The sequence below is a fragment of the Pongo pygmaeus genome, chromosome 1 (assembly GCF_028885625.2).
Source record: "Pongo pygmaeus isolate AG05252 chromosome 1, NHGRI_mPonPyg2-v2.0_pri, whole genome shotgun sequence".
NCBI lineage: Eukaryota > Metazoa > Chordata > Mammalia > Primates > Hominidae > Pongo > Pongo pygmaeus.
In genome coordinates this window covers 161,602,347-161,890,704 of record NC_072373.2, presented here as the reverse complement: position 1 = coordinate 161,890,704, position 288,358 = coordinate 161,602,347, and the positions used below count along the sequence as shown (strand labels likewise).

The 288,358-nt window shown below is 36.3% G+C and overlaps 2 protein-coding genes, 1 long non-coding RNA gene and 1 pseudogene across 5 annotated transcripts; 1 reads left to right on the top strand and 3 right to left on the bottom strand.

Annotated features, from left to right (window-relative positions):
- Nucleotides 1–33,665: 33,665 nt before the first annotated feature.
- On the bottom strand, nt 33,666–54,199 carry RPE65 (retinoid isomerohydrolase RPE65). 2 transcript variants are annotated; one of them, XM_054495268.2, is made up of 13 exons: nt 52,870–52,945; nt 50,987–51,137; nt 49,047–49,154; nt 48,802–48,943; nt 45,120–45,267; nt 43,824–43,905; nt 43,454–43,586; nt 43,205–43,344; nt 42,450–42,579; nt 35,828–35,942; nt 35,639–35,733; nt 35,421–35,532; nt 33,666–34,284 (listed from the first exon to the last, which is right to left on the bottom strand). In XM_054495268.2, the coding sequence occupies exons 3-13, from the start codon at nt 49,121–49,123 to the stop codon at nt 34,133–34,135; spliced, it is 1,326 nt and encodes a 441-aa protein (XP_054351243.2). In that variant the 5' UTR covers nt 49,124–49,154; nt 50,987–51,137; nt 52,870–52,945; the 3' UTR covers nt 33,666–34,132. The 2 variants fall into 2 exon arrangements, with proteins under 2 accessions (XP_054351243.2, XP_063525862.1); XM_063669792.1 differs by lacking the exons at nt 33,666–34,284; nt 35,421–35,532; nt 35,639–35,733; nt 35,828–35,942 and adding an exon at nt 54,140–54,199 and having other exon boundaries at nt 41,840–42,579; nt 52,870–52,952.
- A 25,385-nt stretch (nt 54,200–79,584) lies between these two features.
- DEPDC1 (DEP domain containing 1) lies at nt 79,585–104,352 on the bottom strand. Of its 2 annotated transcripts, XM_054495246.2 has the most exons (12): nt 101,257–104,352; nt 98,751–99,016; nt 93,758–93,914; nt 93,222–93,340; nt 92,677–92,807; nt 91,239–91,286; nt 88,265–88,405; nt 86,362–87,213; nt 85,753–85,925; nt 83,501–83,677; nt 82,101–82,286; nt 79,585–81,382 (listed from the first exon to the last, which is right to left on the bottom strand). In XM_054495246.2, exons 1-12 carry the CDS (start codon nt 101,302–101,304, stop codon nt 81,242–81,244), a joined length of 2,439 nt encoding a protein of 812 aa, XP_054351221.1. In that variant the 5' UTR covers nt 101,305–104,352; the 3' UTR covers nt 79,585–81,241. The 2 variants fall into 2 exon arrangements, with proteins under 2 accessions (XP_054351221.1, XP_054351228.1); XM_054495253.2 differs by lacking the exon at nt 86,362–87,213.
- Nucleotides 101,013–244,224, top strand: LOC134738531 (uncharacterized). Its single transcript, XR_010124286.1, has 3 exons — nt 101,013–101,076; nt 240,141–240,222; nt 243,510–244,224. It is a non-coding gene; the product is annotated as an uncharacterized LOC134738531 (long non-coding RNA).
- LOC129044080 (thioredoxin-like) lies at nt 118,307–118,615 on the bottom strand (annotated as a pseudogene).
- Nucleotides 244,225–288,358: the final 44,134 nt, after the last annotated feature.

The following is a 288,358-nucleotide window of genomic DNA, read 5'->3' as shown; positions in this document are numbered from 1 at the left end:
ATAGAAAACTTTAAGTGCAGCTAGCATTACCAATGAATTTTTTAAAATACAGTCATGCATCACTTAATATTGAGAATAGATTCTGAGAAATGTATTGGGTGATTTTATCATTGTGTGAATGTCATAGAGTGTACTTACACAAACCTGGATGGTATAGCCTACTGTACGTGTAGGCTGTAGGCTACAAACCTGTATAGCAAGTTTCTGTAGTGACCTACTGTAGGCGATTGTCACACAATGGCAAGTATTTGTGTATGTAAACATATATATATACATAGAAACGGTACAGTAAAATACGATATAATCTTATGAGGCCACCATCGTGTATGCCGTGTGTTGTTGACTGAAACGTTGTTATGTGGCACATGACTATATATAAAGGAAAAAGTAATGCATCTTACATGAGCTTTTCTCGAAAATAGAAAAATAGAGAGTGCTTCCTAACTTTTTTGTGAGATCTACGTAACCTTGATAATGAAATCTGACAGAAGCTTTAAAAAAAAGGAGGGGGGAATCTCAGGTCAATCTTTTTTTCACATACCTAGATAACAAATCTTATATAAAATATTGGCACACCAAATCCAGGAATTTTCTAAGAAGAATAATAGAACAAAATCAACCTGGTTTATTTCTAGTAATGCAAATTTGGGCTTTCAGTGGAAAATTAATGGAATACATCACATCAACAGACTCTAGAAAACTCATCATATCTCCTTAGACACAGAAAAATCATTTGATAACAATCAATATCCATTCATAATAAAAACTCTTAGAAAATCTGAAATAGAAAAGAACATCCCGAATTTAGTAAAAAGTATTTACCAAGAGAAAAAACAAGCAAACAAAACCTGCTGAAAGCCATTCATCTGAGGTTATGAACAAATTAAGTATGCTCATTGTCATCATGTCAGCCTTATACTGGTGGTCCAAGCCAGTGTAATAAGGTTATAAAAAATAGGAATGGCAAATGAATAAATAAATTACCATTTTAAGGATTTCAAAGCAGTTTATTAAGTTACCTGAAGTACAAAAAAGTAATTAAAATTAAATGTACATAAAAAACAAGATAACAGAGTTAGAGTAGAGACATAAAATAGAATCAGGGATGAGACTCTAAAAGATAGGTACCACAACATCTTACATGTGTCCAATCAGTGGGACACAAATCTGATTCTAACCTTTCTAATAGCTATCAGCAAAATGAATTCCAATCAATTTTACAAATCACATGAGATTAAAATATTCCAGTTGCCTAAGAGAAATATAACCCTTTCTAATGCCAAGATCAGGTAAGATTATTTCTTGATAGAAAATATAGACAAAATATGCACTGGGCTTGTGAGAACATAATTATTTTCTGTCATCTGGGCTTAAATTTTTATCCATAACTTTATATTTTGAATGGAAAATTTTCATGTTTATACCCTAATTTGTTTCCATTTAGAGTCAGTGGTGGTGTTGACTATCTTGCATATTCTGGAAAAAAAAGCCTACAACCAGGTTAGAAATATTTTTCTCACAATGAATTATAGATTTCTACCTGAAGAGCCTGTGAAATATGATGATCCTTTATACAGCCTAGAAGAGCTAAATGAACTGGCCCCTCAAGAATTTCAGTCTCATCTAGATGTTAAAGGGGTAAAGAAAAAAAATGCATTTGCTTCTAAATGGATTGCCTGGACAAATAACTAATCATTTCTACTAAAAATTTTGGTACACTTAGGCAAAATATTTACATTAATTATAAAATGTGACAACAAAAGTTAAAGCTTAGTGATAAAGAATACTTATCTCTTTTATGAAGACATGATATAAATAAATTTTAAACATGATCAACTAGAGACTAATGAGTTATATTCTAAGTGTGATGCTTTTTCAGGCTGATGCCAATTTAATGGGGCTTGATGACTCCTGTTGAAATTTGATTTTTTTCCCTTCAAACTCTGTTAGTGTGTTTTAAATACCCAAGCAAAGGAAAATGCTAGAAATGTCTGAGAATGTGTGAGTGCCCAATCCCAGGATCCTATGGAATTAGGAAAAGTATATTTCAATTAAGGAAGTTTTCCAAAAAGTGTCAAGAGTGAGCTCTTATAAAACAGAGTAACAGTGGTAGTCACAAAATAGCCTTTGGAATTTGATCATCCCGATTTTGAGTTCCCTTTCGACCACTTCTAAAAATGTGATTTTGAGTAAGTTATTTACTCTGTATGTCTCATTTTCTTTATCTAAAATGAGTACATTCATAACATCTTTTTTCATAATATTATTATACAAATTTAACCAGGTAATCATGTAAATTGTCTGGCTCATGTTAAAAAATGATAGCTATTATTATTGGCTGTTACGTACGTGCCAAAACTTGTAGCAGAAATTGCTATTATTTGACAACACAAAGAAGGAAAGGGTCTGGCCATTATTTTAATGCTTTACCAGGATTTGTATTCCTTGGAATGACTGACACATACATATACATTGAGTGAGCAAATAAATTAATGTCTGTATATAATCAGTTTTTAAACTGTTTGTTCATTTGGTCATTCATTTGTTCAGCAAATAATCATTGAGTACCTCCTATGTGCCAGATGAACTTACATGGAAGTGGAAGAGACAGATATTAATTAAATAAACTCAAATGCAAATTTAAAACTCTAACTGATAAGTTTCTGCAAAGTACATCATGAGGACATTTTAATCAGTTGAGTCGTGCATGCATACGTCACATGCCTTTTGTAGATTTTGAGCCAGTGGACAGATGGGAAGTTGAGTCCATGAGTTCAAAGCAGAATGTGAAACAATGCTTGTAAAGGGTTTGGCTCATCTGGAGGGGTTTATTTTGCATGAACACATCTTTCTTGTAAAGCTAAGCTACAAGAGCCTCCCTGCCAAGGTGAATCTTTTCACTTACAACTTAGATCTGCTCTCTAGCCTTCACTTCTGACAATAACATGAGAGAACTAAGCACCTTTATGGGTGAAGTAAAGCTTCAAGTTAAATTCCATCAGAGAGAATGACATGATATGAATATAGGTTCCATTCCCAGGGACTGAGAGGGTTCTGCAGTGGGAAACTTGTTTCAGCACTGAAACCTTCAACAGCTCAAAGTAAAAACGAATACTATTCCAGTTGTTTTAACACACTTTCACTTTGCTTATGTCAGGCAAATTCATTTTCTCCAGGGAAAGCTCATCTTTTAGTGCTTGAGTTAAAATCTTTCAAGATAATTAAGAGGCAAATTATACTGTACCATGAATCATCATCACAGATAGTTAATGAATATCCACTGGGTGTGTTTAAATGTGCTGGACACAGTCATGAATTTTGAATTTCTGGAGAGATGTGAGAACAACTGGCTTAATAAATTCAGTATTATTGTCTATATGTTTCATTATTTTCATTATTTTAGAATGACACCAAAAGCCTGTTGGACCAAGAATGAGTGGTGTTCCTTGACCAGATGTTCTAGGAAATAATTTAAACAGACGTAATTATAGTAAACAACAAACAAACCTTCCAATAACTATGTGAATTGTTCCAACTAAGCTGAAATGGTAATAAAATACCCTACTTTGAGCTTTCACTATGTGCCAGGACCTGTTCTAATTGCTTGACATATATTACTTTATTCGATCATCAGAATAATTCTATGAAATAGGTACTGTAATCATCCTTGTTTTATGGGTGAGACTAAGTCACAGAATAGTTAAGAAACTTGCCAAGTCACTAACTGAATGGTGAAGCTAAATTTTAAACCTCAACAATCTGGTTTCAGAAACTCTGCTCTTAACCAGTATGATGTACTAGTAATAGTAGTAGTGATAGTAGTAGTAGTAGCAGCAGCAGCAGCAGCAGCAATATGGGAATGAGTAAAAGGAAGGAGAGAGGAAGAGGAGAGGAAAGGAGAAGCAGGAAGAGAAGAAGAAAAATTCGGAAGTGATTAGAAGGATTAGTAGTAGAATGATAGCAGCAGCTTAATACTGAGGAGAAGCAGAGCTGGTGGTGAAGAGTGGAAACTCTGGAACCAGATAGTCTTGGTCCAAATCCTAACTATAATCCTAATAAGAAGTGAGATTTTGGGCAAGTCACATAACCTCTTTGTACCTCAGCTTTCTTATCAGTAAAGTAGGGATTGGGAAGGATGAAATGCTATAACACACGTGAATACTTAAACTGAACCCTGGCAGATAGTAAGTGTTCAATATATATTAGCTGTCAGTATTGATATTATTGCTATCTGTTCTGTACCCTTAAAATGAATAGCAAAGACATGAATGAGAAATCCTTTTCTTTTTGCTTAACTCATCTTTAACATTCCCATCACATGATCCTTGCTTAGCTTAGTGTCTTTCTTTTTCTCTGCATCCTAGGATGCATTTTTCAGGAAAATCTTTTTTGCTGGTTCCTGGAGATATATCTTACCTGTTTAGATATATTATAAACTTCTCCAGAGCAGAGGCAGCAACACCTTAGAAATATTGAGCTTGGTAGGTGATGAGACAATCCAGGCGACCAGAATAAGAAAACTAAGGCATGCACCTGGGGCTGTGGCCAAGCTCATCCTGGAGGTCTGTGGGAGGTGTCTTCTCAGATAGAGCAGGCTGGCCATCCACATGGGCACTTGCGAGAGTCAGGGGCAAGGCCCAAGCAAAGAGAGCAGCTTTAGCGCTGGGCCTTTATCCTTGAGAAGGAAGAGTGTGGGTGGGGAAGGAACATCTTGGTGACAGCAGTAATACGCTTGTTGAGAGTGGCTTTCCTTGTTTATGAAAATACCAATTAAAACTTCTAGCTGGGCTCAGGGGCTCATGCTTATAATCCCAGCACTGTGGGAGGCTGAGTGGGAGGATCACTTGAGCCCAGGAGTTTGAGACCAGCCTGGGTAACATAGGGAGAACCTGTCTCTACAAAAAATTGAAAAAACAAATTAGTTGGACATGTTGGTGCTCATCTGTGGTCCCAGCTCCTCAGGAGGCTGAGGCAGGAGGATCACTTCAGCCAGGAGGTTGAGACTGCAGTGAGCTATGATTGCACCACTGCACTCCAGCCTGAGTGACAGGAGTAAGACCTTGTTTCAAACAAACCAACAATCAATCAAACAAAAAACTTCAGTTCCTCAGTCACACTAGCCACATTTAAAGTGCACAGTAACCATGTGGCTCTCATTTATGGCACTAGACAGCACAAAATAGAACGTTTCCATCATCACAGAAAGTTCTACTGGTCTAGACAGTACTTGGTACACAGTGGTTGTTCAATAAATACTATCTGAGTGAAATACTTGAAAGAACAAAGAATACTTGCCTTGCATACTTCATAGCATTTTTTTTTTTGAGAATCAAAAGCTCTTTTCAAATGGTGAATGACCTGAACATGTTGAAGAGCTTTTATTTCCCTTATGGCTTCCAAATAGTTACATGGGGGACCTTGTGTTCTACGAATGCACAGTGAATTTTTAATGCTGGTCATATGCTGAGGATGGTGTTTCCTTGTGGCTTCTGTTCTTGCAGATACACAGACCTTCCCTTTTGATTGCAGGAAACAGGGGGAACTTGACATAACTTATGACCCCGTTTGTTTTTCCTCCTTTTCCCAAGAAGCCCGCTCTGATTTTTTGATTCTCCATTCCCAAACCCCACTGGGACTACTCCTAAGGCATTTTGTGAAGTGAGTCTGTATTAAGAGAACAATGTGAAGTGTGTGTGTGTGTGTGTGTGTGTGTGTGTGTGTGTGTTGGAGAGCAGAGCTGGTAGTCAAGGGATTTGTAATCCACTGGCAATGGTTTCCTGAGCAACCTGTGTAGAAGACAAAACGCTGCTTTCAATAATAGAAGTGAAAGTGACCTTACCTTTTCTTTGGCATCTGCCTCTAATTTGTTTCTTTAGTTTTTGATTTTTAAACATTACTGATAATTGGTTCATTTATTATTGTCATAACTAACTGTTACATTATTTGAATTAGTGTCTTGCATTTGAATCCTTCCTCTCAATTTACCAAAGATGTTTATATATGTCATCTTACATCTTTAACAATCTTGGAAGGCCGATAGGGCAGAGATAATTATCCCAACTATGTGGACAAGCTTCCAATCAGAGCATTTGTGTAGGTGGCTCATATCAGATTGCATACCTTGTGAAGTGCAAAATAGGGCTAGAACCCAGGATTTATATTATTCCTTTTCACTCTGCTGAGATCTATCAAATTTACTTTGAAGGGGGATGCAATCATTGATAGGTAGCAACAGATATAGACATTAATATGAGCCTGCTTCAGCTTTTTCTACACCTCCAACTGGGCTGCGGTTTTGCCTTTTAAAATGTTTGCTTGATTTAGAGGCAGTGAACAACCGTAAAAAAGGATGAGCCAGACGCAGTGTCTCACGCCTGTAATCCCAGCACTTTGGGAGGCCGAGGCAGGCAGATCATCTGAGGTCGGGAGTTCGAGACTAGCCTGACCAACATGGAGAAACCCCGTCTCTACTAAAAATACAAAATTAGTCGGGCGTCGTGGCACATGCCTGTAATACCAGCTGCTCAGGAAGGCTGAGACAGGAGAATAGCTTGAAACCAGGAGGTGGAGGTTGCAGTGAGCCAAGATCGCGCCATTGCACTCTAGCCTGGGCAACAAGAGTGAAACTCAGTCTCAAAAAAATAAAAAGGGATGGAATTTGAATTTACATAGGGTTTGGTCTCTTGTCCACTACTTACAACATGAGGATATTTGAGCAAGTTATTTACATTTTCTGAACTTTAGTTTACTCTTTAAAAAAAGAGCTGAAAAGCAAATAAGCAAATCAGGAATACTACCTACCTTACCAATGTATATAGTGACAATCAATTATATTTTGAAATCTAGCTAGCTATAAAACAGTAATTGTTTTACCCTCTTAGAGCTAAACAGTGAATGACATATTTCAGAGAGTATTTAGGCAATCATATGCTCTGGAAAGATCTTACAGAGTGAACATTTAGAGTGAGTAAAACTCCACTAAAATTAATAAGTATTTATTAAACATCTACCATGTGCCTGAAAATGGGTTATGCAAGGCTGCTTCGAATGCAGCCCCTGTACTCCTGTTCTTCAATGTTTTGAGTATAGTCTGTCAATTAGTGATAAAATACACCTTATTGAGAACCCAAGAGTCTGGCAGCATGTCAAGAATTATATAAAGAAGGATAAGTTTTGGCCTTTTTTTCTAGAGAAGGAAATAAGGTATTTGCCATTATTATTCCCATTTTATAAAATGTTATTACCATATTAAATGAACTATCCTAAAGTTCACAAAAATAGTAAGTGGAGGAACGTGGATTCTCATCCAGGTCCCCATCTGACTCTAAAGTCCTTTCTCCTGCTTGAGAGAAAATCTGATATGATCCCAAAACAACTACCACCACCATGAACTGCCATCACCACAATCAACACTTTATTCAGATTCACTTAGTGCCAGATACTGTGCTTAACATTTTATGAGCTTTCTTTCCTTTCATCCTCACAGTAACGTTGAGAAGCAGGTACTCTCATCAATCCCTTTCTTCCAGTGGGGCACTAGAATTAGCTCAGGAATGGAAGAGCCAGGATTCAAACTCAAATCCATCTCCAAATGCTGTCTACCACTTGCAGGCAGAAAAACTGCCCTGGTCTTCCCACCACTGTCTGCCTGTGGAGAAACAGCTCCCTCACATTCTAGTTCACTAAGACTTTGTGTGAATAATGACTTTTCTCATTTACATTTGAGTCTTACTCCTTTAGATAACCAATAAAAGCTATCTGTAGCAACTACCATGCTTCAATTATGTATATATGTTCTTTATTTATAGAAATGAGAATTTTCAATGATTTATAGCATAGGACAGATTCTACTAAGAAATGTTATCTACACTTTTTTTTCTGTTAAAAATAAACTATTTGGTAATCATTCCAACCATAATGAAAGAGAGAATAGGCTGAACTTGGCCAGATACTATACAAATAATTTGACTCATGTGTTTAAAGATCAACAATGGTTTCTCATATCCTAGCAGATCAAACCCAAAACCCTCACCCAAGCCTCTCTGAATTGGTCCAAACATAGCCATACTTTTCTCTGTCACAAACCTCATTTATCCTTCTCAGTATCAAGAGGCTCATACCATGCCCAAGTTGGATTTGTCTGTATTCCTTTGTTTGGTGTGCTTGTCCTTATTCCTCATAAACTCTGTATTCCCTGTTCTTCAAAAGCTTTTCAAAATGATGCTACTCTATAATGCCTTCTCCAAGAGCTTCAGTCCCTACTGACTTCTCCTTTCTCTGGACAACTGTTGCCTTTTACATTCAAGTACAATTATTTTGGCACTAGATAGACATGGGTTTGAATCCACATTCTGCTACTTACTAGCTTTGTGACCTTTGCAGACATATTTGTCTGCAAAATGGGAATGATGCCACTGATCTTGTGGTGTTTATCAAGTCTTAAATAAGAAAATATAGTTAAATGCAATGTAAAGTGCTAATGTTATGGTGAATTGATTTTAAAATGAAGGTAGTATTTTGCAGACTTATATGTGGAGTGTATGACATTATGACATGGACTGTGTCTCCTCAGTTAACATCTGAATGTCTCTGAATCTAGTGTTAGTTCAAATTACCTGTTTCAACCATAGGACCAGACGTGTGCAGAGACTCTAAAGCTATGTGATCCATATGGAAGTCACTAGCCATATGTGCATAGTAATTTAAATTTCTGTAAGTTAAAAATTAAATTAAATATTCAGTTCTTCAGTTACACTAGCCACGTTTCAAGTGATCAGTAGCTACACTGGCTGGTGTGTGTCATATAGGACAGTGCAAATGTAGAACACTTACATCATTGCAAGACGTTCTATAGGACAGTTGTGCCTTAGAGAAGAATTTCTTACCTTAGCAGTCTCAAAGCTTGCTTTTTATAACATGGACAATGGCTTCGCCTTTTTAACATGAAGTAAAATATGCAGATGATATAATCTAACTGTACATATAATTTTAAAAAACAGGATAATATTCTATTACAGTGTAAGGGAGAAAAAATGAAAACCAAATTTTACTGAAATAATATGAATTTTAATAGTAAATACAGGGGCACAACTTCATTAGAATACAGAATGAAGGCCAGGCACGGTGGATCATGCCTGTAATCCCAGCACTTTGGGAGGCTGAGGAGGGTGGATCGCCTGAGATCAGGAGTTGGCGACAAGCCTGACCAACATGGTGAAACCCTGTCTCTACTAAAAATACAAAAATTAGCAGGGTGTGGTGGCGGGTGCCTATAATCTCAGCTACTTGGTAGGCAGAGGAAGGAGAATCGCTTGAACCGGGGAGGCAGAGGTTGCAGTTAGCTGAGATTACGCCATTGCACTCCAGCCTGGGCAACAACAGTGAAACTTCGTCTCAAAAAATAAAAATAATAATAAAAAAAGCAAAAACAGAATACAGAATGAATACTCAGATACCTGCAGCTTCATGGGAAATCACCATGACTGTAACAGCTGAAAATATAGATTAATCTGGTTCTGCTGTATTGGCAGCTCAAAGTTGTTTTGCCATCAGTAACACAATCATATGAAATGGTAATAAACCAAAATTTCAAACCAATAAAGTATAATCTTAAAATACTTTTTTATTTTATAAAATTGAGTTATACTCTAGGCTTTAAAAATTGTGAACAGATTTTTTCATCTACCTGTGTCTGGCAGGATATTTGAAGCCTTAAAGAATACAGGGTTATTTGTATAAATTGTCCCCTGAATTGCAGGAAAACTGGCAAAATTCTTTTTTTCTAGTTATTTTGAAATACATACTACAATATTTTTAACCATAGTCATCCTACTAAGCAATGGAACAATGGAACATCAGAACTTACTCCTCCTATCTGCAATTTTGTACCTTTTGACCAGTCTCTCCCCATCCCTCCCTCTCCACTACCCTCCCCAGCTTCTAGTAATTACTATTGTACTCTGTACTTCCAGAAGATCAGCTTTTTAAAATTCTGCAAATGAGTGAGATCATGCAGTATTTTTCTTTCTGTGTGTGGCTTATTTCACTTAACATAATGTCCTCCAGGTTCATTATGTTGTTGCAAATGATAGAATTTCATTCTTTTTATGGCTGAATCATAATCCATTGTACATATATATATATACACATATATATATGTGAATATATATATTCACTATTGTGAATAGTGCTGCAAAAAACATGAGAGTACGGATACCTCTTTGACATCCTGATTTTCTTTCCTTTGGATATATATGCCCAGTGGTGGGATTGCTGGATCACATGGTAGCTGTATTTTTAATTTTTTGAAGAGCCTCAATACTGTTTTCCATAGTGGCTGTACTAATATCTTATTGTGGTTTTGATTTACATTTCTCTAATGATTAGTGATGTTGAGGATTTTTTTCATATGCCTATTGGCGATTTGTGTGTCTTCTTTTGAGGAATGTCTGTTCAGATCTTTTGCCCATTTTAAATTGGATTATTTATTTATTTTTTGCTATTGAGTTGTTTGAGTTCCTTATACATTTTGGATATTAACTACTTGTCAAATGCATAGTTTGCAAAAATTTTCTCCCATTCTGCATGTTGTCTCTTCACTCTGTTGATTGTTTCCTTTTTAATAATAATAATCTCATTTGTCTATTTCTCTCTGATTCTGACCTTTTCGCCTCCCTTATAAAGACTCTGGGATTACACTGGGTACATCCAGATAATCCACCATAATCTCCCCATTTTAAAGTTCTTACTTGAATAACATCTGCAAAAATCCCTTTTGCTATATAATGTACCGTATTTACAAGGGTTTAAGCAATTAGGATGTGAGCACCTTTGGGGAGCCACTAGTTTGTCTACCACACAGAGGAATAGTTTAAAGATAATGCAGCTATTTCTCGTATATTTCTTTTGGCTTTGGTCATATATTTCTTTGAATTTTATATGTGAAATCATTATTTAGCTTTTGTAATTGATGTAAAATATTTCATTTTTAATTTTAAATGAATAATATTTACTTTATTTGAAAGACAAAACTAAAAAATACATGAAGTTACAAGTGAAAAATATCCTTTCTATTCAATTTCCATCTGTCTTATCCCCACTTAATAATGGTAATTTCTAGTCTATCCTTCCAGTTTCTTTAACGATAAACACACACATATAAATACATTCCTTATTGTTTTTTTTAACTCAAAACACCTCTCTCTCCCTCCCTTTCTTCCTCTCTCTACATATATATGTTCTTCTGCAACCTATTTTTTCGTTTAATATTGCATATTTTTTATTTATTTTTTATTTATTTATTTTTTTTTCTTTTTATTTTATTTTATTTTATTTATTATTATTATTATTATTATTATTATTATTATACTTTAGGTTTTATGTTACATGTGAGCAATGTGCAGGTAAGTTACATATGTATACATGTGCCATGCTGGTGCGCTGCACCCATTAACTCGTTATCTAGCATTAGGTATATCTCCCAATGCTATCCCTCCCCCGTCCCCCCACCCCACAACAGTCCCCGAAGTGTGATGTTCCCCTTCCTGTGTCCACGTGTTCTCATTGTTCAATTCCCACCTATGAGTGAGAATATACGGTGTTTGGTTTTTTGTTCTTGCGATAGTTTACTGAGAATGATGATTTCCAATTTCATCCATGTCCCTACAAAGGACATGAACTCATCCTTTTTTATGGCTGCATAGTATTCCATGGTGTATATGTGCCACATTTTCTTAATCCAGTCTATCATTGTTGGACATTTGGGTTGGTTCCAAGTCTTTGCTATTGTGAATAATGCTGCAATAAACATACGTGTGCATGTGTCTTTATAGCAGCAGGATTTATAGGCCTTTGGGTATATACCCAGTAATGGGATGGCTGGGTCGAATGGAATTTCTAGTTCTAGATCCCTGAGGAATCGCCACACTGACTTCCACAAGGGTTGAACTAGTTTACAGTCCCACCAACAGTGTAAAAGTGTTCCTATTTCTCCACATCCTCTCCAGCACCTGTTGTTTCCTGACTTTTTAATGATTGCCCTTCTAACTGGTGTGAGATGGTATCTCATTGTGGTTTTGATTTGCATTTCTCTGATGGCCAGTGATGGAGAGCATTTTTTCATGTGTTTTTTGGCTGCATAAATGTCTTCTTTTGATAAGTGTCTGTTCATGTCCTTCGCCCAGTTTTTGATGGGGTTGTTTGTTTTTTTCTTGTAAATTTGTTGGAGTTCATTGTAGATTCTGGATATTAGCCCTTTGTCAGATGAGTAGGTTGCGAAAATTTTCTCCCATTTTGTAGGTTGCCTGTTCACTCTGATGGTAGTTTCCTTTGCTGTGCAGAAGCTCTTTAGTTTAATGAGATCCCATTTGTCAATTTTGGCTTTTGTTGCCATTGCTTTTGGTGTTTTAGACATGAAGTCCTTGCCCATGCCTATGTCCTGAATGGTAATGCCTAGGTTTTCTTCTAGGGTTTTTATGGTTTTAAGTCTAACATTTAAGTCTTTAATCCATCTTGAATTGATTTTTGTATAAGGTGTAAGGAAGGGATCCAGTTTCAGCTTTCTACATATGGCTAGCCAGTTTTCCCAGCACCATTTATTAAATAGGGAATCCTTTCCCCATTTCTTGTTCTTGTCAGGTTTGTCAAAGATCAGATAGTTGTAGATATGTGGCATTATTTCTGACGGCTCTGTTCTGTTCCATTGATCTATATCTCTGTTTTGGTACCAGTACCATGCTGTTTTGGTTACTGTAGCCTTGTAGTATAGTTTGAAGTCAGGTAGCGTGATGCCTCCAGCTTTGTTCTTTTGGCTTAGGATTGACTTGGCGATGCGGGCTCTTTTTTGGTTCCATATGAACTTTAAAGTAGTTTTTTCCAATTCTGTGAAGAAAGTCATTGGTAGCTTGATGGGGATGGCATTGAATCTGTAAATTACCTTGGGAAGGATGGCCATTTTCATGATATTGATTCTTCCTACCCATGAGCATGGAATGTTCTTCCATTTGTTTGTATCCTCTTTTATTTCCTTGAGCAGTGGTTTGTAGTTCTCCTTGAAGAGGTCCTTCACATCCCTTGTAAGTTGGATTCCTAGGTATTTTATTCTCTTTGAAGCAATTGTGAATGGGAGTTCACTCATGATTTGGCTCTCTGTTTGTCTGTTATTGATGTATAAGAATGCCTGTGATTTTTGTACATTGATTTTGTATCCTGAGACTTTGCTGAAGTTGCCTATCAGCTTAAGGAGATTTTGGGCTGAGACAATGGGGTTTTCTAGATATACTATCATGTCATCTGCAAACAGGGACAATTTGACTTCCTCTTTCCCTAATTGAATACCCTTGATTTCCTTCTCCTGCCTAATTGCCCTGGCCAGAACTTCCAACACTATGTTGAATAGAAGTGGTGAGAGAGGGCATCCCTGTCTTGTGCCAGTTTTCAAAGGGAATGCTTCCAGTTTTTGCCCATTCAGTATGATATTGGCTGTGGGTTTGTCATAAATAGCTCTTATTATTTTGAGATATGTCCCATCAATACCTAATTTATTGAGAGTTTTTAGCATGAAGGGTTGTTGAATTTTGTCAAAGGCCTTTTCTGCATCTATTGAGATAATCATGTGGTTTTTGTCTTTGGTTCTGTTTATATGCTGGATTACATTTATTGATTTGCGTATATTGAACCAGCCTTGCATCCCAGGGATGAAGCCCACTTGATCATGGTGGATAAGCTTTTTGATGTGCTGCTGGATTCTGTTTGCCAGTATTTTATCGAGGATTTTTGCATCAATGTTCATCAACGATATTGGTCTAAAATTCTCTTTTTTTGTTGTGTCTCTGCCAGGCTTTGGTATCAGGATGATGCTGGCCTCATAAAATGAGTTAGGGAGGATTCCCTCTTTTTCTATTGATTGGAATAGTTTCAGAAGGAATGGTACCAGCTCCTCCTTGTACCTCTGGTAGAATTCGGCTGTGAACCCATCTGGTCCTCGACTTTTTTTGGTTGGTAAGCTATCGATTATTGCCACAATTTCAGCTCCTGTTATTGGTCTATTCAGAGATTCAACTTCTTCCTGGTTTAGTCTTGGGAGGGTGTATGTGTTGAGGAATTTATCCATTTCTTCTAGATTTTCTAGTTTATTTGCGTAGAGGTGTTTGTAATATTCTCTGATGGTAGTTTGTATTTCTGTGGGATCGGTGGTGATATCCCCTTTATCATTTTTTATTGCATCTATTTGATTCTTCTCTCTTTTTTTCTTTATTAATCTTGCTAGCGGTCTATCAATTTTGTTGATCCTTTCAAAAAACCAGCTCCTGGATTCATTTATTTTTTGAAGGGTTTTTTGTGTCTCTATTTCCTTCAGTTCTGCTCTGATTTTAGTTATTTCTTGCCTTCTGCTAGCTTTTGAATGTGTTTGCTCTTGCTTTTCTAGTTCTTTTAATTGTGATGTTAGGGTGTCAATTTTGGATCTTTCCTGCTTTCTCTTGTGGGCATTTAGTGCTATAAATTTCCCTCTACACACTGCTTTGAATGCATCCCAGAGATTCTGGTATGTTGTGTCTTGGTTCTCGTTGGTTTCAAAGAACATCTTTATTTCTGCCTTCATTTCGTTATGTACCCAGTAGTCATTCAGGAGCAGGTTGTTCAGTTTCCATGTAGTTGAGCGGTTTTGAGTGAGATTCTTAATCCTGAGTTCTAGCTTGATTGCACTGTGATCTGAGAGATAGTTTGTTATAATTTCTGTTCTTTTACATTTATTGAGGAGAGCTTTACTTCCAAGTATGTGGTCAATTTTGGAATAGGTGTGGTGTGGTGCTGAAAAATATGTATATTCTGTTGATTTGGGGTGGAGAGTTCTGTAGATGTCTATTAGGTCCGCTTGGTGCAGAGCTGAGTTCAATTCCTGGGTATCCTTGTTGACTTTCTGTTTCGTTGATCTGTCTAATGTTGACAGTGGGGTGTTAAAGTCTCCCATTATTAATGTGTGGGAGTCTAAGTCTCTTTGTAGGTCACTCAGGACTTGCTTTATGAATCTGGGTGCTCCTGTATTGGGTGCATATATATTTAGGATAGTTAGCTCTTCTTGTTGAATTAATCCCTTTACCATTATGTAATGGCCTTCTTTGTCTCTTTTGATCTTTGTTGGTTTAAAGTCTGTTTTATCAGAGACTAGGATTGCAACCCCTGCCTTTTTTTGTTTTCCATTTGCTTGGTAGATCTTCCTCCATCCTTTTATTTTGAGCCTATGTGTGTCTCTGCACGTGAGATGGGTTTCCTGAATACAGCACACTGATGGGTCTTGACTCTTTATCCAATTTGCCAGTCTGTGTCTTTTAATTGGAGCATTTAGTCCATTTACATTTAAAGTTAATATTGTTATGTGTGAATTTGATCCTGTCATTATGATGTTAGCTGGTTATTTTGCTCGTTAGTTGATGCAGTCTCTTCCTAGTCTCGATGGTCTTTACATTTCGGTATGATTTTGCAGTGGCTGGTACCGGTTGTGCCTTTCCATGTTTAGCGCTTCCTTCAGGAGCTCTTTTAGGGCAGGCCTGGTGGTGGCAAAATCTATCAGCATTTGCTTGTCTGTAAAGTATTTTATTTCTCCTTCACTTATGAAGCTTAGTTTGGCAGGATATGAAATTCTGTGTTGAAAATTCTTTTCTTTAAGAATGTTGAATATTGGCCCCCACTCTCTTCTGGCTTGTAGGGTTTCTGCCGAGAGATCCGCTGTTAGTCTGATGAGCTTCCCTTTGATGGTAACCCGACCTTTCTCTCTGGCTGCCCTTAACATTTTTTCCTTCATTTCAACTTTGGTGAATCTGACAATTATGTGTCTTGGAGTTGCTCTTCTCGAGGAGTATCTTTGTGGCGTTCTCTGTATTTCCTGAATCTGAATGTTGGCCTGCCTTGCTAGATTGGAGAAGTTCTCCTGGCTAATATCCTGCAGAGTGTTTTCCAACTTGTTTCCATTTTCCCCGTCACTTTCAGGTACACCAATCAGACATAGATTTGGTCTTTTCACATAGTCCCACATTTCTTGGAGGCTTTGCTCGTTTCTTTTTATTCTTTTTTCTCTAAACTTCCCTTCTCGCTTCATTTCATTCATTTCATCTTCCAGGGCCGATACCCTTTCTTCCAGTTGATCGCATCGGCTCCTGAGGCTTCTGCATTCTTCACTTAGTTCTCGAGCCTTGGTTTTCAGCTCCATCAGCTCCTTTTAAGCACTTCTCTGTATTTGTTATTCTAGTTATACATTCTTCTAAATTTTTTTCAAAGTTTTCAACTTCTTTGCCTTTGGTTTGAATATCCTCTCGTAGCTCGGAGTAATTTGATCGTCTGAAGCCTTCTTCTCTCAGCTCGTCAAAGTCATTCTCCGTCCAGCTTTGTTCCGTTGCTGGAGAGGAACTGCGTTCCTTTGGAGGAGGAGAGGTACTCTGCTTTTTAGAGTTTCCAGTTTTTCTGCTCTGTTTTTTCCCCATCTTTGTAGTTTTATCTACTTTTGGTCTTTGATGATGGTGATGTACAGATGGGTTTTTGGTGTGGATGTCCTTTCTGTTAGTTTTCCTTCTAACAGACAGGACCCTCAGCTGCAGGTCTGTTGGAGTACCTGGCCGGCCGTGTGAGGTGTCAGTCTGCCCCTGCTGGGGGGTGCCTCCCAGTTAGGCTGCTCGGGGGTCAGGGGTCAGGGACCCACTTGAGGAGGCAGTCTGCCCGTTCTCAGATCTCCAGCTGCGTGCTGGGAGAACCACTGCTCTCCTCAAAGCTGTCAGACAGGGACATTTAAGTCTGCAGAGGTTACTGCTGTCTTTTTGTTTGTCTGTGCCCTGCCCCCAGAGGTGGAGCCTACAGAGGCAGGCAGGCCTCCTGGAGCTGTGGTGGGCTCCACCCAGTTCAAGCTTCCAGGCTGCTTTGTTTACCTAAGGGAGCCTGGGCAATTGTGGGCGCCCCTCCCCCAGCCTCGCTGCCGACTTGCTGTTTGATCTCAGACTGCTGTGCTAGCAATCAGCGAGACTCCGTGGGCGTAGGACCCTCTGAGCCAGGTGCGGGCTATACTCTCCTGGGGCACCGTTTCCTAAGCCCGTCGGAAAAGCACAGTATTCGGGTGGGAGTGGCCCGATTTTCCAGGTGCCGTCTGTCACCCCTGGAAAGGGAACTCCCTGACCCCTTGAGCTTCCCGAGTGAGGCAATGCCTCGCCCCTGCTTAGGCTGGTGCACGGTGCACTCACCCACTGGCCTGCGCCCACTGTCTGGCACTCCCTAGTGAGATGAACACGGTACCTCAGATGGAAATGCAGAAATCACCCGTCTTCTGCGTCGCTCGCGCTGGGAGCTGTAGACCGGAGCTGTTCCTATTCGGCCATCTTGGCTCCTCCCGGATCAATATTGCATATTTTTTATAGCTACATAGTATTCCAATGTGTGGATACACCACAATTTATTCAACCAGTTCCATATTGATGAATATTTATGCTATGTTCAATATTTTGTTCTTACAAATAGTATTGCAGTGTCTATCCATGTATGTGTCATTTTACATATATGTAGATATATCTGTAGGATAAATTTCTGGAAGTGGAGATGACCAGTTAATAGGTAAATGCATTTACAATTTTGATACTGTATTTCATTAAATCTAAGATGACTTTATTTCCAGAAGCATAATTATTTTATGTTCCATTAATAAACAAACTCAATTATAACTGCACAATGTTATTGATTGTAAGATGCATCTTGATTTCACATGGTAAAAAGTGAAAAGTGTCTTACAAAGTGCCTTTTAAAAAGATAAAGTGCAATAGTTATTGCTAAATTGCCCTCCATGAGGCTTCTGTTGATTTGTATTCTCATTAGTACTGTCTGAGAGTTTCTGCTTCCCCGCAGTATTGACAATAGGATGTGTGTATCAAACTTGGATTTTCCTCCCAATCTTATATGTGAGAAATGGTGTTTTTTAATGCTTATAATTTTCATTTCACTTAGTATGGATGAGGTTGAGCATTTAAAAATATCTTTGAGGACCATTTATATATTATTAACTGTAAATTGTCTATTCATATTCCTTACCTGTTATTCTATTGAATTGTTGGTCATTTGCTAATTAAGTCCCAGGAGCATTTATATTTTATCTCTTTAAGATCTCTGATATGAGTGACAAATATTTTCCTGTGATTTTCTTAATGGTGATTTTTTTAGACATGCAGAGTACTTTTTAAGAGCCAAATTTTTCATATTTTTTCTTTTATGAGTTATAGTTAGAAATGCCTTCCCCACTGCAAGTTATAAAGGACTTCCTATTTTTTCTTTAACTACTTTTATGGGTTTTTTTACACAACAAATAATTGATAAATCCAAAATCTATCCTGGTGGATATGGTGTGATATGAAACCAGCTTTTTTTCCTGAGAAATGATATCTGTTTGCTATGATATTGTTTTTGAAGTTCAAGTTTTCTCTACTGAATTAAGATTTTTTAAGAGTACTGTATATATTTATGCTAATTCTGCAATTTTGTTCTGCTGCATTGGATTATCTACTGAGTCATGTGCCAGTAGCACACTGTTTAATTATTGAAGCCTATGCTTGTTTTAATATCTGGAACAGCAAGTCCTCTCTAATTGCTCTGCTTTTTCAAAGTTTTCCTGGCATACTCATTTGTTTATTTTTTCATTTGAACTTTGGAATCAATTTGTCTGATTAAAAAAATGTTCAGCATATTAATTTGAAGGGTGTTAAACATTTAAAGTGATTTAGGGATAATAAACTTATTGATGGGTCTTCCTGCCACAGAGCTTGGTATGTACATTTTTTTCTTTAATGGTGTGTATTTGTGTAATGTTTGTCTAAATCTACTTGTCCTTCAGTAGTGTTTTATTAATTTACATTTTAATGATATAATTGAAGATTCACATTCAGTGTAAGAAATAACACAGAGAGGCCAGGCAAGGTGGCTCACGCCTGTAATCCCAGCACTTTGGGAGGCCAAGACGGTGGATCACCTGAAGTCAGGAGTTTGAGACCAGCCTGACCAATATGGCAAAACCCTGTCTCTACTAAAAAAAAAAAATATATATATATATGTATATATATGTGTGTGTATATATATGTGTATATATGTGTGTGTGTATATATGTGTGTGTGTGTGTGTGTGTATGTGTGTATAATTAGCCAGGCTGGTGGCCAGCGCCTGTAATCCCAGCTACTCAGGATGCTGAGGCAGGGAGAATCACTTGAACCCGGGCGGTGGAGGTTGCAGTGAGCCAAGATCCGTTGCATTCCAGACTGGGCAACAGAGTGAGGAGACTCCATCTTAAATAACAACAACGACAAAAATACAGAGAGATAGATGTAAACATTGTGTAGTTTCCCCCAATGGTAACATTTTGTAAATCTGTAACATTTCTATAGTATACCTGCACAACCAAGATATTCACGTTGATATAATCCGCTTATTTTATTCAGATTTATCCAAATTTACTTGCACTCGTGTGTGTGTAATTACATATGGTTTTATCGTATGTGTAGGTTTGTGTATCCATTACTACATCACTACAGTCAAGATAATAGCAGTCATGTTTTAAAGTAGTTTTCATATAAATTTCACACATTTCTTAAGTTTGCCCCTACACATTTCATCTTTGTTCTTATTATAAAGGACTTTTTTCTCTACTACATTCTAACTGGCTATTAGTGGTAACAAATGTGTTAATACTTTTTATGTTTTAAGCTTGTATCCACCATATTTTTTGATTCTTAAATTGTTTCTAGTGTTTTTAAAAATTGATTATTTTGAGTATTTAGTCATATCATCCATAAATAGTGTTAGTTTTACCTTTTCTTTTCCAATACTTTAAAGGTTTTGTCTCATCTAATTGATGTGGTTGGCGTATTTACAAAAAATATTAACATTGGAAATATTGGGTATCCTGATGTTTTACACAATAGAGGGAATATATTGTTTTTCTCCATTAAGCATGATGTTGGCATTTGGACTAAAGTAGATATGTTTAATTATGTTGTGGAAATATTCACATATGCATAGTTCATTGAGTATTTCCACTAAGAATGATTGTTGAAATTTTCCAAATGCTTTTTGGCATTTTTGGAGATGATTATACAATTTTTATTAGATACACTAGTATAATTATTTAATATAATAAATTTTCTAATATTGAGCCATCTTTGCAACCCTGAATAAACCCCACATGGGTCAAGATACATCATTCTTTTAATGTGTTGCTGGGTTTCATTTGTTAGTATTTTCTTTAAAAATTTTATAGCGATATGCTAGTCAGATTGGACTGTAGTTTTTTGTCTACAATTTTTGGGTTTCAGCATTATTCTCACTCTTTTTCCATCTGATTGGTCCTCCAGGACTGGTCTTTTGCCTTCATCTACAGGGCCCAAAGTGACTCCCTAGCACATCCTCACTCCAGCTAGCATGAAGGGGAAAAGAAGTAGTGGAAGATATCAGCCCCTATTGTTAAGGAGAAGTCCCAATTTCATAATTGTACTTACATCTTAGTGTTCAGAAGTTACACCAAGATGCAGTGGAAGCTGATAATTGCTGTCATTATCACACACCTCTAACATGAAGTCTCTGATACTCTGATTTATTAATGTGATTCTGTCCATTAGTCTGTCCTCCAGCTTTCCTTTGATTTCTTCTTATGTTTCAGTAGTGTTTTAAAGTCAACTTCATAAATATCTCACACATTTCTTCTTAATTGTCATTTATTCCTGTGCACCTTTTGTGGTGAGTTTTTTATTTCTCGGCAAAGTTTTGCGGCACTTTCCACTTTTTTTGTCTTTTATCAATGTCATGCTAGTTTCTTCTTACTACTCATCGTTATGGGTAGTTCCTAAAAAGACAGTGAAGCCCTAACCCGCAGTAGTTCAGCAAGCTATGTTCTTTGAAAACAGGGTATTTATAAAGTAATCAAGTTAAAGCAAGGTCATTGGGTGGACGCTGATCCAATATGACTGATGTCTTTACTAAAAGGGGGAATTTATCCCATTACTGAGTAAATATCCAGAGGAATATAAGTCATTCTACCATAAAGACACATACATGTGAGTGTTCACTGCAGCACTATTCACAATAGCAAAGACATGAAATCAACCTAAAAACCCATCAGTGACAGAATGGATACAGAAAATGTGGTACATATACACCATGAAATACTATGCAACCAGAAAAACAATGAGATCATGTATTTTGCAGGAACATGGATGGAGCTGGAAGCCATTATCCTTAGCAAACTAATGCAGAAACAGAAAACCAAATATCACTTGTTTTCACTTGTAAGTGGGAGCTAAATGGTGAGGACTCATGTACAGAAAGAAGGGAACAAGAGACACTAGGGCCTACTTAACAGTGAAAGGTGGGAGGAGGGAGAGGAGCAGAAAAAGTAGCTATTGGGTACTAGGATTAGTACCTGGGTGATGAAATAGTCAGTAAAACAAGCCCCGTGCCATTAGTTTACCTATATAACAAACCTGCACATGTCACATGTACCCCTGAACCTAAAATAAAAGTTAAAAAATGGAGAAATTTGGGCACAGAGACAAAAATGCATAGGGAAGATGATGGGATGATACGCAGGGGAAATGCCATCTAAAGATTGAGAATTGGAAGTATGCTGCCATAAACCAAAGCATGCTGGGGCCACCAGAAAGTAAGAAAGGTCAGAAAGGATTCCTTCATAGGTTTAAGAGGGAACACAGCCCTGCCAACATCTTGATTTCAGACTTCCAGGCTCCAGAACTGTGAGACAATTAATTTTTGTTATTTTAAGCCACTCTATTTGTGGTATTTGTTATGGCAGTGGTAGGAAACTTATTTATCTATCAATTATTGAGTTGGATTTTTCTGGATCAGCAATTTTCAGGGGATTTATTTTTGTGTGTTTGGGGAGGGTTAATGGGGAACCAGGGCTGTATTCCAACTTCACACCCTAACGACTCTCGTCTGTGTCGCTCCTTTAGGCACAGATTGCTTCCTGCAAATATGGTTCAGCTGTGTGGATCTCTGTGCAGCCCTATCATTTCACCTTGTTTTTACCAAATAAATCCAGGAAGACTTAGTCCACCAGCTCTTCTTGCCTCTTGCACCCATTTTTGTAAGCTTTGTGCTTGCCATGTAAACCATGGTAATGAAAGTTCATTATTTTTAACCTCAGGATCTCTCTCTACTCTCTTTGCTTTTTTTTTTTTTTTAACCTCTTCCCTTATTTTTTAAACCTCTTCCCTTATTCCTTCTGTCCTTTCTCAGTTACTTTCGTAGCCCTATGCTTATTTTGAAGTGTTTAGATTATATATGTTATTGCAAATGGAGTATGCAGGGTTTTTGTTATTGGTGTTCTCTTTGTTGCTTTTCTGTCATTTACAGAAAAGCAAGATGCAGATTTCCACAGTCATGTTCTTGAGTGAAGACTCATCAAGAACTTTAAAAAACTTTGGAATGGTTAGGCTGGGCGCGGTGGCTCTCGCCTGTAATCCCAGCACTTCGGGAGGCCGAGGCGGGCGGATCATGAGGGCAGGAGATCGGGACCATCCTGGCTAACACTGTGAAACCCCGTCTCTACTAAAAATACAAAAAATTAGCTGGGCGTGGTGGGGGGCGCCTGTAGTCCCAGCTACTCGGGAGGCCGAGGCAGGAGAATGGCGTGAACCCGGGAGGCGGAACTTGCAGTGAGCCGAGGTCACACCACTGCACTCCAGCCTGGGCGACAGAGAGAGACTCCGTCTCAAAACAAAAACAAAAAAACCTCTGTAATGGTTAGAACAAAATTAGAGAACGCATAAGACTACGTGGTGACTTTGTATTTTTCTTTTAGCAGATATCTGATTGGAAGAGTGGGAAATAATGGTGAATTAACATACCAAACCACTTAAAGAGAGCCACTTTGTCAATTTGTGTAGTTACAGAAACATCCCAATCCTGTTTCTCCTGAACACCACCCTACAGTGTCAGCACAGAACAAACCTCTCACAGATATGTCACTTTGGAGGGAGATTTTTAAATGCTGTCAAAAAAGGCTTGAGTCTTGTAAATAAATGGGCTTTCTGTAATTTTTTTGTTGAAAAGTTCAGCAGAATAAGTGCTTCTGATACTTTTTGACCTGGCATCAATGAATCTTTTAGCAATCATTCCTTCAACAAATATTATATTTCTTGAGTGGGTTTAATGTGCTCAGCTCCTGTCTGAAGTGGGAGATAAACAATAAGCAAAACAGACATTTCTATTCCCTTTGAAAGCACAGTTTAATTTTGTTTGACAAGTTCTTACAGAAAAAGTCCCTGGTGGGTTTGTTTTCAAAAGCAGAGCTAAGACTTTTATTTCATGTTTCTTTTTATTAACTCCAGCAATAAAATAGTGAAGTCACTTTGTTGCTTAGTCTCTGGAAGAATTAAATATGTTCCTATCTAATAGTTTTAAAAAATCATGATAGCACTGTTATATTAAAGCTTTAGTTTTTTCCCCTCTGAAAAATGAAGCCCCTACAGGATCTGGAACCAGGATTTAGAACTAGACAGACCCAGTTTCAAATCCTGATCTCATCACTGGGAAGCTATCTGGCCTCTTTTGAGCTTCGATTCTCTTGGCTGTAAAATAAAAAAAATAATAAAACCAACCTTTCTAGATTGGTAGGAAAATTCAGCATGCAAAACCATGTAAAACTCCTATCATGGCATATAGGAAGAGGTCAGTAAATAGTGTCTATTTCAGATTTTATAATTGTCATAGTTATTTATGACACTGTACATTAAGTTAATCATATATTGTATACTCCAGGAATGGCCCCTAAGTGGCCTCCCTTCTACAGTCCTCTATTGTTATAGAGACTTTTTGAAATCATTATTTCTAACCCATACCCTTGTTTATTGCATTCTTCAGTTTTGTTGTTGTTGCTGTTAATGATGATTTTTTAAATTTAATTTTGTGCTCTTGACTTTCTCTATTTAGTTAGCCTTTGGCCAATCGGTGATACCTATGATGACTTCCTAGATGAGTAGACCTTGTAGCATAATTCTTTTTCTTTTCTTTTCTTTTCTTTCTTTCTTTTTTTTTTTTTTTTTTTAAGATGGAGTACACTCTGTCATGCAGGCTGGAGTGCATTGGCATGATCTCAGCTTACTGCAGCCTCCCCTTCCTGGTTCAAGTGATTGTCCTGCCTCAGCCTTCTGAGTAGCTGGAACTACAGTTGTGCACCACCATGCCTAATTTTTTTTTTTTTTTTGTACTTTTGTAGAGACAGGGTTTTGCCATGTTGGCCAGGCTGGTCTCAAACTCCTGACCTCAAGTGATCCTCCTGCCTTGGCCTCCCAAAGTGCTAGGATTACAGGCGTGGGTCACTGAGCCCAGCTGGATAATTCCTTTTTAATATGTCCTCCTTGCAGGCAGAAGATCTTGCCAGAAGACTGAGAACCCAAGCTTCCAAGATGGCCACAGCTGCACCAAAGATCACAAGGTAATTGGTGGTTGCTTTGGCATCAAAAGCTATGCTGTGGTAATACATGTGAGGTATTTTGAATAGTAGGTTGCATAAGATGATTTTTCACTTTTTCCTGTAAGGACTAAAGAGTATAGAAGCAATTCCAAATGGTGTCTTGATTCCAGGAACAGTCCAAGAAGGTGACAGGAATATTAATGCCAACTATGGTCCTGTACTTAGAAATACTTTTGATAGTCAAAGGTAAAAGTAGATGCAGTTTGTTTTAATGTTATAATCATGGTGATGAAAGACATAGTGATGTCAAAGAAAATAAGAAATTTTGGGAGTCTTGGATTGTGACCTAGTTCTGCTCTGTAAGTAAATAGATGAACTTTAGGGAACTCATTACATTTTTCTACATCCGTTTAATCAACAGAAATGTCGACTATAGTATAGTTAGAATCACAGACAGTCGAACCAGACTGCCTTGATGCAAATTGTTTTCCTATTTACCAGCTATTGAGCAAGTTCATTAACCTCTTTGTGTCTCAGTTTCCTTATTTGTAAACAGAGATAAGTAGTATCAACTTCAGAAAGTTATTATGAGGATTAAATGAGTTAATGAATGGAAAATGCTTGGAAGAGTGCCGAGTACATAGAAAGTGAGTGAGAGAATGAGTAAGTAACTACGATGACCCCCTCTTCAGGCTGCCATTTGGTAGAGGGCAAGGGAGTGTCTAGCCATCGAGTAAGACCATGCTCTGCACCCACCATCAGCAAGGCTCAAGACAGTGCCTGCATCCTCAGAATAAGCCTTCCCTTCTGCAGGTATCTCATCTCCATCTGTGGGAACCAGGTATGAGGCTCTGAACAGTTCCTGCTCTGGCAAGACACCCCCACATCTTTCTCCCTCAAACATTCATAGCCTCTCTGCCATTTTATGCTTCTGGTACACCAGAAATAATATCACGATGCCCTGCATCACTGTTCATATATTTCCTGGTCTGACTCATACTCTGGACTTGAATTCTGTAAGACACTAGACATGGTCTTTTCTGTCCCAATCTCCTCCTCCCCCATTTGCTGAAGCCCTAGAATTCTCTGAATCAGCAATAAAACCTTATCTTAAATTTCATTTGTCAACTTTCTCTTCTTCTTTTTGTTGTAACCAAAATCTGGCTCTATATAATACTATATTTCTACTGCCTTTTCTAATGTTGAGTGTTTTATTTCCCAGACCCCTCCTATCCTGGGATTTCTAGGCCCTTCTCCCTTTCTCCTCCATGAAAAACACCCAGCTTGAATCTCATGTTCTCAGACTGTACTCTTTATCCATCATCTCACCTAATGTAATTAGTTTAATACCTCCCATATTGCTAACTTTCATTCCTTGAACATTTTACCTCTTGGGTCACTCATTCCATCCAACTTCATTCTCATCATAATTCTGGAGAATTTCAACGTTCATTTAGGTAATTTTTCATGCTTTGGTGTGATAAATTGCTTGACCTCCTCTAATGCCTCTTTAGCCACTCAATCCCATGTTCTATCCTTGATCTTATCATACTCCTTACTGCAAACTCTCAATTGCAGACATTCTACTTTGCAACCACCACCTCTTGTTTCCCTGATTTCAAAAACAATTTGGTCTGACACGACCAATAATCCACTCACTGTAACCACTATAATGTTCTATTTTACAATCTTACTCTGCTTAAATTCCATGACTGTCATTATAACTTTGTTGCATAGATTCTAAACTTTATTAAGCTATCCAATGTATATGTGCTCTAGATTCCATCCTTTGTCTATTGATATTATCCCAGAAATTTTCCTTTTCAATTCCATCCTTTGTCTACTGATATTATCCTAGAATTTCCGTATTAAATCATCATTTTTTCTTTACAAGATCATTCTTCTTAGCATACAAATATTCTGTAATTTATTCAATTAAAAAACCCCACCTTTTTGGATCCCAGTCTGTCTCAATCATCCCATGTTATCTTCTCATTATTCTCCCTTCTTTTATAGAAAAACTTGTTTAAGGCATTTTTTGTGCTTTATTCTGTACTTCCTATTTCCTCCTCTCATTTTTTCTTGAATCCATGCCAATCAAGTATTTTTTACCACCATTCCACAGAAACTTCTCTTAAAGTTAAACCAATGACTTCCACATTGCTAAGTAAGAGGTCAGTTCCAATCCTTTTCTAAATTGATTGATCGCAGCATTTAGCATGTTTGATCATTCACTTGTTTTTGAAACACTGCATCCATAACACCCACCCTGTCTGTTTTCTTTTTCTCCTATATATTTTTTGCTCTTTCTTTGCTAATTCATTCTTATCTGTCTGACTGGTAAATGTTAGAGTGACTTAGAGTTCAGTCTTTGAACCCCCTTCTTCCTCTGTCTCTACCTCTTCCTTAGGTGATCTCATTTAGTTTTATGGCTTTAACTACTAAAGCCATACTATGTGGTGATGACTCCCAAATATATATCTGCAGCTCTGACCCCTCCTCACCTCCAGAAACCTGTATCCAGCAACTTACTTGATATGTCATGTGGATAGTTAGAGACATCTCAAACTTAACATGTTCAAAACAATTCCTAATATTCATCTATAAACAATTATTAAACTATCCTCATGCCGACTTTCCCATAAATGGTAATTCCATCCTTCAAGATGCTGGGTAGAAAGATTTTGGAGTTATCTTTGACTCCTTACATTCTCCTCCCACCCTAGTCTGTTAGCAAATTGTGTTGGCTATCTCCTCAAAATATATTCAGAATTCTATTTCTTATCACTTTTCATTCCATTTTTGTAGTCCAAATCTTCATCCTCTTTCACCTGGATCACTGCAATTGTTTCCTAACAGGCTCCCCTACTTCTGCAATATAGTCTGAGAATGGTACCCAAAAGATGTTATTAAAATGTAAACCGGGTCATCTTACATCTCTGCTCACAACTGTTTTATGTTTTGCAGTTTTCAAGTCAGCATGTCATCACTTATCCTCCCAGTTCCTAAGAGCTCTCTACCTCTCTGCCCTCAGTCTCCGTACTCCTTCTTTACTACACTGTGGATTCTTCCCTCATACATAACTAACTCTCACCTTCTCAGAAAGACCTTCCCTGGCCATCCTATCTAAAATTTCACCCTTCTCCCAACATTTCATGTCCCCCTTTCCTACTTTATTTTCTCTCCTTAACACTAACTAATATCTAACATACTTATTTTTACTTACTTATATTGCTTATTACCTGCTTCACCCACTAGAAGGTAAGCTTCATGAGGATAGGGATATTTGTGTGTTTCTTTCACCACGGTGCTTGGAATAGAGCCTGGCACACAGTAGATAATCAGTCAATACTGAGGATATTATCTAATTCTAAGTGCATGTAGAACTCATAATCCTTGTGCCTTACTGTCTTATACATAATTTTCAAAGCTAGAAAGAACAATAAAGATTATATCATCTAATATGGTTTGACTCTCTGTCCCCACCCAAATCTCATCTTGAATTGTAATCCCCACATGTTGAGGGAGGGTTCTGGTAGGAGGTGATTGGATCATAGGGGCAGTTTCCCTCCTGCTGTTCTCATGATAGTTATTGAGTTCTCACGAGGTCTGATGGTTTTAAAAGTGGCACTTTCTCCTTTGCTCTCTCTCTCCTGCTGCCACGAGAAGACATGACTTGCTTTCCCTTCACCTTCCACCATGATTGTTAAGTTTCCTGAGGCCTCCTCACCTCAGGAACCGTGAGTCAATTAAACCTCTTTTCTTCAAAAATCCCCCTTCTCAGGTAGTATCTTTGTAAGAGTGTGAAAATGGACTAATACATCATTCAATTACTCTGATGTTGAGGATACTGAAGAACAGAGGTGAAGAGACTTGTCCATACCCCTATGGATGGCAACAGAGTCTTGCCAAATTCCTTTATTACATGTCTTGTAGTAACCTCTATGTTCGACGTTTACCTTAAGACTTACATAACTTCATCTAAAATTCTAGGTATTCACACCATAATTTTAATTTATGAATATTTTTCTTAAATGCAAAGTCTGCTGGTTACAAATGAACTCCCTCGAAGTCAGAAAAAAATTAAGTGTGCTCATTTGACACATCTCACTTACATGACACTAAGTACATTTATAGTGTGTGAGATTATGATTCTTCCATTCAATTTTTAAGATTATGAATTTTAGTATCTTAGTTATTCTTTATTACTGGGCTGTTTTTGATATTGTGGTTTACATATTTTGAATATACCTGTTATCTAAGGCTAATATAAAAAATTCCCGTTGAATTTTCTTAGCACTTCTGTTGAAAATCAACTGATTAAAAATGTGAAGATTAATTTCTGGAGTCTTAGTTTTATTCACTTAATGTATATGTTTATCCTTACGCCAGTACTACAGTTTCTTGATTACTGTTGCCTTGTAGTCGACTTTGAAATGAGAACATGTGAGTTCTTCAACTTTGCTCTTCCTTTTCAAAATTGTTCTGGCTACTGTTGGTGTCTTGTATTTTCATATGGATTTTAGAGTTGGCTTGTCAATTTCTGCTTAAAAGAGGATAGTGTTTTGGTCAAGATTCGGCTGAATCTGTAGGTAAATTTGAGTTGTATTGCCATCTTAATAATTTTAAATCTTCCAATTCATGAGCATGGAATGTTTTTTCCTTTATTTAGGAATTCTTTATTTTTTTCCAACTGTGTTTTGTAGTTTTTGTATGCAGGTCTTGAACTTCTTTTAAGGTTATTTCTACTTATTTCATTCTTTTAAATTGAATTATAAACAGAATTGCTTTCTCAATTTTGTTTTTTAGGTTGTTCATTTCTGGTGCAGATAAATACAACTGATTTTTGTATACTGATCTTGTAGCAGCAACTTGGCTGAACTTGTTTATTGGTTCATATATATATATATATATATACGCACACACACACACACATATATACATTTAAAAGTGAATTCTTTAGAAGCTTCTATATGCAAATTATATAATCTGTGAATAGATACAATCTTACTCTTTCTTCCCAATCATATACACATTATATCTTTTCTTTTTGGCTTAATAGTTACGACTAGAACCTCTTTTCCAATGCTAAAGAGTTGTGGTGAGAGCAAACATCCTTGTATTGTTCCTGATTTGGGCGAAAACTTCAGCCTTTCATTGTAAAGTATAATGTTAACTGTGGATTTTAAAATAGATACTCTTTATCAGAATTAGGAAATTCCCTTTTATTTCTAATGTTTATCTTTGATCGTGAATGATTTTTGAATGTTTTTCAAATGTTATATTTTCACCTACTGAGATGATTGTATGGGCTTTGTCCTTTATTCTATTAATGTTGATTATTACATTATATTATATTATTGTATTAATATTGATTTTTGGATGTTAGACCAACCTTAAATTCCTAGGAGAAATCCCATTTTGTCATGGTGTAGAAGCCTTTTTATATATTTATATATTTTTGAATTTGAGAATCCTTTTCTTTTGTTTATGACCTCATAAGTGATGTTTTCTGTAGTTTTCTTTCTTTTCTTATTATGTCATTGTCTGTTTTTGTTATTAGGATAAAATGCCTCATAGAATCAGTTGGAAAGTATTTTATTCATGTCTACTTCTTGGAGAAGTTTGTCAAGGATTGGTATTAACTCTTTAAATGTTTGGTACCATTTACCAGTGAAGCCACTGGGCCTGAGCTTTTATTTTGAGACGTTTTGTCATGACTAATTCAATCTCTTTACTCTAATTGGTCTATTCTGATTTTCTATTTATTTTTGAGTCACTTTTTGCTGGTCATATCTTCCCAGGAATTTGTCTATTCCATGTCAGTTATCTAATTTATTGGCATACTGTTGTTCATAGTATTCCCATATATATCTCTATCTTTAAGGTTATTAGTGATATCCCTTCTTTATTTCTGATTTTAGTAATTTAAGTTTTTTATCTTTTTCCTTGATCACTCTAGCTAAACATTTTGTCAATTTTGTTGATATTTTCTTTTCTTTTCTTTTTCATTTTTAAGACGGAGTCTCACTCTGTTGCCAAGACTGGAGTGCAGTGGCATGATCTCGGGACACTGCAACCTCCGCCTCCCGGGTTCAAGCGATTCTTCTGCCTCAGCCTCCCGAGTTGCTGGGATTATTACAGGCACCCACCACCATGCCTGGCTAATTTTTGTATTTTTAGTAGAGACAGGGTTTCACCATGTTGGCCAGGCGGGTCTCAAACTCCTGACCTCAAGTGATCCACCTGCATCAGCCTCCCAAAGTGCTGGGATTATAGGCATGAGCCACCGCGCCCACCCTGATATTTAAAAAAAAAAAATTTTTTTATTTTATTAATCTTCTCTCATATTTTCTGTTTCATTTGTTTGCACGCTAATCTTTATTATTTCTTTCTGCTTATTTGAGATTTGTTCTTTTTTAGTTCTTAAGGTGGATATTTAAATTATTGATTTGAGATGCTTTTGTTTTTAATAAAGGTATATATTTTTAATATATGTGTCTTACAGCTATAAATTTTACTGTAAGCCCTGCATTAGCCGCATTCCATAAGTTTTGGTACGTTGTGTTTGTTTTCATTTATATAAAGGATTTTGTAATTTCTCTTGTAATTTCTTGTTTGACCCCTTGGATATTCAAGAGTGTGCGGTTTAATTTCCACATATTTGTGAATTTGCCAAAATTTCTTGCATTACTGATTTCTAATTTATCCCAATTGTGGACAGATAACATTTTAAGTATGATCTAAATAATTTTAAATTTATTTAGACTTGTTTTATGGCCTAACATATGGTCTAGCCTGGAGAATGTTTCCATGTGTGCTTGAGAAGAATGACTATTCTGCTATCGTTAGGTAGGTTCTTCTACAGATGTCTGTTAGACCTGTTTGGTTCACAGTGTTGTTAAAGTTTCTGTTTCCTTTTTGATATTTAGCCTAGTTCTTCTGTCCAATATTGAAAATGAGGCATTAAGTAGTCTCCAACTATGATTGTTGAATTATCTCTTTCTCCCTTGCAGTCTCTCAGTTTTTGCTTCATGTATTTTAGGGATCTATTAGGTGCATATATATTAACAATTATTATCTGTTCCTAATATGAAATTCACAGAATTCTACAAAATTGTAGGTTTTATTGCTCATTAGGAATGTAACTTGGCCTCCCTTTCCTCATCTTTAAAATGGTGAAAATAGTACCATGATGGGTGTAGTATGAGGAATAAAAATGCTTAGTAAATAGTAGGCACTCGATAAATAAGGTTTTTTTTTTTTCTTTTGTCTTTCAGAGATTGTTTTCTCATTGAGATTGCATTGTACCAGATTTGGTATTCCTTAGGGAATGTGTTTACAATCTCTAATCAGTGATACTCTTCCTATTAGGCTGAACAGAAGAAAATACTGCATTTAGCTCCTCAGCCAGACTGTGGGATGATGGAGTAATACTGCCATAGAATCCTTGGAAGACGGACTCCCTTTGATGTCTGTTGGTCTTTTCTGCTTTAGAATATAGGACAGGGACTGTCTAGATTATCTGCCATGAGGCAGTTATCAGTTACTGATTACCCCTTGATGATATTATGTCAAAGATTTTATTATCTTTTTGTCTTGGCTGTGGCAAATATAAGGCACCAAAAATGGAAGAAAAAATAGGCTTCAAACAGCTTGTTATTTTAAAAATAACTACTTATTAACAGGTTAATTTATATTAATTCAATTGAGTTATTTTTCTTAAAACAGATTTTCTTTTTTATAGATGGGACATGATTCTCTAGATCCCTCAGAGGAGTAGGTGTTTCCTAGAAAGTCCGAATTTACAAGTTAATTTCTCCTGCATAACTTAAATATCTCTTATTCTAATTTAAGTTTTTAAAGCTTATATTCTATCTTGCACTTGAAAAGTAGCTCCTAAGTCTCCTTGCTCTAATTTTAGTGATAATTGTAATTGAGAATGCCAATGATGGTGAAATGGTATTAGCCGAATGTTATCGTAGATTTGCCTCTTTCCTTTCTTCACACATTGGTGATCTCTAAAGGGGGTCGTACAGCAGGAGGAGATATGGTCACCTTGAATTGTGAGACTTGCTTCATGAAAAATGAATGGGAAAAAGCCAGGGAATCACTGATTGGCAAGGGTAGGAAGTAGAATTGTAGGATTTTTTTTTAATTTGAAGATATTGTCTAAAACTTAGTAATTTTTCAGTAATTAATTTTCTACATTTTTTAAAAAATAGAAAAATAGTTTTCTTTGTGGAATTCTGTTCCTATATCATGTCTAGAGACAGGAACCAATGGATTGATATTTATCTACAGTGACATATTCCATGCAGTTCCCTGGCATTCTCTTTCTTTTTTGAGATTTTTAGTTCTATCTAGTAATTACTGATGGAAAAATAATGATTGCATAAAAAATCTACAGGAATAGAAAAGAAGAAAAAGACCAGTACCCAAATCTTAAGAGCAGTTGAACTTAGATGAGCTCTGTATGATTTTACTTTACAATTTCTACTTTTTTGTATTTTTAGTTATTCTTTGAAAAGTATGCTTTACTGAGTATTTGTAATTTAAAAAATGAGTTTGCATCTTATCTAAATAAAGATCAAATGGATACATCAGGTACCCTGGTCAGTCTGTTCCTTCAACCTATTTTTACCTAGTCAAACACCATGCTGATCATCTTAGGTATCATGATATGTAATGCTTTCGAGCATAAAACAGATACTAGAATTAAGATATAGAACATTATTTTTGTCAATATTTATTTTTAAACAATCTCTAGAACAAAAGAAATTTAAAAACAAAAGGCTTAAAATGTATTAATACCTGAATGTTAATAATTTAATTTTTCCCAAGTGATTGCACAATGCTTAAATATAATTAAACAAAAAAGATGCAATAAAGTATAATCCTGCAACATTATCCCATAATCTGATTTTAAGTAAATATTACATTTTTAAGCATTTTATGCTCTGTTTTTTTAATATAGTCACTACTATATGTACTTGCTTTTATGTTACATAAGCTTTTAATATATAACTTAATCTCTGAGATGTTATTTGGTTGAGAGGCCTCAGTTGATTAAACATAGATTTTCTTATTATAAAATCAGAAATAATAGTACTTGCTTGTAATAAGCGGAAAGGTTAACATTCATAAGATTCATAATCTTTGAGCAGTTACGTATACGCAAAATAATTACTGTAATTAATCTTAGATGATAGTCCCTGGTTTGAGAAAAAGTTTGGTTTGACATTTAGTAATTAAGCCTTATTGCATGATACTTCCTTGACTCAGCAAAGCCACATATCATATAAATCAAATGTAGAGGACTTTGGTTTTTAAATGTTAAAAATATAATTGGAGCAGATAGGTACCTAAAATATGCTCTTATAACAGGAATTAAAAGCCGTTTAGTAAGTCCACATTCATTTCCTATTTGATTGCTAAATATTTAAGAGTTTTTCAGTTATGGCCTGTCTCACAGAGGAAGTATGATTATCTAAATATGTACTTTTTTTTTTAAATAAAGGAATTGCTTGCTCAACTCAGTGCTTTCTGTAAAACATTGCAAAATTGTGTGCATCTGCAAGTTAAAACCATGACATATAGCAGGCTAAAATTGAACAGAATTTGATTGCAGACCTGAAGATGATTTTCTCGATTTTGCTACCAAAAACATATCTTGCTAGAGTATGTTCAAGATTTTTTGAACAGTCCATGAAAGGTGACAGGGATGTTAATCTCCACTTCAGCCCGGGCAACTTCACTTAAGTCCTTGGCATTCAGAATCAGGAGATAAGCAGGCTTTTGTCCTGCTCCTGGGCTCACCACCACACTCAGAACTACACCTGTTTATCAGAAGTAAATAAGGCAATATTGAGTTTTTTAAAGCCCAAGCTATAGATTAAATGTCATTGAAATAATATAGGAGGTATTACATTGACAAATATAGAAAACCATATGACCTGACTTCTTTTTCTGACTCTTGTACCACCTGGCATGAGACCTCCTAAAGAGGTCTTTTAAACTCTTTATGTACCCCACCTACACTGTAAGCTCTAAGAAGGGAGAGTCTTGTCTGTCTTGCTCACTGCTGTATCTCAATATTCTATAACAATGACTACAGCATAGTAGGTACTCATTAAATACTTACTGAATAAATGGATCTGTTTTTATCTGTAACACAAAAATATAGCACCTGCTGTACATACTGTAAAAACTGTGATGCTCAAATGAAAAGTGTGTATTAAAAGACTTTGAAAGCAGTAAGATATATCATATGTATGGTTTCTAAGATCAATCTGGAATCTGACTTCCTTCAAACAAGAAGAGAACAAATCTTTTACAGCTTTGACTGGATATATAAAATCATTTAGTGTGAAATGGCTCCACAATTCTTTATCTCATTTCTCTTAGTTTCCCATATTTGAATCCCATAGAGTGTAATCTATCTCCTTGTCCCAGCTGAGAAGTAGTTAACTAACACTGCTGATTTGTAATTTGAGTTGCTGTATCTGAGTTGCTGGTATGGCTCTGGGTCTTTTTCAAGCCCTAGCTTACCGAAAGAACAAATGAAAACTATTCACAGACCTGCCTTCTCATTCTCTAGTATCTGCTATAATACTTGCTTCCCTTCTTAGAATTGCTATTTTTTTTAGAAATATGTCTTTGTCAGGAAAGGCAAAAACCTAGAATTCATGTTGCCATTTTTTCTTCCTTCTCTCCCTCATCTAGAGCAGACATTGATGCTCCATCCTGACACCAAATGGGGCTTTGACATTTTTTTCTACTGGTAATCAACAAGACCTGATCAAAAGATGAAAATTCTTTTCAAATAGGTTTAATTCTTCAGTACTGCTCTATTTATAGTATTAAGGATCATTTTTGAGTATTACGGAATAATCAACCTTACTCCTTTCCTAATGAACTGACATACAGAACTGCAGTAAGAAGAGTATTCAGACACAACAATTGCTTTCATTACCATCATCTTCTTCCAAGGCATCTGGGTGAGAAACAAAGATGGGTTCTGATGGGTATGAATCAGGCTCTTGCCAAACCCAAGTTTCTTTAGTTTTGACATTCAGCTTACAGAGCTGTTTGTGAGAAAGAAAAATCAATCAAGCAATCAGTCAATATGCTTTACTTGACTAGCATATACTCAAAGCACTGTTCAAATATTTAGTAAGAAGGATTAATTACCCTATCTGGAACAAAGTGATTCAAGCCAAGTCCATATGCATATGTGTAAGGTTTCCCACAATACTTCTGGTAATTGATTTGAGGAAACTCAAATGCTACAAAATAGAGCACATGCTTAGGAAAACTCTTAATCACTTTGAAAGAAACATTTGTTCACTCCCGTGTGAAGTTTTCTCTAGATCATCTCACCTTGGCGAGGTCCTGAAAAGAGAACCTCAGGCTCCAGCCAGATAGTCTCGTCACTGCACAGAATTGCAGTGGCAGTTGTATTGGGGAGCGTGACTAAATTCTTGCCTGTGTCAGCCTAGGAGAGAAGATAACAGAAACCTCAGTGAGCAGGAAAGAATTCAAACAGCCAGAAATGCAGACTTCCTAAGTCTTGCCTCCTAAGTTATTTTTTAGGTCAACATGCAGGGAGGAACTGCAGGAAGCTATAGATGAGGGACCCTGGGATGCGACTGGGCAAGCTATCTGTGCCTGTGTCAGTCACTGGCTATGCATCACTGGGAAAGTCACATAACCTCTTAGGCCATCAATTTTCTCTTCTGTAAAATGAGACCATCCTTGAAGAAAATTTAGGGCTCCAAAGAAAGGCCTCTGCAAAACAAAAAAACAAAAACCAAACAAAAATCTCAAAACCAATAATAATAATAATTAATGTTTTTCTGCAGAACAACAAAGACTTCAACTGCCTGAGGGATGAAAGAATGTATATCTCTTTTACACTTAGAATATGTTTTGATTTTGCCTGAAAAAAAAATCCTCACAGTTATGTTGACAAGAAGAAAAAAACCACTGGACCATATGTTTCCTAAGATCTCTTGTCACACACACATGATTTTTCTGATTATTTTATGAAAACAATGGATACCATGAGATTTTTCTAACATATCTACTTATTAATAATTTCATCAAATGCTTGATTACATATTTTGTTCTAGACTCTATTCTTGGCATTCAGGATATTTTGGAGAGTGAAGTCCCTGTCCTCATGAAGCCTACATTCTAGTTCAAGGAGATATACAATAAATATAATTAATAAATTTTATAATATACCACAAATGTGGGGGAAAAATAGAGGAAAGAAGATCAGAAATGTGAAGGGTAAGCGGTTAAAATTTGAATAGATGGTTAGGGTAGGTCTCTTTGAACAGGTGGCAGAGGACACAAAACTCTTAGAAGATGAGAGAATTAGCAATGCAGATATCTGGGGAAGAGTGTTCAAGCTGAGAGAACAAATTGTGCAAAGGCCTGAGGGAGAAGGATGCTGAGTGTGTTTGAGGCGCATCAAAGAGTCCAGTGTGGATCCTATCAACTGAGCTAGGGGAGAGAATAAGAAAGGAAGGTGGGGGGTCACGAGCCAGGCTGTACAAAGCCTCGTAGGTCATTATGAGGACTTGATCTTTCTCTGTGAGTGAGTGATGGGAAGCCATTGGATGGTTTTCAGCACAGGAGTGAGATGCTATGATTTATTTTTAGGGTAGCCTTGTTAGTAGGGAGGATCCAAGAGTGGAATCAGGGAAACCAGTTTGTCTCGTAGTAGTCTAGTTGAAAGAAAACAATGGTTCACACTAGGCCAGTAGCATTGCAGTCAGTGAGAAGTGGAAGAAGTGGAGGACAGAGTCAAGAAGATTTCCTGTTAAATAGGATATGGGATGAGGAAGAGGCATGAAAGTAAGAGAGGCATCAAACATAACACCAAGGTGTTTGACCTGAACAATGTTGATGTCACAACAAAGATAGGAACTACAGGTGGAGTAAATTTTTGGTGGGGGAAGATGAGAAGTTCAGGTCTTGTCTTATTAGACTTGAGATGTCTATTGGGCATCCAAATATAGATGTGGAGCTGGCGCTAGCAGGTAAGAACCTTGAGTTTAAGAGAAAGCTAAAAATGTGAATGAATAAGGCATGAATATTTAACAACGAGTGAGTGTATAAATGGAAGATGGGGAACAAAGGCCCTCCAACAAGACGAGGAATGAGAAGGTAGCTGGTTGGGGCAAAAATGTCAAGAGAAGGGTTTTGTAAGAGCCTGATAAAAATGATCCATTGAAAAGGGTAGGAGAGTGGTGATCTAGGAAAGACGGGGAGAATTGGGAGAGTGATTTCCCTGAGAATGTGAAGGAGGATGAAAGAGATCAGCTCTGGATAAGAAGATGGATAATTCAGTATATGAGTACAGATGCTGGTGGGTGGGTAGATGTGCTGGCAAGTCTATAGTTCCTTTCTGATTTCTTTCATTTGTTTCAGAGAAAAAGGAAACATAGCCATCAGCTGCATCTGAGTGTGGAGGCGGGAAGTGGGAGGTGGTAAAAGTTTAAAGAGAAGAGGGTGTGGAATATTTAACTAGCAAAGTGAGAGAGTAAGTGAAGCTGGGAAATGTAGCAGAAAGATTTGTGGTCATGCATCTAAAATGGGACCAATTAACATGATTGTGCGTTGTCTGCACTTAGTTCAGCCTCAGAGGTATAAGCATGGAGGGGGTGGAGAGCTGAATTTAACTAGGGTTGTGATTTTGACAAATGACTTTGATAAAGTAAGAAAGAGGCAAGGGAAAGGAAGGTCTACATGAGAAAGTGATTGTAATTATTGACTGTAAAGCTTAAACTGAGTGAGGAGAGAAGGTAAATCCTGAACAGAGTGAGAGACAGTGAGAAAGTGCTGTGTTCAATGGATTGGAAGTTCCTGGTGGAAATTGCAGTAGGGCAAGTGATGTTGAAAGATAAAAGGTCAGAGTGTGTCATGCATGAAACAGATTATGGAAGGAATATAGTCTTAAGTACTGGAAAAGTCGAGGGCATGAGGGATATATATATATACACACATACACATACATCACTTGGCTATATGATTAGATAAAATGAGATGAAAACTTGGGGAATTTTAAGGGTGAATAGAGGGAACAATGATCCAAAAGCAGCAAAGAAGGACATCTACCCCAACCCAGGCCAAGTGGTAAAAGGGCTGTACCCTGTACAGAGGAGAAACTGATTCCCCTGGAAATTGCTGTTGGGGAGACCAGTGTCCTTAGGGGAGAGAGCCAGATTTTGGTTAAAAAAAGAAGGTGAAGGGAACATTCTAAGAAGAGAAGACAGAAGATTTTTTCTGGTGGTGGACCAAGAATTAAAAGTAAATAGTGAAAGATTTTCAGAATAGGGAAAGGATGGGAGGTGGGAGCCAATAGAGGAGAAGATTCTGCAAGATTTTGTGAAATAATGGACTCGAGGTACTTAGTGATGATGCTGGGAAGAAGCAAGGGGTGTGCACATGTATGCATATTTATGTACATGCATACAATAAATACAAATGTCTATGTTTAACATATTATTTATGTGGTTTCAAGTTGAATTTTTTACTTTGTTCTACTTTGCTTATTTTCCTTGTTAAATTAGATTTCTTGTTTGTTTGTTTGTTTCTCGAGATGGAGTCTTGTTCTGTTTTGTTTGTTTGTTTGTTTGTTGAGATGGGGTCTTGTTCTGTTCCCCAGGCTGGACTGCAATGGCATGTAGCTCACTGTAACTTTGAACTCCTGGACTCAAGCAATCCTCCTGCCTCAGCCTTCCAAGTAGCTGGGACCTAAGCCCTTTCTATTTTTCTCTTCATTGCCAAACTTTTAAGAGTGTACATGCAGTAACTGCTTTCCAGATAATCAACTGCTTACCTTAAGAGCCCTGAAGCCTGACTTCTGCCTCTCTCACTCTATTCCCTTAGAGATCACCAAACCTAGTGCTTCGTTCTTAGTCTTCACCCTTTTCAACTTTTCTATAGCAATGGGCACCGTATAACCCTCACCTGCCCTCATCTTTGTGACATTACTCTCTCTTAGTGGGAACTAGGGCTTTCTGATGGCTCTTGTTTCTTTTTCTGGCTTCTCTTGTTTCTACCATTTTCTACACGTGTTTATTTTCTGGAGCTATTGTGCTTGGCTATCTTCTCTCTCTGTATTCTCTGGCTCTCAAATTCTTTATTTTTTAAATAAGCAAATTTTAAATGTTTCTTTTGGAAAACTTATTCTAAAATATGATTTCCCCCCCGCCTGCAGTCTCATCTCTCTATTCTTACATATTTCATTATTATTTCAATACCATTAATTATGGGCTTTTCTTTTGTGTAAAAACCTTCACTGTCTCCCCATTACCAGTTCAATAAAGTGCAAATTTCTTAGCCTGGCCTTAAAGCCTTCTAAGAGTACAACGTACTTTTATAACCTTTTATCCCATTTACTTTACTACTTTTGCCTATGTTTCAACCAATTATAATAGCCAATTCTCTCTGCGTATCTCCCTCTCCACCTATCTGTCTTTCCTCAAACTGTTCTTTCCGTCTTCAGTTGTTCTGCCTCAATCCCATCTCCACCTGCCATATTACTGCCATTGCAAATAACTATGTTCCATGAATCTCCCCCACATTATCATCTGACTAGCTATTAACAAATCAATTTATCCCTCCTGAGAGTACTACTCCTGTGCTGACATGCATGGCTATTCCTGATTTGCCTTCTTTCTCTCTGATACACTAGGTAATGGGCTCCATGAAAACTAGAAGTGTATTTTATGTATCCACTGAAACAAATAGTATGATGCCTGTTGTAGTGGCTACTCAATAACTATTAGAAGAAAGAGGAGACGGATTTGATGATGTTAGACATTTTTAATGCTTATTACAGTTCCCTATTCTATAATTGGGTAATATTTCTTTAGGCAATGATAACCATACAGTTAGAAAAATCCTTCTTTTTTCTTTATTTTGCAATGTGAATATTTAAGTTAAGTGATCCTGTTTTATTTCCTTAAAGATGATTGTGATTTTTACCATTATTAGCAAAATAAGAGTTTACTGAAATTAACTGACTCATCCATTTGGCGAGTATTTTGGGAACGCTCAACTACATGTCAGTGATATGCTTCCTAAGGGGAAAGCAAAAATCCTTAAGGTACCCAGATTGATCTCTCTCCATGATCTTTCTTCGGAGCTCCAGATCCATGTATAGCAGCTGCCTATGGAATGCTTTGCTAAGATTGCTAGTGGGTACTTTCAAATTACATCTATAAAGTAAAATTTACTCTTTTTTCTACAAGCTAGCTCCTCTTACTTCTATTTATTTATTTATTTATTTATGATGGAGTTTCACTCTTGTTGCCCAGGCTGGAGTGCAATGGCATGATCTTGGCTCACTGCAACCTCCGCCTCCTGGGTTCAAGCGATTCTCTTGCTTCAGCCTCCTGAGTAGCTGGGATTACAGGCATGCACCGTGCCCAGCTAATTTTGTATTTGTAGTAAAAAATGAGGTTTCTCCGTGTTGGTAAGGCTGGTCTTGAACTCCCAACCTCAGGTGATCCACCCGCCTCAGCCTCCCAAACTGCTGGGATTACAGGCGTCAGCCACTGTGGCTGGCCCAGCTCCTCTTCTATGTTTTTAGTTCAGTGAATTTTACCATCATTCACTCAACTGCTCAGGGTGGAAATCTTGAAGGCATCCTGAACTCCTTCCTCTCCCTTACCCCTCACATGTAATTAGATACCAACTGCTGTTGATTTTGCTGCCTAAATATTTCTCAGCTTTGCATCTTCATCTCTCAGTCACCATTTTCTTAACTTAGATACTTATTCCCTTTTATTTGCCTCATTGCATTAATCCTGTAATAGGGCTTCTAGCCTCTACTCTAGACTCTCCACTTTCCAGTCTGTCTTCCATGATGCTGCCAGAGTAAACTTTCTGGATCACAGATCTAAGCATGTCCTAGAATACACTTAAAATACACACTTAAAATACTTAAATGGCTCCCTATATTTATATAACACTCAAAGGCTTACATAGCCCATTACAATATTGCTCCAACCTATCTTTCCAGTCTCTCTGCCCAAAACCCATCTCCCCTACACCCCTAAATAAACCAACCTCAGCAACTACTTCATATTTGTAGATGAAATCTTGCATTTTTAACTCCTCCTTGCCTTTATAGAAGCCCTTTTGCCTGTCTGTAACACTCAACCTCAACCTCCTCCCTCTTTCTCATTCTTCATAGGGCTTACAAACTTGCTTAAGAGCAGTGGTGTTTGGTTCTAAATTGAGTTTATTTTCTACCACACCACATCTAAACCTTTGGTACAAAGTTTTACATTCCATGTAGCTGTTTAATAACCCCTTTTGTGCAACCAGGGAGCAAATAGATATAAAAGAAAGCATATATTCACATATCTATATGTGAGAATTATATTTTATTGATTTTGACCGGTATTTCCACCACACTACAAATTCTAGATGTTACTCTGGTTATTCTAAAAAGACAGTCTCTAAATACAGGGAAGAAAAAGTAGAAATAAAGAGATGACTGTCTATTGTTAGTAATGATTTTTAACCTCTAGTGATATTTTTCAGAAGATTTATAGAAAACCAAAATAATGAACTGGTTTCCCTACAAGAGTACTTTTTGATGCTTCGTCTCTCCAGAACTTCAAATTATTTAAAGTATTTATATTATTGATAAAGTATCATAGGAATCAATGGATCTGCACTATTCACCGAGGAATTATATTTTAAAGACAATTTTGTAAATACAAGAACGGCAGATTTAGAATGTAAAAACCTGGTTCTTATCCTGGCTCTGCTGAAGTTGCTTTTGCTAAGTCACAGTACCCTTCTGAGCTTTAGTTTCATTTGTAAAATGAAGGAAGTTTAATTAGTTTATTTTTAAAGCTCCTTCTAGCTCTCAAATTTCAAGATTTTATGTATAAACATGAGGCAGGAGGACAATTCCTGAGAGAGATGAAACATTCTGGTTAAATCTGAAATCTACGGAGAAGCAGGTTACCTTGTCAATATTCAAAGGAAGTACATATCTCCTAACTTCAGGTTGGGGAGCCTTTCTGGCATTTTTTTTCACCTCTTCCCAGTTCTCACGTAAATTGGCTAAATATAAGTAATTATAAACAAACTCAAATCTGCAAAAATAAAGAGTCAAACATGAGCACAGGCAATTACAAATAATTTTAGAGAGATGACTCATGCCTTTTTAAGCACAAGTGCCTGCCTGTTCTTTATTCCGTAACCCAGAAACTGCTATTGAGCCAGGTGTATTAGAGCCATTTCCTCCTGCCCACACAGGATGAAAATAAAGAAACCTGCTTAATGGATTTGTTTAAGTAACAGCAGCCTTGAGATACTTTCTGTTCTGCCTCCCTGTCACCATTCTGTTTGTGTCTTTGGGGGCTGTTGTCTTTTTAGTGATTTGGCTAGTCTGAAAAACGCATGCCTTTTTCTCCCTTCCCAGAGAGGATGGGGCTCAAGTTTCCCCAGTGATTTTGTCAAGTTTAAGTTCACCTCTCAGGTCACAGAATCTTTTGTTTTCAGGTGGGGTTCGTGGACCCGATTAGTTTTCAATCATTAACCATAGTTTTGATGTTCAGATTACCTAAACTCCCTACTGCTTTTCCAATTACATTTTTGACTCTCACATAACTCTTGCTGTTTTAGATGTGATTCAGATTGAGTGCAGCATCTCTGTAAAAACCCCCTAATTTCCAGGAACAATGGCAGATGTCGCATTTATCCAGTGTCCTTTCTTACCCTTTCCAGCAGCAGAGATCCACAATCAGAAACCCATTGTCTTCATAGGTGTTGATGTGATGGAAGAGGTTGAAAGGAGAAGTCCTGTATTTATTATTGAGGTACTTTTTCCTTTTTTTGTCAGCAATATGAAGCCAAACCTTGAAAAATGAGGAAAATATTTTGATGCATTTAAAAAGGAAAAAAGTATACATTATTCAACACACCTTCTTCAGAATCACAAACTTGACAAATATATCTAAGACTTACCCCCATGGTTTCATTGGACTCAAAACAATCCATGTAGTTGGCTCCCCAAAGACTCCATGAAGAAAGGAACTTGAACAGGTTAATTTTGACAGGTGTCTCCACAAAAACGATATAGTTGGGAGTCAGACCAAAACTGTTCAGAAACACAAACGGGCTTGTGAATGAAAGGGCTGATTCTGAAGCCACAAACAAATTTGTATACATGTGGTATGCTCAGTTACAAGAATCAACAGTGCCTACATGAAATTAATTATGTTTAAATTTAGTTTTCTGCAAAAAAATATTGTGATCAGGATTGGTATCAAAGGTAGGCAAAGCAAATCTTTAAACTTGAGTTTTCCTGAAGATTCATAGCAGGCCTTCAAGTTACCTATGAACGTAAGATGGCTTGAATCGGTCACTGCAGGGGAATTGTACAACGATCTCTGACTTGCTTATTGGATCTTCCTTGTCTGAAATAAAGTGGTTTTAAAAGGCTTTGGAACAGCCTCTTATTTTTTTTTTTAATACAAAGCATTTAGAACAGCTTATACAGGCAAAGAAACACATTTTGATTGTGTTAGAGGGGTTATTTTCATTTTCTCCATCATTTGCACTTCTTAGTGAAATTTCATGTGAAGCCGCAAAATCACCCAGGAAAATCCAAATAGCAGCAGATTTGGAAACGTGCACTCAAATAGAGTTGTGGCGAGCGGAGTATAGTGGAGTCACATCTTGCAATAGTTGGAGGTGGCTTTTAAGTCAGGGGAGTAGGGAAAAAACCTCAGAATGGTCAAAATGCCTTTTGCAATGTCTTAAGATGCCCAAAGGATATAGTTTAGATGGGTTTGTGTCAATAGCCCTGTACAGTAATTCTTATGCACATTAAAATTCACTCACTAGTAAGTGAATGGTCCTCAAACTTTAGTGTGCATCAGAATCACATAAAGAGCTTCTTAAAATACTGATTGCAGGCTCCACTCCCCAAATTTCTCATTCAGTCTGCCCAGGACAAGGCTCAAGATTTGTATTTCTAACAGTTTCCTAGGTGATGGTCTTGGTCCAAGGACTACACTTTGAGAACTGTACTAAATAATACTAAACAAAAATCTGTATACGTTCAAATAATTCCATCATCAAGGTGGTGAACAATGAACCTGGCAATAAATGAAGAATGAATGGAGAATTCTAGGGTACACTCCTTTCTGCTGTAGTTCTTTTTCTGTAGTACTTCTATGAGATAACAGATTTGTTTGTAGTTTTGGGAATTAAGCACAACATATTTAGTACACTCTCATATATGTGTGTATGCTACTATGCACACATACATGCTTATTTAATTTAATTTTGCCTAGCACATGAATAAGTGCTCAATAAATGTTTGCTAAGTTTGAATCCAAATTGTGTATGATCAAATCCATATACATATATATGTACTACATTTTTAATATTCTAGAAGAGAACTTGGACACTTGCTTTCTATATTTTCAAGTTGTCATCCTTTGATATGATGCCCTTGGGCATTAGGCCCCTTATAGGGTAGAGATGAGGGCAGTGCTTCTGAAGTCTGAGAGTAATTTAACTATGCACAAAATGCTATTCTGATATTCTGATCTTTCTCACAATACAGTAACTTTCTCACAATATAGACACTTGTTTTCAGAAGAGGACAGATTGGTAAACTCACCTGCTTGCAGTGGTGGGATCTTTACAATGTTGTAGGCAATTGAAAAATTTTTTCCAAAGCAATTACCAATATTGTAAACGGTTCCATCATTTTCAATGTGGGGGTGAGCAGTGGCCCCATTGACAGAGACATAGTTGCAAAGATCAACCTACGGAAGTAAAGTGAATGTCCTCCAGTTGAGAGAAGGAAGATACATTATACCTTTGTCCCTAGGTCTGAGGTCACCACTACCCCTTGAACTCTCATCCTAAGTGCACTTTCTCTTTCTTCCCATCTCTCTGGATTGTACCCTCTTTCACCTTGAGTTCCCACCTTCATGCAGAACATAATGCCTCCTCATGTGTCTGAATCTGGAGTTACCTGTGACATCTCTTTATTTGATGTATACCATGCAGGGCTCTGGTTAGTTACTTTTCTTTTAGCATATGCAGATTGACCTCAAACCATAAGTTTGAGTCCTCAGACTTCTTTATACTCTTATTATTGTATTAGATTTAATTGTATAAAATTGCTAATATTCAATAATTGTTGATTTCCAAAAATGGCAATTTTGTATGGTACTATGTAAATACCAACTATGTGTCTTGCACGTGGTACTGTATGAGTTTGGAACTGAAAGGGACTTCAAGCTTCATCTAGTATAGAAAGTCTTAATTTAAATAGACTTTAGGAGAACCATGGATCTCTTTTAATTAAATATAAACATTTCTGGCAAAAGCATACAGCATTTAATTCAATTTTGTGTCTCATAAGAAGTTTAGAACTACAAATGTAACACAAATCTCTTAGTTTGCAGAAGGATAAATTGGGGTTCCAGAGAGATCAAGTGTCTTGTTTAAGGATAAAGAGCTAGATAAATCAGCACTAGATTTCCACCTGGGACCTACTTGGTAAAGATTTATTGAATGAATAATTACTGGAATATATATTTATCTAAGCAAAATTATTTCTGATTAATTAGGGTTTTTTTTTTTAAAGCATAGGACATTTTAGCACCCTTATTTAAATAATAGGCAAGATATTCATTTATTTAGTCAATCATTTATCAAATACTCTGAGCTTTCACTATGTGCCAGGCACTATACCAGGGCCCAGGAGAGAGAAGATCTTTGCTTCCAAGAACTTCATTCTAGACCCGTACTCTTCTATTAATATAGTGACCACTAATTTTTAGATAGAACTTCAAATTCAGCTCCTCAGTCACATTAGCCACATTTCAAGTGCTTAATAACACCAGGATATCACAGTTATAGAGCATTTCCATCATTGCAGAAAGTTCTATTGGACAGCACTGCATTAGACCAATAATCCGGCATAAAGCACTGTGAGTGTGCAATGGCATCGTAGAGAAGCGCCATCTAGCCCAGACTGAGGGATAAGGCAGTTTTCCTGAGAAACGTGACTCCAGCTAATGTTTGAAAGGTGAGTGGAGTTAGCCAAGTGGAGCAGGATGACAGTGTGTTCCAGGGAGTGGGAATCCTAATGTAAATGCATAGACTTGTGAAATAATGTGTGCTGTTTGGCCATTACTAGTCATTTAACCTGGCTGCCATGAAGGGCATGCATAGAGGAGGCGAAATAAGAGTGGGCCAGCCACAAAGACCTTCACTTGGACTGTATTTGGAAAGTTATGGATTCCCTAGGTGGAGTAATACTTTCATATTTATATTTTAAAAAATTGCTACTGCTGCCTTAAATAAATTGTATTTAAGGGAATCAGGCTGGAGGCAAAGGCACTGGTTAATAATAGTGAACAATCAAAAATTTCACATTTTTAAAATTACATTTTACAGCGCTAGTAACAGTGGAACCTGACTCCTAATAAAGTCTATTCTGGAGCTATACCATAGCTTCTATATTTCTAATTAAAATATCATGTAATTGTAATACAGATTCCCTATCAAAGTCAAATGAATGATTTAGAAACTCAGCTTTTGTTCTTCTCTAAAGGAGCTATGCACACACTTGTACATGGTTACACACATACATTATAAACAAGAAAGAGCTATGGGGATTGTATGTTAAGACGCAGTAAATAGTCTGTTGAGATTTATAGATCAGCTTGTGCTATTGAGACCTAATGTTGAGACTATTTTTTTTCTTCTTATTTTTACCAGTACTGCATTTGTGGTTCTGGCCTTTAGTTTCACCTCTTGGTCTACCAGCTATACTGTATTTCTTTTGCCTTCCCATACAGCTCATACATGGCTCCCCAAATAAACATCTTAAAGTATAGCCCTACTCATACTACTTCTTTGAGCAAAAACTTTCAGTAGCTTCCCATTAGCTAAACAACATATTCCAAATGTTTAGCCAATTATTCAAGCTTTTAGTTTCATCCTACCCTGTGTCTCAATATTCCCCTTGACATAACTACTCTAGGCAACTAGTTCTCAACTGGGAGTGTTATTGCCCCCTAGGGGAAGATATGGAAATGTCAGGAGCATTTTGGGTTTGTATAATGATTGAAAACATGACTGGTGTTTAGTGGATGAGGCCACGGATGCCAAACCTCTCCCATGTGTGGGACGTCTCCATGATGATGAGTCACCGCCTGCCTAATGTCATATTAGTACCTCCACTGAGAAATGCTGCAAGTCTAGTCCAAGGAGATTATTCTCCAGTTTTCATGAACACCTTCTACCTCCATGCTTTTGATCACCTTACCCCCTCCATCTAGCATATCCTTTCTCTAAATTCACTGAAGTCATACCTCTCTTTCAACTTCCAGCCCAAAGCCTTTGCCTTTAAACCTTCTTTCACCTGTCCCACCTTGCATTGCCAGCTACTTCCAGAAGTAATTCCTTTAGTATTTATGCTTTCTTAAAAGATTTTCCTTCTTAAAAGAGTCATCATATTCTTTGTCCTATTAGAGTTACATATTTGATTTCTCCACCTAGACATTAAGTCACCTGAAGACAAGAACAATGCCTTGTAAATAGGTGTATCTTAGTAAATATTGGTTCAAAATGTGTATCTAAGGACTGCTGCATTGAGATTCCCTAAGTTCTCAGTAAAATTTGTCACTTCCAAATATTGCTGAAATTTTGTTCTATGCTATTTCATTCAAGATATAGCTTTATTTCTAATAAGAAGTATCTATAAGAAGGGGCAAATTAGTGCAACATACTTGCCTAGAACCATAAATAGCATGATTTTCAGTGTCAGTAGCTATAATTTTTTGAGCACCCAGTATTTACCAGGTTCATGCTAGCTTATAAAAGCAATGAAAGGCAGGGACCATGTTATCCTACTCATTGATCTATCCCTTGCATCTAGCATAAATTCTGAATATGGAAAGCACTCGATAAATATTTGTGTCATGAATGAATGAATGAATATGTTAGGCATTTTATATGGGTTTTCTCCAATCCATGTAAGTGTTTAAAATTTTAGAGATGAAGAAACAATGTTTGTCCTATGTCAAATAGCTAGTCATTGTTGACAACGCTAGGATTTGAAACTTAATCTGGCTCTCATGTTCTTTTCACCAAATTACACCAATTGCAGGAAAGCATCCTAGACAGAGGCAATCAGTGCAGTCCATTTGGAGCTTGGAATGGTCATTCTGTGTGTCCTCATCAAGTCAGAATCATACATTCGCAGCATGAATAATTTATGTTGAATTAATTTTAAGTTCCAAATTCTAAATTCCTGAACATCACCTAGCACTGTGTCCCACCTGCTTAATTGTCTCCAAGGTCTCTGGATTAATCTTTGTAATAAAGTTGGTCTCTGTGCAAGCATAGTAATCTTCCCCCACTGGGTAGACATTAACAAGGGCATTGTCAGTAACCTCCACTCCTCGAAAGTAAGAAAAAAACCTGTAGAAACAAATGAATTTTTCAGTCCAGTAATTTTCAAGCCATGAGAGAAAAAGGGCTAATATAAAATGTCTTGAGTAACATTCAGTTTGGGTTCAGTAACCTGGAAAATATATTCTTGCAGGGATCTGGGAAAGCACAGGTGCCAAATTCTGTTATGACGATCCTTTTCTCAGTCATTGCCCGTACGTAAGCATCAGTGCGGATGAACCTGAAGGACATTGAAACATAAAGAAGGGTATAGACAGGAGCAATCCGTACAGCCCATGTGGAGCTGAGAATGGCCATTCTATGTGTCCTCGTCAAGTCACAATCATAAATGCACAACATGAAGAATAAAGGATTTTATTAGCTCACTTTCTTGGGGTGACCAAGCAGGGCAGACACAGTGTCCCTTGAGTTTACATTTTTATCTTTTAAACCTCACAGATGAGGAAATTGAGGTTCAGAGGAGTTAAGCGGTTGGCATATGTGGCCAAGCTGGGTTAGAATCCTAGTTGGCCAGAGCAGGGCAACATGAACTTTCTATATCACACCATGCAGCCCTGGGGGAAGTTCACATAGGACCCCCACCCCCATCACCTATAACCTATCAACCTAAACTTACTGGGAAAATTCCGGACATGGTGTGCTGAATTATATTCTTCTCAATCTCCCTCTGTTACTTTTATGTTTTTCTTCAATTTTAACATTTATTTTGTTTTAAAAATTAAGTATTCTTGAATTCCATCTCTTGCCTAGACAGGTCTGCTAAACCATATCTTAGAGTAGACAGCATACTTTGCCCAGGATTTCTGATATGGAGAGCCAGTTAAAATCTGATTTTGTACTTTTATTTTATTTATTTATTTATTTATTTATTTGAGATGGAGTCTTGCTCTGTTGCCCAGGCTGGAGTGCAGTGGCGCAATCTCGGCTCACTGCAACCTCCGCCTCCTGGGTTCAAGCTATACTCTTGCCTCAGCCTCCCAGGTAGCTGGGACTACAGGCATGTACCACCACACCCGGCTAATTTTTCTGTATTTTTAGTAGAGACGGGGTTTCACCATGCTAGCCAGGCTGGTCTCAAACTCCTGACCTCAAGTGATCTGGCCGCCTTGGCCTCCCAAAGTGCTGGGATTACAGACGTGAGCCACCCACGCCTGGTCACACTTTTGTGAAGAAGAAAGAGTACCCTGCTCTGTCGAAGGTATAGGAAACTTTATCTGAACTCCACAGTAAGCTGTCATGGCTACATTTCTGCTTGACATCATCTGTTTCTCTTCTATTATCGTGCAAGTTGTCCTGCTTCAAGTCCCCTTTCGCTGTTTCTTTACAGGTCTTTTCAAAATGCCTGAAATCTGTGGTGATCAACAAAGCCACTAATAGGCTTGAACATGAAAGCAGAAGACAAAGTATTTGTTAATACTTCATTAACGGGGGTTTCCTGGAATGATGATTTAGGGCTTCAAGGCTTTTAGCAATAATCTCTTGTTTTCAGAAAACTTCTCTTTCTGGTATCATTATGACATGTTTCGTCCTTCATTACTTTGTGGCAGCCCCCGACCCCTTTCCCAGTGGCCTTTCCAATTTTATAAAAAGAAAAAGGAATCAAGATAGCCAATGGTTTAATAATAATAACAACAAGCATCACAATATCTATTCTTATGAAGTGTTTTGTGTGCGCTAGACACTGCACTCTCATTTAATGCTTGTAATGAATGTATAAGGTAGATTCTATTATTTCTCCCATTTTACTAATTATAAAACCAAGAATTGGAGGTCAACATCTTGCCAAGGTTACTCTCCTAGGCAAGTCATGTCTGTTGAATACAGGGTTTAAAGCCACTCATGTTGGACCCCAAAGCCCTAGGCTTTAGCTTCTCCTTTATTCCATGATAATATTCCCTCGTATCCATGCAGACACACTGGCCCAGGTACATTGTGAGAAGAAAGTGGGTATATAGGTTGCCTCCTGGGTTCAGAGGTTAAAACTCATATGGGAGGAGGAGCTCAGCTAGGCCCTACTTGCGGGGGGAGGAGTGGCATGGAGTGCTGCTTTACCTTCTGTGGTATGTGACATGTCCTTCTTTAAAGTCAAACTTGTGCAGGAGGGCTTGCCCATCAAACAGGTGGTAAAATGGCTCAGATCCAACTTCAAAGAGTCCTGGCCCACATCGAAGGAGACTGCCGGTGAGCCAGAGGGGGATCCTGCCTGTGACGAAGGGGAGACAGAACATTGCTTCTTGTCCTTGGTAAGGCACAGTATATCAGCAGCCTGATTGGGCAGCTTCTTCCTCATAGAGCTGGCAGTGATTTTCATTTCCAGCCCTCGCGCTGGACAGCACTTAGAAAATGTCTGCTGACTTGACTCACCTTCACTAGGAGATCACACCTTGGGAAATGTGGAGATGCCCCAGAGTGTGGATAAAGGGCTGGAAGGAGTGAGGGAGAAGCATCTTGAGAGGACTGGGACTCTCCATCTAATAGATTTCCCCAAACACCAATCCATTTGCCTTTTGCCATCTCATTTTTAAAAAGATTTTCAAATTTCTTGATATATTTTAGTGGAGTGAGGAGTAGAAGGATGGATTAAGAGCAAGAATAAATGTATTTTAAAAAGATGTGTCTATAGAAAAAGAAACTATTTAAATGAAAAAACAGGAATCCTGGATCTTTAAAATCTAGAGCTATATCCCTCTGTGAGTGTGAGCTACTGCTTGGATGAAAGTCAACCTGCTGTAGCAGAAAGTCCACAGGGTTGGATGTCAGGGACCTGACTTCTGGTTTAGGATCAGCTCACATGTCATCTCTGGACCTCAGTGTCCTCATCTGCAAAATGTAGGGTACCCAAGATAGTCCTTAAGGCCTCTCAGCTTTCACAGTTAGGTTTTTCCCTAAAAACCCAGGTAGGGCCTGGCGCGGTGGCTCACGCTTGTAATCCCAGCACTTTGGGAGGCCGAGGCGGGCAGATCACGAGGTCAGGAAATCAAGACCACGGTGAAACCCCGCCTCTACTAAAAACACAAAAAATTAGCCGGGCGTGGGGGCGGGTGCCTGTAGTCCCAGCTACTAGGGAGGCTGAGGCAGGAGAATGGCGTGAACCCGCGAGGCGGAGCTTGCAGTGAGCCTAGATCGCGCCACTGCACTCCAGCCTGGGTGACAGAGCGAGACTCCGTCTCAAAAAAAAACAAAAACAAAAACAAAACAAAACAAAAAACCCAGGTAGGTTTATCCTTTGAGAAGGGCAGGGATTGACAGTGTTTCCTTGATTCCTACCGGTGAAGTTTTTCAAGCAAATGGATTATTTCCTATAACTAATAATGATACTGATAGTAATAATTACTGTCTATTGATTACTTTCTGTTGGATAGTAGGTGAATCATTCTATTTACATTACTCCACTTAATTTTCACAACATCCTCATGAGGTAAATTTTGGGTTTTTGTAGGTAAGGGAATTGAGGCTCAGAACGTTTAAGTAACTTAGAGGATTCACAGTGAAATGATAAAGCTAGGTTAGCATCTACATCTGCCTCCCAGCAGAACCAACGTTCCTCTAATAAAATGGGCATGAAACCCACCACCCTTTAATACTCCCAGGTGCTTGTCACTGGGCCTTCATTTATTCAGACACCAATGGAACAGACATTCATAGGACATTTACTATGTGCCAGGCACTGAGCTAGGCACTGACAGTTTGAAGATGACAAAGGTGTAATCCTGATCCTTAGGGAATTCCAATTAGGTAGCGTTTTTCTACATTAGAGAAATAAAGTAAAGGCGCATGAAAGAAAATGGGTTCTTGCTATAAAAAGCCCAAACCACCTGATCCCTCTCCCTGTGACCCACAGGGGGAGTCTGCATTGAGAGACACCAAGGAATAGGTAGCCAGAGAAGAGAAACTTTGACATAAAAGAGGATGGCTTCAAGATGGGCGAGACCAACCTGTTACATGAGCTGTGAGTGGCGAGGACAGTTCCTCCACAGTTTCAAACAGTTTCTTGTAACCACCAGCAGGATGCTCAACCCTGAAATGGTGGAAGAATAAGGAAGAAGCCCATGTTGATGCTCAAAGTCCGCAGAGTAGAGGCAGAGCTGCAGGAGAAAAGGCACTCTAGGGCTGGCTCAAAGCCTGTTCACTCCTGCCAGTCTAGTCTCAGCTGGGTGGGGGTGGGTGTGGGGGGAGAAGCAGGGGTGAGGGTGGGAGGAGCACGTGAGGCTCGGGGTGGGGAAGACTACTCAGATATGGAAGGGGGTCCCAGATCACTGCTCTGATGTCAAGAGACATGACCTCCCTTTTAATGTCAATGGTCACAGTGAACTTAATCCTGTCCTCTGCAGTTTTTCCTTATTTCGGAAGAAAAATCAATCAATCCTACTGCCGTCAGTTCACTTCCTGAAATTTGTTCCTAAACAGGGTGCTTCCCACAGTATTCTCCCACCCTATCAACATGCTCAGCTCACTGCATCATTGATTTTCTTGCCTCAAGGAGAGACTCATTTATCTCCTTCCTAGGGGTTGGGAGATGACAGCTTTTTGGGTCAGGTACCTCATCCTTCATTATTCACTCATATTATACCATAATTTTTTCCCCATCATCTCATTTCTCTACCAATCCCCAAGACCTACAGTACTTTTTCATCATAGTCAGACCAGAAGATTCAGGTTCTATATTTTTGTTTACTTTCTACCGCCTGTGTTCAGTTTCATGTTATAACTTCAAAGAGTGGAATCTCTGACCAGACTCAATTATAATAATTACCTTTTACTAAACAATTACTATGTCCTACATACCATAAAAAGAACTTTGCATGGTATTAGCTCTTTTAAATCTCACAGTAACATAATGGAGTAAAAGCTATTGTGACATCTTTCTATATACGAGAAAAGCTAGACTTAAAAAGTTAGGTAATTTGTCCAAAGTCACACGCTAGGGAATGACTGGGCAAGAAGTGGAGCCCGAGTCTGTCTGAAATCCCCATACTCAAGACTGCTTCCAAACCCCGGGCTAAGTCACACAAACCCCCCATAATTTGGACCTGAATTCTAGCTAGTTTCTTTAATACATAAGCAGGAAAAAATTTCCCCACCAAAATTTAAGGGTCTTTCCTAAACAGGCCATTAATCAATACCTTCTCTTCAGGAGCCCTTGAAATAGCACATTTATCATGAATCCATGAAGGTGTTTTAAAAAAGTCTCACAGAGATACTTACTGGATAGACATTTTCTTCCAGTTCAGGATCCAGAGTTCTGGCACCAACTGCAGAATGAAGAAGCAAGTTCTCAGCCAGGGGCCTTTTTATGCCTTCTAAATCCCCTAAAAGGAGTTATGGCTTTGGGAGCCCTTCCCCACCCCTTCAGCTGAGGGAGGGGAAACAGAAGTTGCTTTCAGCTCTCAGATCCTCCTGATGCTTGAGCTTTATTTGGGCTTGCTGTTCCCATAACAGTTGTTTGGCTGTTTTCCAGAGACCTCAATCCTTCCCAAGGAGAATGAGAACAGATTGGAAAGAAAGGAGCTAGGTGGAAGTGGCCAGCATCAGGCCTGAGCTGATCTCAGTCACCCCACTGGACCTTGGCACCATTCTCTGGGGCTCACCTCCCCCTAACGCCTCTGTGCCTTCATTCTTACCCTCATTCATTAACTCACTTATTTTTAAAAATATCTATTACATACCACCTATGAACCAGACAGAGATAGGTATTGTCCCTGTCCCTGTCCTCACAGATCTTATAACTCTGTAAGAGTTATAGTAAACAAACTATTCAACAATGTTTGATTAGTGCTAAGATTGGAGAAGTATAGAATGTTATGGAAGCACACTGTGCACCTCTAACCCTCTCTAGCAACCTTATTGATACCATTCAGTGTCAATATTCTTCCAACCAGATTGAGGACTTTTGATTTGCTGAGAATGAAATTCTGCATATCTTTGCTTGTCACTAATGCCTGTGTGCTCTCTGCCTCACTTTCTTGTCCATTGGTATATGTTTGGCACTCTGAGAGTATACAGCATTAATTCATTCATATCTCCATACTCTTTCATTAAGTCTCAGTTTTTTGCCAGCAAAGACAAGGTACTGCCCAAAGAAGTCCTTGGAAAACAGGCAAGATATATACTATACCAGCTAACAACCTTGACACTTTTTTGAGAAACTCATTAACGATTTTAAATTTAGTGCGTAGTTACGGCTACTTACCCTGGGGTCTTCTTCAACAAAACTGTATAACAATTAATCCAAGTGCTTCCCAAGATATACAACAGTAGCTTCATTTCCTTACAGTGAGGGCATAGGCATGTGATGGGCTCCACTCATTAGGGACAGTGGTAGAAGTCCTAGTGGTAGCACCTGGCGCTCAGCATCCATAATATCTCTGCCCATCCAAGGTAGTCATAGTGTCTCCATTCGACAGTGGAGCCCGGAACATTGTTACTGGCTGGGTAGCCTCCAAGCTCCATCCTTTAGCCATCCCAGAGGTTCTATTAGCTCCCTAATATTTAAAATATTTGCATTCTGCTTTATTAGAGTTAGTTCCATTATTTGCAGCTAAGAGCCTTATGCCTATAAAATGATGGTAGTATAAGATACTACCATCGTATTTTGGGGGGTATAATCACTTTTATTGGATCTTGGAGAGTAACAGAAGGGGAAATTAATAGCTATCTTTCCACGTTAAAAGACCTGACTGTTTCCAAAATACTTCAAATAAGAAACTTCTCCTCAAAGTACAAGGATAATCCAAATCTTCTTAAACCAGTAATAAAAGAACATAAATTTTTATTTAGAATTAAAGCAAATACTTCTGTATCACAAACACAATATTAAACTTCAATAAATATACTGCTAATTTGGAGTGAGCACTTATTTGCACAATACCATACTTTTTTTTTTTTTTTTTGCTATGAGAATGCCTTATTAGGCAAAACCACCTACTATGAAAGTGCTTTAAAATGCAACAGGAGGAGATGTGAAGACACAAAGAACAAGTGCATAGTGACACATGGATATCAGAACACACCAAGGAAAGAATCCACACTGCTGCCACCCTTTACCCAGAAAAGGAAGGATCTAGGCCACCTCCTCCTGTCACCGTAGTATGCTGTGGTACCACCCAGGAAGAACATTGATACTGGCATTAGGAAGCTCCAGGAGAAAAAGGAAGTATCTAAGCTGAGACAGGATAAATATATAAAAGTTAGCCAGTCAAAGGGCAGGTAAAAGAGTGTTCAGGCACAGCTTGTATAATTTATAAAAGTCTAGAGGCTAACATAAGGTGGGAAAATAGCTAGAGATGAAACTGGACTAGAGATAATCATAGGCCAGATTGTGTAGAACATCATAAACTAGGCCGGGCACAGTGGCTTACGCCTGTAATCCCAGCACTTTGGGAGGCCGAGGTGGGCGGATGATGAGATCAGGAGATCGAAACCATCCTGGCTAACACGGTGAAACCCCATCTCTACTAAAAATACAAAAAATTAGCCAAGCGTGGTGGTGGGCACCCGTAGCCCCAGCTACTCGGGAGGCTGAGGCAGGAGAATGGCGTGAACCCAGGAGGTGGAGATTGCAGTGAGCCAAGATCATACCACTGCACTTTAGCATGGGTGACAGAGTGAGACTCCATTTCAAAAAAAAAAAAAGAACATCATAAACCATGTACAGAAATCCAGACCCTTGTCATGAGAAGAGGGGAATCACTGAAATATTTTATTCAGAGGAGTAACATGATCTGATTTGCATTTTAGTAAGACGACTTAGATTGCATTGTGGATAATATACTGGAATAGGAGATTTGGGCAAGACAAATTAAAGGGAGGCACAGATCAAACAAGTGGAGATAGCTGTTGTAAGCAGGTACACTGAGGGATGGATACGAATAGTCAAACTCAAGAGATACTTCAGAGGAGGCCTAATCTAACTCTGGGACTGGTAAATGTGTTGGGGAAATAAAAGGCATAAAAAAGGATTACCAGTAGGTTTCTGGTTTCCGGTACAATTCATTCAGATAATGCACACCGTGTGTGTGTGTGTGTGTGTGTGTGTATGTGTGTGTGATGTTTCAGGGATACAGAGAAAATGAATTCTGATTGTGATTTGAACTTATTTATTAAAGGAGAAGATCCCTGGGGCCTGTAATCATTTGAGAGCCTAACAGGGAGTCTGAATGAGTTAGCATCTGAAGGATAAGCTCAATATTGATATAGAATAAAGATGGAGGTGGCATTCCTAGGGAAAGATGCAGAGTGAGAGAAGGCAGAGGAATAAGCATGTTAGAAAGACTTTCTCCTGCAGCATTTTTGTTGGATTTTATTTTCTCAGCAGAGTCTCTTCTCTTTGAGAAGAGCTACAGGCCGTGCTGTCATACCTGTACACTGTCAGTTCATTGGAGAGAAATTCCACTAATATCAAGACCCAGCAGCATTTTAAAATTTTCACCTCTCCCCTCCCATTACAAGAGGCTGAAAGAGAAGTCTCTGTCGGAAAGAAAGCGTATACTAGTTGAGAGAGAGAGCATTAACAAACTGCATTTAAGATCACTTCCTGGGAGATGAGAATCCAGTCTTACTTGTGCCCATGTCTGCACCAAGTGCCTTTCTTAGATATCCCTGTGCTGCCTTTGGTGTTCTGGGTCTATAACCACATTGTTTAAGAACAGCAACTGGTTTTAGCACTTTTTGCACTGTTTTGCATCTGTGGTATCCTTTATGCTTCAACGTATAGATCCTAGAAATCAGCTTCTTGAAGGATATTTCTTTTAAAAGTACAAATCATGGCAATTAATTCTAGGAACGCTCACAAACTCATAGGCCATATGAATCATCAAATTAGTATGCTTGGAGAAATTCAGGATGAAAACTAATTTCTGTGTATTAAATTTCATTGACCGCTGAGTTCCTCAGGTATAAGACAGGAAAAATATGCAAAAGCATTCTTTAACCAGAAGTATTCCATACGAATATTAAGTAATTAATGTCAATTCTCAGGAAGTCTGAGAGTGTCTAATCTTCTAGCTAATACTTCCTACCTCAGAAGTAATCCATTTTTTTCCTATTCTGCCATTGGTGTGAAGTTAAAGATCAGATGTGCACATCCTTTCAAAGCATGATTTTGACCTCTTTGCTCCTATAGCCTCAAATGTAGACCTCTTTTCTAGGTCTAACTTTATCTTTCTGTGGTTTCAGTGTGATACACCGGATCCCCAACGTATTGTTACTTTTCTTTTCATCCTCTCCTTTTATTCCTTCCCCACCTTAATTTTTTGTCTTTTGGTAAAATCAGATTTTTATGTCCAATTTCTGTGTCTGCCTAAGAAACTGTTATTTTGATATACTTTGGTATATTTACCAAAATAATATTCCATGAATTAAAATAGCAAAACACCTTTCTACGGAGATTTCTAAATAGAAACTGATTCCACATTTCTTTGAAGAAACTGGTTTAGAGGGTATTATAAAAGCTGCTTTTTCATCCTGATATTAGGCAGATCAGCTGGGGCCTGCAGGTCATGGTGAGGAGTTTGGATTGAGTTCTGAGAGCTATGGGAAGATATTCAGGGCTTTAAACAGGGGAATGACTGAGATATCTGATTTATGTTTTGGAAAAAAATCACTCCCACTGATATTTGAAGAATGGATTATAAGTATCTAGAAAGGAAGTAGGGAAACTGGCAGTTCATTTCAGGTGAGGTGATGATGGTGCTTAGATTACAGTAGAGCAATGCATATGGAAAAAAGATGGAAAGATTTGAGATATGTTTTGTAGGTAGAAATTATAGGACACGCGATAGGTTGATATATATGGGATATAAGAAAATGAGTTAAAGATCATCATGTATCTATTGCTAACATTGTAGCATAAAAGCCAGACAGCAAACCTCAGTGTCACACAAGAGTAAGTTTCTGGGGTTGTTGGCTAGGTGTATCTGCAATATGTCTTGATTTGCTTTCATAACTGGAGTTTACCTTGCTGTCTAGATACTGGCTGAGATAAGTGAGGTTATTTGGCTCTGCTATACCTCTCCTCTCCAGCAGGCCAGCCAGGGCTTATTCTCCTGGCAATGACAGATGAAAGAGCAAGTGAAAACAGGAGAAGCCGCTTAAGGCCTAGGCTCAGAACTGATCTACTGTCACTTCCACCACTTTCTACTAACCAAAACAAGTCATGTGGCCAGCTTAGACTTCAAGGGGGGTGAAAATAACTTTTACCTTGGTAGTCTTTAGTGAGAAGGACTACAGCGTCACACTGCAGAAGTCGTGAAAACAGGGAAGGATGTAGAATTGAAAGCATTTTTTCAGCTTAGCACATGGGAGACCCAAATTCAATTTCTAGGTTTTAGAATGAGCAATTGAATGAGTGTCAAACTATTCTCCAGGACTAGGGGAGAAATGGCTCAGTGGAAATGGGTATATTACGAATTCTCAGTTAAACGTGAGATGTGAGAAGCCTGTAAGACATTCATCTTCTCCAAGACACTTACGTGTCCCCCTTGCTCCTTCCCTGATAGCAGCCCTCATGCTCCCTACCCTGAAGGAATTTTCTCAGTAGAGGTAGGATTTGACCCAAAGTAGCCTGAGCCTACATTTTATAAGTATTTCTTCCATCCACATATAGAAGTTTTAGCAAATATAATTTTCTCAGTTTCATTACATGCTCAATGATACTTTAGTACTCCTTATAGACAGATGGTCCTGGAGGCTTCCCAGCTGTCTTGCTGGAAAGTTAGCTGGGAAGGGTTGAAATCTCTCTTCAACTCATTCCCAACCATACTGACAGAGGCATTCTTTTAAAGGAAAATCTGACCATCTTCCTTCCTTGAGGTTTTTAAGAGGTCTACAGAACTTACTCAATAAAGTCCAATCACTTTAGCACAGCTATAAGATCCTGCCCATCTTGTCCCCTACTGGCTTGTTAGTGCCGTCATCTGCCGTTTTCCCCTTTCCTTTGTGCTCTGGCAGGACCAAGGTGGCCACTGTCTCTCATGGATTGCATATTGTTTCAGGCCTCCCTTCACTTTGTTGAGCCCTTTGCTTGGGCCTCCCTTCCTTCTCTTGTCCCTCTGTCAAATTCCCAGTGTCTGTCATAACCCTGATAGAGTACAACCTTCCTGGAATGCCTCAGACAGGACGGTATCCTTTGTTCTTTTTCTGAAACTCATATATGTCTAGATCACATTATATTATTTCACTTGTTAGCATGTCCATCTTGCTCTTCTTGCTTATTGTAGAGAAATATAATTGTCACACCTAGCACATTGATATTTGGCTAAAGTGTTCAATATCTGTCAGGGTGGAAACTGGAGACAACCACCTGTTCCCTCAGGGGAAAATGGACAGACTGGCAAAGCTTTGCACTCACTTCTGCTTTACACCCATAAATCACATGCAAGGCAACCTTCCCTGCTCCTCTTGTCTCCCCACCACTGCCAGAACTTAGTCTGCCTTGGCATCATTCAAAAATGTCATGGGGAAGAGGGAGCTAGGGATAGCCCTGGCCACATATCTTTCTATTTCCCTTCCTCTAGTGGACGTCAGAGTGCCCTCTTGCTGGTGGGTTTCATCCCTCATTTAGAGAATCCTTCTTGCCTTCCACTGCCTGTGTGAGTAATAAACATCAAAATTACTTGTGGTCTCTGGCTTGGGTGTGATATGTTTTGACATTTGATATCTTGAAAAGGTAGAGCCTGGCAGCAGGCTTCCTGCAACACTTCTGCTTCATTATGCTCAGGGCATCAGTACAACAGCTTAAAACTTGTTGATGGTTGACTAAGTTAGTAGAGGCCCACTAGAAGAGCTGCCTGAATGAACTGAGCAGGCAAGAGTAAAAGTTTTGTTTATAAATGAGTGCTTAATGATTTTTTTTAAAAGAATTTGAAATATTTTACTTAAAATCTTGATTGTACTCTGATTTTAGTTAATCAGCTCTTGATTCATACCCACCAAAAAAAAGCACAAAAGAGGATTCTGGGTCAGCCGTATTGGATTAATGGTGGCTCAGCTATCGAAGGCCTATGGTACACTTGGAAGTTCTCAGGTCATGACAGTCAGTGCAAATGCTGAGAAGAATGGGCGGCTGAAATCTTCTAGGAAAGGAGACTCTTCTCCGTGATTCTTTGGACCAGAGAACTGGTTTATTTGATCAAAGAACCTCAAGTGTAGATTAAAACCACTTAACCTCTTACTGTAGGTATCAGACAAAGAGCTATTCTAATAGCATTAGGAATTCTGGCTGTGCTGAGCCAGTTTATGGAATTTTTTGGAATTACTAGATTGCTTGGGGGGGCCTTCTCAGACAATAAAGAATAGGCTTCCTAATAGGAGAGAGTTATTAATAAATGGACTGAATGTCCACACTTATATTTATTTTTCTTTTTACCAGTGTGTATTTATTATCTGTTTTTATGTTTGATTCCCTACCTAGAGAGTTTCTTGAGAGTAGTGCCCCTGTTAATTTGTCACTGTATTGTAGAACTCATTACTTAATAAGTAAATCCTAGTCATCTCATTCTTTCTAGATTCTCAGCTTCATCTCCCCAACTTCGAAAGTGTGTTGCCTGGCTTTATCTACGCTCACTTCTTGCATATCACAGCCTGGAAACTTTTTATAACACTAAGATGTTGCAATTGGATGGCTTTCACCTTGTTTAGTGATTATTGTTCTTTATTCGCTGATGTCTTGTATCTTAAACACTGTTGTTTTATTTTTAAATTATTTTAGGCAGAGACCAACTATGGTCCCTAGTGCTCAATCTTAGTTGGAAGCTGAAGTTCATAAATTGATAAAGACTTGTTTTGAAATAATTTCAGAGAACTGTCTGACCTTCATATAGAACAGTGTGTTGGGGTGGGAAGAATGTGAATCTTTAGATATGAGAAAATGAGATGATAAAGTTTCATGACTAAAACCATTAGGTATGATACGGTGGTAGTGGAAGTCAAATAATATAGGAGGTAAGAAACCTAAGAAAGACTACTGTTAGACTTATAAACTATAAATGTTTCCTGTCACATACTATGTATATGGCAGTGAATTAGAAGACAAAGTCCTTTTTTTAAATCAAACTTCATCCTAGTGAAGCAACAGACAATATAACCAAAAAATACACAACATATGACTTGTGTTACATTATAGACATATGCTGTCCCCGTTATAGCACTTGTTACATTAATTTGTAACTGGCAATGTATTCATCTCTTTCTCCAACCAGTTTGTAAACTTCTCTAGAGTCAGGACCAGGGTATCTTATTTAGTCTTTTATTCCCATTGTCTAGCACATTACAGAGCATATAGTAGGTATCAGTGAATGAATAGGTAAACGGACAGTATGAATTTTTTGTATCAAAATTGATGGTCAAGGAAGTTATTTTGGATAAATGAGTCTTTTGGTTACTTTTAGCTAATTGCCCTGACATCTCTCAATTGAATGGCCAGTGCATTCATTCTCAACCCCCACTGAGGGTGGTGTGTTATAATATGTTAAGTCTCCGTATATGTTTTCTAAAGTTCTAATGATAATATTCTAGTGACGACTTTCTTTCTCCAGTTCTTTTGCCTTCACATTTAAACAAGTGAACAGTTATTCACTTATTTGAATCCACTAAATTCAAAGAATACAGAAGCTAATTATGTGTCTACTTGTGTATTATTCAGTACTTACTTCACTATATGGTCAATACAGCTATGTGGCAAAAAATGCTGAGGCAAAAAAGGACAGCAACTAATTGTATACCATGTCCATGGCAGCAGGATCCTTGTATCTGTCCCTAGGATCTCGAATAATGTTTAGAAATGAATGAATAAATAGATGAATGAACAGTACCTCATGTATCCTTCTCAAGGCTAATTCACCATCAGTAAAATTAGTCTGAAAGGCAAGCTGGAAAAGAAAAGGTAAGCCATTCTCCATAGAAATATCTATATCTGATGAGGATGTTATTATTATGGTTTATAAAAAGAATTCCCATTTCCCAAGAGGTGTCCTCTAAAACTGCCTGTTCAGCAAAGTGGGTATTTTATAACCAAATGGATGGACTTGGGCTATTATAGAGAATGGGCAAGCAGGTTATTTTTTAAAAATATCTGTGGAATAAAATGTTTTAGCTCAGGCCAAGCTATTCAAGTCATGTTCAATACCTTAAATTCCAATCAAGTCTATAAAAGAGAATTCAATTTGAAAACCTCTGCCAGAATTAGTTGTATTTTGAAGGTCCTTGTATGCAAACGATAAAATAGGACAAGAACACACAGAGGAAGAGAAGGAAAAAAGCCACGTATAAGAGAAAAATGTGGTAAGGTTATGAGTAAGTTATTAGGCTTTAATCTTATTTTATAATTGAATATTTGGTCAAACATTTGATAAGACATCAAATGTAATTATGAAAAGGTAAAATAGCAGACAACAATCCATTAAGGATGCCTAAATCAGACTTGTTAAATTAGTAATTTCCAGAATCTGCTTATCTCGCACATGAAGATTTAAAAAAGCTGGGTGGTGGGCAGATTAGTAGATTCCAATAGTTTACCATGCAGGCTGTGATGATTAGTTTGCAGCTGCTGCTAACAGCACAAAAATGTGCATTAAAGCTGTGAAATATTTCATGAAACTGCTACAATGTCATTCTCTGACATCAATCTGTAAATGCAGAAATTCACACTCAATCAGATCTGCTAGCAATTTTTTTTCCACTGTAAATCCCTCATAATCTTTCTTTAGCTAAGTTAATCGTATCTGCACAGGCTGTGTGCAGTTAAGGTAATTACCCAAAGAATCTTGGCCTTAAAAAACACTTTGATCACTGATGTTCATACTTCTAAATGAACACTTTATTTTTTGTCTGAATAATCTACTATTAAGTTCCTATTTCATTTCTTTTTGTGAGGACAAGTTTTTGAACACCAAAATTATTATTTTTTGCATTCATTAATTAGAGATATTTTGTTTAACTAGGAATTCTTTTAACAACTGGATTTAGAAAGCTTCCAATTACACTTAAATTACATTTCAACTATTACATTCAAAAGATCTACCTTAGATTATTATGGCTGCAAAATTCATAATTAGCAGATGATAACAGATTTGAAATAATCAGTAAACTTAAAATTTGAAATGGGGTAGAAGAAGCAGGATGGCTCCTTCCTTCCTTCCCTCTCTCCCTCCCTTTCTTTCTTTTCCTTCCTCCCTTCTTCCCTTCCTCCCTTCCTCTCTTCCTCTCTTCCTCTCTTCCTCTCTTCCTCTCTTCCTTTCTTCTGACAGAATTTTGCCCTTTTGCCCATGCTGGAATACAGTGGTGATCATAACTCATGGCAGCTTCAAACTATTAGAATGAAGCAATCCCTCTGACTCACCCTCCCCAGTAACTAGGATTAAAGGCACATGCCATCATGCCTAGCTTATTTGTTTATTTTTATTTTTGTAGAGATGGGGATCTCTCTATGTTGCCTAGGCGGATCTGGAACTCCTGGCTTCAAATGATCCCCCCACTTCAGCGTCCCAAAGTCCTGGTATTACAGTCATGAGCCAACATGCCCAGCCCATTTTCTGAAGGACATCAAAGGAATTCCTGCACTTTGAAATAGGTGAGCACTATTTCAACAATTGTTGGAGCACGGGACCGTTTCAGGTCTGGAACGAGAAGTAAAGGAATGACAAGGAATTCCTTCTTCCTTCCTCTTCCATATCCAAACTTGGATTAAATGAAAAATATTAGCTGGGCTTGTAGAAACAGATGGATTTATTGGTCTTTATCATATTAATTAATCAGTATAGTAAAACTGCAATCAATTCAATAAACTTTTCAGTCATATCCATGACTTGTTATATTTTGTTTGACTAAACTGACTCTTGGAATCCAAGATTCTTGTCTTTAAAGGAGTTTAGAGATAATCTCTTCCAAACCTCCCATTTTACCTATTCGGATATTAAATTTCAAAAAGATTAGTAATCTAACCTATAGTAAAAACCTGAGGAGTCTCATTACTTTTACTTTCAATTCAGTCAAAATTGAAATGGCATTGTTATAGCATATAGCAACTAGATTTTAGGCATATTAGAGCATATTTGTTTTTATATTTATCAGTCTTATTCTTTTCTGCCACCAGAGAATGTTTATTTCCAACAGCCCATGTGTAGCCTATATGGATATCAGATAGCAATTTTCCACATCACATCTAATTATTAGGAATGGGAACCCTAGGTTTTGCCTCCTGGTTGGGCTATACCCAACACGTTGAAACAGAATGCCCAGGCTGAGTTCCCAGGCAAAATTTACTTCTCACCACGGAAACCAATTTTCATGAACCCAGCTTTTAGGACTCAGTTAAGCCCATCAAAATTAGACTGTATTTAAAGTCAATCTAGTTAGTAGGTATGGCAGGATTTACCAAATCTACATTATTATAGGACTCACCAGGGGCACTTGTTAGAGATACAGGTTCTCTCCTGAAGATTGTGACTCGTTAGGTGTGTTTTAATATATTAAACAAAGTTGAAAAACACTAGAGTAGGATATGTGAGCTAACTGAAACAAGGCAGACACAGTAGAGTGTATTGATGGCTGTTTCAAAGAAGGAAAAGTTTAAAAGGCAAGCTCTAAACAGAAGCAGATCAGACATAAAGGCAGAGGATCTTGGACTTACTGGACAGAGAGGACTTCAAAGTTGAGGTTGTTGAGTGATGTTAGTGGCTCTGAGGACAGGCTCACTGCTCTAGACTTTCCTATTTGGTGCTTCCTCTAGAATTGTCTAATCAGTTGAGTTTAATATGTCAAACGCAAAGTCCCTGTGGATCTTAGTATGCCCAGTACCCAGCACCATTGTCACTTGATACATCATGCTGAAATTAAAATAAAACGGATTCCATAAAGATGGTGAGGAAATCTTATGCAGAGGAATTCTTCCCATTACAAATGATTGAAAAGGGTTTTTTTTGTTGTTGTTGTTATTTTGTTTTTGTTTTCTGGCTGAGATGGTAAATGTACAAATATCTCTTTAACAATGATAGGACAACTTCACTTCCTCAAGCGGTTTAGCCTCTGAATCTTGTGGAAAAGAAATGCCTTTTGGTGTGACAGGAGCTCTGTAAAGGTGTTCATGTTCTCAGATGATCCAGAGATTGCTATTAAATTATCATCACCATCACATAGTTTATCCTCTGAGGCCTTTTGTTTCCTGGTGCAAAGGTAAATTGTTTCACCTTCCTGTGCCTCAGTTTCTTCATTGTAATATAGCAAGAATAATTGTACCTACCTCAAAGAATTCTTGTAAAAAATAAATTATTAATGTAAAGTGCTAAAAATAGTGTCTGGCAACAAGTTCTCAGTAAATTGTTGTCTATTATTATTATTATTGCCAGTTAAGAATGAGAATAGCTAAGATAATAGAGGGAAGAAAGAAAAAAATCATTGGATAATGGGGAAGATTGACAGCAATGGTGGCCCAAATTTATATTTTCCGTGTTTCCATGCTCTCTGCAATGTGTCTGGGCAACTCCTCTTATCAAGAGATGAGTCTGTTTCTCCAACTCTTAAATCTGGGCTGGCCATGTGACTTCCTTAGGCCAGTAAAATGCAGTGGAAGGGACAGTGCACCAGTTCCAGGCCTAATCTTCTGCAGGCCTTGAACAATTCCACTCTGTCTTTTGAGATTTTGCCTCTGTCTTGAGAAAAAGCCCAGGGTAACATGGTAGAGAATAAGAGACCACATGAAGCAGAAATGAGACATTTCAGCTGAGGCCATTCTACAGCAGCCAAGACCAGAAAACTTGCCCTTCAGATTCCAGGTGAAATTGATCACCTACAGAATTGTGAGCTAAATAAGTGTTCATTATTTTTAAGTCTCTAAATTTTGGGGTGGCTGTTTAATGCAAAAATAGTTACCTGATAGAAACTATAATTAAAAATAAGGGACAGGCATTAAGAAATAAATATTTGCTTTGCTCTGAGCCACCTATTATTAGCAGTTAACTAATCCTATAGAACATATTATCATATAATTTAAAATTTGAGGTAGACCTTAAAGATCTCTTGGTGGAAAATACTCAGTTTACAGGTGAAGAAACTAAGACCCAAAGAGGTTAAATGATTTGTAAAAGATCATATAGATCATTGTAAACCTTGATTTACAAGGCGGTAGCAGAGTAATAAGAAAGGCAAACCATAGCAAATGAATATCAATTTTGGAAACATAGTAAAGAAAAATGCTCAGAAACTCTCATAAGACAGAAGAGAATGACACGTGGAGAGCTTAAGGGAGTAGCTCTGCCTCAGTGGGGATTTTCCCATCATTAACAGTATTCATGCACTTCTCAACTCTCTTCACCAAAATGTGCTCCATGTTTAAGACCATAGCCAGAGGCTACTGGCTGGAGGGACCACATTTCTTCGAAATTTCTTAAAAATTCATATAGCCTACCACATAAAATACTATGTTTATATGAGTACATCCTTTTTCTTCTCCAAAATGTTATGAGAAATTGATTCTGCCGAAAGATGGGTCCTATCTGTCCTGCATGTTCACTTATTCCCTGGCATATGACCTTGAATGCTAATGGAAAAGCACATTAGGTCCAGATGGTGGGGCAAAACAGTCACATGCTATGCACTGAGGACTCAGTAGTTAGGCCTCAGGTTTTCTCTATGGGTTCCTCATTGTGAGTCCTCCCTCCCTTACTCACTTCACAAATGTTTATTGAGTGTCTTCTATGTGCCGGACACTGTTTAGGCACTAGAGATACAGCAGCAAGCAAAACAAAAACTCCTGCTCTCAAAGAATGTATTAGTTTCCAATTGCTGCTGTAACAAATTACCACACATTTAAGTGGCTCAAAACAACACAAATTTATTATCTTATAGTTCTGGAGTTCAGAAGTCTAAAATAGTTTCAGGCTTCCCTTTCTTCAACCCATCTAGCCCTTTGCTTGGACCTCCCTTCCTTCCCTTGTACATCTGGCAAATTCCTAGCATCTGTCACAACAAACTCTTTCTGAAGCCCCTGGGGGATAAGATGTTCCCTTGCTGGTTCCAGTTTCTAGAGGCTGCTTATAGTCCTTGGCTTGTGGCACCCTCCTCCCTCTGTTAAATTAGTAGCACAGCATCTTCTCTCCTCTCTGATTTCTACTTCCATCTCCACACCTTCTTTCTTTGACTGATCCTCCTGCTTTCCTCTTATAAGGACTCTTGTGATTATATTGAGTACGTCCAGATAATCCTGGATAATTTCCTCATGTCAGAATTGTCACTTTAATCACTTATGCAAAGTTTTATTTTATCACATAAGGTAACATAATCTCAGGTTTTGGACATTAGGGTGTGGACTGATTTGGGGCCCCATTATTCTACCTACCAAAGGAGGTTATATTTTAGTAAAGCTCATTTTTCTTTTTCTTTTTTTTGAGATGGAGTCTCTCTCTGTCACCCAGGCTGGAGTACAGTGGCATGTCCTTGGCTCACTGCAACCTCACCCTCCCAGATTCAAGTGTTTCTCCTGCCTCAGCCTCCCCAGTAGCTGAGACTATAGGCACACGCCACTGCACTGGGCTAATTTTTTGTATTTTCAGTAAAGACGAGGTTTTGTCATGTTGGCCAGGCTAGTCTTGAATACCTGACCTCAGGTGAGCCACCTGCCTTGGCCTCCTGAAGTGCTGGGAATACAGGCGTGAGCCATCGCACCTGGCCATAAAGCTTATCTGTACAGGATAAAGTTGAAGTTCTTGAATATGACTCAAATGAATTTCTGTGATGTTCTTTCTTCCCAGCCCTATCTCTAGTAATTCCCTACTACAAATACATAGTTCAGCAATCCTGACCTTCTTCTATTACCCTCCCCACCTCAGAACACCTCTGCTATTCTCACCCTTGTGATTTCCAGCTGTCTGCCAGGCCATACACCCCCATTCCCCTTCCCTACATCTCTACACACTTTGTCTGGCAAAATATTCAGCTAGGGCATCACCTTGTCTAAGAAATGGGGCCTCTCCCATTTACTCTCAAAAGATCTGTGCCTGCCTCTACCACCAACTTCATCACACTATATAGATCTGTTTAGGTGTTGCCTGTCTTGCTCCATTAGTTAAAAAGCTATTTGAGAGCAGGGAAGGTGTTGTTCATTTTTCTAGCCCCATCACTTAGCATAGTACCTGGCACAAAGTAAGGGTTTAAGAAATGTTAAGTGAACATGTGAGTATCACTGAAATTGTTTATCAGTTAATTAGGAGAGGAAGAAGGGGAAGAGAAGGGGAAAGAATTTTTATCTTGAGTTGTTAAGAAAGTTTAGTAAAGAGTGGATCTCTGCTGGGTGTGGAGAAGGAACAGCAGACAAGGGAAAGATGAGATGAGATATATATGACTTTGAGGCAGTGAGGATAATGAGCCTGAAGCGCTGAAGCCTCAGGGCCGCATTTCTCAGCAGGGTTGCTTTTGATGTGTGCCTGCTTTGATCCCTGCTGTGTAGCTATGGCCCAGGATGTTCTGGAATGAAGAAAAACTACTTATTGTATCCTGTTCTCGGGATCCATGGTGTGTGAGAGAAGAAACACTAGGGGAAAGGAGTGGTTTCCTGGTGGCAAAATAAAATAATTTCCCAAAGGTAAACAGTCTTTCCAACATGGTGGAGCACTGAAGCAGAAGAGAACATGCAGAGAGAGGACATGATAATGTAAGGTAGAGAGACACAGAACACAACATAAAAGCTGAGATAAGATCAAATAGACAAATGCAGAAGGGCTGCATCCCACGGGAGAGGGGAGCAAATTGTTCTGTTCATGGGAACAACAGGACACTGGGCCGTAGGTGGAGAGAATTTTTCTGACTCTTGGACAAAATATGAGAACACAGGAAGTGACACTTCAAATGCCCCTACACCAAGGAACAGGGCAACACAGGTGGGCAGATCATGACTGGCAGAGAAACACAGAAGTAAGGAGAAACACAGAAACACACTGCTACCCCTCCCTGTATGGGAGGCCAAGGGGAACTTCCAATTGTGTAGTTTAGTTTTAGAAGCATGAATTCTGTCACTAATTCTGTTCAAGTTAAATCAACCTTATTAAATGTAACTGGGATATGAATTCAGTTATTCTCAAAAACTCCTTTTAGAAATAGTTTTCATTTTAGAAATGTTTAATGTGTACATTAGTCAGGTCCTGTTGACCATCGCAGACTAACCTAGCGTAAGTGTATTGCTATGTTAATCTGCCCAGGTTGTCAGAAAGAGAGAGGAGAATGTCATGAACTCTCAAAGGAAGGGAACATGTGGAACACGCTTTGGAGAATTATTGTTTGAAAGAAAATCAAACACTCCGAAGCCACACATATTAAGCAGTTTAAAGAACAAACAACTGGGGTGGTCCCTGAGCAAATACTTGATGGGACTTGATTTGAAAAAGAAGCACTTTTTAGAATATGCTATATTTTATGGTTAATTGTCTTAACCCTATATCCCAGTATTCAAAGGGGTATATAAGTGGAAGTCAAAATCACTATAGTTCTCCTACAAAGGTCTAAATTACATGTTTTAACCCATGGCAAGAACCAAGGCAAGACCCTTGTCTATTTTAATCAATATTAGTATAGTTCCTGCCCATCTTCAACACTCAAAAACAGTTGATAAGCTGGGTGTGATGGCTCATGTTTGTAATCCCATCACTTTGAGAAGCTGAAGCAGCAGGATCACTTGAGGCCAGGAGTGGACGATATAGCAAGACCCCATCTCTATGAAAAATAAGACAACAATTAATCAGGCTTGGTGGTGTGCACCTGTGGTCCCAGTGACTACAGAGGCTGAGGCAGGAGGGTCACTTAAGCCTAGGAGTTGGAGGCTGTAATGAGCTATAATTGTACCATTGCACTGCAGCCTAGGCAACAGTGTGAGATCCTGTCTCTCTTAAAAAAAAAAAGATAGAATGAACATAAGGGATGAGAAGCTGAGGCATTGAGTCTGTAAAATTTGTGCTTATGAATGGGGATAATAACTAGGATAAAAGTCATGATTTCCCAAAGATGTGTGAGCCATTGAGGCTAGATTTTCTGTAGTTTAATCCTAGGAGAAAGTTAATAATATTCATACCTGCATTTTTATTGCATGTCCATTGTATGCTAAATATTGAGCTCGATAACTTAGCTATATTGTTTCTAATCCTCAGAATAAGGTCCCATAGTGTTATCCTGGTTTTACAAATGGAGAAATAGGTTATGAAAAGTTAAACAACTTTTCCAAAGTTGCATAGGTAGTAACACTTACTACATAGGTAGTAAGTGGCAGAATGGTGACTGAAACCTCGATCTGACTGCTACATAATTATTTTTTACTCATACTACAGTATCACAAACAGTGTCTCTATTTTTAAAAGCTTTATTCCTTGTCATAAAATTAGTACATATTCATGATTATAAATTTGGAAAATATAGAAATATTTAGGAAAAACAAATCAACCATGATACCTCCACTGTTTTGTAAACATATGGTAATACAATTGATTCTCATTATTTGTAGAAGTTATGTTCTATAAAGTCACTGCAAATACTGAATTAGTGAATACTGAACTTTTGCTCCTAGCAGATACACAAGATTAGGGTACCGTAAGCCCAACATTTTTATCAATCAATCAATACATTACCTTATTTTATATTTATTTCTATTATAAAGACACATTATTTTACATATATTGCTGATTCATTAACATCGAACTCACAGCCAACAGCACTATAACTCAGACCTAAATTAAGTTTATCTAACATATACGTTTTCTCTGTAAGTAAGGCACATTGGCCTTGTTGTCCTCAGGGACTCTAGACAGTACCTCAGAACCAGACTTCGTGGCCATTTCAGACAGTGAAATCGGCAACAAAAAGCAGAAAAATGTGGCACTAAACACACCTCAAAAAGGACACTTGTTTACAGTAGAAGAGCTGAAACAAGATAGTAGAATATCACCTTGTTTGACTTTGATGAGAAATGTGTATGTTGGGTGACTCAAATATTACACCACTCTGGGTATGTCTTTGAATAGCCACGAAATTGCGCAAGTACTGATTTGGGGATTACAAATACATTTTAGCAAGTAGGTGAATTTGCAAATATAGAATTATGAATAATGAGGATTGACTGTTTCCTTCTGAGGAGTCAAAAATCTGATTGATTTTATCAAAATCAAGAAACTATAGAAGAGGACTTTTCAGAAACATTTTCAAAGCTTTCTTATGTACAGACTTTGGCGCCACAGGCCTTACACAAACCCATTCTTCCATTTATTTCATTTAACATCTTTTGAGTAACTTCTAAGTATATGTTAATGTAGGAGCTAAGGGAAAATATCTACCTTGTGAAGGTTCACTGAAAAATCACATGACAAAAGCCAGCTTGGAGAAAAGTCATATAAATCTATTAGCATGTACATGGGGAGAGTCACGGAGTGATGAAATTCAGAAGCTCATATACTATCTGGAGGATACAGAAAAAATAGGGGCTCAGAGCATGGCCCAAAATAGATGATGGTGGTTAAATCAGGTTATATTGGCAAGACATGTTATGGGAGAGAGAAGAGAAGAGGAGGCCTGGCTAGCAAAGATGGTCTTGTTATATAAATGAAACCTCACAGGTAGTAACCCTCAAAGAGAATAGATGGTAAATGTTTCTTTCAGACCTTTAAAGGGTTCTGACTCTCAGTTAATCTTTCCTAGATCTAGACAAGGGAAGGCCTGCCTGCATCATTGCAGATTCTCTACAGATGTAAATCTCCTCCACAAAAGACAGCTTGGTAGAGCTACTTCTGTTTATGGGATTTCTAAACAGCTATCTCAAAATATGTCAAGGAAATATATTTTGGAGTGAAATAGTTTGATTTACTTCACTAGGTACTGTGATAGGTATTGGAGTTAATAAAAATGAACAAGAAGGTTCTTACTCTCCAGAAACTCATGGTTTGATGGAAGAAGCCAGGCATATAAACAAAATATTTTAACAAAATGTGGTAAGTTCAGTAATGGACACAGATACAGGGTCTTTTGGGAGCACACACAGGAGGAGATCCACTTAGTAGGGTAGGTGGTGCCTCAGCTGAGTACTAAGAAATTAGTCTGATTTAGTCAGGTGAAGGGTGGGGTGGCAGAGATTGGTGACTATTACTGTGGATACTATGCAATAACATAGTAGATGTTAAAGTCTAGTAAATTTGATTCAGAAGTCTTTGGAAACTACAGGTAAGATGATTAATTACCAATTCTTCTAGCCTATATCTTCCAGATAGCACAGATTTTATTGTATCTCTTCTAGCCTAACCTGCAATGTTTGCATCATCATAGTATGAGGAATACATGTAACATGCCTTAAGTGTTTTGTTAGCTAGGTAAAGAATCTTGTCTTCTTGTAGCATGTACCAAGGTAATCGTACTTATGTTAGTTTTCCACATAGATGGTAGGCTCACTTCAAGGCAGAGTGCTTTGTTAAAAAGTCTGCAAATAGAAACCATTGTCTACTACGTGACAAAGAGCTAGCAGTTGAATATATCTAGCTCAGCCTCTGCTTCCTGAAAGAATTGTAGGTAGTTTATTCTAATCAATTTTGAGGAAAATCATATACAGATTCCCTTAAGAGTATATTTTATGATTCCAAAGGAAGTTTATACAAAATCTGAATTGCTCTATTAAACTTTCTTTTTTTTATCTTGTTATACTTAGAAGCAAAGATTAGATGGGGAGAGATAATTATCTTTTTTGTTTTTTGTTTTTGTTTTTGTTTTTTAAGACAGTGTCTTACTCTGTTGCCCAGGCTGGAGTGCAGTGGTGCAATCATGGCTCACTGCAACCTCAAGCTCCCTGGGCTCAGTGATCCTCCCATTTCAGCCTCCCAAGTAGGTGGGACTTCAGGCCTACGCCACTGGGCTAATTTTTGTATGTTTTGTAGAGATGGGGTTTCACCATGTTGCACAGGCTGGTCTTGAACTCCTGGGTTCAAGCAATCTGCTTGTCTCGGCCTCCCAAAGTGCTGGGACTACAGGCATTAGCCACCATGCCTGGCCTTATTGTCCATTTTTAATGTAAGGGTAGTCTCATATATTTTTCTTTTCTAGGTTTTTTTTTGTGTGTGTTTTTATTTTCAAAAAGTAATATTGTACATGATTGCAATTAAAATAATACCAAGGATATACACATTAAGAAATAAGACCCTTTTATAGCTCCAAAATTCAGCAACCACTATTTATCAATTTCTTATAACTATCTAACAGTAATATTCTATGCAAGTATTAACATATACATCTATAGCTAAATTTTAAAGGATGTCAGAATGAAAAGAGATGGATAAGTTTTCTAGGAAGACAGTTCCTTCATACTCTATTTTCTCTAAAAGGGTAATGATATGTTCACAACTTTTAAATTTTCTGGGCACAAAAGCAATAAATGGTCTAGAAATATTTCTGTTTTAATTTCAAGGAAAAAGGCACTATTATCAATTGAAGGCATACTATGTGCACATTCTGTACTAGGCACTTTATACATGTCATTTGAACTCTCAAACATTTAATGAAGAAAATATTATCCCCATATTATAAATAAAAAGCCTGCATCTCAGAAAGTTTAAGTAATATTTTAAAGGTTTCACACAGCTGGTAAGTAATAGAGCCCCAAGAACGCAGTTCTGTGAGATTCCCAAAATCCATGCTCATTCCATATATATTCCAGATGCTGTGCATTATGTTTGATATTTTGATTATAAATATAGACAGTCGATATTAGCTTAGTGGTTAAAAAATTTCTATCAGAGATCTGTACCTGCAAATTCATCTTTTTAAAATTTGTGAATAACATCACTTTGTATTTGACATTATAAAGCTATATTTAGTAGAGCCAAATCCCTTTTAAGAGATTTCCATAAACTAAAAAGAGCTGCATCAGAGGAGGCCTGCAGATGGCACTGCTGCCTGAGAGTCACTTAAAAAAATGCATAATTACTTTAGAAATTATCCAATGCTGATTCCAAAAGTTAAATTTCAACCAATATTTGAATAATTTATAATTTGTGTAATTCCTTCCAGTTTATGGTTGATGTTGAAATTTAATTTTCACTTTAATGAATGAGTAGAGTAATGCTTAGTAGCATTTCTATCCAGTAAAAGGTAGCATATAAGCCTGTGTGGATGGGACACATGAAGGTCCATTAAGTTGGAGAAAAGAAAGAGATTCAGATTCTTTGCTTGGGCATAAGGTGCTGCCTGACAGATCAGATTACTGAGGAATCAGAAGACAGATGGAGACTGCTAAGATCTAAAGATGAATGCAGGAATTTCCGAGATATAAATCAGAAACCTAATGAAAACACGTGAATACAAAAGTCTGAGACATTGTATGTAATAAACAAAAATGGCAGGTCTTTTATCACTGTATTTTTAGTGTTATCACGATTTTTTTTTTTTTTTTTTTTTGAGATGGAGTTTCGCTCTTGTTGCCCAGGCTGGAGTGCAATTGCCTGATGTTGGCTCACCACAACCTCCGCCTCCCGGGTTCAAGCGATTCTCCTGCCTCAGCCTCCTGAGTAGCTGGGATTACAGGCATGTGCCACCACACCCGGCTAATTTTGAATTTTTAGTAGAGACAGGGTTGCTCCGTGTTGGTCAGGCTGGTCTTGAACTCCCTACCTCAGGTGATCTGCCCGCCTCGGCCTCCCAAAGTGCTGGGATTACAGCGTGAGCCACCACGCCTGGCCTCATGAAGTTTTTAAGAAAAGTTATTGCAAATCTTTAACCCGAGCTAATCATATAAGCTTTAGAAGACAAAAAGGTACTTTTTCTTGAGTAGTTAAGAGATATAAAGTTCTGGAGATAGAATACTCCAAGATTTTCATAGGGTCATATCTGGATGATAAGATTATAGGTGATTTAAACTTTCATTTCCAAATCATCTATATATATATATTTAAATATGAAATAATAAATATTAAATTTTAAGAAAACCAAAACCATTGTTCTCATTCCTTCTGTCTCTTACATATTAACACAAACCTTTTTTTTTTTTTTTTTTTTTTTTTAGTTTTAATGCTAGGGGTCCCTTGTAGTGAATGTGGGGTGTTCTGCACAGATTCTTTCAGAGTTGAGTCATTTATTCCTCCAGCTGTCAGGAATATTGGCTACATTCCTCTTTAGAACTGTGCTTGGCTAAAGGGAACTACGTTACCAAGCTTACATCTCTTCCCCAGGATCAGCTCACATCCATTGACTGGTTTATATGAAGGTAAAAGACCCAGCCCCATTTCTTAATTTGGGACAATTCTGAAAAGTCATCACAGCTCCAGGACCCCCCATGGGATCAGCTGAGGCCTTTATTGCAATTGCATTGTGGTTAAATTTTTTCTTTTGCCCCATCCCACCTCCATCACTTTCTTACAAATGTCATTCTCAGGTAAACCTCATAAACACAAATATTTGTCTCAGTATTGTGGGGAACATGATCTAAGACAAAACTAGGAGTAGTCCTAAGAAGCTGACATCAACTCCCAGCCAAGTTAGCAAATCTACAATCACATATCACTCAATTGTTTTCTGGACTGCATAGTTTTTGACAAGAAATCTACCTTCATTCTTACTTTTTGTTACTCTGTATATGTTTTGTCTCTGGCTACTGTTAAGATTTTTCTTTTTATCACTGGTTTTCAGCAACTTGATTATATGTGCCTTGGTGTGGTTTTATGTTTTGTTTTGTTTTTTTTTTTTGCTTGAGGTTACTTTAGCTTCTGTGAGTTTATGTTTTTCATCACATCTAGAAAAAAATTAGTCATTATTTTTGGCCAATAATTTTGTGTTCTTCCCCTTCCTTCTCGGCCTCCAATTGCACATGTTAATGTTTCATGTTTTTACACAGCTCACTGAGGCTCCTTTCATTTTTTTTTCAGTTTTGTTTTCTCTGTATATATTGTTTTAGTTTCTACTTATATTTTTGAATTCACCAACCTCTTTTCTGCTGTATCTAATTTTCTGTTAATCTCATTCCATGTACTTTTTTCAATTTGGATATTTCATTTTTCATTTCTTGAATTTTATTTGGATCCTTTTTATGTCTTCCATTTCTATTACTTTATTTCTGATTTCCTTTTTATCCTAGAATATTATATTTATAATAACTCCTTGGAAGTTTGCCTGTTAATTCCATTACCTCTACCATTTCTGGGTATGTTTTGATTGATTCATTTTTTCTCCTGACTCTGTGTCATATTTTTTGTTTCTTTGCATGTCTAGTAATTTTTGATTGGATGATCAACATTGTGATTTTTACATTGTTGAATGCTGGATTTTGCTCTGTTTCTTGAGTGGGAAACTTTGTTCTGGCACACAGTGCTACTTGAAGACCAATTTGAACATTTTAAGGCTTGTTTTTAAATGTTAGAGTAAATCCATAGCAGCTTTTATTCTAAAACTAATTTGGCCCTGCTACTAAAGCACAACCATCTTGAGGATGTCACCCAATGTCCCCTGTATTACAAGCTTTCTCCATTTTGGCTGATGGGAATGTTAACTATTCTTAGCCCTGTGAGACCCAGGAACTGTTTACTGCTTTCCAATCACTCTTTCCTTGGCTTTGTTACATACTACTCAAGTCATTTCCTTTACCCATGCTAATTAATACTCAACAAAAACCTCTAGGGAAGACTACTCTGCAGATCTCTGGAGCTCTTTTTCTTTGCAGCTCCCTGAGTCATTCTGAACTCAGTCATCTTTGGTTTCTTAATTGCAGTGAGACCACTGGGCTTTATTTTGGTTCCTCTGCTGGCAACTGCCTTCAAGCAATAATTTGGGGAAATCACAAGGCTCATCCCCTGTTTTTCCTCTCTTGGGGATTATAGCCCTGCATTACCTGTAGTCCAATGTTTGAAAAGAGTTGTGTCATATATTTTATCTCATTTCCTAGTTGCTTATGTTAGAAGGGACAATTTGGAAGTCCACTAATATACATGAAGCTAGGCTTTGGTAGAAAAATTGTGAGTTTTTATAATGAGCAAAAGTCGAACAATACTTTCACTTGTCTTATAAATTCTGTTTCCTCACTACACATTCTGAGAGGTTTTCAGAAGACATAAAAACAACTAACATATATGTTTCTCCCAGTTCTGAGAAAACAAAAAATTCTTAATAAAAGTTAATTCTGAGTAAATACCTAAGTCTGAGTTGCTGTACTTACTTTATTTAGAACTGTTAAATTTATTTTGGTGAAACGATTTTCTTTCAATTTAACTTAATATTAAAACTAGCTATCCTTCATTTCTTTCCCAGAAATTCTTCAACAATAACACCACACACACACACACACACACACACATACACACGCATGCAGGCACACACATTCTCTCTCTCTCTCTCCACTTTCAAAATAAAAGGGTGGTATATCTCTTGGTGGTACAGATTACCAGGGTATAAAATTCCATAACCATCTTTAATTTCACCAAAAATGAGGTAAAAAATATTACCACTGATAGGGTAGAAAATATATTGTGAGATACAAGAAAAGAAACTTGATAGCAAAAGAGTTTTAATCAGTAGAGATCTTAAACTCAATATAAGGCAAGAGGAAAGGACATAAAAATCGAGCCTGGGCTTGCTAAATTCAAGATTTAAATATATTGCCTTTCTTTCACTACAATCACAACTCAGTTAGGTAGATACTTTAATTCACATTTTATAGATGAGAAGATTCAGAGTTTAAGCTTCCCAAGGACAGAAAGGTAAGTCAGTGGGAAACTCCATGTACGTTCCATTACTAAATGCCACATAACTGTTTGGATGATGTGAGAAGAGTGGGTCATTATATGATACCAATTAGAAGATATTAGGGATGGTGGAGGCAGTAATTTCTGGGATAAAAACTATAATTTACAGAATAACCAGACATCATTTGATCTGGTGAAACCTGTGTATTCTCACAATTAGACTTTTTCACACTTTCTCTCATTAAATGTGCAACACCTTCCCCATCCCCTCTTTACTTGTAGCAGTTGATTTTGCTTTTTATATCCCAAGAAAGCAACTACCACCAAATCTACCAGTCAACTCATCTATATTTGAACTTAAAGATCTTTATGTTAGAATGGGATCTATCCATGTTCCAGCTTAGGCGAAGCCCTTCTGAAGATATCCATTCATTCCTTCCTCATCAAATTTTCCATCTCAACTAGATTAAAAAATTTCAACCAGTAGGCATAATCACAACCTTTGTCTCATAATGAAAAGATAGTTAATAAGACTCATCAATTGTCCATAATTTTGTTTTCATTCATGTCTGTCCAAAGCAACAGAAAGGACCACATTTTTGCTAAGATCTCTTCTAGTGCTATAATCCTAGGTGATTCTAGTAAAAGCTAATATTTATAGAGTGCTTATTCTATGCGATACACTGTGCTAACACTTTACATGCATTATCTTACTTAATCCTCGCAATCCTAAACAGAGGTACTATTATAATCTTCATTTTATAGATAACAAAACTAGGGCTTAGAGAAGTTAAGTAACTTGTCTGAGTTTACTAGCTAGTTAATAGCACAGTAGGATTCAAACCTGACTGGCAGAGTTTATGTTATTAAAGCATTGTACCATGTATTTTGTAATCTCAATTGCATGTACATTAATGCAAATGAAAGTTTCCTGCCTTTATTATTTATATATTTGTCAATAATACAAAAGCAAAATTATATTGTTACAAAACCCCAAATAATTTTAATCTCAATTTGCAACATAATCCACATTTTACATATCTATAAACAATAAAAGTTTTAGTATTCAAATGCCTTAGAAAGAATTAAATTTGGTCCAATAATTTAATAGCCAGGATAAAGTCATATTTATAATTTATAATTTTCTGTCCAGGTTTTTAATAAAAATCAGTAATGTTAAATGGAATACTATCATTTTATAGAGAAACAGTATGAAATTACATTGAGAAATGAGAATAGTCATTAAACATTAAGATTTTATTACAACCCAGGCATTATATATTTCTTTACACTTAAGGAATGGATATGAAACAATCTTGGAGTAAAAAATAGAAGGCAACTTGCTTCAAGTTTGTACCAAGTCAATGAAGCAGAAACCTGAAGAACCTTGTTTTAAGATGAGAGTCATTTATACTTGGCAGCCATTTTCTTCCAATGAAAAAATAAAGTCAATGTGCCATTATCTTGACACTTATAAAAATGTTGACATTTTTATAAGTTATCTTGACATTTATAAAAATGCTTTTTATAAAAAAAGCATTTAGGCCATTGATTCTCACAGTTGGCTGAATATTGGAATCATCTAGATTAAAAAAATACTAATCCCTATACAACATCCCCAAAATTCAGATTTAATTAGTATAAGTTAGGCCCTGGGCATATAGGCTGTTTTAAAACTCCTCGGGTGAGTCTAATGTGCACCAGTTTGAAAACCACTAGCTTAGAGACCTGTTCCATCATCATAGAAGTCACTCTTTAGCTGAATGATTCTATATGCCCTGATTTCAGTGGGTAGTGTTGTTATTTTAAGCATCTGATAGGTGTATCTCCCTTGATTAAAAAATAAATACCTTATGGAAGAGATTATATGTTTTATTTATCATTGTCTTCGCATGTCTGGAACAACGAAAGGCACATAGCAGTTGCTAAATAAATATATTTTGAATGAATATATGATTGCCTTATACTTCTTTTATATCCCCATCTTCTAATAGATTATGAAAACTAGAATTCAAAATATATATATTGAACAAATGAATGACTGAAGCAGTTGGGGATAATATTTAAGGCAAAACTAAATCTGATAAAATATACACATATTTTAAAAACACATACATATATATAAATAGATCAAAAGTGGAAAAAGAATATATAAAAGAGTGCAACATTTGGCAGCTGAGAATTATTTCATTGAGTTTTCAAATATTCTTCACATTCTTATACTTAGAAACAAAGAAGTAACCCCAAACAACTAATTCATTAGCTAATATCTCAGAACTTGCACATTTGCAGATAAATTTTCTTTTAAAAACAGAATTATAGTTTAATCCCTAACACAGCTCAGTTTTCAAAATTCAAGTAAATAAAATTTTAGCACACATCATGATAGCCTTACTGGATAGCTGTGTTAAAAACAAAAAGTATTTGGTATCATCTATTGTTATGTGCTCTCAATTGAGATCTAGTTAGTTTCCTAAGAGTCTCACATTGATAAACAACTATTTTGGCACTTCCTTACATAATGTGTTTATTTAGAAATACCTTATTAATGACAGACTTCTTTTTGAGTAGCTACATTCTCAGATATGGCTTCGTTTATCAAAGTTCCGCAAGTATTACATAATTTTTAATTCAGTTAGTATCTTAGACTACGGAACTTTGGTTTTCTTAAAATCAGCATTGGTTGCTTGATTGTAGGTTTGTCACCAAAAAGTGCTGCTTCACTCTCCATGGTTGGAAATCTTTTCTGATATATCAAAGGATATTCCTTCTGAAACTTAAGAATGAGGTGAGAAATTAGAAGGTATTTAACATTATTTCCCAAGCTGAAGCAGTGTTCAACATTTTATAAGAATTCAGTGTCTTTCTCAAAGAAGTATTATAGAGATTAGTATCCTTTCATTTTATCCTTGCCTTTCCCTCTCTCTTCTCATGTGAATACTATAAGATCTCTTGGATCTCATTAACATTAACATTTTAGGATTCTTTCTCTTCCGATGTTAATTCTCCCCCTAAATTCCAGATCTTCTTTCCCACTGATAAAACCTATGAAGGGCATAGGCATCTAGTATTCATATTTCTTTCAGTGTCTCAGACTTGGAATTAGACGTGCCAAAATCATGTGACTACTGGGCTTTCAGAGCTAAAAATTCTAAAACATAGTGATAAGTCACTCAAAGATACATATCCATACCTTATAATTGCTTTCCCAGGCTAATCCAAACTATAATTATACAAAATACTAGTGAAAAAGGAGAGTATATATTATTATTGTTGGTATTATTTTAAAATTCAGGATAAAGAGCAAAATCAGGTAGGTACTCACATGTTTTAGGTTATTGCACATATACAAGACATCATAATATATAGTCTGTATACCTCAAACTTAAAATCTAAAATATTAAAATAAGAAAGTAGATTCTAAATGTTATTAACAACCAGGAACAGCACATTAGAAAATATTTACATGATTGAGAACTTGCTCATTCTCTTACCTGTTTTAGTTTTTTTCTCTTCTCCTTTAGAGGTAAACTCCTGTTTTTAATAATATTTTCTAGAAGTTCTGCAATTGCAGCTTGAGAGGTAGAAACTTTTTGCTCATCAAACTCCTGAGCACTAATCTGCTTACAGTATGAGTAAGTTGGCAAAGGAGCAAATAGACCATCTCCAGGATTTTCAATCTGTAGTGAACAAAATGATATAACTGTTAATTCTGGTCATGTTCTTATATGATAAAGTATTCTTTTGATGGGATCTAGCACCTATTAATTTACCACCAATCAAACATTCAGCACATTAAAAAAACTATGTATTATGCAGTACAGATGTGTAAGTCAGTAGGTTCTAAACCCCAGCTCCATAATCTACTTGGTTTGTAACATTCAACAATGTATTTAACTTTTCTTGGTCTGTTTCTTCATCATTAAAATGGAAATTACATAAGAAAATGTATAGAAAGGGCTCAGCACACAATAAGCATTAAATAAAGACAGGTATTATAATTATTACCGTTAACTATGGATTTTATTCTTTTAACTATAAAATAACAATCTAAGTGTTATTCTAATTCATCTTAAGACTTTAATGTTCTGATAGTGCAGGTAGTAGATGATCATGATGCATATTTACTGAAATGAAATATTTTTAGTTTTCATGTATTTTTTTTTTTGAGGCCTAGGGTCATAGGCAGAGCTTCTAACATCTTCTGATAAGAGAAAGAAATTCTAGGAGATAGTTATAATTATAAGCCAGGGCAATATTAGAATGGTATGTATGGGAAAAATATAAACATGTGTTGGGCAGCCAAAGACAGAATACAGTAGATATCTGTTATTTTGGCTGCACAGTATTCCTTCTTTTAATAGTTCCTTCCCATTTTACCCCCTTCTAATAGTCTCCTTCTTTTAATAGTTCCTTCCCATTTTACCCCTCTACCTTCACCTTTTGTGAAGAATAAATTCTCCTTTAATTTGTGTAGAACCAATCAGAGTAAGGCCCTATCTCCGTCCTACTCACTCTTAACAACCTAAATGATGCATATTTAACCTCAACTAGGCTAAGAGTCTACATCTAGAGCTTTTAAACTGGAGATGGAGGAATGGCTCTTTTTCCTTCGAATTGCAAATGTAAGGCTCTAACTCATGAACTTCAATTAGCCACATTCCTCATCATGGGAAGGAGCCATTGTCAAACACAGGATCAACACAGAAATAAGAGATGGAGGGATGGAAAGAGTCATATAGCTATTTGAGTCCCAGATTCTGTCTACATTCCTGACTTTTAGAGGTTGTTTATGGGAGCTGATAAAGTCTCCCTTTTTGATTAAGCTACTTTGAGATGAGTTTGCCACTTGCAACTGACTATTGCAGAGAATTTTAAGACTCACAATACTTACATGTCCCTTTTTTAAGTAGTCAAGATGTTTTTCCACTGCAGTCTGTAAGTAAGAGGGTACTTGAAGAATTTCCTGATGATGATCCATTAAGAAAGAAACTAATCTTCCAGCAAGAAGCTCATCAAGATCCACTTCTTCAGCACAGCATAACACACATCGAGAAAAGGTATGTATCATCTAGAAAAATATTAAAAGATGTGAATTTAAAAAGCTAAGGTTGCATACAAACTAGAATATCAGTAATTTCCAGGTAGCATTATGTCAAGTATTGGGAAAAAGTGATAAGCAGCCCTCAGTTTAAAAATGAGGACAATGATTTATACAGTTAGAAATGTAAGAATTTGATTATACATAAATCCTTTTTAAAGTTTTTCCATGGCTGAGCATGGTGGTTCATGCCTGTAATCTAAGCACTTTGGGAGGCTGAGGTGAGAGGCTCACTTGAGGCAAGGAGTTCGAAGCCAGCCTAGGCAACATAGTGAAACCCTATACCTACAAAGAAATAAAAAACTAGCCAGGCATGATGGTGCACGCCTGTGGTTCCAGCTACTTGGGAGAGTGAGGCAGAAGGATTTCTTGAGCCCAGGAATTCCAGGGTGCAATGAGCTGTAATCACACCACTGTACTCCAGCCTGTGTAACAGAGCATCATCCTGTGTAACCAGAAAAAAAAAAAAAAGTATATCCTCAATGTAATTCCCAAGAATTATAAAAGGCTTTGGTTTTTCTACAATTTTGTCACAATTTTATCAGTAAACACCATAGGTTCTATTAATACCACATATATATGTTGCTTAAGCTTAAAGATTGTCAGAGAACAATAACTAATTACATTAAATGAATCCCACAGAAAAACACAAACCAGGAGAATGTGTAACACATAGAACACTTCTATTCATAAGTGGTTGCAAAGCTGATGCCATTTAGCTTTTGAAATGCTGGAAAATAGTTTTTAAAAATGTTTATTCTGTCAGTCTTTAGACAGCAATTTAAAACACACATTTTTCAATTCCATCTTATGGGATCTTCAAATCCTGGGATAAAATTGATTACTCTCACTTATTACTCTCGTTACTCTCACTTATATCTGTGCAACCCTCTAAGTGTAACACACACACACACCTCATTCTAAAATACTTAGAAATCAGAATTGTTTTAAATATTTCACACATAGTAGATGATCAGAATATTTATAGAACTGATAGATTTTTAGTTTTATTCCTACACATCAGTCGGGGTTTCCTGTCTCCTTCCATGGCTCAGACCTCAGCCTTTTGCTCTTTCTTCACATTCTTAGCCTTGTAGAGCTCATCTCCTCTCATAGCTTCAAGTACTGTCCCTATGTAAATGACCAAAACAATTTGCATTCTCCCCTGATCTTTCTTCACCTGGCTCATGTTTCCAACTTTCTGTTGGACAAATTTCAATTTCTCTTGGAGGTCCTATGACTTCAAATCTTAAAAGTGCAAAACCAAAATTATCACCTTCCCAGTCATGTCTCTGAAAACATCTTCCTCTGTAAACTTCCTATGCTTTTTAATAGTGCTATAATTACTCAAGAATAATTCTTCTTCTTTATATTAGGTCTGTCATTGTTAAAGAACTATCTTTAATAATGAGTGGAAGAAAGCGTAACTCCGGATTAAATCGAAGTTGCATTTTGAGTAAGTGGTGACTTAAAAAAAAAGAGAGAGATTAAAGATACTATTTCAAGAGTTCATTTCCAATCAATTGTCTGCATATAAATGCCCTTGTCCTCATTTTCACAAGGAGCCTAAGGCTGTTTGGCAATAGTGCTTCCCAACTTCTTGTCCACAATGACCTAGTTTTCCATTACTATATTCTCTGAAACACTGACTTACTGTATTAAGTTCCATTAGTTCTCTGCGTCCACAGTTAGTCTCCTTAAGCTTTCAACAGTACCTACATTTCCTCTTCCTTATCCACCAAACAGAATTGGCACAAGGCAACATAACGTGGTCTGACTTGTCAATCACTATGAAGTGATTCAGGATGAATGAGCAGGCAAAGTCCTTAGTCAAGATTAACACCAGCATGTGAAAGTATAACACAGTGTGCACAAAAGATTAATACACCAAAATTCTGCTGCTAGGAAAGGTTAAAGAGCCTTTCCAACCTAAGAATCTAGCACTTTAAGACTAAGACATCACTTGAGTAGTACTTTTACGTAGTTTGGTTTTGTTATTTTGGTTTATGAATCAGACTTATTCTTTCCATAAGAAATCAACTTACCAGTGATCTCATACCCATTGCATCATGAAGTTTGGGCATATCAACATTTTGACTCATTCGGGAAATCATACGCATTAAAAGTTGAAGCTTTCTACGATTTGGTGGGGGAAGTAACAAACAACATAACTGTAGAGCATCGATGGCAACCCTCTCTAAATGAGGTTGCAGCAAACCTAGAATACAAAAATACCCCCCCAAAAAATCATCAATGACACTAGTTGCTTTCATACTACCAGTATATACAGCTATATAAAGAAGGTAAAATAATATCTTAGTATTTCATTTCTTTTAACTATTTCTAGAAATTACATTCCTCTAAAGCATGGTAAGATTCTCATTATTTTCTTTACAACTTATTTCTAAGTATTAAAATTCTTCACTTATTACAAATAAAGTGACTCAGAATAAATGAAATTGCAAAAAAGAAAATAAGTGCTTTAGGTAAATAGAATAAATCTTGGTTATGTCACAGACAAAAGTCTTTTATAATAATTCCTCTTGGAGGAAAAAAAATTAAGCAACTTCAAGGAAGAAAAGCCAGGTAAGCAAAACACAGAGTTAGTAAACACTAAAAGTTAATATTGCATGCATTGAAAGCAACAGCCTTACTTTGTGTGCCAGTCAACATAGAAGAAGCTGGAAGTAAAGAATTTTCTGAAAGTTCTATTGTACTTTTGCAGAGTCTTTTATTGATTGTGGCACTAGACTCTCCGAGTTCACTTTCCATAGCTGTTTGCACACTTGTGCTGCCTTGTCCAACATTTGGTTTCATGATAATTTCAGCCACTGGTGTATTGATATAACTATTCCTTCTTGTACTACTTCTTAAAAGCAAACTCTGAGACCTACAAAGCTGTTTTGACTTGCATTTCCCATTACACAACTCCTCTTGGTCTTGAACAGTCAAAGTAGAGGTTCTCTTAAAACCAGCACTGAATGGCTTTTGAATATTTTCCTCTGAATGAAGATTCAACAGGAATTCCTGTTTGGGCTTAGACTCTAAAAACAGTTTATTATTTTGTCCTTCTATGTTCGGAAAAGATTGATGAAAGACACTGGATGCCTCTTTACTTGAATTCCCTGACACATCTACAATTCCTTCCAAAGAACAGCACCTTGGTTTGCTGTTAGAGGATAGATCATGCATACTACTTAACCCTATTAAATTATGACAACTTCCTCCCATTATGTCATTAGCACTCACTCTTCTGTTTCTTAAATTAACTAGCTGCATTTTCTTAGCACATCTTTCTTGAAATCCTGGAATGCTTATCTGTAGTCTCTCAGTAGAATCTGATTCTTCTTTGTTTTTTTCTCTATGAAGCAGACTGAGAAGAAGGCACTCAGTTGATTTGAAGGAATTCAAATTGTTTAAGTGAAGGAATTTTGAAGACTGTGGATCATCTTGGATTTTATGTATCCCACTGGATCTATCTGAAACTGTGATGTAGCCACAAACAACTACCAGGAAATGAAACAAAAATTAAGATGCAACTGTATGACAGTGGACAAAAATAAAACAAAAACAATAGTAAAGTTAAAAAATAAAGCATTACTATAGTATATATTGTTAGTATAGTATACACAGTAGTTGTTTAATTCAGAAGCCACTTAAATAGGACACATGCAACATTCGGTTACAAACGTGCAAGACAGATGAGTGGTTTTCCCACTTGTAATATAACTTTAAAAAATTATTTCAACAGCCTACTTAAATGGATTGAGCCAGAATACGTTTAAAAAATCTGTTCTTAGTCTGCAAGTACTAGAAACCTCATAAATATAAGATAATTGTGGTATAATAAAATACATATATTTGATCTTTGTCCTTGGTACCTGGTATGGAGCTCCTAAAATCCTTGAAATTTCCTGAATGATAGAAGTCTTTGGTTACTCATAACAAGCCTATTTCAGCATATCTGAGTTCATGCTAAGGTAACTGAGGGCCGGCCATGGTTCAAATTTTCATCACCAACTACAACCTTGTGGGAGGAGAAAGGGGCTAGAGATTGAGTTCAATTGACAACAGTGGCCAACGATTTGGTCAGTCATGCCTTGGTAATTAAACTTCAATTAAAACTCTAAAACAGGCAGGCTGAGGGAGTTTCTAGGTTGGTGAACACATGGATGTGCTGGGATCACGGCATGACCAGAAAGGGTAGAGAAACTCTGTGCCACCCCCACCCTCATACCTTGTTCTGTGTAACTCTTCCATTTGGCTATTCTTGAGATCTAGCTTTTATAATAAACTAATAGTCATAGTTAGAGTGCTTTTCTGAGTTCTGTGAATCATTGTAGTGAATTATTGAGTTTGGTAGGGGGTTGAGAGAAGTCCCGAATTGGTAGTTGGCTGGGTGGAAGTATGAGTAACCTGGGGACCTTATTTCACTGAATTTTAAAATAATTTGCAAGTTGCCACCTTCATATTTACCTATGGTTTTAGATTTTCTAAATTATAAGAAATTTGAAAACTTTAACAAAATGAACTAAAATCAGTAAAATCCATACATACCCAGAATGTTTACAAATAATTCGTAATATTCAAAAGTAAGTAGAGGTTCAGGGAGATCTAGAAAATAATCTGCAATTGTTCTGAATACATCTCGTTCAAATCCAACATAAGTTGGATTATTCATATCATTGCTTCTTGGCCCTAAGAAGTAGAAGGCAAGAGAAAAGGTAAAGTATATTTTAATTTAAATACAATTTTTAAACATAGAAAGTATAAAATCTGTATTTCACGAAGGAGCTAGGTTTAACAACAAATTCTGCCACAGTTAAAAAATTTAAAGGGGATATCTCATTCTTCCTCATTATCTTTCCACTAGAAGCAGTCAATTGCTAGTATTTTGTTTTATTTTAACATTTTTATACCTGAAAAATCATACATAAAGGAAAATTTTAATATCATTTTAAAAGCATTAGGGAAGCTTAGTTTAATAAGATTTTATTGTAATTCATTTTGTAAAGGAAAGAATATTTGGACAACACAAATAATTCCTTCAAATTGTCTTTTTGTAAATTTACATTTTCATGAATATATTTTGTCTAACATGACGCATAGCCTTAATGAATTTAAATAATATCTTTACATTGTTGTTTCTTAAGCTTGACACAACTATTGAAATAATCATACCTACTCATTTGTGTTTTCCTCAAAAATAAGATCTGATCTCATTTTATAGATAAGAAAACTGAGGCTGGGAGTACCTTGCCCAAGATGAAAAAGACTCTGGTAGCAAAGTTTGAATTAGAAGTTAGAGCAGTGTAAAATAAGAGCAAGGCTCAGGACTTTTAAAGCTACAACATTTAAAGTGTGGTTCATGGATTATATCACAGAATCATCCAGTGTGCCTATTAAAAATACAAAGTCCTCTATGGAGACCATAATCCATGAAGGTGGGGCCAGAAATTTACTGACCTAGAAATGTTTGCTTCTGGTTCACTAATTGAGTGTTTTCCAAACACTAACCTGAGAACCTTCACTATAATAATCTTCTGGAGGCATATATATATATATTTTTTAAAGATTCCTGACCTACAGAATCTCTGGAGAGTCTCTTTAGTGACTGTGGTATGCATCTAGGTTTTAGAGCCATTATACTATCTTTCAAGTTAAAATGTTTCTCTTCCCAAGTCCAAATAATATTTCTTACTTCTGTTTCCAAACTTTTGTATGGACACACAAATGTGCACACACTGAAAAAGAATTAAAGAAAACAATTCACACATACACACACTCTTAACAACAGAGCAAAGTAGATATTTTTCTAAGGACATAAGAAATAGTATGTGGAATAAAAGATTTGATAATCATTAGAAAGTTCTCTAAGACAGAAGCTACATGTTTATAGGAATTAAAAATATTAAAAATATAGAATTTATAGAGAATCTAGGTTTGAGCTCTAGCTCCTTTGCACTAAAAGAAGATACTCTAAGCTTTGGTTTTCTCTGTTGGGAAAATTGGGATGGTATACTGAATACTAATTCCTACGTCTCACAGAATTACTCTGGGGGGATCGAATAACAAAGTAAGTCTTAACTCTGCCTGTGGCTAAATACATTGTTGCTAATTTGGAATCCAGTAAGTTATATAATTGGTATCATTTAGGTATTACATAGACTGAAAAGAGAAGGAGGACAGAATCCCTAAAGACCAGATGTCAGACAAATCCCTGTCAGTATGCCTATCTGAATTCCTAACCATGAGCAAAGGAATGAAAGAGAAGAATAGCTAACTATACTTGGAAAGTAGAAAGACAAATTCAAGTCTTAAGTCCATAAGAAAGATTTTAATCTTAATTTGATAAAATGTTTCTGTAAATGTATTTATTGCTATTTATTCAATGCCATTTTATCATATTGACACCCAGTGGACAGCAAAGGAATATAAAGTTACCCTGAACATTAATAAAACCCTATTAGCATTTAGAAAATGCTAATTTTGTATGAACTAGAAAATTATACTTGTAACTAAAACTATTAAAACATAATTTAGCTTTTGATGATTTAGCTTATATCTTTGTACATTTAAAAAATTAACTTTGAAAGCAATTAGGATTTTGTATTCATACTAGGGTTTTATGTTACAAAAATCAATGATCACTGATCACTATGAAAAAGCTCGATCAATTAAATGCTAAAAAAAATTTCTGGATTAGTGACTGATAAGGTTTGGATCTGTCCTCACCCAAATCTCATGCCAAATTGGTAATCCCCAGTGTTGGAGGTGGGGCCTGGTGGGAGGTGATTGAATCATGGGCGTGTATTTCCCCTTTGGTGCTGTTCTTGTGATACTGAGTGAGTTATCACAAGATCTGGTTGTTTAAAAGTGTGTACCACCTCCGCACACAACCTTCCTCCTGCTCCAGCCATGTAAGACATGCCTGCTTCCCCTCCACCTTCTCTGCCATGACTGTAAGTTGTAAGTTTCCTGAGGCCTCCTCGGCCATGTTTCCTATATAGCTTGTGGAACCATGAGCCAATTAAACCTCTTTGCTTTATAAATGACCCAGTCTTAAGTATTTCTTTATAGCAGCACGAGAACAAACTAATACAATGACAGATAATCTTCTTTTTCATAACATAAAGTCACATTAATATAGCTAGTATTCTATGCTTCTACACGATAGAAATCCCGAGGAGTTCAAGCCATTTGAACTCTGAGCCTCACTGAGGCAATTAGTGTGGATTTCACTTAAAAAATCCTTTGAGATCCTCTAGGCTATGACTTTATAATATATGTGAACTAAACCATAAATAATATGCTTGAATTAAAAAATCGCCACCTTTCTAAACAGAAAAAGTTAAGGGCTCCATAATGTAATAAATTCCACTAGATTTTCATTTATATATCAAGAGAAATGATATACTTTAATTTTATCAGGACTTTATTAAATTTCCTTGGTTCTTGTTAAATGCTATCAATATAACACACACACACACACACACACACATACACACACACACACATATATTTAACTTACAATTTGCTAGGCACTTCATGGCAGATAATACCCAGTGAGGGAGGTCATCTACACAAAAAGAAAAACATTACTAAGTAAACCATACATTTTTTATGACAGTATATTTTAAAATATCACACTTAGGTGCAATTATATATATGTATATACACATACACATACATGTTACATTTGTATATGTGTGTATTACCAGGATTAAAAAGTATTATATGTTTAATAAGACACAGGATCAAGTCAATATTTTAAAATAGAAAAAGTCTGAAAAAATTATAGAGATTCTGAGTTTGATTCATATTACATACAACAATTAAATACTGCCAAATTGAGAATTATTTTGAGGGAGTGTTTAGATATAAACTCCACATTCATTTTTATCTACTATCACTATCTTTTCTTCATCCCTGTTTCTATTCTGCCTATTGCTATGCTATTTGAATATTACTGATTTGGGTGAGACCTATGATTGAAATGAATTGTATCTCATTGTTATGCTGCTTTTATAGTCAAGTTTGCTTAAAATCTTTCAAGTGCCACTAAATAAAATATGTTCCATAGAAATCTAGCATTTTTTTTACACAGAGTTACAAAGAATAGAAATCTTAAATGAGGGAATACACTGTTAACCATATTATTTTAGGTAATGGAAGAAGGGACTGGTCTACAGCCACATACATATGCCACATAGCAAACTCATCAGTTTTAACATTTACTTTTTGCTCCTACAATTAAAAACTCAAAGTTCTTGCCCATAGAAAGAAAACCAAAGTAATATATGTCAGTTAATTCCACAGCCAGAAACTTCTCATAAAAACATTAGCTACAATTTTGAGAGATTTATGGATACCTTTCTCATAATCTAAGTTTTCTAATACATCTATCTAGCTTGAATTATTTCCCTGATGTTTGTATCTAAATCTGAAATCAATCAACTATATAAATATATAAAACAAAAAAGCCGTCCCTTTAGAATCCTCATCTTGAAAGTCTGCGCTTATTTTGTTGTGTTATTACAGTTTTGTATATATGTTTGACTCCTGTTAATGTGTACATAACTACTCATGTAAGCCTCATGAGAGTATGGACCATTTCTATCTTACTTATCATTAATCCTTAGCACAATGTCTGACGTGTTGGAGGCCCTCAACAAAAATGTGCTTAATCAAAACGTTTCTTATATTTGTATACCTTTTGGATGCTTAACTTTGTCATTTTTTAAAATACCATGCATGAATTTATCTTAGCAGATAAAATATTTCTTATACTAGCATGAATAATACTCACTTAAAAATTATTCCACTGTTATTACTAAAGAACTTATGATAGCCCCTCTGATGCTCCATGAAAGTATTCTACTTTCAACATTTGGGTCTCTCTTTACACTACTATAGCTGCAACCTTGTTGGCAAGTTTTTAAAAGTCCAATTATTTTATTAATACCAACCTGATTTGTTTTGTAGTATAACTACTCCATGTTTACTTGTATTGGCCATGTTGTACATTATATATTGGGGAATTACTTGTTTTGGATTTATGACTTCTTCTAGGGATGGCACACCTAAAATGGTTTGCAGGCTAAATAGAAGAAAGAATATTAACTTTTTTTCTTCATAAATAGATAGATTATACATATGAATATGACTAGTAAACAAAGCCATCAGAATATTTTATTTTTCTTAACCAAATTTCTAAGACTTATATTTAATATCCCCTTTCAAATATATTTATCTCAATAATCTTAAAAGGATTCCAATATATATCCCAAACTACGGCCACAATGTTGATTCAAAGAAAAGGTGAATCATACCAAAACATTCAATTTCTACTCTACTAGAGCTATAACAAGAGTATTTATTTAAAAACACATACACAGGTTGCGTTCTAACTTTCAGAATTAATCTGTTCTGATTCATTTGCATATTTTGATGAAAATGTCAAATTAATAATCAGAACACTTCAGGAACTTCATTAAAGCTTAATTTATCTTACTAGATCAGAATAACATATCTCCAAACTTCTTCAACATCTTCCTGGCTTAGTTCTCTATTATCAATTGCATTTTCTTGATCTTCATTGATTATTTCATGCTTTATTTTCTCGCCATTTTCCTGAAAAAAGGATTATTTTGGTTTAATCTGTTATGCTCAAATTTTTTAAATATTGAAAGCAACAATAATTCTATTACTATCAGTCCATTGTGGAGCTATAAAGTGTCTCCCAAAGAAATAATGTAACATGGTAATGGAGTTTTTAATTTTGCAGTTGTCCCTACCACCCTCAAATTAATTTAAACCAAAACACACTTAAACTATATAACTGCTGTTTTCAATTATGTTTCACTACCATTTTTATTATTCTTTCTATGGGTTACAAACAATTTTATATATACATATTTAGAATGTAATGTAGGTTAGGAGGTTTCAGTTCTGGCTTTAAATATTAAAGAATCATTTACTTTTAATGATTCTATTATTGAGTACATCATAATTATATTTAAACTAGTAATTAGTAAAAGAATGTGTTACCTGAGATAAATGTAATCCATGCCTTTTAGGAGTTCTACGAGATAAGTTTCGTAATTTAAAAATGCTATCTTTGTCTTTGGAAAAGTTCTCTACGTTGTTTTTTCTCAATTCTAGATGCCTTCGTGGTAGAGTTTTAAGTGGCGAAGTTGCAGGAAATCTGGTTTAAAAACAATAAGCAATTAAATAATGTGAGATTAGAAACAAACTTTTAGAGCCTATTTATTTTAAAATTCACACAAAGAGCCTGATTTATTAATACTACCAAGTAATAAAGATTCTAGACAAATAAATTTTCCCATTAAACCTTTAAAAAAATAGGTTCCTTTTTTCTTTAGTATATTGTATATATTTTAACTTTATTTCTGGATAATTCAGGGTTATTATTAGGGTCAATTCTGGTAGGGGGTATTGCTTACACACAAAATCGCTCTAGAATGCTACATTTTCTAAATTTCTTTGATGAGTTATCTACTTTGTATATTCCCTCTTTTGTTTGTGTTTGTCCTAATTTCTGGAACTTAGTTTCTGTTGCTTCTTTTGATTGTAATGTTTTGGCCTCCTTTTATTTTAATATAAAATACTTCAAAGATATAATAAAACAATACCCATGTATGTAACTGGCAACCAATGCAATTGTTGACATTTTGCCAGACTTCTCCTTTAATTTTTTTAAACTTTTATTTTAAGTTCAGGGGTACATGTGCAGGTTTCTCACATAGGTAAATTTGTGTTGTGGAGGTTTGTTGTACAGATTATTTCATCACCCAAGTATTAAGTCTAGTACCCATTAGTCATTCTTCCTGAACCTCTCCCTCCTCACACCTTCCATTGTCCAATAGGCCCCAGTGTCTATTGTTCCCCTCTATGTGTCCATGTGTTCTCATCAGTTCGCTCCCACTTGTAAGTGAGAGCATGTGGTATTCAGTTTTCTGTTCCTTTGTTAGTTTGCCTCCACCTCCCTCTATGTTCCTGCAAAGTACATGATCTCAAGTCTTTTTTATGGCTGCATACTATTCCATGGTGTATATGTACACATTTTCTTTATCCAGTATACCACTGAGGGACATTCAGGTTGACTCTTTGTCTTTGCTATTGTGAATAGTGCTGCAATGAACAACATGTACATGTGTCTTCATGACAGAATGATTTATATTCCTTAGGGTATATACCTAGTAATGGGATTGTTAGGTTAAATGGTAGTTCTGGTTTTAGGATTTTAATGAATCACTATACTGTTGTCCACAACTCATATGGAACCAAAAAAAGAGCCCAAATAGCCAAGGCTATCCTAAGAAAAAAGAACAAAGCTGGAGGCATCATGCTACCAGAATTCAAACTATACTACAGGCCTGCAGTAACCAAAACAGAATGGTACTGGTATAAAAACCGACACATAGACTAATGAAACAGAATACAGAGCCCAGAAATAAGGCCATGCACCTACAACCATCTGATCTTCAGCAAAGCTGACAAAAACAAGCAATGGGGGAAATGATTTCCTATTTAACAAATAGTGCTGGGATAACTGGTAAGTTACATGCAGAAGATTGAAATGGGACCGCTTCCTTACACCATATACAAAAATTAACTCAACATGGATTAAAGAGTTAAGTGTAAAACCCAAAACTATAAAAAACCTGGAAGAAAACCTAGGCAATATCATTCTGGACATTAGAATGGGCAAAGATTTCATGATGAAGATGCTAAAAGCAATTGCAACAAAAGCAAAAATTGACAAATGGGATGTAGTTAGATGAAAGAGCTACACAGCAAAAGAAAACTATCAATGGAGTCAACAAACAACCTATGGAATGGGAGAAAATTTTTGCGAACTATGAATCTGACAAAGGTCTAGTATCCAGCATTTACAAGGAACTTAAATTTAAAAGCAACTCCATTAAAAAGGGGGCAAAGGACATGAACTGACACTTTTCAAAAGAAGACATATATGCGGCCAACAAGCATATGAAAAAAGTTCAATATTACTGATTGGAGAAATGTAAATCAAAACCATAATGAGATACCATCTCACACCAGTCAGAATGGACACTATTAAAAAATAAAAAAATAACAGGTGCTGGCAAGGTTGCAGAGAAAATGGAATGTTTATACACTGTTGGTGGGAGTGTAAATAACTCCTTTTTTTAAAAAAATGAAATTCTTTGCTCATTCATATTTCCTTCTTCCTAAGGGAGAGTAAAATATACACTTACAGTTTCATAAAATAAACCTATAGTTGTATTTCTTTTCCATGCTTTTGTACTTTCAATAAATGTATATAAACAATATGTGGTTTGGTGTTTTTTCACTTTATCATATCTTTTACTATATATCAATTTTTTTTTCTTCTCCGAGTTTCACTCTGTCACCCAGGATGGAGTGCAGTGGTGTGATCACGGCTGACTACAGTCTCAACCTCCCGGGCTCGGCCTCCCAAGTAGATGAGACCACAGGCACATGCCACCATGCCTGGCTAATTAATTTTTTTTTTTTTTTTTTGTAGAGACAGGGTCTCCCTATGTTATCCAGACTGGTCTTGAATTCCTGGGTTCAAGTGATCCTCCCGTCTTGGCCTCCAAAAGTGCTGGGATTACAGGTGTGAGCCACCCTGCCTGGCCCCATACATCAAATTTATTCAAAAAGTTTGTAGTGACCTCAAAAGTTTGAAGACCTCAGAAGTTTGACCTTGGTCTTCAAAATTCTCTTAGACTTTTACCAAATGAATTTTAGAATCTGCTTATCAAGTTCCACAAAGAAACTATATTGAAGTTTTGAATGAAAATGCACTGAATTTCTATTTCAATTTGGGAGGAATTGACTTGTATATACATGTACTAAGTATTTTCATTCATGAACAGGGTATCTTTCTCCATTTATTCTATTTAATACAATTTAATACTTTTCTCCAATAAGGTCTTACACATTTTTGGTAAACTTTATTTTTACATACTTTATAGTTTTGTTACCATTGTAAAAGACTAGGAGAGGCCGGGCACGGTGGCTCATGCCTGTAATCCCAGCACTTTGGAAGGTCAAGGTGGGTGGATCCCTTGAGCTCAGGAGTTTGAGACCAGCCTGGGCAACATAGTGAAACCCCGTGTCCACAAAAAATACAAAAATTAGCTGGGCGTGGTAGTGTGTGCCTGTAGTCCCCACTACTTTGGAGGCTGAGGTGGGAGGACAGCTTGAGCCCAGGAGGCAGAAAAGACTAGTGGCAGAGAGACTAGTTGAGGATTTATGTAGAAATCCAGGTAAAACAAAAGCAAAACAAATAAAGAGAAATCCAGGTAAGAATTATAGCCTAACAAAAAGAAGATTCATCTTGGAGAGAGATGTGTACAGATCAGAGAACTACTTACGGAGCACAATAGACTAAATCATATTTAAAGGAGAAGAAAGGGAAAGAATCAAGGCAACTATAGTGAAGGCAATGCCATTTATTCAGATAGGAAACCTAAGAAGACAAAATTTAGCTTAGAGGGTGATAGTCATTTTTCTATATGGTATATTTGAAGTGCCTTTCCAGGAGGCAGATGAAAACAAAACGGGCCGAAAGCTCAGGAAAGATATTTCAGGAGAGGCCTGAAAGTCTTAAAAAAAGTAGGTGAAGACATGGCATGACATTGCCTAGGGAGAAGGTCAAGTAAGGACAAGGGCAGGAACTTGAAGATGGGCAACTTAAAGGATGAGCAGCAGTAAAGGAGCCCACAAAGATAACTGGGGAGTAGTTAAGAGAGGAAAGATTTGTAGAGTGCTATACAAAATGGATTATTCATATGATTGTTATTGTAGTTTACTTGTATGACATAAATCATTTTTGGTACATAGGAAACAATAAATCCTTAGACATTGAATTTGAAAAGTACCTAATGTTGTAGAAAAAAAAAGCATGGACATTAGATTCCACAGGCCTAGTTTAATGGCTATATAACAAAGAACCATAGGTCATAAGAGAAAAAGCAATTATGCTGACCTGTGGGAGTCAGAAAAGCTCTACAGAAGAGGCTATAAAGGAGCTGAGATTAAAAGAAATGTATAAGTTTACTAGCCTGACAAATGTGTACAGTGTCTCACAGTGGAAAAACATTTCAGGCAGACAGAACAAGATTTGTTGAAGCATGGTCTCAGTTTCCCCATCTGTTAAAAGGGGTTAATACCTACCCTGCTTGGCTACTATAGCAATTAAGTGAGAACACATATGTAAATCATCAAACAGAGTTTCTGTTATATCTTAACTGCTTAATAAATATTCTCTTTAACCTGTGGTATATTTCTTCTGTTATCATTGTTATTTTTTGAGACAGAGTCTTGCTCTGTCCCCCAAGCTGGAGTGCAGTGGCACAATCTCAGCTCACTGCAACCTCCACCTCCCAGGCTTAAGCAGTTCTCGTGCCTCCGTCTCAGGTGTGTGCTACTACACCCAACTCCTTTTTTGTATTTTTAGTAGAGACGAGGTTTCACCATGTTAGCCAGGCTGCTCTCAAACTCCTAGCCTCAAGTTGATCTGCCCACCTCAGCCTCCCAAAGTGCTGGGATTACAGGCATGAGCCACTTTACCTGGCCCTATTATTTGTCTGTTGTTATGTAAGATTTGCTATTATCCTATTACATGTATTCTTAAATTAAATTATATGTTTGAAGAGAAGGATCTGTGAACTTATAATCCAGAAACTATGCAACTAAAGGTCAGTAATATGTCCTTAAAATGTTATAAAGTGTTCAGAATATGCGGAAGTGATAATATCTCACTATTTCCCTTCCAATTCCCTACTTTATTATATATGCTATCTAACACTTAAAAACTTTAAATTTTGTAGCAATTAACTTTCACATTACAATTTTTCTAAATGATTTTAGTTGAACTAACAGCATTAATAGTTTTCCAAACAAATATAACTTCTTTGAAGAAGCTGCTGTTATAGTAAAAGTATAATATAAGTAGAGATAAAACTTTACAGTAATTCAGTTTTACAGTTACATATCTGTTCATTACCTGAAGAGCTGGTTGTTATCATCAACATTTTCTGATCCCCACCTCCCTTTGATATCTTCAATTACATGATTCTTAAGAAATTTCCTCAACAGTTGGATAGTCTGTTGCCTTGTAACTTCAGGACCAAAATTGCTATTATTTCTTAATAGGTCATAAAGCCAATCCACTGCTTCTCCTGCTGTGAAACAATTGCCATATTTTTTAAAGTGTTGTCTGTGTTTTCTCAGAGGCATTCCTGCTCGAAAAGATGTGGTAACTTCATTCCACTGTAAAAAGAAGGAAAATATTTTTAAAAAATTGAAGAAAAATTAAATCTCATATTGATTTGAAGTACATTAGGTAAAGACAATTCTTTAATTCACATCTGATTACATCATAAAAATTCTTGAAGAATCATTCATCTTATTTGTGCCATATAAAATTTTATATCTGGCCGGGCACGGTGGTTCACGCCTGTAATCCCAGCACCTTGGGAGGCAGAGGTGGGTGGATCACCAGAGGTCGGGAGTTCGATACCAGCCTGACTAATATGGAGAAACGCCATCTCTACTAAAAATACAAAATTAGCTGGGCATAGTGGCGCATGCCTATAATCTCAGCTACTCGGGAGGCTGAGTCAGGAGAAACACTTGAACCTGGGAGGCGGAGGTTGCAGTGAGCTGAGACTGCGCCATTGCACTCTAGCCTTGGCAACAAAAGCAAAATTCAGTCTCAAAAAAAAAAAAATTTATATCTTACACTGCTTTCTTTTTATTAATTCTAGTGCTGTAGTAATATTTTTATGTAATAGCTTTTTTATTAGAAGAACTTCATTGGCTGATCTAAGATCCTTATTTAAGATCCTGAGCTTATTTAAGAAACCTAGAAATAAGGAAGAACTACAATCAATAGAGAAAACATTCATCCCTGTTTTTTACCTCAATTAATATTAATGTTGGTAGCACTGTGCTTCACATTCATTATTTCACTTTAATTACCCCAATTCTTTGAATAGGTACTATTAATTTCTCATTTTTCACATAAGGAAAATAAAGTAGAGAGATTAATAAAATGACCAAGGTCACACAGCTAAGTGATGAACTTAGGCATTCAAACCCAGGTGTGATTGACTCTAGAAACTGATACTGAGCTGCTCACTCTGTACTGGCCTGAGGACACAGTAATAAAACTGACAGAAAGGGTCTCTGTACTAAGGGAGATTACAGAATGGCTTTCCTGAGATGCAGTACAGGGTAGTGGTTTTAAGAACAGGCTCTGGAGTTAGACTAGTAGGGCTGGTTTCCCAGCTCTAGCTCTACCACTATTGTTTATGACTTTTGGGGCCTATCTTCAATCTCTATGCCTCAATCTCCTTAACCACAAAACAGGGACAAAAGGACCTAACGAATGGGCTTATTGGAATGATAAAATGATGTAATATATGTGAAGTACTAGTAAGCATTCAGTGCATGTTTTCTTTTTCAGCGTGCTTATACTACTTTCATCTAATGGGTTTTAAATAATGTGGCAGGACTACCTGATTGAGGTTCCTTCCTGTCCTAAATTCTATCCTTCATATTGGTAAATATAGCCAATCCATGTAAGATCGCCATACCGGGAAGATCGGAATTCTAGCTCTGCCACTTGCTGTTGATGTGACTTTAGAAGGCATTTAACGTCTGTGAGCCTCAGTGTGCACACTGGTAAAGTAGGGCTAATAATACATGCTCGCCTGAAGGGCATTCCTAAGAGGAAAATGCTTGTTATTCTGCAGATCACAAGACACTTTCAAAAACAGCATCCTCCTGGGAAACCCCTTAAGGCGAGCATGTATTAGTAACCTTTACCAATGTGGAAACAGGCTCGCAGAAGGTAGGGGACTCACCTAACGTCACATAACCAGCACCACAGTAACCTACAGAACCGAAGACCCAACTGCACAAAACGCGTTAGGAGTGCTGTACGTGCAAATTCAGGGACCACCAGCAGTGGTTACTGCTGGGTACTCAGAAATACCGTTTTGAAACAGGCAGCTGTTATGCTAGTGCTATTCGGCCGGTACATCCTGCGTTAAATTCTATGGGTTCAATAAACAAAACTGCCACATTCGGGCTTGCCCCCCACCTAACCCTACAAAGCTTTGGACCTCATTCCCAACTATTCCCTAGTTCTGAGGCGGGTAGAAAATCAGGCGAGGTGCGCGGCCAAATCGGAATATTCTAAGACGCCCCCAGGGGACGCCGGCCACACCAGGCACAGGAGTCGCTCCTCATAGCGAGTCTGGTGCGGCCTACGCGCGGCGCTTCCTTTCGGATCTGAGGCCCAGACCCTCAAAATAGAGGGAGCGGTGAGTCTGGCAAGGGTCGCATACCCGCTACTTCTCCTCGCCAGCCTTTTCACTGAACCTAGGGATCCTGGGACTCATCCCTCCGACCGAGGTAAAACTGCGAACGGTCGAGGTAAAACTGCGAACAGTGGTGATTGCCGTCAGCCCGCTGACCGGTCCCGTCTATCCGAGCTGTCTTACCAGCTTGGTGGCCCGATAAGGCCCGGGAGGCACACCCCGACTCTCCATAGGTCTGTCAGCGCCCGGTGGCGTCCATGGCGGCGAAGGCGACACTCAGGCCCATCGGCCGGGGCAGTGGCGAGTCTCGGCACAACCGTTGGCCCCGCCGCCGATTTGAATAGCATAGAGGGCTGCGCGGATTGGCCGCGTCGCGCAGTAGCCGTGACGCCAGTGGCCGTGACGCCAGAGCCAGCCTCGGGAAGGAGTCGGCGAGGGCCGAGGAGGCTCGGCTGCGTCCTCGGGCTCCGGTAGCTGTTGCGGGCTGGGGTGGGCTGGGCTGGCCTGGGACCGCCTCTGTGGGACAGTCTCGGGTTTCCCTGGCGCTGTTTCTCCCTCCTGCCGTCTACGGCGAGGCGGAGTCACAGAGTCCTGTTTTCATGCTCAGAGGGAATGAGCTGTTTAGTTCCAAACGGAATTATTTGGAGTCCAGCCTTTGGTTTAAGGGAATTTGAAATTTGAAAAGACAAGAAAATACGGTTTTTCTGCCTGGCCCTACAGGATCTTCAGCAGTTAGCTTAGAAGGCAGAGCAACCTGACGGATATATGTTGCAGTTTCTCTCTCTGCTGTCTATCCTCTCTCTCAGCAGGGGCCATGATTCTCTGAAGTGCTAAAATGTAGGTTCAGAACCCCCTAATTGTGCAGTAAAATGGATCATTCAGAACCCCCCAGTTGGGTAATAAAATGGATTATAGGTAGACTTTCTTAAGTACATACAATGTGGGCTTGGGAAAGGTTGTGTACAACTTGTCAAATTGCTTCCCTTAAACTCTACCACTGTATAAGAATCTTGGTTATGTTTGGATCGTGATTACACACTTAAAATTTCACTGGGATCTTAGAAAATAAATCTTCAACAGAAGTCAATTTTCAAATGACAAAAACTACATTCCGAGAGTTGAAGAGACTTACTCAGTCTTAGGTCTCCTTGGCAAAGCACAGACTTCATGCTTTTAATAAATACCCTGTCACCAGTCTGAAACTATTTGATGCTGAGAATCCCTTAGTACAGTGGGAGATTGCTTGAGTGATTTGAAGCTGTGGAAGAATTCACTTGGAAATTAAATAGCAGTTTAAGAGGATAGGATGCAGTAAAAAGGAGATAAAGGAAAATGTTCAGGGAGTGGTAGTGTAGGTCTGTGGAGTTTTCCTTAATTTGGGTTATTTAGGCAGAAACACATCTATTTTCTACCAGGACCAGTGGGTAGGAATTTTCAAAACACACTTGGTAAACAGGAACAATCTACTCAATTTTCCACTTATGTTAAGGAAAAGTAAAATGATTGATGTTACAAAATAATGTTAATTGTTTCTTACCTGGCTTTATGATACATTGTCCCAGGATTTTCCTTCTTCTTTTCTTTTTCCTTTTAGAAGGAAATGGAGATGAGACTGTGGAAGCCAAAATTTGTTTTTCCCAGCTCCCCAAGTTGAAAATCATCTCACATACGGCCTTTGATATAAGTAGCCACAGCTTAATAGTACCTTAATAATCCACTGTGGCTGTGGATTCACTCTGCACCATCCACTTTCACATTTATAGTGTCTTTAGATTATAAAATATTCAAAAGTTAGGTTTTTGTTAAATGTGAGTGGTCTGAGTTTCTTTAAGGTAACTTTGCATACCTTTGCTCTTAACAATTATTCATTGATTGCATAGTTTAAATCTTGGAAGTCATTTTATTTCCTCTCATTACCAATTCTGTGAGAGTCACTTTATCATCCTTTTCCTAATTCTCCTGCATTAGAATTTCTCAGAGTGGGTTACAAACTACATGTTTTAGAATTTCCTGCAATACCTGTTAAAATGCTGATTCCTGGGATTCCCCAAATCCTGATTAGGGGTGTATGTGTGTATGTGTGTGTGTGTGTGTGTGTGTGTGTGTCATGGGAGGGAAAGTACAGGGTAAATGTGTAGGGTTGGAGGAGCCTGGATCTCTGAAGACTGTGCAGCTGAGATGCTGTAATGCCCATAAACTGACTGGCTGTGGACTTATATATGAAAGAAATATGAGCCTCTGTTAATTTACTCTTCTAGCTGAACCTAACCTAATCTACTCATTGTGATACAATGAGTATCACAAAAGAAAATGAGCTCTCTTCTTTTGTCTGCCACCATGTGAGATGTGCCTTTCACCTTCTGCTGTGATCGTAAGGTGTCCCAAGCCACACAGAACTTAATTCAGGTAGCTGTAGAGATAATGGTGGATGGGAGGCAGGACTAGATTGCAGCTCCCACTTGGATGGAAAGAGCAGAGTGTGGAGGCTTGCATTGTGAACTTTAGCTCCAGAATGACTGCAGGAATAAATCAGGAAATCTGAGAGAATTGATAGACCATCTGAAGGAGGCAGATTGCTCCTGCAGGACCCGGAAGACACCCCAAATACTGTGCTGGCTGGTATCCATGACTCAGAGACCCACAGACAGTTCACATCACACGACTCTGTGCAGACAATCCCCAGTACCAGCCCAGAGCCTGGTAGACTTGCTGGGTGGCTAGATCCAGAGGAGATAACAGTCATTACATCTCGGCTTTCAGGAAGCCACATCCCTAGGAAAAGGGGGAAAGCACTACATCAAGGGAACACTCCATGGGCCAAAAGAATCTGAACCACAGCCTTGAGCCCTAGGCCTTCCCTATGACAGAGCCTACCCAAATGAGAAGGAATCAGAAAACCAACTCTGGTAATATGACAAAACAAGGTTCTTTAACACCCCCCCCAAAATCACACTAGCTCACCAGCAATGGATCCAAAACAAGAAGAAATCCCTGATTTACCTGAAAAAGAATTCAGAAGGTTTGTTATTAAGCTAATCAGGGCGATCCAGAGAAAGGCCAAGCACAATTTAAGGAAATCCAAAAAATGATACAAGAAATGAGGGGAGAAATTTTCAATGAAATAGATAGCATAATTAAAAAACAATAAAAACTTCAGGAAACGATGGACACACTTATAGAATGCAAAATGCTCTGGAAAGTCTCAGCAATAGAATTGAACAAGCAGATGAAAGAACTTCAGAGCTCAAAGACAAGGTTTTTGAATTAACCCAATCCAACTAAGACAAAAAAAAAAAGGAATAAGAAAGTATGAACAAAGCCTCCAAGAAGTCTGGGATTATGTTAAATAACCAAATCTAAGAATAATTGGCATTTCTGAGGAAGAAGAGAAATCTAAAAGTTTGGAAAACATATTTGGGGGAATAATCAAGGGAAACTTCCCTGGCCTTGCTAGAGACCTAGACATCCAAATACAAGAAACTCAAAGAACACCTGGGAAATTCATCACAAAAAGATCATCACCTAGTCACATTATCATCAGATTATCTAAAGTTAAGATGAAAGAAAGAATCTTAAGAGCTGTGAGACAAAAGACCAGGTAACCTGTGAAGAAAAACCTATCAGATCAACAGCAGATTTCTCAGCAGAAACCCTATAAGCTAGAAGGGATTGGGGCCTTATATTCGGCCTCCTCAAACAAAACAATTATCAGCCAAGAATTTTGTATCCAGTGAAACTAAGCTTCATAAATGAAGGAAAGATACAGTGTTTTTCAGACAATCAAATGCTGAGAGAATTTGCCACTACCAATCCAGCACTATAAGAACTGCTAAAAAGACCTCTAAACCTTGAAACAAATCCTGGCAACACATCAAAACAGAACCTGTTTAAAGCATAAATCTCACAGGACCTATAAAACAAAAATACAATTAAAAAATAAAAACAAAAAACTAAGGTATACAGGCAGTGAATAGCATGATGAATGGAATGGAACCTCACATCTCAATACTAACGTCGAATGTAAATGGCCTAAATGCTCCACTGGAAAAATACGGAATTGCAGAATGGATAAGAATTCACCAACCAACTACTTGCTGCCTTCAAGAGACTAACCTAACACATAAGGACTCACATAAACTTAAGGTAAAGGGGTGGAAAAAGTCATTCCATGCAAATGGACACAAAACATGAGCAGGAGTAGCTATTCTTATATCAGTCAAAATAAACTTTAAAGCAACAGCAGTTAAAAAAGATGAAGAGGGACATTATGTAATGATAAAAGGCCTGTCCAACAGGAAAATATCAGAATCCTAAATATATATGCACCTAACGCTGGAGCCCCCAAATTTATAAAACAATTACTGCTAGACCTAAGAAATGAGATAGAAAGCAACACAATAATAGTGGGGGACTTCAATACTCCTCTGACAGCACTAGACACATTATCAAGACAGAAAGTCAACAAAGAAACAATGGATTTAAACTATACCCTGGGACAAATGGACTTAACAAAAGGCATTCTACCCAACAACTGCAGAATATACATTCTATTCATCAGTGTATGGAACTTTCTTCAAGATAGACCATATGATAGGCTACAAAACAAGCCTCAATAAATTTAAGAAAATTAAAATTATATAAAGCACTCTCTCAGACCACAGTGGAATGAAACTGGAAATCAACTCCAAAAGGAACCTTCAAAACCATGGAAATACATGGAAATTAAATAAACTGCTCCTGCATCTTTTATTGGGTCAACAATAAAATCAAGATGAAAATTAAAAATTTATTTGAACTGAACAGTAATAGTGACACAACCTGTCAAAACCTCTGAGATACAGAAAAGGCAGTGCTAAGAGGAAAATTTATATTCCTAAACACCTACATTAAAAAGTCTGAAAGAGCACAAACAGACAATCTAAGGTGACACCTCAAGGAACTATGGAAATAAGAACAAACCAAACCCAAACCCAGCAGACAAAGGAAATAAGCAAGATCAGATCAGAACTAAATGAAATTGAAACAAAAAAATAAAGAAGATAAATGAAATAAAAGCTGATTCTTTGAAAAGATAAATAAAATTGATAGACCATTAGCAAGACTAACCAAGAAAAGAAGAGAGAAAATTCAAATAAGCTCAAATAGAGGAGATGGATAAATTCCCAGAATGATACAATCCTCCTAGCTTAAATCAGGAAGAATTAGATACCCTGAACAGACCAGTAATAAGCAGTGAGATTGAAATGGTAATTAAAAAATTACCAACAGAAAAACCCCAGGACTAGAATTCACAGCAGAATTCTACCAGACATTCAAAGAAGAATTGGTACCAATCCCATTGACAGTATTCCACACGATAGAGGAAGAGGGAATCATCCCAAATTCTATGAATCTAGTATCACCCTAATACCAAAACCAGGAAATGATGTAACCAAAAAGAAAACTACAGATCAGTATCCCTGACAAACATAGATGCAAAAATCCTTAACAAAATGCTAGCTAACTGAATCCAATAGCATATCAAAAAGATGATTCTCCATGATCAAGTGGGTTTCATGCCAGGGATACAGGGATGTTTTAACACACACAAGTCAATAAATATGATACACCACATAAACAGAATTAAAAACAAAAATCACATGATCATCTCAATGGATGCAGAAAAAGCATTTGACAAAATCCAGCATCACTTTATGATTAAACTGTCAGTAAAATCAGCATACAAGGGACATACCTCAATATAATAAAAGTCATCTATGACAAACCCATAGCCAACATAATACTGAATGGGGAAAAGTTGAAAGCATTCCCTCTGAGAACTGGAACAAGACAAGGATTCCCACTCTCACCACTTCTCTTCAACATAGTACTGGAAGCCCTAGCCAGAGCAATCAGACAAGAGAAAGAAATAAAGGACATCCAAATCAGCAAAGAGGAAGTCAAACTGCCACTTTTTGCTGATGATATGATTGTTTACCTAGAAAATCCTAAAGACTCTTCCAGAAAGCTCATAGAAATGATAAAATAATTCAGCAAAGTTTCTGGATACAAAATTAATGTTCACAGATCAGTAGCTCTTCTATACACCAACAGTGACCAAGCTGAGAATCAAATGAAGAGCTCAACCATTTTTACAGTAGCTGCACAAAATAAAAACAAATAATAACAACAAAAAACTTAGAAATACATCTCACCAAGGAGAAGAAAGATCTCTACAAGGAAAATGACAAAACATAGCTGAAAGAAATCATGGATGACACAAACAAATGGAAACACATCCCATGCTCATGGATGGGTAGAATCAGTATGGTACAATTGACCATACTGCCAAAAGCAATCTACAAATTCAATGAAATTCCCATAAAAACACCACCATTGTTCTTCACAGAACTAGAAAAAGGAATCCTAACATTCATATGGAACCAAAGAACATTCCACATATCCAAAGTAAGACTAAGCAAAAAGAATAAATCTGAAGGCATCACATTACCTGATTTCAAACTATGCTGTAAAGCCATAGTCACCAAAACAGCATGGTACTGGTATAAAAATAGTCACAGAGACCAATGGAGCAGAATAGAGAATGCAGAAATAAGCCCAAATACTTACAGCCAACTGATTTTTGACAAAGCAAAAAAAACATAAAGTAGGGAAAGAACACCCTATTCAACAAATGGTGCTGGGATAATTGGCAAGCCACATGTAGGAGAATGAAACTGAATCCTCATCTCTCACCTTATACAAAAATCAACTCAAGATGGATCAAGTACTTAAACCTAAGACTTGAAACTATAAACATTTTAAAAGATAACATTGGAAAACCTTTCTATACATTAGCTTAGGCAAGGATTTCATGACCAAGAACCCAAAAGCAAACTCAATAAAAACAAAGATAAATAGCTGGCACTTAATTAAACTAAAGAGCTTTTGCATAGCAAAAGGAACAGTCAGCAGAGTAAATAGACAACCCACAGAGTAGGAGAAAATCTTCACAATTTATACATGTGACAAAGGACTAATATCCAGAATCTACAGTGAACTCAAACAAATTGGCAAGAAAAAAAATAAACAATCTCATCGAAAAATGGGCTAAGGACATGAATAAACAATTCTCAAAACAAGATATACAAATGGCCAACAAACATGAAAAAATGCTCGACATCACTAATGATCAGGGAAATGCAAATCAAAACCAGAATGTGATACTACCTTTCCCCTGCAAGAATGGCCATAATAAAAAAATAAAAAAAAATAGATGTTGGTGTGGATGTGAAGAATAGGGAACACTTCTACACTGCTGGTGGGAAGGTAAACTAGTACAATCACTATGGAAAACAGTGTGGAGATTCCCTAAAGAACTAAAATTAGAACTACTATTTGATTTTGTAATCCCACTACTGGATATCTACTCAGAGGAAAAGAAGTAATTATATGAAAAAGATACTTGCACACACGTTTATAGCAGCACAACTTGAAATTGCAAAAATGTGGAACCAACCTAAATGCCCATCAATCAACAAGTAGGTAAAGAAATTGTGGCATACATATATGATGGAATACTACTCAGCCATAAAAAGGAATGAATCAATGGCATTTGCAACGACCTGGATGAAATTGGAGACTTATTCTAAGTTAAGTAACTCAGGAATGGAAAACCAAACATTGTATATTCTCATTCATAAGTGGGAGCTAATCTATGAGAATGCAAAGGCATAAAAATGACACAATGGACTTTGGAGACTCAGGGGAAAGGTTGGGAAGGGAGTGAGGGATAAAAGACTACAAATAGGGTGCAGTGCACACTGCTCAGGTGATGAGTGCACCAAAATCTCACAAATCACCACTAAAGAACTTACTCATATACAAACACCACCTGTTCTCCAACAACCTATGAAAATAAAAAAATTTTTAAAGAAGAAAATGAATTGCATGTACTCTGTATTATATATAGTGCGACAAATTTTTTCCACCTAGACAGAAATTACCTATTCTAGTAGGCTTTCCTCATTCTGCCCATGGAATTCATATATTCCCACTAGAAAATAAGTTCCATGGCCAAGACGTTATCCAGTTTGATTACTGCTCTATCTCCAGCCCCTAAACAGCACATAGTAGGAATTTAATAAATATTTGGTGAATGGATGAATTTTTTCTTATCACAAAAAGGACAGTTTATATATAGGGAATATAATCTAATTGTCTTTCCTTTCTAGGTAACCTTTAATAAAATATTCCTGAAAGTCTGTAAAATTTATTTATCCTTGAATTTAGCCATTGCACCATGCTATGTCTGGTTATGAGTCTTATTTCATGAATTTTGTCTAATATTTGGTCTGGTCTGAAATTTTTTTTTTATTTTTTTATTTTAAATTGCTCCTGCCTCTTGTCCTCCCTGCTTCTGAAACTATTATTAATTATTTGATCATCTGGATCTATCTTATTTTTCTGACGTCCTTCCTTCTATAATTTTCCTTTTATTTTTTTTTCTTCAAATTCTGAGAGAATTCTTCCAGCTGAGCTTCCATTTAATTTTCTTTTATGCTCAGTTTTTCATTCATCTCCAGGAAGACTTTTCTATTCTCTCATTATTATTTATTTCTGTATTGCCTACTCTTGATTTAGGCTTGGGAATACGAATTATGAATAAGACTTTAATTATTTTTCCCTTTTGTCTTAAATTAGCTCACAGTAAAATGCTCAGAATGACCCTCTTCTTTGAACTGCTGATTATTTTATTGTTTGCATTGCTTTTAATTTAAATTTATGTTTTCTTATACAAGGCTTTTTTTTTAATTTAACATCAGTAACTGAAATAAGCCTCAGTGAAGATCAGTTATGTCCATGTATTTCCCAGATAATGACTTTTTATTTTTCAACCATCATTCCCCAAATCCTGCATACTCAAGTATTCAGACAGCTGGTGTAGTTTAGGATTAGAAGTACAGTTGACATGTATTGTCTTGTCTGGCAATCAGCTCTCATTTCCTTTGGGAAAAGTATACCTCCTCATTTGGGAAAATACTTCTCTAGCTTTTTATTTATTTATTTATTTATTTTTTGAGACAGAGTCTTGCTCTGTCATTCAGGCTATAGTGCAGTGGTACGATCTTGGCTCACTACAACCTCCACCTCCCAGGTTCAAGTGATTCTCCTGTCTCAGCCTCCTGAGTAGCTGGGACTACAGGTGCGTGGCACCATGCCTGGCTAATTTTTGTATTTTTAGTAGAGACGGGGTTCACTACTAAAAATTTGGCCAGGCTGGTCTCAAACTCCTGACCTCAAGTGATCCTTCCACCTATGGCCTCCCAAAGTGCTGGGATTGCAGGTGTGAGCCACTGTGCCTGGCCCTTTCTAGCTCTAAAATGTATTCTGAGAGAACTTTTCTTTCTTGTCTCAGGGATCTAGGAGTGAACACTTGCTCCAACTGAGTCACAGTTCTGCTCACCCAACTCCAATGAGGTGGTCACATGACCCAAGCTGAGGCAGTAAGATTTTGAAAAACTGGATTAAGAGGGAAAAGCCTTCTCTTTCTGGTGACTAAGATGAGAGGCTATGAGCCAGGAGCCAATGTGGTTATAGTTACACCTGAATGGAGGCTCTCTAGTCAGGTGAAATGCACTGATGACCAAAGAGAAGCAGAAAGGAGAGCTAGAGAGTGCTAATTTTAGTCTTTCCTTGGTTCACTTAGACTCCTGAAATTTTATTAAGTGGGACAATAACAATTTTTTATTAAACAAGTCAGTTTGTTTAGATTTCTGTCATTTACCCTCCAAAAGTCTCCAGTAAAATACACGTTTTCAAGAATGCTAATGACAATGACTTTTCCCAAGGGCATGGATGCCACTGAGCTCCTAGGTAAGGTTCTATATCATTCCAGTATATTACAACACTCTGTATAGATGTCAGAGCAACTATATAATTGTATTTGGGAGATTTTTCAGGATTGCTGATATAGTTTGGATATTTGCCCTTTCCCAAATCTCATGTTTAATTGTAATTCCTAATGCTGGAGGTGGGTCCTGGTGGGATGTGTTTGGATCATGGGAGCAGATTCCTCATGAATGGCTTAGGCCATCCTCTTTGGTAATAAGTGAGCTCTCTCTCTGAGTTCACAGGAGATCTCGTCATTTAAAAGTGTATGGAACTGCCCACTCTCTCTCTCACTTGCTCCTGCTCTGGACATATGACATGCCTGCTCCCCCCTTAGCTTTCTACCATGCTTGTAAACTTCCTGAGGCCTCATCAGAAGCCAAGCAGATGCCCGGTTCCATGTTTCCTATAATGCCTGCAAAATCATGAGCCAATTTAAACTCTTTTCTTTATAAATTACCCAGTCTCAGGTATTTCTTTATAGTAATGCAAGAATGGCCTAATACAATTGCTCACAATAAAGGGCTCTCTTCCTGAGAAATGTAGATGTTTGACAGCTAAGTGATCTTGAGACCTTTGAGTATTTGTGAGGAGTTTTACCTTCAGAGACCACTGATATCCCACCTAGTTCAAAGTAGATGGAAGTCCCTAAGTTCTCCAAAGATTCTGGTAAAGACTGTAGTATCAAATGGACCATCCATATCTACTGAGAAAAACTGGGAGGACAGTGACAGGTACTTGTAGTCATGTTGCCATATCCCATATAATTCTGTGCTGTATTTGTATGTAATAGAATGATTTACAGGAAAAAAAAAATCATTTGGGTGTAAACCAAAAGATAGCCGAGACAGATTTCAATCACTTTCAAAGTTTATTTTGCCAAGGTTGAGGACATGCCCATGAGACAGGTCTGTACTTTCTTCACAGGTAATTTTGAAGGTTTCAGGGGAAAAGCAGGCGGGAGGGGAAAGAGGGAGGGTATGGTCACATTACTGAACTCATATGTTGCAAGAGAAAATGAACAGGTAGGGGAATAGTCAATTATGTATTCACCTCAAGGTCAGTATATTGGCACTTTACATAAGATAAGGTGAACATAGTAACTTCCTGTGAAGACTTTTTTTTCTTTTTTTGAGACAAAGTCTCGCTCTTGTCACCCAGGCTGGAGTACAATGGTGCGATCTCGGCTCACTGCAACCTCCACCTCCCGGGTTCAAGTGATTTTCCTGCCTCAGCCTCCCGAGCAGCTGGGATTACAGGTGCCTGCCACCATGCCCGGCTAATTTTTGTGTATTTAGTAGAGACGGGGTTTCACCATGTTGGCGAGGCTGGTCTCAAACTCCTGACTTCAGGTGATCCACCCGCCTCCACTTCCCAAAGTGCTGGGATTACAGGCATGAGCCACCGCTCCCGGCCTCCTATGAAGATTTTTAACCTCTTATCAGTAGACATTTGCTTAGGAACAAAAGGAAAGGCAGCTTCTTGCATGATTCAGCTTTCAGGTAATTTTTTTCCTTTTGGCATAGTGAGTTGGGCTCCCAGGTTTTTTTTCTTTTGAAATTCTCTCCCCTTTTCTTTTTAAAATCTTCAGAGAAAACATTTTAGAAGAAAATGAGTCTGTGGTCTTGAGTTTTGTCTCATCTCTCATGGCTAGGATGGTTTATTCCTAGAAAGGTCTCATGTTGTTAGAAAAGCTCGTTATTAACAGGTTGTGCAGTCTCATGTCCTACAAAGAAAAAAAATAGTGGGAGGAAGAGAGAACTAAAACTACAAATGAACAAAAAAAGGGAGAGCAATCCTGGAAAACCCATAAAGGCCATATTATTCTAAAGTCCATACATCAGTAGGAAGGTATGAAATGGTATATTATATATAAAATATATATACACACACATATATGTAAGTGTGTGTGTGCACATATATATATGTTGCTGTTATTTTCTTCTGAAGTTTAAGTTGTCTAGTTCCAGTTTTCTCAGTTTAATGTTTAGTGATTTCAAATCAGGAAAAATGACAAAAAAAGGAAAAGAAAGAAGGAAAAAATGTAAGACATTATTTTGGGAACTTGCAGCCAGGAAAAACTTTAGAAGTCTGTCCAATTTATAGAAGATAATAAAAATGTAAAAACATTAGGCAAGGCCGGAACCTAGTAATAGGTGTACTAGAGTTTATTTTGAAACATGATTTTTCTCTTTCTAATTCCCCAACTTTATTAGAGACAAAATCATAGTAGGACCATTTTATTGCCAAATAAGTTTTAGTCTTATACTTGGCCTGATTATTTGCATCAAGTACAACAAGAATAAATTATTTGCCACATAGGCTCTTTTTAAATTGGCTTTGATGGAAGTTTGTTCCATAAGGAATCTCATATTAGATTTTTCAAAGCATTGAGCCCAGTCACAGATTTATCTGAGCTTGCAAATACTTGTATGAGTTGGGTAAATTGCTCTTCTTTCAATGTGACAAGATAACTTGAGGTTCCTGAGCCTGTTGGAAAGTGACATTCTTTGCTTACCACAGGTCAGGAACACTGTGCAGGGACTGTGTAGACAAGGTATGAGGCTAGTTTTCTCAAGCGGCTTCTATTCACTCTATAAGGTACCTTTGATTATTTAAAGCAGTCTGTTTATATTTGAAAATATGCCATTCCAGTCAAAGCCTTGGTAAAATAACCAGTGTCTCCAATTGGGTCCTGTACTAAAGAAAACAGATCCTTATTGCACTTATGCAAAAAACTATATTGCCATAAGTTAAGAATATTCACAAATAGTTTCCAAATTCTGGAGAAATCAGGTAGAGAGAAAGAAATATGCTCCAAATTTTTCTTACAGGAGTATACTTTACTCACTTGCTAAAAGCTGTAAATAGCTCAAAAGAAAACAAAAGTTTTCTTGATTCTGAAAAACAAAATGAAAAGGATCAGCAACATTTTAAGTAAAAAAAAATCATTAAAAGATTATTTCATCCTTTTATTAGTTTAGTCCATGTCAGGAATCCTTTGGAATATATTAGCTTTCTATGAGAGTCCTGGAAATTGTTTTATCTGTTTTGTTTTTTCTACTTCAATGGCCCAATTTTCAAAGTTATCAGAGAGTCCAAGAGTCCTATAGCTGATTATAAACTGCCTTTTGAAGAGGATTAAAGCAAGACAACAATTGTCTTTGGATGATAAAATCTTAGAACAGCCACAGTTAAAGACACAATTGACAAGAAAATCTGGTCACCTCTGTGGTATACAGCAATTTAACATAACAATTATAATTATTACTGACAATATATACTGAGACATATCAGAATGTAGAAATTTTATATGATTTTGTAATGCATACTAATAACATTTATATGATTATAAGTTAAAGAAAGAAAGTTAAACGTCATTTTATATTTGACAATGCTTCCTATATGAATTTAATGTATCAAATAAGCTGAATATGTCTCTTTTGGTCTTTGGGGGACCTAATATCTCAAAGGGTTAATTAGGTCAAAAAAACATAATTTAAAATTTGATTATGGAAAGTTTGTCAAATATCAAAATTTAAAACACTTGATATTACAAAATAGAATTCCAGGTCACTATAAGTCATTTATTTACCCAAAATGACAACTCAAAATTTTAAAAACGCAAAAAACCTTTACTCATTGATAGAGGAGACTTAATTTCCCAAACAATAAGCCCTAACAAAGACAGCATGAGGCCAATTAAAGCTGTCTCTCAAATCTTATAAACATCTATAAAATTTTAAGAATCTTGACCATAAGACATAATTTCCATCAAACATTTTTGTAACCATTTATAAGTTTTTTAAAAGGCAGTTTAATGCTCCAAGAAAACCTTGTTAATCTGACACAGAGGCCCTGATGCTGGTCTTGTATCAGTTTGCCTTCAACATTAACATTTAATTTATAAAGAAACTGAATTAATTTTATCTCTCAAAATTGGCCCTTATGATTTTATGTGCCCACCTCTTCCATAATAGTCTGTAGGCCTAGAAGGGTGGAATACTTTTAATTCTTGGCCCTGTGTCTCATGAACACAGTTTGTTTTGTTTATCATCTTTCCCCAAGTCTGAAGATGATGCTTTAACTACTGCCCTTGTTTAAGATTTAGCAGGACTTGATGTCCTTTTTAGACCCAAGAATCAAAGCCCTGTAACTTAATAGCATAAGGACTTTAAAAGAATTACAGAAATACTGCATGTTCTCCCTTATAAGTGGTAGCTAAATGATGAGAACTCAGTGACACAAAGAAGGGAATAACAGACACTGGGGCCTACTTGAGGGTGAAGGGTGGGAGGAGGGAGAGGATTAGAAAATATAACTATTGGGTATGAGGCTTAGTACCTGGGTGATTAAATAAACTGTACAACAAACCACTGTGACACAAATTTATACCAAACTTGCACATGTACCCCTGAACCTAAAACAAAGTTAAAAGAAAAAGAAATTACCACAGCCACCCCAACCTTCAGCAATCACAAATTTGATTAGTCAGCAACCATCAATATCCAGGCAAGACACTCCACTGGCAAAAAGACTGTGACTCACTGAAGTCTCAGATAACTTCCAGCATTTTTATTAATAAAGCATTGTTAAATTTTAAATTAGGGTTAAAAAATAAATAAAAGTAATATGGAAAGTCACATGGATGTAATAAACTTAATTTAAAAGTTTTTAAAAACCTCAGTTTTCCTAAGCAAATCAATAATAAACTTAATAATAATTAGATAGTAATAATTTTGATAAAATGTAAAATCTGTTAGTCCAGGTACCAAAAGGCAAAAAAACAAAAACAAACAATCCCCTCCAAAAAAAACCTTCTGCACTGTGATTTCTTTCCCCTATGGGAAGTCCACTTAGATAACCTACAAGTGGAAACTAAAGAAAATGGTATTTGAATTAGTTAGGCATAGGAAGAATGTATTCTGGATCATAAGTGAAAAGTTTTAGTTTAATAGAACAATTTAAAGCCAATGCACAGGATGTTATATTGGAAGAAAACATTTGCTTTAGACATTTGAGATAAAACATTTTTAGCATCAGGCTACAACAATAGTTAGGACCTGAGGAAAACGTTATAGGAGCTGATTAAAAAGTTGAGAGTTATTATCTCAGCCCTTTTCAAAAAGGAAAGAAAGCTCAAAACAGCAAGATGCAATAAAAGTTGAACTTCTAGGTTAAAAATAAATTAAAATTTCTTCTAATTATTTTTTGTTTTGTTGTTTGAGATAGGGTCTCACTCTGTTGCCTGGGCTGTGGTGCAGTGATGTGATCATGGCTCACTGCAGCCTTGATCTCCTGGGCTCTAGAGATCTTCCCACCTCAGCCTTCAGAGTAGCTGGGACTGCAGGTGCATGCCACCATGCGGATAACTTTTTCTTTTTCTTTTTTTTTTTTTGTAGAGATGGGTTTCACTGTGTTGCCCAGGCTGGTCTTGAGCCCCTGGGCTCAAGTGATCTCCCATCTTGGCCTCTCACAGTGCTGGGATTACAGGTGTGAGCCACCATGTCCAGCCCTCTTGTAATTTTATTAAGAGATAATACCTTAAGAAAATTTTGTAGTTCTAACTGATTATTTAGTGTATTAGTGTATTTTAAATATCAAAGCCCAATCTCTGGAAAGACTATTATAACTAATTTTCTTTTAATTATAGCCAACTTGATCACATAAAGTTTTTTTTCCATAAAGCCTCTTTTTACAAATTTTATTGACTTACACAAACCATTTATGACTTGCTTAGGTTTTTCATTTTATCCTTAACATCCTATTCATTTTATTTTAGGACAAAAGTTTACCATATACGATTTTTTTTCATATAAAATTATTCCCCCTTCAATTTTTCTTACCCAAAGTAGCCCTTTATAAGATTCTTTATATGTATCTTATTTACTCATACCTTTTGCCCTGTTTTATAAATAACTTTTACATAACCTTGAATAAGACAAAAATCATTTTCCTTTAAGGACACTTTTTTTGAGAAAAATGTTTTCTTATAATTTTTTAGATGGGAAATAACCCAGACATTTAATTAATATCTATTATTTAATTTAATATAACTTTAGATTCTAAATTATTTGACATGTCTACTTATAAGCATTTATTCCATTATATTTACCTAATTAGTTAATTTTTAAAATAGTTTACCTACATTACTTATGAAAACTGTGATAGTTATTATTTAAAGATGGGAATAATTAAGCTTAAGAGAATAATTGATAATATACAGACAGATAATGCAAACTCTATGAGAAACTGAGAATACAGTAGAAGTGGAGAGACTGGCCTTTAAAGGAGCAGGAAATACTTCCTTTTTTGTATTAAGGAGGCAGTGATAGGCCTTTTCTATTGTAATAGAGAGAGTGTGGGAATGGAAAATGTGTCAGAAAAACTGTCTTGTGTCTCAACTCCTACCTATATTATATAATTTATTGAAGAAATTACTCTTTGGCACAGAGTTTCAATTATTCATTCATTTGACAAGTATATATTGAACTCCCCAAAGTAGAAGTTACTTTGGCAAAATAATATAATATTTCTCTCTAGGAAATTACAACCTACTTCGGAAATGGTCATGCAAACAAGCACTGAACAGGAATTATTTAACTGTGATAACGGAGGTGTGTTCAAAGTGCTATGGGAACACAGTAAAAAGAAGGACCCATACCTGTTCAGGAGAGACTAGAAAGACTTCATGGAAATGTTTAATGAAAACTAGAAGGAGAAGCAGAAATTTATATTTGGGCTGGTTAAGGATAGCTATGATAATAAAAATTGCAATGCAATGATGATAAATGATGAGTCTAAGAAACCTCACTCATATATGGGACAACACAGAAAATTACTTTTCACTTTTCTCCCTGTGGTTTATATGAATGCTTTCACATAATTCCATATTATTTTCTTAGAAGTAGAATTAATATTTTATTCTCATTCATAATCAGAAGGCAGCTTGATCTCCATAGTTCACCCTTCCTATAAATAAAACATTACAAGTTTTAAGCAGCTAATGGCTGGTTATGTTTTCAGAAAACATGATTAGGGTTGGGTGCAGTGGCTCACACCACAAAGTATTACCACAAAGTAATTCCAGCACTTTGGGAGGCCAAGACAGGCAGATTGCTTGAGCCCAGGAGTTTGAGACTAGTCTGGGCAACATGGAGAAACCCCATTGCTCCAAAAAATACAAAAAATCAGCCAGGTGTGGTGGCACATGCCTGTAGTTCCAGTTACCTGGGAGGATGAGATGGGAGTATCACCTGAGCCCAGGAGGTGGAGGCTGCAGTGAGCCATAGTTGCACCAGTGTACTTCAGCCTGGGTGAGAGTGAGACCCTGTTTAAAAAGAAAAAGAAATAGAAAACATAACTAGGTTAATTTATTAATAGTGACTTCAAGCTTTTTCTTATTAGAAAATTTACACACCTTTTGTCCTTTAAAAAAAAAACTCAAAGGTTGGCATGCATTTAACTTCACACTCTGAAGCAACTTCCTGACAGTCTTCCATGTCTACTTCAAGCAACATCATCTTGGAATACTTTTCAGAGAGGGAATGAAAGGCTCGATTATTTTGTAAAGCTTGCAACACGTGGCTGAGAAATCAGCTACTATATGTTTGTCTCCTGGATTGTCCAAGGCCTCCTGAAAAGCATACTTGTTCTCAATATGCTTCACCATTTTGACTGTTGGGGTCTGACTAGCAACTTTAAGAATAGATAGAAATGAATCCAAAGCACCAGGCTGAGCTTTTCGCGTATTAGATCTTTGGTGGACTGTCTTTGGAGTTCCCTGTAGTAGTGTATCAATGTACTCACTTAAGCTTGACTACTTTTAACTCAAACCCCATTTAGAAGTCTTCAGAAATAGGGAATTCAAACTGGTTTTAAAAGATGAATACCAATATCTTAGACTTTCCAAATGCAAATACTGCATACTAGAGTTTATTCTTTGTGAAAAGACTGTTTAAGCATCCTAACTATATATCCATATATCTACTTCTATATATCATACACATATATATTTGAAATTCAGATTAAAATAATACTTAAGTATGTATGAGGTATAGTAGTTAATCAGAATTTTCTGTTTAATCAAAATACTATTCGTTTCAACATAATTGTTGAAAATCCTCCTAAAATAAATCACTTCCTTTGATGTCCTGTTGATGCTTAATATGTGTATTAAAAATTATGTGAAAAAGTTTTTAATTAAGCACTTCTGAGTTTTGTTTTGCTTGGGTTTTACTATACTTGAATATTATTATTTTTAGCTTCCCTTGGATTTCTTCTCTCTGAATAATTCTAATTTGTGTGTGTGTGTTTAGTGCATGATAATAAAAGCAATGCCATTTTGTAAATTATATTCCATGGTTAATACAGAGTTTTAGTTTTTCCATTACAATCATTCACATGCAGTAGTTTCCTCTTACATCTTCCTTCATTCTGTCTGCTTTTTGCTTTTCTTTCTTTATCTTTTGTCTTTTCTGCAGAGAGATGGAAGTAAGGGATGTGACTGTAGGAAATTCTAGTCTTCATATCATATGTAATTTTATAGTCTTCTACTTTTCTTTAAACTCTAATGCCAACTTTTTATTCTCTTTTAACTTTGCTTAGTCAGAGCTTATCTGCAGGGAGCAAATTTCATTAATGAATTTCAGTTAATATACATGAAAAATGCTAATTTAATATACAACCATCAAATGTCTGGATTTGCCCTTGTTTAATGTAATTTTTATGTTTTTCAATAAGATTGATTTATTGAAATCAATTGATGTTTAGCTGTATGATTATACAGGTCTAAGACACAGATATGAATATATGCATTATGTTTATGTTCATTCATAAAGCAGAAAAATTATTTGGCTGGCTGCTTTGTAACTATATTGTATACATGGGAAATCTGACAAACTCAGGGTATGAAAATGACTGGTAGAAGGAGATTTGTAGAGGAGGAGGTAGTTTGTGAATTTTGTGTTGAGGAAAGACTGCCGTGAAATCTGGAAATGACCCTGTGTCTAGAAGAAAATTCATAAAACAAGGAACATTCTCTCCTGCTGTAGCGGACATTTATTGATTGATCACTCAGCATCCATCTCCCTTATAATACCCAGATTTTTCTTAGGTCTTTCATCTCTTTTATATACTTCCTATGAGTTTAGGGAGATAGTCACACAGCAGCCATATCTGGGGTAGGCCTAGATTACTTAAGATAATAAGAACATTTAGTTCCCCTGGGTAGTCAGTGTTGGTTGGACTTAAGGCAACAAGTATGTTGAAACCGTCATATTTAATGCAAGTCTTTCCAGCTCCTACAGAAAAGTTTTGGAGTCAGGCAGGCACACAGCTGAGGATGGCTGGCAACTATAAGACATCTGGCAGATATTCTAAATACAGAGGAAAAATATCCCCAAATCTAATCCTTACGAAGTTGGATATTAAAGGTGGGAAAGTGTTCTAGAATCACAGTAATACCTGGATAGAAAGTCATCCTGCATTTTTCAACTGCAAGAATCATTAGTAACATATGTTCATGAAGCTTCATCTATGAGGTGTAAGGACTTTCACATAAAACTAGCCTTCTCTTTAACTTTAAATCTTCCCCATTGTGCAGGCTGTTGAATTAAAAGCTATTAGTTCCTTACAGGAAGTTTCTGTGGGTATTATATTAGAAATTCAGTCAAATTTTAAGAATTATTTCCAGGGGAAAATGAATTCCCAGTTCTAGCCACAAATGATTCATAAATGAATATTTAAAGTACAATCCATTCATAAGTTTAGAATTTACTGTAACTATGAAAGGCTTTGTAGTGTGCTAGAACGAGCACTGCTCTAGGAAGGAGTCAAGGAATATTGATTCTAATCTTGGCTCTGCCATTGATCAAATATGAGACCTTGGAAAATCCCTCCCCTGGTTCTTAATTTTCTCATTTGTAAAATGAAGAAGTTGAAGTAGATGTCTAAGATTCTTCCAGTTCCAGGAATTTATAATAAATTTACCAAATTTCAGAACACACATTTATTCAACAGTGACTTTAAAATACTAAGTTTTAAAAATATGTTTTGAAAATTATCCTAAGATCTAGATTTGATTTTGTTCTGCTGGATCATTAAACATTATTCATAAAAGTAATTTTACCTTTGGGCATTTAATTTAACACATTAGTTAAGATCATTCTAATAATGGTACCAAGGTACAACTAAATAGGAGAAGTACTAGAGGTCATATTAAATGCATTTTTTAAACTAATCTAAATTTATTTTAAATATGTTCATTTATTTTCAAATTGTTATGATGCATTGATTAAAGAGAACTTTTGCTTCGTACAGACACACATGCACATGCCATGCACACACACATATATAATGTTTCTTACACTGTCATTCTTTCAGCCTACTTTATACTAGGTACTATGCTAGGATCCAGGGACATGAAACTTGCAGTTATTGGCTTCAAGGAGCTTATGGTCTGTTGAGTGAAATAATCATGTAAACTGACAGTTGCATGGTCAGTTAACCTATGAAATATCTGCACACACTAATAATCAGAGAAATTCTAATTAAATAGTATATTCCAGTTTTTGCACATTACAAGATTTATAATATGTAAGGCAGAATGTGGCAAAGGGGACACTGTTTTGTAATGATTATAAATCCTACTCCTTCTTTTCCCCATTATCCTGTTTAATTTTTCTTCTTAGATACTATCAGCTTCAACATATTATATGTATATTTTATAAAATCTGTTTTCACCCACTGGAATGAAAAGCTCCATCCGAGAAAGGATTTAAGTAAAAAGAAAAAAAAAAACACTGGATAAACACACACTCATCTGGGGGAGGCAAAGGTACATGAAGTAAATGTTTACTCCATGTAAAATTTGTATTCGTTGTTTCTTTAAGACGTATTTTATTCTCTTGTTTGAAATTTTTATATTGAGCACATATTTCTTTATTAATTAAATATGAAGGCAAATGAACAGATAGTGTATCTTTTTAAGCTCCATGGCCACTGTAATAAACTATGTGGAATGCTTAGGAACGTCATGAAACTTAACTTTGGGGGAAGTTATGTCAGGAGGAAACACCTGAGCTAATCTTGATGAATGAATTTAATTAGCCAGGTGGAGAAAGAAAGGAAGGAGGTCAATCTCATGAGAAAAAGCAACTTATACAAGAGTCATAGAGGCATGTAAGTATAGAATATACAGAGAATTGCAGGTAATTTGCATAAGTAGAATATATAGTACAAGGAAAAAGAGAGTGATATGAAGCTGTAATGGTAAGCATGGGTCAGAGTCTGATAATGTATTTGCTGTATTAAGAATTTCACTTTACGCCACTTCAAATCTATTCCTGATAATTCTTGCTTCTGACTTTAAAGATCACTTTCCTGTAGGCAGCCACATTATAATTGTAGTTCCCACATCTACTTTTGTTTCCTTATAGTTTATCCTGCATAAAACAGCCAGTTACCTTTTCACCATATAGTTCCCTCTTCAGTTGTATTTACCAAAATGTATTATATCTACATACATTAAAAATGCATGAGAGAATGTTACAATTTTTGCTTTAAGAGGTCAAACACACTTTAAACAACTACAGAAGACAAGAAGACTTTGTTATATTTACTGAGATACTTAACATTTCTGTTGTTCTTCCTTCATTCTCAATGCTACAGGCATCTTTTGGGTATTGTTTTCCTTCTGTCTGAAGAAGTTCCTTTAACAATTCTTTTAGAACAGATCTGCTGGCAACACATTTTTAGTTTATTATCCATCTGAGAATATTTTATCTTAATTCCTAAAAGACATTTTCTCTGAATATGGAATTCTGGGTTGAAATTATTTTCTTTCAGCACTTTATAAATGTTGTTTCACTTCCTTCTGGCCTCAATGAGACAGCTGCAGTCATTAGAATAAATGTTTCCCTATAAGTAATACATCATTTTTCTTTGGCTTTTTTCATGATACTTTCTTTGTCTCTAGTTTTCAGCCGTTGGAATAGGATGGCTCTGGGCATGATTTTTTTGTTGTTGTTATTTTTTGTTTGGGTTTGCTGAATTTTTTGAATCTGTAGCTTAATGTCTTTTCTTCACATTTGGGTTATTTTCAGCCCTTATTTCTTCAAGGTTTTTAAAATTAACGTATTCTTTCTTGTCTCTGTGACTAAAATAACAGAATATTAGTTCTTTCATTATTACACCACATGTTCCTGAGGTTTCTCAATCATTTTCCCCCTGCTTTTCAGATCATATACCATAGTTCCCCCTTATTCTCAGGGGTTACGTTCCAAGACCCCTCATGGATATTTGAAAGGCAGATAGTATCAAACCCTGTATAGACTATGTACACATTTCCTTTTCCTTCTTTACAATTTCACAAATAGAACATTCATTCTTACTGTAATCTTAGTAATCTCGGCATATGATTTATTTCATTTCTTTATTAAGTTGAAAACTTTCACCTTATTAAATAAAGTTTAGCCTAAAGCTGCATCCTTATGTATTCTAAGTTCAGCCTAAAGGGTTCTCTGTACATCGTGAACTATAACAAGTGGAGATGTAACAGACCATAGCCTATAATTGTGCCAATCACCGAGTTTTGGCCAATCAAATATAGCCAGCTATTCAAACCATGTTCAAATAAGGCAAACACCTAACAGTAACTGATCCAGCTGTTTCTGCACCTCACTTCCGATTTCTGTAGGTTACTTTCCTTTTTCTGTTCATAAATCTTCTTCCACCACATGGCTATGCTGAAGTCTCTGAGCATACCCTGGCTTGGGATGCTTTCCAATTTGTAAAGCATTCATTGCTCAATTAAACTCTTTCAAATTTAATTCGACTGAAGTTTTTCTTTTATCAACCTTTTCACTTAAAAGAAGCACCTGATGGCTTCTCTTTTGCATATACGAATTGCCAGCATTACTACTTGTACCTTGGCGACAATAGTAAATAAATAAGGGTTACTTGAATACTAGCTCTGCTATACCACAACAGTTGATGTGACAACAAATACGGCCACTAAGAGACTAATGGACACGTAGAATACACAGTGTGGATATACTTTGATAAAGGGATGATTTCATGTCCTGATTGGGACAAAGTGGGATGGTGTGAGATTTCATCATGCTACTCAGAACCACACATGTTTTAAAAGTTGTGTATGGTTTCTTCCGGAATTTCTATTTAATATTTCAGATTGCAGTTGACCATGGGTAAGCAAAACCTTGCATAAGGGGGGACGATGATAATTTCTATTGTTCTATCTTCATTAGTTTTTTTTTTTTTTTTGGTCCTCTTTATTCTGCTACTGAGCCCATCTGGTAAGATTTAAAATTTGTTTTTGTATCTTTTAGTTCTAAAATATCCATCTGGTTCTTCTCTATATTTTCTATAATCATTCCTCCCTATCTGCAGAGGATTGGTTAAGACCCCCTTGTGGATACCAAAATCTGTGCATACTCGAGTTCCAGTCAGCCCTGTGGGACCCTCAGATACAAAAAGATGGCCTTTGTATGCTCAAGTTTCACATTCCATGAATATTGTACTTTCAATTCATGTTTGATTGTGGATATGGAAACTGCCAATACAGAGGGCTGACTGTATTTATTGAAAAATATCCACTGTGTGGACTCATGCAGTTCAATCTTTTGTTGTTCAAATATCAACTGTATTTTATTTCAAGATTTCAAGATTTTGTATCTGCACTCTTTCCTGTACTTTCTTGTTTCTTGGGGCTCCCCTCATTAGTCCTCTTACTATATCTTTATTACTCCACTCTGACACGCACTTCTTGTGACTCTCTCCACATCTGGTACAAAGCAACAAGATAATAAGAGTGTGTTAGTACATGTTCTCACTGTTATAAAGAACTGCCTGAGACTGGGTAATTTATAAAGAAAAGAGGTTTAATTGATTCACAGTTCTGCATGGCTGGGGAGGCCTCAGGAAACTTACAATTCTGGTAGAAGGGGAAGCAGGCATGTCCTACAGGGTGGCAGGTGAGAGAGAAGACCAAAGGAGGAACTTCCAAACACATGTAAAATCATCAGATCTCTTGAGAACTCACTGACTGTCATGAGAACAGCATGGGGGAAACCACCCCCGTGATCCAATCACCTCCCTCCCTTGACCTGTGGCATTACAGGTCCCTCCCTAGACACGTGGGGATTACAATTCAATATGAAATTTGGATGGGGACACAGGGCCAAACCATTTCAAAGAGGGTGGGGAAAAATTACCTTACTTCCTTTAATTACAGCTCCTGTGACTGGAAATGAAAGTTTTCCTCCCTTAGAGTTTTCAGCCCTTGTACCTCCCATTGCTACCTCAGCCATGGTCTTTGAGCCACTGTTGGATTGCTTGGGGGCAGGGACATGAGAGAATGGAGAACAAGAAAGAAAAATGGAGTTCCTGCATTCTCTGAGTGTTGGGAGATTGCTTTTCCACTCCTTGAGCTTCTTAAGCCAGAACTGGAAGAATTCTCCTGGCACGTTATCTGTTTACAATCAAATTCTATTTCCAGATTTCCTGCTGAATTGAGTCCAGGACAGGAGACGCTAGAGTAAAATAAAAGTTAAAACTCACTGCCCTTTCAGTGGTACTTTGATATCTGATTTTCTTCCCAGTCTCCTTGCCACTTACTTTTCAGAGTTCTCAAACAGCTGCTGGATGCATTCTGTTCAGGTTTTATACCTGTGTTAGGTACAATAGTGAATTACTAATAAATAGTTGCTTCATTATTGAGTGAGAGGATATCATAACTTATCAAATTAAGAATTTTTAAATGAATTTTTTGCCAATAATTTTTTATGAGGGAAAATTGAATTTCTCTCTTGTAAAATTCCTTTTCTAGATATTAAGTTAATTGTTCTTTGTTATCCTGAAAGAAATAATCTTCTTCACATTGCTGTTTAGTTCTCATAGTATTTGCTGCAGGCTCAGTATGTAATTGATTTTTTAAATATTTTTACATTTTTCTACGTTCTTACTTGTAGATCTTTGTGTTTGAATAATTCAAAATTTAAAAAAAGCTTCAGTGTTTCTGCAGAAATAATAAAACTGTTACACTATGTAGCAAAAATAATAACCACAGTACAAAAATACCCTATCACTCAAATCATCCCAACCATTTTAGTAGTGTTTGTTCTTTAAAAAATTTAAATATAATATATAACATTTTGTGTGTTACTATACTTGCTTCCTTTTTCCTTAAAATTAATAGGTTCATTTTTATACTTGAAAATAAATTTAAAAATAAAATTATTCATAATGAATTCTTGGATAATCAGACACAAGGACTAAAAATCTTTTTTAGTCTTATATTAAGAGAAGTTATTTATAACTGAAAAACTACTATTCAAGGCATATGTTAACTATTAAAAAATAGAGGGGAGAAATAAAGTGTTCATATGTACCAAAGAATGATCAAAATGCTAACTTATTTATAGGTTGTCTCTTCATAAAACATGGTTATGGTACAGTTACAAGCAATTGCAATGGGGTTGTATTGCAGTTGGCACTTTAAAGCTCATGAACTTTTAATGTAATTCTATCTTCACTGCACACTGGAGAATTTAGTCTTATTGGGTTTCAGTTATTAGAAGTAATTCTAAATATAGGAAACATAGTATCATGGACACTATAAAATGAACTGCTAGACTCTGACAATCAGGCTTGGATAGAAATGGGTCTAGCATATTTGCCTTTCTCTCTCACCATAATGAAAATGTATTTAGGTTGGATGTCTACTTCCTAGAAGCCTAAGCTTCTAATAGGCATACATTTCCTAGGGGCCATAACATCAATCCTCTTTAAGATTCTTTAGGAGTGCTTATCAAGAAATGACAAATTTCTTAAAAGAAATCTAGTTTAAAAACTAGATATTTTTGACTCTTTTGTAAGTCATCACTCCTATCTAAGTGCTCTTTCATTACTTCCATAAATATTTGTTGACTGCCTAATATGTTCTGGTAACTTTGTTAGATCTGGGTCTATATTAGTCAGGAAAATACAGTTTCACTCCAAGTTACAGTCTAGCAGGAAATACAAGCCAATAAAATAAGGTTTAATTGTTGCTCTGATAAGAGAGGTATACAATTTGTGGAGCTATATTGGAGGGACATTTAGCTCAAAGAAGGCCAAGGATAATACTCAACACCAAGTATGAGTCAACCATGTGAAGAGGTGTTAGAAATGCTTTTTGCCTTGTGAGAAACTCTGTATAAGGGCCTCCCCTGAGACTTGTAGCCTGTAAATCATGATGCTTTATGGTCCCACTTCAAGGTTATTTTGTCTCTTCTAAAGAGTGAGTGCCCAGCAAAATTTACACTTTTTCTCTACTTTAAATAATGCTGAGGTTCTAATTAATATACAATTCTGATCAGATACAAATGAATAAAAACAGTGATCAATCATAAAGAAACGTTAATGTTCTCATGCATCACTGTCAACTACTAATAAATAATTTTATATGTATATTGTCTCCTAGGCCAATCATATTACAATTCTTCTTGATGGCATCTGTTAACAGCTTACCTTCACTGTTGTCTTGTCTGACAGCAGATCCATTTATATATTTGCTTGTCTTACCATTTTATTTCCAAGTTCCTTCCACATTTCTTATTCTTTAGGGATCATTCTGCCCTTGTGAAATATAAATACCATCTCTGTTAAATTCATTACTCATTTTATCCTCACTTTTCCAGACAAATCACCATGGCTTTGAAGTGTAGAATATATTATTTTAATTCCTCTGCTAGCTTGCTGTCAGATAACTTTTGTTTTCTTTTCCTTCTCTTGTCATTGGAAGTTACATTTCTGAGTGCATGCCTTCAAGTTAATTTCTGAATATTCTTCTATAGCATAGTAAGAGAAAAATAATCTTGTTTGGCTGGCCAATGTTGATGAATGGAGTGTAGACCAGCCTATAGAGTCCAAAGCCTTCAAGAAAGAAAGAGCAAGAATGAAAGGTGGTGGTGTAAGTAAATATTTTTGTAATCATGGACAAAAGGATTTGGGATCATGATAATTTACTTCAGGTTATTTGCAGGTGAACTTCAGACTTCTGTGAGTGACAGCACATGGGGTCCTAGATGCTCTGATGGAGAACCTGGGTGTTACAAAATGTATGAGTAGGTGGGCTTCTATTAAGTGGAGTACTTAAAGAAGAACTACTCAAGTTGCGCAGGTTGTGCTTGAATGGACACAGTCTCAAGAATGCAGTGAGCTCAAGTGTTAATATATGCCCATTGGACTGTAGTTTCCATGAAAGGCCGTATTGTGTCTATCAATAAATGCTGTAGAATAAGTGAAGAAATATGACATAAACTACAATACTCTGCTTTTTCACAAAAGGCAACCTTAACTGTCACTTTAGAGAGAGTGAGATTGTACTATCATACAAAAGACAATAAAGATTGTACCTCTATAGGTTCTTTGTGTGTATTTGTGGTTGAGTGGGTAGTTTAGGGGCAATTTTGGAGAGATAAATACATTGGATAGCATTTGACTTCTATATACATGGAATATTTTACAGAACATTATAATCTAAGGAGACTTGTCAACTTTAAAATCAAGAGGTCATAAGGAATCATAAAGAGCTAAATTTACATTGCATTTATTACCGTGAAACCATCTATTACTAATAGAAAGCAGTAAGTAAGAATACTCTATAATTAATGGTCTAAAACTGAAAATGATGGACTAGCTTTTTCACTGAAAGCAATTTGTATTCTGTTACTCAATTACTCAGTTGCCTAATTTTAAGATTTTATTATGTCTTTAAATCATGATTAATATAGGAAATATGATGCTTTTCTACTTCCTAACCACTGCTTATCCAAGCATCCACAATCTTTTATAATACTGTTTTGTACTACCGTATTTATTTTAAAATGAAAAGTATTGGATTTTTTATTATAGTGACAGAATCTTACTGTGGTAGTTGAATAAAGCAACATTTACTTAGGTCAAAGAATTAGAATATTAATATACATTGATATTGAGATGTACATATTTTTGAAAAATTTAATGACAGCAATACTAAAGAATAAGAAATAATTTTTACAATCATAAGTTCAATGTTGTAGAAAATTCATGTTGAAAATTGCTTAAAATTTTTATTATGAGGTTTTTAGGAACATTTTCTTGTTGATAATATAAAATATAGCAAACAGAACTCAGAGATTCAGAATTTCCAAGGATCACATACCTGACTTAATGCAATTCAATTCAAAAGACATATGCAGACATATAGCTCTAAGAAATATGCTGTGATCTGGTAGTTGTCTGTAAAGAATGTACACTTTAACAAAAAAGGTGGGATAACTTCAATACAATGCTATGTTTGGTGCTTTGATAATGGCATGCACAGCATTCACATAAGAGGAAACTTAACATTAGCTGGATGGAACATGATATTTTTCTAGGACTAGCTTCCTGGCTTATAAAAGAGCACAGTTTAGGGCTCTTCACTATATACTCTCTAAAATCCAGAATAATAGTGAGGAATAACTGGTGTACCCTGGGAGACAAGAGTGCTTACCCTGGAAGTTTGGGTGGTTTGGAAGGCATTGGCAGATGCCTTCATGCCACAGAAGTAACTCCAGAATAGGGCACCATGATTATAATTGAGGGACTGCAATGCTAACCAACCCCATGGTGACATGGTGATTTAGCATCTCTGTAATGTTCTTGTTGAGGTAGGACCCTCAGATAGGTACTTTTGTGGAGACAGTGAATCCCTCCTCTTCACCTTCCTTCCCATTACTCCAGTCTCCCAAAGACAAGGAAAAGTGAATCTGGTACAATGAAGCAGAGAGAATAGAGAACCTGAGAAAAAATAGAGATGATATATTAATCAACTAAGAATTACGTTATGACATGTGTATACCCAGTTTTACCTGTGTCAAATGCGGAGGAACTCCCTAGATGCCAGGGAGATGAGTTTTGGAGAAACGGTGAGGAGAGGAGCTCCTCTTACAGCAGCAGCAGAAGAAGGCATGCTGGTATTGGGCTCTCTAATCCAGCAAGGTTTACCTCACTGGCCTGGGGGTAGCAAACAAACTGTCTATCTATGTGATAGGCACAAGTACTGGACTTGTGTTGAAAGGGTGTACCATGGCCTAGTTCCAATCAGGTATCAGGTAAAGTTGGAGAGAGTAACCTGGGCTTCTCAGGACCAAAATGAAGATTAAAAAAAAAAAATCTTTTTTTAAAGGGGCCTTGTCTCAGGCATGGATTTTCCTAAAACTGGGAGGTTTGGTTCTCTATAAACTCCAACTTCCTGGAAATAATACTTTGTATATCCTAGAATAATAGTATAAGGCATCCTGAAAAATGTGACTCTGAAGGCATTGACTGATTGTTGCTGGTGGTGAAAGTAGGTGTTGTGGAATATTCTAGGTGTATAATATTTAATCAAGTTATTGGAGAGGTCAAAAAATTACACAAGGGCACAGGTTTAGTTTGGGTTGGTGCTAATGGGCAAGTGGAAGTTCACGTTGATATTTATCTTACAATATTTTTGACTTTTGTACCATCAACTTGAATGAAAATTATTATAATTAGAAATAAGCACATGATAATATAAAACATGCAAAAAGTACAGAAGAACTCTAGGGAAAGGAGATTGCTGATGAAGCTAGAATTAAGGAAAATTTCTTATAGAAGGTTAATCCTTTCTGGAGGGTTATAATAGATGCAGATTGACGTCTATGTTTTAATTTGTATTGAGCAGCTCATTTAACCTTGTCAAACGCTTTTCACCTTGAGCATCTCACTTTATCTAGACAAAATTTCAATAGCAGTTACCATAATAATTGGAGTAATAAAAAAACTAAGCCATAAAGAAGTTAAATATCATCTAAGGATACATTTGATTAGCTGGATATTTGAGACTTGAGGCCAAATCCCCAGTGTTCTGGTCCATAGGATGTCTTCTCTTTCCTATTTTATCCCTGATAATATAAGTAATATTGGATAGTTCTAATAATTTTGCTATTAATTTAAAAGCACAAATTAGTTAAGCTATTACAGTAATTACACAAAACCCAATTATGACCAAATCCCAAGTTAGGGAAAAATGAATTCTTATCAAAGATCAGGTCAACTTGGTCCTTGGTCAGATAAAGTATACTAAGCAAGTGTTTTCCTTTTTTTTTTTTTTTTTTTAAGACAGAGTCTCACTCTGTCGCCCAGGCTGCAGTGGTGCAGTGGTGTGAACTCGGCTCACGGCAATCTTGGCTTCCTGAGTTCAAGCGATTCTCTTGCCTCAGCGTCCTGAGTAGCTGGCACCACAGGTGCAAGACACCATGCCCGGCTAATTTTTGTGTTTTTAATAAAGATGGGGGTTTCACCATGTGGCCAGTCTGGTCTTGAACTCCTGACCTCAAGTGATCCACCTGTCTCGGCCTCCCAAAGTGCTAGGATTACAGAAGTGAGCCACCACGCCCGGCCTGCAAGTGGCTTTTCTTAAGGCAATGCAGTATCAGCTTTTTAAAGTTCTCCTCATGAAACTCGATATAGACAATTTGTTTTGTTGATCAGCAGCCAGATCTAAGTGATGTGTTGAGATGTTTTCCCTATCCTTTTGCCATGATGTGTCTGGAAATAGAAATGGATGTGAAGCTGTGGTCCTGGGCTCTCATTTCCAAGGCCAGGAAGTGTTAGAGAGGGGTTAGGTTATTAGTGATTCACTCTAGGTGTTTCTCAAAAGCAAGGAGGGAGCTTTGCCCACCCCTAATTCTTCCACATGTGGTTATTGCCTATCATAAGTTACTACTTCTAGGCTAATTAAAAATGGCTTGTGTGCCAAGCAAAATTACTGTCACATTTCACACTTTATTCTCCTTCTGGTTTGTTTTCTTTAGGATTTCAAAATTAGAAATCCCTTCTTGAATTACAGTCTTTTCTTCTTTCTCCCCATATCCTCCCACACTTTTGCTTCTTTTGAGTTTGTACTTCATCTTTGGCTCCAGGTATTTTAATTACTAGATAACAGGTATTATAATTTTAGAAAATAGAGATAAAAGATACAGTTTCAGCCATCAAGGAGCTCACAGTCTAGCATGACGGGCAAGAAAGGAATCAGAAAATGACAATACTGTGTGGCAAAAGTTATGTTAGAAATTATTAATGGTTCCATGTCTCTTTTTAGTAGTGTGATCTTGGTTAACCATATAAAACACAAGCAGAGATTTGAGACTAAGTAGAAAAAGCCCCAGTGTATTACTTTTCTATTGCTACATAACAAATTACCCCAGAATTCAGTGGCCTAAAAAACCGTTTATTAGTTGGCATTTTCTATGGGCCAGGAATTTGGACCTGGATTAGCTGGGTCCTTTGACTAACAATCCTTTCATCAACCTGGAGGCTGTAGTCATCACAAGGTTTGTCTGGGTTGGATCTGCTCCCAGGCACACTCAGGTAGTTGTTGGCAAGATTCAGTTCCTTGCGAGTTCTTGGACCGAAGGCCTTAATTCTTTGCTGCTATTGTTTGGAGGCTGCCTTCAGCTTTTATCAGGTGTGCCTCTCTGTAGGACAGCCCACAACAGGGCAGCTGGCTTCATCCAGGTAAGCAAGTATAAGTATGCAAGAGAGAGTGCAAGCAAGCAAGGAGTCATAGTTTTATAACCTAATCCCAGAAGTGTCATCCATCACATTTGCCATATTCTATTTGTTAGAAGCAAGTCACTAGGTTCAGCCTATACTCAAAAACTAAGACATCACCCAAGGGAATAAATAATAGGAGGTAAGGATCACTGGGGGCCATTTTGGAAGCTGCCTATCGCACTCAGAGTAAAAAAATCTATCAAAATATCCTTAAACTTTTTCTAAAAGAAGATAAGAATATATTTTTCAGGCCTAAAAGCAGCTTATAGTTAATTATTGAATTGACAAATTATCTCATTTCTCCTAAGGTGCAGAATGTACCAGACTGCATGCAGCCAAAAGGGTTAAACAAAACTGAAGCATGAAGAGGTGCAAAGCACCTGGCATTTATTAGGTCTATATACAAGAAACTGTGTTGGCTGCCTCCATACACTTTGTTTCAGTTAACCTTCAAAAAATGTTGCATGAAATAGGGAGGCAGCCTATCTTAGTAGCAGGGCTGTTTCACAGAGCTGTACAGGTTGTACCCTGAAGAACAACAAAGCCATCTCTGACAGTGTGAGCAATACATCTTGGATTGTCCTCTTAGTGGCCCATGATTCCTTAGGTCTGGAATCAGTACTTTGTTAGTAGTGCTGTGACCTTCGCAAGTTGCTTAACATCTCTAAGCCTTAGTTTCCTCATTTCTAGGATAAGGAAGTCATAATATTAATGAACTCTCAGGACTGCTATGAGGATAAAATGAGATCATCATCATCATCATCATCATCATCATCATCACTTACTCAATGCTTACTACAATCCTGGCACTCCTCTAAGTGTTACAAATATATTAACTCTAACAATAACTCCAGAAGGAAGGTATTTTTATGATCTCATTTTTACCAATGAGGAAAATAAGACATAGAAAGTTGAATAATCTGTATATGGTCACAGAGATAGGAAGTGGTCTGACTCCAAAGTCTGACTTTTTAATCTCACTATACTATTTCTCATCATTGTGGAGTCAATGCTGTAGTACAATATCTGACAATTAGTACATATTAAATATTAGCTTTTAATTCTATACCCATTTTACTAATAGGAAAACAAAGAATTATAAGTGGTTAATAACTTACCTAAAGAGTAATCCTGACCTTAAATGAGCGACCCAAGATTTTAAACCACATATGGCTGGATTCAAAGCACATGGCATTCTTAGTTTTGCTTTATTTTATTCAGAATGATTATGCCAATCATGATGTGATCTTTGTCTAAAGGTAAACAGCTCTACGTGACTCGCCCCTCAGGGCATTGCTACATTGTAGTGCAATGCAAACACTGAAGTTTATAAGAACGATTCAAGACCATCAAGAAAAAGATAAATTTTATATAATATACTTTCTGTAAGAAGGACTGAAAGTGTATGACATATTTTAGATTTCCTTCAAATTCATTAAAATAAAGTCAGTTCACTCATATAGTGGGTAAGCTTCAGCTACCTGAAAAATTGATCGATGTTGAGCACCTTATTCCTGGGCGACGTCAGTGAAATGAAGTGTGGCTATATAAAATAAGAGGGATAGTGAATGCAATAGCTTTGGATATTTAGTTACAAAATGAACCACAACAGTCTTAGTTCAGTTTCTGCATCCAACTGTAAACAGAGAATGTTCTGTAACCCATGAAAATAATCATGTTTAAAGAATGTGATCTACAAAATGTGTTCAATTTTTAAAAAGGCATATATACCCATCTAAATATACCTTTTCCATATAGTTACATACATCTGATGAAATTATCAATTATGCACTTTTCTTTATGCAGCTGTTATCAAATAATAGAAAATAGAGCTGTTAAATGAAGTGTTATTTTGTAAACAAAACAAGCATTTTACCTGTGAAAACATATGAACCACCAGCAAAGGAATGTGATACTATAAATTCATTATTTTCAGCCTAAATTGGGCTCTCAACACTAGGTGAGGTAAAAAAGAAGTCTTTAATGTCTCTGTAATGATCATACTAGCCTCATCTTACAAAATATCTAAATTAACCTCTCTTGATTTTCCACCCATCTTCCTGGCTTCTCTGCTTTAAGTGTTTTTTGGAATTTGTCTTTCTTTTTACTTTATTCATGTCCTGATGATAATATTTAGTTTCATACTCTTGAAAATGTTCAGGTGCTTTGTTGGCATGCACACTGCAGTGCAGACGCTGCTGCCACTGGCCCAATGGAAAGCTTTGGCTGGCACCTCCCATTGGAGTGTTTTTGTCAGCAGACCAGGAATACCTCAGCCCCTCCAGTGCAGCAGGTGCTTAACCTTGAGGGGTCAAAGAACAAAGCACTGGGCCTAATACCAGTTCCCTAGGGCTAGAGCATGCAGCCCAGGAGCGCTGAGGTGAGTCTTGAGCCCCTGAAAAATCTATCAGAAACAAAGCCAGTCAACTGAAGTTAGCTCATACCACAGTCAAATCCTCAAGAGCCTTAAATAATATAAAAGCAAAAAACCCCACCCAAAGGGCAGCAACTTCAAAGATTAAGGGAACATGAGGCTACACAGATGAGAAAGAACCAGCACAAGAACTCTGGCAACTCAAAAAGCCAGAGTATCTTCTTACTTCCAGGTGATTGCACTAGTTCCTTGGCTATGGCTCTTAACCAGGCTGAGATGGCTGAAATGACAGACATAGAATTCAGGATTTGGATAGAAACAATGATCATCAAGATTAAGGAGAAAGTCAAAACCCAATTTAAGGAATCTAGGGAAACTGGTAAAATGATACAAGAGCTGAAATACAAAATAGCCATTTTAAGAAAGAACCAAACTGATCTGATGGAGCTGAAAAACTCACTGTACAAATTTCAGAATACAATCACAAATATTAATAGCAGTATAGACCAAAGTGAGAAAAGAATCTGAGAGCTCAAACACTGGTTCTTCAAATCAACTCAGTCAGATAAAAATAAAGAAAAAAGAGTAAAAAGAATCAACAAAACCACTGAGAAAGATGGAATTATGTAAAGAGACTAAATGTGTGACTTATTGGTGTCCCTCAAAGAGAGTAACAGAAAGAAAATTTCCTCAACTTTTCCAGAGAATTTGACAAATTTAGGAAATGTAGAGAATCCTTGTGAGATACTATACAAGACAACCATCCCCAAGACACATTGTCATCAGATTCTCCAAGGTCAATGTGAAAGAAAAAATAATAAAGGCAGCTAAAGAGATGGGGCAGGTCACCTGCAAGGAAACCCCATCAGGCTAACAATGGACCTATCAGCAGAAACTCTATAAGCCAGAGGAGACTGAGGGCCTATATTCAGCATTCTTAAAAAAATAAATTCTAACCAAGAATTTTGTATTCAGCCAAATTAAGCCTTATAAGCAAAAGAGAAATAAACTTTCTTTTTAGACAAGCAAATGCTAAGACAATTTGTTACCACCAGACCAGCCTTACAAGAGGTTCTTAAGCGAGTGCTAAACATGGAAATGAAAGACTGTTGCTGGCCATCACAAAAGCACACTTAAGTACATAGACTGTTGACACTATAAAGCAACTATACAATCAAGTCTGCATAACAACCAGCTAACAACATGATAACAGGACCGAATCCACACATATCAATATTAGCCTTGAATGTAAATGAGCTAAATATCCCAATTAAAAGGCACAGAGTAGCAAGCTAGATAAAGAAGCAAGACCCAATTGTATGCTGTCTTCAAGAGACCCATCTCACATGCAATGACGCCCACAGGCTCAAAGTAAAGAGATGGAGCTAATTTCAGACAAACAGACTTTAAATCAACAACAATCAAGAAAGACAAAGAAGGTTATTACATAATGATAAAGGGTTTAATTCAACAAGAAGACTTAGTTATTCTAAATATATATGCGCCAGACACTGAAGCATCCAGATTCATTTAAAAAAGTTATTAGATGCCTATGAAGAGACTTAGAGACTTAGATAATCACAGAATAAGTGTGGGAGACTTCAACACCTCACGGACAGAACTAGATAGATCATTATGACAGAAGACTAACAAAGATATTCAGGACCTGAATTCAACACTTGACCACATGGATCTAACAGATATCTACAGAACACTCCACAGAACAACCATAGAATATACATCCTTCTCATTTGCACATGGCACATACTCTAAAACTGGTCACACAGTCACCCATAAAATAATTCTCAACAAATTAAAAAAATCCAAAATCATAACAACCACATTCTTGGACCACAGTGCAATAAAAAGAGAAGTCAATACCGAGAATATCTCTCAAAATCATACAATTACATTGAAATTAACCTACCCTTGGATGACTTTTGGGTAAACAGTTAAATGAAGGCAGAAATCAAGACATTATTTGAAACTAATGAAAACAAAGATACAACATATAAGAATCTCTGGGATGGGCCAGGTGTGGTGGTTCATGCCTGTAATCCCAGCACTTTGGGAGGCCAAGGTGGGCAGATCACTTGAGGCCAGGAGTTTGAGACTAGCCAGGGCAACATGGTGAAAGTCTATCTCTACTAAAAATACAAGAATTAACTGAGTGTGGTGGCGCATGCCTGTAATCCCAGCTACTTGAGAGGCTGGGGCATGAGAATTTCTTGAACACGGGAGGCAAAGGTTGCAGTGAGCTGAGATCACACCACTGCATTTCAGTCTAGGTGACTGAGCATGACTCTGTCTACAAAAATAAGAAAAGAAAAAAAAATCTCTGGGACTCAGCTAAAACAGTGTTAACAGAAAAGTTAAGAGCAATCCCAAACTAACAACCTAACACCACACCTAGAGAAACTAGAAAAACAAGACAAATCAACCTCAAAGCTAGCTAGAAGAAAAGAAATAACAAACATCAGAGCTAAATTGAAAAAAGATCTAAATAAACACTATTAGAAATGACAAAGGGGACATTACTGTCAAACCCCACAGAAATAAGAAAAAAAAACAAACCCTCAGTTACTGTTACAAACACCACTTTGCACACAAACTAGAAAACTTAAAAGAAATGAATAAGTCCCTGGAAACATACAGCCTCCAAAGATTGAACCAGGAGGAAATTGACAGCCCGAACAGACCAATAACAAGTTCTGAAATTGAATCAGTAATGAAAAGCATACCGACACAAAAAGCCCTGAACCAGACAGAGTCACAGCTGAATTCTACCAGATGTATAAAGAAGAGCTGGTGCCAATCCTACTAAAAATATTCCAAAAAATTGAGGAGGAAGGACTCTTTCCTAACTCATTCTATGAGCTCAGCATTATTCTGATACCAAAACCTGGCAAAGACACAACAACTACAACAAAAGAAAACTTGGGGCCAATATATTTGATGAACATAAGTACAAAAATCCTCAATAAAATACTAGCAAATAAAATCCAGCAGCATATCAAAAAGATAATCCACTGTGATCAAGTAGGCTTTATTCCTGGGATGCAAAGTTGCTTTAATATACAAAAATCAATAAATGTGATTCACCACATAAACAGAAAGAAAAATCAAAATCACATGATTATCTCAATAGATGAAGAAAAAGGCTTTCTATAAAATTCTACATCCCTTCATGTTAAAAACTCTCAGCAAACTAGGCATTGAAGGAATATACCTCAAAATAATAAGAACCATCTATGACAAAATCACAGCCAATATCATATTGAATGGGCAAAAGCTGGAAGCATTTATCTTAGAACCAGAAAAGACAAGGATGCCCATTCTCACCACTCCTATTCAGCATAGTACTGGAAGTCCTAGACAGAACAATCAGGCAGAGAAATAAATAAAATTATCCAAATAAGAAAAAAGGAAGTTAAATTATCTTTGTTCATCAATGACATAATTGTATACTTAGTAAACCTAAAGACCCTCCAAAAGACTCCTATTCTTGACAAACAACTTTAGTAAAGTTTCAGGATACAAAAATCAGTAGCATTCCTTTACACCAACAATATGCAAGCTGAGAGCCAAATCAAGAATGCAATCCCATTCACAATAGCCACAAAAAATAAAGTACCCAGGAATACAGCTAACTAATGAAGTGAAAGATTTCTACAATGAGAATTATAAAATACTGCCAAAAGAAATCAGAGACCACACACAAAAAATGGAAAAACATTTCATGCTCATGGATAGGTAGAATAAATATTGTTAAAATGGTCACACTGCACTAAGCAATTTATAGATTTCATGCTATTTCTAGCAAACTACTATGACATTTTACACAGAATTAGAAAGAACTATTCTGAAATTCATACGGAACCAAAAAAATCCTGAATAGCCAATGCAATCCTAAGCAAAAAGAATAAAGCCAGAGGTGCCACACTACCTGACTTCAAGCTACACTACAAGGCTACAGTAACCAAGACAGCATGGTACGTGTACAAAAACAAACACAGACCATTGCAACAGGTTAAAGAACCCAGAAATAAAGCCACATACCTACAACCATCTGATTTTCAACAAAGTCAACAAAAACAAGTAATGGAGAAAGGACTTTCTATTCAGTAAATGGTGCTGTGCTAACTGGCTAGTCATATGCAGATTATAGAAACTGGACCCCTTCCTTCATTATATGCAAAAATCAACTCAAGATAGATTAAAGACTTAAATGTAAATTCAAAAACCATAAAAAACCCTGGAAGAAAACCTAGGAAATATCATTCTGGACATAAACATTGGCAAAAATTTCATGATGCAAATGACAAAAGCAATTGCAACAAAAACAAAAATTGACAAGTGCACCTAATTAAATGAAAGAACTTCTGCACAGCAAAAGAAACTATCAAGAGTGAACAGATAACCTACAGACTGGTACAAAATATTTTCAAACTATGTATTCAACAAAGTTCTAATGTCCAGAATCTATAAGAAACTTAAACAAATCAACAAGCAAAAAAATAAGCAACCGCATTACAAAATGGGCAAGGGATGTGAACAGATACTTTCCAAAAGAATACATACACATGGCCAGCAAGCATATGAAAAAATGCTCAACATTACTAATCATTGGAAAAATGCTAATAAAAACCACAATGAGATACCATCTCAGACCAGTCAGATTAAAAAGTAAAAAAAAATAACAGATACTGGCAAGGTTGTGGAGAAAAGGGAATGCTTATACACTGCTGGTGGGAATATAAGCTAGTTCTGCCATGGTGGAATGCAGTTTGGAAATTTCTCAAAGAACTTAACAATTGACCCAGCAATCCCTTATTATACCTAAAGGAAATACCTTATTATACCTAAAGGTAAATCATTCTACCATAAAGACACAAGCATGTGTATGTTCATTACAGCACTATTTACAGTAGCAAAGACATGGATTCAACCTAAATATACAACAATAATGGACTGGATAAAGAAAATTTGGTACATAAAATCATAGAATACTACACATTCATAAAAAAGAATGAGATCATGTCTTTTGCAGAAACATGGGTGGAGCCAGAGACCATTATCCTGAGCGAATTAATGCAGGAACAGAAAACAAAATACTACATGTTCTTGCTTATAAGTAGGAGCTAAACATTAAGTATACAATCTAACAAAGCAACTAAGAAGGGAACAATAGGCACTGGGGCCTACATGAGGGTGGAGAGTGGGAGGAGAGTAAGTATTGAAAAACTACTTGTCCAGTAGTATGCTTAGTAGCTGGGTGATGAAATAATCTGTATACCACATCCCTGCGACACACAATTTACCTATATAACAAACCCACACATGTACCTCCTGAACCTAAAATAGAAGTTGGAAGAAAAAATAAAATAAAATGAATAAATTTCTCATGTCCTCTACTTCTCTTCCCTAAAACAAACCCAGTTAAGAAAAAAAAAAAAGAAATTGTTAAGAAGGTAGTTTAATAAATTGGATTGAGCATGTGGCCATTGTAGTCAGAACTATTTTAGATACCTGTTCTGTTAGGCAGTGAAGCAGGGTCCTTAAATTCTTTAAATTTTCACTTTCCTTCTAAGTAAAATGGGCCCAAAGTGGTTGGTTTTTTCAGACCCACCTCATAAGATTGTGCGAAAGATTAAATTATATAATTCATATAAAACTCTCAGTAAAGTATCAGTCAAGTAGTAAGAGATTAATAAATGTTAACTGTTATGGTTAATAATATTATATTTTGCTAATAGCATTATTTATCAATGTTATATTTTGAAGAGCTGAGAGCTTCCAAGTCTGTAACTTCAGTTCAGGTCCCTTTTTTGGGGTCCAGGCCTGCTTCTATCTTTCAAAACAATGCATCTGCTTATCTCTATTTCTGTGACTGTTAGCTTTGCTCATGACTTGGCCTAAACTCTGGAAAAAGCAATGCCATTCACTCTGCCTAGTGGAATCATGAATGGGCTCTTTAATATTCCAGGTTCTTTCAGTTATTAGAGCAATTCTGTTTCAATATTTAATCTTTACCCTTATATATTTTATGACTTTGGCCTCAAACTCCATTTAAAGCTCTCTTTTCTCTTCAAAGGATAGTTAGAATTTTCATGTCTTCAGCAGCTGGAGTAGAGTTTCCCCCAGCCCCCTTTATCTTCTAGGTGCTAGATCCTCTCTTAGGTTTAGGTGGACAGGAAGGAGAGGGAACAGGCAAACTTCTCCTTTCTGAACTGGGAGTAGAAGTGGTTACTCGTTAATTGATGAGAAGTCTCCAGCTCACATTGGTCATTTCTGTCATGGAGCACAGGAGGGCCCTGGTCAAGTTTCCTGCTGATTATCTGATATAGGAGATCTAGCTCTGGCTTGGTATTGTCCTCCTTCTCCTCTTTCCCTTATTCCACAGCATCTTGCTGCTGGGGTCCTTCTTGGGAGAAGTTCCTGCAAGATAGCTCAAACTCAGCTACCTCTGAGGTGTCTGTTTGCCCCAGCTTTAAGTGTATAAGGGCAGTCCCACTGCTTCCCTCTCTTTTAGCCTTGTCTTCCCTCTCTTTTCTCAGCTCATGGTGACCAAGGAGCAGATTAGTGAGTCTGCTGGTTCCACAAGTATACAACTAGAGAACAAAATGCTCTTCTTTTCTTGCAGAAATCCTAGTATTACATAAGTGCTCTTCATGAAGCTTCCTATTCCCCGTGGAGTTTGGAAGGAGAAGCATTCCTGTAGGCTTCTGTTGAGAAGGGAAGAAGAGTCTTCCTGCTTGGACACTGGGCTTCTGAAAAGGCCATGTGCTCTCCTATCTCACAGTTTTCTTTCTTTTACTTTTTTTGTTTGTCTTTTTTCTCTTTTTTTATTCTTTTTTTCTTACCTCACAGTCTTGTATGTGTTTTGACTGTCACAAGAACGAGCATTGGATGTGGTAGAAAAAATTCTTGGATTAGTGCCTCTCATTAGTCCCTAAAAATACATATGTATCTGACCCCAACTCCTGGTGACTCTCTAAGCTTATGATGCATTTTTTGGTATGTTTTGTATATAGTTTTGAGCTTCCACAATGATTTTTAAAACAGGACAAAATCCCATATGAACATTCTGTTATACTCCATTAAATTGCCAATACCAGAGATACAGGAAAATTGTTTTCTCATTCTAACTTTATGTACCCAATATCTAACAAAGCAGCTGCAAAATGGTTGCTACTCAATAAATATTTGTTGAATGAATGAAGGAATGAAAAGCCAAATGTAATATGTAGAAAAGTTGATAATAAATTCTTTGGTACACAATAGACAGACAAAACATAATCTAGGAAATGTGCACCCTGAGAAACTGCTATCATCATTTTAATACCTTATAACAATGAAAGTTCTTAAACTGGTCCCCTTAATACCATTGTGTTTATTTTCTGTATGTTTATACTTTTATGCTTTGGTTTCATTTTCCTTTTTTTTTCCTTTTTTTTTTATTATTATTATACTTTAGGTTTTATGGTACATGTGCGCAATGTGCAGGTAAGTTACATATGTATACATGTGCCATGCTGGTGCGCTGCACCCACCAACTCGTCATCTAGCATTAGGTATATCTCCCAATGTTATCCCTCCCCCCTCCCCCCAACCCACAACAGTCCCCGAAGTGTGATGTTCCCCTTCCTGTGTCCATGTGTTCTCATTGTTCAATTCCCACCTATGAGTGAGAATATGCGGTGTTTCATTTTCTACTTATTAGTTAAATAATTATGAGAACTGTGGGGATAAATTTAAAACATTACTGTGTTTCTATAGAGAGTTCTGCTGTAATGCAGTGATTATGAAATGATCTCAAATCTACTCAGAATTATTAAAAGGTACGGTTCAATAAATATTTTTATTTTTGTTAATTCTTCCCCAAATCACATTAAAACGATCCTTTTGCACTTAAGTGATTTTGTCAGTTTTGTATTCATTTTAAATACCAGATTCTTTTTCTAAGATTCAAAATTTCTGAAAACTTTATTTTTAAGCAATGTATTCTGAGAAAACAAATCTAAATTCAATTGTTCAGATAAATATGAATACAATTTAATAAAAAGTACTGAATGCTGTGTTTCATAATTCCTTAGAAAATTTGGGAACATTACTAGGTTCCCAAGTAGATTGATAATACCTGAGTGATCAGCCATGAGCAACATTTAGTTACATTAACAGGAATACTTGATATGAACAAATCCCTACATATTTTTATTAAAAATACAAATATAAATAATCAAATGATTCTGTTCTAATGCACTTCATTCCAATGCCTAGAACAGGAAAAAAGACATGAACCTCTTTAAGAAGTCATGTTCAAAAAATTGCTAGTAGTTTACAGAGATTACTAAAGAAACAACTGTCAAACTCAGCCAATTGCTTATTGGGAGTGGGCTTAGAAAGGCAAGTTACCAGGGAAAACTTTTCCACACTGGAAAAGGATAAATGTGTACTAGGAGTCCACATATGGCAAGACTGTAATCTTGCTATGCTTTAATTTTATCAAGGTTAGCCACAGTGGAGAAAACACTGCAGAGACTAGAAGCTAAGAGTGCAGAAGGGCAAAAGCAATTTTTATAACTTTAAGTTGATTAATACTACTAATCATGCTAATGGTAGTGCTTACACTATTAACAAAAATAATTATAAACACTTACAAAGCACTCCGTCTTAGTCATTTGGGCTGCTGTAACAAAAATACCATAGACTGGGTAGCTTAAAGAACAAATATTTATTTCTTACATTTCTGGAAGTTGGGATCTAAGTGTGAGCAGATTCAGTGTCTGGTGAGGGCTTGCTTCCTGGTGTATAGATGGCCATCTTCTTGCTGTGTTCTTTTTTTTTTTTTTTTAAGACGGAGTCTCGCTCAGTTGCTCTGTTGCCCAGGTTGGAGTGCAGTGGTGTGATCTTGGCTCACTGCGACCTCTGCCTCCGGGGATCAGATGATTCTCCTGCCTCAGCTTCCTGAGTAGTTGGGACTACGGGCGCTTGCCGCCACGCCCGGCTAATTTTTGTATTTTTAGTAGAGATGGGGTTTCATTATATTGGCCAGGCTGGTCTTGAACTCGTGACCTCAAGTGATCTGCCTGCCTCGGCCTTCCAAAGTGCTGGTGTTACAGGCATGAGCCACTGTGCCTGGCCCTTGCTCTGTTCTCAAGTGGTGGAAAGGGGTTGAGAGAGCTCACTGAGGTCCCTTTTAGAAGATAACTAATCCCTTCATGAGGGCTCCACCTCATGACCTAATCACCACCTAAAGACCCTTCTTTGTAATACCATAACAATGGAAATTAGGCTATAGTATATAAATTTTGGGGGGACACATCCATTCGATAGCCTGCTCTATAGTTTAAAAATTGCACTCTTTTGAATTCTGTCTTTTGGGAGATATTATTGCCATCAGTCTCATAATAGAGATGAGAAAACTAAAGTCAAGTGCATTAGCTGTGGTCATACAGGGGTTAATCAAGAGCCCAGAAGTTGTATTCAGTCTCCTTGATTCTAGTGCATACTCCTTTTGCATATTACTCATTTTTCTAAAATCATGTTAACTCCTCTTCTTGCTAGTAAGAAGATGCAGTGGTAGATTTATCATGAATTAAAGGAAGTATAGTTTCAGGCCCCCTCACTGACATAAGCCTATTCCAATGTCTTGGAGTGGCCCTAATAATGTTCATATATTTATGTAAATTTATACATATGTACACAAATATATGTATATATTTATGTATTTATGTAAAGTTATATATGTACACATAAAAATTTACATTTTTATCTAAATATATGTACACATAAATTTACATAAATATATGCGTGTGTGTGTGTGTGTGTGTATACATATATATATATATCTTTTTTTTTTTTTTTTCTGGAGAGAGACAGAGTTTTGCTCTGTCACCTAGGCTGGAGAGCAGTGGTGCAATCACAACTCACTGAAACCTTGAACTCCTGTGTTCAAGCAATCCTCTCTCCTGCCCCAGCCTCCTGAGTAGCTAGGACTACAGGAGTGTGCCACCTACACCTGGCTAAATTTTTTATTTTTATTTTTGTAGAGACAAAGTCTTAGTATGTTGCCCAGACTGGTCTCAAATGCTGGTCTCAAGTGATCCTCCCGCCTTGGCCTCCCAAAGCTCTGGGATTGTAGTCATGAGCCACCTGGCCTGGCAAATTTTATAGCATTTTTTAAAAGAAAGATTTTTTTCAAGCTGCAGTCTTTCCACTGCATCTTCACCTCTGTCTTGCTTCCCATGTGTTGGGTTGGCATTTAACTAGCTAAAGACAGGTTTTGGATCTGACTTAGAGGAAACTGATTTAGCAATACACTTTATTTAGAGAGATTTATTTATGTGGTTTTCAGTTATCTCCTTGTATAGTTAAATAATTGTTAGCCATCCTGATACAAGGATGTTTTATTCAAATATTACTGCATCCCACTGTGTTGACTCAACCTGTGTTGAGACATAAAATATAGTACAGGCAGTCGCTTTATAAATATGAATTCATCTTATAGCCATAGCTCCTCAAGTATGTTGGTAGAGGGGAAGAACAAAGTTAGAAATGTTCAGAACCAGAAGTTAATTTATAGAAAATTCTTCCAAACATTAGATAAGTAAAATGTAAGTATAGAAATGGGTTTTCATCAACACCTAGTCAAACAGTTCTCTCGATAGAAGTTTTTCTAAATATCACAACAATCTGAAAATTTTACATGTTGTTACCAATGACAAATTTTTAATTTGGCAGTTAATTTAATAAAAAAGTTAATTAATATAAATATGTGACTTTTCTGATTTTATGCTTTTGAGATTGCAACTTAATAAAATTTATTATTTGTTGTGATTTGTTTTCTCATTTCAAATAAATATTTTTTTACCTAATTTTGCATTTATAATTTATATATATGTATTTAAAGGGTCTATTTCTCTCTCAAATTGTTTAAGATTAAGGTCTCATAAAGGCTGGATCCTCTGCTGAAAGTATGTATGCTCAGTAAATATCTGTTGAATTAATAAGCATCTTCTGGAATCGGTTTTGATGCCCAGGTGACTTGGCATCCTGAAGTTCTGGAGCCAAAAGACTTCTGATGTTAAGGAATTGTGGGTGGATTTTCTCAAGACTGGGAGATAGACTTTGTACTTTATGAAGCTTATGCGTTGTAAAAGTATCTTCATTCCATATTCAGAGATTTCCTATCTTCCTTCAGCAACCTAGCCTCTTGCCCTCACAGGGTATCAAACAAAATCTTTGTTTTTAAAAAGCTAGGCTCATCAAAGTCATGCTCATCAAAGTCATGTAAACTGATTGTTTTAGACTGGGGAAGATTCCAATGAAAGTGGTCCATGCTGAGAAAGAAAATGTTAAGAGTTTTTGAGGTTGGGTGTCACAGATGTTGGACAGCTTGTTGGGAGTAAAAATAGGGACCAACATCTTATTTCCCCAATTCTCATAATTCTTGGAAATGATTGTTCTTCCATAAGGCTGAGTGGATTGTGGTACCACTGAAAGTCATGGCTCGAGACACTTAGTTTCTGGAGTCCCATGTTACCGCAGAGGGAGTGGAAACACTAGTCTACAAAGGGGTACTTAGATGATTGGAAAATTAACCTCATAGAACTAGAAAACAATTAACATCACAGAACTAGAATTATCTAGAACTGAAGACAAGAGGTCCTTTTTTCCCCCTAATTTGTTGAACTGTGTAATCACCTCATCCCCCTAACGCCAATCCAAGACACATACATGACCTTAGGGTAGTGATTCTCAGAGAGTGGTCCCCTCTCCACATAGCAGAATCACTCGTAAACTTTTAGAAATACAAATGATCAGGCCCCACCCCAGGCAGGTGAATCAGAAACTCTAGGGAGTTGTGTTGTGGAGCAAACAATTTTACTACATATGGATCCAGAGTATTTTACACAAGCAAGGAGCAGGAAAATCACTGGCCTTCATGAGGGGTGAGAAATAAACAGAAAAGTGAGTAGCTGGCAAGGCAGTGATGCAGACCTTTGTAGATACAGGATGCCATGGTCTGTCTTGGCTTTGCTCTATGAACCTTCTGAATTTTTCCTTGTTTAGAGTTTCTTTTTTCTTTATACTTCTCTATGCATGTGCTGAAAGTGGCCCTCCTTCAGCTCCATAAGAGTTTAAGCTAAGAGACAGATTAACGTATCTGAAACTCAATTCTAGAAAGAAGATTTGACTGACTCAATTTAAATGAGCTATGGCCAGGTTGACAGGATCATATGGGACACATAGTGCCAGAGGGGCCTCACACTTGTATGTGGTGAGTCATTTCCCATAAAATGGGCTGTGGACTGAATAGTCAGCCTGTGTCTATTCACATAGTGAACATCAGAACTCTTAAGACTTAAGACCACCAATATTGTGAATTATATTCCTAATTTTTATTAAATTTCTTGCTCACAGTTTGATAATTTTGACTAATACAGTCCTGGGCTCATTTCCATATGCCTGAATTTATGAAAATAAATTGGGTTTGTCAAGAAAGTTAAATTTCTGCTGGAGTCAGAGGTAGTTGGAAGTTTGAATTTAATGCTGGAGTTTTATTGCCTAAGATATAAATTGTATTTCCTGTAAAGCTCTGAAATAACTGCTCAATAAATAACTACTAATATCACAGTTCAGACATTTTAATTAAGCATGTTAACTTTCTTTACTGCAATATTCAAATAATGTGTAATGCAATGAGCTTTTGGGTTGCAAATCTGGAAGCCCTCCAGTAACTTACGCAGCATTTCAAATGAACTTAATTTTAACTCAGACTCTAGGTAACTAAGAATTATTCTTACTAATATCTAAAAATAATCACGGATTTGTTATACTTTTAATCTTCCTTTGATTTCTTTATTGTTAATAAACACAATTATTTACAAGTGTAGGTTTTTATTATTTACTTATAGATAATTATGCTGAATTCCCAATGCTGTATAACAAGAGGAGGCTCCAATCACAAAGACTTCAGGATATAGTCCAGAAGTTGACAAGATTTTTCTTTCTTTAAAGGGCCTGATAGTAAATATTTTAGGTTTTTTTTGAGGATACACAGTCTCACATATTCTTACCCCTTCTTTTCGTCCTATTCCTCCTCCCCATGTTTTTCCTTGTTTGATTTTTTTTCTTCTTTCCTTCTTCTCCATTGTAACCTATTCGTAGCTCATGGGCCATACACAGTCTTCAGGCTGAATTTAGCCCCTGGGCTATCATTTTCTGATTCATGATTACAGTCCAAAATCGAACTTGAAAGTGACTGAAATGTTCTCTCTTCAAAGCTGTCTTGTGGATTTTCAATCATTCTCTTTTGATAGACACATAAGATGAGATTATAGTATAGACAGAGGATGAAGCATGCAGAGCCAGTGATGAAAGGCAGAACAAACAATACATGATTTCACAATTCATAATGAAGAAGACATGATAAACATCTATGTCATTCCAGGTGCTAAATATGTATGTTTTTCTTTCTTTTTTTTCATATTTATAGTTTATTTCTTTTTTTATGAAAGTTTTATCTTTTATTTCTATAGTTTTATTCATAGTCACCAAAAGCTGGAAACAACCTAAATGGTCAACAAGGGTGAATAGATAAACTGTGGTACATTCATGCAATAGAATACTACCCAGTAACAAAAAGTAACAAACTAATGATATGCACAGCTGTGGGTTAATTTCAAGAGTATTATGCTGAAAGAAAAGAGCCTTACTGAAAAGGTTTCCTACTATGATTTCATGCTCCTCATCTTTGCCATTTTAACCCAATTATAATTGCAGCATAACACTAAGGCATATTGTAGAATACAATGCTTTTGTGTGTTTTTTCTTTACATATATATTTTTTTTATTATACTTTAAGTTCTAGGGTACATGTGCACAACGTGCAGGTTTGTTACATATGTATACATGTGCCATGTTAGTGTGCTGCACCCATTAACTCGTCATTTACATTAGGTATATCTCCTAATGCTATCCTTCCCCCCTCCCCCTACCCTACAACAGGCCCCGGTGTGTGATATTCCCCTTCCTGTGTCCAAGTGTTCTCATTGTTCAATTCCCACCTATGAGTGAGAACATGTGGTGTTTGGTTTTTTGTCCTTGTGATATGTATGTTTTTCTTTTAATCTTTCATATCACACAGGTGAGTTTTACAATGCCTACTTTACAGATGAGAAAACAGACATGAATAAGTAGCATTACTAAGTAAAAAATTACGTGTTGTAAGAGTTGAGGCTCAATTTCAAGTTCGTGTGGCACGTAAAGCTCATTTTCTTTGTGATATACTACATGGTGTCCTGCCATGGAATACAATGAGGAATAACGAGCACCTCACCACAGATTTGTAAACATTTTAAAACTTGCATTCAAAAGCATCTTATGAAATTGCTAAGGTATTAAAATAATTTCACAGGCATTTCTTAATGTCAGTAAGTGCAAATAAGTTGGAACTGCTTAAATATAACACTATCTTTAATGATAACATGTTGTCTTTTGGAAATAGAATATATGATTTGAAAGGTTCCCAAGTTCTCATCTCAATAAATTGAAGTAATGCATCTTCCAAAATGTGCAACACACCTTATCCCCTGTCTCCATATCAGTATGCTTATATTCACAATCTATTCATCAAATATGCAAGGCAAATGTAAGGCTATTGTTCCCCTCTATTTTCCTGAGGCATCAGCACATAAATAAAGGAAGGGAAATGAACTTGCTTAGTCAGGGATGGAGCTAAGACTGTTTTTACATACCCTTAAGCTAATAGATATTTTACTAGATTGTCTCTCGTGTGTGTGGCTTTATGTTTCAGAGAGAGCATCTTCCTTCTTTCTAATGAATATACAGCTGGACCTACTTTCCTTAAATTAGCTTACCATCAAGGCTATTATTCTATAAATGTGCATCAGATGTTGCTTAAATCTGGCTTGATTACAGATGCTCCCTTATAGTTTTATTCAATTGCTTAACTCTAAACTCAACATTATGCCATTAAACCATTTAATTTAGCCATCTCCTAAAGTTTTATTAAATTGTTTAATATTATGGCCATTAACTAACTCATCACTCAAACTATATGAGAGGTCATAATGTAATAATGTTACCATCTGTATACTACTTCTTTTTCCATGTCTCCAGTACAGTAATAAAATATTATTATCAGTTTTTAATATATATTTGTGAGATATAGTATCTATCATATTATATCTGGAGTTTATAGATAAAGAAACTCATAATGGTGTATTGATTTGCATTAAGAATAAAATAAGTCAACACGCTTGATGGTTTTATAGTCCTTCATGAACAAAGATATATTATCTTAGTGTTTATTTAAACTTTTATAAATTTGCCTTGGTGTGCTTAAGGCATTGTGTAAAATGTAAAAATTTCACAAAAAGTTTACAAAACTTTTTGTAAATCACTTAAGTGCAAATGGTATTATTTTAATGTTATAGCTGTGCAGTTCAATAGTGTAGCCACCAGTTAGGTATTGCTATTTAGATTTAAATTAATTAAAATTAATTGCAATTAAAAATTCAGTTCCTCAGGCACACTAGTGATATTTCAAGTGCTCAGTAGGCATATGTGATTAGTGGCTACCATATTGGATCGTGCAGATATAGAACATTTCCAGCATTGCAGAAAGTTCTACTTGAAGGCTGGGTGCAATGGCTCATACCTATAATCCAAGCAATTTGGAAGTACAAGGCTGGGGGATCACTTGAGCTAAGGAGTTTGAGACCAGCCTGGATAATATAGCAAAACCCTATCTATCTCCACAGAAAATACAAAAATTAGCTGGATGTGGTAGCGTGCACCTGTACTCCCAGCTACTTGGAAGGCTAGGGTGGGAAGGTGACTTGAATCCAGAAAGTGGAAGTTTCAGGGAGCCAAGATTGTGCTACTGCACTCTAGCCTGAGTGACAGAGCCAGATCCTTTCTCAAAAAAAAAAATGTGTATGTCTTACTGATTGTTTTTACTTTGTCAATGTAAAAAATTCATTTTAGGCAGTGTGTTAGGCTGTTCTTTTATTGCTATAAAGAAATACCTGAGATTGAATAATTAATAAAGAGGTTTAATTGGCTTATGGTTCTGCAGACTGTACAAGCATGGCACTGGCATCTGCTCAGCTTCTGGGGAGGCTTCAGGGAGCTTTTACTTAAGGTGAAAGGTGAAGCAAGAGCAGGCATGTCACATGGCAGAAGCAGAGGCAAGAGAAAGAATGGGGTGGGGGAGGTGCCACAGTTTACAACAACCAGATATTGTAAGAACTCACTCATTATGGTGAGGACAGCATCAAGCCATGAGGGATCTGTCCCCATGACTCAAACACCTCCCACCAGGCCCCACTTGCAACACTGGGAATTGCAATTTAACATGAAATTTTGGCAGGGACAAATATCCAAACTATATCAGACAGCTTATGAAAAAACAAATATGATATGGTAAAAACAACTTACTGAAGAAAAATAAATGGAGACATAATAAGGAAGAAAGAAGAAAATTGTACAGAGAACTATTTGTGGTGGAATGGCAATTGATTATAAAACTTATTTCTGACCTTTTTAACAGCTACACAAAGAGGAAAGAACAATGATCAGTATCAGTACTTTAGGGAAAAAGAAAAATATGTTCATAGATTCATAAGGTTGAGGCAAGCCACCTGTCTTATAATGTTACTTAAGTGGAACTAAAATAAAGCTCATAAAGTATGTACTTCTTGTGTTTGTGGCTCTTATAAAAATATAAAACTAGAAAAATAAATGTATAGATTCCAGGGCAAGATGTCCAATTAGAAGCAGCTGTGGTGCATGGCACTCATGGAGAGGAATGAAAGGGGCAAGTGAATACAGAATCTTCAACTGAAATATCCAGGTACTCCCATTGGAACTGATCAGGGAAACAACTTCACCCACAGAAAATGAAGAAAAGCAGGGTGGGGTGATGGCCCACCCACGAGGAACACAGAGCCAGGGGAACCCCCCCCACTCCCAGCCAAGGGAACTGGTGAGTGAATGTGTGGCCCTGGGAAACCATGATTCTCCCACAAACCTTTGCAACCCTCAGATCAGGAGAACACTTCATGAGCCCACACCACCAGGGTCTTGGGTCCGACACACAGAGTTGAATGGTCTTGGCAGAACAGCTGCTCAAGCACATACAGAGACCCAGGAGCTTTACATATTCCAGCTCTGGGGTCTTTGACAAAGGGACTGCAACTCAGGCAAGGCAGGTCCGTACATACCCCTAGGAAGAGGACTGAATCCAGGAGTCTGAGCCGCATTGGTCTGCAAGCCCCACTTCCATGGCACCTCACAAGATAAGACCCACTGGCTTGAAATTCCAACCAGCCACTAGCAACAAAGTGGAGACTGACTGAGACTGGATGGAGCCCCCAGAAGGAGAGGCCAGTCACCATCTTTTCTGTTTGGTCGACATAGCCATTCTAGCTTGCAGGCTTTGGAGAGTCCAGATGATCTGGATGAGGAAGGGTCCCCCTGAGCGCAGTGGAGCTGCTTTGCCAGAACATTACCAGACTGCTTCTTTAAGTTGGACCCTGATCCATTCCTCTTCACTAGGCGGCACCTCCCATCTGGGGCCTCCAGCCACCCCCAACTGCCTGTATTCTACAAACAGAGCTCCGATCTCTCCCTGGGATGGACTGCCTAGGGCATGGGGTGGGCCAAGAACTTTGTTGTTTGGATAACTCAGCCATTCCAGCCTGTGGACTTTGGAGAGTCCAAGACAACCAGAAAAGAGGTGGCTCCCCAGCAGATACAGCTGTTTTGTCAAGGGGTGGCCAGGCTGCTAAACTGGACTCCATCCTTTCCTCCTCACAGGGTGGATCCACCCAGCTGGGGCCTCTTGCCACTCCTGCAGGTGTTCTATGGCCAGCAGAGTTTTAATTTCTCCCTGGGATGCAATTCTAATTTCTCCCATGGGGTTGGGTGGGCCACCATGTTTATTGTTTGAGCATCTCAACCGGTCCATCCTGCGGGCCTTGGAGAGCCCAAACCAATGGGGGGCTGAAGGAGTTGCCAACACAGTACAGCTGCTCTACCAAAACACAGCTAGACTGTTTCTTTAAGTGGGTCTCTTATCTTGTTCCTCCTGACTGGGTGAGACCTCCCAACCAGGGTCCCCAACCACCTCTTACAAGTGTGTTTGAACACAACAGGTCAGTATACCCCAGGGATGGAGCTTCCAGAGGAAGGAGCAGGCTGCTGTTTTGTGGCCTTCCCTGGTGATACCTGCAGGTACCAGCCTAGGGTCTGTAGTGGACTCCCAGCAAACCACAGCAACCCTGCAGAACAGTGGTCAGACTGTTATAAGAAAAACAAACAAACAACAACAACAACGACAACAAAATTTCATTCAAAGGGACAAGCAACCTCAAAGATTGAAGGTAGGTAAGCCCACAAAGATGAGAAAAAAATTAGTGCAAAAATGCTGAAAACTCAAAAAGTCAGAGTGCCCCCTTCCCTCCAAATGACTGCAACACCTTTTCAGCAAGCATTCAGAACTGGGTTGAGGCTGAGATGAATGAAATGACAGAAGTAGGCTTCAGAATGTGGATAAAACCAGTCTTCGCTGGGCTAAAGGAGCATGTTGTAACTCAATGCAAAGAAGCTAAAAATCATGATAAAATGATGCAGGAGCTGACAGTAAACAGCCCATAGAGAGAGGAACATAACTGACTTGATAGAGCTGATAAACACTTTACAAGAACTTCACAATCCAATCCCAAGTATTAATGTCAGAATAGACCAAATAGAGGAAAGAATCTCAGAGCTTGAAAACTGTCTTTCTGAAATAAGACAGGCAGACAAGAATAGAGAAAAAAGAATGAAAAGGAATAAACAAAACCTTTGAGAAATATGGGATTATGTGAAAAGACCAAATCTACCACAGATTGGGGTACTTGAAGGAGATGGGAGAATGAAACCAATTTGGAAAATGTATTTCACTATATCATCTAGGGGAACTTTCCAAACCTAGCTAGACAGGCCAACATTCAACTTCAGGAAAAGTAGAAAACCCACATAGGATACTCCATGAAAAGATCATCCCCAAGACACATAATCATCAGATTTTCCAAGGTTGAAATGAAAGACAAAATGTTAAGGGCAGCCAGAGAGAAAGACCAGGTCACCTACAAAGGGAAGCACATCAGACTAACAGTGCACCTTTCAGCAGAAACCCTACAAACTCAAAAAGACTGGGGGCCAATATTCAACATTTTTAAACAAAAGAAATTCCAACCCAGAGTTTCATATCCAGCCAAACTAAGCTTCATAAGTGAAGGAGAAATAAGATTCTTTTCAGAGAAGCAAATGGTGAGAGAATTCATTACCACCAGATCTGCCTTACAAGAGCTCCTGAAGGAAGCATTAAGTATGGAAAGGAAAAACTGTTACCAGCCACTACAAAAACACACTGAAGTGCACAGGCCAATGACACTTTGAAACAACCACATAAACAAGTCTGCAAACCAACTAGCATCAAGATGACAGGAACAAATCCACACATAATAATCCTAACCTTAAATGTAAATAGGCTAAATGTCCCACTTAAAAGACACAGAGTGGCAAGCTGGATAAAGAATCAAGACCCGCTGGTATGCTGTCTTCAAGACACCCATATCACATGCAGAGTCACACATAGGCTCAAAATAAAGGATGGAGAAAAATATACCAAGCAAATGGAAAACAGAAAAAAAGCAGGGTTTGCAATCATAGTTTCTGACAAAACAGACTTTAAACCAACAAAGATTAAAAAAAAAAAAACAAAGAAAGGCATTATATAATGGTAAAGTGTTCAATTCAACAGGAAGAGCTAATTATATTAAATATATATGCACCCAATACAGGAGCTCCAAGATTCATAAAGCAAGTTCTCAAAAACCTTCGAAGAGACTTAGACTCTCACACTATAATAGTGGGAGACTTTAACAACCTACTGACAATATTAGACAGATCAATGGAACAAAAAATTAACAAAGCTATCAGTACCTGAACTCAACCCTGGCTCAAGTGGACTTCATAGATATCTACAGAACTCTCCACCCCAAAACAACAGAATATACATTCTTATCACCACACAGAACTTACTTATAAATTGATCACATAATCGGAAGTAAAACACTCCTCAGTAAATGCAAAAATATCTGAACTCAAAGTTTCTTGGACTACAGCACAATCAAATTACAACTCAAGATTAAGAAGTTCACTCAAAACCATACAACTACCTTGAAATTGGACAACTAGCTCCTGAATGACTTTTGGGTAAATCATGAAATTAAGGCAGAAATTAAGAAGTTCTTTGAAATGAATGAGAACAATGAAACAACATACCAGAATCTCTGGGACATAGCTAAAGATGTGTTAAGAGAGAAATGTATAGCACTAAATGCCCACATCAAAATACTTAAGATCTTAAGTTAACAACCTAACATCACAGCTAAAAGAACTAGAGACCCAAGAGCAAACAAACCCAGGGCTAGCAGAAGACAAGAAAAATAACCAAGATTGGAGCTGAACTGAAGGAGCTAGGGACATGAAAAACCCTTCAAAAATCATTGAATCCAGCTGGTTTTTTTTTTTGAAAAAATTAATAACATAGATATGCCACTAGCTAGATTAATAAAAAAGAAAAGAAAAAAGAGTCAAATAAACACAATCAGAAATGATAAGGGGGATATTACCACTGACCCTAAACAAATACAAACAACCATCTGATAATACTGTAATATAAACACTTCTATGCATATAAACTAGAAAATCTAGAAGTGGATAAATTCCTGGACACATGAACCCTCCCTCCCAAGACTGAACCAGGAAGAAATTGAATCCTTGAATAGACCAATAATGAGTTCTGAAATTGAGGCAGTAGTAAATAGCCTACCAACCAAAAAAAAAAAAAAAAAAAAAGCAGCCCAGGACCAGATAGATTCACAGCTGAATTCTACTAGAGGTAAAAGAAAAACTGGCATTGATCCTACTGAAATGATTGCAAATAATTGAAAAGGAGGGACTTCTCCCTAAAGCATTTTATGAGGCCAGCATCATCCTTATACCAAAACTTGGCAGAGATACAATAAAAACAGAAAACTTCAGGCCAATATCCTTAATGAACATCAATGCAAAAATCTTCAACAAAACATTGGCAAACCAAATCCTGCAGCACATCAAAAAGCATATACACCAAAATCATGTAGGCTTCATCCTCAGGATGTAAGGCTGATTCAACATATGCAAATCAATAAATGTGATTCATTACATAAACAGAACTAAGACAAAAACCACATAATTATCTCAATATCTGCAGAAAAGGCCTTTGCTAAAATCCAACATCCCTTCATGTTGAAAACTCTCAAAGAACTAGGTATTAATGGAACATACCTCAAAGTAATGAGTCATATATGACAAACCCACAGCCAATATCATACTGAATGGGCAAAAGCTGGACATATTCTCCTTGAAAATCAGCAAAAGACAAAGTTGCCCTCTCTCACCACCTCTATTCAACATAGTATTGGAAGTTCTGGCCAAGGCCAGAGAAATAAAGGGTGTTTAAGTTGGACGAGAGGAAGTCAAACTACCTTTGTTTGTAGATGACATGTTCCTATATTTAGAAAACCTCAATGTCTCAGTCCAAAAGCTTCTTAAGCTGATGAGCAACTTCAGCAAAGTCTCAAGATATAAAATGTATATGCAACAATCACTAACATTCTTATACACCAACTACAGGCAAGCTGAGAGCCAAATCACAAATGAACTCTCATTCATAGTTGCCACAAAGAGTATAAAATAGCTAAGAATACAGCTAACAAAGGAAGTGGAGAACCTCTTCAAGGTTAATTACAAACCATTGCTCAAGGAAATCAGAGAGGACACAAACAAATGGAGAAACATTCCATGCTCATGGATAGAAAGAATTAATATCATGAAAATGGCCATAATGCCCAAAGCAATCTATAGATTCCATGCCATTTCTATCAAACTGCCATCGATATTCTTCACAGAATTAGAAAAAAAAAAAACCCTTAAAATTCATATGCAACAAAAAAGAGACCAAATAGCCAAGGTAATCCTAAGCAAAAAGAACAAAGCTGAAGGCATCCCACTACCTGACTTCAAACTATACTATAGGGATACAGTAACCAAAACAGCATGGTACTAGTACAAGAACAGACACATAGACCAATGGAACAGAATAGAGAACCGAGAAATAAGGCTGCACATCTATGACCATCTGATCTTCAACAAACCTGACAAAAACAAGCAATGGGCAAAAGATTCCTTATTTAATGAATGGTGATGGGAGAACAGGCTAGCCATATGCAGAAAATTGAAACTGGACTTCTTTCTTACACCATATACAAAAATCAACTGAAGATGTGTTAAAGGCTTAAATGTAAAACCTAAAACTATGAAAACCCTAGAAGAAAACCTAGGCAATACCATTCAGGACATAGGCATGGGCAAAGATTTCATGATGAAGATGCCAAAAGCAATTGCAACAAAAGCAAAAATTAACAAATGGGATCTAACTAAACTAAAGAACTTCTGCCCAGCAAAAGAAACTGTCAACAGAGTAAACAGATAACCTACAGAGTAGGAGAACATTTGTCAAATCTATGTATCTGATAAAGGTCTAATATCCAGCATCTATAAGAAACTTAAACAAATTTACAAGAAAAAACCCAACCACATTAAAAAGTGGGCAAAAGACATGAACAGAAACTTCTTAAAAGAAGATATGTATGTGGCCAACAAACATGAAAAAAAGCTCTACATCACTAGTCATTAGAGAGATGCAAATCAAAACCACAATGAGATACACCATCTCACACCAGGCAGAGTGGCTATTACTAAAAAGCCAAAAAAACAACGGATGTTGGTGAGGTAGTGGAGAAAAATGGATGCTTTTACCCTGTTGGTGGGGGTGTAAATTAGTACAACCATTGTGGAAGACAGTGTGGTGTTTCTTCAAAGACATTGCTATGGTTTGACTGTGTTCCCACCCAAATCTCATCTTGAATTGTAATAATTTCCACATGGCAAGGACAGGGCCAGGTTCACATAATTGAATCATGCAGGTGGTTTCTCACATACTGTTCTTATTGCAGTTAATAAGTCTTACAAGAGCTTACGTTTTTATAAATGTTAATTCCCCTACACAAGATCTCTTGTTTGCCACCATGTAAGATGTGACTTTGCTTCTCCTTTGCCTTATGCCATGATTGTGAAGCCTCCTCAGCCATGTAGAACTATAAGTCCATTAAATTTCTTTCCCTTATAAATTACCCAGTATGGGGTATGTCTTTATTAGCAGTGTGAGAACAGGCTAACACAGTACATTGGTACCAGGTAGTGGGTTGCTGCTATGAAGATACCTGAAAAAGTGGAAGTGACTTTGCAACTGAGTAGCAGGCAGAACTTGGAACAGTTTGGAGGGCTCAGAAGAAGACAGGGAGATGTAGGAATGTTTGGAACTTCCTAGAGACTTGTTGAATGGCTCTGACCAAAATACTGATAGTGATATGGACAATAAGGTCCAGGCTGAGGTGGTCTCAGATGGAGGTGAAGAACTTGTTGGAAACTGGACCAAAGGTGACTCTTGCTATGTTTTAGCAAAGAGATTGGTGACATTTTGCCCATGCCTTAGAGATTTGTGGAACTTTGAACTTAAGAGAAATGATTTAGGGTAACTGGCAGAAGAAATTTCTAAACAACAAAGAGGTTCAAGAGGTTACTTGTGTACTGTTAAAAGCATTCAGTTTTATGTATTCACAAAGATATGGTTTGGAATAGGAACTTATGTTTAAAAGGGAAGCAGAGCATGAAAGTTCAGAAAATTTGCAGGCCTGACAATGCAATAGAAAAAGAAAACCCATTTTCTGAGGAGAAATTCAAGCAGGCTGCAAAATTTGCATAAGTAACCAGGAGCCAAATGTTAATCACCTAGACAATGGGGAGAATGTCTCCAGGTCATCTTAGAGGTCTTCACCGCAGCCCCTCCCATCACAAGCTGGGGGACCTAGGAGGAAAAAAATGGTTTTGTGGGCTGTGGCCAGGGCCTTGCTGCTTTGTGCAGTCTCAGGACTTGGTGCCCTATGTCAGGCCAATGCTTCAGAGGGTGCAAGCCCCAAGCCTTGGCAGCTTACATGTGGTGTTGGGCCTGTAGGTGCACAGAAATCAATAATTGAGGTTTGGGAACCTCTGCCTATATTTCAGAGGATGTATGGAAATGCCTGGGTGTTCAGGCAGAGGTGTGCCACACGGGAGGAGCCCTCCTGGAGAAACTCTGCTAGGGCAGTGCAAAAGGAAAATGTGGGGTGTGAGCCCCTACAGAGAGTCTCCACTGGGGCACTGCTTAGTGGAGCTGTGAGAAGAGGGCCACTGACCTCCAGACCCCAGAATGGTAGATCCACCAACAGCTTGCACCATGTGCCTGGAAAAGCGGCAGACACTCAACACCAGCCCGTGAAACCAGCCAGGAGAGGGCCTGTACCCTGCAAAGCCACAGGGGTGGAGCTGCCCAAGACCATGGGAACCCGCCTCTTGCATCAGTGTGACCTGGATGTGAGACATGGAGTTCAAAGGAGATAATTTTGTAGCTTTAAGATTTGACTGCCCTAAAGCCAAAATAGACAAATGGGATCTAATTAAACTAAAGAGCTCCTGCACAGCAAAAGAAACTACCATCAGAGTGAACAGGCAACCTACAGAATGGGAGAAAATTTTTGCAGTCTACCCATCTGACAAAGGGCTAATATCCAGCATCTACAAAGAACTTAAACAAATTTCCAAGAAAAAAATCAAACAACCCCATCAAAAAGTGGGCGAAGGATATGAACAGTTACTTTTCAAAGAAGATATTTATGCAGTCAACAGACACATGAAAAAATGCTCATCATCACTGGCCATCAGAGAAATGCACATCAAAACCACAATGAGATACCATCTCACACCAGTTAGAATGGTGATCATTAAAAAGTCGGGAAACAACAGGTGCTGGAGAGGATGTGGAGAAATAAGAATGCTTTTACACTGTTGGTGGAGTGTAAACTAGTTCAACCATTCTGGAAGACAGTGTGGCGATTCCTCAAGGATCTAGAACTAGAAATACCATTTGACCCAGCCATCCCATTACTGGGTATATACCCAAAGGATTATAAATCATGCTGCTATAAAGACACATGCACAGGTATGTTTATTGTGGCACTATTCACAATAGCAAAGACTTGGAACCAACCCAAATGTCCATCAATGATAGACTGGATAAAGGAAATGTGGCACATATACACCATGGAATACTATGCAGCCATAAAAAATGATGAGTTCATGTCCTTTGTAGCAACATGGATGAAGCTGGAAACCCTCATTCTGAATAAACTATCGCAAGGACAGAAAACCAAACACCGCATGTTCTCACTCATAGGTGGGAATTGAACAATGAGAACACTTGGACACAGGGTGGGGAACATCACACACTGAGGCCTGTTGTGGGGTAGGGGGTTGGAGGAGGAATAGCATTAGGGGAAATACCTAATGTAAATGACAAGTTAATGGCTGCAGCACACCAACACAGCACATGTATACATATGTAACAAACCTTCATGTTGTGCACATGTACCCTATAACTTAAATTGTAATAAAAAAAGAAAAAAAAAGATTTGATTGGCCTGCAGGATTTCAGATTTGCCTGGGGTCTGTGGCCCCTTTGTTTTGACCAATTTCTCCCATTTGGAAGGGCTATATTTACCCAATGTCTGTACCCCCATTTTATCTAGGAAGTAACTAACTTTCTTTTGATTTTACAGGCTCCTAGGTGGAAGGTACTTACCTTGTCTCAGATGAGACTTTGGACTGAGGATTTCTGAGTTAATGCTGAAATGAGTTACGACTTTGGGGGAGTGTTGGGAAGTCATGATTGGTTTTGAAATGTGAGGATGTAAGATTTGGGAGGGGCCGGGGCAGAATGATATGGTTTGGCTATGTCTCCACCCAAATCTCACCTTGAATTGTAATAATTCCCATGTGTTAAGGGTGGGGCAAGGTTGAAATAACTGAATCATGGGAGCAGTTTCCCTCATACTGTTCTTGTGGTAATGAATCAGTCACACAAGATCTGATGGTTTTATAAACGGGAGTTCCCTTGCACAAGCTCTCTTGCCTGCCATCATATAAGACATGGCTTTGCTTCTCCTTCACCTTCTGCCATGATGGTGAGGCCTCCCCAGCCATGTGGAAATGTGAGTCCATTAAACCCTTTACTTTTATAAATTACCCAGTTTTTGGAATGTCTTTATTAGCAGTGTGAGGACAGACTAATACAGACCTAGAGACAGAAATACCATTCGACTCAGCAATCCCATTACTGAGTATATACCCAAAGGAATATAAATCATTCTCTTATCAAGACACACGTATGCGTATGTTCACTGCAGCCCTATTCACAATAGCAAAGACATGGAATCAACCTAAATACCCATCAATGATAGATTGGATAAAGAAAATGTGGTACATATACACCGTGGAATACTACTATGCAGCCATAAAAATGAATGAGATCATGTCGTTTGCAGGGACATAGGTGGAGCTGGAGGCAAACTAACTCAGGAACAGAAAACCAAATACTGAATGTTCTCAGATATAAGTGGGAGTTAAATGATGAGAACACATGGATACGTAAGGGGGAACAATACACTGGGGCCTGTTGGAGGGCCAGTGGGTGAGAGGAGGGAGAGGATCAGGAAGAATAGCTAATGGATGCTGGGCTCAATACCTGGTGATGGGATGATCTGTGCAGCAAACCACCACGGCACATGTTTACCTAGGTAACAAACCTGCATATACTGCACATGTACCTCTAAACTTAAAATAAAAGTAGGAAATTAAAAAAAGAAAAAGAAATGTATAAATTAAGTACAATTCAAACAAAAATAGGAGCACATTTGGATGTTTACTGACATTAAATGGCTGTGTACAACACAAATGTATTACTGACTACTATGGCACAGGTTCTTCTGGGTTTGGCATGCTCATATACCTATCTCTTTCTATAGTTTTTCTCCTCTCCTTCCCCCTCCAAAAATAGGGCATAAGATGAAAAGGCAGTAAGTGAAAAGACTTACCAAAAGTGTGCAGATGACACCATTATCTAGGGCTACTGTTGTGCATTTCGATTTGAGAATATTAAAAGAAATGGGAGGAGCCAGAAACATGATGTACAGATTTGGAACTGGTTTCATACCTTCCTTATTACAAAAAAAATTAATCAAGAAAAGGCCTATACACTTACAAATAACAATATTCTGAAAAAACATATTTTTGTTAACAGTATGAATCTTTTACTAATTGCTCTCTTATGAAGACTCAATTCTTCCTTTTTTCTTGTACATCTACTATGAAATCTTCTTTTCTACTTTTCTTAAATTCAATGATGACACGAAATATATGCACACGAATCCCACTTCTATAAACTCTGAAATATATAATTTTTGTTACTAAAGACTACGTACTCATTCATCAGAAACCCATTTTTCCCTCCTTGGCCTTGAATCCTAAGATAAACTTATCAATTCAAGTGTTTGAAGTGAGAATAATTGACATATAGGAAATATAGGTAAATATAGTAAATGAAATCAGGAGTATCTTTAGAAGAAATGCAAAAGTATTTTTTCCACTTATCATTTATTATAATGGCCATCAGTGAAAGTCAATGAAGTAATGAGAAAGTAAAGATCTGTGGGGAAATTGTTAGTGGTTAGTGACTGGGTGGGCAGAGGGAAACTAGAGAATGTAGTGGTTCAGGAATGCAACTTTTAATTATTTGCCATAATATATGGATAAAATTGTCAAAGTCTTAAAATATTGAGAAGCTAACACATTCCTTAGAGTATGGCTTTCATGTAACAGTTCTGAAAAGCTGGTCTTTTGAAGAGTAAAAGCATTTAAAAAAAAAAAGGAAAGAAAATCAATACAGCACAATTCTCTAAAATTGGTACTATAACCCAAGGGAAAATATCAGTTCCTTGTTTTAAGCAAGAGGAGTAGGGTGATTGGGCTTCCTAAAGATGCTTTCTTGGATTAAGACTAGCACAGAAGAAAATCACATATGGTGAATCTAGAAGAGGGATCCTATACATGTGCCATATTTTAAGAAAACAGTCAATAGATGAGTCAGAGTGAGAGAGAAACAGTGCTGTCAACACCTCAGATGCAATAGACTGGTTTTAAGTTGGTGGATATTTCATGGATGTATATCTTATTGTTATGCTTCTTAATTTATAATATGTTACATTTACGCATTAGGTATCTATTGCTCCACAGCAAATTACTTTAAAACTTAGTGACTTAACAATAAATATCGATTATCCTCACAGTTTCTGTGGGTCAGAAATTCATGAATAGGTTGCAGTCAAGATGTTAGTCAGGACTGCAGTCATCTGAAGGTTTAAATGGGGCTGAAGGATCTGCTTTCAAGGTTACCCACTCAAATGGCTAAACGTTGGTTCTGGCTATCAGCGAGAGGCTTTAGTTTCTCCCTATGCAGGAATCTTTCGAGCTGACAGAGTATCCTGGCAATGTGGTAGTTGGCTTCCGCCATGGCAAGTGATTAAAACGCCACAAGGTAAAATCATACAATGATATAGCCTCAAAAGTCACATAATGTGTCTTCTGTTATAATCTTTTTTTCCCCCCAACTACCAATTTCTGCTTGATTATGTCATATTCTATCTGTAAGAAATGAGAAAACAAATGTAACCCACATTCAGAGAAAGGGAAATTAGGCTCCAATTTTTGATGAGATTCAAAGAATTTGCCAACATATTTTAAAATAAAAACATTCGTTTGTAAAGGTTTTAAATATTACATAACAATTTAAAAAATCCATGAGCTCAGACCTTAAGGAGAAATTGATGAGAAAAATACAATGATCTCCCAAATGAAGATCAAATATGAATAATAAAAAAAGAATAAAAACTACTGAAAACACAGTAAGATTGGGAGAACCAAGCAAATTGAAATGTCAATGAACAAGTAATTTAAATGGATTTGTGGGAAATTGATTAATAGCCTCAAAGATATCCAAGTCCTAATCTTTGGAAACTGTGAATGTTACCTTATGTAGTAAGGGTGACTTTGCAGATGTGATTAAATTAGGAAATTTGAGATGGGAGATTATCCTGGAGAATTCTAAATGTAACCATAAGTGTTCCTATAAAAGGGGAGCAGAGAGATATTTGACCATAGAGACAGAAAAGGAGAAGGTGATGTAATGACAAAGCAGAGATAGATTTAAAGATGGTACCCTGTTGACTTTGAAGATGGAAGAAGCAGCCATGAGCCAAGAAATGTTGGGAATGCAGGTCTTGAAGCTGGAAAAGGCAAATAAATGGATTATTTGCTAGAGTTTCTGGAGGGAGCACAGTCTCACCCATGCTTTGGCTGCAGCTCAGTGAAACCCCCTTCAGACTTCTTACCTCTAGAATTGTAGATAATAAGTCAGTGTTGTTTTCAGCCATTAAATTTGTGGTAATTTGTTACAGCAGCGGTAGGAAATAACACAGGATTAGAGAGAAATTTATAGGTAAGGAAGAGAGACAAAGAATATTTCAATTATTTATAATTACTTTGAAGAACAGAATTGAATAGATTAAAAATACAGTTTAAGAAATGTTTTCAGAACTAAAAGATTTGAATCAATAAATTAAAAAGTCATACCATATTCCAAGACACATTGTCATCATAAAAATCCATATGAGAATTTAAATTATTCTGGCAATCTTTGTATTTTAATTGGCAGTTAAGACCCTTTAATATTTAATATAATTTTCATTATGTTTGGGTTTAAGTCTATCAGCTATTTATTTCCTATTTGTGGGATTTGCTCTTTTTTTTTTTTCTTCAATTACTGTCTTTGTTTAGATTGAATCTATTTTAATCTTTCATTTGGTTTTCCTATTGATCTAATAGCTATACTTTTTTGCAGCTGTTCTAGATTTTAAAATGTGCATTCTTAATTTATCACAATTCACCTTCAAGCAATATTACATCACATCATAAACAGTATACAATTTTTACAACTGTATACTTTTATCCCCCCATCCTTTGGGCTATTTTTAAAAATTTGCTTTATTTTCAATTCAGGGAGTACATGCGCAGATTTGTTACATGGGTATACTGTGTACCGTTAGGGATTGGGCTTCTAGTGTACTCATTACACAAACAGTAAACATTAAACCCAGTAGATAGTTTTTCAACCCTTGGCCCACTCTCACCCTCCTCCTTTTTGGAATCCCTTATTTCTTATTTCCATCTTTATATTCATGTGTACCCATTGTTTAGCTCCCACTTGTAAGTGAGAACATGTGGTATTTGGTTTTCTGTTTCTTAGTTTACTGGGATAATTGCCTCTACCTTCATCAGTGCTGCAGCAGAAGACATTCTTTCATTCTGTTTTCTTTATGGTTGCCCAGTATTCCACTGTGTATGTGTACCACATTTTTTTTGTCCAGTCAACCATTGATGGACACTTAGTTTGATTCCATGACTTTGTTATTGTGAATAATGTGATAAATGTAAGAGTGCAGGTGTCTTTTTGATAAAATGACTTTTTTCTCTTTGGGTAGATACCAGTAGTGGGATTGCTAGGTTGAATGGTAGTTCTACTTTTAGTTCCTTGAGAAATCTCCATTACCGTTTTCCATAGAGGTTGAACTAATTTATATTCCCACTATATATATAGAAGCGTCCCTTTTTTTTTTCTCTGCATTCTCGCCAACATCTGTTGTTTTTTGATTTTTTTAATAATAGGCATTCTGACTGATGTGAGATGATATATCATTGTGGTTTTAATTTACATTTCTCTGAGTATTATTGAACATTATTGATGTTGAGCATTTTTTCATAAATTTGCTGGCCATTTGTATGTCATCTTTTGAGAAGAATCTGTTTATGTCCTTTGCACACTTTTTAGTGGGGTTATTTATTTCATGTTAATTTTTTTAAGCTTTTTGTATATTCTGGATATTAGTCTTTTCTCAGATACATAGCTTGCAAATATTTACTCCCTTTCTGTAGGTTGTCCATATAATCTGCTGTTTCTTTTGCTGTGCAGAAGCTCTTTCATTTAAGTTAGCTTCATTTGTCAATTATTGTTTTCATGCAATTGCTTTTGAGGTCTTAGTCAAAAATTATTTGCCTATGCTAATAACTGGAAGAATTTTTTCTACATTTTCTTCTAGGGTTTTTTGAGGACTTACATTTAAGTCTTTAGTTCATCTTGAGTTATTTTTTGTATATGGTGAGAAGTACAGGTCCTGTTTCATTCTTCTGCAAATGGCCAGCCAGTTTTCCCAGCACCATTGATTGAATAAAGAGTGTCCTCTCCTCATTTTTAATTTTTGTTGACCTTGTCAAAGATTAGTTGGTTGTAGGTGTGTGGCTTTATTTTGGGGTTCTTTATGGTGTTCCATTGACCTATATATCTATTTTTGTACTAGTACCATGTGTTTTTGTTACTATAGCCTTGTAGTATAAGACTATAGTATAAGGCTGTAGTACATGTGGAGTCAGGCAATGTGATGTCTCTAAATTTGTTCTTTTTTCTTAGGATTGCTTTGGTTATTCTGATTCTACTATCATTTTTGTTTCATATGAACTTAGGATTGCTTTTTCTAATTCTGTGAAAAATGACATTGGAAATTTGATAGGGATTTCTTTGAATATGTAGATTGCCTTGGTCAGTATGGTCATTTTGATAATATTGATTCTTCAAATCCATGAGCATGGGATGTTTTTCCATTTGTTTGTGTCATCTATGATTTCTTTCCTCCATATTTTTAGTTCTCTTTGTGGAGATCTTTCACTTTCTTGGTTAAATATATTCCTAGGTATTTTGGTTTTTTTTGTGTGGCTATTTTAAATGGGATTGCATTCTTGATTTGGTTCTCAGATTGAGCATTATTAGTTTATAGAAATGTTACTGATTTTTTTTTTTTGGAGATGGAGTCTCGCTCTGTTGCCCAGGCTGGAGTGCAGTGGTGTGATCTTGGCTCACTTCAACCTCCACCTCTCGGGTTCAAGCAATTCTCCTGCTTCAGCCTCCTGTGTAGCAGAGATTATAGGTGTGTACCACCATGCCCAGCTAATTTTTGTATTTGTAGTAGAGACTGGATTTCACCATATTGGCCAGGCTGGCCTTGAAGTCCTGATCAAGTGATCTACCTGCCTGGGCCTCCCAAAGTGCTGGGGTTACAGGCATAAGCCACCACACCACACTGACCCTGATTTTTGTACCTTGATTTTGTATCCTGAAACTTTACTAAAGTTTTTTTTTTTATCAAGTCTATGAATCTTTTGGAGAGTCTTTAGGGTTTACTAAGTACACGATCATGTCACTGGTGAATTCAGAGATAATTTGACTTCCTTTTTTCTTATTTGGACACCTTTTATTTTTTTCTCTTGCCTGATGGCTCTGGTTAGGACTTCCAGTACTATGTTGAATAGGAGTGGTTCGAGTGGACATCCTTGTTTTCTTCCAGCTCTTAGGGGGAATGCTTTCAACTTTTGCTCATTAAGTATTATGTTGGTAATTGGTTTGTCATCCATGGCACTTATTATTTTGAGGTATGTTTCTTAGATGCCTGGTTTGTTGAAGGTTTTTGTCATGAAGGGATGTTATATTTTGTTAAATGGCTTTTCTGCATCTATTCAGGTGATCCTATAGTTTTTGTTTAGTTCTGTTTATGTGATGAATCATGTTTATTGATTTGAAGATGTTGGTCCATCCTTGCCTCCCTGGAATAAAGCCCACTTGATTGTGATGTATTCTCTTTTTGATGTGCTATTGGATTTGATTCATTCCTATTTTGTTGAGGACTTTTGCATTTATGTTCATCAGGGATATTAACCTATAGTTTTCTTTTCTTGATTTTGGTATCAGGGTGATATTGGTTTCATAGAATGAGTTAGGGAGGAATCCCTTCTCTTCTATTGTTAGGAATAGTCTCAGTAAGATTGGTACCAGCTCTTCTCAGTTTGGTAAAATTCAGCTGTGAATTTATCTGTAATCTGAGATTATTTTTGTTGGAAGATTTTTTATTACTGATTCAATTTTGTTTCTCATTATTGATCTGTTCAGCATTTTAATTTCTACTTGGTTCATTCTTGGGAGGTTGCATGTTTCCAGGAAGTTATCCATTTCCTTCAGGTGTTCCAGTATGTGCACATAGATGTGTTCATATTAGCCTCTGATGGTCTTTTGTACTGCTGTGGTATTTATTGTAACATCATCTGTATTATTTCTAAATGTATTTATTTTAATCCTCTCTTTTTTCTTTTCTTGGTTAATCTAGCTAGCAGTCTGTCCATTTTGTTTATCTTTTCAAAGAACCAACTGCTTGTTTCATTAGTTCTTTGTATATATATTTTTTTGGTCTCAATTTCATTTAGTTCTGCTCTAATCTTAGTTACTTCTTTTCTTGCGCTAGTTTTGGGTTTGGCTTGTTCTTGTTTTTCTAGTTCCTTTAGGTGCAATATTAGGTTGTTCATTTGAGATCTTTCTAACTTTTTGATATAGGCATTTAGTGCTATAAAATTTCCTCTTAGCACTGCTAAACACTCAATAAAGACAATGGTGCAATACTTTTAAAAAAATCCCCAAATAAGAAAATAGTGATTCCAGACTCATACACTAACTCATATATTATTCAAATATAAATAACACATATATTTTTGACTAACAAAACAAGAATGTATAAAAGTGATTATATTTTTAAAAAAAGCCAGCCTGGCATGGTGGCTCACATGTGTAATTACAGCTCTTTGGGAGGCTGAGGTGGGAAGGTCACTTGAGGTTAGGAGTTTGAGACCAGCCTAGTCAATATAGAGAGGTCCTGTCTCTAATTTAAAAAATAGTAATAAATAAATAAAATTCTTTTAAAAAGCCAGACGGATTTCTTTAAGTGAATAATTGGATATTTTATATTATAAATGGGTAAGCTAAATAGCCTAGAGGTCTAGAAGATAGATCTTAAAAAATTAAACACAGAACAACATAAAGAGACCAAATAAATAATCTAGAAATAAAAGAATATATACTTTTTTTAACACATAAACTATAACTGATCTGACAACAAACTTCTCAATTGTAGCAAGAGAAGCCATAAGACAACTGAATAAAATCTTCAAAGATTTCAGAGAAAACAATTGCCACCATGTAATTTTCAGGCATACAAAAAAATTTACTGTCATTTAGATCTCACTAAAGAATCTTTAAAAGATATATTTCATTCGTAAGAAAACTAATGATAGAGACCTGAAATTATGACAAAAGAAAATAGTAAATGTAGGTAAATTTAATAATGTGGGTACATATAAGAATAAAATAGTATCTCATTTTTGAGGTTATAAAAAGTTTAAATTACTAGAAAATTTTCAAAAAGACTAAAAGTAGAATGAAGAACTGAACAATAGAATGGAAATCAAGAGATAATGATTGTAGTTAAAGAATTTTAAGCTTATATGTTGATTCCTTAAATTCTAGATTTTGGTGTTAAAATTTCGAAAGTGACCCTTAAAACAAATAAAATAGACTGATAACCTAATTTCAAAACTAGTACATGAGAAAAAGTAGAATAAGTTCAAAAACAAAAATTAAATAAATGAATTCAACAAATACAAAAGAACACAAGAAGGAAGATAAAACTGAAATCACAAAAATGTAAAATAAATTACAAAACAAGAAGTGTAAATGGACTCCATCATTTAGGTAAAAGATTTTCAGACTACAGTAAAAAAAGTTGAGAAAAGTTGTAGAAGGCAAATGGAAACTAAACGAAATCTAATTGAATTCTTTTCATGTAATGGGATATTGAACAATCAGGACTCATGAAATATAATTATGAAGCCAACACTTTGTAACTTAGTTTTTCAAACTTGTTCAGTAGTTTAAAGTACATTAGTCCTTTCTTTGCTGCTCAATGAAATTCTAGGCCCACTGACTTTTATGTTTGATCGTAGGAAATAATTCTAAGATTACATTGAGTTGGAAAACATATTCCATTCCAAGCATTAATTAACACTTCTGTATTTGTTTAAAGGTTTCATTGTAATTGGGTAGTGTTTGGGGTAGGAGGTGTGTTAGACTAGGAAAAGAAAAAAAGGAGATATCTAAATTCTTGTTTGAGTAATTTTTAAATTAAATTGATTTTTTAGGCCTTACTAATATTCAGACCTGAGTGTTTTTCTTTTGGAGCCCTTTCATGGCTTCTCTGAAAACTTGTTTTTCCCATTTCACTACAATTTTCTTAGTGCAGAATGGCTCTTCTTGAGATGATACCCTTTCATAATATGCCCCTGATGATACTTTCTATATTTCCTTTCTGTTAGGGTCATCTTATCCTAGCAATAAACACTCTTGGCTAGGAGTCTTTGAAAATGATCTCATACTGATATTCCAATCATCAATTTCATGTATGATCTCTGGGATTTAGGTATCTTTTGTAGAGGACAAGTTACTAAAGCTTCCGTAGCCTTCTTTAGCTTTAGCAGACGTGAAATTCCTCTCAAATAGTTTCAAAACAGCAGTGTGATGACAGATGCCAGCTTGTCTTGCTAGACTTCTATAGTTTTGGCTGACAAGCACACAATGAATCCGAAGAGATTTAGAGTTTGTTATTTACAGCACAGCAGCCAGAATGACCTTCATGTTCACATGAGTTTTCCTTTTCTTTCAAGTCCGCAGGGGGTTATCTGGAAGTGGATCCAGGTAGATTCCGCATCCACAGTGGGTCTGCATCAAAACTGAGGAACACTGATCTTAGGTAAACCCACAGTCTTATAAGGGACTGCTAACAAACCCACAAACTCATTATGCTCTCTGGAGAGAGACATTATCTATATTACCCTAGACTGTGAGCAAAACTCTCTGGGGAGAGGAGGGAGGCATCTCTATTATCCTGTGATGTCTCCAGGAAAGATGTCTCTCTTTATTATTCATAAATGTAAATAAATGTGTTCCAGAGTGAATCTCTGTTTCTTTTCTTTCAGGGCCACTTGAAAATGTTTCTGAAAAATTAGTCATGAAGTGAATAGGCTGTTAATATCTATGAATGTAGAAACATGAAATATTCATGAAGAACTGTTTCCAACATATTTTTTTTTCTGCCTGTGGTGGCTAATGTGAGATGAGGGGAGTGGATTTCTATCAGTGTATTGAATAACTTCGAAATCATCCTTATTAAATCATACCTACTTGTCACTCTTGATATGTTTTGATACTCCTTGTATGCAAATGACTTTAGATATGTAAAACTAGTTCTCAGTGCATCATTTGAAAATCTAGATGTTGGTATGCCTTTTGCTTTGGAATTTCTTATCTATTTTACCTTGATCCAAACCTTTCAAATAAACAGCCTGCTACTTAAATATCAGACAAAACAGAATTTAAGACAGAGCATTATGAAAAAAAAATCAGCATACCTTGATAACAGTTTTTCTTCCCTATGAAAATACGATACTTGACTTACATGCACTTAATATCTAGTTTTAAATATGTATAAAACAATTGGTACATCTACATTTGGCATAATTCGCACATCTAACATTTCTCAACTGATATTATGAGATTGGTAAGACCTTGATACCAAAACCAAATGAAAAAAAAAGAGAAAAAATTTTAGGCCCATTTCACACAGAAGTGTGCAAACATAAACAAATATTAGTGAATATAATTTATCTAAAGGTAATCCATCATCATTGAATTGGATTTATTCTAGGAATTCAGTAGAGGTTCAGAATTAGAAAATCAAAGTATTTTACTCGAATAATTTAAAGAGCAAGAATGATGTAATCATCTCAAAATACAAAATATAATAAAAAATTAAACACTAATTCAGTAGTCTAAAAAACCTCTTAGAAAGCAAATTATAGATGAGAGCTTCCTTATCCTAATAAAGGTATCTACAAAAATTTACACCAAACATCACTTCTAAGATAATTTTTTAAAAATCAGGAACAAGACTTGGATGCCTGACATCACCACTTTAACTTAACATTTAACTAGTTACCAGTCATTTCAGTTAGAAGAATAACATTTGGAATACATAGGATTGAAAAACTAAATTCTTGCAGCCAATATTATTATGTAAAAAAAAAAATCTAGAGATAAATTATTAAAATTAATGTTTTATAAGGCTTCAAGTTAGAATATTGATATTAAGTCAATTTTGTTTTTATATCTCACCACAACTAATTAGAAAATGTAGTTTAAGAAGATATCATTTACAATAGCAATAGTGTTTTTGACTATAATAAAAAAGTTTAAGATTACTATGGAGAAAAATACAAGAGCTTATTAAAAGACATTATTAAATAATACCTGAATATAGAAAAAGATAAACAGTACTATATTCATGGGTTGAAGGCTCCTTATTGTAAAGAAAGTTCAGCATGATGTTCCAAAATGACAAGTTAGCCAAATAGCCTGACTAGGAGAGCTAACTATGCAGATTAATTCCTTACGTCTTATGAGATGAAATGTATACGTGGTTCTGGCAATTAAAATAAAACATTCATAGTAAGTGCATGCATTGAAAATACAAAATGACCATATTGATATATCATAATAAAAAGACAATGAGTTAGGGTCTATCGGTCATGCAAAATTAAAAGAATCCATCATTTTGGGAAAGCTACTAAGTTCTTATAATTAACACCAACTGACAGAAACTTAAAAATTCATGTCTTAACAAGTAAATTTTCACTTTAGAAATGGCCTCTATCTAATGACCAGTAGTTCATTTGAATCACTTATACTAAGCAAACAGGTTATATGTCCCAACTGGATCCTAAAACCTGGTATGATTACTCTTTGGGAAGGAATCAAAATGCTTCAGAAATCCTAAGAAAATAGCAATATAAATAAAGCAACAACTCTGGAAGGTATGAAAATAGTACATAAATTATATCTGTGGTGTTGACAATTTATATCCAATTAAGTATACTGAACAAAGTTGAGATTTTTATGTTTTGATCTGTGTATATTTGTTTACTCTTTAAAGGAAAGTGAAGAATCAGCCATAATAATAGCAGTTTAAATCATTTAAATAAATGTATTGTGTAAAATTTGTAGTTACCATTTAAATTATTGAGCCAACCTGGTTTTCAGAATTTGCTTAAGAGAAATGTGAGTTCAATACATTAAGCATTAAGCAAAGTACAAATGATAGTGAATACATCTCCCCACCTATGTAAGCTCCTCACAACTGAAGAACTGATAATACTACAGGGGTGCACTGCCCAGATCCTCTCTTCTGGAGCGAAATATCTATTCTCGCAGCTGCTGGGAGCATTGTCTGATGGTTCATAGCTAGTCCCTGTGCAGAAGGCAGTTGTCTTATCCAAGGCTAACACCCCTTCTTGGGGACACTCTGCATCCAGTTGTTGATGTGAGATACAAAGGCCCAGATCTCAATATAGGACAACTCTGAAGGGCCATCCCAGCTCCAGAGCTTCTTACAGGATCATATGAGACCTCCATTACAACAACCTTACAGTGAAATTTCTTCCTCTGCCTGATTTACTTTCCCCACCTTGTTACAAGTGTTGTTCCAGAGGATACACCCTAGTACGTCTAGGGCATGAAAATCTCTGTTCAGAATCTGTTTTCCAGGGAACTCTACCTAAGACAGGGGTAATTTTGTTTGTATTTCCATAAGCATTCATTAAATTGATGACTGTATGACAATTTTTGAATTGTTGGGATTGGTATTGGAGATACAAAGACATATTTCCTGCCTAAGTTTGCAACTTATATGGGCAGGCAGGGTAGATACATAAAACGCTAATTGACAACACACATTCAGCACTGGCCAAATGCGTGGAAGCAAAGAGTATATATTATAGGAATCCAGAAAAAAGTATAGGCCTGTCTTCTTGGGCTGAAATGCAAAAGATAGGCAGGATTGAAATAAATGAAAAGGCATGGTATTATTTATGGTGCAATACAGTTTGTTCTTAACTCTTTTGTAACATTTATCTTATTGTACCACAATTTGTTAACATGCCTCTTTCTCCAACTTGATTTTGAGCTTCCCATTGATGGGTTCATATTTCATTCATCTTTGAATCCCTAGAAAGTAGAATGTTTATTAATTCAATTAGTACTTGTTTAGCACTGATCAGTCAGACAGTGTGCCAGGCACTGGACACTAGAGCATGAATGAGGTATTGTCCTGGCCCAGAGAGGAAGGTAATCAGTAGACATTTTAACAGACAACTTAAATATGTTGTGATGAGTAATATTTGTTAAGTAAATATTTATTGTCAGGTGCCATTTAAGTGCCAGGTTATGATGGCATAACCAACAAAATGCTCTGGGACTCTCAACTCACGTGGAGAAGAGTATATTGTTTAAGGAGGGCTTCCTGGAACAGGTGATGTTCGTATGTGGCTTTGGGTGAGGGAATTCTTTTTTTGTGTGGGAATTTCTCTGAGAAAAACTCAGTTGCCAATGTTCATAGCAGCTGGTGGAACAAACGCCTCAGCCCTGCAGGTGGATCTGGGCTGCACGCAATGGTATCTATCTTGGTGATCTGGGTAGAGCAGGGGCTTTCAAACCTGAGGTGCATCAGAACCACCTGGAGGGCATATTAAAACAGATTCCTGGCCCCACCCTCAGCTTTTCTGATTTAATAGGTCTGGAGAGGGGTCTCAAATCTGCATATCTAACAAGTTCCCAGGTGATAGTGATGCTGTAGATTCTGGATCTGCACTTTAAAAAGCACTAATATAGAGAAGGCTGTATTTGGAATGTCACTCCAGGGCACGCATTATGAGTAGATAATATTTCAATACTATATACTAAATAAATGAACTAGTATCACCAAGTTCAAGGATTCTACTTCCAGTTGAGGGAGAAAGCACATCACTACAACACAATGTGGCAAGTGCTATACAGAAATTAGAGCAAAGTATTTGCAGGGCTGGAAAAGGAAAGGACTGATTTTTTCTTAGTGCCTCATAAGAATCTTGACACAAAGTAAGTGACAGGTGAGCTGTCTCACCTTCAGGCTGAATGAACTAATTGGGAGTAAATTGTTATCTTTTCATCTTAGTTTTCCCATGAGTAAAATGGGAATATTAATAGCTGTATCAAAGGGTTGTTGTTAGGATTAAGACAATGCATGTGAAAGTACTTTATAAAATAAAGTAATATTCTAAATTTTCATTTTTATCCTTTCCTTGATTATTTTCCTGGAGTTCTTTGCTTGCTTGCTTATTTGTTTGTTTTAAGTATGTATGACTGCCTTGTTGCAGAAAAATCTGATACTTTCCTGGGCTTTTACATGTTTTCTTTTGTTTTACTGGTATTGCACAAGGAAACTAGAAACCACTGTTAAGAGTGTAACTTAAATGAGAAGAATTAATAACAGGTTTTCTTTCTCACATAAATTTTGCTTCTATTACAAGAAGTTGGCTAAGTTACAAATTATTTAATGAGAGATGTGAATATTAATTATCCAAGTGATACAAAAGTAAATGTACATTTGGTTAGAACTTTAATTTGTGAATTTAAATTTCATCCCTGACTGGAACTTTAAAAAAAAAACAAATTTAATCTCTTTAGCCACACGATGGTAGTGTTGCTTCTCTTGTTAAGACACAAAAATAGATTTCAGATGTCAGTTAAAATTGTAAAAAAATTATATTTCTCCAAGGAGACCTAACAATAAAACATTAGTTTCATAAAGAAAAAAGACTCCCACACATTTATGTTATTTTTAAAGAGCAGGAAACATCGATGCCAGTGTTTCCTGAGGAGAATTGCCATTTCTTCTTTAGGAAACAGATCTTTGCTCGTCAGGAACATTCTCATCATCGCTGTTCTAGGGGAATCTTGTTTTGGGCATTGTCTTTCTAATTACTGTCCCTTTTAATTGGGTTGACCAACATAATTTGTTTCTTTGTAAGTTGATGTAGATATTTATATTGAAGAAAAGAAATTTTAAATGACACTTAGATTGATTGTCTTCCACACAATCTTTTATAGCAGATTTAGGATTAGAAGTCAACTTGGAATTTGTTTAGTGTGACCCTCTATTTGCATGCAGACATTACTTCTGCATCATCCAGAACAGATGGCCATCTAGTTTCTCAAGTGCGTCTAAGGATCCCTTCAAAGCAGCTTCTTATAGGACCCCTAGAAAAAGAGCTTGTTTGCTTTTATATTCAGCATAATGTGGAAGCTATGAAGCTTCTGTTTGCTTGAATTCAAACCATTTCATTTGTCTGGAGGCGACCATCTTGTTGAGAGAATGAGTCATAGGATAAAATTATGAAATGTAGTTTGTCTGCTGAATACTGTAGTCAGTCACAATCTGTCCCACAGATCAAAAAAATGTTGAAGAAATATAGCAAGCTACATTTTGTACTCTGAGAAATGTGGGTTTAACAAGTCAGAACTTATTTATTTTCCTCATGACCACCATGGACTTACTGAAATATTTAGACAATTAGGATTTCTAGTTACTTTGTTCCCAGAAGTGTAGTTTTCTGTAATAGTTTTATAATGAATAGGTTTAGTAGAGGGAGGAAATAAAGCCCTTTGCCATCTTGTCAAATGGCGTGGTAGTGACTTCAGAAGGCAGGCTTTTCTTGGCAGGGCCTTGGCTCCATGCTCCATGCAGCTATTTTCTCAGGGGACACTTCTCTTCTCATCCAGTTAAGATGGTAAAAGAGGTTTGTGGAAAGATTTAGACTGAGCTTACAGGAGTCTGAATATCAGTGTAGTCACCATGGGTGCAGAATACATTCCTAAGCTTTGTAGATTTAGAAATGGCCTCTTATCAGTTCAGCTAGAACTGATTATGCTCTGGGGGAAACTACTACAATAACTGGTCTCAGAAGAGAAGTAGATATAAACCTGAATGCTTCCTTATTACATGCCCCATGGGAAATTTGCCTGGCAGGTAGTCTACACTAGTCATTGCTCATGCTGTGACATTTTAGTGGGCATTAAAATGTCAGCTCCTTGAGAAGCACTATTCCAGGTATGGAGGGGAATAATAACCTCATTGTATATGCTATTTCTGCAGATGGTTAAGTGCTCCCATTTTATATTTATTTTTGCTGGTTATGATTTCAGATAGTGGTATTGCTGACTTTAATCCCAAGTTCTCTTATTTGGGTCCTGAAGTCACCATGACATGACAATTGTACAGACTTTTATGACTGTAAATTTTGTTGTTTAAATCTAGACATTAAATAGCAATCGTTTATTTTTCCAATGTATGCCATTTGTAATGATTTTTTCTCTGTTACTATAGCATTTTTATCAAGAAAGGGATGGAAAAAACATTTCAATTTACTATTTTTATTAATTTAAAAATTAATAAGTTTTGTTTGTATATTTAGGATATACAACATGATGTAATAAAATACATATATATAGTAGAAAGGTTACAATTGAGAAGCAAATTAACATATTCATCATCTCACATAGTTACCTATTTTTCAGTGTGTGTGACAAGAACAGCTAAAATCTGCTCATGTTGTCAGGAATCCCAAATACAGTACAATTTATTAATTATAGTCCTCATGTTGTACATCAGCTCTCTACACTTGTTCATCCTATATACCTGCTTCATTGTAACTTCCAACCTATATCTTCCCATTTCTTCCCCCAACCCCACAATTGTTATTTTAGTCTCCATCTCTGTATATTTGACTTTCTCTTTTTAGGATTCCACATGTAAGTGGGATCATGCAATATTTTCTTTCTGTGTCTGGCATATTTCACTTAGCATAATGTTCTCCAGGCTCATCCATGTTGTGGCAAATGGCAGAATCTCCTTTTCTAAGGCTTAATAGTATTCCATTTTGTGCTAGTGTATATGTATGTATACATATACCCATGCACATAAACACACACAAATACACACACTCACGTACACACACACACCATAGTTTCTTTATCCATTCATCCATTGATAGACACTTAGGTTGTTTCTAATTCTTTACTTCTGTGAATAATGCTGCAATAAACATGAGAACACAGATATCTTTATGAGGTGGTGATTTCATTTTCTTTGGGGATATACCCAGAAGAGGGATTGTGAGGTCATATGGTAGTTCTAGTTGTAATTTCTTTAGGAATCTGCATAATGTTTTCAATACTAGCTGCACCAATCTATACTCTCACTAATAGTTTACAAGTGTTCCCTTTTCTCCATGCCATTGCCAACACTTGTTATCACTTGTCTTTTTGATAATAGCTATCCTAATGGGTGTAGTCTTACAATGGTTTTAATTTGCATTTCTCTGATGATTAATGATGTTGAGACCTTTTAATATACCTGTTGGTCATTTTTATGTCTTCTTTGAAGAATTTCCTAATATTTTTGTTAGACATTCCAGACACTTATTAAATAAGATAAAAGGGTGAAAAAATGCCATAGTGAAAAAAAGGAATAGTAATATGAGAAAAGAGTTAGATAATAATGGATTTAGTCTTCAAATGGAAGGCCAAGTAAAGATTCACATAACATATATCTACTTTAAAAAACAAATGTTGACCTTTTTCTATTTGTTGAAGAGTATCTACCTTATAAGCATTTGTTCAGTCCAAAAAATTATTTAATGCTTACTAAATACCAAGGACTATGTTAAGCATGAAGGAGAAAATGATAAAAAAGACATAGTCTCTACATCAAGGAGCTCATAACCTAGTGGGGGAGGCTAACAAGTAAACAGGCACTTCTAATGAAGTAGGATATAATGAAGCTAATATGCTAATGATGCACAGAAAACTGTATCTGACCCAGCTCTCTATTACATTATAAATAACACAGAGTAATTATATTGTAGTCAATATATTTTTATACTTTTCCATAGTGCTGTGGTTTGAATATTGTCCTCAAAATTCCTGTATCACAAACTAAATAGTCATTGGAATACTATTAAGAGGCAAAGTCTTTAAGAGGCGATTGGGCTATGAAAGCTCCACCCTCTTGCTGGGTTTAATGGTGTTATTGGGGGAGTAGGTTTGTTATCTCAAGAGTTCAGCCACCTTTTTCTCTCTGTCTCACATGTTCACTTTCCCTTCTGCCATGGAATAATGCAGGAAGAAGGCCATCATCAGATGCCAGCACCATGCTCTTGAACTTCCAAGCCTCAAGAACAATGAGCCAAATGGATCTATTTTCTTTATAAATCACCCAATTTGTAGTAGTATTCCGTTATAACTACAGAAAATTCATTAAGGTACACAATCTTCCTTTAGTTAAAAAGATTTAAGATAAAGATAAGATGGACTTATTTTATGTATTAGCATATTGCTGTACTAAAGCTCTTGATTATGGAAGTGATGGTCTCCAAAGTTGATTATTTTTTTAACCATGAGTATGAAGATGTGGCAATATTCACTCAAATTTACAATAGCTTTCCCAAACCACCCCACGTTAAGCACACATTTTATGTAAAAACAGCATGCTTGGAATGCAGGCACAGCTTCTGGCAAGTCTTTTAGAACCTACCCTGTGCCCAACACACAAGCACACCTCATGCAACCAGTGTGCTGCTCCAAAACTTCTCCTATATAGAAGTTAAGAGTCTTCCACTCTTTGGAAGCCTATTTACAATATGAAGCAGAAACCACTGCAGCAAAAGTAGAATATATATAGTATTTCTATATGATATATAAAGTTATTGTCCAAGATGTTAGAGTCATATTTATAATATTACTCATTTAAGTTGCACTATTTTATTATTCTTAATATGAGCAAACAGAACATACTATAATACACCTTACAAAACTTTAGAGAACAAAACTACTAGGTCACTATAAGACATCCTGCGGTGAACTGCAGAGAATCTGTGTTCTAAGTCCTTTTCAAGCACTGCAGCCTTGAACTAGCTAAATCCTATTAGTCACTTTACTAAGAGAAGTAGTATTTAATAAAATTTAATCTACATATTCATCTAGCCATCAATCAACACAAATGGCATTTGTTGAGCTCCTAGTATGTTTTGGATGCTGTTTTAGACATTGGGGTTCCATAATGAATAACATGTTATCCCAATCTCCAGGGAGTGTATTTATGCCATATTATAGGAGATAGACTTATTTATGATCCACTATGTGATAACCATTATAATGATTTCTTAACATAGTGCCACAGAGACACTAGAGAAGAAAGATAAATTCTGTCTTTAAAGGCAGAAAAAGTCTTTAGAGAGGAGGTCACATTTGCACAGATTTGTGGAGAATGTGTAGGAATTTTCTAAATGGCTATAGTAAAGAGAAAATATGATATAAGGTATATATAATTCATCTATTCTATATGTTTTAAGTTCTATCTTTTAAGAGATTAGATGACAAGGAAACTCTATGCTTAGTTGTTTTCTGGTCCTCTTGTTTTCAATATGGCTGTCTAGGAACATTGAAAACCAGTTCTCCTCAGAAAGAAGATCAAAGTTACTGGTGAATGGACAAATTCTGAGTGGTAAACTAAGGGAAGTGAGCCAGGACCCATCAGAGTGTTCATGGGAAGATGCCATGGTACAGAAAAGGAAAGCAGCAAGGGTCTGGCCAAGACTGATCCCTGTGGAGCTTGAAGCCCTGAGAAAAGGGTGGGTGGGAATGCTTCTTTGCTCCCCTTACCCCTCACAATCTCCTAACAGCCAAACTACTGGGGAGACCCTCTGCTCTCAAGGCCAAGGGTGACAATAGCAGTGGTGATTTGAGAACCGCCTGGGGATAGAGACCCAGATGGCTAGCCTAAACAGTTGTGCCCACACTGCCCTCAGACCTGAGCTGAGATGGTGGGGCACCATACTTGTCATGCACCCATAGTGGAACACTGTCCTGTCCAGGGACTCTCCACCCTTGAGACGCTGCTCCACTAGATCCCCTGCAAACATACCCCACAACCTGCTCTGACTTTGGCAAGCACAGGAGACTGGTGGGTTCTGGGGAGCTGTGGGATCCCTGGAGATCTAACCCTTGGCATAGGTTGACCCTGAGGGACAAGGGAATACAGCCCACCAAAGCCTCCTCTTGGGACAAAGGAAATGTAGTCTGGCACTAACTGCTGAAAGAGACAGCACTGATGCCTGGGAATGAATGTGGAGAGGGGGGTCATCTGCCCCTGTCCTACACTGTTTCAGACACAGCAGTGGTTCTTCGTGCCAGGGGCTGGTGAGCACATACTTGGTCACAGCATTTTTCACACTTTTTGTGGTGGCTCAACTGCCACTGAAAGTGAGCCCTGTGCCACTTAAGCTTTCATGAAGGCTCCCCAAATCCTCCTCCTTACAGTGAGTGGCACCATCAAAGCAAAGGAGGAAAGACAAATTGCAGAGTTTCTTGCTTTGATTTGGAGGAAGAGACTCCCCTCTGAGGGCATTTTGGCAGTAGTTTGTCAGAGGGCCAAACTCACAGCCCACAGCCACACCACAGCCAGAAACCAAAGGATAAAGTCTTTTTGAAATGAAGATCGTGATCCCTGAAACAGGGGCATGATAGGGAAAGAGACTGCATTCCTGTTGTCTCAGGATGAGGAGTGGGTGCAACTTTCCTGCCCACTACCCTGAGATATCAGTGCACCTCAAAATCTCTTCTTGCCACTCCTTTGTCCAGGAGGGTGTTTCTGGTAGACCCCAGTCTACCTACTTGCCAGCTCTTAAACACCATCTACTGTACTGCAGCCTGAGCTGTACTACCAAAAAAAAAAAAAAAATCTGCTATGAGAAGGGCTCAGTGCTAGTCCATGAGATAAGCCCCCTGGTACTTCCACACCCTCAGCCCCACAGGAAATAGGATATCAGCTGTTACAGCCAATACATTACTACAACAAGCAGCAACTGAGAAAACCACTACACAGAAGCTATTCACAGCGAAGGAACCTATATAGAACTTTGGCTCCCTGAAAGCACCCAGAAATGAAACCAAATGATCATATACCACATACACTACAGTCATACCTTTAAGAAGAATAAAAAAGAATAAAAGTATCTTCCAAATGGTAGCAATTTCAAAAATGAGAAGTGATAGCTCCCTCAGATGAAAAGAAATCAGTGCAAGAACTCCAGCAGTACAAAAAGCCAGAGTGTTTTGATACCTCCAAAAGATTGTACTAGTTACCTAGCAATGGCTCCTAACCAGATTTAAATGACAACAAAATGACAGATAATAAACTCAAAATATGGAATGCAAGGAGACTCAAGAGAGCCAAGAGAAAGCTAAAACCCAATACAAAAAAAAAAAAATCCGAAAAAGATTCAGGATATAAAAGATGAGATAGCCATATTAAGAAAAAACCAACGAGAACTGCACAAATTGAATAACCACTAAAGAAATTTCAAAATAAAGTTGCAAGAGTTAACAATAGACTAGAAGCAGAAGAAAGAATTTCAGAGTTGGAAGGCCAGTCTTTCAAATTAACCCTAGTCAGACAAAAATAAAGACAAAATAATCTTGAAAAATAAAGCTTTTGAGAAATATGGGATTATGTAAAGCAATCAAACCTTTGACTTATTGGTATTCCTGAGGGAGAAAAAGAAAAAGTAAGCAACTTGGAAAACATACTTGAAGGCATTATTAAGGAAAATTCTAATTTTGCTAAGAGGTCAACATCTGGACTTGGGAAATTCAGAGAAATTCTGCGAGATCCTGTACAAGATGACTATCCCCAAGGCATATAGTCATCAGATTCCCATAGGATCCCTTGGGGAAAAACAGAAAAAACCTTAAAGGCAGCTAGAGAAAAGGGTCAAATTGTCTATAGAGGAAAATCCATCGGGCTAACAGTGAACTTCTTAGCAGAAATCTTAATGTCACCCCTAAAGGAACTAGAAAAATAAGAATAAGCTAAAGCCAAAGAAATAATGAAGCTAAATCCAACAGAAATAATGAAGTTCAGAGCAGTACTAAATGAAACTGAGACCATAAAAACACACGAAGGATCAATGAAACGAAATGTTGGTCTTGGAAAGGATAAACAAAATGGACAGACTGCTAGCTAGATTAACCAAGAAAAAAAGAGAAAATCCAAATAAGCACAATCAGAAGTAACAAAGGTGACATTACAACAGAAATACAAAATATCCTCTGAAACCGTATGAACATCTCCATAAACACAAACTAGAAAATCTAGAGGAAATGAAAACACACAATCCCCCAAAATTGAACTAGGCAGAAATTGAAATCCTTAACGACCAATAATGAGTTATGAAATTGAATCAGTAATAAAATCTAGTAACCAAAAAAGCACTGAACCAGATGGATCTATAGCCAAATTCTACCAAATGTACAAAAAAACAGTTAGTACCAATTTTATTAAAAACTTGCTAAAAAATCAAAGAGGAGGGATTCCTCCCTAACTCGTTCTGTGAAACCCAGTATCATCCTGATCCAAAACCCAGCAAGAACAACAAAAAAGAAAACTACAGGCCAATGCACTTGATGAACATAGATATAAAAATCCTCAACAAAATACAAATGAACTGAATTCAACAGAACATCAGAAAGAGAACACACCACAATCAAGTGGATTTTACTGTTGCAATGCAAGGATGGTCCAACATATGCAAATCAATAAGTGTTTCACCACATAAACAGACTTAAAAAAAAAACCATATGATTATCCCAATAGATGCATAAGAGACATTTGCTAAAATACAGCACTCCTTTATGATAAAAACCTTCAACCACTAGGCATCTAAGGAACATACCTTGAAATAATAAGAACCATCTATGACAAACCCTTAGCCAACATAAATCTGAATGCACCAAAGATGAAAGCATTTCCTCTAAGAGCTAGAACAGGACAAGGATGTCCACTGTCACCACTCCTATTCAACATAATAGTGGAAGTCTTAGAACATATCAGGCAAGAGAAAGAGATAAAAGGCATCCAAATAGAAAAAGAAGTCAAATTGTCTTTGTTCACCAATTACATGATCCTATACCTAGAAAACCCTAAAAATTTCTCCCCGAAACCCCTATACCTGATGAACAACTTCAGCAAAGTTTCAAGACACAAAATCAATGTACAAATTATTGTATGTTTATCAAATTAACAATGTTCGAGTTAAGAAGCAAATCAAGAACTCAATCCCATTTACAATAGCCACAAAAAAAATCTAGGAATACATTTAACAAAGTAGGTGAAATATCTCTACAAAAGAACTACAAAATACTGATGAAAGAAATCATGAATTTCACACAAAAAATGTTGAAGCATTCCATGTTCAACATGATTGGAAGAATCAATCTTGTTAAAATGACTATACCACCAAAAGCAATCTACAGATTCAAAGCAATTCCTGTCAAATTACCAACATCATTTTTCATAGACTTAGAAAAAACAATTCTAAAACTCATATGGAAACAAAAGAGAGCCCAAGTAGCCAAAGCAATCCCAAGCAAAAAGAACAAAGTGAGAGGCACCACATTACCCCACTTCAAACTATAGTTGTAGTAACTATAGTTGACAACTATAGTTGACAAAGCAGCATGTTTGTGGTACAAAAATTGACATAAGGATCAATGGAACAGAATTGAAAGCCAAGACATAAAGCCACACACCTACAACCAACTGATCTTTGACAAAGTCAAGAAAAACTAAAACTGGGGCAAAGTCACCCTATTCAATAAATGGTGCTAGGAAAAACCCTGGCCACTTGCAGAAGAAAAACACTGGACCCTTACCCTCTCATCATATACAAAAATTAACTCAAGATGGATTAAAGACTTCAATGTAAGACCTAAAACTATAAAAATCCTGAAGAAAACCTAGAAAAAACTCTTCTGGATACTGGCATAGACAAATAATTTTTGACTAAGACCTGAAAAGCAGTTGCAACAAAAGCAAACATTGAGAAATAGGGCTTAATTAAATGAAAGAGCTTCTGTAAAGAAAACAAAATAATCAACAGATTAAATACAACCTTCAGAAAGAGTAAATATTTGCAAACTATGTATCTGACAAAAGACTAATATCTAGAATATATAAGGTTCTTAAACAAATCAACATGAAATAAAATAACCCAATTAAAAAGTGTGCAAAGGACATGAACAGACACTTCTCAAAAGAAGACATACAAACAACCAAAAAACATATGAAAAAAATGCTCAACATTCAACAATTCTCTGTAATAATAATCAGAAAAATGCAAAATAAAACACATTGAGATATCATCTGACATCAGTCAGAATACTTAATATTAAAAAGTCAAACAACAACAGATGTTGGCAAGAATGCAGAGAAAAGGGAACACTTATACATTGTTGGTGGAAATATAAATTAGTTCAGCCTCTATGGAAAACAGTGTGGAGATACCCAAAGAACGAAAAATAGAACTACCATTCAACCCAGCAATCCCACTACTGGGTATTTATTTACCCGATGGAAAACAAATGGTTTTATAAAAAAGACACCTGCATTTGTACGCTTATTGCAGCACTACTCACAATAGCAAAGTCATGGAATCAACCTAGATGTCCATGAACAGTGAGTTGGATAAAGAAAATGTGGTAGTTATACACCAAGGAATAATGTGCAGTCATAAAAAGAATAAAATCATGTTCTTTGCAGCAACATGGATGCAGTTCTGAGCCATTTTCCTGAGTGAATTAACACAAAAACAAAAAATCAAATACCACATTTTCTCCCTGATATGTGGGAGCTAAACAGTGGGTACATATGGACATAAAGATGGAAACAATAGGCACTGGGGACATCAATAGTGGGGAGGGGTGGGCAAGGTTGAAAAATCACCTATTGGGTACCATGTTGACTATTTTGGTGATGAATTCATTAGAAGTCCAAACTCAGAACTTCTAATGAACTCATCACCAAAATAGTCAACATGGTACAATGATCATCACCAAAATAGTCAACATGGTACCAAGTAGGTTTTCTCAGCCAATATACCCATGTAACAAACCTGCACATGTACCCCTGAGTCTAAAATAAAATTTTTAAAAATATGACATCTCTATGCATAGACAGTGACATCTTATCTTCCTGCAGAATCTTTCATTGGGTTATTTTACTAGTGTGGTCATGAAATTTCATAAGAAATGGCCATATGAAAAATATGACTGCATTATTATAAAATATTTTTATTGGTATGATGTATTTATTTTTCAATATGTTGTGTTTTGCAAACATTTTCTTCACACGCTTAGTAAGTAGTTATTTTTTTTCTTGGTAACTGTTCTAATCTTTTTCCATTTTCCTTAATTGAGATACAGTTCTACTTCTCTTTTATTTTATTTCACAGATAAAATAGATTCTAACAGGTGTGAAAACACTCAAAGTTCCTCTCATTGAACCACTAAGTTTTATTTATCTTCATTTGTCTTTTACATTATTTAAAGACTGACTTTTCTATAACAGCCTTCTAACAATTCATTTTCTGACTCTTTATTTGGAACGTCCTGTGATCAAATATTAACTCTTTTAAAATTAATACCTTTCTAACCACCATATTATTCTGCCTATGAAGTATGTAAACCTTTTTATTAAAGAATAAAAAAGAAGGATTTCCTTCAAATCTGGCTTTCACTGTTTTCTTTTCTTCATTTACTTCCAAACTACTGAAAAAAAGGGCCTATATCTGTGGATCCACTTTCCTCACGACATAAATCCATACTTCAATTAAGTCTGGCTACTGCTCCTATTGGTGTTTTGGAACTTCTATCAGTACAAAAACCAATGCTCTTCCAAGAATTAACAAAACCAAAATCTACTTTCAGTCCTTGGTATTGGTGTGGGTTCTTAGATGTAAGCAATAGAAACTGCCTCTTGCTGAGATAAACTGAAAAGAAATTTCTGAGAAAGACTTTGAGTAGCTCACAGAGCCAAAAAGAATGCGTGGAACAAGGATTTGATAATGGAGAAGGAACAAAGGAAACTAACAGGACCAACGGCCAAACCACACTTCAGTTAAATGCTGAGGAACACTGGACTCTTCCACAGTCACTGACTATGAATTCTTAAGTGTCTCTATATGTTTCCACCCTCTGTTGGGACTCAAATTCCTGGGCGGAACATCCAATTGCCTGAGTCTGGGCCACTTGTCTTGATGAACCCTGCATGTTCTAGCTTCTCTAGTGGAGACATGGTCCTTTGAACTTCACATGAAGCAGAAATCCTCCCCCAAATAAAAAAGTCTTTTAAAGATGTTGAGAAGCAAAATACAAATGTTCCTTCTGTGATCACTCTGTGGCCTTCGGTACCATTATCCAATCCTTTCTTGATATCCCTGATGAACATTGATGTGAAAATCCTCAACAAAATACTGGCAAACTGAATCCAGCAGCACATCAAAAAGCTTATCCACCATGATCAAGTTGGCTTCATCCCTGGGATGCAAAACTGGTTCAACATACGCAAATCAATAAATGTAATCCACCACGTAAACAGAACCAATGACAAAAACCACATGATTATCTCAACAGATGCAGAAAAGGCCTTCAATAAAATTCAACACCCCTTCATGCTAAAAACTCTCAATAAACTAGGTATTGATGGAACATATCTCAAAATAATAAGAGCTATGTATGACACACCTAGAGCCAATATCATACGGAAAGGGCAAAAGCTGGAAGCATTTCCTTTGAAAACCAGCACAAGACAAGGATGCCCTCTCTCTCCACTCCTATTCAATATAGTATTGGAAGTTCTGGCCAGGGCAATCGGGCAAGAGAAAGAAATAAAGTGTATTCAAATAGGAAGAGAGGAAGTCAAATTGCCTCTGCTTGCAGATGACTTGATCATATATTTAGAAAACCCCATTGTCTCAGCCCAAAATCTCCTTAAGCTGATAAGCAACTTCAGCAAAGTCTCAGGATACAAAATTAACGTGCAAAAATCACAAGCATCCCTATACACCAATAATAGACAAACAGAGAGCCAAATCATGAGTTAACTCCCATTCACAATTGCTTCAAAGAGAATAAAATACCTAAGAATAAAACTTACAAGGGATGTGAAGGACCTCTTCAAGGAGAACTACAAACCGCTGCTCCAGGAAATAAGAGAGGACACAAACAAATGGAAAAACATTCCATGCTCATGGATAGGAAGAACCAATATCGTGAAAACGGCCATACTGCCCGAAGCAATTTATAGATTTAATGCTATTCCCATCAAGCTACCATTGACTTTCTTCACAGAATTAAACAAAGCTACTTTACATTTCATATGGAACCAAAAAACAGCCCATATAGCTGAGACAGTCCTAAGCAAAAAGAACAAAGCTGGAGGTATCACGCTACCTGACGTCGAACTATACTACAAGGCTACAGTAACCAAAACAGCATGGTACTGGTACCGAAACAGATATATTGACCAATGGAACAGAACAAAGGCTTCAGAAATAACACCACATGTCTACAACCATCTGTTCTTTGACAAACCTGACAAAAACAAGTAATGGGGAAAAGTGTCCCTATTTAATAAATGGTGCTGGGAAAAATGGCTAGCCATATGGAGAAAACTGAAACTGGATCCCTTCCTTACACCTTAGACAAAAATGAACTCAAGATGGATTAAAGACTTAAACCTAAGACCTAAAACCATAAAAACCCTACAAGAAAACCTAGGCAATACCATTGAGGACATGGGCATGGGCAAAGACTTCATGACTAAAACACCAAAAGCAATGGCACAAAAGCCAAAATTGACAAATGGAATATAATTAAACTAAAGACCTCTGCACAGCAAAAGAAACTATCAGCAGAGTGAACAGACAACCTACAGAACGGGAGAAAATTTTTGCAATCTATCCATCTGACAAAGAGCTAATATCCAGAATCTACAAAGAACTTGAACAAATTTACAAGAAAAAAACAAACAACCCATCAAAAAGTGGGCAAAGGATATGAACAGACACTTCTGAAAAGAAGACATTTATGTGGCCAATAAATATATGAGGAAAAGCTTATCATCACTGGTCATTAGAGAAATGCAAATCAAAACCACAATGAGATACCATCTCATGCCAGTTAGAATGTTGATCATTAAAAAATCAGGAAACAACAGATGCTGGAGAGGATGTGGAGAAATAGGAACGCTTTTACACTGTTGGTGGGAGTGTAAATTAGTTCAACCGTTGTGGAAGACAGTGTGGCAATTCCTCAAGGATCTAGAACAAGAAATACCATTTGACCCAGCAATCCCATTACTGGGTATATACCCAAAGGTTTATAAATCATGCTGCTATAAAGACACATACACACATATGTTTATTGTGGCACTGTTCACAATAGCAAAGACTTGGAACAAACCCAAATGTCTGTCAATGATAGACTGGATAAAGAAAATGTGGCACATATACACCATGGAATACTATGCAGCCATAAAAAAGATGAGTTTATATCCTTTGCAAGGACATAGATGAAGCTAGAAACCATCATTCTCAGCAAACTAACACAAGAACAGAAAACCAAACACCACATGTTCTCACTCATAAGTGAGAGTTGAACAATGAGAACACATGGACACAGGGAGGGGAACATCACACACTGGGGCCTGTCATGGGGTGGAGGGCTAGGGGAGGGATAGTATTAGGAGAAACACCTAATGCAGATGACGGGTTGATAGGTGCAGCAAACCACCATGGCACATATATACCTATGTAACAAACCTGTGCATTCTGCACATGTATCTCAGAATTTAAAGTATAATAATAATAATAAAATATACCATTAAAAATAAATGAATACTACAATTTAAAAAAAAAAAGAGAAATCTTTTCTGTACCTGATTTCTGGATACTGCACCTGTTTTTCTACACTTTGTGTCTCCCTATCACCAAGAGGTTAAGTATAAAGCCTTTATCATGGTATTCAATACCGTTTATGATACTGCTGTTTTGATTTGAGGCATTATATGCCCCATTCTTTTTCAGCTTCCCTTTCTCTTGCTCTTTATCAAGTACCCTTTTTCTCGACATAGCTAACTACATTTAATTCCCTCAGTATGCCCTTTAAGGAGACATTTGGAAATGATTTTCTTCCTCTTTGTCTTTAAACGTATCCTTCCATGTTCAGATTAATTTTGTGAAGCCCTCTAGGACTATTTCTGAGAAGAATTAATCACTCCTTCTTCTTCCTTCCCTTTACTAGTTTTTGACCTCTCTTTCTACTAAATTCTTTATGGGGAGATCATATCATGTTTATAATTAGCCCAATGATAGTTGAATGAATTTTGAATCATCTTAAATCCTATTTGGATACCTCCTGGATATAAATTTTATGGAAATAAAAATAATGTTCCTATGATTTCTTTTCCAGGTTTTCAGTTATTCAGAATATCACTGTTTCCATTTATTGTGCATAGTCAAAACACTCTTGAAGTAGCTTTCTCCCAACAATCTTGATAAACTTCCATCAACAAAGCTGGAGATGTGCTGAGGAGGGCACTGTGGTGAAATGAGGAGAAGAGCCTCTTTATATTGTGCTCCTACTATTTTCTAGGACAGAATAAACTTTCTGCTGCCAACAGCCTAATGTAATAGCTGGCATAAAGTTTGATAGTGTCTTTTCAAAACCAGCATAACAAAATCCTGGATGGGAAGTACTCTAGCAGCTGCTACAAATGCCCTTAAATTGCCACCCATGCATAACTGTCAGAGTTGTGCTGACGTGTGCTGGCCATGGTTTGTCCCTTTCTAGACTACAGATGAACAGAAGCTCCTTCCATAATTTTGGAATTTTTTTTATCACCTACATAACTCCTGTGTCTCAGCTAGAAAGCCAGAGTAGACCAACTTAGCACCAAAATTCATGCTAAGTATGTGAATTTTATCCCATGCTTAACCAGGTTTTTTATTTATCATATATGTCCTGAACCCAGAGGAGATATTTTCTGATGTTTGTTAATCATTCTCCAGCAATAAATTGCTAAGTAATTTTGAAAGATGTAATGCACTACCTAGAGTATGCAATGTTGATCTTTGGACAAGGAAATATGTATGGACAGGGATATTAATGCACCATCCATACAGGGAATGATGTGAAAACAAGTTGTAAGCCAGTGGCAATGATCTTTAAGAATTAAGTGGTTTTAAAATTTGGGCATTAACTTCAGGCTCTAAGGTAACAGTACAAATATATCTAAATCTCTGGATGTTGTGCATTCCTGAAACATCACTGATAAAGCATATTTCTTTGTAATTCATATATTTGTACTTAATTCCAGTTATAGAAATATAGACCTAAGCAGCATACATAAGCTCTGCAGAAAGGGAGAGAGATGTTAAGAAAAAAAGAAGAAAGATAAGTATAGCAATATACCAAAACAAACAAACAAAAAAGTTAAAGATGACAGGCTTCATTCAGCAAACATAGAAGCATATATGACCTTTATTTGCTCTATTTGTCAGTGGTTGAATATGGCAGTGGGAGCATGGATATTTAGCAGGGGCAGCCAGCAGAATTCTGGTTTTAGTTCTGGCATTAGAATTCTCTGCTGCTTAAATTTTGCATATTCAAATTTTTAGAAAAAATATTTGATTTTATGGTATCTTAGAAGTCTTCTAGTCTCACAGGAAATTTAGATGGTAAGTATTTTTGTTTCATATGTCATCAATGGTTTCTAATAAGTTAAAAGTAATAAAGAGAAAAACATTGCTATTCTTTGAGTCAAAACTTTGGGATACTATTTTGCAAAACAGAAGGTATTCTTGTTTCCATATTATATTTTTTATCTTAATTTGTCAGAAAAAGTTGTGAAAGATTGAAATGGGGAGAAAAGACTATTAGGTATTCTGTCCAGTGTTGTTATTGTCTTTAAGCTATTTTACAACTCTATGAGGTTGATAATACGGATAGAAATGCAAATGATTTCTTGTCTGTGGAAATACAAATTATATCCCCTGGAAATGCAGCTGATACTTGCTCTATGAGTATTAACTAGGCTTTCATCTATTAAGCAAATGTATTTCACCATTCCTCATGTGCTACATATGTGTAGTTCTTTCAGCTACCCTTTTGCCATTTGTAACATCTTATTGGTTCCCTCATTATTTAGTGAATTAAATAAAATCCTTGGCACATGTATTCATTTTATATTGTGGTTAATTATACTTTTTGAAAACGAACTTTGTTTTTTATGTAGCTTTACCAGAAATAGTTTAATGTTGAATGCCAGATTGGTTATCTTTTTCCTTATCTCCCACAAATATTCATTGAGTACATACTATGTTCCAGATACTTTAAGACACACTGAGTATACAAAACATAACCTGAACCTACCTGTAATGTCTACATTTTAAAATTATGGTCTATAATGGCTCTCACATAGGCCAATAAGACCATACAGGGTAATTAAAAGAATAAAAGAATAAAGCCTGTGGGTTTACATAGACTTGGGTTCAAATTCATGTCCTACCTCTTTCCTACAGTGTGACTTTTGGCAAGTTACTTAACTGCTCTGAATTTCATTTTCCTCATTCACAAAATGGGTTATACTAAGACCAACCAGGCAGCATTGTTTTGGAATAAGATAAGATTTTGTATGTGGCTTGCTTTGTACTTAGATGGTGCCTGGTTCTTGGCAGATACTCAGTGAATGTTGATTCCTGTTCTGTACCCCATGCTTTCAACCTTCTTCTTTTTAATTTTTTTTGGCCACTGCTCCCTGTATGACAAGTTATTATTGCTGTTTCTATTTTACTGATACTGGAATGACTAGTCCAATCTCAATAACCAAGAATCTGCTGTACTCAAAATCTGAATTCAGTACCCAGCTCAATAAGCCATGCAGGCCTAAAACAAGAAAGAAGTTCACAATCAGGAAAATCTCCAAATGCTAAAAACCACCCTTACGCTTATAGTAATATTATTGTAATTTAAAAAGTGTGATTATAAAATGACCCCATTGCAGAGTACATGTTAGTCTACCTGAACAAGTACAGATCAAAATTTGTGAAAGCCAAATTTTCCCAGTCAGATTCCTAAAAGCAAATGCACCCCTTTCGGTTCTTGTGGGCCCCTCAGCATTTATTTATTCAGTTTAATGCAAAACCTTTCTTTTATTTTTCCCTCTAACTCTGCTTGTCAGTTTTCTATTATCAGCTGAACATGTTTGTACCCTTCTCTTACATCTTTTGCTGGGTAGTTTAAATTTTTAAGTTATTTACAATCCAAGTGAATATTTAATGTTATATTCATTATGCACCTTCTGGTTGCCATTTTCCTATTACTGCAGTGACACTGAATGGTGGCAAAAATGCAAATGCCTATTCCTTGTGAGTTTAATCTAGACTCCTTGTGTCCTGATATATATTATCATTTTGTTTGGTAATTAGACTTCTCTGATGATGTTGTAAAATACATATCAGTTTTGAAGGGAAAAGTCATTATTTATCATTATGAGGTGGGGAATATGCTCTTTTTTCATTGCCCTTACCTGGGTAGCAAGGACAAAGTGATGCAATTTCAACTTGGAGGCCCGTGCTTGATGTGATTCTGGGATGGATCAAATAGCCATGAAATTAATCTGAGAATGTTCAATCATTCTCTTGCCAGAGCTTGGCTGGCAATACCTTAGTGTATGAAGTATAGCTTTCTAGGTTCTTAGCTTCCTCAGGAGCATGCACAACGCAGGGGAAGATTTGTCCCTGTTACACATCATCTTATAAAGGGTGAGGACTGGGACCAAAAGAAACGAATTAATGAAGGAGTAAATGTCTTTTGAAGCCAAGGGACTATAAATAGCATAGTTCTGAAAGTATTGTATTTATGAAGCAAGGCTGTTACCTAATGTGAGTTGGAGAATAACTTGTGTAAGTATAGTCCTGAGAAAAGGAAAAAACAAGCCTTGTCTCAGAAATTTCATATCAAAAGGAAAACAAAAAAAAAAAACTAAATGTTGGAGGGAGGTCACTTGTTTCTAAGAGAAGGCAGTCTCACTTTTTGTTGATTCATTTAGCTAATACATGGTGAGTTCCAACTAAATGCCAGATAATCTCCTGAGAAGTAAACATTATTCTGAAATTTGCTAAGTTTGGAGAAAAACTTTAGTAATTCTAAAATAACTAAATCATTAATGACATTAAACATCATATATAACGATATATATACTGTATATATAATATCATATATAATGATATATACAGTATATGTAATAAATCATAATACAATGATATTATATATACAGTATATATCATAATACAATGATATATATAATATATCATAATACAATGATATATATATCATAATACAATGATATATATATCATAATACAATGATATATATATCATTATATAGAATATATCATAATGATATTATATATGTATCATGTATATAGTTAGTTAATTATCATATATATATATAGTTATCCCTCAATATACATCAGGGAATGGTTCCAGGACCCTACCCCCACGGTATCCATGGATGCTCAAGTCTCTAATATAAAATAGTAAAATATTTGAATATAACCTAAACACATCCTCCTATATACTTTGAATTATCTCTATATTGCTTATAATACCTAATAAGATATAAATGCCATATAAATTGTTGTTGTATTGTTTAGGGAATAATGACAGGAAAAAACTATACATGTTCAGTACAAACAAAAACCATCATTTTTTTCTGAACATTTTCTATCTGCAGTTAGTTGGATCCATGAATGTGAAACATCACATTCACAGTGAACATCAACTGTATATGTATAATATATCATAACCCCTTTGATTATTTTGTTGAATTTTGTATTTTCCTCTAAGATTTAAAATATATTTCTTTCTTCCTAAGGGAAAGTGATTAATTCTATCACCATGTAGGCAATGTACCCTTGCTGCAGAATATACCTTCATTGTTCATAAATGTATTATAAATATTATCCTCCATTATAACAGAAGAAGCCCTAAAAAGCAGACAGTTTTACATAAACTGCTAAGTGATTACTACCTTCATTAGAGATTTACAGGAATCTTCCAGAAAGGTATCCTTGCCTATCCAAGGTTATATGAGAAAGGAACTGTGATGATCTGCCTCTGAAGAAAACTACGGACAGCCATGGGGAAGAAAAGTCATTAATTACCTCTTTACTCAGGGCTGCAATGGTTTATCATGCTTGCTGATGTTAAGTGCTTCATCAGTATTCTATGTAATTTAAATGTATGACTACATATCAAGTGCCTGGAATAATGTCTGGGACTTGATAAACAGGCAGTGCTCTTGTCCTTACTGGTAATTGTGGTTGCCTTATAATCCCAATTTTATGTACCCCACTTTTGATTAGTACCTCTTCTCTTTCCAGGTTACTCTATCTAATTCTCCACACTTAATCGTCCTTCTACGCACTGGAAGCTACAATCCTTTGATCTTACCACCTTTCCACTGTCTTACCTCTTCATGGTGTCCTTTTCCTTTTCACCCAGCTTAATTGCTCTTTTCCTTCATTATAGTCATTCCCCTTCATCTAGAGTTAATTCTCTTGCCTTTCTCTCTGTCATACACTTTTGTGAAACTCTAACATTGATTAAATCTAGCACAGAGTTGTTTGCTCCTCTATAGATGAACAGAGCAGACAAAAAATGAAAACAGCATGGCTGACTCTTTTCACTTGAAACTCATGATGTGAATGTGAGTGGACTGGACGTTTAATGCTGCTTGTCAATCACTGGACTTTCCCATCCAATCACTCTTCCACTTCCCGAGTTAGCTATCTTATACTATCTCTCTTTCCTCAAATCTCCAAATTTTCTTTATCCATCTTCCCTCTCAGCTGTTCACTTTCAGAAAATGACTTTTACAACTTTTCATGGTCAGATTTAACAACCTGCCACAAATTCTCATATACTTTGCCTGCCACCTGTTGTTAGAAATGAACTATCCCACTTTTATCTAAGAATGGCCTCACAGTTGGTATGCAAGACTTCATTACTTTTTCCTACTCAAGGATGTGGCCCCAGCAATTCCCACCTCCTTTTTCTGCACCGACAATTTTTCCTTTATATTGGGTCATTCCCAATAACATAAAAATAGGCTGTTTTTGTCCCATTTTGCTTAAAACTCTCAACTTTACCTTTTCCTTCTTTTGCAGCACAACTTCCAGCAAGAGTTTTACAGAATTCTAAATAAAAAATGTCTATTTACATATTTTTTTCTAAAATATTTCTAAATATTTTACCTATTTCTAAATGTATATTTAGCTAATTGTATATTTAGCAAGAGTATATCTTTTTGTCTTTTCCTCCCAGTCTAATCTTGAACCCACTTAGTCAGGCTTTTGCCCCCAGTCACTTTACCAAAACCATGCTTGTCATTGTTCTTGCCTCATCTTGTTGACAATTCTCAGTCTTCATTTTATGTGAACTGTCAGCTGCATTTGATAGACTTGATCATTCTTCCTTCAAATACTTGCTTCACTTCTTGCTAACAAACAGGACATTTTCCTGGTTTTTCTACTATGTCCCTGGATGCTTCTTTTCCATTTCCTATGCCAGTTCCTTTTCTTTTTCCTCTCTGACTTAAAATTGTGCATCTGGGCTCAGTACTTGATTTTTCTTGTTTACCTAGATCAGCAATTGGCAAACTAAGGCCCATGGTCCCAAGTCCAATTTGTGCCTGTTTTGATAAATAAAAGTTTTATTGAATCACAGCCATGCCCATTTATTTATGTGTTTTTTTATGGTCCCTTTTGAGCTACATAGATAGATTTCATCAGTTGCAACAGAGGCTCTACAGTCCTTAAAGCCTAAAATAGTTGCTATCTGGCCCTTAACAGAAAAAGCTTGCTGACATTTCCTCCTCACTTATGTCGTCTGTGAATGCATTCAGATACATGATTTAAATATATACTGTATACTGATATTTCTCCATTTGTATTCAGATGAGACATCTCCTCCAAACCTCAGATTTAGAAATCCAGTTGCTGATGAGATGTTCACTTGGATGTCTAATAGTCATCTCAGACTTAACATGTTCAAAAGGGAATGTCTAATCTTCCTCTCCAAATTTGTTTCATCTACAGTTTTCTCCATCTCAGTTCAGGGTAATCCTATCTTTTCAGTTGCTTAGGTAAAAACCTTGGAGTTATCTTTATCTTTCTGTTGTATCTTATATCTAATTTGTCTGGAAATCCTGATTGCTCTAACTTGAAAATTACCGAGAATCTGACCATTTCTCCCTTCTGGCACAAGTAATCAAAATTTCTTTCTTAGATTACTCAATTGCCTTCTAATTAGCTTTTATGATTCTATCCTTGCCTCTTCTATTTGTAATATGGAAGAAAGGATATTCTCTTAAAATACAGCTAAGTGATGTCATTCCTTTGCTCATAATCCTCCACTAGCCCTCCTCTCATTCAGAATAAGAACCAAACTCTTTGCGATGGCTGCTCAGTCCTATAAGGTCTTGACCCCATGCTACCTCTTCAAGGTCATGTCCTATTTCTCTCCCTTTTGTCCACTCAACTTTAGCCACACTGGGCTGCTTTCTCTTCCTTTAATATTTCAGGCATACTGTCTCCAGAGATATTCCCTAGCTCTTCCTTATACGAGCAAGGCTCTTCCCTTAGGTATATTTGCATGGGTTGTTGGTCAAATATCACTTTTTAAATAAGACCTAACTAACCATTCTATTTAAAATTGTGCATCTCCCTCCTCTCCAGCATTCCGTATCATCCTTACCCTGATTTATTTTTCTTCATAGCTCTTATTATCTTCTAATACACTGTGAATATACAATTTAGCTAATCATTTTTTTTCTTTTCTCTTTCTTTTTTTTTTTTTGGAGATGGAGTCTCGCTCTGCCACCCAGGCTGGAGTGCAGTGGCACGATCTCAGCTCACTAGAACCTCTGTTTCCCAGGTTCAGGTGATTCTTGTACCTCAGCCTCCCAAGAAGCTGGGATTACAGGAGCCCACCACCACATCTGGCTAATTATATATATATATACATTTTTAATAGAGATAGGGTTTTGCCATGTTGGCCAGGCTGGTCTTGAACTCATGACCTCAGGTGATCTGCCTGCCTTAGCCTCCCAAAGTGCTGGGATTACAGATGCTAATCATTTTTTCTGTCTCACCACTCATCCCTAGAACATGAGCTCCATGAAGAACGAATTTTTTTTGTCTTAAAAATATTCAATCTTTCATATAACACATAAAAGTTGATATAATCTTTTGGCACTTTTTCCACTTAATATATATTGCTAACATTTGTCCATAAATATATTAAATCTTTAATACACAGAATAGTGCTTGGCACACAGTGGGTGCTCAGTAAATATTTATTATCTAGGCAAATGATAGCGTTAGCTATATCATTATTTACATTGTTCAAAGAGATATAAAAATATTTTTGATATATTAATAAGGCAGAGTATTTGAATTTTTAAATGCATTTTCTGCAGTTTGGAGTAGGTATTTCCAGGTTGTTTCATTTGAGGAGTGAGGATTAATGTATTGGCATTTGAAGACTTCAAATGTTTCTATCGCTAAGACTCTATTATTGGTACCATAGATTGCATTTAGAGCTCTAAATAAAAGGTAAATCGGAGGAATAAGCCTTGAACTAGTAACTAGATACCTGCACTGTTTCATTTTATTTTCCACAGGGCTATCAAAAATGACGTTTCTAAAACACAAAACTGCTCTGTCATGCTCCTTATTGCTATGGTCTGAATGTTTACATCCCCCCAAAATTCATATTTAAATCCTCACCCTCAAGGTGATGGTATTCGGAATTGGGGCCATTGGGAGGTGATTAGGTAATGGGGATGGAGCTTTCATGAATAAGATTACTGCCGTTATAAGAGATGCCCCAAAGAAACCCTTCACCCCTGCTGCCATGTGAAGTTAGAGTAAGAAGATGGCTGTGTGTGAGGAGGCAGTCCTCACTAGACACTGAATCTGCTGGCACCTTAATCTTGGACTTCCCATTCTCAAGAACTATGAGAAATAAATTTCTGTTGTTTATAAGCCTATGGTACTCATCTATGGTATTTTTTTATAGCACCCAAACAGACTAAGATGCAGATACAAAGCCTTTTGGTTATCCCTTATTGTTTGGATTATAAGACAACATTCCTCAGGGTCTGATGTTTACTTGTATTTGTTTTATCACTTCACTTTTATTTCAACTGTGTCAACCCACTTGTAGTTCCTGGGACACTCCACAGTCTTTTATATATGCTTATTACTTTTTCTGGAAATTCCAGCTTGCTTCTATCAGAAGCATTTTAAATGGATTATCTCAAATGTTATGCTTTCTCCTAGAGGCAGTCTTTGATAGTTTCGGTAGTTAGTCCTTGATATTCATGACAGTTATATGATGATATTGTTTTATGTATTTTCTTTTCATATCGACTGTTCATTGAGACCTTGACTAACCAATAATCCATTTCCCCATCTTTTTTATTATGAGCTATATTTATACTTACAGAAGAGTTTCAGAAACATATACTCTTCACCCAGCTTCGTCTTATATTAATATCTTACATGACCGTAGAACATTTACCAAGATTAAGAAATTAATCTTGGTGGCCGGGCGTGGTGTCTCATGCCTGTAATCCCAGCACTCTGGGAGGCCGAGGTGGGTGGATCACGAGGTCAGATCGAGACCATCCTGGCTAACACGGTGAAACCCCGTCTTTACCAAAAACTACAAAAAATTAGCCAGGCGTGGTGGCGGGCGCCTGTAGTCCCAGCTATTCGGGAGGCTGAGGCAGGAGAATGGCGTGAACCCGGGAGGCGGAGCTTGCAGTGAGCCGAGATCGCGCCACTGTACTCCAGACTGGGCGACAGAGTGAGACTCCGTCTCAAAACAACAACAACAAAAACAAAAAAGAAATTAATCTTGGTAAAATATTATTAACTAAACTACATAGTTTATTTGGATTTCATCAATTGTTTCACTGAGGCCTTTTTTTCTCTTTCAGGGTCCAATTCAGTGTTTAGTTTTCATGTTTTCTTATTCGTTCAATTGTGTCAGTTGCTCAACCTTTCCTTGTTTTTCATGACCTTGGTTTTTGTGAAGGGTCCTGGTCTGTTATTTTGCAGAATATTTTCCAATTAGAGTTTGTCTGGTATTTTCTCATGATTAGCTTGAGGTATATATTAGTGGAAAGGACCTCACAGTGTGATGTGCCCTTCTCAGAGCATCATAACAGAAGTTTCACAATGTTGGTATGTATTAGCCATGATGTTAACCTTGGTTAAGTGCTGTCTGCCAGGATTCTCCAAACTTTACTATTTTTTCCCTTTGTCATTTCTAAACATTGTGGAATAGATATTTTGAAACTATGCAGATATCATGTTTCTCCTTAAACTTTGCCCACTAATTTAGTCATAATTGGAATTTTCATAAAAACAGAATATCATGGTGTTCTCATGGTGATTTTATACTTTCTTTATTCTTTCTACATTTCTTAACTGGAAATCGTCTGTAAGGAAGCGATTTCCTTGATCTTTTATGTGTCTATGTATCTATCTGTCTATCCCAGTATGGATGTAGGGATTCTTCTAATTTATTGGGTTAGAATTCAATACTCTCATTATGTATTTTATTGTTCAAATTGTTCCAAATTAGGACATTGAGTTTTTTCAGTGTTGGCTCCTATATATTAACATATGACACATAGCTACATTTATTTCTGTGTCTGTCTCTCTGTATATATATATTTTTAAAAGACAGTGAATCTATATTGATGCTTCTGATTTCAATCATGGCCCACAGGGTTCACTGTAGACTCTATCTTTCTGTATTTTTCAATGCTTTGATTCAATGATGGGAAACATAGCTCTCATGGTACATATTTACTTATTTGTTCAATCCTAGTATAAAAATAAAGTAGTTTGAGAATTGGTAACACGTACCCCTAATAAAAAACAAATGTATAACCATAGGATAGTGTTTCAGCATAGCTAGTCTTTTTGCCTTTAGCTTTACAGTACCCTGTCAGAAAACTGTTCTCCAAAATTTCTTAGTTCAGCATCTTTTCTCCCATTCTCTTCTGTGCAGTTATATAATTGATGTGTAATACAGTTAGATTCATTTGTCATGGTCTACATTTCAAATTTCCCTTGATATCCTACTTTCAAATACAGGCATACCTCATTTTATTGTACTTTGCTTTATTGTGCTTTGCATTACATTTTGTATAAATAGGAGGTTTATGGCAACCCTGCATTGAGCAAGTCTATCAGTGCCATTTTTGCAATAGTATATACTCACTTTGTGTCTCTTTGTCAGTCACATTTTGGTAATTCTCAAAATATTTTAAATTTTTGTATTATTATTATATCTGTTATGATGAACTGTGATCAGCAGTCTTTGATATTATCATTGTAATTGTTTGGTGGCAACATAAACTGCACCCTTATAAGACAGCAAACTTATTCCATAAAGGCTGTGTGTTCTACTGGCTCTAATGACCAGCCATTCCCCATCTCTTTCCCTCTCTTTGGGCTTCCCTATTCCCTATTTGGGCCTCCCTATTCCCAAAGACACAACAATATCAAAATTAGGCCAATTAATAACCTACAATGGCTTCCAAGTGTTCAAGTGAAAGGAGGAATTATATGTCTCTCATTTAAAATAAAAAACTAGGAATGATTAAACTTAGTGAGAAAGATATGTCGAAAGCCAATAAAGGCTGAAAGCTAGGCCATTTGCACTAAACAATTAGCCAACTTGTGAATGCAAAGTAAAAGTTCTTTTAAAAAATTAAAAGTCCTACTCCAGTAAACACATGAATGAGAAGAATGCAAAACAGCCTTGTTGCTGATATGAAGAAAGTTTGAGTGATCTGGATAGAAGATCAAACCAGCCACAACATATCTGTAAGCCAAATCCAAGTCTAGAGAAAGCCTAATTCTCTTCAGTCCTATGAAGGCTGAGAGAAGTTAAGGAAGCCACAGAAGAAAAGTTTGAAGAGAGCAGAGGTTGGTTTTTGAGGTTTAAGGAAAGAAGCCATCTCAATAACAAAAGTTTAAGAAAGAAGGGGCAGCAAGTTATCCAGAAAATGCAGCTGAGGTAATTGATGAAGGTGTCTATACTAAACAACAGATTTTTAATGTAGATGAAATGCCTTCTATTAGAGGAAACACCATCTAGGACTTCCATAGCTAGGAGGAGAAGCCAACTCCTGGCTTCAAAGCTTCAAAGGGCAGGCTGACTCTCTTGTTAGGGGCTAATGCAACAGTGGATTAAATGCGCATTTATCTAGGATTCTGAAAATCCTATGGCCCTTAAGAGTTTTTTGTTTCCAAAATATTACTGCTCATTGACAATGCAGCTCATCACCCAAGATCTCTGATGGAGAGGTATGAGAAGATTAATGTTTTCATGCCTGCTAACACAACAGCCATTCTGCAGCCCACAGATCAAGGAGTAGCTTTGACTTTCAAGACTTATTATTTAATAAATACATTTTGTACGTTTGTAGCTGCCTTAGATAATGATTTATCTGATGGATCTGGGCAAGATAAATTGAAAACCCTTGGAAAGGATTCACCATTCTAAATGCCATTAAGAACATTCATGATTCATGGCAGAAGGTGAAACCATCAACATTAATAGGAGTTTGGAAAAACTTGACTCCAACACTCATGGATGACTCTAAGAGGTTCAAAACCCCAGTTCAGGAAGTCACTGCTGATGTGATAAAAACAGCAAGAGAACTAGAATTAAAAGTGGAGCCCAAAGATGTGTCTGAATTGCTCTATCTCATGCTGAAACTTGAATAAATGAGGAGTTTCTTTCTGTGGTTGAGCAAAAAAAGTGGTTTCTTGAATAGGAGTCTGCTTCTCTTGAAGATCCTATAAATACTGTTGAAATGATAGCAGAGAATTTAGAATGTGACATAAACTTAGTTGACAAAGCAGTGGCAGGGTTTGAGAGGATTGATCTTAATTTTGAAAAAAGTTCTACTGTGGGTAAAGTATTATCAAACAGCATCACATGCTACAGTTAAATCTTTTGTGAAGGGAAGAGTCAATCAATGCAGCAAACTCCATTATCTTATTTTATGAAATTGCCACAGCCACTCCAAACTTTAGCAACTACTATCCGAATCAGTCAGCAGCTTCAGTACTGAGGCAAGGCGCTCCACCAGCAAAAAGATTATGACTTGTTGAAGGCTCAGATGATTGTTAGCATGTCTTAGCAATAAAATATTTTCAAATTAACGTATGTATGTTGTTTTTAAAGACATACTGCTATTGCACATTTAATAGATTATAGTATAGCATAAACATAGCTTTTATATGCACTGGGAAACTAAAACATTTGTTTGACTCACTTTATTGCAATATTTGCTTTATTGAGGTGATCTGAAAATTGAACCTGAAATATTTCCATGGTATAACTCATATTATACTACTTGATCTGTACTTTTCATTTTTTGTGCTTTGTTATACATTTTAATTTTATATATACTACAAACACAAAATGCATTGCAACAATTTTTGGTTTGCGCATACACATCTTTTAGATAAGTTAAATGTAAAAAAATTTACCTGCCTTTTGTTTCTAGTGTTCTATTATTCATTTCTTTGTGTAGATGCTATTTTCAGTCTGACATCATAATCATTCTGCCTGGAGAACTTTTTTTTTTTATCATTTCTTTTTTTTCTTTTTTTTTTTTTTTAGTTGGAAAAGGAGCATTTTAATAGCCTTTTCAGGTAATTATAAATATTATTTGATACTACACCAAAAACCTAATAACAGATAGTTTCCTTTTTTTTTTTTTTTTTTGGGTTAGACTGGTTTATTCCAGGTCCCTTTATTTTTTTATTTATTTTATTATTATTATTATTATTATTATTATTATTATTATTACTTTAGGCTCTATGGTACATGTGCGCAACGTGCAGGTAAGTTACATATGTATACATGTGCCATGCTGGTGCGCTGCACCCACCAACTCGTCATCTAGCATTAGGTATATCTCCCAATGCTATCCCTCCCCCCTCCCCCCTCCCCACAACAGTCCCCGAAGTGTGATGTTCCCCTTCCTGTGTCCATGTGTTCCCATTGTTCAATTCCCACCTATGAGTGAGAATATGCGGTGTTTGGTTTTTTGTTCTTGCGATAGTTTACTGAGAATGATGAGTTTCACTTTTGTTGCCCAGGCTGGAGTGCAATGGTACGATCTCGGCTCACTGCAACCTCTGCCTCCTGGGTTCAAGCGATTCTCCTGCCTCAGCATCCAGAGTAGCTGGGATTACAGGCATGCACTACCACACCCGGCTAATTTTGTATTTTTAGTAGAGATGGGATTTCATCGTGTTGGTCAGGCTGGTCTCGAACTCCTGACCTCAGGTGATCCACCTGCCTCAGGCTCCCAAAGTTCTGGGATTACAAGTATTAGCCACTACACCCAGCCTTAACATTTCTTGAAAAGTAGTCTTCTTAGGATGAGTTCTTACAGTTTTTTATGTTTGTTTGTTTGAGAAAGTTTTCATTTTTCTTTCACTTCTCAAAACATTTATTTGCTGGATATAGAATTCTCAATTTACAGTTGTTTTCCTTTCAGAGATTTATAGATGTCACTTTTTTGGTGTTCTGGTTTGCCTGTTTTCTGATGAGAAGTTTACTGTAATACTTATTCTTTGTCCTCTCTATATATTGTTTCTTCTTTCTCTAGCAGAGAAAGAATATCTCTTGGTCTCAGTTTTCAGCAGTTTGAGTATGACATACCTATTTTTTTTTGTTTGGATTTAATTCTGCTTGGTAGTCTCTGTTCTTGAATTCATGGTTTGCTGTCTGTAATTAATTTTAATTTTTTTTCCTCAAATTTGATTTTCTCCCACATTCTATTTCTCGGGTCTCTCTTCTTCTTCTAAGACTTTAATTGCTTACGTATTAAACTATTCCATATCGTTCCACATCTCTCAACTGTTTAGTTCTGTTCCCTACCCTCACTATTCTTTTCTTTTTGTATTTTGGTATGGGTTACTTTGGTTGACCCATCTGTACATTCTTTGCTTCTTTCTTCAGCTGTGTTGAGTCAACTGATAATCTCATTGAAGGTAGCTTTCATCTTTGTTCCTTTTTTTTTTTCTTTTGTTTCTTTCAATTATTTCCACTTGATTCTCTCTTGTGGTCTTCATCTCTCTGCTGAAATTTCCCACCTGATCTTTATGAGGCCAACTTTTTATTAGAAACTTTAACATATTAATCTTAGATCCTTTAACGTCTGTGTCATAGCCAAATCTGATGTTGATGATTGTTTTGTACTTCAGGAGTGTTTTTCTTGCCTTTTTCTATGCCTTGTATTTTTTCGTTAAAAGCCAAATATCTCATGTTGGAGAGCAGAGATTGAGATAAATAATTTTTATGCCTCAACATGGGCACACCCTTTGTACTTGTAGGTCTTCACTGTGGGGTTTTGAGTTAATATAATCAGGAATCTGTCTGGGTTTGAGGTTTAATGTTTTTATGTTTACCCAGAGGGCACTGTAGACTTTAAAATACTCTAGCGACAGCTTTGTGTTTAAAGTCACGTTGATTTACCACAGCAATGTCTGTAAGACCACAAGCTGTAAGGTATACTTTTATGTTGTGCCTCAGAAAGTGTTTCTTTGCCTTCTGTTTTTCTCTCCTGCACCTCTCCCAGCAGTAATCTGCTTTTGCTATTTTGGATGTGCTGGGCTGTGGGGGCAATATGGGGAGCATTCTGTATTCAAATTAAGTTTTATTCTTAGTCAGGCACTGTGTCCTTGATTCTTGGATCCCTGAACTAAGATCTGGGGATTGGGCTGATACAACAGGAACTCCAGAGAGCCTTCAGCTCTATTATCCTTTAGGAGGAGATTTTTTTCCCTTCTGTTCTTTCCTCCACCTGCAATCAGTTTTACTACTATCCCGATGGGGGCAGTGTTTGCTGCCCAACTTCTCACAGACTAAGACTTTTGTTCCATAAAGGAATTAGGAAAGAGGGGTCTGTGTAGGGTTTCTTACCTCTTTAGCATGGCTATTCTTCCTCTCTCCCAGGTCTGAAACACAATAGAGACTTTTTAAGGGACATTTCTGTGTATTCTATGACCGCCCCATGAAATTCACTGGGAAGGAGCCTGCAATAGAGCTCAGACTCTTTTCACTTCTGAAGTGTTTACAGGCTTTAAACTCTCTCCACCAGTCTGCACATACCTTTCACCTACAAATTAACTATTTTTGGTAAACTATTTCTATTGACGTCTGATTGCATTTATCCAGATATTTGACTGCTCACGTTTCTTCTCTTTCCGCAGGTGCCTGTATCTTCACAGATTTTGGGTCAGTTGGTTGTTCTGAAATACTGTCTCTCTTGGATTGGAAAAACGTCATACAATTGAAGTTAATTCAATCCTATTTTCTCATTATAATAATGAGAGTAACACTCTCTCCAGTTCTCTATATCACAGAGCAAAAGCCAGAATTCTCTTTATAATTTATTTTTATATTACTAGTTCTTTGCAAAGTAATTCACACATTTCAAGCATTCAATAATTAAAACATTTAATGCATGCAATATTCAAGTATGCATGCCCAAGTTCCTCCACAATTGACTAGCACAGCAGGAACACAATACAGCAGCAGAATGGGTTAGCATATCATGACACTATATATCACTTCCATGTTAAGACTGTTACTAAATTCTAGTTTTTCTGTTCTACAGTTCTTTTCTACCATCTACAGAAAGATCTTGGATTAAATTTAAGAATATAATGTGCTTCTAAGTTTCGTGATAAATGAACAGTGTTTTTTTTTACATACAAAGCAAAATATACCTATTTTTAGAGATGGAGTCTTGCTATTTTGCCCAGGGTAGTCTCAAATTCCTGGTTTCAAGAGATTCTCCCACCTTGGCCTCACAAAGTGCTGGAGTTATAGACATTTGCCACCATGCCTGGCCAAAGTATATTTTTTCATGTGTATGCATGGTGCGCAATATTTTGAGGCATTAACTAAGAATTTTTTACCCTTGTAGATTTTTTTTTTTTTTTTTTTTTTAGTTCCGCTGACCTTTATCCAACCCAAACAGCTGAAGATCCTGCTTTCACTACTTTGGAAAGGGAGAACAACAAGGTGAAGATAAGAAATAATCAAACACTTGTCTAAAACATAGACTCGGGAAAAACAGCACATTCAGAAGAGTACATTATCAATGAGAGCCAATATTTCGCCCATTTGAAGACTAGAAAAGTTTTCTTGAGTTGGGTGGCACAATAGAGTTTAGAAACTGGCTGGTGCAACTCTGTGAAGTGATCTTGTGCACTATTATCCTCAACTCTGGTCTAAAATCTGGCAGTTGGGCTGATGTACAGGAACCCCAGAGAGCCTTCATCTCTGGGTACAGCACAAGAAGCAAACAAAATTTTGTAATGTCCATTATCTAGTATAGTGGACCCCAGTGTTTTTGGTACCAGGGACCAGTTTTATGGAAGACAATTTTTCCATGGATCTGGGAGGGGGGATGGTTTCAGGGTGATTCAAGCATATTACACTTATTGTGCACTTTATTTCTACTATTATTACATTGTAATATATAATGAAATAATTATATGACTCACTACAGTTTCTTTATCCACTCATTGATTGATGGGCATTTGGGTTGGTTCCACGTTTTTGCAATTGCGAATTGTACTGCTATAAACATATGTGTGCAAGTATCTTTTTTCTTATAATGACTTCTTTTCCTCTGGCTGGATACCTAGTAGTGGGATTGCTGGATGAAATGGTAGTTCTACTTTTAGTTACTTGAGGAATCTTCACAGGAGACCTTTAGATAGCCCCTCTGAGTTTCTTATTGCCCCAGAAGAGTGAAGTAGCATTTGAGAAGGATGGGGCAGCCACTGAGAGAGAGTAGACAAGACCTGGAGAAGCCTTGTGACCTGGAAATGGAAGAAAGCTGCAGTGATCCATGGGTACTGCTGATTGAACACTGGGCAGTAACATCTAATGGAATGCCAGTATGTAGTTTTGATGACATTCAAGGATTAGACATGCTGTTTCACTGCTCCCTTCTGCTCTCACTAAAGAAATGCCCTGGAATGTAGACATAGCTTGGAGATAAAATGAAAGAACCCAAATTATCTGAAAATGTGGGCACCCACATATGGTGAAATGGGGGCTCAAAGTATAATCGAAGACCACTTATGTAAAGTAGTGCTGTATTACTGACACATTTAATTTTTGCACTGATATATGTAGTTATTGTGCATGTAAAAAATATTGTTTCTTAGAATATCTGCAACAGATATCAATATGCTTATAAATGTAATAACATTAAAAATATTCTCCTGGGTACATACATATATAAATGGATTTTAAGTCAAAAAGAAAAATGGTCCCTCTTATGAAGTATATTTTATTTGACAATCTAGCTCTAGCGCATCCCAATTATTCCACAACACTTTACCCTGATATCCTTGGATCAACCTGAATCACAATATAAGCCAAAACAAGGTGTGCAGATGAGCTGCTTATGCAACATATAACAGTGCATGATGGTTCTGCCTCTGCAGTCACACATTCCTGGCTGGAAATTCAGCACTGACACTTGTCTACTGTGAGAACTTGGGCAAGTCACTTATCTCTAAGTTTCACTTCGTCATCTCTCAACATGGGTAGTACCAACGATAGGGTTCATGCAAGGACCAACTATGATAATACATGTAAAGCCCCTGACTTATAAATACATGTTCAATAAATAATGATCATAAAAACATGATTATGTTACAAAAGGGACCCAAATGATCAAATATACTGAATCATGGGCCAACCAGAATGTTGCCATTATGTAGTCCAGGTTGGAAAAATATATTTTTCTTTTTTTGTGCCTGTTTTCATTTTCTCCTTTTCCCAATATATTATTCTTTTCTTTCTCTCCTCCCTCCCTCCTTTACTTCTTTAATTTTTTATTTCTCCCTTCTTGCTTTTTTATTATAAAAATTATACACAAAAGTAGATAGAATTGTATAATGACCTCATGTATCCATGACTTAGCTTCCATATTTACCAGCCCTTTGCCAATTTCTAGACCCTTTCCTATCTTCAAGTTTACTTTCCTCCGTTTATACCATGTTTTTTTCTTTACCTTCACTGGTATATAAATATTTCTCTATAAATTTATTCACCAGAACCCATTTGTTGGCACTTGACTGTAACAGATCTAGGTCCTTAATGTTTGAACCATACTTGAGCTATAAAGAACTAACATATTCACTGTTTTCAGTGTAAAAAAAACCCTTAGTTCTCTGACTCTTCAACTCTTGGCAATCTGTGCCAGTTTTTCTTAGCTTCATCAAGCTTATGCAATGCCAAAAGGTGAACATCTGTGACCTAGAGTTTATGTTAGTGATAAAATAGTGATTTTACTGTATATTTGTGTTTTCCTGAGATGAGATTATTTACAATTTAAATGTAGTTTTTAATTGATATTTTACTTCCATTTCCATGTAACATAAAATTTTAAAACTCTTGCAAATTAATATTTCATGTACAATTAGAACTATGACAGTTGTACCTATAATTTATGCCAAATGACTATGATAAGTCAGAAGATAAAAATTTTAAAAGACACTTATAAGCATTTACTACAAGTAATACATTATTTTTTTAATTTGCAAACACTCTATTACAAGAACACGTTTTAATTTTTAACTGATTTATTGAATATTAAAATGAAGGAATCTTAATCTTGTCATTTATACATTTATTAATGTAATATGCATCTATTGACTAGAACTAGGTGTCAGGTACAGCACTAGGCATAAGAAAATAAAAGTGAATAAGATATTCTCTGGTCAAGGACCTCACAGTTCAAGGAGTAAATAACTGAAGAATGAAGAGGAGTTTGTCAGGTGAAGATAGAGGAAGGATATTCGGGGGAGTAGGCAGAGTATGTGCAAAGGCTTGAAGAAATAAAAAGATGGGCATTTTTGGAAATTATAAATAAATACTTGAAGACAGATACCATGTCTAGTTGCTCACTGTTGTATCTTTAGCACATAACATCATAGCAGTTCAATTAATATTTGCTGAATTGAGTAATTAATAATACACTAGTAGATAAAGTTGAAAACCACTTATGAATGGTTCTACAGGCCATAATACTGAGTTGAGATTTCATCTCATAGTCCAGCAGTCACTGAAATATATTCTATGGAATACCAACTCTTTAAAAAGCTAAGAGGGATTAAGCAGTCAAAAAGAAACATTGGTTATACACATTTAAGTAATTTCTTTTTTACTTAAAGTCTCCTCAGATGTTAGTATGCTGATGTTGATTGTGATACCTAAGACAGATTTTTATTAAACTCTGTTTCCCAAACTTCTGTGACTGAGAAACTCCTAACACCTGTTCATACCCTGCCCATAGGGCCTGGTATTATGTGCACTGGCAAGGCTTCTAGGCTACAGGGATCCATAGCTGTTGTTTAGAAAAAATATTTTGGTGCAGAGATTAATTGCAAGAGGGTAGGTTCGTAGTTGGGGAGACCCCCTGTAGATTATTGTCATTGCATAGGTAAGAAATGCTGAAGCCTGAATGTCAACATTACCAGCGAGAAGCTAGGGGACGTAACTAAATTGATGGGGAGTTACTAGAGAAAGCACCTTGGATGATTTTCAGGTTTCTGTCTTGGTATGGAGATGCCAATAAAAAAAGGATATAGATTTTAGAATAAGAAGGAGTCCCGGTGGGAAGTATAACACGATCAGTTTTAGGCAATTATGTTTAAAGTTCAAGTGGACAGCCTGAATTAACAATGAGGATTATAGTTACATATATTGGTCTGGATCTCAGAAGAGACTAGAGATCACAGTGAAAAGTCTGGGAATGGCTTTTGTGGAGCTACTCGGAATGTTTCCTCTTTGCTCAATAGCCATTTACATATTTGAAGTCAGCTATCATCTTGGTCAGTTTAGGCTGCTATAACAAAGTACCATAGATTGAGTGTCTCAGAAACTTCAGACATTTATTTTTCACAGTTCTTCAGGCTGGAACTGTAAGATCACGATGTCAGTGTGGTTGAGTTCCAGTGAGGCTCATCTTCAGTACAGCAGACTGCTATCTTCTCCTTGTGTCCTCGCATGGCATTTCTCTGGGGTCCCTTTTATACGGGCTCTAATCCTTTTTGTGAGGCTTCCATCCTCATGTCCTAAGTGCCTCCCAAAGGCCTCACCTCCTAATGCCATCAAATTAGGGATTAGGACTTCAACATATGAATTTCGGGGACACATGCATTTAGTCCACTGTAGCTATCATAGCACCCTTAAACCTTTTCTTCTTCAGGCTGCATAAGCCCAGTTGCTGCAAATATTCTCAGCATGAAATATATCTGCACCATTTCCTCATGCAGTTCCTTCCTCTGAATGCACTATAAATAATCAATGTTTCTCCTAGGATGTGGTGCCTTACTGAACCTTGTATCATACAATTTCACACATTATTACTTCACTAAATATCTTTTTCCTGTATTGTCATCATCTCCTTATTCAAACTTGCTCTAAGCCATTTACTTCTACCCAATCCTCAAGCATCCATACCCCTTGAATTATAACCCCTCTCCAGTAAACTACCACCACATGAGATTTCTCCATTGTCTGCGTTTGGACAGATAATATTTTTGCTTTGCCTTGCTTGACTTTAGAGTTGAGCCTTCCTGTTGGAACTACTTCTTGTTTTCTACCTGTCCTTGTGCATGTGATGTTTCGAACTGTTTCTTGCTCCCAGCAGCATCATTCAAGTCTGACCTTGTGTTATATTATGCTGGGTCTGCAGCCAACAGTTTATTCCATGTATCTTTACACTTGACCTTAGTTATTGTGTGTCCATCCATGATCCTCTACTTGCACCAACCAGCATGTCACATTCATCCAAGAGAAGAGGTTAGATATAGTTGTATGCCAATTCCTTAAGAGCAGGAGCCAAATGTCATTGTTTGTATTCCCAGGGTCTAGCACCATGCCTGACACCTATTGACAATGATATTTAGTAGGTGGATGGATGGGTGGGTTGGTGATTGTAAGAAAGTGCTCTGCTTCTGACCATTTAATATATGACATTTTATCCTTCTACATAAAGTTTTGCTTGAAATAGAGTTCTTATGTTAAACCTATTAAAACACTAGTGCTCTTAGGAAATGCTTTGATTAACAGAATTAATTTTCTTTCGTAAAACTTGGGGAGGAGAGATAACTGCAGGGAATATTCAGGAATTTTGTTTTTTATATTTATTTATTTAAATTTTTGGAGGACCTACTACATGTGAGCACCAGCTTTGGCATTTTACATTTAATTTTCACTTTACCTTGTGAATTATATATTATTATTCTCAATATACAGATAAGAAAAATTAAAGCTCAAAGAGCTTAAGTGGCCAAAGCTGATGAATGGTGAAGGTGAAATCATGTTCCAGTTCTTTTAACTCTTATTCATTGTTTCTTCTTTACATTCTGGAGCATGTTCTCAGAGTCTTTAATGAGTGCTATGTCACATACACTAATTATTTCCTTTTATTTGTATGTTTTCTTAACTTGAAAAAGGTGGCAAATGAGAGGCTTTAAAATATCTGAGAATTTGTGTTACAGGAAAATTGATTATTTCTTAGGAATTGGATGCTCTAATTACTTTCCTGAAGAAGAACTTTTAAGATAAATCATGTTATTGGTTCCACTACTGACGTAATAAGAAGGTACAATGCTAGAGTAACTCAAAACATTATCTTTTTATTGTTGTCATTTTATAATGTAGAGAAGAGTTAATGTTGATACACACAGCTATAAAAGGATACATTTTATTCAAGTATTTCAGATTGAAAATAGGGAAAGTGAAGAGTTGTTGACTGATAGAACCTAAATAAATACATTAAAGCACAACTGTGAAATATTACCATATAAAATGAACTCTTGCCTGGTTAAATGTGGTGTTTTGTTTCAGGAGTGGACTCTAAAGTGATTGATAATAGTTTAACGCTTAAAATTTTTGTCAAGGTCTAGGAAAAAAAGGAATAGTTAACATTCCACAATTCATCAACTATAATGAACTTAATACATTCCTACCATTTATTATCTATTATCTATTAGCTGCTCCATCTCATATTTCTACTTATTCTTCCCAACAACCTTAGGAAGGAACTGTACATTTTATTGTAGAGAAAAATTGAGGCTCAGAGAGACTAACTTTCCCATGATTCTCCATTTGAAGTTGAGATTTAAACCAAGATCTGAACTAATGTACACATTTAATCTCCATTCAATACTGCTTCTTGGGCATTAATCATAATTTGAATATGAGGCACTACTTTTTCCAAATTCTCTTATTTGATAACTCTAATGTTCATAATAATGACAAAAATTAACTTTTCAGCTAAGAGAATAAAATAATTATCAACTTTCTCCAGTTAGCTATTTAAACTTTCTACTTCATTTCTATAGATCTCTATGCAATACTTATTGGTATTATATGTTGGGGTTTAAATAAAATGTTTATTTTGTGTAGAAAAGCGAAAGTGGCTAAGGAGGTTTTGTTCTGCATTGCTCTGTGGATTTTGTTGATAAAACTTTTGGACTAACGGGGCTTCAAGATGGTTGACCAGAAGCATCTGGCTCTTTCCTCCTCCACAAAGAAGACTCAAACTAGTGAGTAGATAATCGCACTTCAATTAGAGCATCTAAGAAAGAACAATGGAATTCAACAGAGAAGTGATAGGAAACACCTGAAGAAGAGAAGAAATGCGAAGTCAGGCAGCCGGGTAGGCTGCAATTGGAGACTCCCCAGTGCAAGAAAAGGATGGGTGAGAGATTCTAGTGGTCCACATTTTCACTATGGACCCCTGCAACTCTAGCCATGAGAGAGCCCCTAGACCCTCGTGGGCCCTGAGAATAGCATAGGGAACTTCATGAAGATCGCACAATGGCATTGCTCCAGAGAGGTAGCTCACAATGGGTCCTGCACACTCCCTGAGACCTAAGTAGCTTGCAGCATAGCACCATTTTGAGAGCCCAGCCAAGTGTGCACTAGACCGCATCCTGCCCTAGGGCCCAACAGCCCCTGTGTCTCCATATCTCTGAAGTCCCACTGACATCTCCTCACATCCACCCAGAGTGTAGCAGAGGTACGACACTGCAGGGTCCCCAGCACCCTAGCTCATGCAGTGTCCTATGCCTGAGGAATGGGTGGTGCAGTACATTGGGGAGGTTGCCCCTGGGACAAAAGGAACCAAAGCGTACAACTCTGGAGACTGAGAGCAGTCTGCCTCAGAACATTCTCCAGGCTACCCCATATGGTTACATATATATTTCAATGCATGTCCTCAACAGTGTTTTTATTGTTGAGTAGTTTAAGTTCTTTGTACACTCTGGATAGTAGTCTATTGTCAGATTAATAATTTGCAAATATTTTCTTTTTTTTTTTTATTATTATTATTATTATTATTATACTTTAGGTTTTATGGTACATGTGCGCAATGTGCAGGTAAGTTACATATGTATACATGTGCCATGCTGGTGCCCTTCAACTGATGGTCTCTTCACTTTGTTGTTTCCTTTGCTGTGCAGAAGTTTTTAGTTTAATATAGTCCCATTTGTCTATTTCTTGTTGTTGTTGCCTGTGCTTTTAAGGTCTTAACCATAAAGTCTTTGCCTAGACCAATGATCTGGAGTGTCTCCACTATTTCTTTCTCTTTTGGATTTTTTTTTTTTTTTTTTTTTTTTTGAGATGAAGTTTTGCTCTGTCAGCCGGGCAGTGGCACGATCTTGGCTCACTGCAACCTCCGCCTTCCAAGTTCAAGCGATTCTCCTGCCTCAGCCTCCCAAGTAGCTGGGATTACAGGTGTGTGCCACCACACCCAGCTAATTTTTGTTATTTTAGTACAGATGGGGTTTCACCATGTTGGCCAGGTTGGTCTCGAACTCTTGACTTTGTGATTCGCCCTCCTCAGCCTCCCAAAGTGCTGGGATTACAGGCGTGAGCCACCCCTCCAGGCCCTCTCTTTTTGATCTTAAGTTTAAGTCTTCAATCCATCTTAAACTGATTTTTGTATATGGTGAAAGATAGGCTGCTAGTTTCACTCTTCTGCATATGGATATCCACTTTTCCCATCGCCATTTATTGAAAAGGGTGTGCTTTCCCCAGTGTATGTTTTTGAGGCCTTTGTAAAAAGTCTGTTGGCTGTAAAAACATGGGTTTATTTCTGGGCTTTCTATTCTGTCCCTTTGGTTTATGTGTCAGTGTTTATGTGGCATAAAAATATTATTATTTTGATTACTATAGCTATGTAATATAATTTGAAGTCAGGTAGTGTGATGCCTCCAGGTTTATTCTTTTTGCTTAAGATTGCTTTGGATATTTGTTTTCTGGTCCTATAAAAAAATTTTATGTTTTTTTTTTCTTTTCTGGTTCTATACAAATCTTATGATTTTTTTCTTTTCTGGTTCTATAAAAATTTTATGATTTTTTTCTTTTCCTATACAAAATGTCATTGTTATTTTGATAGAGATTGCATTGAATCTGTATATTGCTTTCGGTAGTATGATTAACTTAGCAATACAAGTTTGTCTAGTCCATGAGCATGGGATATCTTTCCATTTGTTTGTGTCTTTTTAAATTTCTTTTATCAATGTTTCATAGTTTTCCTTGTAGAAATCTTTCACCTCTTTGGCTAGATTTATTTCTAGGTATTTTTTTTTTGGTAGCTATTGTAAATGAGATTGCTTTCTTGATTTCTTTCTCAGCTAGTTCGTTACTGACATATGAAAACAGTACTTGTTACTGTATGCTGATTTTGCATCCTGCAAGTTTACTAACCTTGATTACCAGATCTAAAAGGTTTTTGGTGTAATTGTTAGGTTTTTCTAAGTATAAGATAATGTCATCTGTAAGGAGAGACAATTTGACTTTTCCAATTTGGAGGCACTTTATTTTTTTCTTCTTGCCCAGTTGCTCTGGGTAGGACTTCTAGTCCTATGTTGAATAGGAGTGGTGAAGGTGGGCATCCTTGTTGTGGTCCAGTTCTTAGAGAAAAGGCTTTCAGCTTTTCCTCATTCAATAGATTAGCCATGGGTTTGTCACATATGGCCTTTATTATATTGAGGTATGTTCCATTAGGCTGAGTTTGTTGAGTATTTTTATCATGAAGAAATGTTGATTTTTATGCTTTTTTGTGGCCATATAGTTTTTATTCTTTATTCTGTTGGTGTAATGTATCATGTTTATTGATTTGTGTGTGTTAAACCATATCTGCATTCTTGGGATAAATCTCGCTTGATCGTGGTGTATTATCTTTTTGATGTGCTGTTGGATTTAGTTTGCTATTATAGTATTTTATTGAAGATTTTTGGATCTATGTTCATCATGGATATTGGTCCATAGTTTTTTTTGTTTTTTTTTTTTGATAGATTCCTTTGTTGTTGTTGTTGTTGTTGGATCTCTGGTTTTAGTATCAGGATTTTGCTGGCTTCATAGAATGAGTTGGGAAGAATTTCCTCTTCTTCAAATTTTTGGAATAGTTTGAGGAGAACTGATATTCATTCTTTTTTTGTAAGTTTGGTTAGAATTTGGCAGTGAAACCATCTGGTCCTGGACTTTTCTTTGTGGAGAGACTTTTTTTTTTTGTTACTGGTTCAGTCTTGTTACTCACATTAGTCTATTCAGACTTTCTTTTTTTTTTTTATTTCTTCCTGGTTCAATCTTGGTAGGTTGTATGTTTTCAAGAATTTAGCCATGTCTTCTAGGGTTTCCAGCTTGTTAGCATATAGTTGTTCACACTAGTCTCTGATGATCTTTTGCATTTCTTGCTATCAGTTGTAATTTCTGCTTTTTCATTTCAGATTTTATTTATTTGGGCCTTCTCTCTTTTTTTCTTGGTTAGTCTTGATAGCAGTTTATTAATTTTATACTTTAAAAGAACCAAAATATTGTTTTGTTGATTCTTTGTATCTATTTAAGTCTCTGTTTTGTTTACTTCTCTGACATTTATTATTTTTTCCTCCTATTAAGTTTAGATTTGGTTTGTTCTTGCTTTTCTGTTTCCTATAGGTACATCATTGGATTGTTTTATTTGAAATCTTTCTGCTTTTTTGATGTAGACATTTATTGTTATAAACTCTCCACTTAGCACTGCTTTTGCTGTCTTCCTGAGTTTTAGTATGTTGTGTTTTCATTTTTATTTGTTTCAAGATATTTTCTGACTGCCTTGTTAATTTCTTTATTTACCCAGTAGTTGTTCAGAAGCATGTTGTTTATTTTTCATGCATTTGTACAGTTTCCAAAGTTCCCCTTGTTATTGATTTCTAGTTTTATTCTGTTATGTTCTGAGGAGATACTTGGTATGATTTTGAATTTTTAAAATTTCTTGATACTTGTTTTTTGGCCTAGCATGTGATCTATTTTGGAGAATATTTCATATGCTGATGAAAAGAATGTATTCTGCAGATGTTGGATAAAATGTTCTATAAAATGGTTCTGTTAGAATGCTCCTAATGTTAGTTTTATTTTGTCTAAAGTGCAGCTTAAATCCATTGTTTCTTTATTTTTTGTCTAGATAATCTATCTATTGCTGAGAGTGGAGTGTTGAAGTGTCTATTATTGTATTAGAGTCTATCTCTCCCTTTAGATATAATGATATTTGCTTCATATATCTTGGTGCTCCAGTGCTGGGTGCCTATACGTTAGAATTGTTATATTTTCTTTCTGAATTGATCCCTTTATCATTATGTAAGATCTTTTTGTGTCTTTTTTTACTGTTTTTGACTTAAAGCCTATTTTATGTGATATAAGTATAGCTATTCTTGCTTGTTTTTGGTTTTTGTTTGCATGAAACACTTTTTTTCTCTCTCTTTACTTTTAGTTTATTATGTCTTTGCAGACTAAGTGAGTTTCTTGTAGGCAAAATTTGGTTGGGTTATGTTTTTTAAAAACTATTCAGCCAGTCTATATCTTTAAAGTAAAATTTAATTCATTTACATTCAGGGTTACCAATGATATGTGAGGATTAATTCCTATCATTTTGTTTATTGTTTGTTGGTTGTTCTGTAGCTCCTTTGTTCCTTTATCTCTCTTTCTCTTTGTTTGCCTTCGTGGTTTGGTGGTACCATTTGACTCTGTTTTCTTACTTATTTGTGTTATTTGCTCCATCAGTGGGTTTTATACTTTCATGTGTTTTCATAATTGTAGATATTGACCTTTTGCTTCTAGGTATAGGACCCTTTGGAGCATGTCTTGTAGAGCTGGTCTAGTGATGATGAATTTCCTGCTTTTGCTTGTCTGGGAAAGTTTTTACTTCTACAATTATGAAAGTTAAGTTTGCTTGGTATAGTATTCTTGGATGACATTTTTTTTTTCCAGCACTTTGAATATATTATCCCATTCTCTCCTGGCTTGTAAGGTTTCTGCTGAGAAATCTGTAACTGTTCCGATGGGTTTCCCTTATATGTGACTACATGCTTTTCTCTTGTTATTTCTAGATATTTTTCTAAGTTTTATTAGAGATCAAGAGTATTCCAGATACCCTCTACAAAAATGGAAGCAGTCAATATATAGGGGAGTGGGACAATGGTTTTACATTTTCTCTCTCTTTTGTTTTATCCAGTAAACAGAATATTTACAAGTAAAATCTTAGGCAGAAGTCCAATATATAAACCAATATATAAGCAATTCATTTAAGCATGAGATGAGGGCTGGGACATCTGCCTGCTCATTGTCCCATGCTATGGTTCTTCTTGAGAACACTGAGGCCCTAGTGCACACAGCATGAAAACCAGTGTGCGCCACTGGTTTTTTTTTTTCACCACTGGTTTTTCAAAGGTATTTTTGTGGCTCTATCCAATTCCCTCAGGTATAAAAATACTCAATGATCTAAGACATAGCCCTGGCTTTTAGTAAATACCATGTATTTGCCAGGTGCATATGATCTCTTTCTAAGAACCCTGTTGGAGTGGCTGAAGCTGGTGGTTGGTTTTGAATTTGGAGATTGATATTCTGTTGCCTCATTTCCATTGTTATTGGTGGCTGTAGGTAACAAGAAAGGGCTTTGTAAGCCTGGAGAGAGCTATGAAAACACAATGTATCACTACTTATTTTGATGGTGCTTTTCTCACTGATGGTGCACCAGGACTAAAACCTTTTTCCTCAAACCACATACACCTCCCCACAATAATCATACTTCAGATTCCAGATTTTTATTCATCTTTAATATTTTAGTCTGAGTAGCACCTCCTTCAGAGGCCTCTTTTGTCTTTTCTAAAAAATCTTTCCTCAGACTGGTAGCATTTTTTCATGCTATACTGCAGTTGTTTGCTTATGTTTCTCCTTCCATCAAGTTATGAACTCTGTAAGGGAAGGGACTGAATCATTCATCTCTTTATTTTCATTGCTTAACATAGAACTTATGTCATTATAGATATTAGAAATTAATTTTACATTTGATAAAAGACAATGTTTAAAAATAAATTAATACATGCCAATGGCAAAAGAGATAACTAGAAGAAGGAAGAAGGGACATATATTTTATAATTTATCCAGTTTTAAGAACTTGTGCCTCATTTGATATTAATGCAAAGTCTTAAGGAAACCAGATAGTCTGTTCCTCCAGATCCTCAAGAGAACCAGCTGATGATTATGACCCATACACAGACACAAAGGTTTCAAGTCCTAGTCAAGTCATGGGTTCTCAATTCCTAGATGTTTAGATACAAAATTAACTGTTAAAATCATTCCTATGCCCATGTCTTGTTAATTTGTAGCTGGCATTTTTATATATTTTTTGAGATTGCTGTTACTGAGATTTGTCTTTTTTTGCTTGTTTCTGTCTTAGTATTGATAGTTCCATTCTACTGTGAGTTCTTATAGTTCAGCAGTTATCATTTTCCTTCATGTAGCTCCCCTCAGTGTGTAGCCCAGAGCAGGAGGACTTGCTAATTGACAAAGCAGGCATCACCTAACCATATTTGTGAGAGTAAAGTTTATGACACCAGAAATAAGCATGCTGGTATTTAGATGTTAAATGTTTAAAATTATAATGAATTATAATTAAATTAATTAAAATAAAATAAACATATAATTAAAATTATAACTTTCAAGTCTGCATGTGTATACACACACACACACACACACACACACACACACACATAACACACACCCAGTACCACACCTGGGCTTGTATGTCTGGGCAGTATATTTCCCCTTTTTTGCACATTTGAGAATAAAGTTAATCAAGGAATTCAATAGCCATTATGAGAGTAATAAAGCATTCTACAAGTAGAAGCAGCAGTCTCTAAGTGCTATAATCACGTAGTCATAGTCTATGGAAAATAATTAATGCCTAAGTGACATCAATGATGAAGCTGCCTTCCTAGATTAGGTGAGGGCTTAGTCCATGTAAAAATGGAGAAAATGTCTGAATGCAGTGAAGTGTGGATACAGAACCAAACTAAAATTCAGTGAATCAGGCTGCTGACCTGGATCCTTCATCTTTAGGGATCTTTTGGTCTATAAAAGTCCAAGCAGAATGTCAAGGGCTTTACTGAAGCCTATATTGAGGATGTGAGCCAGTTAATACAAAATCAATCTAGAGGCTCCTTTACTTACAATAACACATTAACTTCTTCAGCCATTACTAGGTCTTTGGAAAGAGTACATCCACATATGATTTTAAAAAGCTACATTCTAGATGCATTAAAATGAAAAAAAAGTGCTCATTAAAAAGTACTGGAACAGAACACAAGTAAATATTTATGAGATTTTAGGTTAAGAAAGGTTTCTCTAGGTGTAGCAACTCAAGGAGAAGCAATAAAAGAAAAGCACATTGGCAATGTATAAATTAAAACTTGTGAATGTTGCAAAATAAAACAGAAAGCAAACAAAAGTATATTGAAAAAAGCAAATATAATAGAAAAATAGGTAAGAGGATAAGAGACTCTGTATAGCCAGAACTCCTTAAATGCATTCAATTTTATTAGAAAAAAAAGGAATGTGTTAAGTATTTAATTTTATGGAAACATGTAGGGTTAGGGAAGACAATGTGGCAAGATAGGAAGGTCAGAAAAAGACACAAAATATCTACTTTCTTGTGGCCACAAAACATTGTTCATGGCATTGAGCCTGGAACAGAGTTGGCATTTGCACAAATGAAGCGGGGGCATAGCTGGGACTGAGCAGTGTCTGGCTCCCCCTTAGTTGCCTCACGAATGGGGTTAGGGATGCTGTGCCTGAACTTCTTGAGGGCATCATTCACGTAGGTCTGTAAGAAGGGAGATCTCTAAGGAATGCACAATGCACAGCTCTATAAGACAATCCTGAGAGAGGCCCCTTTCTCATACAGTGCTATTAGAATTTAAAAAGGCTATGTTCATGAAGTGAATAATAAACAGAGGCAGCTGTTAGACTTTGGGGGAAAAATCTGGAAAGGGTTTTGGAAGAGCCTTGTGTATGCTGTACTAAGCATGTTATAATAAGAAAATTGTTTTGGATTGCAGAGAAAAAAGATTGGTTTAAAGCCGGGCACAGTGGCTCACACCTGTAATCTCAGCACTTTGGGAGGCTGAGGCGGGCGGGTCACCTGAGGTCAGGGGTTTGAGACCGGCCTGGCCAACATGCTGAAACACCGTCTCTACTTAAAAACAATACAAAAATTAGCTGGCCTGGTGGCACACGCCTGTAATCCCAGCTACTTGGGACACTGGGGCAGGACAATCACTTGAGCCTAGGAAGCGGAGTTTGCAGTGAGCTGAGATCACGCCACTGCACTCTAGCCTGGGTGACAGAGCGAGATTCTATCTCCCCCCCCCCCAAAAAAAAAAAAGATTGGTTTGAATTTGTGCTGAGCAACTTTTTGGTATTTCAGACCGATAGCAACTCCTTCCGATTCTTGTAATAAATGCAGATCCCCTAAATATTTGTGGTTCTGTGCAGACTCACCTGCTTTGCTTGACTCCACCCTTCATGTAACGAAATCCTGATGGGAAGAAGGTTCATACAAACTAGACTACATGACAAGAACAACTACCTCTATTTCTGTCTCTCTGTCTATCTCTAGCATGCCTAATCTGTATCTATATCAAAGAAAGTACTGAGAATTTCAGGAGTAGATTGGCTAAAGGTGTGCTTACATGAAGGGGTTTAAAGGCTAGCTGCGCTTTTATTTGGTGTCTCCATCTCTGTCTTCTTCTTTTTCGTGTGTGTGGGCCTCATTGGCTCTTAATGCAGGTGGGTTTCTCTATGCAGCTGGGAAAGATGATTACAAACAGTTGTGGTGCTCATCATTTTACCCCTCACGAATTCTGGGGAAGTAGAAGGCCATGCCCTGCCCCATACCATCTTCCAGAATCCAATAGTTAAATCTCAGGGAGATGCCCTGATTGGTGTTCACTGGGGCAAAGGCCCACCCCCTGGAGTAATTACTGCCGTTAGGAGCATAGGATCTCACTGGGTTACATGCTCATTCCTGCAACTGGAGTGGGCAAAGGCAACTTGAGTGTCAGTCCCATCAGAACCATGTAGGAAAGGAGAGAGGTAGTTCCTCCTTAAAAAGGGAGATACAGGCAGGCAAATACGGCAGATGGCTGCTACAAGGGTATTACATTACTACAATGTAATGTATAAATGAAAAAAATGTACAATCCAACAGGTAATCAAAAAAAACACAAAATAAAGAAGACAATGTTTTTCACTCATCAGATTGAGAAATAATAGATAAATGATAACATTATGTGATGGAGGGAAATAGAAACTCTTTGACTTTCTGCTTTGTAAGATTTTTCTTGAGAAAATAATCATGTTATAAAATAATATTTAATATAATAAAAAATTTTAATTGTTATGTGAAATGAGGACATACACTGTACAATAAGTCTAAGTCTTTATAACTTTTTGAATAAAAAAAGTATGTGTATGTATAGGTATATATAGTCACTGAATATCTATATTCAGTGTTGGTAGAATTATGTCTCTTAGTGGTGGGGTTATACGTGGTTTTATTTTTCTCCATGCTTTTTATACATTCCTCAATTATCTTCAGTGCATGTTTATAATTGTGTTTATTTTTAATTTCAAGATGTTAAAAATATAGTACACTACAGAGAATAATATAGCAAATACTCATGTACCGACAACTTAAATTAGCAATTATCATGTTGTTATATTTGTTTTAAGTCTTTTTTTAAGAAAAAGAAATAGTCCCTTTTATCCACCATCCTCAGCACTATTCTCTTTACTTCTCTGAAGCTAACCACTGTGATTAATTTGATGAATAAACTGCCAACCCATTTCCATACATTTCTATATGTTACTTGATTGTATTCATTTTATAATTAGAAAAATAGCATATCAATATGCTGTGGGAACAAAGTCCCCCAAATTTCAGTGGCTGACAGCAAAAAAGTTTTTTTTCCTGACACTGTTGCTGATTCCCATCATTGGTACAGATGTTTTCCTAATATTTATGTTTCTTTGATCCTTTCAAAGGGAATGCAGGAAGGTGGGTATGCAGTACATAGGGTCAAATGGTGACTTTATTATCATAAGCTGCCTATTTAAGCCTATTGCTTTTAAAAAATAGTGTAATTTATTACCACATTCTAGCTCATTCAAATGGCACTGATACATCTATGAGAATGTGCCAAGAGCAGGTAATTGCCCTTCAATGAGCATTAACAACTGTCTACTAAATTCATTTAGATTAGCTTTTGTTCCCTTGCACCTCAGCTCTTGATGGTCTCAGGATGCCCTTGTTTGACTACCTATTTTGGATAAACTTATCTGGTTCAGCCTTGGAAATCAGCCTTATGCACCATATTCCATAAACAGCCTTCAGCCTCATTCCCTTTGGGTAGGAACACAGCAGATGCTCAGCTACTATTTGTTGAAAGCAATTGTTGGAAGGCCTGATGCTCTTTCTCCATGCCAACTGTGCAAGACTGGCTGGCCAGGGCTGGTTTCCATAAGGCCTCCCAGTCAAGGAGGAGGGGAAATGGTGAAACTCAATCCTGAGCTTGATTTTAGTCTTAAATCATATAATTGCATTTAAAATTATGTGTGCAATACCCTATAACTTAACAAGGATTTCTTTTTACATGGGAAAATAGCAGGCACCCAGAGAGTGCGGTTCTCTGTATGGTGGAATGGGTGAACTCTTGCTTCTCCTCTGGACATAGTAATGACTTCTAAAACCAGAAATAAAGTCCATGCTTATAAGTCACTCTGTTTGTTGTGTCTGAAGAGAGGAGTTCTGTATGATCAGATTTGGGTGGGACTTGTCCAAATTTGTCCTCTGAACACAGAACTGTCCATTTTTGGCTTCGGTCCTTCTACCCTCTCATTCCAGAGCAGGGTTGCTGAATCTGGTACCCTCAGCTCCCCTACCCTCCCCACTGCCTACATCCCAAGAGAATGCAATGCTATGTCCTGCTGAATTTTGGCTAGGCTTCTTTATATTCTCAGACCTGTATCATAAACTCAGTATTTCTGTTTGGCTGGCAACTTTGCTTCTCTCCTCTGCTCTCACCTCACTCCCCATTTTCTTGTTCTATTTATTGCCAACCAAGTCTACATTTCTACCACATTTCGGCAAGTGAAATAGCAGCTTTCCTGAATTCTCATCAAGGAAAAGGGAACATTACAATTGAACACTTTGTGACTCTAATTGAAAATTATTCCAAAAGGTTGTTTTCAAAATCCATTAAAGAATACTTTTCAAACGTTATTTCTGAAATTCAGCATTTCAACCTTAGATTTGTGAACTCTTCTCTTTAGTCTAATGTGGATGAATTTATGGGGAAAAGAATAAGCTAATGAAGCCTCGCTACTCTGTGAAAAGTGATTGTGATAATGCATTCAGTTTCCCATAATGCCAGAAAGGCACAGCAAATTACTGCAGCTGCTCCATCGATGGTGGTTTTGTTTTTCCTAATTAGTAGCTTCTTTTGTATTCTCACCAGAACACATGTGACTCTCATGAACTTTTTTGTTGTCATATTTCTCAAGTTGTGAGGTATTAAAGGTACCTGTGAAGTTATTTTTATTGTGGCACAAGTGCTGGATACATTAACACACATTTTAAAAGACTGGTAGGAACAAAATGGATGTGTTCTGCAGTATCCAAGTTTAGCTCTTGCATTGCCCAAATTAGAAGCTTTAATCAAAAACATAATAAGCTTTTGTATATTTTGCACATGAACATATGCCTGAGCCAAAAGAAAGAAGTGCAAAAGAACCCTCGATTTTGTTATTGGGGGCTTGGTTGCTGAAGCAAACAGATCTAGGATGAAGCAATATGTATTGTGTTTTATCTGTGAACCACATGAGTTTCATGTAGCCATGGTGGCCAGAGGAGCATCACAGGAAACACAGATCCATCATGTTGAGACTCTGGTTGGAGACAGTTTGTATGAGGTTCTTTCTGTCAGTAGCTTCCTACCTACTATAACTCTCACCAATTGGATGAACTTAAGAGAAATTAACTTTTGGGATTATGTAACATAAAATTTCCTTGAAAAGCATGTTTGAAAATTAAAAGCACAGTTGTGCATGACAGATTTAATTATTCCAAATTCAGACTCTATTGTTTCAAACCCTGCTTCTGCCTTTGGGTGAATCAGTAGGTCCTACTTTGTAAATCTGAATGCTGAGATTTACCTAACATCAATTTCTGGATGCCGAGTGAGCCTCCTCTTACTGAGTAAGGGGATGGTTGTCATTAACCCAAAAGTCCAATTCCAAAGTCTCATCTGAGACAAGGCAAGTCCCTTCTGCCTATGAGCCTGTAAAATCAAAAGCAAGTTAGTTACTTCCAAGATACAGTGGGGGTACAGGCATTGAACAAATGCTCCCATTCCAAATGGGAGAAATTGACCAAAATGAAGGGGCTACAGACCCCAAGCAAGTCTGAAATCCAGTGGGGCAGTCAAGTCTTAAAGTTCCAAAATGACATCCTTTGACTCCATATCTCACATCCAGGTCATGCTGATGCAAGAGGTGGCCTCTCATGTCCTTGGGCAGCTCCACTCTTGTGGCTTTGTAAGGTACAGTGCCCCTCCCTCCCACTCCCGGCTGCTTTCATGGGCTGGCGTTAAGTGTCTGTGGCTTTTCTGGGCACACAGTGCAAGCTGTCAGTGGATCTACCATTCTGAGGTCTGGAGGACGGATGGTGGACATCTTCTCACAGCTCCACTAGGCAGTTCCCCAGTGGGGACTGCTTGGACCCCACATTTCCCTTCTGTACTGTTCTAGCAGAGGTTCTTCATGAGGGTTCCACCCCTGCAGCAAACTTCTACCTGGACATCCAGGTGTTTCCATACATCTTCTGAAATCTAAGCAGAGGTTCCCAAACCCCAATTATTGACTTCTGTGCATCCACTGGTCGACTATCATGTGTAAGCTGCCAATGCTTGGGGGTTGCATCCTCTGACACAACAGCCTGAGCTCTATGTTGGCCCTTTTAGCCACAGCTGGGACACAGAGCACCAAGTGCCAAGACTGCACAAAGCAGAAAGGCCCTGGGCTAAGCCCATTAAACCATTTTTTCCTCCTAGGCCTCCAGGCCTTTGATGGGAAGGGCTGCTGTGAAGACCTCTGACATGTCCTGGAGACATTTTCCCCATTTTCTTGAGATTAACATTTGGCTTCTCATTACTTATGCAAATCTCTGCAGCTGGCTTAAATTTCTCCTCAGAAAAATGGGGTTTTCTTTTCTATTGCATTGTCAGGCAGCAAATTTTCCAAACTCTCATGCCTGTTTCCATTTTAAACATAAGTTCCAGTTCCAAACCATCTCTTTGTAAGTGCCTGGCCAATATGGTGAAACCCCATTTCTACTGAAAATACAAAAATTAGCCAATTGTGGTGGCACATGCCTGTAGCTCCAGCTACTCAGGAGGCTGAGGCAAGAGAATCATTTTGATCAGGGAGGGGGAGGTTGCAGTGAGTCAAGAATGCACCACTCTGCACTCCAGCCTGGGCTACGAAGTGAGACTCTGTCTCAACAAAAAAAAATCTTGCATTTTCTCTGACATTAATAGGCATGCAAAACATGTTAATTTTTTTCTTCTCCGTTTTCCTTTTGTCCTTATTGTGAGAGGTAGGGAGATATGCAGAGAGATGGGATGAAGTTGGCACAATGTGAAGATAAAAGTGAAAGACAGTAACGGTATTTCACTAAAATGTTTTCCTTAGCTTTTGAAAACTGTTAAGATTTATCCCACTCTACTCCTCAAGTCTTCCAAGCTAGACATGTCTATAGGAATGTTTGTGTTGTGTTACTCTGTATCTCCCTTTAGTTGAGTATAGGAGTAAATAGAAGTTGATGTTACTTTTAGATCAAGCTATTCCTGAGAATCTGAATGTGATCATCATGCCTCTCTTTATCTTTCTTCTCCTACCTGTCCATCACTCTCACGCTTGCTTTCCAATTCCTTCCCTTTTTTTCTCTTAGCAATTTGGGATCAGAAATGATTCTAAGTAAACTTTAGATCTTGCTCTTTTGTGTTGGAATCAAGGGCATGCAGGATTTTATTTTGAATAATATTGAAGGAAGTGTGGGTTACCTAATATATCACTTATAATATTAAAGCTTTTGATATTATTTTTAATTATAGCAGTTACTGATAATAATTATTGAAATAATTATTGAAAATAATTATTTTCAATTATTTGACTAAAAACATTTTAATTTCACTTTTTTAAAATTATACTTTACGTTCTGGGGTACACGTGCAGAATGTGCAGGTTTGTTACATAGGTATACACGTGCCATGGTGGATTGCTGCACTCATCAAGCTGTCATCTACATTAGGTGTTTCTCTTGAACTCATAAAAATTTTCTAAATGACTCTTCTAGATCAGAAGGCATGAATAGTTTTCAGTCACACAGGACTGGTGATTCCACATATGAAGTTCTGAATAGGTTTTAAATTACTTATTTCTTATATGGTTATGAAATGGATCATGGTTTTCAGTTTTTCAAAACTGACATTGCAAGATGAAACAATTAGTGAGAATGTTTGCTTTTTGTGACTGAGGAAGGACAGTAATGGCTAATAATTAATTAGAATGATGAGACACCATTTAAGAGTACTTTTTTGAGGTACTCTAATTTCTTATCTCAACTTGAAAATGTAAAAAAGATGAGACATTTGGGATTTCTTTTTTTGCTGTTGGGCCAATATGTTTGTTATTTATTGCTGCAGTAATGAATTATCACAAACCTAGTGGCTCAAAACAACAGTTTTACAGTTCTGGAGGTCAGAAGTCTAAAATGGGACCACAGGAGCCATTCCAGAGTGTTCTTCCTGGAAGCTCTAGGGGAAAATGTGTTTCCTTGCCTATTTCAGCTTTTAGAAGCTCCCTACATTCCTTGGCTCATGGCCCCTTCCTCTGTCTTCAAACTCAGCAACATAACATCTGTACTCCTCTCAGATCTCTGCTTCTGTTGTCTCCTTTCTTTTTTCTTCTGCCTCTCTCTTTCACTCATAAGAACACTTGTGATTACATTGAACTCACCTGGATAAGCCAGGCTAACATGTCATAGCAAGGTTCTTAACTTAATTACATTTGCCCAATCTTAATTTCTTTTACTGTGTAAGGTAACATATGCACAGGTTCTGAGGATTAGGTCATGAACATCTTTGATGAGCCAATATTCAGCCTACCATGGCAGTATCAGAATTCTGAAATCTTTGAAGTAAAAGGGAAAAAAATTAATGAAAGCTTCTAGGAATCAAGTTTATAAAAGGCAATCAAATATTGAAAAATGGGCACGATGAGAACTGACAGATGAATACCAGCAATAAATAATATGTCACAATGCAGCAGCAAATATTTCAGATATATAACAAGGACATCCATACAAAGGTATTTTTCGCAGCTTAACAACAGCATACAAAAGGAATAGAAACAAGTAATAGAGTGAGAGACGGATGGGGTCAAGAAATACTTGTCAGAAAGGTGATGATTTAGAAAGTATATGGCCATTACTGTGAGAATAACAGAGTGGCACTTTTTTATTCTCAGTTTTCACTGGTGATCAGATAGTTGATCTCATGAGACAAAAAGAAGTCAGGGATTACTATAAAAATATGGTATTGGGATTCATCTTTTTAAGCAAAAATTTTGCCATCTTCTGAAGTGGAAAGGTTAAAAGTCAAATAGTCTGATGTAGGTATAAAATCTTAATTTTTATTTTGGAAATCATAATTTATATCTATAAATCCTATTTAAATGTACACTAATTTGTTGTCCAAAAGATATGCACATATTAGATAATCATAACTTTTTCATTGGTAATAATCAAAATGATGAATTCTTGTTTCTCTCTCCGCCTGCCCCCACCCCCTCCCCACCTTGTATCAGACAGTATACTTCTCTCCATTCTGTTGGCTGGCTTTAGTTCAGGTCTTCTTTTCCTATTTCCTGGATTATTCTTTTAGTCTAACTTGTCTCTAGATTGTCTCTAATCTACTTTATATTATGCTGTTATATTAATTAATTACATCATTCCATGCTTAAAAACCTTTAATTTATTGCTGGAGAATAAACTTTACACCTTTTGGCCTGACATTGAAGCCCTTCTAAAATTAGTTGCCCTTATATGAATGAGTGATGTGCTGCAGGGGAAAGAGGTGAGGAGTTGGGAGACCTTGGCTGCTGCCCAATTCTACTGCTTACCGAACTGTGAACTTGGGCAAAGCAATTAGCTTCCACGAGCCAGAGCTACTTCATCTTGAAATTGTAGAGTATCATAATACCTGGATTAAAAGGTTGTTAAGGGAATCATATTTTTAAAACAATGACTATGAAAGCACTTTAAGTGGACAACAAAATGTTATCCTTATTCTTGTTTGTGATTATTCTTCTCATCTTTTCCTTCATTGAATATCCTTACGCACTGTCTACTCTGAAGTATTTAATATTCTTCACAAATAGCCCACATTTTACTTTTTTGTATTAGTTTTCTATTGCTGCTGCAACCGCAGTACACATAAATCTGGGGGCTTAAAACTATGCAAATTTATTATCTTATAATTCTAGAGGTCAGAAGCAGAAAACGGGCCTCAGTAGGCTAAAATCAAGGTGTTGGCAGAGCTGTGTTTCTTCTGGATGTGCTGTGGGGAATTTGTCTGTTTGCCTTTTCTGGCATCTACAGGCTGCCCACATTCCAGCAATTGCATCACTCTGACCTCTGCTTTTGTTCTCCTGTCTCCTTCTCTGACTCACACTTCTGTCTCCCTCCTAGAAGAACTATCCTGACCGTGACCATGTTTAGGGCCCACTTAGATAATCCAGGATAATTTCCCCATCTCAATTCCCTTAATTTAATCACTCTGCAAAGTCCCTTTTGCCCAGTAAGGTAATGTAGGGGTTAAGATATAGACACTTCCAGGGACCAATTTTTTGGTCTACCACATTTTGCTTAGTTTCTTCTTCCACCTTGGGTTTGCTACTCCCATAGCACAAGTGCACATCCTACTTAAGTGTCTTCTTTGCTGCAAACCTTTCCAATTACTCCCAACTGGAAAAAAATAACTTTCCTTAGTAAACTCTCTGTGGTAGGAGAAACATTTTTAAGGTGGTCACGTGTTTCCTCCACCAATCTTCAACTGGATATTTTGAGTGTTGCTTTCTTAGCTACTCTCCACTTCTCAGATCTGTGAAGACAGGTGCTGAAGATGGACCCAAAGGGAGGGAAGATGATGAATGAAAGACTTTATTGTTTTAGAGATCAGAGAGAAATCCTCCCATTGCTTTTCACAGCACCATGATGGAACAAAATAAAGGGTTTTAATTAGTTGGCTACAAGCAGCTTCTAGGACTTTCTTAAGTGATTTTGAGAAAAGAGACAAGCAAGAAAGAACAAGCCTAGCAGTTACCTGTTCTTCCACGAAGCTCTGCCTAAGGATTAGGATGCTTAGCTTCCATCATAAACTTGACTGACAAGAGCCAAAAGTGTTTTAGGGTAAGACTGAGTCAACTGGTTCACAGGTCTTAAGCTTAGAAAAATAACAAATTGTTTTTCATTGGACTGGAAGAATGGAAGCATAGTCTGTTTCTTTTAGACATAAATAACAAATAATGCATAATACATATATATTTTGTTTTTAGGATCACACATTTTTTTTCTAGCTAAATCCCAATATCTTTTAGCATTAGAATTTAAGGCTAACATAATTGTGACTAAAATTATAGTTTAGCCATAGAAAGATGTTAGCAGGATTCTTTCTTCTTCTTTAAAGAAATAGTTATCTAAAAAGATTTTATTCATAGTTCACAGGTTGGGCTTTAAAAAATGGAGATAATTTTTAATTTAAAAAAAACTGAATATCTTTCTCTACCTGATGATAATTATATAGATAATACAATACTTACTAAGTCTTTAAAAAAGTGATTATGGACAAGGACAGGTGTTTCAATGCTTAAAAAGAAAAACAGAAACAAAACCTCATCTAATAGAATCAGGTTATCAAGTAATCAGAATTCATCAGCAATAAAGTTTAATTCCATGGTACTCTACTGTTATCTGTCAAACATTCTTACAATTAAGAGAAAATATCTCCCAGCGTTTCCATGGTGCTAGAGCATTCCAGTAGAACAGCCAACCCACACAGGGCTGAGGAGATATAAAATATTAATTCAGTATAAGTATGCATCCGACAATCTTAACATTTATTATAGATTATAGAAATTTTGCCCTAACAAGTGATTCAGTTAAAATGAACACTGCCAAATATTGGAGAACAGGGCACACCTTCCCACTTTCTCAAAAGACAGGTTTTTTAAAAAAAGCTTAAGATAATAAGGACCATTTGCACAATAGAGAGCTTTTCATAATCACCATTTATATGTCATGAGGGATAAAGAAGGATGAGGGTTGAACAACACCCATTGGAAATGTAGCTGGGGCATGCATGTAGGGGGCAGGGTGGGGGATTTTAGGGGTACAGCTAAAACAAGTTCATTTCCAATAGGACTTACTTGTCAGGAATCAAAGAACTGATAATTTAAAGTGGAAGAAAGAGGCTCTTTTTCCTAACCAATGCCAGAGGAAGAAAATATCTGAAAGGGAAGAAGGGGGCTTGGATCCTGTTTGACCAATCCTAACAGTGGTTCATCAGGGTGCCAGAAATAACACCACTCAGACAGGAATCACACTGCATGTTGAAAAACTACAAATCATCATTTCTATTCCCAGTTAGAGAGAGGGCTTCATATAAGGTTTCTGTAAACTAAGCTAGTCCTCCTATGTCAGGACAGGAATATTCATAACTTGTGAATGGGAAGCTTCTTTCATTATGTATATTTCCCCCTAAAACATTCCCTTTATTTGTGAAAAATATTTATATTATAAGCGGCTGAGATTTACAGTTAATTATTTTTAGAACTAATGAAAAGTCTAACAAATAACGTTTATTACTCACTCTTGTCGCTCAGGCTGAAGTGCAGTGGCACAATCTTGGCTCATTGCAACCTCCACTTCCCAGGTTCAAGCAACTCTCCTGCTTCAGCCTCCTGAGTAGGTGGGATTACAGACATGCATCACCACAACCAGCTAATTTTTGTATTTTTAGTAGGAACAGGGTTTTGTCATGTTGGCCAGGCTGATATGGAACTCCTGACCTCAGGTGATCTGCCCGCCTTGGCCTCCCAAAGTGCTGGGATTACAGGTGTGAGCCCTTGTAATGTCTTTATGGTAACTCATTTTGGCATTAGTCATTCCTTTAACTATCATAGCTGGCACTTTTATCTGAAATGCTATAGTGAAGAAAGTCTAGTATAGATTCCAGGGAGCTATAATGTTAACACCAGTGCCTCATTTGCAAAGTATTTGGGAGATAGAAAGGGATTTCTTGTTCAAAAATATTTAAGCCAATATTTTCTCACCCTCTCATCAATGATTGACTTTTTTACTCTTTCTAGTTTTTCAGACACTCATGGCCAGGGTCTGTAGGCATTGTCTTTTAATGAATGAAGAAAATATGAGTACTGAAATATACATGTCTTAAATAAGAAAATAAATACTTCAAACAACAAAATAAAGCCTTCTTTTTACTGTTAAAATGACTACTCCCAACAGGAAAATGAGCACAGGAATGATTATGTAATTCACAATAATTTAATTATGAAAATAATATTATAATTGTTAATAAGACCTAACATTTACCAGTTTTTTATTACTATTTTATTTTATTTTTATGAGAACCCCAAGGAGGAGGCTCTACTATTATTATTCTTGTTTTGCAGAGAATTTCTCTAACTTATCTAATATGACACAACTGTATGCAGAGAACCAAAATGCAAATATGACCATGTGATTTTAGAGTCCAGGCTTTCACCATTGAAAAGTTCAAACTGATGAATGGAAGAAAGGAAGGAAGAAAGGGAAGAAAAAGAGAAAAAGAAGAGAATAATGGTCTACTCCTTTTACCTACCAAGTTGGCAGCTTTTGATTTTATTGTGGTTTTTAAAGATTAATTCTCAATGTTAGTGAAGGCTGGAGGAAACTTCAACTCATAGTATTTGTGGGACTATTAATGATACCATCTAACTCCCTTGCTAAAGCAGTTGACTCAGGAATGAGCACATGACCCAAATTCATCCAACGTGAAGTTTAGGCCTTTTGTTTGAGAATTGGGGAAGACGTGTTTTATTTTCTGAACCTCAAGGAGTAAAAGTGTATTTCTAAGAGTAATTTGCAGCCCATTTTGTATCTGTGAGGCTCATATCACTGTAGGCAGAGCAGGAGACCAAAACAAGCAGGGTTCTTGGTGGCATTGTTGAGCTACTGGAGAAAACCAATTTTGTGACCTGAATTATTTCTAGACTCTATTTATGAGATACATTAAAAAGGCTTTATTTAAGCCATTCCATTGATTGAGGCTTTTTTTTCAGTAAATGGCAACTGAAGACATCGTGATTGATATGCATATCAAAAGCCTTAGCATTTTGAATTTGATTTGACTAAGCAATTTGAGCATAAGGGTTTTATAATAATGATATAATCAGGAGCAATGTGCAATGATAAAGCCGTAAGAATGTAGCACTTTATTCTATAGGATAAAACAGTATGAAGGAAAACATAACCAAATTACTTTGTTTTAAATAGCAAAACATTGGGAAAAAAACCTAATTTTCCAACAATAGAGGATTGATTGATAAATTATGGTACATTAATAGAATAAAATAGTATGGTGACACAATATTATAATGCCACAGGCAGTTTCCTAACACAGAAATATTTACAGTATATTTAAGTGAAAAACGCAGGTTAAAAACATATACGTGACTGGGTGCGGTGGCTCACACTTGTAATCCCAGCACCCTATCTCTACAAAAATAGAAAAAAAAAAAGCTGGGCATGGTGGTACATGCCTGTAGTCCCAGCTACTCAGGAGGCTGAGGCAGGAGAACTGCTTGAACGCAGAAGGCAGAAGCTGCAATGAGCCGAGATCACTCCACTGCACTCTGGTCTGAGTGACAGAGTGAGACTCTGTCTCAAAAATAAAATAAAATAAACATATGTTTGCTTTTGTGTATATATGTGAAAGCATATAGATAATATTGAGCTATTTAAATAATGTATACTATCAAAATATTAAATATATTAAACTAATTTAAATAGATTAAATCAATATTTTATTAAACACATATATATGCACATACACATGTATTAAAGAAGTATGAAGCTCTTAAAATATTATTTCTGAAAGTGGGATATTATAGGTAATTTTAACTTTTTATTTATATGTTTTCAATATTTAAGGATATACATTTTTGTCAAATAATAATGAAGGCTACTGCTGAATAACTATAATTTATCTCAACTTGAAGTGCACAACGTTTGAGACCTTAACAAGAGTTTATAATATTTTTATGTGTTCCTCTAATGCATGAATACCTAACACCACTTTCAGGGAAGCTCTCAGTGCCTGTTGCTTGCAGAAGCAGAAAAGTTCTCACTGCCTGGAGATTCAAGGTTGCAGTCAGAGCTGATCCTCTAACCTCTCCCCTGGTTACTCTGCTCATCTTTAAGCATGTTGTGATTTTTTTCCCTTTTCCTTGAGACTTAGCTCTACAATTTTATTTATTGTTCCTCCCCCCGCAATTTTGTCACCTCAGTCCATCTTTATGGTATTATTTCTTTTTATTTCACTCCCATCTTCACCATTTTTCGACTTCATAAGCTTTCTGTAGGCACCTTTATGTCTTTTCCCCTGCTTTACCTAATTATTCTTTTGTTAATTCCTTCATTTATTGTTTTACTTTTTCATTCACTTATTTTTTCACTTATTAAGCTATGTCCCCTGCAAAAATTCATCCATCTTTCCATCCATCCATCCATCCATCCATCCATCTATCCATTCAGGCATTCATCCCTTCCTCCCTTAATAGTCTCCAGCGTGGGTCAGATGCTGATAGGCACAACACAACCCATAGAGAGCAGATATACAACATGCCTAATTCTTTCTTACACTATTGACTAGAGGCATCTAAATGAATGGTTGGTATTAAGGAGCAAAAAAAAGAGCGCCCAGTAATTAAGTGAGGGCAATAGAAGGGAGAACCAAAGATACATTTCTGGTTAGGCTTTTACAGCAAATTTGCCTTTCTCCTTTCCTCTTCAGACAAAATAAGCTTTTAAGCTTTCATCTTAGCGAAGCATATATCTCATTAAGTCCTGCCTTGCCTCTCTCAGACACTCAATTCTCTGTTTTCATTCTCACTTAATGTTAAGGAAAGAGGGAGGTTGAGGCAGGTGGACTACCTGAGATCGGGAGTTCAAGACCAGCCTGACCAACATGGGGAAACCCTGTCTCTACTAACAAGACAAAATTAGCCAGGCATGGTGACACATTCCTGTAATCCCAGCTACTCAGGAGGCTGAGGCAGGAGAATCGCTTGAACCCGGGTGGGGGAGGTTGCAGTGAGCTGAGATCGCACCATTGCACTCCAGCCTGGGCAACAAGGGCAAAACTCCATCTCAAAAAAACAAAAACAAAAACAAAACAAAACAAAACCCAAAAAACAAAAAAACAGAAAAACAAAAACAAAAATCAAAGAAGCTTTTTTAGACTTTGTATATAGCCTGTGTATCCACTAGGATGTATATTCCATGAAGGCAGGGATTTTCGTTCATTTAATTAACTTCCATATGCTGAACAAATATTAACTGGATGTTGAATAAAAGAATGCTTTGAATTTTGCACTCAGTCCTCCCTTAAATCAGAAATCAAAAGAACGAACTTTGCCTTCATCCCTTTTGCTTTTCTCTCCCCTTTTCTTCACTTGAGGTAATTTTGTCTTATGTTGCTGGAGAATAGGGTTTATTCTACAGCAATGGAGTTAGGATCAACTGTGTGCAGACAGCATATATGTGTGGAATCATCTCACATCATCCAGTGCTATACACATTTCAATCCTGCAGTTTTCCCTTAAGTGATGCATATTCTCCTCCTATGGTCTGTTGCCTATATTATGATATATCAATAAATGAAACCAATAAATGTAGCTATCCTTTAGCTGACTTTAAAAAAATTGTTCAATTCAATTAAGACAGTTAGTCCTGTAGCTCAGTGCACATACATTTTCACATAGGCCACACCAACTTTTGCTCTTTGGATCACTTAGGTGAAAGTTGAAGCCACATACAGTGCAGATGGAGCTATATACAGCGCAATTTTGGGCCATTAGCCATCACTTGCACAGATCTATAAATGAGTATTTGTGTTTATTCTCAAAAGGGGATTCCTCAGGGAGTTGGAAAGCCTTCTTTCGAGGTTTGACAGTTCTTTGTTTACGCAAAGCCCTTTTTCAGAGGGTAGGAAAGTCACTATGGTTGAAGTCAGCACATTGGTTCTCACGTGGGCTAAGACTGCTTAACTAAAGGTTGGTGTGAATGCTGGTGCTCCCCCAGGGATAAGAAGCAGATTATTTAAAGATTTCATTCCTAGAGCTCTGCTTTTATGTGGGCTTCCTCTCAACTTGCAATTGTGGACTCTTGGAATTCTTCATGAATACATTCTTAAAGTCATAGTCCCCATCACATTTTTTAAAAATGTGGATTTGTTTTATTATTTTTTAAAAACTAAATATGAATGTTTCTCATTACTGGAATAATTCATATGCATGAATAAAATTTATGAAATGTAGAAGGTCATAAAAAGGAAATTAAACTATCCACAATTCCACTATATGCAAATAACTCTTTATTAAAATTTTGATATATTTAAGTCTTTTTCAATGACTACACATATTCTTTTTATAAAAATAGATAATTTCTTGTGACCTGAATTCAGTCATTTAACATATCTTAAACAGTTTTACTTGTTAGTAATATTTTTTGGAATTTTATATTTTAAGGTTGCATAATATAGCATTGTATTCATGTGTCGTAATTTATTTATTTTTCCATTGTCAGGCACTGATTTTCAGCTACCCTAAATCATCCTAAAAGATAAATCTTTGTAGTGAATTGTAATAATTCCCTTGGGATAAATTTCAAGATCTGGTATTTCTGGGACAAACGTGGTACACATATTTTCAAGGCTTTTATATGTATAGTCCAATTTTTCCATACACAGAAATAATTTATTTCTTCACCCACTGTGCCTAACTGTGCATGCTTCTCTGTACAGCCTCAGTGCAGCTATTTTTTCCTTCCTTCTTACATAATTTGAAGAGGATTTACCCTACCTTGGTGCCAAGGATGGCCCTGAATACTTTAAGCCAACCTCCTTTTCTACAGTGATTGATCCAGGCACGAGTATTTAACACAGACCTAATCTAATTGGAAGGTGCCATTTCCCTGGATGTGATGATTAGTTAAGAATTGGTCACATGACCTAAATTTATCCAATCAGAATGGATGTCAGGAGTGTACTGGTTGAGAAAAGTGACACACTTTTTCCCAATGACGTGCTAAGAAGCTGACTCCTGGAATTACTGGAGCTGGCCATTTTGCCTCCATAATGGTAGCCACCTTAAGCACAATGCAGGTAGATAGAACAGATCTCAAGTATTAGAACTGGAGCTGGATCACTGATTAAATCATGCCTGAAAACAAATCTACTTCTGAAGTTGAAAAATTTTGAGAGTCCACTCATTTTTCATGAAGTTAATTTGAAGTGATTTTGTTATTCACGACCAAAAACATTTTAACTAGTAAATTTGTGTGCTCTTTTAAATAAAATATTTTTGCTAAAATACAGGCAAAAAGATAGTTTATTGCTGTTTTATATTTATTTATGTGCAAGAATGATTTTTAAAATATATTTATTATTGGCCATTTGGTATTCCGTCTTTATGAATGACTTTGTATTCTACAAATATTTTTTAAAATTGTATCTTCACGTGTAGCTTCTTACAGAATTAAAAGGAAGAAACTTGTAGTCAGACTCATTGGAACATTTTCCATGTTGGTTACTTGTTTTATAATTTTGAATATTATTTTAACATATTCAGAAAAATATAGATTTTATATATTAAATGTATCACTTTGTCTTTCATAGACTCTATCTTGGCTCATATTCTTTGCCATTTTAAAGCCAGAGAGATAGTAATTTATATTTTCTTCTAGTTCTGTATATTTGTGCTTGTCTTCACGTTTAAATTTTTCATTAATTTGAAAATTATTTTGGTGCATTGTATATGATAAGGCTAAACTTTACTTTCTTCCAAATAGTGACAGCAACTAAATATTTGAGGCAAATAATCTTCAAATACAAAAATATCAGTACACCATTTGTTGTTTTGTTTTTCTTAATTTCCTCCCTGGAAAGTAGGAAAAGTTTTTCTTATTGGTTTTTTATTCAAGGTGTGATTTTAAAAAATCCATTTTTTATAAGCAACTTTTATTCTGAATTGTATTTTTGGCCCATGTGGGGGTGTTGGTGTTATGACTAAGATTAGATGTTTCTATGGCTGCAGATTACTTTTTTTTTAAGAGACAGGAACTTGCCTTTATCTTTCAAGTCCTATACAAAAGGCCTAGCAACTGGTTCACTGTGTCCTATAAATACATTTTACTGACACTTTGTAGTGGATATTCAAACAGGAAGTGGAGAACCAGGAACTAGAAAAAAATAGTCGTCCTAAATCTGCTGTTCAGAGATTAACACCAACAAAAAGGACCATGACAGTTCTTTACTTTTTCTTTGAATTGCAATCTTTTATGTTCCAACCACATAGAGATGGGAAAAGAAGTTTTAGGCCTTATGGGGAATTTTCTGATGAAAAGTTTATAGAGGACTTTGGTACAGAGCCGCTTAATGAAGTGAAAAAGATTTAGGCCATTTCTGAAGGCCTGCAGTGAAAACAAGAGCATCACAGTGATTTAAAAGTTGGGGGCATGTTAACAGATTTATGTAAGGGACACAGGGCTGATACTGTCCCATTATTGCAAGATGATCTCATTCTAAGTGGACTGAATGGGGTACTGATTCTGTTTTGGATTGGTAGGCCTGTGTGGTGAGTGGACTCTACTGTGTGTTCTTCAGAGTGTAAGGGTCTTTATGGAAATGATGGTTTAATTTAAATGTGATACAATAAATAGAAAATAGAAATGTCAAAGGAGGCCATGGAATGCTGGAAAGCTTTTATACATATTTATAATGTCCTCTAATGCCTACATGGCATGAAGAAATAGAACTAGGAGGAGTCAGTGTACTCTGCTATGTGCTCTTCAGAGTGTAGGGGTCTTTATGGAAATGATGATTTAATTTAAATGTGACAGAATAAGTAGAAATTGTCAAAAGAGGCTGTGGAATGCTGGAAAGCCTTCATACATGTTTATAATGTCGTCTAATGCGTACATGGCATGAAGAAATAAAAATAGGAGAAGTGAGTAGTGGTTACTCCAATTGATTTTTGCTCCTAAATATCATTTCCATCCATCTTACCTATTCACATATATTACTACTGCTTTACTGTGGACCAGGGATTGGCAAACCTTTTCTGAAAAGGGCCAAATACTAAATATTTTAGGTTTTACAGGCCATATGGTCTCTGTTGCAACTCAACTCTGCTGTTATAGTATGATTACAACCATAGACAATATGTTAACCAACTGTTGTGGCTGTGTTCTAATAATACTTTATTTGCAAAAACAGGTGGTGGGCCTGGTTAGGCCTGTGAGCTATGGCTTGCTGTCTCCTGACTGAGACCTGTGACATATCTCACCAGGGGTTTTGTAATGGCTTCTCTTACTTATGATGCGTTCACTTCATTTCAGTTCCATAATCATTTATTGTTTTAGGCATTCACAATGCAAGCATCCTGTCCTTGAAGAAGTCCAGAGAAAACATAGATGTGAAAGCCCACAACAAGAAAGGAATGAGGTAGGGTTCCTCTCTTTATTGCTGGCAGGTTGGCCTTCTAAAAGAGATTATTGTTTGTCTCTTCTGTTAAAACTCATTTAGTTGTACCTTGTGCCATCATCACAAGTGAGGCAAGTTTGTCTTTCATTATTTTAGTGAGGCAAGTTTGTCTTTCATTATTTGATGATCTTGCCTATAACCATCTTCCTAAACTCATCTTTTTCATTTTCTACTTCCACACCTTAAGTTCTAACCACCACAAAACACAGTACTGGCTATAGAACAACATACACCATCATGCTCTTTTACACTCTGTGCTTTTGCATATGCTGCCTTGGAATGACCTCTCTTTAATATTCCCACATCCAACAAAAGGAAGAATTTTCTAACCAAGTTTCTGAGGATTGTAATGGACTACTTTGTTGGGTGGAGGAGAGGGAGTTATGGAGAGTTCTTTCTCACTTGAAGATATTCAAGCAGGGATTGGCTAAATACTTGGCAGATTTATCAATGTTGTTAGAGCCTTGCCGTTTAGCAGGCCCTGAAACAAACCCTGGCTGCTACAGGTGTTGGCTGCTAATGACACACACCTGTATTCTTTTTCTGAGGATTTTCTTAAGCTGATAGGAGCCACCTTCCCTGGAGATGCCTTTAGCCCTCTCCCCTCTTTCTCCCTTTATGCTTTCCCTTAACTCCAGGCAGCCAATGACTGCCTGATGTAGGGGTGTAACAGCCCAGTAACCTTGCTGTTGGAAAGACCAGCTCTGATATAAAAGCCCCCCAGAGGACCAGGCTATGACTGAAATTCTCCTGAAACCACATCTATGCCTAATTTCTTCCTCTGTCCTGCCCTGCTTCACACCCTTGAAGGTTTCTTCTGAGAACATTTTTTAAATGAATTACTTATAAAAGAATCTTAGAAGAGCAGTAAGATTAAATGACTTTTAAGATTTCATATTCATCTACATGATTCTGAGTATGAAAAGAAGACATTGCATGGTTGAGTTAAAAATATGAATTTTGAAATCAAATAGAATGGGCTTCAATCCTATCTGTATTACTTACTGGGCCACTTAGGTAATTTTAGCAGTCTCTGATTCTCAATGTTCTTATCCATAATCTTTGGAAAATAACAGTGTCTACCTCAAAGAGTTGTGAGGATTAAAAGAGATAATGCATATATGTTTAGCAGTGTCTGGCCACAAAATATGTTCAATAACATTTAATACTTTTATGATCATCACCATCATTATTATATTTTTCCAAATAGAAAATACAAAGGTGCTATTTTTTATTTGTTTTAATGCAATAAGAAAATTGTCTGGGTAAAGTAACAGGAACTGTGAAAAACGCATATGTTTGCATTTTGTTGTGTTTGATGAATATATTTGGTTTCCCCACTGAGGACAGTCTTGTCTATGTACTTTTAGCCAAGTTCATAGCATATGTTTATTAAATACTTATTTCTAAATATAAAGACATATTGGATTGAAAAGGGATTTAAATTCTTGAGTTGTCAGCAAACTATAAGCAAAAGATTAAACTAAACATAATTGAATTTAAGAAGGGAAAAATAATCCATGATTTCTGCAAAAAGTGGGGCATTGTAATATGTCTAGTCTTGTTATGCCACACATATGTGACCCATGCATTATAGACTTTGCCATAGTCTAGAAATTACACTCCCTTTCACTACCCAAATAACAAGTCTGATTCTCAAATACACTTGAAATCAGCAGTCCTGCCATTTTACCAGGTTCCCGACTCTAATCATGTCCTAGAATTCTTGAGGAACATGTTCACTTCACATATTCCACAAAGCTGTCTGGATGTAGTTTGCTGTTTCACCCAGCTTTCTGGCTGTGGGCCTTTGCTCCAATGTTCTGCAAGTTACTTACTGGGGTCTTGGGAGTGGTTCTTCCTATGCCTCTACTCTCCTCTAAATTACTTTGCTACAAGTGCGGACACAATTTCATTCCTTAATTTCCCACTGCATAATTGAGCCTGAGATGCTATGTCCATCTCAGGTTACTAAAGATTTATGGATGGACAAAGAAGAATGAACAGTTAGGGCAGATTGCATTTTCCTAAGATGGCCACACCATCCTACATGTTATTCATGTGATGTGATTATATTAGTTTTTTATTGCTGAATAACAATTTACCAAAAATTTAATGGTTTCAATAATACCCCTTTGTTATCTCTCACAGTTTCTGTTGATCAGAATCTAGGCATGGCTTCGGTGGGTTTTCTGCTTCAGGATCTCACCAGGCAATAATCAAGGCGTTGCCTGGACTACATTCTCATTTGGAGGTTTTGGATGGAAGAAGTCACTTCCAAGCTTGATCAGGTTTTTCCCTCTATAACTTGCAACTCTAGGCCTGAGGCTGTCATTTCCTAAAAGCCACCTAGTTACTTGACATATGAACCTATCTACAGGCAGTTTACATCAAAGCAACTTGTTTCTCGAAGGCCGGGAGAACTTTCTTTCCAGTCTGTCAAGATGAGTCTTATATGGCATATCATCCTGGCAGTGACGTCGCATCATCTTTGCTATATAACATACAAGTCTGCTTAGGCTGTCATAAAAAAATACCATAGATTGAGTGACTTTATGACAGAAATTTACTTTCTCACAGTTCTGGAGGCCAGAAGTCCAAGATCAGGGTGCCACTATGGTTGGTTTCTGGTAAGGGCTCTCTTCCTGGCTTTCAGACTGCTACGTTTTTGCAGTATTATCACTCATTGGAGAGAGAAAGAAAGAAAGAGAGATTTCCAGTGTTTGTTCTTATAAGTATACTAATCTCATAATGAGTCTCCAACCTCATGATCTAATCATCCCCAATGGACCTGCCTTCAAATACCATCACATTGGGGGTTAGGATTTCAACACATGAATTTTGAGTGAACAAAAAGATTCATTCCATAAAACATAGCCCAATTAAGGGTGCAGCATAACACCACATTTATCTTATAACATAATCTAATCAAGGTTTTTGTCGTACTTTACAGTTTAGAGGCAAGTCTCTGGTTCTACTTTCAAGGAGAATGAATTACATAAGTGTGTGTCTTGGTGCAGTCACCTTAAAGTGTGTTTGCTATAGTAATGTCGACACACTCTTCCATCAAGAGGTGGGGGCCAGTATGTTTCTTTCTGTTGAATGAGTCCTTCTTTTTGACTTGCTTCTATTATGTAGGATGCAGTGGAAATGATGCTTTGTGACTTCTGAAGTTAGGTCAAAGGAGGTGGTATAATCCTTTACTCCCCTTGTCTCAAACTCTTTCTTTCATTCTTTATCTGTTTCAGGACATATGTCCTTGGAATCATGAGCTGCTGTGAAAAAAACCTATGACCCTGAAGCCACTATGTTGAAGAGACTTAATGGAAAGGCCCATTTGGACAGGAGAGGCCATCAGTCAGCAGCAGGCATCAACTACCTGACATAGGAGGGTAGCTGTCTTTAGATGATTGCACTTCCTCATCTTTGAGTCTTCCATCTGAGACCGCAGATGTTATAAGGCATAGACAAGCCACCTCTGTTGTATCCTGTTGGACTTCTTAATCCATAAAACCTAAGAGCAAAATAAATGGCTGCTTTATATTATACATGTTTATTAGTGTGAGAGCAATCTGTTATGTGGCCATAGTAACTGAAGCAACAATGAAGAAAATAATTTAAAACTAGCTGATCTACTATACATAATGATTCCCAGACTCATATACTAAGACTCTCCATAAGAAGTCTTCTACTGGCCATCTGTCTCCTTAGGGTCTGGCTTTCTACCATGTTGTAAAGACGGCTCTACTGCTCAGTTGGAATATCTTGAAGAGATCTTGCCACTTCCTATTTGAATTCAGGCCCTCAGAAAGGAAAAACGGCATCCTAAAGAAGAAAAAAATTCTAGATATTTGAAATATCACCGGCAATGAATACTTAGCCAATGACAGTCCATGGAAAGTGCCTGAGTACCTTAATAATTCACAGCTTTTCATGCCATATGGGTTCCTTGCTTATTTTTAACTAGCCAAACTATGTTTTAAATTGTCTTATCCTAAAGTGAAAATGTGGTCTTCTCTTAGAGATGAGTAGAATCTTTAATATTTAGAGAAATAGAAAAGCAATTGACTGCTTTAAAAATGGCATGTTTTTTCACTTTTCAAAAATATGAAGGTCGATGCTCAAACATAAAACCTAATGATTTCTATTCTATTCAAGAGGGTGGATTTGGAAGAGGTCAAAAGACCATTTCACTTTAAGACACATTGCCTTTCTTGCTATCAGTCTAAGGGTGGGTGACAGGAAGAGATGAGATGTTCAAAAGAGACTTACCCTATTCTATATTAAAGAAAGTAAGAGATGTGAATGGAGCAGTATCCCAAAATTAAGGGGAAGTTGCTGGTTTTGTTGTCATAAAATAAGAAGAATGAAATTCAGCAAACAATCCACATTCTTCAACTAAATTATTCCTGAAGGGCATTTGCTTTTTAAAGCTTTAAACGTCAAATATAGTTTTCTGGGAGTTTTTCTTCATTTTTTTTAGTAATGGATTGTCACCTTGTCATCTGTCTCTCAGACCACTCTTCTTTAGTAGTTTGTGAAACCAGAGAAAGTATCACTGAAATTGTTTGTCCTTGTGTATCTTATTTTCAAAAGCAGGACTCCAGGGGAGTTGGGAGATAAAAGAAAAAAAATCTATATCTCTTATGTTCTACTAAATCACTGGATCATTTGTTTTTGTCAACAATAACACCATCTGGTCTGTTAAAAATTGATTTATTAAATATGCTATGTGACATCAACCGCCCAGACAGATTTGCTCAAGGGACTAATGCCCAGAGTTTGAGAATCTTTGCAGGACTCATTAGTATACATTTGATGGAGGAATGCCCTCTGAATTCTAGGTGCACATAGGGGATTTGCATATCATGGAGCTGAGGGGTTGTCCTCAGAGAATTACAGTCTGATCCTTTTCCTCAATATTTGTTCCCCTCTAGGGTCACTTGTCAGCCTCCTTTCCTTTTGAAGAGGGTGAGTCATTTTTTTTTTCTTTTTTTCTGGAGACAGGGTCTTCTTTGTCACCCAGGCTGAAGGGGAGTGGTGCAATCACGGCTCACTGCAGCCTTGACATCTGAGGGCTCAGGTGATCCTCCCACCTCAGCTTCTTGAGCAGCTGAAGTCACAAGTGTGTGCCACCACTCCTGGCTCATTTATTTTTATTTTTGTTCTAATTTTTTTGTAGAGACAGGGTCTCTCTATGTTGCCCAGCCGGAGTCATTTTGATTAAACATGCAGGTCTCTGCTCTAGAGAGACCTCTGCATTTTTTTTGGTTAGGAAAACTACCATCCTGAAGATTGTTGATTCTATCATTTATCCAAAAAAAATGAGATTCTGACTAGTCCAAATACAGAAGTCCTTGCAGTAAGAGCAGGGTTGTGACCTGCATCACAATAAAAATAGCATTCAATATACCTGCTGCAGATAATTTCTAGCAAAGAATTTGTACTTTATAATCCTATTTTCATTTTATCAGTTCGTCTGTGAATTTTATCAACAGCATTTTAATCCTTTCTACTTTCTAAAGGACTAGAGTTTTGACCCGTCTGAAGATCACTGAGGGAAGGATTCAAGATTTTTGCTAATACAGAGCTGTTTCAGCGTGTTAGCCAGGATTAATCAGCCCTTCACAGGAAATGTTTTCTTATTAAAGAGGAAATATCACCTGTTTTGGTCACTTACCTTGCAAACAAACTTTCTTTTTCATAGGAGAAAAGCCTGGTGTGATTCCAGGATTTCATTTTCCCTGCTTTCTTTCTTTCTACGTGCTTATTTTTTGTTCAAGTTTCAATATGCTACTCACAGTCATCTCTTCATTTATGCCTTTTCTAATTTCTCCAGAGGATTAATTGTTTCCTCTTAAGTTTCACATGTTTCCATATGAGGAACCAATCTTTTTTATAATGCTTAACACAATGTCTAATAAATTATATCTTTATGTGTTTTTTTAAAATAAATGTGAACCTAAATATTGAGGACTATGTCTCTTTTTCTCACATTTCTATGCGTCTAGCATAATAGTACACGTTTTCTGAATGTTTCTTACATGAAAAAAATTCCTTTGGTGCAAAAGACTCTCGCAGATTATTTGCTTCCTAACACAGAAGTTTTCTTCTTTACAGTGGATTTCCATGCCCAAGTGTGATTCTTTTTAATTTTGTTTCAGTGTGGTTTGAATTTTTCTGTGTGCATTGTCATTTTCTTATTCAAATATAATTAACTGGCAGCACAGTTAACACTAATAACAAAATGAGTAATTAGTGTGATGTTTGCTAATGATGTTCAGTGTAACTGCCACCCTGCCTTTATTTTTGTTACTAATGGACCTTGTACTTATCATGATTCTCTACTATAAACTCTATCAAGAGAAGTATACTGGAAGAGGAGGCATATACGCCTATACTTTTTACCCAGAGGGAAGAACTAGACTAAGGTTGCACATAGTCTTTTGATGTTCTGTACTGCATTGTATTCTCATCAATATTGTAGACATAAAGTCTGTTCTCGTCAAGAAGTAATGCAGCAATGGTCTTATGAAGCAATTAAGCATCTCATTAAACTCTGTAGGCAATTCTTCAGCAATCAGATGTTTAAAAGAATTTAGGTCTATGTAGAAGATATCAGACACTTTTTACCTCTTATTTTTTTCTCTGTTGCTTCAAATATAGATCTCAAATACAAAGTAATGTACTTTTAAAAACAGGATTAATGAGATTTAGGGCAAATCTATTTCTAAATTATGCTTTTTATGTTTTTATATGAAATGGATGCTATTTCTTTAAGAACCAACTTTTATTTTTATTTTGGTTTAAGTTGTAATAGGACTTCCCTCCACATAATTCCTTTTGTTGGGTTTTATATTCCATATCTTAGCAATTTTTATAGCATTTATTATATCATGAATATGATTGTTTAAATTTTGTTGAAGATGACTTACATATATAGATATATAAATCTATTTTCCATAGCTAGAGTGAACTTCTTTTGAGAAGAGGGATATAGCTTAAATTTTTTCATAAAATATAAAAATATTTTATTATATTTCTATTCTCAGCAGTGCTTATCATAATGCCTGCCCAAAGAAAATGTTCAATAAATACTTATTGATTGATTTATTAACTTTACTTTCCAAGTGGTGTTTCAAGTCATAAGTGCTATTTTAAACTTAGACTTTTATTTCTTTTTAATAAATACGATTTAGGATTATTTTTTTTTCTGTGAGACCACATAATGTAATGGTTAAGAGCACAGTCCCTAGAGTCAGGCTACTTGGGTTTGAATCCTAATCCTACTATGTTTTGAACAAATTATTTATCTCTCATTTCTTTAGTTTTCTTATCTAGATAGAACTTACCCATGGAATTGTGAGAATTAAAAGAGTTAAAATATATGTAACATACCCACAAAAAGAGCTTGAGATATATATATATATGTATATATGTGTGTGTGTATACATATGCATACACATATATGTATATATAAAAAAAGGATTCTGCAACTTCATAGGATTCTGGAACAATAGAGTTGAAAAGAATTTTTGAAACCAGAATGGAAAGAAATAAGAACATGGTCAGAAGGCCTGGTTTGAACTCAGTTGTGAGACTTCTGAAGTGACTTCATTTATATAACAAACGTGCTTATAACTTTGCTACTAACTTCAATGGTGTTTTAAGAGTTCACACAGAAAAATGATAATCAAGATCACACTGTAAACAGTGAAGCACTGTTGGTATGTTTGTGATCATTATTACCTCCACGTGAGGAATTGAAGTCTACTTGATGGGCTTTGGCAAGTCACATTCTTTCAGTGCCTGTCTCACATCTGTAAAATGTGGATAATAACAGAACTCAGTTCACAGGACAGCTACAAGGATTAAATGAGTTAATATCTGTAAAAAGTGGAAAACGTGTTTGTAGAAAATATGGGGTAATAAGGGTTATCTATTTATTATTTTTATGTGTATCTAATAAACACTTGTGATCCAGTACTAGTCTGTGTATGTTTACAATGATTCCCGAGGGTATTGTTAAAAATACTGACCTCTTTGCTAAAGGTTTTGATTGGTAGTTTTAGGATAGATCTGAGAGAGTGAATAAGAAAAATGTCGTTGGAAAATTTCTTAGCTTGGTTTTCCTACATTGACATCCATCTGGTTTTAAACTTCCTTGTATCTGCACTGAGATCTATTATAGGTTATGTTAGTTTTCTTGTGTTACATATGCTTTTCCAATATTGCTACATAAACAAAAACAAAGAATATTCTCCATATAGGCAAAAATATATAAATAACAGTCTTAGCATATATCACACTAGGGGTTTGTTTCATTTTCCACTAGGGGATTATCTTTTAGTTTTGCATGTACCCATTTGTTTCAATAAGGAAGAACTATGTAGCAGAGAAGCACTTAAGACAACTGTACTTTTTAATTCAAGGTGGTTTCCTACTTTTTTTTCCTCTTTTTTTTTTAATCATACTTTAAGTTCTAGGGTACATGTGCACAATGTGCAGGTTTGTTACATAGGTATACATGTGCCATGTTGGTGTGCTGCACCTGTTAACTCATCATTTACGTTAGGTATTTCTTTTTTTTTATGCTTTAAGTTCTAGGGTACATGTGCACAATGTACAGGTTTGTCACATATGTATACATGTGCCATGTTGGTGTGCTGCACCCATTAACTGGTCATTTACATTAGGTATATCTCCTAATGCTATCCCTCCCCCTCCAACCCCATGACAGGCCCCGGTGTGTGATGTTCCCCTTCCTGTGTCCAAGTGTTCTCATTGTTCAATTCCCACCTATGAGTGGGAACACACAGTGCTTGGTTTTTTGTCCTTGCAATAGTTTGCTGAGAATGACGGTTTCCAGCTTCATCCATGTCCCTACAAAGGACATGAACTTATCCTTTTTTATGGCTGCATAGTATTCCATGATATATATCTGCCACATTTTCTTAATCCAGTCTATCATTGATGGACATTTGGGTTGGTTCCAAGTCTTTGCTATTGTGAATAGGTGGTTTCCTATTCTATGCTCAAATACATCTTCACAAAGACTAGTCTTGTTTAAACAGTATAAACTCTAAACCAATAATTTTCTAGGTACTAGAAGCCACCACTTATGAGAGATTTCTTTATGAGCGGCAGGAGGGACTGCTTTATGTTTTTAATAAGAACAGTGAGACTAATTATACTCCTTGGAATTGTCTAATTTAAGGCTGTTCTTTCACTTGCCCTCTCAACATTGAATCATTCTTATTCTTAACACTTGAGGAATTTGGTAGAACTCATGACTAGCTTACAAGTCATGGAAACGTAAATATAGAAGTTATTTCTGCTTTGACAATTACCTTGGTAAAATTATTGGCAGGGGATTTAGCAATACAGTGTTCTTGGATTCATCTTTGTATTCTTGACATATAGTGAGTGGCTGGTACCTATTAAATCGCTAATAAATATTACATAAAGAATATTAATGGCTTATATTTTGCCAGACATTATGCTAAGCATTTTATTTGCATTATCTCATTTAATCTTCACCCAATCATGTCAGTACTGTTATTAACCTTATTTTACATAGGAAGAAACTGATATATAGAAAGCCTGAGTAACAGGTTCAACTTCTGAGAGCTAGTGAGTGACAGAAACTCTGAGTCTTTTATTATTCCAGAGATTAGCTCTAAAAACCTGCCTTCATTAACCTATAAAGGAGAGATGCATGAATAAATGTTACCAAGTCAAGCTTTGATTTCTTGGTGATATTGTTCCAGGTTAACCCCATTTGGCTCTGATGAGTCTATAATTGGAATCAATCTGCTCTAATTATTGCTTCTGTCTATATACTTTAGATATTATCTCTTCTCCACTGAATTATAAAGGATTCTTATGCAAAGACAATGACTCATTATTTTATTCCCTCACTATCCCTCATGTAGTGGACTCATTCTAGGTTTTTGCTAAAAAATATTGACTGCAGAACCAAATGACTAGAACACACTAAAAATAAGCAGCAGATAAACAACAGGTAACTGGCCTCAGTGCTCTCTATTGTAAAGGTTACAGATATGACTACTCATTATTTCACTTATTTGGTAATACCTGATGCAACTTAAAATTATTTCTTCAACTACCTTCAGAGCACTGTTATAAATGCATTGCTTTTCCTTTATCTTACAAGAAGGATTTCTACAAGATAGCAGATTTGTATGCTTTTGATGTGAGCAACAATTCTGTTTGTTTGCTTCTCGTTTATTGATAGACAAAGGGGCAGAAATTAGGAGTCATTGATAGTGTTCAAACTTACAACTATTTTGGTATTATAGGATCCATAGCTCTATTAGTCCTGAATTTGTATCTGCTGGGTTATTTAATGTTGACCTAATTTTTAGTATTGCTTAATATGAAGAGTCAAAGTTTTAACATACGAAGATCTGGGTCTAGGTTTCACTTAATATTCACTGGTTGTGTGACCATGGGTAATCACGTGTGGTTCTGTTTTTATATCTTGTAATATGTGCCTAAGAAAAGCAGGCTCAGTGGCCAGTGTGAAAATTAAATGAGAAAGTGCATTGTAAATGATAAGGAACTAAGCAAAGCCAGATTATCATTAGGTCAAAAGACACACCAGCTACTTCAGGGCTTCTGATGGTTAATTTTATGTGTCAGCTTGACTGGGCTAAGGGATGCTGAGATAGTTGGTAAAACATTATTTGTGGAACATTTGTGAGGGTGTTTCTGGAAGAGGTAGCATTTGAATCTGTAAACTGAGTAAAGAAGGTCTACCTTCAGCAGGGTGGATGGACATCATCCAATTTTTTGAGGGCCTAAATAGAACAAAAACACGGAGGAAGGAGGAATTTGCTTCCTCTGCTTGAGCTAAGGCTTCCATTTTCTCCTGCCCTTGGGCAGCTGTGCTCCCGGTTTTTAGGCCTTCAAACTCCAACAGCAACTGACATGACTGCCTGCCCTGGCTTGGTCTGGAACCACACGAAAACTTTACTGAGACTCCATCTTGCAAACGGCAGATCACACAGGACTTCTCAGCCTTCATAATCATGAGCCAATTCCTTGTAACAAATGTCTTTGTATATATCTACATATCTCCTTTTGGTCCTGTTTCTTTGGAGAAAAATAATTGATACAGGGCTCTTTGATTCTACATGTTTTACTGATGCCCTAAAATGGCCCCAAAGCTGTTTATGGGGTTAGAGCATAGACTTTGTAGTGGAGCTGCCCTGGAGTTGTAGCATACTAGTTAGATACACTTGGATAAGTTACTTGTCATTCATATCCATGAGCCTTTCCTCTTACTATTGTTTCCTTTACCTGCAAAACCGCTTCTATCTTGGTCAAGTTGCACATCAAACTTAATTCCCATGAAGCTATCATGGCTTGTCCTCTGTTTACCTCTCCTTCCTCTGGGTCACCACTGTGCACTCCTGTCTCATTTCTCCTCCCTTGTGGACCACCCTTCGTTCAAATATGTTTCATGTAGTTCCTTCAACCTGAGATGTTCTCTCTTATTCTTGGGCCTTCACACATGCTGCACTTCTGACTAGGACATTGTTCTCTGTCTCTTAACATACCATCACCTCATTCTTTAATCTCTTAGTTATATGTTTCTTCCTTGGAAAACAACCTGCCTTAACTCTGTTGTAACACCTGATCCAACTATTTGTTTAATTTGCTAATTTTCTCTGATAGACTGTTAGCTCCATAAAGGCAAGGAAACTTTTTTATTGTTCACTGCCATATCCCCTGTGCCTAAGTGTTTGGCACATTATCATCACTTAAATATTTGTTAAAGGAATAAATGTATTAAACTTAATATAGAATCTTTTGGAAAAATTGTTCTGACTTATGAAATATGCTTTATGTTTGTGGAACTATCACAAAGTAATAAGGGTATCTATCTATCTGTCATCATTATCTATCTATCTGTTTCTCCTGCCAGAAGAAAAAGGGTTAGGTCTTGCCAGCCAAATGGAATTGTTCTTTTATCCAAGAAAGAGAAGTAGAGAGTTAGAGACCAGGGTAACTCTTAAAACATGCTCCTCATACCATATAGGAAAGGCCCAGGGATTAGAATAATATGCTAATACTACACACTAAAGAAAATGTGTTTTTGAATGGACCAGTCAGATGAATACAAAGAAATTAAGGTTATGATTCACAAGCAGTGTTAATTTTGTACTGAGATAGCTGCAAAAACAAAACCAAAAAAAAGCTGCTGTCTGTTTCTCAAAGAATAGATGAGAGGAGATTGGTGGAGGAGTAATCATTAGTTTGCCGATGGCCATCTCCAGTCATTAAAAAATGGTTTGAGAGTAATGTTAACACAACACTGCAAGACAGCAGCACAGAACAGGTGAAGACAAACTTGCAGATTCACTAAGAACAGGGTTTCTTTGCGGTATACTCTGCTGAAATAGATACTATAGAATTATGTTTCTTAGAAGATTTGAAAACTTCACAAAAATTATATTAAGAAGAAAAATATAGAGCAGAGGTAGTTTAGGATGTGAAAATCATGTCTCTGGGTAGTTATATAAACACTAATAATAGGCATTCTCTTCCCATGAGTCCACCAAGTCGCAAACTTAAGATTATTGTGTTTGCTTCCTTACTACCTGCTCCTAAAACCCTGATGCTATAGAGAACTGATGTAGGCCACAGCCTAATCTCACCAGCATTCTTAATACAAGCTTATTTGGGAAAATTTAAGAGATACAAAACAAAATACAGTATATTTTATGTATTTATGTAATAAAAAATGGAATCTGGAGGTTACATATAAATAGCAAATGTTTCGCAATATCCCTGTTCTCATTGTCTATCAAATTAACCACTGGGGTTGGAAAAAAAAACCACCAAAAAACCTAAGGGGGAGAAGAATAGTAATCTCACAGCCAGAGATCTGAGTCCTTAATGTCTGGGTTACCCTGTGAGCCTGGGTCATTTACCACTTAGATGGGTGCCTTCATTGTTTTTTCTTTAACAATTTTCCCCAATTATAATGGATCTTCCATTATGCTTTCCACTCTATTTCATTCGTCTTTTGTGATGCAACATCTTGGCCCATATCCAAAGCTTTATTTATTTTTCTGTATTTATAGAAAGAAATTCACTTTCAGATGCTGAAGGCAAGATAGCAAACGAGGGATTAAAGTGATCATGAGTATTTCTATTCCACTCTTCTTCCTGGATCCAGTACGTTCTTTGTTCCCTTGCACCTAGATAGTTCTGGCCAGTGGAATACAAGCAGAATGATGAATGCCCTCTCCCAGTTAGTTCCCAAAATCTTTGTTAAAGTCCCTTTAGCATTATTTTCATTTTTCTGGTATAGTGGCTGGCTCTAGAGCAGTGCTATCTGATAAAAAATATAAAGCAAACACATATATAATTTAAAATATTCCAGTGGTCATATTAAAAACAGTGAAAAGGGCCAGGTGCGGTGGCTCATGCCTGTAATTCCAGCACTTTGGGAGGCCGAGGCAGGTGGATCACCTGAGGTCAGGAGTTCGAGACCAGCCTGGCCAACATGGCGAAAACCTATCTCTGCTAAAAATACAAAAAATTAGCTGGGAGTGGTGGCACATGCCTGTAATCCCAGCTACTTGGGAGGCTAAGGCAGGAGAATTGTTTGAACCCAGGAGGCGGAGGTTGCAGCAAGCCAAGATCGCACCATTGCTCTCCAGCCTGGGAGACAGAAGGAGACTCTGTCTCAAAAATGAATAAATAAATACATAAATAAATAAATAAATAAATAAATAAAAATAAATACAGTAAAAACAAGCAGATGAAATTAATTTCAATAATATACTTATTCAACACAATATATTATTTCAAAATGTAACCAATATAAAAATTGTTTAAAAGATAGCTCATATTCTGTTTTTTAATACCAAGTCTTCAAAATTCAATGTGTATCTTATAAGCACATTTCAATCCAGACTACATGTACATTTCAAGTGCTAAAGGGTCACATATAGATAATGGCTATTCTACTGGATGGTACATTTTTGAAGGATGGAGTAAAGAGAATGGAACAGTTATTAGATGGAAAACCCTGGGTCACTGAATGACTATGGAGAAATGTTCCTCATCACTGATCTACAACAAACTGTAATGTAAGAAATAAACCTTTGTCAAGTCTGAGATTTGTCAATTAAGATTTTGGAACAATGGGAACACTTGGACACAGGATGGGGAACATCACACACCAGGGCCTGTCGTGGGGTGGGGGAGGGGGGAGGGATAGCATTAGGAGATATATCTAATGTAAATGGCGAGTTAATGGGTGCAGCACACCAACATGGCACATGTATACATATGTAACTAACTTGCATGTTGTGCACATGTACCCTAGAACTTAATAATTAAAAAAAAGATTTTTGGATTTGTGATTATCAGCCAGTGTCCTATGGAAGTTTAAATTATCATGCAGCAAATATTCACTACACTTCTTCTGCCTTCTCTTAACCTCCATAACCTCAACTTTCTTGCCTCACTGATATCGAGCCTGGGCAGGTGATTTGCTTTGGTCAATGGAGTGTTGACAGAAAAGACAGTGTGCTGATGCTAAGTGTAGGCTGGAAGACTATTCCACGATTCTGACTAAGTTTTTGAGCTTTTATCTTCTCCTTTAAAAAAATATGAATCAAAAAAAGAAAAAATAAATAAAAAATAAAATTAAGCAAAGGAAAAAAAATATAAGTCAGATGACCTACTGGTCCCAGGAATATGGGAAATACTTTGAGCATTCCTGAAATGAACCTGTGGTCTGAAGTTCAGTTCAGCTGTGCAGTCTAGATCAGTTGAACATCAGCTCACCTGCTTATTGCTGCTTGCAACTACGTTTTGAGGTGAATTGTTATGCAATGTCACAGTGATAATAGCTGGCTGACAGAACTACCCTAAAAGAGTTTTATTCCCCATGGAAGAAACATCTACCCCACTGCCAACCCACAATCCTCCCTTCCTGTTGGTACTTTTCTGTGGTACATCTCCTCTTCCATCCTTCTTTCCCTTTCACAGTCCTCTAACTGATGTTCTCCCATGTTATCAGCCAGTGTTGGTGAGCTTTTTGTTTTATAATTATTTATATGGGTAATTCAGAGGTTAGCCAACTTCTTACAACTTAAGGTCTACATATATAATCATCCATTCAGTCATTCAATACTTATGTTCTAGGCACTGTTGTAATCTACAAGGATGCAATAGTGAATAAGAAAAACTATTTTCATGGCACTTACATTTTTTGTGAGGAATAGACAATACATAAATAAAAAATACAAAGAGTGTACTCTTACCACAAAGAAGAATAGAGAAGACTAAGAGATTGGAGATGGGGGTTATTGCTATAAAAATGATTTCATAAACTCATTATTTTATATGTTGTATAAATATAAACCTCTTTAGAATCTTTGCCTATTGCTAGAAGCTTATATTCCTACACTTCTCTGTGGCTTCCAACTACTTCCACTGAATTAGTTGATTTTAAGGATTATTTGTGTCGTTCTATTTGTCTTGCATTTTTCTATCTTGCGTTTGCTGAGTTAATGAATCTGGTGTCACACAAACTATTCACACAAAAGCATTTGTGTGTATATGAGATTTACTGAAGGTGTTAAGAATATAGAAGTATTTTCTTTATGGTAACACAATTTAAAACTCAGTGTTAGTTCTTCCCGATCCTAAAAGTCTCAAAGTGAGACCCCCACCTCCTGCCATGATGCTTATTTGCATTTTCTGTCTTTATTCTTTTGTTCTACTTTCTGAATTCTCATCTTTTTCCTTTAGCAGAGCAACTGAGCTAGCTCCCTTTTTTACCTGGCTCCCCTAGTCTGGGACCCCAGAGTCTCATTTTTTTTTTTCACGAAATAGCTTACAAGTTATTTTTCTACACATGGCAACATTCAGGATTAGGGGTATTACATTATATGCTTAAGGTCACACAGCTACAATGTAATGGAGCAGAGATTTCAATCTAGCCTATCTCACTTTAAAACTAGTGTTTGTAAAGTGAAAACAAATTTCATAGCCACTTCACTTAGCAAACACGTAAGTTTTTTCCTTTTAATGAATAAGTTCATTTGCTGCCTAGAATCTGCCTAATGGAAAGTAACTTAATCTAATTACTTCCATATAAACTCAGCCATTCTAAGAGATAAGAATTTACACAAAGATACACAATTGAGGTCTTAATTCTAAGGGTGGTGTTGTCTGTGGCTATCTTTTGTTCATTGATAGTATCCATTGGGTTACTGGTCACTTAGCCTGTTTGTTAGGCAATGGCCTCTGTAACATATCTATTGCTTATGCTCATTGTCTTTCAACAGTCATTGATGCTAACCTGATTCTTCACTATATTCTTGAGACTCTTCCAGTCACCCTGCTCTCTTTGTCACTTTCATGAGAAGAAAAGTAAATCTCACATGCTTTTGCCCAAACCAGACTAATATGTGGGACACTTGGAGATTCTTTCAGGGCCATCTACTTACACATCTTCCTCAGGCAGTGCCTCTTCAATGATCTGCCTTTTCCTTTCTCACCTTCAATTCCCGGGCTGATGTACATGGAAATTTATGCTCTCTAACCCAAGCTGAGCCCTTAGTACCACTTTCAATGCTTTTACTTGTCTTTGGTTCACCCCTTCTCCTATTGACTCACTGATTGTTGCAAGTATGCATCTCTCTCCTTACTTCTCTTGTTCCTAGTCTTACTAGATAGCATATCTTTCTTTTGAACAAAAATTGGAGATACCAATCAAAAACTTCCTCACCTTCTCTTTTTCTCTATTATTTCCTCAGAAATGTCATAGGAACTATATATGCATTGACAAGGAAGAGTAAGATATGGTTCCTGAATTTATGGAATTAAAAACATGCTCAAGTACAAAATGAGGGCTACATGCAGTACATGCTAAAGTTTGTAATGATAACAACAAAAATTTGTACACAGTTATAGAAACCTTAACTACGTTATTTTTTTTTACGCATACAACCACTGGAAGATGAGTATAATTATTACCATCATTACAAAGATGAGTAAACTGAGGCTTAGAGACATAGTGTAATTTGACAAAGATGCCTATTAAAAAATAGCAGAATCAGGACTTGCAGTTGTGTCTGACTTGTAAAAAATAATATGCTCTCCTGTGAACCTATGTGTGATATTTTGCTAACATTTTGTTGACTCTGTTCTCTGCCTCTGTCTTGGCCCAAATCTGGATGAATGTAAGTCCAGGCAAGCAATCCTAGCAGCAGGTTACAGATATTGCCGTGAACTTTATTCAAAGCAACAGTAACATGTATGTCTGTCTTTTCTCCGCCCTGGATTTCTTATTTCTGGGGATCCTTTCCAAGCAGCAAAGTAGAAATAGATTAGATGGGACAACATGGATATATTATATATGAATTATTAACCCTACTTCTGACTAGTAGCAGGAGAAACAAAATGTCAGCAGAAGCTGGAAGCTTCTTCAAACACACAAGCCAAAATTAATCTTTTTTTTCATACATAAGTCAGTTTTTTAAATGGCCTATTCCTTTGTCGGGGATACAAACTCTTTCCCAAATCTTCCCATGGTTGGAACCTACTTGTCCTTGTGAGGTTGTCTCAACTTTTTACTTATTTTAATTGCATGCATTTTTAAAAATTTTATTCCCGTTATCATTAGGTGAGGTTCCCCTTTCACAAATATCTGAAAAAGGAATATGTTCAGTGCAGCTTTGATCAATATGTTTATATCTATCTAGTAGGAAATTCATTATATGCACAACAACCATCACTCCCGTATTTGAAAAAAATGCAGCCCACTAAAAAGTACAGCCGGATTTCTCTCCTTATTTGACTCTATCTTCCCTAAAGTTTGTCTAAACTGAATGTCTCTTTCTGAATTTACTACACAACTCCTTCTAATTCTACCAGCTAACTTGATGCCTTTCTCTCATCTTCTTCCATAGATTATCTTTCTGATCAATACTTCCCACTTAGCATTCTTAGTCGAGCATAGTCTCAGATTGCATAAACCATCCTCTAATTGAAAGTTATACCCTTATGAGAGCTACATTTCTTATAGATCTGACAGCTTAATATTTTGTGTTAAGATTTTTTGTTTTCACTTAGTAATAGAGGCTCGAGTGTTTTTCATCAGCTTTCAAAGTACTTACCTTTCAACTGGGGACTTTCTTATGAGAAGGGACAAGGACTATCTACTTCAATATGCATTCAAACATACCACAATTCCCATCAGCCATCTCTGGGCCAATTTTAAACAGTGCCCTTTGTCTTATTTACTGGTGATATAGAGTAACCTGCCAAAGATGGTTTCAAAGGGGTGTCCACTGGGTGTAAAAACAATAGAGATGTTACATATTGTCTCAAATGTATTTCTCTGAGCTCATCAGTATTGCTCTTGGAAAAAGTAGTATGACTCCCTGAATCACTATAAACATAATTATAAATTTAGAAAATATTATGATGTGCTCACTGGGATTGTAGTTGTCATTGTTAAAAGGATTTAGAAAGATGTTACTCCAATACTAGTGTCTCTCTCTCTCTTTTTTGCTGTATGTGTGTGAACAGTCTTCTTTCAAGTTTTTTTGGAGGGTCTGAGTCACCTGTGAACTCCAGAATCAAAAAGAATTTTCAAAAATGGAAAATATTCGGTTTGTTGTCATGCCCTTTATTTATAGGAATAAATTGCCATCCTAAAACTGCAGGTCTGCGAGGTCTCTTTAACCTTTCCACTTCAACCAAAACACATCCTCAGTAGCAGTTTCTGAAAACAGTATCTGTGCAATGACTACTATAGAAAAAATAATTTTGGAAGAGGCAAGGAAGCAGGATATTATGCACACCCTCTGAATTCCTAAAACATCATTTAAAAATAGGAGTTCTTAGCCAGAGGAACCCTGTCTGCTTAGAGAGAGAGTCCTTGCATGTGTAGTAGTCAACTGGTGTAAAAACTAGATTTTCTTCTATGTCAAATTCTCTGCTATATGAAATTGTTTTGTGCAGTAAGAATGGACTCAGTGGTTTATTGGTTGTAATGAAAAGCACAGCCTCGGGGAGCACCTCCTTAAGTTGAGGTGAAGTGAAGGACTGATGGTTTTGACATGGAAAGTGTATATTATAAAGAATGCTGGAGAGCTCCTCAGGGCGCTCTGCATGTACATTTTGCTTCAGATTACTTTCTTGTGGAGGCACAGTCTAAGCATTCTACTTTCTCAATTCCAGAAGCTCTGAACAGGGGGCAACCATGCTTTGCTCTACAAGTCAGTAATGTGTGTGTATGTGTGTGTGTGTGTGTCTGCGTGTATGTATGTGTGTTTGCATGTGTGTACCATTTTTACTCTCATTGATTTGTGAGGCTTGGTGATGTGGGACACAAAAAGAAAACTTCAAATCTTTAATTATTTGGCTTTCAGAATCTTGCACTTAGACCAAAGCAGAAGCTAAATTTGATAGTTCTCTGGTTAGAAGGATGGGTTGGTCCCCAAGGTATTAATACAATTTTCGTGAATGTGTTTATTATATTGTATATTTTGAAGATACTTGGCTGGGTGTTCCTTCATGTAGACACAGTTATCCTTCATGAAAGTTAGGCACAGGAATAAAAACAGGGGTTGGGAGTGTGTAGTGTGGAATTAAATGGTTCAAATTAATCAGGGATAATACAAGTTCAAACAGAAGAAAAAAGGATAATATTCTTAAAGGGCATCTAGCATTCTTAAGAGTTACCTGAAACAGTTGCGTAATTTGCCTAATTCACATTCATGAATTAGCAGACGAGGCCTGGTAGAATACATAATTTGAAACTGGAGAGGCCTAAGCTGGAATATCAATTCTTCTATTTATCAATAAAAAGTCCTTGAACAAAGTAAGCGAACTTTCTGGGCACCTTTGTCCTCATCTGTGGAAAGAGAAATATTAATGAATATTTACTTGAGTTTTTGTATGAAACATAATACATTCAAAGTTCCATCTGCCTATCTCACAGTAGGTATTTAGAAATATTACTTATATCATCTACTGTCAGAAAAATGTAGTATTGCTTTGTTTTAGCATATCTATTTTAAAATTCTTAAGTGTTTATATTTTAATAAGGTTAAATTCTTAAAATTAACTTCTCTAAGAGAATATATAGTCAAGTTAACATCATGCACCTAAATTTGAAGGTCTTCTAACACATCTTCCAAAAATAAACATCAAATAAAGCAGAGGTTAGTAAATTGATTTTCTGTAAAGGATAAATAATTGAGGATTTTGGGCCATAGTGTCTGTGTCACAACTAATGAACTCTGCTGTTGTAGTGTGAAAGCAGCCATAATAATTAATAAACAAATTAGTATATCTATGTTCCAATAGAACTTTATTTCAGGCAGACAATGTGCCCAATTTGGCTTAGGAACCGTAGTGCACTGAACTCTAAAGCAGGAAAACAAATGTAACCACATAAATCTCATATATTGAATACAATTGTAAGACAGATAAATTACAAACTTCAAAATTGTATTAAGTAGTAAAAGTAAATATTAATTTTTACTGGAGGTACTTTTTACATATCCAGTATAAGCCTTTGCAAGGTGGGTTGAAAAAAACTGTTGAAGAAAGAAGAGGGAAATAAAAGACCTATAATTGAACTAAAATTAACTGTAGAAAGAAGAATTCAATTTATGAGAGGAGATGCTGAAAAAAGGTTCTAATAAATTTGAGCACTGACTATAAGAAAGTTACTTGAAGATGAGGGAGGCCTCTAGGAGGCAATCTTACAAAGGCAACACTTCAAGAAGAGGAGAGTAAAAAGGAGAGAAAAGTCTTCCTCTGAAAACTGCATCCTAAAGAGAAAAAGAGCAAGAGAGAAATGGATGATCCTGCAAGAAAAAATAAAAATTCAAATAATTGGAGGTCTTAACACTTCATTCCTTCTTCCCTGCTGAAACAGCCATCTATTAAAGAAACTACATGTTGTAACACTGACAGAAAAGTGGTCTTAAACTAGGTATTTTTAAAACTACCCAACTGTCAGCCTGCTCACAGAAATTCAGAAGTACAACCAGTCTTACATGTGCAGTTGTCTTAGTCAGTTTCTGTTGTTTATAATAGAATACCTGACACTGGGTATTTTTTTTTTAAGGAATTTATGTCTTACAGTTAAGGAGGGGGAGATGCTCATGGTTTAGTAGCCACATCTGGTGAGGGCCTTCTTGCTGGTGGGAACTCTGTAGAGTCCTTAGGCGGCACAGAACATCACATGGTGAGGGGGCTGGGTGTGCTCACTCAATCCTCTCTTCCTCTTCTTATAAAGCCTCTACTCCCACTCCTGTGATAGCCCATTAATGCATTAATTCATTCATGAGGACCCTCATGACCCAATTTCCTCTTAATGTTTCCACCTCTACATACTGTCACACTGGGGATTAAATTTCAACATGAGTTTTGGAGGAGACAAACATTCAAACCATAGCAACAGCATAAGAAAAAGCAAATAAAACATTTAAATGTAAGTTTTTCAGGTGAAGAAAATGTCATTCCTCCACTCTGGATCAACCAGAAGGGAGAAGAAAATTGTAATGCATAGTTCCATACTGAAGCATACATCCTTAAACGAACACATGAAGAAAGATCTTGTATCAGATATTCAAAATATATGTACAAAAATGAACACAAACAACAAAAAGAAATGAATTGAGAATGTATTGAATTCAGGAAAAATCAAAAAGAGGTTAAATCATATCAGAAATGAAGACTGATTTAGAAGATCAATCTTGCAAATCAAGAACAGAACAGATGTAAATAAAAACTAAGATATTCTAAAGAAATTCAGAAAATGATAATGAAAAAGTAAAAAGGGTCAGAGATAAAGTTTTTAAATTAACACAGGTGAGGATGAACCAACATAATTATGACTGGAATCCCTGAAGATGGAAAATTTGACACTGACAAATAAATAATATTTACAACTCTAACACAAGAAGCATTTTCTGAAGTAAAATGAGATCCCTGTCTATGTATTAAAAGGAACTGGCTGGGCGTGGTGGCTCACACCTATAATGCCAGCACTTTGGGAGGCCAAGAAGGGTGGATCACTTGAGGTCAGGAGTTCAATACCAGCCTGGCCAACATGGTGAAACCCGTCTCTACTAAAAACACAAAAATTAGCTGGGTGTGGTGGTAGGTGCCTATATTCCCAGCTACTTGGGAGGGTGAGGCAGGAGAATCTCTTAAACCCAGGAGGCGGAGGTTCCAGTGAGCCAAGATGGCACCATTGCACTCCAGCCTGGGCAGCAAGAGCGAAACCCCATCTCAAAAAAAACAAAAAACAAACAAACAAAAAAAACAACTACGAAGTACTTGGTAAAATTGTCCCCAAATTATTATTAACCCTGACACATATTTTAGTAAAACGATTAGTTATAAATGTAAAGAAAAATACTCATGGCCTCAGGAAAAGCAAAATATAAATCAAAGTATCAAAGGAATATCATTTTCAAGGAAAATCAAAAAAAGAAAGTATAAGCCAAAGATTTTATATCCATTTAAGTTGTCTCTTAAGCTATATAAAAATAGTTTTACACATGTAATAACTTGAGGCATATTGTATTCTTGATTTTCCTTTGGGCAAACTTTGAGAGAATAAACTTCATCCAACCAAAAAACAAATAAAAGAAAATTCCAGCAAAAGAAATAACTTAGTTTTAAATATCAGTAAGATTAAGAAAGGTGAGGATGAGGTTGAAGTGAATATGTCAATATGTCATATGTAAATATTATATGCTTTGAGAAACGAAAAATAATGTAGCTAACAGAAGAAAAGAAAGAGGTAAAGAATAAGTAGAATAAGCTCATTGATTATTATATAAGCAATATGTACAATTAAGAAGCTCATTGATTATAAGCAATATATACAATCAAGAAGCTCATTGATTAGTATATAAGCAGTTTAATGGAAATCAAAGAGTACCACTAAAAACAAACTAACAAACCAGAGAGTAAAGATTAAATAAGAAATAGAATTCCACAAATATTTAACAATTATGTAAGTATAAAATATAAATATTTCTAAATTCTAAAAGAAATAAACAAAAATAAGAGAAACACATGATACATATAAAAATCATGGAAACTAAACATAGTACACATAATATTTGTAACACTAAAATTGATCACTCATATCAATAAATGTGAATAGGTTTAACGAGATATCAAGAGATTTTAAATTTGACCATAAAGCAGACCCAACTATATGCTTCTTACAAGAGAGAAACCTAAAATAAAATTATTTCTAAATAGGAAGGAGCAAAGATTTCTGGACAAATGAAAGCAATAAAAAAAGGCCGAGCAGATTGCAATATTGAAGTCAATAAAGTAAAATTCAAGAGAAGAAAAGTATTAAACATTAAAATTATGGGTAGTTATAAATTCTGATAACAATAAATCATAATGAAGATATAACTGTTATGGATATTTATGCACAAAATCACACATAATCTACCTTTTTAAAACAAGAGGGTAATTAGACACAGCTAGAAACAAACTAATAAAGGCAAACTTTAAGACACCAAATCTAAGTACCAGGCAGATCAAGAAACAAAAATATAAGTGAGATACATTTGACCTAAACAAAGTAATAAATAAGTTAAATCTTAAGGAAATATATCTACTGATACTGATATCGATATCAGAGAATCCAAGTTCTTTTCAAGTGCACATTGGACATTTACAAAACCAATTCTTCATTAAGTCACAAAGAGAGGATCAGAAAGATTTGTAAATATAACAACACTCACTGGTCATAATGAATAAACTAAAATTCAGTAACAAAATAAAAATATCCTTTCACCTAAATATTGAAAATTACTTCTATCAACAATACTTAGAAAAATATTATAGGTTTGACTATTTCTTAAAATTAAAGAATGAAAATAAACGTATTAAGTTCCCAACTCAAGAAGCTATACACAGAATAATAAATGAAAGGTTAAGACAAAATAATAAAGATAAAAGCAGAAATTAACAATGTAGAAATATGAAAGTCAGTTTATCTAATTAATAAATCAAATCTTGATTCTTTAGGAAAAATTAACAAAATATTTAAATTGCTAGTTAACTTATTCAATTTCCCAAAATGGGAGAAGTCCCAAATATGCAATACAAGACAACGACAAGGAAGAAGTAAGTAGTCATAGGAACGGAAGAAATTTTAAAATAATCAAAAGACTATGCTGTTGACATTTATGCAACTATATTTGAAGACGTAGATGAAATAAATGGTTTCCTAGAGAAATACTCTGTATTAATTTATTGAACCTATTAGAAATAGAAAGTTTAAATAAAACAATTTTAATATAAAACATATCAAGAAACAACTTTGTTATCAAGAAACAACCTCACAAGGGAAGTTTACAAAATATTTAAAGTCCAGATAGTCCTAATACTACATAGATTGTTTCAGAGCATAAGAAATCAAGGAAAATGTTCAAATTCTTTTTATGAATAATATATAATATTAATACCTAAATATGGTGAAGACAGTATAAAAAATAAAATTACTGATCAATGTAATGTATAAACATCAAGGCAAAAATGCTAAATAAAATAATAGCTATCAGAATCCAATACCACAATAAGAAAATAAAATACATTATGATCCAGTAGGGTTAATTCCAGGAATGCATGTTTGGTTAATATTTGAGTATCTATCAGTGCAATATATCATATTAATAGATCTAAGGAGAAAAACAAAATTGATGAATACTTTCTTAAAACAAATATATATATCTATATATAGACATATAGATATATATTTATATTTACAGATATATTTGTTTATATATAAATATATATCTATATATTTATATTTATACAGATATATATAGAGATATAGGTATATATGTATCTAGAGGTGTATTCACCTCAGGGTCATCAAGGCAAAGATGCTAATTACATTCACTAATATTTAACATTATACTGAAGGTATTAGCAAATGAAATTAGAGAAGTGAAACCTGTTAGAGTTGTAATAATTGGATAAGAATTAAAAGTGTCTCTATTTGCAGATGATATAATAGTATACCTGTGAAATACTAGAGATTCAATGAGCAAACTTAATAAAATAATTCAGTGAGATAGCAGGTATAGGATTAACCTGTAGAAATCAATGATCTTAAGTTACAAACAATAAGCAGGTAGGGGACATAATAGTAGAGAGGCTCTATTTACAATAGTAGCAAAGGAGATGGAGTAGTGGGGGTAAACTTAACAAGCAGTATGCCAAACCTGTATGAGAAAATCTTTATAACATCTTAAAAGATGCAAAAGTAGACTTAAACAAATGGAAATATTGGTTGTTGTTGTTGTTGTTTGTTTATTTGTTTAATAGTGATAGGGCTTGTTATGTTGCCCAGACTGGTCTGGAACTCCTGGCCTCAGGTGATCCATCCACTTCAGCCCCTTGAGTAGCTGGGACGACAGGTGCATACCACCATGCCCGGCTGATTTTCTATATATATATATATATATATATTTTTTTTTTTTTTTGTAGATATAGGGTATCACTGTGTTGTCTAGGCTAGTCTTGAACTCCTGGGCTCAGATGATCCTCCTGCCTCAGCTGGAAAGACGGTTTTTATTTTCAAACAGAATCGGTTACTATAATGCAGATGTCAGTTCCCTCTAAATTAATTTATAGATTTAAAGCAATCTCAGTAAAAATACCAAATTTTTATGAAGTTAGGAAAATTGATACTAAAGCTACTATTGAAAAATAAATATTTCAAGAATAGCTGAAAAACACTGAAAAAGGAAAACTACAAGAGCCCTGCCAAATATTAAAATATGCTGTAAACCCCTTGTTAAAACAATATGCAACTGGTACCTAAATGAATAGGTACTAAATGTCAGGGGAATGGAATGGGAAGTACAGAAAGACACAGAAGTCACATGGATATTTGGTTTATGATGAAGGTGAGATCTCAAATTACTTGGCAAAGATGGACTTTTAAATAAATGCTTCTGGGACTATTGCATAGACAATAGACATTGAGAAAAAAACTAGTAAAATAAAATCGTTACATTCAGTTTACACAAGCATTAACTCCAAATGGATAAGGGATGTAATGTAAAATAATAAAACCATGTAAGTACTATAAGAAAATGGGAATAAATTCCTGCATAACCTTGGTGTAGGCAAAGACTTTCTAACTATGCCTCAAAATTCAGATTCAGGAAAAACAATGACTACATTTAAGTATATACAAATAAAAAAGGGTTGTATGACAAATCAAAGTTAAATGACAAAATAATGTGTTAATAATATATATCTCAAGTATTATAAAAGGAAGTGATTCCTAATTTATAAAGGACTCTTAAAAATTGAGAACAAAAAGACCTTATAGAAACCTCGCAGAAGACATGAACAGACAATTAACGAAGAATATATTAAATTGGTTCTTAAATATAAAAAATATTTAATTTCACTTATGATAAAAAATCAAAATTAAAATAATGTTTCTCTACTATCAAATTGGTAACAGTTTATAAACTCTGCTGGGATTATCCCTTCCTTGGCTACAGCCTGGAAATTATCCCAATGCAGTAAACTGGGGGTAATTGTAGATGTCACTTCATTTGTTTCACGTATCTCAGGGGTTACTGTTCTTTACCTTCCAATATTTAATGTCTTGAAAGCCATTTTTTCTTGTATTTTGTCTGTTAATTTTAACAGGACGTGTATATCTAGCCCAGCTAGTTCATCTTTTCTGATTCGAGCCACAGCCTATTCATTTTTTTTTTTTTTTTTTTTTTCGAGACGGAGTCTCGCTCCGTCGCCCAGGCTGGAGTGCACTGGAGCGATCTCGGCTCACTGCAAGCTCCGCCTCCCGGGTTCACGCCATTCTCCTGCCTCAGCCTCCAGAGTAGCTGGGACTATAGGCGCCCGCCACCACGCCCGGCTAATTTTTTGTATTTTTAGTAGAGACGGGGTTTCACCGTGTTAGCCAGGATGGTCTTGATCTCCTGACTTCGTGATCCGCCCGCCTCGGCCTCCCCACATGCTGGGATTACGGGCGTGAGCCACAGCGCCCGGCCGAGCCACACCCTATTCTTAACCTGTAGATATTTACAAGTCAGCAAATGTCCTGAGAGGAAAAATCGGCTTAAATATGTCAAGCTCACTTTTAACAAGAATTTTCTTCTTTCTAGGACCTTGGCACTTAATGTCCTAGCTGCCTTGGTTGCTTGCTGATGGTTTTAAACAGCTTTTTGTTTTATTTATCACATGACATGGTTTGGCTCTGTGTCCCCACGCAAATCTCATCTCAAATTGTAATCCCTACATGTGAAAGGAAGGGCCTGGTGGGAGATGATTGAATCATGGGAGCGGACTTCCACCTTACTGTTCTGAAAGTGAGTGAGTTCTCAGGGGATCTGGTTGTTTGAAAGTGTGCGGCACTTCCGCCTTTGCTCTCGCTCTCTCTCCTGCTCCATCATGGTAAGATGTGCTTGCTTCCCCTTCACCTTTCATCATGATTGTAAGTTTCCTGAGGCCTCCCGATCATGCTTCCTGTTAAGCCTGCAGAACTGTGAATGAATTAAACCTTTTTTCTTCATAAATTACCAGTCTCAGGTAGCTCTTTATGGCAGTGTGAGAATGGACTAATATATCTGATACTATAGTTCTGAGCAGAAGGATTGGTCTGATAGCTGCGTTTTCATTATAGGCAGAGGCAAAAGACTCAACCAATATCTCTTTCTAATATGGCTCTTGCCTCATCCTTTCTAGTCTTTTCTTTCTAGAACTCTGATTAGATATATTGGATATTCTCATTTTTCCTCCATGTATCTTAATGTCTCTTTCATATATACCATCTTGCCCCCTTTCTGTGTTGAAATCTTTATTTTTTATGCTCTATTATTTATGACTTCTATCTTTAGCTGGTTAACTTATCTATTGTTTTGTAAATTTCAATTAATATAATTCATTATTTCCAGGGTTTCTATTTAGTCCTTTTTCAAGTTTGTTTGGGTCATGTTTGATAGTCTTTTATTTCTTTTGTGATACTTTAGTTTCTTTTACCTCTTGAAACATATTTTATATATTGTGTTTGATAATTCAGTTATTTTTAGATTTTGTGACTTTGATTCTTCAGTTTATTATGTAGCTTATTATTCAGTTTATGCAGAATCCTTTTCATAATTATTTATTTCCTTGATGTTTTGATTTTCATTCACCATTAGAAAATTTCCTGGGAATTTCACCTGTGGGAATTCCTTGACCTATTTATAAAGTGCATTACGTCATAGGGGATTTGCATTTCCTTTCACTTGGTTGTAGCTGTATGACCAATGAGGGTGACTTTAAAATTATACTTTTAACCTTTTGAGGGAAGAGGCACCCCACAAGTTGTATGAGTTCAAGTTAAAAAATTCAATTATTGCCGGTTAGGAATTATAGGGGAGATTTTTCTCCTCTCTATCCAAAAACTAAAACTGAAGAGAAATATTCCTGAATTTTTAACTGTGATCTTTCACCTTATCATCTGATCATGTCTCTCTTCTGGGAATTTTTGTTTCATTGAGGGTTACTAGTCCAACCTTCTACATTGATTGGGCACCAACTTTTTTCTCTTGTTCCTGATAGTATGCGTGGCTGGCCAGTTTATACCCAGGCTCCTAAGTACTCAGGATATGATGTTCCAAATCCCCTGAGAGAACAAAGGCCACAGAGCTCATCTATATTAATGCATTATGATCTTTTGACACTTTGGGCCTTAGTTTCCCTTTTACTGACAGCTCACACAATTATTAAAAATGTAATTTAAATGTCAACAGTCATTGTTAAGAGTGTAACTTAAATTTGTGTACTAGAAGGGTTTCTATTGCACATCTAGTCTACTGTCTAGTCTCCAATATTACTGGAAACTGGTCTTTCCAATCTACAGTGTCATACTGTAATCAGGTTATATACTTAACAGTAAATATTATATGGTCTCACGTGTTTAAAACATTTGCTTCTTTGTAAATGTCTTCAAGATGAAGGACATATTCCTTATTAAGGCACCTGATCTCCTTCATGATTTGATACTTACTTAGCATTCTTTGTTGTGTTGAAATACTTGCATTTTTTTCCCCATACAATGTATGTCTTGACTCAATGCCTTTACTTGGTTCACTCTCAGCCAGAGGTTTAGTTCAATTTTTGTTGACTTGCCTAACCAATACCCATCCTCAGGCCTGAGGTGATGCTTTGAATAAAAATGCTTTTCTGGGAAGCATTCTTTGATTTGCCACTCCCTTCCCTCATATGCATCATATTCCATCAGCCCTCTGACTCCATCTGGTCTTTAAGTTGTAGCATTTATCATACTGAAAACATTTTGAGGTCAAAGACTTCCTTATTTATCTCTTCATCCATGGTGCCTATTATGGCACTTTCCAATAACAAATCCAATAAATATTGGATGAATGAATATCCTTGTTAAAAATGCTATTACATAATCCAGAAGCTTTAATTGTTGTTTCTTTTTTCACCATCAGTTTTTACAGAGAGCATGTAAATAATACTTTATACTTTAGTGGTTTGAGGAGGTATAATAGCGCCCTCTTATTGGCAGGGGATATGTTCCAAGACCTCCAGTGGATGCCTGAAACCACAGATAATACCAAACTATATATATATATATACTATGTTTTTTTTCTATAGACACATGCCTATGTTAAAATTTGTTTATAAATTAGGTATAGTAAGAGACTGACAACAAGAATAATAGAATAGAATAATTATAATGACATGCTGTAATAAAAGCTTTGTGATTCTAGTCTCTCTCTCTCTCAAAATATCTTAATATGTTTGGATCATGGCAACTGAACCCACAGAAGCAAAACAGAAGATAAGGGGAAATTACTGTATTTTCATAAAATGCTTTCGCAGACATCATCTCATATGTTAAAGATGACATAGCCTGAATTTTAAAGGTTTATTAGGATTCCAAGGCCAGGTTTAGCGCTGCACTACAGCTGTCAGCCCATGAAAATTGTGTAACCCTTAGCTTTATTAATGCCAATGTGTTAACAACAGTGTAATGCTGCTGTTTGCTAATATGATGAATATTTCTAAACTTTTTCACGTTTCTTCATTGAACCTTTTATTTTGTAATTGCAAAAAGTTTTGGTCTAGTCAAAATGAAATTTCATAGTTTTTCTGTGGTGCAGTTTAAATGCTGACAAAATCAATTTGATATTAATATCTTTCTCTTTGAGGATGGTCATTTTCCCAGGGCTCTGAAGAAATCAAGAGATTTGATTATCAAAGCTTTTCTCTTGATATTTATAGAGCAAAGTTCAAAATTTAGAAAAGAAATGTCAGATTAAAAGACTGAGATATAAGGACATTTTATTAGGTAAAGATGCACATTTTGAATATTATTTAAATATACAGCACCTAAATGGAGTGGGGTGTTTGATCTCCTTGAGAACTAGCTATAGTAGCGAACAAGGGGATTCATGAAATTCAGATAGGAAATATGCAATAAACATGGAGATCAAAGCCTACTCAAGCTTATCTCGGGAAAAATGTAGCAGAGGTGTTTGAGGTCATGACTGAGCTCAGAGTGGCTAATTAAAAAAAAAAATTGAAGTGAAATTCACATAACATACAATTACCCCTTTTAAAGCCTGCAATTCAGTGGCATTTAGTACATACATTCACAGTTTTGTGAAACCACTACCTCTCTCCAGTTTCAAAAGTTTTCCATCACCTCAGAATACCCTTACCCTCTACTCAATAACAATCACTCTTTATTTTCTCCTACTCTCATCCCCCGGAACCTACTAATTCTGTTCTAGCTGTAAGGAATTGCCTATTCTTGTCAGTTCCCATAAAAAAGAATAATAAAATATGTGATCTTTTATGTCTGGCTTCTTTTATTTAGCATAATATTTCAAGGTTTATGCAAGTTGTAGCGTATGTCGGTACTGAATTCCTTTTGATGATTGAATAATATTACATTGTGTTTATATACCATAGTTGGCTTATCCACTCTTTTGTTGATGAACATTTGTTTTTTTTCTGCCTTTTGACGATTGCAAATAGTGCTGCTATGAAGAATCAGAAATAAGTACTTATTAGAGTACCCAGTTTTGATTTTTTGAGGTATATACCTGGGACAGGAACTGCTGGGTCATATTGAAATTCTCTGTTTAACCTTTTAAAGAACCATCAAACTATTTTCCACAGTGGCTGTGCTATTTAACATTCCCATGAGAAATGTATGTAGATTCTTATTTTTCCACATCCTCAGCAACACGTTATTTTTCTATTTTTTTTTGTTACAGCCATCCTAGTGAGTGTGAAATAACATGTCATTGTGATTTTGATTTGCATTTTCTTAATGACCAATGATGTTGAACATCTTTTCATATGCTTGTTAGCCATTTGTATATCTCCTTTAGAGATATGTCTATTCAAGTAATTTGCCCTTTATTTAATCGGGTTGTTGGCTTTATTGTTGATGAGTTTAAGTTTGCTTTATATATTCTAGATAGTAAACCTTATCAGATATATGATTTGCAAATATTTTCCCGATTCTATAGGTTGTCTTTTCACTTTCTTGATAATGTCCTCTGATACACATGTTTTTATTTTTAGGAAGAACATTTATTTATTTTTTCTTTTGTTGCTAGTGCTTTTAGTGTCAAATCTCAGAATTTATTGCCAAGTCTGAACTTGTGAAGATTTGCCCTTATGTTTTCTTGTAATAGGTTTATAATTTTAACTCTTAATTTTAGGTCTGTGATTTATTTTGAATTAATTTTTTTTACATGGCATGAAGTAGGAGCCTAGATTCATTCATTATTTTATACATTGTTTTCCAATTGTACCAGTACAATTTGTTGAAGATATTATGCTTTTTCTATGAAATGGAGTTGGCACCCTTGTTAAAAATGAGTTGGCCATAAATGTATGAGGTGGGGGTTGTTTGGTTCTCAATTCTACTTCATAGGTTTTTAAGTTTATCCCCATGTCAATACTATATTGTATAGATGATGCTTTGTTTCCATTTGGGGTATCTGAACGATTATCTTCTCAAAGAAAAAGAACTTTGCCCTTCCTTCTACTATCAAATGACAGAAAAGGGGTGTAACAGCATATCCTTGCCATTCCTAATTCTAATACCAGCCAATTGCCTATGACAAGAAATGGAAAAAGATGGTGATCACATCCATAAAATCAAATTGGAGTATTATGATATAGTAGAAAAGAAGCGGACTTTGGAGTTCAATCTGTCTAGGCTGGAGTCCCAGTTATGGCTAAAATATATTGGGCTTATACTTTTAACCTTTCTGAACCTTAATCTATACTTCTGTTAAATGTGGATGAAAATACCAATCCTATAGTATTTTTGTAATGAGGAGACATGACATATGTAAATTTCCCCTAGTTCAGTGCCAGACACAATTTGTTATAGAAAAAAAAGCTATCAATAATAGTTTTTTTTTAAAGAGAGAACCATATGTAGAGAACTATCTTAAACTTTGAAAAATGGTCTTCTGCAGACTTTAGAAAAGCATTCTATCTTCCCATTTCAAAGTATGCTTCCTAGGAAAATGGCATCTTACTTACTAACCATTATATCTGGCTTTGGAAGTCAGGAGTTAGTGTCTTTTCATTCAGATGCCAGGAGTATGTGCGTGTGTGTGTGTGTTAGTGTGTGTATCTCTATGAGTACATATCCACTCTGTTTGCTTTTGTTTTATATGCTGAGTCTGTAATCCTTACTGTCAGGCACCTTTATTAATATGCAGTGTAAATGTGTCTGAGGTCTGTGAAAGAATCCATAAAAATAAACACGGGTAATGCTATTGCTGGCAATTGAATGAATGAGGGTCTTCTGACTACCATCCCCTGAGTGTACAGTTCTCAGATTTATAACGAGGCCACTTTTTAATATAATTGAATTGTAGATAAGAGAACTTAGAGCCAATTTTATTTCTTTGCAAGAAAATACTTGATTTACATCACATCTCTGGCACTGGACTCTGATCTCTGCAGAAAGCTAGAGATTTGTACACAGTTATACCTGGGTTCAAGTCCCATGCCACCACTGGCTGGCTGCATAATCTGGAGTTACTTCACTTCTTGAAACCTTGGTGTTTCATAGGTTAAAAAGAAAGAATACCTCATAGGGCTCTTTGTGAGAATAAAATGCAATTGTTGAAGTGAAAGTGCTTTTTGAACCATAAAGCACCACACACATGTGAGCTCTCATTATCATTAATATTTATCACAATTTACGAAATTGTGGAATCTTAAATTAGGAAGGCACCTTACAAGCTACTTTGCCAATTAACCAGTTAAGGATTTGCCTCACTAAAAAGTTTGCCTTATTGCTTTGTTGATCTTGCAATGGATCCTTAGATGTGGTACTATGGTAGTGTAAAGTGACATATCCAGTTAAAAATATGACTCACTCAAAACAGGCCACACTCTTCTCAGTGGTCTAAGATAGTAATGTTTTCCATGTTCACAGGCAGTTCAAATGCCTTTGGTGAATCCAAAAAGGAACGTCTGCTTTAGATTGCTTCTTCAACAGTCCAGGGCCATGCCCTCTCTGAGTGTGCAGATAATGCTGGTTGATGCTAATGGTAACTTGGCCGATTTCTTCTTCCCTAGGTTTCTATTCTCATACTTAGCTGAGAGAGACTTACACAATTTGAACACAGGGAATATAGCGGCAGGGCATCTTCAAAACAGAACCTTAAATACTGTAATAACAACTTCTAAGAACGTATTAGGCTAGTTACTCCGTGATATGGTTTGACTCTGTGTCCTTACCCATATATCATCTTGAATTGTAGTTCCTATAATCACATGTCGTAGGAGGCACCCAGTGGGAGGTAATTGAATCATGGGGGCGGCTACCCCCATGCTGTCCTCCTGATAGTGAGTTCTCACGAGATCTGATGGTTTATAAGGGGCTTTTCCTTCTTTGCTTGGCACTTCTCCTTTGTGCTGCCATGTGAAGAAAGATGTGTTTGCTTCCCAGTCCACCATGATTATAAGTTTCCCGAGGCCTCCACAGCCCTGTGGAACTGTGAGTCGATTAAACCTCTCTTTTTTTTTTTTTTTTTTTTTGAGACGGAGTCTCGCCCTGTCGCCCAGGCTGGAGTGCAGTGGCTCGATCTCTACTCGCTGCAAGCTCCGCCTCCCGGGTTCAAGCGATTCTCCTGCCGCAGCTTCCTGAGTAGCTGGGACTACAGGCGCCTGCCACAAAGCCCAGCTAATTTTTTGTACTTTTAGTAGAGATGGGGTTTCACCATGTTAGCCAGGATGGTCTCAATCTCCTGACTTCGTGATCTGCCCACCTCGGCCTCCCAAAGAGTTGAGATTACAGGTGTGAACCACCGTGCCTAGCATTTTTTAAAAAAATAAATTACCCAGTCTTGGGTATGTCCTTATAGCAGCATGAGAATGGACTAATACACTCTATCACCATGGTCTGATTTTAGATATTTTGCTCAACTCTAATTTATACAATATCTGAGGTCAATGGGATGATGCTGTTTGTAAATCTAATTTATTCATTTTATTCTTCCATTTCCAGAAACATTCTCATCTTCACTGAAGTAGTAGTAAAATTTTCGCAAGCATAATTAAGAACTATGTCAGAAAGTGTGCAATTTCAGGATTGCAAGACAAATCGCATTTGTTTTCTCAAATCCTTGGTAATAAAACAATGAAAATATGAAATAATGACATATAATGACTAGAATACATAATATTTTATGATGCTTTCCTATGTTGTACAGTTGTGTGCTTGCACAAAGCATTCACTCTCCATTCTTCTGGTAATGCCACCATAATGTTTTTTGGAGAATTATCCTTTCTTCACTCCTAGTCCATATAATTTGGGGGTGTTGGCACCACTCCATTTACTACTTCAACAGTTACTCATTTATTTTTAATATACTTTTTATTTTGAGATAATTATAAACTTACATCCAGTTATAAGAAATCATACTGAGAGATCACATAAATGCTTTATCCAGTTTCCTCCAGTAATAAAATTTTGCAAAACCATAGTATAATATAACAATCAGAATACTGTCCTCGGTACTGTCAAGATACAGGACATTCCCATCACCTCAAAAATCCCTTTTATAGCCACACCCACTTCTTTCCTGCCCTCATATCCTCCTTAACTCTATTAACCACTAATATGCTCTCCACTTCTCTAATTTTGTCATTTCAAGAAAACTATATAAGTGAGATCATACAGTATCTAAATTTTTGAGACCTTTTTCACTCAGCATAATTCTCTGAGATTCATTCAAATTGTTGTGTGTATTAATAGCTTGTTTCTTCTTGTTTCTGTGTAGTATTCCATAACACAGGTGCAGTGCATTTTGTTTAACTGTTCACCTACAGAAGGACATCTGGGTTGTTTCCAGTTTTTGGCTATTACAAATAAAGCTGATAAAAACATTTCTGTACAGTATTTTTGTGTGTGTGAACATACATTTTTATTTCTCTGGGAGTACAATTGTTGGTTTGTATACTAGTTACATGTTTAGTTTTTAAAGAAATAGCCAAACTATTTTCTGGAGTGGCTGTACCATTTTATATTATAACCAGTAGTGTATGAATGGTCTAGTTTCTCAGCATCCTCCTAATATTTGATGTGGGTACTATTTTTTATTTTAGTCATTCTGATGGGATTGTAGTGATACCTCCTATTGGTTTTATTTTTTTAGTTTCATTATTTACTATAATTTGTTTATTATTATTATATTTGAGACAGGGTCTCATTGTCACCCAGGCTGGAGTGCAGTGGCGCCATCTCGGCTCACTGCAACCTCCGCCTCCCAGGTTCAAGCGATTCTTCCACCTTGGCCTCCCGAGTAGCTGGAACTACAGGTTGATGCCACCATGCCTGGCTAATTTTTGTATTTTTAGTAGAGACAAGGTTTCACCACATTGGCCAGGCTGGTCTTGAAGTCCCGACCTTGTGACCCACCTGCCTCAGCATCTCAAAGTGCTGGGATTACAGGCCTGAGCCACTGCACCTGACCCAATGATCTCTTTCAAATATTTCTTTGTATGTGCTAGAAATAAGAAGTCCAATTCACTGTGATGGGAAATGTCAGGGAGGTTGTGTATATTGGAGGAGCAACAGGAGGGATCTAGGAAATTTCTGTATCTTATGCTTAATTTTACTGTGAACTTAAACCTGTCTAAAAATAAAATCTAGTCTTAAAAAAAGAATGTGTATTTGCTGTTGTTAATGAAGTGTTGTATAAATATCAATTAGATCAAGTGACAGGAGTGACAACCTCAAAACTCTTTGTATGTCTGAGCTGAAATTGACTAGTTTTAAAAAAAATTGATGGTATTTTTCTACTGTACACCTATTTTAAGGTGTAGCTATTCAGGGGTATCAACTGAAAGTCTGAGGTGCTTACTGGGTTTCTTCACCATAGTAGATTCTGAACTCCAACATCTGTCTTCCTAGTTTTATAAGACTTCTGAAAGGTTACCTTAATTTCTTGGCCTATTAACTTCTACTTGTGAATTGGCAAATAACTTGAAAAAAAATGATGTCAAATATAGGTCTTACCTCTTTGTCTTTCTCTTCTCTATGGGATCTTGGCCACTGAAGATGCTTAGAAAACTCTCTGGGGTGTGTACGTATGTGTGAAAATATTAAATTTTCAATCAATATTTTTCCAGTCCTCATAGTTTTCCTTGGTAATTGAATTGGTCTGATACAAGACAATCTGCCATAGCCGGAACTGCAAACTTTAACAATTATATACTGAGCACTTCTTAACTGTCAGGTATGATTCTAGAATCTCTATTCTAGCCCTAATAGAGCATACATTCAAATGAGTCAGTCAGCCTAAGGAAGGAATATCAGCAAAGCTCAGCCAATCCAAATAATGTCTAACTGGTAACTGGTTATTTCAGCAATAGGCTTATGCAAAATGCCAAGCCAATTAGACCTATGGAGACTTAGTTACAAAGATTTGTAAGGATTGTTTGAAAGAATTGTTGTTAAGAAGAATTTTTTTTTCTATAGGACTTAGTTTTGAGAGAATGTAAGCCTGAAGATGCTTGGAAGCAAGAGAGATGAGAGACAAGTTTTTCTTTCTTTCAATAGGCAAGACATGGAATCACTATAGAAAAAAGCAGGACTGAATGAAGAGTCACCATTTTGATTAGATTGTTTAAATTTCCAGCATTAATTCCGTATGTATCAGCCATGTGAATTATACTGGTTTTGCTTAAGCTCATCTGATTTGAGTTGTAATTTAAAACCTCATTAATACACGTTGTAAATTAGCAAAATCAGTGAACAATTTTTGGTACTGATTTTGCTTGAATTTTCTTTGCATTTGGATTTGTTTGACCTCTTTTTCATGAATATTTCTTTTCTTTTGGCTTTTATGATACCTCTACCTATTGGTATTTCTTCTAAAGTTCACATTAGCTTAACTCAGACTTCTCAGGTTTTTTTCTCTCTCTCTTTCTTCCTTTAACACTGGCATTTCTCATGATTAGATCCTTAGTCTTTGGTCTCATCATACTTAAATGAACATCTTTACATGTCTTAACTAAATTAATATCAACCAGAATTTATCCATCTTGACTCACTGATTCTACCTCTTAAGCATCTTTTATGCACATCCCCTGATTACAGTTAACCCTGCTCCTCTGTATTAATTCAGGCTTTCATAAAGTCTCACTTGCACTATTAGCATTTACCTCTTATCTTTCTCATTCCAGTCTCATCATTTTATTATATGATCACCAGAGTGGCAGAGCTTTATTGAAAAACTGACCATGTCATTTCCTTACACCATGCATAAGGAAAGTCAACAGTGCCCAGGATATGGGCATAACTGATTTCTTTGTCTTCATCTGTTGACCTTCCTTTACACCTTTGCTGTTGTCAGGAAAGGTTGCCTGGAGTTCCCTGAAAAAGTTAAGCTTTCTTATGGTTTGGTTTCATTGCATCTACTTTCCGCTTTAAAATGTATTTTTCTGTGTGTCAGTTGGCTGAACTTATGATTGTACCTTAAGTCATAACTCAAATGTTTACCTCCTCTTGGAAACATTTATCCAACCCTCTTAGACAGATTCTGGTAGTTCTCTGTACTTACATTTTCAGTCTAGTACTACTCAATTCCAAAATTTATCACATTACATTATCATTGACTATAGCTTTGCCTCTTTTCTAAATTCTAAATAATGAAAGAAAGAATACATTTTAATTAATCTTTGAATATCCAGAATATAGAATGGACAGTAGGCACTTAGTAATCTAAGTGAATGCAATAATAAGGCAAGCATTGTGTTTTTTATGATAATTACGCAATGAATATAGTTTCATTTATCTTCTTCACCTGCAATTTTACTTATGAACTGCTATTATGTTTGCTAGTTTTTTTTCTGAAAATGTCTTCAGTAAACATAAAGGTAGTATAGAACAGGATGAATTATACATCTAATTCAATCACATAAAACTAACAGCAAGCCGAGTCATATAAAAGGGGATATACTACATTCTGTTTTTTGCAGATTCATAAATTAAAGTGAAGGGAGTTAGGAAACTTGCCTAGGAATATGGTGCCAGTAAGTTTTGCAGATAGACAAGGACTTAAGGCTTTCTAATTCTAAAACATTTACTTTTCCCACTACAACACAATTTGTTCTTTAGGACCAAGGGAACAAATGTTTGACATTTTGGAAGGATAAGCATGATAAAGACACATGAAAAAATGCTCATCATCACTGGCCATCAGAGAAATGCAAATCAAAACCACAATGAGATACCATCTCACACCAGTTAGAATGGCGATCATTAAAAAGTCAGGAAACAACAGGTGCTGGAGAGGATGTGGAGAAACAGGAACACTTTTACACTGTTGGTCGGACTGTAAACTAGTTCAACCATTGTGGAAGTCAGTGTGGCGATTCCTCAGGGATCTAGAACTAGAAATACCATTTGACCCAGCCATCCCATTACTGGGTATATACCCAAAGAACTATAAATCATGCTGCTATAAAGACACAGGCATGCGTATGTTTATTGTGGCACTATTCACAATAGCAAAGACTTGGAACCAAGCCAAATGTCCAACAATGATAGACTGGATTAAGAAAATGTGGCACATATACACCATGGAATACTATGCAGCCATAAAAAAGGATGAGTTCATGTCCTTTGTAGGGACATGGATGAAATTGGAAATCATCATTCTCAGTAAACTATTGCAAGAACAAAAAACCAAACACCGCATGTTCTCACTCATAGATGGGAATTGAACAATGAGAACACATGGGCACAGGAAGGGGAACATCACACTCTGGGGACTGTTGTGGGGTGTGGGGAGGGGGGAGGGATAGCATTAGGAGATATACCTAATGCTAAATGGCGAGTTAATGGGTGCCACACACCAGCAAGGCACATGTATACATATGTAACTAACCTGCACATTGTGCACATGTACCCTAAAACTTAAAGTATAATAATAATAAAAAAAAAGCATGATGATGAGCCCAAGGTTTGTCAGGTGACTGATTTTCACCACCATTGCTAAATACCAAGGAAAATCACTACACATTTCCCCATCTGCTTCAAATCCTTCAATTGTCTTCTGACTGGGGTGACCTTCAGAAGCTTAACTGATACCTAGATCCTTGACACTTTTATTATCTCTTTTTCCCTACTGCAGTTATAACATTTTAACATATCAAGTAATCAATTTAATTATGATTTATATTATTATTGTCTGTTTCCATTCACTTGAATTTAAATCCCATAAAATTAAAAACTTGTTTCTATTTTGTTTACTAATGAATATACAGAATCAGTAAAAGAGCCAGGTACAGATTAAGTAACCAAGAGATAGAGATAAACACATATAAAGAGAATTAAGAACAAATGAACAAATAAATGAATAAAAATACGTGCAGGGCCAAGAGTCAATTAAGGTTGACAGGATGTATCTACAATTTTTCTTAGAAAAACTCAGTTAATGTTAGCCTTTGAGAAACTTGGATAGTCAGAGCGGTTTGACAATAATGCTTGCCAAATACAAGTAGGTTCTTACAAATTTAGATTCTTTTGAACAAACTCAATGTAAACAAAACAATTACCTCATCCCTACCGATTATTACCAATCGAGGAAAGAAAAAGAGCCAAAACAAAACTCCCAATTGAGTTAAATAGTAGTGCATTGTTAAGATTGACAGTATTTTTACACATGATCTTGATCCTTTCTTCAGTTTCTTCCCAAAAAAAGGGAGAAAATATGGAAGGCTGGGCCATGGTTTAATTTTTCTTTCTGATGCAATCATTTAGGACAATTAACATAGGTGGTATTTGAGTTGTTTGATTAAATATTGCTCAGGTGAGGACTCAAAGTAGTTTGCCATAGGGTAATTGACTGTCAGACAAAGTAAAAAAATTAACAATGATAAAAGACAAAGTTGATTTTATTCCCATTGGGGTATTTTTTTTAACATTTGGAAGAAACATAAAAAAAATGAGTGGGGTAAATCACAATATTTTTTCTAGAAATTTAATCTATCTGGAATTGATTTTTGTGTATGGGATGAGTTAGGCTCCAACATTATTTCTTCCTTATGTGATTAACACAGATATATGAGTATGTATGTGTGCATATATATGGGTATGTGTGTGTACATATGTATGTATATGTACATGTATATTAACACATATTTATGGGTATATATGTGTGCATATATATGGGCATGTGTATGTACATATGTATGTATATGTGTATGTGTATGTGTATGTGTACACACATATCTATATGTATTAGTCTGTTTTCACACTGTTGATAAAGACATACCCAAGATTGGGTAATTTATAAAGAAAAAAGAGGTTTAATGGACTCACAATTCCGTGTGGCTTGAGAGGCCCCACAATCATGGCAGAAGGCGAAAGACACGTCTTTCATGGTGGCAGGCAAGAGACAGAATGAGAGCCAAGTGAAAGGGGTTACTCCTTATAAAACCATCAGATCTTTTGAGACTTATTTACTACCATGAGAACAGCATGGGGGAACTGCCCCCATGATTCAATTATCTCCCACGGAGTCCCTCCCACAACACGTGGGAATTATGGGAGCTACAATTCAAGATGAGATTTGGGTGGGGACACAGCCAAACCATATCATTATATATATATATCGGTTAGGAAAGAATGAACAAATGAATGAAGAAACACAGAGCCAAGAGTGAGCCAAGAATGTATATACATATATGCACACATAACATATGTTCCATGTTTTTAGTATACATATGTGTATATTTGTATATGTTCATGTGTGCGTAGCCCATATATTTATGTTATCTTGGTCAATTTATCTATTCCTATGTCACAATGCATTATTGTGTTATAATAAGTCTTGGCATTTTCTTCTTCAAAAATATTATGGTTAATTATGGCCTTTTGGTCTTCCATAACAATTATACGATCTTATTGAAGTTACATTTTTCAGAGCTGGCCCCATTAATTTATTTCATCTTACAGGCTCTTTTTACAATCTGACATTGACACTCTTTCATCAAGAATGTGGTCTGTGTTCCTACCCTTTGAATCTGAGTAGCTCTGTGACTATGACAAAGGTGATGTAAATCTTCTAAGGCTGAGTCATAAAAGCTGTTTAAGCTTCCAATTGGCTCCCTGTCCCATTAATGTACCTCAAAAATCCAGAGCTGAGGTATAAAATATCTGACAACTCTAAAGCAATGGTGATGAGAGATCACATTGGAAGAATGTACAGACATAGAGAGAGATGCCCAAGAAGCCCCAGCTGTTCCAACATCAACTGTTCCAGCCCTCAGTTTAGATGCCAAGCATATGAGAAAGCAAAGCTTCAGACATCCTAACCTCCTCCGTTATGCAGTTCCAACTGCTGGGATGTTTAGTTGCGCGGAAATAAGAGGTTCCCAGAATTCAGCCCAAATTCATGAATAAAATAAATATTGCTGTTGTTTTAAGCCATTGAATTTTCAGGTGGTTTCTCATGCAGCCAGAGTAATGGAAGAGTTTAACGCACACATACACAACACATCCCCCTACAAAATGTTGAAATTTTAATAACAATTCTATTGAATCTATAACTTAATTTGAGAACTAGAATCTAATTGATATTGATAAGAACTTTCCAGTCCATGAACATGATATACATTTTTATTTACTGAGACTCTTAAAAGTCTTTCAACAAAGTTTTATAATTTTCTCTATATACGTTTCACACATTTTTAGTTTAGTTTTTCATAAATACCTTATATTTTGTGCCATTTCTTATGAATTTTCTTTTCTTTTCTCTTTACTTTTTTTTAGACAGAGTCTCACTGTGTCACATAGGCTGGGTACAGTGGCACGATCTCGGCTCACTGCAACCTCTGCTTCCTGGGTTGAAGTGATTCTTGTGCCTCAGTGTCCTGAGTAGCTGAGACTACAAAAATGCACCACCATACCAGGCTAAGTTTTGTATTTTTAGTAGAGATGGGGTTTTGTCATGTTGGCCAGGCTGGTCTTGAACTCCTGGCTTCATGTGATCCACCCGCCTCAGCCTCCCAAAGTGCTGGGATTATGGGCATGAGCCACTACATCCGGCTTCTTCTGAATTTTCTAACTAGTTATTACCACTATATAGAAATAAAATTGTCTTTTTTTTCTTTGAGATAGGATTTTGCTGTATCACTCAGGCGGGAGTGCAATGACTCGATCACAGCTTACTTCAGCCTCGAACTCTCGGGCACAAGCCACAAGCCACAAGCCATCCTCCCTCCTGCCGCAGCCTCCCAAGTAGTGCACTACTACGCCTGACTAATTTTTTTTTTTTCTTCAGTAGAGATAGGATCTCCCTATGTTGCCCAGGCTGGTCTCAAACTCCCAGGCTCAAGTGATCCTCATGCCTCAGCCTCCCAAAGTGCTAGGATTACTGGAATGAGCCACTACAACCAGTTTACAATTATCTTTTTTAATGCTAATTTTGTATCTAGTACCTTGCTAAACTCTTTTCAGTTCTAAAACTTGCTATTAATCATTTGAGTTTTCTACATAAAAACTTTCTACCATTTCTTATTATTTACAGGTTATTTCTTCCATTCTAATAGAATATTAGCATTTGTCATTGATTCTAAGATGCCATTGATTATAAAATGCAAAAAAAGTTTTACAAAAAATTGTGCCTTAAATTAATAAAGAAAACAGTAATTTTTTCATCGCCTTACTAGGATGATTTAGATCTTCACTACGATGTTGAATAGAAGTGGTGAAAGGGGCACCCTAGTTTTATTCAGATTTTTACAGGGAATGATTTCAAAAAATTTCACCTTTTTCTAACAAACTTTGGAAATACAAGTCTATCCTTGAATTTTATTGAAGGCATTTTCTGCTTCAATTATAATAATCATTTTTTTCTCCAAAAGTGATGAATTATATTAGGTTATATAAAAAATAAACTGTGTACTTCTAATAGGAGCCCAGCCTATTAGGAAAATAATATTACTAATATTTAGTAAGCTAAATATAATATTTTAATGCATTACTAAATTCAATCTACTAATATTTAGTTTAGGATATTTGAATCTATTTTCTTGAGCGAGATTACTCTTTTTCTTTCTCGTACTATTATTTAGTTTCGATATTAAATTTAGTATCAGATATTTATGTCTTTGTCCATAAGCAAAATTGGTCTTTTTTTTCCCTCTTTTATTCTTTCATTTTAAGGTTTTATTATCAAAGTTATCCTAGGCTCATAACATGCAATGCAACTGTTTCCTCCTTTACTCTGTATATAGCATATTTTGTGGAACATTACATTAATTTGTTTTTTGAATAGTTCATTCACCCTCTCTCAATTTATATACTATTGTTGGCTGTATTTTATTTATTTAAAGTTTTTTAAATTGACATAAAAATTGTACAAATGCATTGTGTACAACATGTTGTTTTGAAATATGTACACATTGTGAAATGGTGACATCAAGCTAGTTAATATGTGCATCACTTCACTTACCATTTCTCTGTGGTGAGAACACAAAATCTACTCTCAGCAATTTTCAAGAATACATTGTTATTAATAGTCACCATGTTGACCAATAGATCGCTTACATTTATACCTCCTACCTAAATGAAACTTTGTATCCTTTGACTAACATCTCCTCAACACTCCGGGGTAATCACCATCCTTCTTTCTATTTCTATGAGTTTAACATTTTTACATTCCACATATATGTGAGATCATGCAGTGTTTATCTTTCTCCGACTGGCTTACTTCATTTAACATAATGTCCTCCAGGTTCATTCATGTTGTCACAAATGACAGGATTTGCTCCTTTTTTCAAGATGAATAGTATTCCATTATGTATATCTACCACATTTTCTTTATCCATTTTCTGTCAATGAGCCAGTGAGCACTTAGAGTGATTCCTTATCTTAGCAACTGTGCAATATGAACTACGAAGTGCAGATACCTCTTCAATATACTAGTTTCATTTCCTTTGGATGTATACCCAGTAGTGGGATTGCTGGATTATAAGGTAGTTCTTTCTTTTTTAAATTTCAGAGGCACCTCTATACTGTTTTTCATAACGGTTGTAGTATTTTACTTTCCCACCAACAATGTTCAAGTGTTTCCTTTTCTTCACATCCTCTGCAACACTTGTTATTTTTTGTTTTTTTGATATAGCCATTCTAATAGCCATGAGGTGCTAACACATTGTGGTTTTAATTTGCATTTATCTGATGATTAGTGATTTTTTCCATATACCTGTTGGACATTGGTATGTCTTTTTTTGAGAACTATCTATTCAGATCCTTTGCCCATTTTTAATTGGATTATTTGGGTTTTCCTTGTTTTTTGTTTGTTCTTACTATTGAGTTGTTTGAGTTTCTTACATATCTTGGATGTTAAACCTTTATCAAATATATGGGTTGCAATTATTATCTCCTATTCTGTAGGTTGTCTCTTCACTCTGTTGTTTCCTTGGCTATGCAAAAGCTTTTTAGTTTGAAGTAATCCCATTTATCTGTTTGCTTTATTTTATTTTATTTTTTTTTTGCCTGTGGCTTTGGCTTCATAGCCAAAAAGCCATTTCCCAGACCAATGTCATGGAGCTTTTTTCTTCTTCTTCTTATTTTTTTTTTCTAGGTGTTTTACAGTTTCAGGTCTTATATTTAAGTCTTTAATCCATTTTCAGTTGATTTTTGCCTATGGTGTGAGATAAGGGTCCAATTTCATTCTCCTGCATGAATGTACAGTTATCATTGCACCATTTATTAAAGAGACATTATTTTTCTCGTTGTGCGTACTTGACACCTTTGCCAAAAATCATTTGACTATGAATGTGTGGATTTATTTCTGGGCTCCATATTTTGTTCTGTTGGTCTGTGTGTCTGTGTTTATGTCAGTACCATGCTTTTATGGTTAAAGCTTTGTAGTAGATTTTAAAGTCAGGGAGTGTGATGCCTCCAGCTTTGTTCTTTTTGCTCAATGTCTTTTTTGGGGCTATTCAGGGTTTTTTTGTGGTTCTGCATGAATTTTAGGATGTTTTTTCTACTTCTGTGAAAAATGTCACTGGAATTTTGGTAAGCATTGCATTGAATCTTTTTATTGCTTTGGTAGTACGGGAATTTTAGCAATATTTATTCTTCCAATTTGTGAACACAGGATATCTTTTTATTTATTGTGCCTTCTTTAATTCCCTTCATCAATGTTGTATAGCTTTCAGTGAATAGTTCTTTTAGTTCTTTGGTTAAATTAATTACCAAGTATTTTAATTTTTTTGGTAAATATTGTATAAATGCAATTGTTTTCTTGATTTCTTTGTAGGATAGTTCATTGCTAGTGATAGTGATGCTACTGATTTTTGTATGTTGATTTTATATCCTTCAGCTGTCCTGAATTCTTTTTATTAGTTCTAACAATTTTTTGGTAGAGTCCTTAAGGGTTTTCTATATGCATGATCATGTTGTCTGCAAACAAGGACATTTTAACTGCTTCCTTTCCAGTTTGGATGCCCTTTATTCTGTCTTTTGCCTAACTGCTTGAACTAGAATTTCCAATACTATGTTGAATAGAATTTGTAGGAGAAGGCATCTTTGTCTTGTTACTGATAGAAGAGGAAAAGCTTTCAACTTTTCATTATTGAGTATGATGTTACCTATGAGTCTGTCATATATGGCCTCTATTATATTAAGGTACGTTCCTTCTATACTTAATTTGTTGAGAGTTTTTTTTTTATCGTGAAAGGATATTGAATTTTATCAACTGCCCTTTTTGCATTTATTGTTGTCATATATTTTAATGTTATATTAAACATTACAAGTTGTATTTTTTAGGAGGTCAAAGTCTGTTTAGAATTTTTATGATATTTACCACTTTCTTTGCTGCTCATTCCTTCTTGAAATTGAGACTTGTATTTTGAGAATTCTGTCCGAATTATGTTATTTACATATTTTTTAGTGAAAGTTTGTTGGTGGAAAACCTTAAACTTCTTATTTTTCTAAAATGTCTTTATATCTCCCCATTCATGAAAGTTATTTTGCTATGATAATTTAAGACAAGAGTTATTTTCTATCTTTATAGTGCAAATATCATTCACTGTTTTGCTTCCCTGTGGTTGAAGGGAAAACAGCTGTCAGTCTAATTGATGCTCTTTTGAATGCAATCTGTCTTTCGTCTCTGACTGAGTAAGATCTTTTAACATTCTATAGCTTCAACATTTCTCTTGCTTGAGATCTTTTGGGTTCTTGAATTTGTCATAGTTACAAACCCCTAGTTTTGAAAAATTCATAGCCGTTATCTATTCAGATATTGCCTTTGATTCTATCTCACCTCTTCTATTACAACTCCATTAAGTTGTGTTAGATGTTCCCATTTTATCATTCATGTCTCTTGACATCTATCTACCCCTCTCTGTTGTATTCTGAACAATTTCTTCAATGCTATTATTCAGTTAATTGATTATCTTTTTTGCTAAGTATAACCTACTTTTAAGTATGTTCCTTTAGTGTTTATTTTCCAGTATATCTTAATTTCTGTAAGTTTTAAAAGTTATTTTTCAAATTATTTAGCTCTTTACTAATAATCTCAAACCATTATTTAATTTCTTTAAACATATTAAACATAGTGGTCAATATATTATTTCTGCTAATTTTAGTATTTAAATTCTGTTTGGGTCTGGTTTGTTATGTTTTTTTCTGCTTGGCTCTGCCTCACAATACTTATGCTCTTGGGTGTTTACTAGCTGTTGATCATCAGTTACATTTTTTCTGTGGAGATTTTTTGAGGTATCAAATCAAAGTGAGTTGCTCCATATATAATTGGTGTTTGCTTTAACCAGGTATCTGGAGGCTTTACCAGTCTAAGACTACTTCCAACAAAGCTTTGGCTTGAAGCTTTTATTACCACCAATGCAGTATGTACTCAGACTACAATATGAGGTCCGAATCTTGGTTATAATTTCTCAGGGAAGATAGCTTTTCATTCACTGACAGACACCAAGTTTTAAAATAATCAATATTTTGTTTTTGTAGTCTGTTGAACTGGGGACAGTAGAGTGTTGCCCTTTGGTGATTACTTTTTATTTTATTTTATTTATTTATTTCTTTTTATTATACTTTAAGTTTTAGGGTACATGTGCACAACGTGCAGGTTTCTTACACATGTATACATGTGCCATGTTGGTGTGCTGCACCCATTAACTCGTCATTTAACATTAGGTATATCTCCTAATGCTATCCCTCCCGCTCCCCCAACCCCACAACAGGCCCCGGAGTGTGACGTTCCCCTTCCTGTGTCCATGTGTTCTCATTGTACAATTCCCACCTATGAGTGAGAACATGCGGTGTTTGGTTTTTTGTCCTTGTGATAGTTTGCTGAGAATGATGGTTTCCAGCTTCATCCATGTCCCTACAAAGGACATGAACTCATCATTTTTTTTTTTTTTTTTTTGTCTTTTTTTTTTCTTTTATTATTATTATTATTATCATTATTATACTTTAGGTTTTATGGTACATGTGCGCAATGTGCAGGTAAGTTACATA

What these genes read in the sequence shown, in the direction of transcription:
- DEPDC1 (XM_054495246.2), bottom strand. Translation starts at nt 101,304, where the DNA reads ATGGAGAGTCGGGGTGTGCCTCCCGGGCCTTATCGGGCCACCAAGCTG. An exon ending in ATTATTTGTAAACATTCTGG is followed by an intron (nt 87,214 to 88,264) that starts GTATGTATGGAT and finishes ATTTCCTGGTAG; the next exon opens with TTGTTTGTGGCTACATCACA. An exon ending in TATGTTGACTGGCACACAAA is followed by an intron (nt 85,926 to 86,361) that starts GTAAGGCTGTTG and finishes TTTGTATTCTAG; the next exon opens with GTTTGCTGCAACCTCATTTA.
- RPE65 (XM_054495268.2), bottom strand. Translation starts at nt 49,123, where the DNA reads ATGACTGAGAAAAGGATCGTCATAACAGAATTTGGCACCTGTGCTTTC. An exon ending in AAGCCATCTTACGTTCATAG is followed by an intron (nt 43,587 to 43,823) that starts GTAACTTGAAGG and finishes GTTTCTGAACAG; the next exon opens with TTTTGGTCTGACTCCCAACT. An exon ending in AGTCCAATGAAACCATGGGG is followed by an intron (nt 43,345 to 43,453) that starts GTAAGTCTTAGA and finishes TCATTTTTCAAG; the next exon opens with GTTTGGCTTCATATTGCTGA.